This window comes from Gavia stellata, chromosome 27, assembly GCF_030936135.1.
Source record: "Gavia stellata isolate bGavSte3 chromosome 27, bGavSte3.hap2, whole genome shotgun sequence".
In the NCBI taxonomy this organism is placed as follows: domain Eukaryota; kingdom Metazoa; phylum Chordata; class Aves; order Gaviiformes; family Gaviidae; genus Gavia; species Gavia stellata.
Genome location: NC_082620.1, coordinates 2,168,000 through 2,449,376, shown reverse-complemented (window position 1 = coordinate 2,449,376; position 281,377 = coordinate 2,168,000). Strand labels below are relative to the sequence as shown.

General features: G+C 44.8%; 10 protein-coding genes across 12 annotated transcripts in view; 6 read left to right on the top strand and 4 right to left on the bottom strand.

Moving 5' to 3' along the window:
- NBL1 (NBL1, DAN family BMP antagonist) overlaps nt 1-5,536 on the bottom strand; it is a 12,090-nt gene extending 6,554 nt beyond the window's left edge. Inside the window, 2 exon segments of the mRNA XM_059830027.1 lie at nt 5,445-5,507; nt 5,510-5,536. Of these exon segments, the coding sequence (XP_059686010.1) occupies nt 5,445-5,507; nt 5,510-5,536 (90 nt within the window).
- A 12,741-nt stretch (nt 5,537-18,277) lies between these two features.
- MICOS10 (mitochondrial contact site and cristae organizing system subunit 10) lies at nt 18,278-33,864 on the bottom strand. The gene is made up of 4 exons (XM_059829944.1): nt 33,798-33,864; nt 22,285-22,332; nt 21,549-21,658; nt 18,278-18,522 (listed from the first exon to the last, which is right to left on the bottom strand). Exons 1-4 carry the CDS (start codon nt 33,862-33,864, stop codon nt 18,514-18,516), a joined length of 234 nt encoding a protein of 77 aa, XP_059685927.1. The 3' UTR covers nt 18,278-18,513.
- Nucleotides 33,865-42,956: 9,092 nt separating this feature from the next.
- On the top strand, nt 42,957-103,133 carry CAPZB (capping actin protein of muscle Z-line subunit beta). The gene is made up of 10 exons (XM_059829943.1): nt 42,957-43,029; nt 59,526-59,615; nt 71,205-71,326; nt 76,729-76,842; nt 89,879-90,020; nt 90,544-90,660; nt 98,441-98,506; nt 99,752-99,828; nt 101,094-101,206; nt 103,098-103,133. Exons 1-9 carry the CDS (start codon nt 43,027-43,029, stop codon nt 101,194-101,196), a joined length of 834 nt encoding a protein of 277 aa, XP_059685926.1. The 5' UTR covers nt 42,957-43,026; the 3' UTR covers nt 101,197-101,206; nt 103,098-103,133.
- A 4,261-nt stretch (nt 103,134-107,394) lies between these two features.
- On the bottom strand, nt 107,395-111,719 carry SLC66A1 (solute carrier family 66 member 1). The gene is made up of 7 exons (XM_059829950.1): nt 111,457-111,719; nt 110,615-110,744; nt 110,283-110,370; nt 108,980-109,134; nt 108,651-108,743; nt 108,077-108,262; nt 107,395-107,744 (listed from the first exon to the last, which is right to left on the bottom strand). The coding sequence occupies exons 1-7, from the start codon at nt 111,624-111,626 to the stop codon at nt 107,646-107,648; spliced, it is 921 nt and encodes a 306-aa protein (XP_059685933.1). The 5' UTR covers nt 111,627-111,719; the 3' UTR covers nt 107,395-107,645.
- A 701-nt stretch (nt 111,720-112,420) lies between these two features.
- Nucleotides 112,421-116,515, top strand: AKR7A2 (aldo-keto reductase family 7 member A2). 2 transcript variants are annotated; one of them, XM_059829949.1, is made up of 8 exons: nt 112,421-112,619; nt 113,338-113,525; nt 114,052-114,156; nt 114,685-114,781; nt 114,882-114,981; nt 115,306-115,435; nt 116,010-116,179; nt 116,313-116,515. In XM_059829949.1, the coding sequence occupies exons 1-7, from the start codon at nt 112,421-112,423 to the stop codon at nt 116,169-116,171; spliced, it is 981 nt and encodes a 326-aa protein (XP_059685932.1). In that variant the 3' UTR covers nt 116,172-116,179; nt 116,313-116,515. The 2 variants fall into 2 exon arrangements, with proteins under 2 accessions (XP_059685932.1, XP_059685931.1); XM_059829948.1 differs by having other exon boundaries at nt 116,010-116,329.
- Nucleotides 116,516-116,784: 269 nt separating this feature from the next.
- Nucleotides 116,785-119,198, bottom strand: MRTO4 (MRT4 homolog, ribosome maturation factor). The gene is made up of 8 exons (XM_059830063.1): nt 119,165-119,198; nt 119,023-119,081; nt 118,850-118,953; nt 118,676-118,757; nt 118,356-118,423; nt 117,959-118,110; nt 117,411-117,487; nt 116,785-117,108 (listed from the first exon to the last, which is right to left on the bottom strand). Exons 1-8 carry the CDS (start codon nt 119,190-119,192, stop codon nt 116,959-116,961), a joined length of 720 nt encoding a protein of 239 aa, XP_059686046.1. The 5' UTR covers nt 119,193-119,198; the 3' UTR covers nt 116,785-116,958.
- Nucleotides 119,199-119,376: 178 nt separating this feature from the next.
- EMC1 (ER membrane protein complex subunit 1) lies at nt 119,377-131,712 on the top strand. 2 transcript variants are annotated; one of them, XM_059829920.1, is made up of 24 exons: nt 119,377-119,462; nt 119,641-119,765; nt 120,040-120,105; nt 120,273-120,366; nt 120,839-120,967; nt 121,117-121,243; nt 121,613-121,762; nt 122,124-122,291; nt 122,883-122,954; nt 124,113-124,172; nt 124,419-124,541; nt 124,774-124,870; nt 125,588-125,704; nt 126,057-126,065; nt 126,615-126,814; nt 127,058-127,207; nt 127,749-127,910; nt 128,158-128,277; nt 128,518-128,655; nt 129,014-129,187; nt 129,348-129,558; nt 129,784-129,868; nt 130,311-130,440; nt 130,666-131,712. In XM_059829920.1, the coding sequence occupies exons 1-24, from the start codon at nt 119,377-119,379 to the stop codon at nt 130,843-130,845; spliced, it is 2,973 nt and encodes a 990-aa protein (XP_059685903.1). In that variant the 3' UTR covers nt 130,846-131,712. The 2 variants fall into 2 exon arrangements, with proteins under 2 accessions (XP_059685903.1, XP_059685902.1); XM_059829919.1 differs by lacking the exon at nt 126,057-126,065.
- UBR4 (ubiquitin protein ligase E3 component n-recognin 4) lies at nt 131,365-210,286 on the top strand. Its single transcript, XM_059829843.1, has 108 exons — nt 131,365-131,390; nt 131,890-132,180; nt 136,439-136,536; nt 137,286-137,389; nt 138,080-138,209; nt 138,307-138,446; nt 138,796-138,898; nt 139,424-139,565; nt 139,724-139,848; nt 140,549-140,673; nt 140,910-140,969; nt 141,095-141,285; nt 141,524-141,623; nt 141,713-141,850; nt 142,356-142,473; nt 142,898-143,085; nt 143,676-143,835; nt 143,968-144,053; nt 145,054-145,223; nt 145,906-146,188; nt 146,805-146,937; nt 147,353-147,432; nt 148,064-148,192; nt 148,633-148,815; nt 149,043-149,165; nt 149,255-149,484; nt 150,138-150,262; nt 150,709-150,806; nt 150,934-151,091; nt 151,806-152,015; nt 153,032-153,133; nt 154,017-154,117; nt 154,312-154,510; nt 154,739-154,927; nt 155,283-155,346; nt 155,537-155,728; nt 156,362-156,432; nt 156,562-156,709; nt 157,254-157,481; nt 157,705-157,875; nt 157,977-158,159; nt 158,429-158,587; nt 159,202-159,354; nt 159,652-159,879; nt 160,757-160,914; nt 161,987-162,158; nt 162,322-162,523; nt 162,819-162,982; nt 163,194-163,410; nt 163,812-164,028; nt 165,434-165,466; nt 166,605-166,668; nt 167,150-167,284; nt 167,946-168,120; nt 168,355-168,492; nt 168,919-169,040; nt 169,406-169,517; nt 170,026-170,156; nt 170,298-170,475; nt 170,673-170,777; nt 171,262-171,417; nt 172,097-172,265; nt 172,992-173,088; nt 173,524-173,631; nt 174,111-174,227; nt 175,393-175,602; nt 176,370-176,519; nt 177,252-177,479; nt 177,592-177,670; nt 178,140-178,382; nt 179,305-179,473; nt 180,082-180,226; nt 180,902-180,987; nt 181,506-181,593; nt 181,729-181,922; nt 182,971-183,210; nt 184,399-184,537; nt 185,083-185,208; nt 185,375-185,503; nt 185,953-186,296; nt 186,530-186,620; nt 186,988-187,072; nt 187,476-187,603; nt 188,335-188,464; nt 188,965-189,122; nt 189,658-189,767; nt 190,309-190,450; nt 191,266-191,347; nt 192,354-192,527; nt 192,960-193,081; nt 193,500-193,697; nt 193,824-193,904; nt 196,244-196,331; nt 196,738-196,865; nt 197,305-197,412; nt 197,641-197,760; nt 198,498-198,688; nt 199,041-199,214; nt 199,745-199,844; nt 200,403-200,621; nt 200,890-201,003; nt 201,330-201,472; nt 201,783-201,908; nt 202,679-202,873; nt 204,814-205,038; nt 208,540-208,630; nt 209,212-209,374; nt 210,103-210,286. The coding sequence occupies exons 1-108, from the start codon at nt 131,365-131,367 to the stop codon at nt 210,165-210,167; spliced, it is 15,726 nt and encodes a 5,241-aa protein (XP_059685826.1). The 3' UTR covers nt 210,168-210,286.
- Nucleotides 210,287-223,844: 13,558 nt separating this feature from the next.
- Nucleotides 223,845-260,769, top strand: IFFO2 (intermediate filament family orphan 2). The gene is made up of 9 exons (XM_059830038.1): nt 223,845-224,473; nt 249,122-249,182; nt 249,480-249,575; nt 251,822-251,962; nt 253,723-253,865; nt 256,474-256,594; nt 258,909-258,998; nt 259,663-259,793; nt 260,616-260,769. Exons 1-9 carry the CDS (start codon nt 223,845-223,847, stop codon nt 260,719-260,721), a joined length of 1,518 nt encoding a protein of 505 aa, XP_059686021.1. The 3' UTR covers nt 260,722-260,769.
- A 6,985-nt stretch (nt 260,770-267,754) lies between these two features.
- ALDH4A1 (aldehyde dehydrogenase 4 family member A1) lies at nt 267,755-279,301 on the top strand. Its single transcript, XM_059829961.1, has 15 exons — nt 267,755-267,789; nt 269,746-269,839; nt 270,154-270,246; nt 270,345-270,392; nt 270,781-270,936; nt 271,514-271,663; nt 271,780-271,854; nt 274,413-274,600; nt 275,513-275,586; nt 276,122-276,318; nt 276,692-276,739; nt 277,121-277,273; nt 278,070-278,191; nt 278,773-278,891; nt 279,022-279,301. The coding sequence occupies exons 1-15, from the start codon at nt 267,755-267,757 to the stop codon at nt 279,132-279,134; spliced, it is 1,665 nt and encodes a 554-aa protein (XP_059685944.1). The 3' UTR covers nt 279,135-279,301.
- The last annotated feature ends 2,076 nt before the right edge of the window (nt 279,302-281,377 follow it).

The window sequence follows — 281,377 nt, the reverse complement described above, 5'->3', positions numbered from 1 at the left end:
GCTTGCCTGGAGAAAAGAAAGCTCTCCAAGGACTCGGGTGGGATCACTCCTGTGCGTGGAGGTGGCCAGGAGCGATCTCGTTGCTGGTGGCTGTGAACGCTAAAAGGCAACCGATTATTTAGGCACCTAAAAGGAAGCAAAGCCACAGTTAAGCGTCTGATTTGGTGGCAAGTGGAAAGAAACATGACCCCGTCCCAGAAAGATCCAGGGCGTGGGTCTCCTTAGACACAGGACTTTGTCTGCACAGTAGCTTCTGAATACTACAGGGAATTGCCTCTTAGGAATCTCAACTCAAATAGTATTTGCTTATACGGAACAAAAAATATTATAAGCCAGCATTGTTAGCAGGAAAAGTTTAAATCTAAACTGCGAAAACCTGAAAAGTCACCGTGTACTGACAAAAAAAAAATCAAAACAACTGATTTTATTCAATACTTGTCCTTATTCAATACTTCCCCCTTTTTTGAAATTTGCATTTAGCTAAACTTTACATTTTTCAATTTGTTTGCAAAAACCACAAAGTACAACACTCTTCTGGGCACTCCACTGTTGTGCCTGCAATAGCCCAAATTAATCTGATTGATGTCACGACAGTATCGCCAGGGGAGAGGGAAGAGAGCTATGCACTGAACATGTCTAGAGGTAATTCTTCAGGACAGCAAGACAGATGAGTGCTTAACTGAACACAGAAGCCTCTTCTGAGCTGAGAGCTTCAGTCTTGCTTCACTGAGCTGCAAAATCTGGGAAGAAATTACAAAAAAAATACAAAGGGAACTACCATAGGAAGACGTTTGATATTTAACACGCACAAGAACCAATCCTAAAAACTTTTTTGATAATGGAGCAAAAGTTGTGTCATTTCTCACCGTGGATCTGGCTGTCTCTGCTCCTTTCAAAAGCAGGAGATTAACGTTAGAGCTTCCCTTTCCATAACATATTAATTTCCAGTCAAGCATGGTTGGGCGATTCGCAGAAATAAAGCAGAAATAGAGAAAAGCAGTGCAGCATTTTTAAAGCCCTTTCCCCTCCCCACCTTGGCCAGAATTTCAAAAGACATTGGTACATTGGGAGTTTAAATCTGGCTTCTCGACCATGCACTGAGCACTCGAGAAACTCATTTGATGCAGCTGGAAAAAAAATCCAAGCTCCTTTACCTACAAAAGCCATCGGAAAGCTACCTATGGACTTACATAGCCTTAGAATGGGGTCCTAAAGGAGCTCTGCTGGAAAAGGGACACACTAATGGCCTGTGGAGGAGGCACGAGTAATATAAACAGTTTCTGGTAATTCATTTCAATTGCTCAATTTCTTCAGCATTAAGAACAATCACGGCCAGGAAAATGCATCAACCTAAAGCACAGGAACATATCCTGGTCCCACACCACCCTTCACTCCCTCTCTTCTTCAAGCACCTGCTCAAAATGTGGGGCTCTGCCGCCCCTAAGAGCAACGGGGCAAGTGCGATGGGAGCGAGGATCGGCTGTGCTGGGGACCTGGAAAACGAGCCCGGTACCAGCCTCCAGCAGCCGGCGGTTTTGGGGAGCAGCGGGACTGGGGTGCCTTGGCAAATTGGGGAGAGGGAAGGCGTACGGGCTCTGCCTGAGACCCTGCGCAAGGAAGGAGTAGTCTGCAACGTGCTTTGGCGAGAACAGTCCCCAGCGGTAGGTCGTATCCGAGTGCACTGCAGATAATATGAGAAATAGGCACTTTCAAACACAGCTGTTAGCAGCATTTCAGCCAGAGGCCTCGCTCGCATGTCTGGACCTGAACGAGGCTCGACTCCCTCCTGCGTTTCCCCTGGAGCTGGTGTTTCCCACACAGCCGTCCCACACGCTCGCAGCCGCAGAGCAGGCAGGGCCACCCGGCGCGGGCAGCACCGGCAGCCTGGCCGGGGCTGAGGGTATCGGCCGGAGCTTCGGCCACGCAGGAGGACCGTAGGTGTCCGCACGTGGACCGTGGATCCCAAACCCTTTGAGAATCCCACGCAGTAACAGCGACGGCTGCTCTCCAGCTGGGCTGCTCCCTCTGAAGCTGTCCCTGACCCCTGCAAGCAGCAGTTTCCCACCCGGCGTGGAAAGGGGCTCTGTCTTTTCCTCCTCCGCCGCATCGCTAACGGAGAGCGTGACCGCTACCACTCGCCGACGGCATCTCCCCAAAGTGCCCGGCTCGCTCTGGAGCGCGCACTCACGCCGTTTCCCCTTGCAACTGAAGCTACAGCCTCTCCCCTCCTTTTTCGGTGAAAACAGCTTTCACGGGGCCGGTGGTAAAATCCGCACTGCCTCTGGGAAGGGTCCCAAGAGTCGTTCACTTTTACCCGCGTTTGATTTGCACGCAGGCACCAGCGATTTCCCCGGGGAGCGCTTCTCCCAGCAGGCCCAGTTCTGCTTTCACTTAGAGTGAGGTAAACTGGGACCGGCTCCTCCGAATGACTCCACTGGTGCAAATGAGATCAGAATCTGGCACCGCTCGTCTTACTCAAAACAAGCATAACTGGAACCAGATAAAACCAGTTCTAGTACATAGTGGCCACCGGGATTATTATTTTTTTAATTCGGCACACACGCCGCGTAAGGCCATCCTGCAGTCGGAGATGGGAGTTGTCTCAAATGCCAACCGCGCTGGCTTTCGGCTCGCTCGGTCATTCATTACCGAACTTGCATAAAAAAATCAAGCCCTGTCCTACGCGGCGGGGTTGCGCTCGCAGGATCAGGTTCCCAGCTGCTGGAGCAAGAGGTGGAAAGAGGGAAGGGGAAAAGGGTTTGTGGCTGAAGCTGTGGATCTTTCAGTGACGGTTCAGGATCCTTCCTGCCGTTTCCCTCTGCCTTTACACCCGTTTGGGCCGTATCCTGGCCACAACAGCAGAAATCCAGTGGACTTGAGCGCCGTTTTGCCCTCTTTTAATCTCTGCTTTACACTGCAGCAGCCTTCTCGGTTTGGACGACATAAACCCCAACATCTGTGTTATTTACCCAGGGCACTGACTCCAGTATCTCCAATACCGGAGCGTAAAAACACGTGGCACTGCGGGGCCAGAGGCTTTCGGAGGTAACGTAACAACCCACAGCCCAGTTGGTATTTTCAATTGCTACCAGACGTGCTGGGGGCTGACCTCACACTTGACATTTAGACAGTCTCTCCTAAAACTGCAGGATCGGGCCCAGTAACCACAATGAAATCAAACCGTGACCCGAACGCCGGTCTTTTCCTCTCTCTGGACAAGTCGTCCGAGCTCTGTGTCAGGGAAGAAGGAGGCTTAAGCCACATCTGAGAGAGTGACCAAAGCAAGGGCCCAATCCTGACGCCATTTCCAAAGCTCAACTCCGAAGGATTGAAATCTTGGCTGGAATGGGGGTAGTGGCCCAGCCCAGCTCCACAACTGGTAGAAAGGAGTGCTGCATTGCTCCGATCTCACCATCGGAGCTAATTTACGCCCAGGAAAGCCCTGGCCCCCACCGCCCCTTGGCGCTCCCTCCCTAAGCAGCGCTGTGCGAGAAACAAAGGTCTGGGAAACGGCGAGCACAGCTCCTGCCAGTGCTAACGGGAGGCGCGGAGGACAGACTGCCCCTCGTTCCCACTCCAGTCCTCCCCCAGAAGGATGATTTTATCAGCCGCTCAGGTTTTTAAGAGTCTGATTTGAGCGGCTGTGAAGTTTCTTTGCCCTAAGCCATGCTGGACCCACCGGCACTCTGGTCCTTGCTTTATCGCAGGGGATCTCCGAGCCCGGGCGACTACAGAGGAGGGGTTTTTTTTCCAGCAGACTTCAAAAAAAAAGAGCAGGAGCAAGGCCCTAGGACGGAGCAAGTCCCTGGCTCTGCCTGCCCCGCAGTCGCTGTAGCTACAATACGGGAGCCGGCGGAGGTATTGCTAACGCTTAAATGGGAAGAGCACAGAGCTCCGGGAAGAATAACTGCCCAGGAGTTTACTCTGCTTCTCGGGCAGGTTTCCCATGACCGTACCAGCTTAACACGACCTCGGCAATGCCAACACATGCCGCGAGCAAAGTTACTCCAATACGGGCAGGTCTTCAAGGCTACTTTAAAAGCATTTTGGCTCAGGGCCCAATCCTGCACTTCCTCAGCACCCAAAACTCCCTCCAGCTTGACTGTTTTCCTCGCTCCAGAAAGACGACCGGGCGCTCGGGAAGACTTTGCTCGTTCGCTCTTTTTGCAAGACCGCAAACTCCCCAAGCTGGAATTCAGCGCCGAGAGGTCAAGCCAAGAGCCCAGATTCTTCTCAGGGCTGTTTGCAAACACTTGGGATTTTTATACTGAAGGCAAATTCCATTTCCCATCCTGCGGTTTGCAAATTTGAGGCGAGCTGCCTTTTTCGAGATGGGAGACTGCCTTTGAAAAGCAAAAGTGCCCATTGTATACAGCTGATTTTTGGCTGGTTGGACATTGCGAAGAGGACGCTAAGTTCTTAGGCTAAAAATACAAGGGAAAAATCTGGGCCTCGCCATATCACTAGGATCTTTCCCACTTGTTTCAGCAGGGAGCAGATTTTTCCCCAAAAAACCCGCGTGGCAAAGCTATGGTGTCCCGACTCCACAAACGCTTCACCCAGGCTGAATTTTGAATTTGACGGGGTTAATCTTATACGTAAAAGTTAAGATTGCGGAGCAGAGCGTAAGTTTCTCCTAAGAACGCCCTCGTAAGAGAAATGTTAGTAGGCAATAAGGGATTGTCCGGATCAACTTTAATGCAGCCTGAAAATGAGCTAAAGCATGCTCTGTCCTCAGAAGATCTCGCAGAGAAAAAGAGAAATCCCCACTGTGCGTAACATGCAGAGATTATTGTATAAAACAAATAATTGCCGCAAATGCTTAGACAAACTGAAATACTATGTTACGACTGGAGAAACAGGTAGAGGTCTATCAGATATAAGCCTTTGTAATATTCCAGGAAGCACAAAAACTATTTGCAGGATCCAAGGATGTAAATTCATCCCCAGTGCAAACTTCTCAAGTAACAAAAGTTTACTGCCTTGCCATCGGGAAAATCTCCTTCCTTTACGATACCGAAACGACTACACGTCCTCTGGCGTTGCGGTTAATCGATACGCTGAACGTTCCCGTTCTTTCCTCCGCACTTTTGTTGGAAACCCGAAATAGATGGGAAGGGCTCTGTACCACAGATGTGCAACCGATAGAGCGCGGCTCCCCGTATCCCATTCTTTTATTTTATTCGAGCTAAAGCGGCGGTGGAAATAGTTTAACGATTGCACAGCAGATCCCCCCAAGTCCGCCTCATCTGCAAGTGATTTCTGCCCGTGGCAATACTCTCATCCTCCCGGCCACCGATCACCGGGGCGGGGGGGAATGGAAGGGAGCGGAGAAGAGGCGGAAAATCCGCTGCTGATCAGCGGCGGGGAAGAAGCAGCAGGTCCGCTCCGTTTTGGGGCGGAGGGGGGGAAAGGGGGGAGACACAAAGCCAAGGGGTACTCACCACCCAGGCGACGGCGGGCGCATCCCATGGGGTCCGGGGCCGCGGGCGGCGGCGGGCGGCTACAGCCCCGCGGTGCCCGGCGGCTGCCGCATCCTCGGCGCCGCGGCCCCCGGAGGCGCGGGGCGGGCGGGAGTGTGCCGCCTCCCTCCCCCCGGTGCCGGGCTCCGGGCGGTGCCGCCGGCCCCGCCGCTCGCGATTGCACAATCGGGGCGGAGGGCGGAGGGGGGGTGGAAGCGAGAGGAGGGGAGAGGAGGGAGGGAGGGAGGGAGGGAGGAGGGAGCGAGGGGAGCGCCGGCTGCAGCGCCTGCCCGCCCCGCCGGGGCTGCGCCGGTTTGTGGAGCGGGGCGGAGAGCCCCGAGCAGCCCCCGGCAGAGCAGCCCCCTCGGCCGCCCGCCCGCCCCCCCCCCCGCCCCGTGCCCGAGGAGCGCCGGGGCGCGGGAGCCCCGCGGATCCCCGACGGGGCGGCCCCCAAAACCCGCGGGAGCCCCGCGGATCCCCGACGGGGCGGCCCCCAAACACCCGCGGGAGCCCCGCGGATCCCCGACGGGGCGGCCCCCAAACACCCGCGGGAGCCCCGCGGATCCCCCGACGGGGCGGCCCCCAAAACCCGCGGGAGCCCCACAGATCCCCCGACAGGGCGGCCCCCGAACACCCGCGGGAGCCCCGCGGATCCCCGACGGGGCGGCCCCCGAACACCCGCGGGAGCCCCGCGGATCCCCCGACGGGGCGGCCCCCGAACACCCGCGGGAGCCCCGCGGATCCCCCGACGGGGCGGCCCCCGAACACCCGCGGGAGCCCCGCGGAATCCCCCGACGGGGCGGCCCCCAAAACCCGCGGGAGCCCCACGGATCCCCGACGGGCGGCCCCCGAACACCCGCGGGAGCCCCACGGATCCCCTGACGGGGCGGCCCCCGAAACCCGCGGGAGCCCCACGGATCCCCCGACGGGGCGGCCCCCGAACACCCGCGGGAGCCCCGCGGATCCCCGACGGGGCGGCCCCCAAAACCCGCGGGAGCCCCACGGATCCCCCGACGGGGCGGCCCCCGAACACCCGCGGGAGCCCCGCGGATCCCCCGACGGGGCGGCCCCCGAACACCCGCGGGAGCCCCGCGGAATCCCCCGACGGGGCGGCCCCCAAAACCCGCGGGAGCCCCGCGGATCCCCGACGGGCGGCCCCCGAACACCCGCGGGAGCCCCGCGGATCCCCCGACGGGGCGGCCCCCGAACACCCGCGGGAGCCCCGCGGAATCCCCCGACGGGGCGGCCCCCAAAACCCGCGGGAGCCCCGCGGATCCCCGACGGGCGGCCCCCGAACACCCGCGGGAGCCCCGCGGATCCCCCGACGGGGCGGCCCCCGAACACCCGCGGGAGCCCCGCGGATCCCCCGACGGGGCGGCCCCCAAAACCCGCGGGAGCCCCGCGGATCCCCGACGGGGCGGCCCCTGAACACCCGCGGGACTCGCAGCCCCCGGGATGGGCACGGAGCTCACACGCTGAGCGCCTGTCCCGGCGATGAAGCCCCTGGCAAGTGCGGAAAGCTAAGGGGGAGAGCGCGCTGGCCACGCAGGGCCATAAACCCGACGTGTCTGCAAAGGGAGGGCTGTGTCCCAAGGTGATTGCCCAGCATTTGCGCCTGCAGCGACATCAACAAAGCCTGGATTTGGCTCACTGGACGCAAACGGTTCCTATTCAAACAGAAGACTTGATAGAGAGTGCTTGGGGTAGAGTCCTAGCCGCAGGGAAGACTTTGGGAAAGATCTCCGACACCAGAGAGGATGGTTTGCTCTTCTTTTTCTTTTCCCTTCCTCTTTTTTCCCCCTCTTCTTTCTTTTTCCCTTTCCCATTAAAAAACTAACCGCCAAACACAATCCCAGTGAAACCCCATTCATAGCTATCTTTCAAGTTAGGATAATTCTCAGAGACCGGAAGGGCTCTGTTTCGGTAAAGGTGCAATTAATCTAATAGAGGCCTCCACATTAAACACTGGCACAGTGCTACCCAAATCAAAAGATACCTGCAAGGCTTGGATGGGCTTTGCCGGCTCCTGTTTGTGTGAAGATTTGCATAGAGATCAGAGAAGCAGGAAGAGGAGGTGGTAAGAAAGCAACAGCTCTGCTGAGAGAAGTGGTGGTGGTGCCCTGGCAGTGGTCCTGGGGAGAAGCCGGGAAGGCGAGCGTTGGGGCTGGGTCTTAGCTGAAGGAGGCTGGAGGCTGCCAGCGAAGGAACGGTTTCCCGCTGCTTGGTTCCTTCCAGCTCAGGGGACAATAGGATTTTGTAAATAGGATGGCAAAAAAACCGCTTCCAGCATCATTTTCTCATCCTGCTAGATGCAACCTACCCGGCCCCGCACTGTACTGAACCGCTCAGCTCCGAACCGGCCAACAACAGACAAAGGCGCAGCCTTTTGCCACGACCACACGCCCCATCGGGAGCCCGACCTCTAATCTCCCACCATTGTCACCCACTGCTCAACCGGGGCTTTTGACTAACCTCTACCTGCTCCTCACAGCCAGCATGACCAGCGCTGAGCTCCTGCCTGGGAGGCTATTTTATTCTGAATAATACGAGTGAAAGAGGAGACATCAAAGGCTTGGAAGCAAGTTCTCAGGTCTGTGGATAAATGAGGAAAAATAAGATGTAGACCCAACCAGCTAGGAAGCAACAGACCACGGGCATTAAGGTGAAATTCACCCAAGTGTATGGGGTCCGTGGTTCAGTATTTTGATGATTTTTGTGGGATCCTTGGCACTGGGATGTGATTATTCGGAGTGGAGCACCAGGCTGCGTGCAGAGATGTGAGCCAGCATGCAGTTCATTCACTGCTTCTTACTATTCATTCGTGCTCCAGTTCTGTAAACAGCCAAACAGCAGAAAAGGGAAACACAGCAATTTGTAAATCTGGGGGTGGGAAGGCACAAGGAGCAGAGTTCAGGTTTTCTGGTGTCTGAAGAAACAGGCAAAGGTGCTGTATGACAGAGCAGGCTGGCTGGAGGATGAAAGATGCTGCCGAGAGGCTGTCAAAGCCCTGGGCCAACACTTTTCCCCTTCCTCTCTGGCAATGCGGTATCGCAGCCAGAACAAGGAGTGAAGACCTGATGCCTGCAGATGTCATTTGGACAAGACACTGGCTCAGGCACGGGCTAGAGGCAGCCGCTCCGCAGCTGGGAGCGGACGGGAGGGAGAGCAGGGAGGCAACGCTGGCAGGAAAGGAGCTGGCCTCACCGGCCAGGCCCCTCGCCCCTCGCCAGCGTCGCTGGCTTCAGCCGCATTTTTAGACTCTTGCTCCACATCACCCCCTCGTTTACCAGCTCCCGCTCCCCACAGGCTGTGAGGAGCTTGCTGCCTGCCCCTAAAGCACCTGTGCCAAACCATGGTATTATTTTCACGCCGAGGGGTGCGACACGTGGGTTAGCAAGACACAACTCTCCACTCACCCCCCGACGACAGCCCATTTCATCAGCCTCTTGTTTTCCACCACAGATAGACACCGTATGAAAACACAGGTGCACCGAGCCTTGCCTGAAACGTCCACACACCCACCTACGTCTTCCCCCTCAGCCCTTTCCCCTGCTGCTGGATCACCGAGGCTTTTGTGCACTGAGACACGGAGAAACCTGCTCGCCAGTATCCAGGAGCTTCCCTCCCTCGCCCGCTGTTGCTGTTTTGGGCCTGCTGACAAACACCCACAGTGCCAGGGGCTCCCCGCTTGTCAGGACAGGACTAGGAACTGTGGGCGTGAGAATTAAAAGGGTGTATTTGTAAGTTAAAAATAAAACGATTCCTTTTATTTGTGTCTTAACGCAGATTCCAAGGCTCCCTGCCCATAGCTGGATGCTAGAAAACACAGCCGGGGAAAGGCAGCTGGGAAAAGAGAGAGCGAGCGAGAGCGTGTGTATCTGCAAAGGGCTGCAGGGAGCAACGAGGGGGGGATCGCCCTTCACAGATCCCCGCAGCCTGGCCCATGCTCCATCTCTTCCCCAGCGACATGCGTTTTGTTCACCATCGCCGTGACACACTGCAAAGGCTCCAAAGAAGCGGTCTCAAGGGCTAAACCCCCTTGCATGACCCACGAGGGACTTGGGAGACTGATACCTGTGTCTGGCACGGACTACCCTGCCCCATCTCACATCAGTCAATTTGCTTCACCTACCCACATCTCATTTGCAAAAGGGTACAAAATTGCATTGCAGCTCCCCGGAATAAAGACGGCTCTTTATCAGCTCCCTTCTCTCAGCTGACCGTCACCTGCTGGAGTTGAACTCCTACTTCTGAACTCCTAAATAAGCCCTAAGACATCTCCAAGATAACAGCTCAGGACCTCACATTGCTGTGTGTAAGGGCATATGCACCCGAGGTGAAGGGAGCAGTACTCATGCCAGGAGACAGAGGCAAAGATTTTGCTGCTAAAAAAGCTGGGGGGTGATTTCCCATCACCATCTCAGGTAGATGAGGGGAAGGGACAGTGGTGGCAGGTAGGGTGTGAGGATCGCATCCTCCCATCACTGCCAGCATGCGACTCTCACATCTGTGCAGTTCCAGCACCCACGGGCAAGGATGAAGCAGTCCTCACAAATACCGTTCTGGCTTTTTAAGACTCACCCAAAGCACGGGGGTACAACAGCACTTCACTGCTTGTTCAGAGCACCAGGTCGATCCACCCTCAGCTTAATAACGTAGACAGAGGTAAGGAGAGGCTAGAGAGGAAGGTTCAGCCATGGGAGAAATTTGGACCGGCAACCTCCATCAGGCCACAGCTTTAGGATAACAGATTTGAGCTCTGCGCTGAATCCCTTTGCGTAGGCAGAGCGGAAAGGCACGAGTCCTAGTGGTAATTTGGCTAGCTGGCTTGAACTGCAAAGTCCGACTTGCCTGGCTGTGCATAGAAAGAGAGATCTAGGGACGGACCTGGCTGGCAGGGACTGTGCTCAGTAGTAAAGGAAAAGGATTTATCATCGAGCTCATTAGAAAACATCTGGGCTCAGCAAATGACCTGGAATGCGACTCGGCAGCGGGGCGCTCCTCTCTTCCCGAGTCCCGAGAATGCGAGCTCCCGCAGGGTAAGACTCGAGCCAGCTGTTTCCTCTAATCCCATCAGCCTTTCCTTCGACAGGGGTCCAAACGCTCGGCGAGCAGGAGAGAACGAGAAAGTCCCGTTCCCTCCCCTCGGTGACTGGGATTAGTGGTTTCTCTGTAGTGCCGTGCCAATGCATTTTGGGGCCCTGGGGCAGCAGTAAAAAAAATGTACCCCTCCCATCTCTGAGCAAGTCCAAGTGTGTTTAATCGCTTTATTTTCCACCTTGCCCAATCGCTCCCCGCTCCCAGGCACTCTAGGCCCCTTCGTCCCTCCCTCCCTCGCCTCCCCAGCAACTCAGGTCATGCAAAATCCTTCTCCTATTCAGTGCATGTCTGCAGGGGCAGTTTCTATCACGGAGGGCCGGGAAGAGGCTCTTGGGCTTCATTCACAGGTGCCCTCTTCCCTACGAGTTCAAACAGTTTCTTTCTTTCTGCTTCAAAAATACCAGTTTCCTCCGACTCCATTACAACCGGCTAAATCCCCTCTGATAACCATCTTATTTTCTGCTGCACAACTTCCCCCTGCTGCAGTCGCTCAGAACCCCTTATTATATTAATTATTTTTCTTGCAGCGCTGCCTGAAGGCCCCAGCCAAGCTCAGGGCCTCGTCACAATAGGTGCTTGTATGTGTTTAGAGACAGTTCTGGCACCGAAGCGCCTACAAACTGTCAAGCAGCAGAACAAACTTAGAACATACACATGTGTGCAGGGAACATTTTGCACATTACCGAAAGGAAACCAGCACCCGCCTGAACCGGGGTGACTCAGCCCAGAGCAATATTGCACTGCTGTTGCATAGGAAGAGGCTCATACACAAACTCTCCGGCCTTAAAGAAAAGCACCCAAAATCAGAAGTCTCAAAGCGCCAGTTTCTGAAGCCCTGCTACGGCAGGAGAGCGTCAACATTTTTTTAAACGAGGGTACCAGAGAAAAAAGAATGCATGTATGTATTTGCTAACAGATTAAACTCCTCTGCTCCCACTCCCCCTGCCTTACAGAAGACAAATGCAAATATAATCCTGAAGGAGATAACATGATTTTCATATTTCAGAGGGTGTGGTTCATAAAATCATAGAAGTGTGGGACCCTGCGCAATCTGCTTTCGTTGCCTCCCTCTCCTCCTGCCCTGAAGCCGGATCGTGATTTTTGAGTTTGTGAAGCAGATAACACTCCTGCAGCTGATGAGGAACTGAATGAAACTGGCCAGGAGTCTTAGCTTATCACTGCTTTCTTGAGCGTGCCGAGACATCCGTGCTAGCACTGGAGCAATTTGTTGTCATTTTGGTTTTAATTTTGGTAAGAGGGACTGCCTCAATGGCTGCCCCAAGGTATGACAAGAGTTAACATTGAAGCCTCAGTTAAATAATTATAGGCTCATCCCGGGCTGAGCGGAGTCACAATGACCTTCTCTCTATCTGCCAGCCTACCTCTATTTATACCTAATATGGATATAAAATCTACAACTTAGCAAACTAGAGACTCCCACAAGCGTGTCACCTACTAGGATGCTCCCAAAGATTTAAGGGAATTCTTTCTCAAGCCTTAAAAGAACCCAGTAAAGTCACTTCCTCTGTTCTGTCTGACGTGGTGCAAACAGCAGGACTATGCGGACTTCCCGGTACAGTCCTTCCAGCGCACCTCCAGCCCTAGCCCCAAAACATTCCTGCAGTTCCAGCCCCAGGCTTCCATCCATCATTCAAAGATGCATTTATTGACATATGAAAAACCCCAACTCTCAACAGATTATCTACGAAACCGTGTAATCTTCAGAGAGAATTAAACAAAAACCGGGCCCCGTGCCCGGAAAAAGGAGCGGGGGAAGCACACGCCATCAGCCATTCCCTCAAACAAACCCAAGGAAAACAGTCCAAAAGGGAGGAGCTGGAAGAACAAAGCAGCAATGATCGGCGTAGAAATAGGTCGTCTTACATCTGAGAACCACACCAGGGACATCTTCGGGGAGTGTCTAACAAACAGGGTCCTTGAGCTGAACTTTTCTGCATTTAGTTCATACCAGATTAAGCCATGGGACCAGGAGACCAGGAACAATGCAGTCAACCTTTATGGCCTTAGAAGTTTGAGAGAATTTATGGCCGACAAGAACAGTTAGATCATCTGATATGAATCCATCTGTGTTACAGGTCATTTGATTTCACCCAGTCACTCCCAGGTGGAGCAGAGCAACTTGCATTTAAGACATCAAGAGTTGAAAAATCCACCCATTGCTCTACTAGCTTATCCCAGTCTCTCTGCTTATAATTCAGTGCCTCACGGCTTGTCTGCATGGGACAAACTTTGGCCTCCAGCCATTGCTTCTCATCATGCCTCTCCCTGTTAGCAGCAAACCCTTCAGTTCCTGGGTTTTCGTAACCCCTAAGTCCTTGCGATCTCTAGGTACGATCATCATTCATTGCGCCTCGATGTCAAACTTTACATTTGACGATACCAAAATCTACATTGCTCCACTTTTTTTTTCATTTACATAGCATCCCACCAAATAGCAATTATTCGTCTGCCACCATTTTTTATATTTACTTCCAGGTAATTAATGAAAATTACAGATAATACAAAGCATTATACTGTCTCCTGCGGGAGACACGGCATCCACAGACCCCAGAGTGCCACTGTGTTGCAATTCAGACATGGAGCCATTAGGACATGAAATTATTTTCTTCTCCTGTGGCCTCAGTCAACCTTTGAACCTAGAAAGTGGCTGCTAAAGAGGGAGATTACCCAACCGATGGCAGTTACCTTCAGCTAAGCCTCCTTTCCCCTTGCTCCATTGACAACTACAGCCCTTTCTCCCTTATTGCTCTGTGCTATAGCACTTTGTCCTGGAGAGAAGGCGCAGGAGTTTGGTGACAGAGAAACAGGTGACTGGAAGAAATGAAAAGGTGGATAAGAAAGTGCAGAAACACTCCCACAGCACACCTTTACCTCGTCTGAAACACTCACCTTCCATAGCACACCTTCACCTTGTTCTTCCAGCATCTTCAAAGAGCAGAAGCCAAAGCATTTTGTGAACTGTGGAGTGCGATTCAACCCAGCGCAGACGGGTGGTGAACTGTGGGGTCCCAGAATGTACGCTAGCTGACTGTACAGAGCTGAATTTACCCAGGTATGAAGTAGGTCTTAAAGCCATGACCAAGTGGAGAGAGTGTCACCACTTCCGTTTTACAGGGGAGAAAATTGAGGTGCTGTCTATCACAACTGGACTCCTAAATCCTCCGGGAATGCATGGCTCATGGGATTAGTAATGGTTTTGGGTTAAGCTGATAGTCACTACTAACAACTTCAAGTGCAGCACTGAGGGGGAGGAAGAATACCCTCTAAAACTCCTGAAAAGAAACACACTCCTTCATACGACAGGAGATTTATGAACTGAATTTGAACTGATAAGGGCATGACCTTTTCTAGGAAGGGGCATCCACTCCCAACCCAGAGCTGGAGTCTTTACAAGCGCTACTAATAAAGACTAGAGATGAAGAGTGATTTATGAGTCACCAACAACTTTCTCAGCATCTTTATAAGCTGCAGGAGGTGGGTATCCACCACCACGAGGAACATCCAGCTCTAAAAAGCTAGCAATGCCGTACAGCTAAGTGCTGACAGCCAGAAGTCACAAGAGAAACGGCGATCCACAGCTGAATTTCCACAAACTATGTTCCCATTTAGTTCCAATCTCCGTTAAGCATTTCACTGTGGGTGGGCTATAGGCTGGACTCTCAGAGCAGTTAAGAGACAGTACGCGTTGCGTACAGCTGCCTACTGGAGCTGGCGTGCCAAAATTTGCACCAGTCCCATTTACAAAGGCAGGGGTGGGGTGGGAGACGAGGAAAAAGTTTATTTCTTACTGTCAGGATGCGTGAGGTAGGGGGGAAAAGCAACAAAACCCAGCCAGCTCAGAGCAAAAGGAAGGGTCAGCAACGCCTCGCTGATTCAGAACGCAGCGGAAAAAAGCGGTTTTCCCAGCAGGTCACCGATCACGTGTTCCCCAGCTCTGCCACTAGCCTCTCCCTTCTAGGTAAAGCGTGAGAGCTGTACCTCGTGGTAGGTCACTACCACGACAACCACAGCCTCCTTTAGTCCACTCATGCACCCACTGCTTGCCTTTGCAAACAAGCACCTTTGTCATTTCTTTTGCATTGCTCCAAAAACTCGGAGGGAACCCAATAAAAATATCTGGAAAACCAATTCCTTCTCCTTTGGAGAATCATCCGTGTGAACGCTCTGGAAGAGTTGTTACGCCATCGCTGCTGTGTTTCCACTACTGGAATTATACTGTCTCCTTGATATCCTCCCCCTATCTCGACCTGTTACCTAAGTTCATATTTAAGGCAGTGACTATCTTCTGGTATTATGCTTATGTTATACCTAACACAGCGGTGTCCTATTCCATGAGATGCAAAGAACTGGGAATAAGTTTCAGTATTTTCTCTCCGTATCAGATTCAGATTTACACCAAAGTCAATATTGAGGGTCTCAGTGTTGTACACTTATTAGTGATCACCTCCTCGACAATAAAACAGAATTTCTAACTTGTCAGAGATTTGCCAATAAGAATTTGGGACAATTTGAGGAGCAAGTGGTTGCAGAACATACCCTTCCGGAGTCTCCCAGACTATGAAGTGGGCAGCCTTCCCCCGAGACTCCATGACCTGCCAAGTAAAAAAACTGTCAGAAAGGACGGCTGATTGAGTCAATGGCTCAAGGCTCAAATTAGAGTCCCAGCTGCATGCCACATTCCCTCCAAGACTTAGCACTGACCTTGCCTACAGCTTCTCCCATCTTTAAAATGGGAATTAGAAACCTTTCTACCTCCCTTAATCCCATCTGTTTAGTTTGTAAATTCTCCAGGGCAGAGACTGGTTTTTATTTGTGTGTACAGCACCACATACAGCAAGGTCCTGATCTTGGCTAAGGCTCCTAGGCATGACTGAAATACAAAGAAATGACGGTACCTTGATCAAACACGAAGAACTCAGATAAACAATAGAAAAGCAGCTTGATATTTTTTTTTCCTGCAGTCTCTGCTTTTCCGTGACTTGTTTATTCATCTCAAAGCCTCAGCAGACATCTAATCAAGCTGTTAAGAGTCAGAATTGTGGCCAGTCAAGCACTTAGGGAGTTGTTAAACGTTCAAAACCAGTTCTTTTCAGCAGCAGCTTCTTTTTTTTTTTCTCCTTCTCCTAGATAGAGGTATGGTTTCTTTACTCACTGAATACTCACCATTTTCCTATTAAAATTGCGCCGGGGTGATACAGTAACTTCTCCACTAAAAGGTCTCATTAAGTTTTGGGTAGGGACACCTGACTTTTTTAGGCCTATCTCGTTTGCACTTTTTGGTCCTGATCCAAATCACGCTACAGTTAGACGAAGCAATGATTTCAGCAGGCTTAAGAAAGAAGGAAAAATGTGATAGTTTCCAGATGAGTGTATTATACTAAATTTAACATGCCTTTTGGTACTTAGAATTTCCACTTTTCCCCCATCCATTTATGTAATTAGAAATCAAGCGGCAGGAAACCATTCCTATTCCAACCTCAGTTGGGAACAGTACGCTCTCATTCCCATAGAGGGAAACAGGAGACTTGTCCTCACAAGGAGATATTTTGCCCAGCTTACATGGACAGGTTCAAAAATAGGTTTTGAATAATACAACTTTAATTAAACCAAAACAAATACAGGCCCATTATGTGCTAGTTATATATGCATATATATCTATCTCTCACTCCACACAACCAACATGAAGCAAGGCAGCTGTGAAAAACCAAAATATTAAATTCTTACCCAACTTAAAGAGCAGTGACAAAATTTAAATTCCAATTTTTAGAGTAAATTTGTGAAGTTTTTCCACGCTCACCCTAGTGAATTTCACATTAATGAGCAAGAACATTTGTTCTGATTATTCACACTCTAGCAGTAAATGACACATTGTGAATGGATAGCTACAAGGGTACCCTCTGAGTTCCAGGGCCAAAAGAACCACTTGATCACGGGTCACAGTAGATCCCATTAAGTAAGAATTAGCTCTGGGAAGTCATATTTGAACTAAAGCAGAGCATACCAGGGCAGGACAAATCATTACCAGGGACACTAAATAAAAACGGAACCTATCATCATGGCCCAAATGACACAGCGCCAGCTAAAGCTTTTTCTGAATGTTGCCAATCGTTACATTCAGAGTGCTGCTACCACTTTTGGTTCTCCTGTTTCGTAGCCAGGTTGATGCTCTTCTCTCCAGCTGAACCCACTGGCTTACCAGACTGCTAGCATCGCAGCACACACACACACAGAACTCAATAAAAACAATTTCCAAACCACAGAGGAGCTATGGCTCCAAAGTACATAGTTCAAATTAAAAATTGGGGCCAGATAAAATGATTCAAAATTGGGAAGAAAGAAAGAGATCCTGTTTCCAATAAGCTGTTTTGACCTGACTGATGAATGCAGTCCGGCAAGGGAGGAGGTGGAAAAACAAGGACATGCTCAAGCAATGGTCCTGGATGGTATCATGCTTTGACAGTCTTTAATGCTGCTCTGGCATTAAAGCTATTTTATTTCACAAGTCCATTGCTCTAGGCGAGCTCTTCAGCTTCTGTTGACTCTGGGCACAGCTCAACATGTTTCTTCAGTGTGCAAGATCCACACACCAGTGCCCAGGGGGCTGTGGGGGTGCAGGACTGCTGTAGCACCCAGACCAAATCTCAGTCCCGTTGCTCAGTAAGATAAGGAGTTTCTCAAGCTCTCTGAACTCAGCAGACTGCCCCTCAGCCCATCCCCTTCCTTTTTTGGCATGGTTTAAAAAACAAATATTGCGCAACTTGTTTTCCATTGTGTTTTCCTTTCTGGAGAGGAATTTTTTTGTCACTCTTCCATCTGCCAGTGCTCACCATGCAGCAGAACAGGCTTTCAATAAAGGAAAGCTCCGTATCAATCTATACCATTCCTTTTCTGTCTTGGGAGACACGTATTCACACCTTGTGCTACATGGACAACGTGCAGCAAGCATGGGAGAAAGAGGTCCTTGAAAGCCATCTCAATATCTAGAAAATCGTGCTGAGTAAGTAAGCAGTGAAGACAACCTCTTGAGTCAGGAGAGGAGCAGTAGACAACATGCCAACAAGTAACTACGTAGACTGGGGTAAATGTAAAGTAGAAGGGAGTACTTGGACCAGTGACTTGCCAAGGTAATAAAGAGCTTTAAATATTTGCGACCCATTCCCAGACACTGAAACCTAAATGTTATCCCACAGAAGAGGGGTGAAAAAACAATCAACCTAAAAGGTAAGCTCAGAGCCAGATGGCATGTGCATCTGTTTAATTCACCCACTAAACCGAGGAAGTTTCAAACTTGGGTCACTCCATGACTCAAAGCTACGTGAGACAGCACTGGCTTGCTGCATCAGTCACACGGTTAGGATTTGCCCTTTTAGATTCTGCCTCTTTGGTGAGGACAAATTTCCAATTTTAAAGGGCAACTGTACAAACAGGACATAGGAGTATTTATATTCCTCTCCAAACACCGGCACAAGCAGCAGGGGTCTAGTGGGTGATTTATGAGGTGGGAATGCTTCTTTGAACTGTATGTTAGATGGGGGTTGCCTTCCCAGAGTGGAGAGGAACATACGACGGCTGTCTTTTCTGAAGAGCTCTCACAGTGGCTTTTACCCAGGTGGTCACAGCTGCTAGGTACTCAAAATGAAGTCCTCTCCTTCCATTCTCTCTCTCTCACTCACATACAAAGTCAACACACCAGAGAAGGCCATTTTTCTTTTATTTATTTCCCAGAAGAGCTCTTCCTTGCACTTTCCAGACATGATACAAAACAAGCAACAGAACTTTGTTTCATGTACAGAAACAGTTTGTTGGAGTATAAAGAGTTACTGGTGATCGTTACTGAAGAATGTTGGCTTATTCCAGGGGCACTTCAGTATTCCTGAGGAATAATCATTGATTTCTCCTTCCTTCCCACTGGGATAGTCTTAGTCATTAGTCACTGTTCCTGTAAAGCAAGAAGGCTTATATTATTAAAAAGCCATTTGGGTTCCTTACATGGAAGGTGCTGCACGATGTAAAGCAAGCCACTTAGCATTGTAACATTTCCAGAAGGTAGGCTAACATTTTCATCCTTCGCTAGACTGAAAAGCTGAGTATGGAGAAGTTAAGCAGCTATTTTCATACCGGAAGCATGCCACGTTTTCATGCGTATAAGCCTCCATTCTGATAAAATGGGTACTTCAAAAAAACCCCAACATTATTGTTCAAGTTAACTATTCACAGATTGACTAGAAATCAGATAAAAATCAAAGCCACAAAGGGCAGGAGGAAAGGCTCCAGTTACCAAACTTCTTGTATTGTTGCACATCAATATAATCCCCATTGCAACCCAAGTACAGGGTTGTGGCGTTTTGGGGTGATAAATAATACAGCCTAAATAACCTGAAAAATATGATACTTCCCATTTTGCAAGGAAACCTTAGGCCATGTAATTCTCAGCCATACCCTTTTAAGCCTTTAAATAATTGCTAGACATTGATTTTAAATTCTGCTGAAATCACAGTGACATCCACTTGATCAAATTACTTAAAAAGCCCTCAGAATCTTATAACCACAAATTAGAATTCTTCTGCATTTTAAATAATCTCTTGGCCTAGATGAACGGCTCTTGCATTGGTGTTAGTGTTGCATGATCAACTTACTAACCCAAAGGATGGGCAGTGTGATGATCCAAGTTACAGCTAGAACAGCTGCAAAGTTGCTTTGTAATCTCCTGATCATTTGGTATCATGAAGATCCTCTGTCCTCTCTCATTCTCGCTTCGGATTCAGAATTAAGAATTTGATCCTGAAGAATCAAGAATCCAGACTGACTAAAGCCCTGAGTAACCTGGTCTGACCTCACAGCTGACCCCAATTTGAGGTCAGACTAGATGACGTCCTTGAAGACCTTTCCAACTTGAGTTATCCTGTCATCCTATGAACTTGAAGGTTCAGAAAACTAGAAATAACTTCATTCAAGCTAATCCATGTTACATTTCTCTCTCTCTTAATAAAGCTGGTTTTCTTGCAGAATCTCACATTTTCACAAGTTCGCATTTGAACAGAAACTCAGTTTTGTAAAGGAAGTCCTATAGAGTTTAGTTACAACAGTATTTTCTAGGAAAAAAACAGATGAGTGATAGTGCAACAATATTTTCCATGCTCCTAACCAACAGAAATGAAATAATTTTGTTGTAATAACCCTGGAGCCATTATCCATGACACGACATTTTGGAGAGAATTAATGACATTAACCTTTAGATGGCTTCATCCACGTCTTCCCTCTTTCAGCATGTTCAGCCTCTTTGTGCCAGAGAAAGCTAGTGGAGACAGTGCACTGGAAACTATTTGTCTAGTCTTGTGCCACGCAGGCAGCTGCACTTCTTCTGTGAAGTGTCCTTTCAATTACCTCATGCTTCGAAGGACCACCCTTGCTCCAGAGCACAGGTTAGTCCTTAATCCAAACAAAATCCTTTACTAGGCTGACCTGAAAGTCAGTTTTCTGTTGCCCAACATCCCTAGTAACAAGCATCCTGGAACAAATAATGCTTTCTCAGAACACGGGAACAGGGCATTTACCATTCACATGAAGCCACAGACATGTCATTCCAGTTTCTTTTTGGAGACATAAATTGGAGGAATATCTTCAAAACGTGTTAGCTTTCCACACCATCCTGATGTTAACAAATCTGGCCAGAAGAGTCATGCACAGACTTTTGATTCTGGGCTGTAGCTGGTAATGTTGTATCAGCTGCATCTAAGTCACAGCTTCTCTACATTGCTATCCAAAATATTTTATTCTGAAGAAGTTGTTCAAGAATCTTGTTATTGTTTCCCTTTCTTTACAGGCTGCTGAAGACAGTTTTTGTAAACAGGTATGTCTGATACAGCTGCAGAAGGCTGGCAAAAGCTCATCTGCCAGTAAATCTAAGGAGGACTGGACTCAACTTACAGCTCTAGATGCATCAGGAAAAAGCCTAAAAAAAAAAACAACCTACCTTCAGGCCTCCTTCATTAGGCAGATGAGCAATACAGGAGCAATTTTTGCATTCTGTGTACTTGCCATTAAAAGCTCCTGGCAGAACATTTTACCTCAGTACTTTCTGAAGTCCTAAAATAACTATAAATACATCCTGGTGGATGCCTCTCCACCGGTATCAGTGAAATGCTTTTAGCAGTATATGACTTTGTGGATCCAAAATACGCATGCACACACACCCCCTTTTTTTTTTTTTTCAGATGCCACAATGATAAATTACCATAAGAACAGCCCCAGCTTTTACATGTGAAGAAATAAAGAAAATATTAATGGAGTCAGTTTGTGGACTTAGTGCGCTGTAGGCCTTTTGCGAGCACACAAATTGTTCCTGCTAATTAATTTATTTTTAAATATTTTATCTCAGCCTAGTTGGTCAGTGATAATACTGAACTCATTTAAACCATCCTCTTCAAAACTATTTAAAGTGTACAATTTCTTCAGACTAATTATTACATCACTATCCAGCCAAACAAGCCACAAAACTTACAAGTGATTAGTGATTTCATGTTGCAAAAAAAAAAAACCCCACAGAAGATCAAAGATCTGCTTCCACAGGCAGATCTACCTGACATGCCTGACATGACTTTCAGTTTCTTCCTAGTTCTTCTCTTTCAAAGTCTGAAGACAGAACCTTGCCGTTAGTTTAGTTTTTCAGCTTTTCTAACATGTATTTTTACTATACGTGTTTTCAGGTTGTGGGAAAACCTACCTGCAGGATCTGTTAAACTAATTCTAAGTATTCAGTCTAGTAAGTTTACTGCTAAACACACCAGACATTAAAAATTTCTCAAGAGCAGGGGATCCACCCCCACTTCGGCAACACAAGTTTCTTCTTACTAGTCCTCTTTTGGGAAATGCAGAGGAATATCCATTTAAATGGTGTCTAGATGTACCGTTTAATGCTAACTTATATAAGGTTACCAATTAATAGTAACTAGTACTGATACTTACTTTTACAAATTTACCATGGAGAAGATATGGAGACTGGAAGTCATGCTGACAATTGGAATAAGCCATTCCTAACCCCATCCCTGACCCAAAAGCAATAGGCCATGTCTTTCCTGTGGGGAAGGCAAGCAGAGAGGAAAAGTTAAAGTCAAGAAAAGCTGTTCATTTCACATGACAGCAACAGCATTGTTAAATAAGCAGCAAGAAAGACTAAATTACTGGAAGATGCGTATTAGGCATTTTCAAGTTCTACAAGTCCTAAAAATCAGCTAAAGACCAGACCACGTCAGAAGAACAACAAGAGTAACAGTGAGCAAGACATCATATTTCGAATGTAATGGAGGGCAATCTCTAAATTCAAGATATTACTGAAAATTATTCTGTTACCAAAGCATAACTAAAAAATTCAGATCAGTTTTAAAAACCCTAGCAAGACTGGCATAAATTGATGTCTAGACACATGGCTTCAGTAATTTGGCTCAGGGTTTCCCGCAATTCCAGAATTTGAGCTGAGCACAGTAGGAGCTTAGAGAGATGCCGCGTCTAACAACCTTGTTACACAACAGTTAGAAGTTTTGGTAACTCCATTTCAACTGAAAAGACATGACCAATAATGAAAGAATTGGTCTAACACGCTGATTAAGTTTTACATGCCTCAAAGATTTCTTGGTTTTAAACTGCACCTACAATAGACAGAAATTAGGAAACCAGGCAGTCAAGATTACTGCAGTACACTTACTTTTGAAGAAGATGACTGAGAAAACAATTCCTAATCCGAACCCAGCACCTGTAAGAAGAAATGCAGTGAGCAAGGACTAAGGTAATGCAAAGTAATGGAAAATTATTTAGTTCTTTACAGTAACTCTTTGCTCCAACTCAGGAATATCAACAAAAATGTTCTTAAATAGCAATTCTGAAAAAAATAATTATTGTTTTCTTAAGTAACTGTAAGCAGCTAATTCAGATTAGAAACCCAACATATACAAGTAGTTATCAGAAAGATTTGGGAAACAAACCAGACTCTCGTCCCAGGGAAAGTTACTCAATTTCTGTCACCATCTACAATGCGGAATTAAGATTTATTTGGCTCATTGTCAGCAAATGAGAAACACTTAAATGAAAACTTATTGTGTCCTTGAGCTTTAAATTTTGCAGATGAATATCTTATTGTATTTCATTTATCTCACTACTTTAACTACTTCAATGTGTGTCCTGAGGGCAGCAAAACTTTGATGCTTTGTGTTACCCTATACCTTGCAAAAGAAAGCTCCAGGCTGCTTATCTTTCACATCCACAACATTCATTATGGAGCATATTTAAACACATTAGGAATGAATGACTTTTCACATCCTTATACTATATATAGAAATAACTGCAGCAGTCGAAAAAAATTTATCCAGCACCATTAAAAAACTCAGCTGGCATATTTAAAAATAATTTTTGCTTTCCTTGGAAGGTGTGCTTATGATTTTTTGCAAGAAGCCAGGCAAGTCTGCAAAACTCCTCTCATGACTCAAATGTAACAGTGAAAACTTTGAGCTCAGTAGGTAAATTCTACCTTCAATTATATCCACTAAAGACAAGAATTTTAGATAAGGCACAGAAGTACAAAAGTTTAAAAAGAGGGAAAAAAAAAAAATCAGTCATGCATATGCTCATTTAAAAAAATACCTAACAGCTTCAGGTTTATTTTGCAGCAAACACATCCTGTTATGGGTTTCAATTCTCTCCTTTCAATACAAGAAATCTAACTTCAGTATAACCAATCTTATTAATTAAAAGACATACTTTAAAAAAAAAATATTCCTAAAAGCATGTGATCCTTAGTAATGCATTCAAAAGGAGCTTAAATAAGTGGGTTGAGTCCAGAACAATGCCAAAGAATCCTATACCCTCTTGGTGTATAAGAGTACATTTCTTTTTTTAAGTTTCCTTCTGCTCTTTAAACCTTTTTCCTTGCAAAAAGGATACTAACGGTAGCTCTTACTGAGGCACAGATTATTGAAACAATACTTATGGTGCTGCCTAGTAAATTAACTAAGCACCCCACGTTTTTCATTGATTAAAAAACCCTCAAGTATTAGAGCAGAGATGATCGAACAGATGATCTCAGCAAATCCCCTTCTGTTTCCTCTCCTGTTAGGACTTCACTATCCATATTTACTGAGAGCTGGAAATTAGAGTTGCTTTTGAAAACCCTTTTCATTTTACCACAGATTTTCAATTGTGACAGAGGTAACTACTTTACCAGGTCATTACAACATTGGAGTAAGCTTACAAAACATGCAACTGCAGGGAAGAACTTTGACCGCCCGCCAAGTGGTCCTGACATAACTCCCCCAGACATTTTAGAAACCGAGCATTTCACAGAAGGTCAGGTTTTCACTCTAATCATTTGCACAGCTAAGGGAAAGTCTCCGTTCCTCAGATGTCTGGTCAGAGCTTCAGGCTTTTTCTGCATTTCAGACAGCAAGAGATACACTACTTGGAGCATCTCGTATAAACAGCTAACAACTCATACCGTGTCACTGACCGGCATTTATATGCGGACTGGAAGAGACATCACGCATTGCTGAGAGCAGCAGTTCATCCGTGCTAATTCCTCCACTCCCCCTCCCCAAGTAGAGCCTTCCTTCTGTACCTTTGCTATAATACAGCTGCTGTTGGCTCTCGCAGAATGTTTATGCTATTAAGGATAACTACTATCTTCAAGAATTCATCCAACGGACAACTGCTTGGCCCTCTGACCTGACTCCCTCTGCCAGTCTTTTCCTACAATACATAGTTATGCTGCCTTTTTGTTTTGGGCTGTTGTACTGTAGGTCTGAAAAGGACTTTCTGGAGGTAATTACTTTCTGTTCAGACAGCACTAGGCGTTGTTTGAACCGTCTGGTTCAGAAGGCCTGTCATGCAGTAGAGTGATACTGGTCCTATGCTTCCTGTCCAAGAAAAGATCCCCTCTGCCAATCCAAACAGTTTAGCTAATCAATGAGAAATGATTTACAGGATGACAAATTCTGCATCATCTCAATGCAGAGCCCAGGCAGTTTCTAATGTCACCACATTTTCCACGTTACCAAGTCAAACCCACATTCTTCTTACCAGAGTGGTGGTAAACTGCTTACTTTCTTGTCTTTAGAAAAGTCTGCACTAAGGAAGCAGCTACAGTTAATACAGTTTCTTTCCATCTACGTCCAGAAATCTTCATTGCCTTCTATTCTCTTCACTCATTCCTTCAGATGCTCTCCCACATTACACCCCCGTTTGTAAGGGCCCACACAGATGCCACCAGTGTTGCTTCCTGTTGGCCATGGGGGAAGCTACAGGATACACCTAAAGGTGAAAAATTTATTATTTCTGCCAACTGCAATTCAGCCTAAGCCTAAAACAAAACCTAGGTCGTCCCCCACCCTAATACTCAACACCACTGTTAAGCAGATGTGGTCCAGCATGACTGACTTGTTAAGACAGAATGGTCTTTCCTAAGAAAGTTTTTTCTGAAGTAGTGATAAGTTTGGTTCTAGGGAAGGGGTTCTTCTTTTTCATGAAAATGCACCAGGCAAATTTTAGAGGCTATCACTGCACTCTGTTCCAGCAGGAAGGAGAGAAGGCTGATTAGTTTAAAAAGATGATAGTAAGATATCTAGGGCCTTGCTTTAAGTAAGGAAAATGCCACATATAAGTAAAGGAGATCTGACAGCTAATGTGTTTTTTTGTTTTCTGTACAAGAAGGCAACTTGAGAAACGAAGCCAAAAAAAAAGTACCTTAGCTTCCCTCATCCCAAAGGCAGTTCAGTTCATTCCTTTTCTTGCTGAGGAACAGACTACAGTCTATGCTGAAAACTGTGGCTAATTGCAACACCCAACCAACAAGAAGTGCTCCGATCTGCCCCCTCACGTCAGCCACCGCAACATACAGCATTTGCTCTTTTCTACTTGGTTTTAACGTTTAAGCATTGGGTTTAACTTTAAACCAGAAGCTTTAGCTACATTTAATTTCTTAGCCTTTCTGGTTAAGAACCTATTTCTGTGGATAGTTTGTCACTCATCTTCATTCCACTAGAAAGTATTTGTGGTTATGTGGTCATTTCCTGCGTCTCCAGGACCAAGGGGGAGCTAAACCATCTTGTCCTGGAAGCAAAGTGACACGTTTCACTTTAATTCTATATAAAGTTACACCAGAGATAAACAATGGCAGAGCCGTTGATGAGTTTTACAGGTTTAAGTTCTCACATGCTCAATTTCCTTTTAAAGAGGCAACATGTTGCTTCAAAGAGCCTCCCACCTGACCAGGGGACACTCGGTCTGCAGCTGTTTCTACTAAAGATCAGCACCTCCAGGCCAGGCTTTAACTTCATAACAATAAAACATGAAAGGTTTATCTTACAATAAAAACAAACGAACATGGAAAAGCTAAGGGCTTGATCCACATCGGGTACATTTTCCCTCCCTTTCTTGCATGACAGACTCTTTGGAGGAAAAGGCCACAGGAAAGAGTACAACGCATTTTTCACCTCCTCTGACAGTTTAAAATGTTTAACTAGAAAAACAGTCTCTTCCACTCTACATCTATCACTTCAGCTTAAACTCATTTACAGTCAGTGTCAACAGGGGACAGGACAGTTCTGTGGGCATTTTATTCCTGCTCCCCAGTAAGTGTCCTGGCCGTACAGACCAGCACAGCCACACGGAATTGGTATTAGGCAGAAAGCCCAGTCTCAGAAACTTTTTCATTCTACTTTTTTGGCCCGTACACCTTCCAAGAAAAATGTCACAGTACCTCAAATCAATCTAACACACAGAAGAGCACGCGCCGTATACCCAACAGGACATCATAAAAGTGTCTCAGAGAGAAACACAAATCTTCAGGATGGGCTCCTGCCCCATAAGAACATCTGGGAAAAGCTTTTTCTATAAATTTAATCAACAGTCCCTCCAACAGCGATACTACACGGTTCTTTCCTAGGCTACCCAAGTAGCTACGGGCTGAAGCAGCTCTTAAGACTGCCACACCTAGATATACTTTTCCTCAATAGCTTGAAACTTAAAATAGAAGGATTAAAATATGCTCATTGACATCTGGCAAATGTGTTGCTGTTACTATAGCAGCTGGAAGTTTTTCAATTACTTAATCTGATGACAAAAAGAAAACTATTCTTTTCCTCTGCCATTCCTTACACACAAATACAAAATAGAGAGCTTCAGCCTCCTCTCCCTGAGATTCTGTTATTTTACAATTAAAAGAACTAAATGATTGAAGTAAAATGAAGAAGGAGCTCCTGGAAGATGGCTTCTTGTTTTAAGAAAATAGCAACCACTCTGTACTGGCAAAACTCTCTAAAATAGGTCACGGACTTGTCCCAACAGAGAAGATTTCTTCCCAACTAGAAAGAGAGCTTCCATTAGCATCAAAAAAAAAAAAAAAAAAATCTATCGAGCTCGGTTAGCTTCTCTCTGGGGACAGTGACAGCAACAGCTTCAAGGTCCAACAGCAGATCTCATCCACAGGCCTGATGCACTGGAAGTTTCAAATGAGCATCAGCTCAGCCCATCACTAAGACTTGCTTTAGTTAAGGAAATAGCCAAGAAACGACAAGATCTTCAAAACAAACAAAAAAAGGCAAGCAATTCTCAAAACTATATTCTCCCTCCTGCTATAGGGTATCCCATCCTGCCCCCCTGCAATCCTGCTTTGACAAGATACGTAGGGTTTTTTGGGGCTTTTTTTGTTTGCAAAAATGGGGAGGAGAGCCTTCTTCAAACACCAGGGCCTTCATAGGGCAGCACTTAGCATCAGTTAGAAATCCGAGACCATGAAATCACTTATTTACAGAGAGAATTAATTTTAAGCAGACTCTTTGCAAGGCCTTTAGTGGCAGGAATCAGATTTTCTTCAAACGCCAACTTTGAAGCTTTCATTCTGATCTCCCCTGACGTGTGGATTGTTTACATAGCAGACAGAAAAATGAGCAATGACACCAGAAGAAAACATCGTGAAACTACATACCAAGTACTCGAGGAAGACGCAGGAAAAAAACATGTTTTGCTTTCTTCTAGCATTTGACTGTAGTAACACAGAATACTTGGAATGACAGAATATAAATATCCAAATACCATTATAATACAAAAATCCCGACATGCTTTCAGAGGCCGCTTTCACCCTTAAGCACTCCTGCAGTTCAACTGCTGCCCAAAGGCTAACCTTAGATAAACATCCACAGCCCTTTTGCAGATGGACACACAGCAGCAGGAGGTATCCCTGTTAGCCCATGATCTCCCACGAAACCACAGTGATTGTCTCCTAGCTAGACCAGAAACTTTTCATCCTCACACTGGTGAATGAGCTAGTGAGACGAGAGGGCACACGCATTTCCTCCCTCTTTAAAAAGGGGAAGGGGAGAAGAGTAGAAGCTGCTCTTTGAATAGAGAGCGCAGCAAAGGATGTCATCAATATTGCATCAAGCTTTTAGACAAAATCAGGGTTGCACTCGCTTCTGAAGCGTATATATAAGACATCAGCAAGATACTCATAATATGGAAAATACACCTCTGACAGAAAACTCTACCTTGTCTTACTGCAATAAAGTATTTCACTAATGAAACAATAGCATTGCTAAAAAGAAAAGTTTTGCTGGAGGAAACACATCCACATTGAGAGCTTTTGCAAGCCTAACTATGAGGGTTGGCAATCATGCTTCTTCACACCCATCCAACGTTGGTTGACCATTACTGACGTCTACTGGCCCAGCTAAGAAATAGAGGCAATTTAGAACAAGAAGTGTTACGGTGGCATCTCACTAGCAGAAACGCAAAGGAAAGAAGCCTGATCCTTCTCAAATCTCTCGCTATCAATTTATTATCATCACGGATGTGCCAGCAGCCCTGAAAGGATTTTCCTCAGAGAACTAAATCTGATATAACAAAGAACAAAGAGCTGTTCCCACCTACTGCTATAACATCTCAAGGACCAAATGAAGGGTTTAGGATATCCCTTGGCTAGAGTCCCCCTTCCCTGGACAGTGTCACTGTGTGCCACCTCCCAAAGAAGGCACAGCTGGCATCTTACCAATGCACTAATGCAGAGGACAAGGAAGTCAGTGCACTTTGGATTCATTTCCAGCAGAGGAGATCTTACACAGTCTGGGGTTTTAAACGGCTGCGCTATCAGACGGACATCACAGCTCTTCTTTCAGGTTTTCTTGCACACCAGAAGTGTTGCCAAGAGCAGGCTGGAACAAGGGTCAAGCAGGGCTTCCCCCAGTGTCACTCACAGCTTCGGTTAGTGAGCTGATCGGGCGCACCTGGGCAGGGCAGAGTTTCCCGACCCAGTCGGATGGCCAGCCAAGAGGAACAACGGGACACAATGCAGTTAGGAGAAGAGAGACCTGGATTCCTAAAGATTTTCCTGTCTTTTTCTTCCAAAAGAAGATAATAGCCCCTTAATTTGTAGATGGTCATTGCATTCAGAACTCTGCTAACAACATAGCTAAATATTGCTGTTAGATTTTTGACTAAAAGCCTGTTCTCGGAACAGCATTTGTCCACCTCTTCCAAATAAAACATTTTTTCGTTGGCTGTACTGCCTCCCTGCACAGCCTAAGCCATAAGCAGTTAATATTTACACTACTTGGTCTGCTACAAGATACAACTAGTAGAATTGGATCTTCTCCTGTACAACAAAGGAAAATAACTTGGGGTTACAAACAAAGCTCACACAACAATGCAGTTGTGGGCTCACATAATATTTGCATTCTCCAGTATTAAAAACAAAATCCCAAATGAAGAACAAGTCTTTTGACCTGGTAGCTAAGATTGCATGGCCACATTACAATTGCCAGGCAAAAAAACCCCAAACACTTCAAAACAGGAATTTCAGGATTTTTGTATATTTAGAGAAAGTCTAATCCAGTTTTCAGAAAGTATAATCAAGTTTTATCATTATATAGACTGACTTTATCCCATTCATAGCCATGTGAAGGATTATTTAAAAATACTGACATTGCAATCCATACAATGATTCTTTCTGAAATATTCAATCTGTGGAATGACACAAACAATACAATTTCACCCTTGCCATTAACAGAAACAGCTATTCAAGCAGGCCAGATGATGCAAGCCAGAAGAAATCATGTAACAGTTGCAGGAGAAGCAAAAGTGCCCTTTTCTCTTAAAAAATTCCTATTAAATGGAAATTAGAAGCGTTTTATTTTCAGATGTCAAAACAGAGGATTAGAGGAAAATGAACATTAGTACACTGGGTTATCTACAAGCTTCCAGGCTGAATTTTGGTCAAACACAGACATATGTCAAAACATTTGTCTCCTGAAAAAAGAAAGAAAAAAGAAAAAAAAAAAACAACCTTCATCACAGGAACTTAACACACAAGCCAAGAAGCAAACAGCTTTCCTAGGATTACCTTTCAATAACAGGTAAATTACAGTGTTCAGCTCATTTAAAACTACAACAGTTTCACAACAAACCAAGAGACACAGGCACACAAATCTCCCTCCCCTTGCACACATACTCTTTATTGCTTCCCCGTTCCCTGGAAACGGCATATAATAATAATTTGTCCAAAATTATAGCCTCACAGAGAAAAAAAAACCAACTCTGTCAGTCCTTCATGAGTCTTTCCAAATAAACAGGCATGAACTATCAATCAGTTAAACAAACAAGCAAACCCTCTAAACAGGGTTTGAAGCCAGTAGGATGGAAGAAGACCACAGTACTATCTACTTCCACATCTTTTCTCTGCAGATCTCTACTGATAAAAAGGAAGAAACAGTGGTGAAGGCTGTAGAAGACACGGGAGTTTATAAAGCTTTGCAAGCTGGGAAGAAAATAAAAGCCACTGTAGTTTGAGTCTCCTTCCCCACACATGAAACAAGCAACTTTTCTGATGGGTGAGAAAAATCAGTATCAGGAAGAAAGACGGAACAGAAAGTTAAATTATTTAAATGACTGCATGGCTGAACAGTCTTGAGAACGGCATGAAGCCGGAGCCAGCATAATCTGGATCGCCCATCAGAGAAACCGCCTGGTCAGCCAAGAAAGCGCAACCCAGCCCCCTACACACAAAACACTGTGGTGGTTACAGCTAGATTTAGAAAGGGAAGGGGAACAAAAATACCTAGACCCATCCTCATCGTTAGCAAAGCAAATAAATGTCAGTCCTAACAGAAAGGAGGTGAGCACATGAACTGTTATTTAACAATGTTTTGATGTTTTGTGTAGGCATAAGGAGGTTTACAGTACTTAACTCTCTGAAATTAAATACTGTCTTAACAACGCCTGACAACGCATACTGTTTTGAACTAACAGGAAAAAGAAAGTTTTAATACCAAATTACAAGATGCACATAGGTAGTGACCAAGAGGTCAAAAATGTAACACAGCATTTTAAAAGATGTAGCATAAGATAAATATTTATTTTGGACATTTTAGTGGCAGGAGATCAAGTTCCTTCCAGGAGCTTGATCTCCAACTAGAACAGTACAGCACAACTACAAACAACACAGCCAACTACAAATACACTGGCTTACGCAACTATAGCGGAAAGCCTGACACACTAATACAAGACAGGACAGGCTGCATAGCCCCCAGCTATTATTTAAAAACATACTATTGCTAATAAAGTCATCCTGATAGCTGCTACCTCCCCTTCTCACTCTATTCTGCTTCCCATGTTCCTCCAGCCCTCAAATTAATCCACAGGAGTTATCTGTCTCTACAGTTCCCACAGACACTGGAAAACTGTCATGTGTGCAAGGCTTCAGACATTCAGTGCTTTCCTTATTTACAAGGTCTGGAATGGGAAAACACAGAGCTAATCCCAATGCTTGTTTTTCCCCAGCCATTGGCTGGAAACATCTCTCTTGCAATAGCGCTCAGGAAGGATGTAAAGGAACGTATGGGAAGGAAACTGTGGCCACCAAAAGGAAAAGTCCGACAAAGAAGTGAGGATTTGGTAAAATTCTGTATCGCACAAAACAAGCGGTTAAATTCTCAAGTAAAGACTTTATTTCCTTTCTTTCTTTCCAGTATTACAACTGCTTTTGATAGTCTATGGGAAACTCCAGCAAACTTTGCAGTAATATTACAAAAACAATCATCACAACCACGCAGGTTTTTAAAGTCCCAGCAGAGAAAACAATCGTTTCCACTGAGATAGTCTGAGAAAGATTGTGTTATCAGCACTCAGTTAACAGTTTGCATAGCTAGGCCACTGACTCACTTCAAATTTAAAGGCCATCATCATCTTCAGTCACAAAGTACTGGAGTATGAAGCAACTTCTGAGTTGTTCAGACTTCCAAAGCTCATACCGAGTCATTTGTTGTTAATACCATGAAGCAGGTTGCCAGCACAGACGTTTCAGCTACTGGATCAATCGTGAAATCACACAAAACAGAAAAATGCTATCAAACATGGAGAGAAACATGTGTCTGAGGCCATCACACTAGGTTTAGTGCTAAGGATAAAATTAAAGAGCTGCAGACCACGTGCCCTTTTTGGGTAATCTAATGAAAAACACGAATTTTACTGAGACCTCTACTCAGTGCCATCATGAAGCTAACACTGGGAATCCTTGGTCTAGAGCACTAACGCAGAAGCCTAAACACATTTTCTTTCTTCTGTTGCCACTTTAGGATGGAAGAAAACATCAAATTAAAACGAAAGGCCTGCTGAAGAGACATGCTGCATCATGATCAACCCTGTATCCACTTCCTTCAGCCTCCCGGAGAGACTTTCCATGTACAGGATTCCTACATGTACAGCTGCAGAATGGAACAAGTTCTTGTTTATAATTTGGCATACTTAATATTTTATGATAAAGCAACCAAAGCTATGGAAACATAAACATATCTGGATATGTTTGTCAGACAAACCTGAATAGAATTTCATACAGCAAAACACTGCTCTGGAGCACTTGACACTTTTCAAAGGCCTGTTATAAACAGTGGAAGTTTCAGTTTACTTAAAATTATTAAACATCTTTTCTAATGGAAAAGTATTAGGCAACTAAAACCCCGAGTTCTTCATCAGCTTTCGAGCATAAGGCCATGACAGCAACAAGAAATAAACATTCACATTTCTCAGAGAGTATTTATGGTTCTAAAAGAGACTGCTGCACCAACATGGAACGCATACCTTTCATGTCAGATACTTCACTTCTTGCTCTATACATTGCATTTAAAGATTTGCTTTGGTGTACACATTTCGTAAAGCCACAACCTCTGTCTAGTCGATTTGCCAGCCTGTCACATAAAGAGCACCCAACTACACATACACAACTACGATCACTCATAAAACTCACAGTTGAAGTGAAATGTTATGAATGGTTTGTTGCAGATCTGAAGCACTGCAGGCATGTGCATAATCCTAACTTTAAGGACAAATAAACATGGAAGAAAATCAACGGATCTGTTTCCCTACTTAAAGAAAAGGCACAACGGTCTGCAGGGTTGGGACACCATGCGGAAAGCTTCTCAATGTCAAAATGCGTGCACTGTACTAAGTAACACATGCCAAAGCTATCAGTGTGTCACGCTGCGTATCACTTTTAATAAACACAGCCCACCTTGTACACCGAGTGATGTGAACAGCTCTGCAGAAACAGATTTCGAAAACCAAGCTGTCGTCAGAGAGAAACTAAAGGCGGGCAAAGTCGTGGCACCGAAGGACCCGGTGATGCCTACCCGAGGCCCATTCATTCAGGGCAGGAGGCATCCCGCTGGCCGCGGAGCTCAGCGCAGAGGGAGATTTCCCACGGAAACCTTTCATCTTCAACAGAGCGAACAACCACAGGTCAAAAACGACCCTCCACGACCGAATCGCGGGTAAGACGGGGCCGGGCCGGGGAGAAGAGCCCCGGGGAGGCCGTGGGAGCGGGCCCAGCGAGGGTCCGTGCCCAGGGCCAAGGTCACCTTGTCAGGCCCGGGGCCGCCCGGCTCCCTCCCGCCGCGCCAGTCCCCGACCCCCGGGGGCAGCGCTGCCCTGCGCTGAGGGCGGAGCCACAGGACACCCCACCGCCCCGCCCGGGCCCACAGCACGGAGAGGCCGCCGCCGACCTAGGCCGGGCCCGGAGCGGCGGGGGGCACCGGGCCTCACAGGGCCCTTCCTCGCCGGGCCCAGCCGCGCCGCAGGGCCGGCCGGCCGGGCGGCGGCCCTTCCAGCCCCGGGGCACCCGGCCGCCTGCTACCGCTCGTCCCCGGGTCCTCCCCCTCCGCCCTGCCCTGCCCTCCCCGCCCTTACCCAGCTTGACGGCGGAGTCCGCCAGACACCGGTCCCACTTCCTGCCCAGCTCGCCCTCCGACGCCATCTTGGCCGTCCCCTCCCACCTCAGGCCGTGCCCTCGCCTCCTCCCCCGCGCAACTCTCGCGAGATCTGCCGGCGCGGACAAGCGCCGGAGCGCCAGATGTCGCGAGATCCAGCCTGTCCGCCGTTGTCAAGGTTACCGGCGGGAGGACGCGATGGCCGCCGCGCTCGACCTTGGGCTCGGCCCAAAAACCTGTTTTTCCCCCTAGGACGTGGCCCAGCCCTTCCTGGACCCCATTTCTTCAGACAGGACTCCTGCTGTGTCCTTATGAGGCCTCATATTCCTCAGCCTATGGCAGGATCCCCATCCTCTCAGAGGCCCCCGGCTTGGGCCCACCTCCCGTCGACCTGCTCCCCTCAGGGCTCTTACCTCATCCTTGATAAGAGCCGATCTTTGCCGTATGATCCCATCTCTCTCGCTGCAGGGTTGGGCATATCCCGCTGGATACGCATTCCTGTGTAGGTTTTCCCTCACCGAGGCTTGCAGAGGTGCTGCACCCTACACAGCTCCTGTGTCTTTGCTGGCTGTCCTCAACATCTCTTCAGGGCCTGGAATGAGGTACAGGTGTGTGGAAAAAAAACCCAGCTGTTGCCAATCCCTATCGATGTCCCCGGGATGACCTCTTAAGAGCAACCTAGGCCCCACACCTTCTTGCTTAAATGGGAAAAAGAGCTGAACAGTATCAGGAAGAAAAGAATGTCATAGTCAAGAAGTTATCCTATACAATAAGATGCTAATACTAAGAGTAAGGAGTTGTGGGAAGGGTTCTCAGTGATTTATGGGTCTTTGGCACATCCTGAAGTGTGCTACAGCATTGTGGAACCAGGAATGTAAGTGTGAATAGTTTCAAACTTACTGTAATGAATTTTATATTGCAAACGTTGCGTAGGCTTTCTGGAAGTCATTCTCCAGAAGCCTTGTGAAAAAATACAGAGTGTTTTTCAAGTAATGATATCCCCATTCACACTTAGTAAGGTGATTTTTAGCTGCAATTACTTGTTTTGATTTCTTCGAGTTCTGGCAGTTTTCTTTATCAAGTTGGAGATGAGGAGGCTGTACTGCTTTATAAAACTGGAAGTTCTTTAAAAAGTCAGTTAAAGACTAAAGCAGCAAATAGCAGTCAAAGCTCTCTGAAGTTGGCAAAAATTTTCTGAAGTTGTTATTGTTTGTGGTCTTTCATTTGTCTTAAAAGTATAACTGGTTTTGATCTAGAGCAATGATGAAAGATTTTTCCTGTATTTGGTTTAGTTCAACTCCTTCATATATTGCTAAATAATTGCAATTGCCTATTACTTTTACTTAGTTAAAATATCTAAATGGCTTTTGTAAAAACTTTTTTGGAAGGCACATGGCTAAACTAAGCCCTTGCAGGTTCAAGAGGTTTCCCTAGAGAAGGCAGTTCTTTTTCTTCTGTAAAAGAAGCCTCCTTTTCTCCTCCTCCCCCTGCAATTTACTCAAATCAGTTTGCATCGCTGCATAGCCAGCATCAAAAATAGAACTGTGCATCAAGTTACTTATAAAAATACCAACAGGATCAAGCATTTTTTCCCTGACTGGATAAAGAAGTGTTTTCTGAAACCACTGACCCAGTGGTACGTCCCAATGTGCCAGCTCCACCCTCCCATTTCCAAACAGCTCTGGAAAATATCAGGAGGGGAAAGATACTTGAAGCCTCCAGATAATTCTTTAATTTTTTTTCCCAAAAATTAAATTCCAGAAATCAGCGTTTAAAAACAACCCAGAAATGTGGTCTTCTCTTTGGCAAAAACAAATACCCAGCGCAGGCCGATGTGTAGTCTCACTTCACACTTACTCATTTTCAGACTGTTAGGCTCACTGGAAAGTGCCGTTTCTTCGGCGATGAAGAAAGTGGTGGTGAGCTGTTGGACTGTAAGGCGCTTCATAAAGGGTCGCGTTGCTGCATAATGGGTCTCCACGTATTTTGACAGCCTTGTGTCAGGAACCTGGTGCATTAAACCCTTTCTAAGGAGATGGAATAGTTCAGTGTAATTGTTTTGAACGTCCAGCTTCCTTCTGAGAAATCGGCCTGCTTCTTTTAAATACCGGAGTCACTAAGTGATCAGAGGGGGCTCTGGAAAATGTTATCCATTAAGGATCTAGAGCACATTCTCTGTACCCCTTCCCCACCCCAGGGAAAAATTAAGGCAGGAGGGAACGTGTCCAAAGACAGCCTTTTCTCTCAATTGCTATAGTTACTTGGCAATTAGATTCTCTCGGTATAATATTGAGCATTTATTATTGTATGACTCCAAGGTGATGTTTAGAACATGTGGTTTTGAAAAACCTTTTCTACATTTTACAGCCCAGCATGTGCTGTCCCAGGGTTCCTTCCCTCCCTTCACACTTTCTTCTCCTTTCTTTCCAGTAAATAAATACATGAAAAAACAGGAGGCTGAAATGAAGCCAGAAAGCTTCAAAAATCCCTGCCTTTCTCTGACGGCTGTCAACTTTTAGTAGGTTTGGACCTTGTATCACCAGTTTTCTTAACTATATACCTAACTTGAGTTGTGTATTAAATGAATAAGACTACTCACAGACTACAAGTTAGGCATTCACTTAAATAAATTGCTGGTTAGTTTTTCAACAGATGGCCATCAAACAAGCTAGAGACAGAATTGGGAATCTAAGATGAATAAGTAACACTATGATTCTTCAAAATTGCTATTTCCCTGGTGTCTAGTGGAAGAAGCCATGCAGAGGATACGTCCATACACACACATGGAGGTGAGGAGCTTCTCTGGGGCTGCACCAGCCAGAATTTCAAGCCCCTTTTCAACATAACCGACTTTCTTTTCTTTTAACTGTTAGCCTTCGCTTTTACATCATGCAGTATAGGATGGTTCAACCTCACCTCAGTCGTTTTTGTTTTAAAACTTCCAAGCAAGTTTCTTTTAAATCTTGATCATTTGCCAGGGTGCATGTATTGCCTCTTATGCTGTATTTAAAAAGAATCCTGTAGCATCCCTCCTGTCAGTTCCCCACTGGATACTAACAAGTCTTTGATCTCCACTTTTCCAAAGAATACATATGTACGTTCCCCCATAGTTTTAAATAACATGAATCGCCTCCCACACATGCATTTACTTTTTTTTTTTTCTGCCAAGAGTAGCAGTGATCTGCATAGGAAGACAGCAGTGTAGGAGTTATCTGCTTGAAATGGTTGACACAGCCTTGGTAGTGAGCCCCTACTTTGCTGTTTGTACTTCCAGAAAACTTTCATGTCACAGAGGGAATCAGACTTGGGCAGAAAACGTCAACTCTTGGTCTCCACTCCAGTTTGTTGGATTTTTTTTCTTCACAGATACAAGCTGCATTCACCAGCAGATACTGATGCTTGTTTTTCTCTTTGAAAGCCTTCTTGCTATCAAGCAACAACAAAAAAAGTCTAAGTCCAATGTCTGAGGAAAAAGAAACCCCTCCTCAGCAGGACTTTGCCCTAAAATGGGAAAAGTGCCAGAGACTCCATTAAGTCTACTTTGCTATTCTTATTGATTTTGTGTGGAAGGCAGTCGGATACCGTGGGGATGAACAATAGTCTAAAGGCTGAGGTAGACTCACATTAGGAGAGACAGCTTGTGATGCAGAGTGAAATACCATTCAGTCTTTTCATGGTGATCGCATTCACGTTAATAAGCAAGTCCATTTTGTGTCTGTGCTAATGTATTTTCATGCCAGTTTTGCAAAGCTGATGTAATGTTATATTCAGTAGTGTGGTACTGCTGGTTACAGTTGTCAGGTACGGCTGATTGAAGTGGAACTTTGAAAAATGGAACAAGATGTGTCACAGCTCGTTGTGCTAATTCTGCTTTAAGCTGCTTTTGCCGTGGATATGAAGTTTGCCCCAAAAATCTCTGGAGGAAAGCACTTGCATGGAAAGACTGATCTGAGTTTCTGCTAACTCTTATGTTACAGGCATAAGGACCGCTATGACATTTCTCATCTTTATTTGATGTGTACTATTTTGTGATCATTTCTTAGTTTAGTAGTAGAAGTAGGAAAAGAACTCATGCACTGGATTGATGGAGGCTTTCTAATGAATAAGCCTGTGAAAGAGTGCTGTTTTTCAGCTCTTACAGTATGTTTTTCCATTCGTCCATGTCACTGGCTAATTCTATACAGATTCTAACTAGTGAACCGTGACTATTGTATTAAGAAAGAATCCAGGCCCTTACAATTCTTTTGGCTGGTATATTAGCAAGCTTCAAATGAAGTGCAACGTGTCAAGGAAAAAGTAAGGGAGTGGAAAGTTTTGTTTCTTTCTGGTGCATTTAATCAGCTTCTCCTCGATTCTTTTTTAATGACAGGCTGCAGACATTATTACTACAGTTAATGACCAAGTTTGACAAGAATGTTCTCAATCCTCTCTTTGCTCAGGCTAAAGACATTTCTGAAAGCTCCTGTCTATCAGGCTTTTTGTGCTGAAAATATAAAGTTAAAAGAGCAATCGCAAGCACAGAAATAAACAGCATCCTTGGATATGCAACTAAGTGGAATGGGCTGGAAAACTAGCGATCCCAGAAGTCCTGCAGTCTGCTATTCTGGACTGGTATTTTAAAAAATGCCTCACAGTCCTTTTCTGAACAAGCATGGGTGGGTTTCTTGAGGTGGGATTTCCGATATATCTTGGTCACATTTGTCTATCTTGTATTAAACGTTTTGTGGAATACAATTGGATTGAAATATGTGGAACATGTGAGAACAGTGTGGCTGCAAACACCTCCAAGGCATGTCCAGACACAGTGTTCTCAAAATGCAGGCAGGTACTCTTGGACTGAAATAAAGCAATTGTTATTAGTGGATGAGGATGTTACTTTATATCTGGAAAAAAAAGAATTCTTCTGTGTCCAAGATGTGGACCCAGATTGCAGAGATGTGACTCTGCTAAATCCCTTCTCTGTGGATGTTGGCTTCAGCTGAGTGGCTAAGTCTGCTCTTCAGTCTGTGAAAGAGGGATATGGGATATGACTTGGTCTTAGCTATTTAGGCAAAACAATTATAAGAAAATGGTCAAAGCCAGAAAAGCCTCGTGCCTCTAGCGATAGGCATGCTTGAGTGAGATGTGTAACCTTTCTCTGCCGTTACTGTGACAGTGCTGCACTGGTAGTATAATGTCTCGGTTTTGGCCAGTGTATGGACATCTTAGGCTGCTAGGTTTATTGTCTTTTAGATTAATCAAATGAGCAGATCTGCTTGGGTGCTGATGAAGTGGAAAAAAGTCTGGTTTTAGCATTCTTTGGGGGGGGAGGAACGACGCCTCAAACCTCGCACTAAATGGGCAATATGTTGGTTTTTCGTTAAACACGGTATTTTGATTTACTCATCAGTTCCTACAGTGAATGGGGAAACTCTTTAAAACCTTTATATTCCAAGAGTAACCTCAGCAAAGTTGCTTCAGAATTGGAATGGGAGGGAGGCTTTTTTTATTGATTGTGTGCTATTTTGACAGTGTGTACAAAGATCTCCATAGTGAGAACTATCTGTGGCTTGAATACGGAGTTCCAAGACGTTGGGTGGTGTTGTAGGTACCTTTTTCCTATATTAGTTTCCAAGAAACGCTCAGTTTTCAGCCTCAAATCAAGTGATGCTGCTGGTTTACTGAGTCTGACTAATAAAACCCAGCAAGCTAAACTTTACCGTTGCTGGAAGACTCTTGCAGCAGTAAATTCAATTTATGAGAACCCGTAATAAAAGTTTACATATCTTTCGAGTGCCACAAGCTTGACATAAAAGAATATGGGCAATCTGACCTAAAAAAAGCTCAAGGTGTCTTTTTCTTTATTAGAAAAATGAATATTCAGTGAAGCATGAAAGTTTTCTCTTGTTTCTAAGCATGTTCTCACAGTCACCCGTGGTCCTGGCTAAACACTGGAATAAGCAAAATAAATAGCATTTCACCATGCATGCAAGGGGATAAAATAAAAACCACATCGGGTTGGACCACAAATGCTCTACGAAGTTCTGGCTAAATGTGAAAAGTACTTTGTAACACTAGTGAGTATTTATCCTTTTGCTTCCTTGAATATAATCAAATGTACAGGGAAAGCACATGTATTTTATAGTTGCTGATTGCAAGATCAAAAGCCTTGTTATTAATTGCACATGAATCTGATGTTGTAGGGCCGTTAAGCCGTCAACTGACATCATTGTTTGCTTTCTTTGTTTATAGACCCTCATTTTAAAGATGCGTAATGCCCGACATGAAGCCTTTTGAGCACGCTCTTTTCTGTTTAGGTGGGCGATTCCACGCCAGGAGGTGTGGGAAGTGCCTGTAGCACAGGTAACGCCGCCTCACAGCACTCAGACTTATCGAATGTCCCTGAATTAGCAGTATTTGGTGTCAGCCCCTCCACAAATCTCAGCGAAAGGCAGGATGGGTGCGACTGTAGTTATATATGCTAAGCCTTCTGCCTGCTGAGATCCACTCCATACTGCAAATTGCAGCCTAGCAGGGAGAGTCTGGTCCTACATTTTAATAAACAAACAAAAAAAAATATGTCCCTTAAGCATGTCCTGCTATAAACAAGCAAAGCAAGCAGCTGGTCCTCATTTGAAAAGATGTTACATCAATTGCAAAAGGAATCTGCAGATCTTCTTAATGCAAATATTTTTGGGAAAACAAAAAGCAGCTGTTTATTCTTCTTTATACCTATTAGCAGGAAAACAAAATCCAGGATGCTTGTATTTCTTCTGCTAAGAAAAACATCCTCTTGGCCTCACCATTCATCTGGTTCTCAAATTGTTTAAAATATATTAGGCTGCATAATTCTGCTTTTGCTCTGCTTCTTCAGCAAGCAGCTAGAAACAGTTTCTGTTCATAACTGTAAAAGTAGAGCAGTCATTGGATACTTCACATGAATTTTGTGACAAAAATAATGACGTTTAGAACAGGCATTTTCAAATTTATCAATTCTGTCCTCCCAGTCCCTGCCCCAAGGAAAAGATGCGCATTATATGTGTGGATCCCTGGAAGAGGAAGGAATAATTTGCCCTGTGTAATGAACAGGCTTGCTTTTCTTTATCACTGCTGGCGGGCACCTCTGAGGGAGTGTAAGGACTGAGGGATCTGGGGATTGCAAAACAGAAGCCACTTCGGGTTGCTGCATCTTACAAACTGGGGTTTAAGGAGGATGGGCTGAATAATATCGGCAAAGAATTGAATTTGGAGACTCCAGAGGAGGAGATGGCTTTCTGAGGTCATGTGGCCCCTCTATTAGACATGGCAAGATTACTTCCCATCCTGGGGTTTATTTGGTAGTGGGTTGTTGATGGAGTTTTATGCACTTCTGTTCTTCTGTGAAGTAACATAGCTCCTGTTTTTCTTGAGACTGCTCTACTGTTTTCTATCCTTTGCTTCCTGGGTTCATTTTGTTCCTGCGCTGAAAACACCAAAGGTTTAAAAATAGCAACAGAGGAATGGAAAAAAGCAGGTAAAGGCTAACTTAGCAGAATGGGTGACAGCAGATTGTCAGTCATCAACAGGAAGGATAGCTTTGATTTTTCTAATTAGCATCAGCAGTGATAGCTGTGGTCGTTTGTCGTTCAAATTCACGTTTAACAGTTACGCCTCGATGCATGTCCAAGCAGTTCACTTTTTCTTTTCCAGCTGAGAGCTACGGCTGTTTTGGCCTGTTAAGCTAAACGAGCAGTCAGTGTTGTTATCTCTTAAAAGGTCCTGTCTGGTTATCTGATAGCCAGGAAAATTTAGAGTCAAGCCACAAACATCTGCAATAATGTCTCAGTGAAAAGTCAGAGCTTGGCCTTGGTCGTCTCCTGCAGGAAGGACGTACCACAGCGTTAGATCAAGGGAAAAACAAAGCGGTGTGTGACTCCCCTTGTCAGCATTTCCAGTTTCTACGGCAAACCGCAGAAAGCAAATGGAGTAATGAAAGGGCTTTTGGCTCCTGAGGGCGAGCCTGCAGTGCGGGAGCCAGAGAGCACCAGTTGGAGGGTTCTCAGGATCCTGGCACCAAAACTCTGGTGAAGCACGGGCCAAATAGTTGTTCCAAAGAAGCTGTGGAGGAAAGTGTTGTTACATAATGAATCAGGTGCTTTCCTGGGGGAATGGGGTACGTTGCGGCTCTTAAAATGCATAGGTTCATATTAAGTACAAATCTAGAGCCTGGAACCGGGATCAGTTTTATGTGAGATCACTGAAATGTGCATTAGTAAATTCGTGGGAAAAAACCCAACCCCTGTTTTCTTTCTGGGACAGTGTGAGAGAAGCAGAAATGTTTTATTTGTGCGTACACCCAGATTTGCTGATTTCCATCTTGCGTTTGGAGATCCGTATCACAGCTGCTTGAGCCCTGAAGTCATCAAAATATGTAAGCATCTGCTTAGCTTCCAGCAGGTACCTACATGCTTTGCTGTATCAAAGGCTGAGCTTCCAGGGAAGGCTGAACACTTGCTTTTCCAATTAATTAACCCTGGCCTTCAGCAGCCAGAGGCTATTTGTCCTTGTCACTTCAGAGCTGAAGTAGGTGCGTCACAGGCAGCACCACCAATGATGCTCTATTAGATACCTCTGTAAAGTCCCGTTTTCAGCGCTGATGACGTTGCCAAAACGTTACCTGTCCGCACTGACACTTTCCGTGCTAACTGCCTGCCTCGGACTGGCTTTCGTTTAACCCTAAGGACCCCTTCAGTCTTTAAAAGGCGTTCAGAGGAGGGACGCGCTGCTCCACCGAGGAGCTGGGGCCGACTGCCGGCGCGCCCTCCCGCAGGCCCCGCCCCTTTCCCCGCCCCCGTCTCTGATTGGCCGCTCTCCTTCCGGCCGCGGCCGGGCTTACCCCCGCGCTGGCGTTGGTGGCGCCCGCCGCCCTCACGCCCGTGGCGCTGCTCCCGCCTGGGGTCGTCCCGCCCCGCCCTCCCCTCCTGGGGCGGCGGGAATGGTTCTTCCCGCCCCGCCCTCCTGCCCCTCCCCGCCCCGTTCGCGCGCCGCGCTCCATACTTGGCGATAGCCGGCGAGCTGCGCGCTGATTGGCGGGGCGGCGGCGAGGGGGCGGGGCGGCGCGGCGCTGACCCGGATGTTCACTCCTAGGCAACGGCGGAAGTGGAAGGGCCGCGGCCTGCCTCGGAGGGAGACCGGACGGGACCGGGAGGCGCCGCCGTTGCTACCGCCCAGCGCAGCCCCGCCGAGCCGCCATGGTAAGGGCGAGGGGGGCGGCCCCTCGCCGCTGCCCGCTCCCCCTCCCCGCGCCCCCCTTCCTCCCGGCGCTGCTGCCCCCTCCCATCTCCCTCGGTGCCGCGCCCCGGCAGCTCCTTCGCCGCCCCCGCCCCCATGGTCGCTTCAGAGGGGGGCGGCGGAGCGGGTGGGCCTCCCCCGGCCTCCCCAGGGCGGCGGTGAGGGAGGGCCCGAGCCGGTGCTGCCAGGGGAGAGGGAGGGGTGGCCTGGCCTGGTGGGGGCGGCGGCGGCGGAGAGCTTTGCCTGGGGCTCCGTAGGGCCCGGGGGCGGGCAGCGGGGCGCGGGGCGTCCGGACCTCTCCGGCTGCTCTGCTGTCCGGTTACTTCCAGGTTTCTGGGCCTGGTACCTGGGGTGGTGTTTACAGAGGGAATGCTTCCGCTTTGGACGGCAAACGTTACCGCTTGATGCAGTTGTAAACGGAGTGAGCAAATGCAGCAGCAGCGTTTAGGAGCGATGGGGGCCCAACCTGCTATTGCTGGTGTTCGTAAACCCCACATTATCACCCATGGTCTGGCATTTCCTCTGGAAGCTGGATGTGCTCGTTAAGGTGTACTAAGATCTAATGGAATCTGTAAAATACAGGAAAACCAAGCAGAGTCAGAGCAGGTAATGTTGCAGCAGTGGGTGCTGCTTTTCTGCATTGATGAGAACTTTCTGTTTTTCAGAGGAGAACCTCCAGTTTCTCCAGTCATGTAAAATAATCTCCATCTTGCTGTGTGTTTGCTGAATGGATTAGCCCTGGTCACAAAACCTTTCCCTTTGATTTTGGCACCGTGTGTAAAGCGGGCAGATTTCATCAGCTCTAAACAAATCTGACAATAAGAATGGGAACTGGCCCAGGCCCTGGTCTGCTCCCAGCTCTGCCTGGATGGATGCGTGCTTTTGGGGAGCCTGTCTAAGGCAGTGTAACCCCCGTGGAGGTAATCACTTGTATGGAATCACTGAGATACTTTATACTGTATGGAAATTTGTGATCTGGGTTTTCCAACATAACAATTTAAGAATGTTCAAATGTATTTAGATTTAAAAAAGAACAATCCGGTGCCTGGCTATATAGCAATATAAAGGCTGGTTAAGCAAGCAAGTGGAATCCTTTACTTCTTACCTTCAACTGTAAGAATTTCAGAGGCAATACCTTATGTTTTTTCTTCAGAGCTGAAGGTCATGGTGATCCTGCCATCTGTATTATGCAGGATAAAGATCTTTAGTTTGTGGTAAAAGGTGAAGAACGGTTAAGATCAAGGTCCTGCTCCTCTGTTCTTGTTTGAACAAAGCAGATGCTGTACCTGACTTCTGAGTGTGGGGGTGACAGGATGGAGCATCTTATTTTAATTATGTATCTTAGTTTAAGATTCTGAAGTCTGTATGTGTGAGACCTGACTGTAGAATTTGAAATGAGGGTTCCAACAAACTCTCCTAACTTCTGTCATAGCAAAAATCCTCACAGGAAAAGAGCTAAAGGAAAACAAGTAGGTTTCATGTAAAATAACAATGGTGATACCAGCTTCTTTTAAGGGGATGTGAAAGCATGCTCTAAGAAGAACCCAGTCAGGGTTTAAATGTAAATAGATCAGTCTTTTGGAAGAGGTAGAACACAAATCCTTTAGAAATTTCCTGAGTGTTATAAGCTTATGCTGTCTTCTGATTTGTTGTGTTTAGTCATGGAGAACACTGGGCATAGAAGAAATTCGATTAGGACTTCCAGCACTATGTGCTAGTCTCCAGTGTTGAGTGGACTTCAGGGATGAACCTGCGGCAGCCACTCTGTTATTCATATGTTGCGGTGGCTGTGTACACATCTGAAGACTCACTCAAAGAACATGGCAACTTAAGCGTGGTTTATTTAGGTCCAGTAGGACCGTGCAAGACAAATCACTGATCTTGTTTGCAGAAGGCAAACAACCTGTGGTGGTGTTTTAAAACTTCACTGACTCTTAGAATTAACTTAGCATTATGCAGATAGTGCAGTTGCAGCATCTAGTTTCAGCTTAGGTTCCAATCCAGCATTTAGAGTACTTCCAGGATCTTTCATTTTAGTGGGTATGAAAGCATGATATTGAAATGGAGCATTGAAATGCTGAAATGGCCCTTCTGTTGATGGCAACATTAAGTTTCACGATAGCTGGGGGAAGCTGGTATAGTACAGGATATTAGGTCAGGCACCTTCTTGGTACCATGGCATTACCAATGTAGAGCAGAGAGATGGGAACCTTTGCCACCTCCTTCCCCATCTCAAGTCTGAATTGCTCCTGGTGAGCTTAAGTGAGAATTCAGAAGTGTGTCCGCATTTCAGTCAGGTGCTCGGTGAAACAGGGCAGGACAACACATGAAGCTTGAAAACTGCCTGGATGGATGCTGTCTTTTGTGCTAAAAATAAACTGAATGCGCTGTTCAGGGCAAAGCAGGACTTGGGCGTGCAGATCTGGTGAGATTTCTGGAATTGTGGGTTATGAATGGATGGAAGCCAGTTACTCTTTGTAAAAATAAAAATCTTCCTTTCCAGGTTATGTAAACTGTCCTGATCATGTTAGCAAGTATTTCTTCTGCTATGCAACTCTTTGGGAAAAGGTGGACAATTTTAGTAAAATGTATAATTTAATCAACCATAAATTCAAACCGTCTAGCGTAGCGCTGGCTGCACATCATCCATTTAGAATTTGTGAGGCAGCTAAAAAGCGCTGAAGCACAGCCAAGGATGCGTGATGCGACACTGACAGTCAATGCATAAACCTCGCGTGCTGTTCAGAGTAATTAATATTTTCAAGGTAGGGGCTGTTTGTCCTGGGCAAGCACATTCCTGCTTGATAAATAACTTGGTTTTGTGCAGCTGCTACCAAAACCATATTAAATGATTTGTGAAACTGCACAACTAAAGGTAGCGCTTTTCCATCTGCTTGAACACCGAGCTTGTCTCTCTTCTAAACTGATAGTCTCACTTTTGAAACCCTACCGTATAGCCTGAGAGCTCAGGGAAGGTTTTCAACCTCCACAGCAAGTTCTTTGCACCTTGTGCCTTTGGAGAAATACTGACTTAAGCTATTTTGTAGAGTCCATGTTTTATTGGCCAAGTATATGAGCTTAGCTAAATGTTATCTTAAAAGGCAAATTCCCAAAATAATCAAGTTAGAGGATATCGTTGGGATAGGGAATGCTGCCATTGCAGTGATACTTAATCTTGTGGTTTATTAGTGAAGGAAAAACATTCTCAAGCTGAAGTTGTTCAAACAGGATTTCCTCATATGGTAAACATGTATGTTGATATCTTACTAGTTGTCATCTGGGAGTAAAACAAAATGTAAGTGCAGTTCAACTCTTTTGAATTACTATTTTTAGTCCTTATTACTGTAGTTGAGTAGAGAAATTACTCTTTCTGGGAAAGAGACATTGCTGCTCTATTCCATTTCTGCTTCTACAGTTGTCAGCTATGCCTTCCGTCAGTTGACTTCCATGTGCGAAGGATAGCTGATGAACTCGGGGGTTACACGGGATCACGCAGTGCTCCCCGGTGCAGTGTAGTTGTCCAGTTTGGCTTTGGGGAGGTGGATGCTTCTGAAGACTTGGATGGCGAGTACCGGTGTTTATTCTGCCTGCCCTTTGGAGGGATGTTTGGTCAAGTCCGAATGGCTCCTTACTCTGCTGAGTAAACTTGTAGAGAGGTGTTTTGTTGTTTTTTGTGGGGTTGTTTCCCCCCCCCCTTGAGCTGGTACACATTGTAGTGCCACCTCAAGTTGAAATAAAACTGAGTATGTTTCAGTGTCTGAAGAGCTGGCAATTTTACTGGAGAAGCGTGAAATCCTGAAAGGTGCCTATACAGGCAGCGTAAGCTGGAGTTTAGGTCCGTGCTAAGCCCTGTTTTTTACCCCACTTCGGTACAATGTGATGTTTAAGGATTTATTTTTTTTTTTCAGACAAAGGACATCACTGCAGAAGTATAAGATGCTCAAAGTGATGTTGATTTTTCTGGTTTTATTCATATTCAGTCACTGTGCGTTATAATTTCCCACTTTCCCATTGATTTATGCTAGGAGTCCTGAAGAGTTTAAAAAGCCTCAACCAAATCTTTGTCTCTCTCCTTAATGCACGAGGTCCAAAGCATGTGTATGCTTCAATTCTTCCTAATCCTTTGCCATTTCCAGGAAGATGGGTGAAAAAAAAAATTCACTTAAAAGCAGGGGACTTCAAATTTAAATTTAATTTATGGGTGAAACCTGTGTGGTGTGAAGGAGCAGTTAATACATCTGAACAACATCAGCCTTTCCCAAGCTTCCTACTGTCTCTAGCTGGGCTCTAGCCCCAGGTTTGTTCGCTGATAGGTAGTGGTAATTAAAAAGCTTCTCCAACTTGAACATAAAGATGAAGAATTCGGGCCAATGCAGTGGAAGTGTGTGGCCACTTTAAGCTGGAGTATAAACTGATCTTTATCTTTTGTGTAATGCCTTCTTAATGCTTAATAGTCCATGAATGAGGTGTTCATGTTGACATTGATGTGAGGATTGACCAAATAGTATGGGCGGATGCCTAAGAACTGTGACTGAAACTTGCAGCGCATTTGGAGAACATTAAGCTATTGTGGACCTGATCAAGTGGCCAAAATTCACTTATGTGGTCTTGTGTCCTAAAGCAGAATGGGGACAGATGCTTCCAAATGGATTGTCTTGGGAAGTTTGAGCTCTTGCCTGGGTGGTAGGTGAGACGTTTGCTTTTGAAACTTCCTTTATGGTGCATGAGGGTAAATGCTGGTTCAGCAAGTTTTAAAGACGTTTCCCTGTTAGTTGAGCTGAGAGGATTTATTATGGGAAGAAAATGCAGCGTACCTGAGGAAGCTGCTTTGCTTTTTTCCTAACTAAAATACTGTAATTTTCCAGAACAGGTGCTGTCTGGGTAATGCCAAATGCAGTGGCAATCCTGTCCTTTTTCAGGGTTTTTAGATACAATGAAGTTTTGAGTAAAGAATTGAAAACAGGATCTATTTCTTTCTTGTGCCCAAAATAGGCTTCTATTTAGAATTACTTTAGCTGCATTAGATAATGTCTTGTGCTGTGTTTCTTAGAGTGGTGGCCCGAGCCTTGGCATCAACCGGTAAGATGAATTTTCTTGTATTATCTGGTGCTGTTCTTTTGCCCTACCTTCCTCTTCTAGGGTTTAGAAGGATAATGTGCAGCATGCTTTGAGCTTATGCTCTTTGTGCTGCCGCTTCCAAGTTGGGCTGAAGAATTACAGAATATATTTGCACGCACTTGACTTATCTGGCTGCCCTTCTCATAAATTACCTACTTTATTCCTGCTATAAGCAAATTAAACCTTACTAGTTTATATTTCATCAACATCGCCTGTGTTATTTTTCAGTGCAGGGTTGGCTTAGGAGTCCTGACTCTCATTTTAAACCCATGAGACATTACTTAAAGTGTTTGCAGCCGTGCCGCAGAGCGTGTCCTTGCTGGTGCAGTTTCCCTGAGTATGAAGAGGATGTCCTCCATGTCTTTTTGTTGCAGAAAGTGAAGCTGAGTTCTTTCCTAGTGTATTGACTTGGAATTTCAATCACCTCCTTGTTGCATAGTGGGAGGGTTACCAGCCTGGGTGAAAGCAGAACCCAGGATCTAACAATTTTAGCAGCAGCAGCTGAAACAAGACTGAAAACAGCGCTTAAGTAAGAGGATTTTGTGCGGAAGGAAAAAGGGTTGAGACTGCATTGAAGACATAAGCTTAGTGGTTGCCTTAAGCCACCAACCAAAGCCACCATAAATAACACACTCTTCATTCTCTCAGGGAATTTTGTTTGCATTTCTTCAGGTGATACTTTCTCTCTTTTCCATTAGACAAACTGCTGAGTTTGAAAGTGATGTCCTGTTACCTGCCTTCCCAGTTATTTTTGCTTTGGTAAATATCAGGATTTAAAAAAAGCTTGCTGCTAGCGAAGGTGATTGGTGCCTGGCTGATAGCCTGTGCTTGCAATTTGAGACGGGCTCAAGAAACAAGAGATGGGTCTTTTGGTGAGTTAATTCAAAGGAGGAGAGAGTCATGAAATGGAGGAATGAGGTAAAATATCAGCCATATTATGCTGACCGCAGCAGTTAATAGCTGTATTTATCCACTGAGTCCTGTCGCTGTGCAAATTTAGGGGTCATCATGGAGACTTTTGGATGTAACACTAAGAACAGGCATGATCTTGGCTCAGTATTCACAGTGCCTCACTGGATGGTCAAATACAACTTTCATATAGCCATTAGTACAGGCAGAGCTATTTCAGAGCTTGGTAAGGTGAAAAATGGCCAAATGGAATAAATATTAAGTTCATATTAAATTGAAAGAGAAATCTGACATGGATTGAAACTGGCACGTGTGTGTTATGTGAAGCACCGCTCCTGCATAAACTGTCTCTACTGCTTAAATTTATTAAAAGTTTTTCAGAACCTGTATATATTGTTAGATCGCACGCTGTCTTGTCTGCAGTTGTGACTTCAGGGTAGGTCAGGCATGTTCAGAAGCAGCAAGGAAAGCATAAAAAGACTGAAAGAATAGGCAAGTCTGGGAATTATGGCAATGGAAGGAACTCCAGGGAGCGTGAATATCTTGTTAGGTGGAGATGGGGTATTCTTATGGCCTAAATATAGGCAAACCATTAGCTTCCTAGTTTAAAACTTGAAATCCTTAGCACTGAATTCATTGGAAGAAACTGAACTGTCTTGCAAGCTTTGCAGTGTAGTCAGCAAGGTACGTCGTGCTAGACGCAAGCGAAAGGCATATTAACCTACTTTTTTGACCTTTTAGGCAATCGGAGAACGTTCAGGGATGAGGGCTAATTAGATAACCTCTCTGTCTCTCCTCTCTGCCTTGCTAGGCATCCGATTACTTGCCAGAGTTATCTCCTGAATTTACAACCCTGGCTACTAGACTTCAGGACGCTGGAAAGTGCTGAGTTTGTATATTAAACCGAGCAACTGTGAGTGTGGCGGCAACTTACCTGGGGTGACGGGGGCTCTGCAAACAGGCTGGCATAAAGCATTATACTGAGTTGGTGATGTTGAATGTTTGTGTTAGTTATGCTTTCAGTAAGCATGTCTGTGTTTGTTGTCACCTTGGTGATAGAGTATATGCCTCCCTGCTGCTATTATAATGTGCACTTTCTCAAATGTTTTTGATGTAAGTAACTTATATGAAAAAAATTTAGGTTGCAGTCGACTGGAAGGAGAACCTGGATCTGTCAGGCCAGGACCAACTTGCCTAACTTGTCTGTTTCTGCAAGAAAAAATTTCTCCATTTGAATTGAGCAGTTCCTCTTCTGATACTTTCATGACCAGGCTGATTCGAACATGAAACAAGCAGCACGTAGAATAAAAGAGCATTTTGAAAAGATCATCCAGCATTAACAGGATTAAAAGAAAGCATCACAAACAATAGGTCTGCGGATGTTCAGGATGACAAATGGCAGTGTTGAATCTCAAGAGCTGTTGCATTTGTTGTAATTACGGTTTCAGTTTAAGAAAAAAAAAAAACCTGACCCCTGTGAAAATTAAGCGGTCCTTCTCTAGAGACTGATTTGGGCGCTTCTTCCGTAATGTTTGAATGGAAGGCAAGAAGGCAGTGTGACTGTGAAAAACAGGTCATCAGACTTACAAACCAACACAGACCTGCTGTATTAGCTTATTTCAGAGACTGAACTAACCTAGTTAGGCAGTTAGTAGTAGGTTTACAGAGAAAGAATGAAGTAATGAAGTGCGAGGGTGGGGATGAGAGAGTATTAATCAATAATTTGGGATACATCTGCAGGGTTGAAGCAAAGAGCTGTACAAAAGGATCTTGCAGAGGTAGTGGGAGTTTTTACAAAAGGGCTGACAAGGTCAGGAAGAAGATCCTGTGAACGATTTCCTGTTGCATGGGCTGCGAAAACTTTACTAGCCGCTCAGCAGTAATCCTTTGTTTGGTGTGAGTCAGTGTGAGTGAGCCGATGGAGGAAGGAGGGTGGTTAAGGAGGTCGCTTCACAGTTTTTAGAAAGCAAGACTTACTTGCCCGCACACCACCTTAGTATATGCCAACGTATTCGTGAACCTACAGAAAATGATTGCAGTATAGTGCTGAGCTGAGTCACCAGGAAATATCGAGAGGCATCCGAAGTTACTTGATGCATTAAGTAATGGTTACACTGTCAGTAAAGTTGTCTGTGCTTGGATGTCTGTCTTTTCGGGGTGCATGCATACTTGTGCTCAAGCCAACATCTGTTCTGACAGCGAAACTGTTAGGCAGACATTACAACCTTCCTTCCGAAGTGTTTGAAAAATCGGGACAAGTTCTCCTATCTCAGTGCTGTGCTGAGACAGGTTTTTCATTTTGTTCAGCTAAGATTTCCTATCTGTACAAATATCTGACAAAGAAAATGTTATTTTGTGTTAAATCCAGACTGAACATGGGAAAAACCCTGTTGTGCAGTAACATTACCTAATTAAATCTCTTCATGTTAATTGAAATAGGTTGTCAGCCCTACAGTCAACTTCAGTGACTTTAATCCCATTTATTAAAAGTTAGCGATGCTGTTTTGCAATCTGTGCGACTTTTCCATGTAGCTATTTTACTGCTGTCCCCATTTTACTCTTTCATGTGGGGCTAATAGATTGCATATTCACTTGATGCCGTGATTTATTAGGAAATGACTTTTTGCAAACTTTATGCTTCACAGGAATTCTTGGCACCAGATGAAAGCTAGTAAATTACATTGTCGTGTTCAGTGACAAGTTTAATAAATAAAACATTGTTTCTGTTACCCAGAAGACAAACACTGGTGCAGAAATCATTTGTGATCGTGGCAAAAGGTCAAGATGAATAGCCTGTTCCCAGAAAGCCTTGTTGCTGGTCCACCCTGCTCTTCTGCTTGTACGTGGTGGCTCTGTTCACTGGGCAGGTGACAGAGACTTGCGTTGGACTTGATATCAACTAAAGGGCTAGATGTTAAATTGGTTTTGAAAGTAGGTGCCAGTATCTACCAGCTTGAAATAGGTCCTTGCTGGGAAGGAGGTGCTGAGCAAACACTGCTTTTTTTTTGCTGTGTACTGTATACCTCTGTAGATGTGCTAACAGGAACTGAAATGCATCCCATTGAAAAACAGCTACGAGGAGTGCAAACTAGCTGCAGAACATACTCCAGGAGATGCTAAATTCTTACTTCTAAAGCACATAGTGAATTACTCAAATGGCCTCCACTGTACTATCAGGGGTTATTTTTTTCTCAATAGCTATAAAATGGCTTGGCAAATAGTTGTTCCATGAGATTGAGCTGCTTAATAAAGTAATGCAAGTGGCTCTGGTTTATTTAGAAACTAATGAACAGAAATGCTTTCAGTACCTTGTAATCCACTTGGTAATTGTTTCTAGAGTTGAGCTAGGGTGTTGGATAATGTCCTGTGAACAGTGAACGATGCTTACCTGATTTGGAGGTAAGAATGATGAAGCAAAGTCAGACACAAAGTGTGATTGAAAGGATGCTTGAAAGCATCTGCCTAAAGGTAAAAGCAACAAACAAGGGTTTGGCAAAACACTGGTCGCAAGCTTTGAGGTGCTCATGGAGCTTGAATGGAGGAGGAGATCTTTTTGGTAGCTGCTCCTAGAAGGCCATTGCCACTCCTTTAATCTGTCTAGGACTTGCCATAGTTGTGCTGTCAGCCTGAAATGGTGAGAAGGATCCAATGTCATTAGCATGCTGGTGGCAATGAAACTTAAGCTGCCTCTTTTGCTCTCCTTCCCGTAGATTATTTTAGTTCCCCGTGTGAGTCTTTGGAGCAGACGTATAAGTTACTCTTCCCTGTAGAACCTCTTTAAAGAAGAGATCCCTCGTGAGTGCTTGTCTTTCTGAAGGTAGTGTATATTAAATGTCTGGACTGATGCAGAACAAAAGCTGGTCAACGCTTCTGAGGTTTGGAGTGGACCTCTCATTTTTTGACAAGCATGCTGGGTACGTTTGTCAGTGTATACAACACCTAGACTTGCATTTAGAAACAAGCCATGAAAGTGTTTTCAGTCATTAATTGGGGCTAGTACTGCTTTTCTGTAGCATGCTCAATTGTTTTAAAAGTTAGAGCAGAGTAGAATAAAAGAAATAATGTTCTGCAGGAGAACATCTCCAAGAAAGATTCACTGACTCAAAAGCTGTGATGTGACTTGTACAGTTGCTTTGTAAGTAAATACCAGTTACAGGGGAGCTGTGGGAGACAGAGTACAGCAGCTTCTGCTAAAATCTTCAGATCCATCACCTCTTGCTTTTATTTTAATCTTTAATCCTTCTCATTTGTAATTCATGGAATGAGCACTTTTAGCAATTGGTCTGTCTGTTTGGTCTTGACCACAGTGGTAATGTGACCACAGCAAATAGGGCTAAACATGTTACTAAACATACGACATGGTCGTAAGAGATAATAAAAGCCACTGGATCACATCCTAACCAGAGGAGACAAAGCTAGAAGTAGTTCAAGAGAAGGAGAATGTAGTCTGCGTCACCGTCATGTTCTTTTAATAATCTTTGACCTATTATTTTATGACTATCCACAGCATAGTGCATCTTCAGGTTTTATTACGTTTGATTGTTTCTTAAATATGCTATCACGGTTTCTCCCACTAGTACACCTTGCTGTCAGGAAGCCGGGATTTATAAGTACGTTACAAACGGGTTTAGATAGGATCTGCCAGAAGAGGGTTAATAGTCAAGGGAAAAATTATGTAGAAAAACAGATTGCAAGGAATATGTGCAGCTGATGGAAACGTCATGAGTGCAGAACTTGTCTGGGATTCATAGATTGTACAGAGTTATTCCCCTTCCTATCTAATACCCTAAAAAGTGAATGCTGACAGCCGAGAAGGGAATTCTGCGACTTAACATACTACTGTACTTTTTATTACACAGGGGTTACAATAATTCAACCCTTTGCTAAAGCTCCTAGCAGTAATACTATCCTATTGTGTAATTTGAAAAGGGAGTCTTCTGCCTTCTGAGCTCTGGAAGTTGGCAAGGATTAAAATGACAAGCAGGAGGGGAAGCTGTGTATCGGTTTCAATTAAAAAAATTCAGTGTTTAGTACCACAAAGCTGAAATGTTAGTCAGACATTCCTGTTGGCGAAAACTGACAGGAAATAATGATTTACAATCTGGGGTATGTCTGCAACATAAAAGGAAGAAGAAAAAGTCATTTGTTGGTTGTGCGCTTCTGGCCCTGGATTAGTTTAAAAAGATATTTTGCTTGTAAACTGACCAGCAACCAAAGTGGTCTGATGTGCGATTGCTTCGAATTGCATAAGCTGAGCAAATGTTCTATTTTTGGTGTCCCTTCAGGTTTTTATCTTATATTTCTGTTCTCTGAAAATTGAGATGCCAGCTTGTACTTTAAATTTGGATAACTTTTCAGATGCCAGTCTTGAGCAAAACTTGTGTGTGAAGCAGCTCAAAGACATTTGTTTTATGTGTTATAACCCAGCTGCAGGGTCCTAACAACCATGGCATGTCAGGACCAAACATGGGTGGCATGGGCCAAATAAGGAATGCTCTTGCTACACGTGTGTGGCTTTTTTACCTTTATCCTAACTACTGAAGCAATTTTGAGGTCACCCAGTTCTTCTCAGCTGGCATCACAGATGGGAAAATGGGTAGGTAGCACAGTCATGCCTTGAGTAGAAGTATTACATCAGGTTTGCTGATGGGAAAGGTTTGGTGGCCCAAGTGGCTTATTTCCCAGAAAGGGCTAAAATAGGGAGAAGCTACCACTGCAGTAGCACTGAACTACCTCAGCTGGTTTCTCTTGGTTCAGGAGTTAGCTCAGAGTAGTGTTAATATAGAAATACAATACAGAAGTGAAACCAGCCTGGTTTTCTTTTTGAAGAAACTGCCCAACTCTGTTTATGCTCAGCAATAACATAGTCAAATGAGCAGCAGCTATCAGAACAAGGCTGTGAAGACCAGGGAATTAAATCTGCAGGTCTTGGTGATAAATAAAAGCAAATTCCTGCTGACTGCAAGGCTGAGAGCTTTAAATGAAATCTTTTACCTCCTTTCAAGTGGAATGGCTTAGCCTTTGAAATGGGTAGAGCTGCAGGTTTGTGTAAACCCCCTTAAAACCCGGAGTATAGGTTGTCTCAGGTAACTAGCAATGGAGAGTTGTCAAAACTTGTGAATAAAGCCTGTGAATTTCTGTAAGTGTGTATAGTGAAATGCATGTGTAAAGATATTTAAAAAGAGAAGTGCAAAATACTTGTAGGTAGTAACTCATCAGGTTGCTATTGTCTATTGAAAGGGGAAAACAAGCATAGCTTCTGTGAAGTGTTACCAGTTCTGCCAGAGACACTGATCTTTGAAAGGCTTTGGGTACACGTCTTGGCTTATAATAACCTCATTTATCAGGTGACAATTCTGTGCAAAATATAATGCAAATATGGTATGGTTTGTTTATTACCTTGGTCTGGCAGAGCATATTTGGGTGCCATGAACTGTAACAGCCGCATGAGAAGTAGTTCTCTGGCTTGCAGGTTTGCATAATCTTGGGGCAGCTCCTGTTGCCTGATGGTATCAGTGTACGGTGTCCTGGCAGGGCACCATTAACGAATGCCAGCTATTCCTGCGCCCTGTCCCCCCCTTATCCTGAGGAGCTGTGTGGTTTAGGGGACATGACGAGTGGGAGTCAAAAGGAAGTTCAGCATTTTGCCTGTTTTAATTTTTGCAATTTGCATCCTTTTTCATGGTAACTGCATACAAATGTAAGGTCAGAAGAGTCCCTTGCTCTTAAAATGAATAACAATGACCATAGCACACCCTTGTTTCAAGTATTGAAAATGGAAATACGTTGTTTTATTACACAGTCTACAAACACACCTTCTCAAAACGCCTGAAAAAACCCAATAGTAACTTCCTGGGTTTTTTTTTATTCTGCATTGAATGACATCTGCCCATACTCAGCCTTTGAACAACATTGCTTACAGTATGAATGGAATTAAAGTATACAACTGTGTCTCTGTGCAACTGCACGTTTATACAAGTGCCTTTTTTCAGCAATGTTTGTTTTCATTTGAGCCTCAACACAGAGTGCCTAGGTGACCAGAGACCTGTGGCTGTTCTGAGAGGGTTTCTCTTTTGGAAGTACGCTAAGTACAGTGGAGAGACTGAAGAGAAGAGCAGATGCGGGCAAAGGAAGCTAAACAAACATAACTACTCCTATAAACATATTCGTAACATTTTTCCTTGTGGTGGTATCATGGGAACACTATAGCAGATGCTTAAGTGGAGATTCTAGATAGCCAAACATCTTTAGAGGAAACTTATTAAAGAGCTTTCATCTAAGCTAATATTTTCAGTCTTTGAGATTCCTATGATCTCTAAATCCTTCAGTGACTTGAGCTGTAATAAAACTTCATTTAGAATTTCTGTCTGAACTCCCTACTCCTCCGCAGGAGCTCTGTGCTGGATGAAACAGAGGAATGGTGGAAGACGGCCTCATATCAAGTAAACACTAAGCTCATTAAGTTCTGCAACCTCAAAGAGCTTGGCTTCAAGAGCAGCCCAGACTGGGAGACGGCCTGTCTAATCACCTTCTCAGTGAGCAGGGGTTTATAAGCCTCTTCATGTCTAAAGGCAAGAATTCTGTAGAAATGTTTTGTCTGGAGGTCTGTTAAGAAACCGTGTCTTCAGTGTGCAATTTTACAAGAGAATTAAGGAAGCGGAAGTCCAGAACAGGTGACGTTAAGAGTGTAGAGAGGTTAAGAGTGGTTTTGGGACCTTGAATGTGATTCCTATCTCCTTGTAAGTACTTACAGCTACTCTAGGTACTTCAGCTGCGGCAGTGGTCTGGAACCAAAGGGTGTGTTTGACCACAGACCTGGTTTTTAAAACCTCATTTCACATACAGTGAAAGAACCAGAAGCAAAAAACACTGCTAGAATTACCTGTTCCGTTCTGAGATAGAACATACCCGATGTATCCAATACCACAAGGTACCACTATGCTCTGTAATCTGTGTGCTTTGTATTGCCTTTTTGACTGTGCCAGCACAGATTTGTGCTGGATTAAAGTGACTGTATAACCACAGATTTAGGGACTGAAATATGGCAGAACCTGTCTTTATTTCAGTGCTTTAAGAGATCTTCTGGCAAGCCATTTAATTATTTAAATGCTCTGCAAGAAAACTGAAGAGTCCTGCTGCTCAGCCTTGCTTTTACTTCTTTGATACCAGAAAAATATACTGTTAGTATGTGCTTGGGTATTTTTGTTTTTCCATTGCACACAGTCATGTATGTCTGCTATGTCTGAATCCCTTTAAGAATCTCTGCCTTAAACGGTCTTGCTCATGTCTTTTTACAGCTGTTATTGAATATATTGTTCTAAAAATGGTCAGTCCAAGTTCTTTTGGTTAATCCATAAAACACTGCAAATGTAGATACTCCTTCATTCAGTGTAGTTTATTTCAAAATTGTCGCACTGTAAAACACTTATTCTGGGGTTGCAGCTTTAGTGGTGGTTTTTAACATCATCTTTCCCTAGGCTTTTTTGTCTATTAAACAATTCCAGCTGGTAGAAGAGAATGGAGCACTTCCATAAGTGTTCCCACGATCCCAAAGTGAGGAGCATGACCTTGTGACCATGTGCCAGCTTTCCTTCCTTGACGTAAGAGATAGCGGGAGGTAAAGACAATACTTGGTAAGAAAGATCCCCTGCCTGAGCTTGGCTGCTGGAGCTGGGCAGGCGTAGGCCATCTAAATAATATCTTTCTCTGGGGACTGAAAGATTAGTAGCAAAAAATGAGTAGTTTTCCCTTCCCCTGAACATCTAATGAAGATACGTAAAAAGTTTTGACAATCTTGGCCGTCACTTTTGTGCGTGAATATCGTGATGGTTCAGTAATTGATTTGGGGTTGCTTTCTAAGATAAGTAACTTCACTCCAGACTCGTTTCAGGATTTGCTTGTCACGTTACCCAAGTATTTAAAGAGTATGGGGGGGGGTGTATTTATGTATGTTACTTGAATGCGTCCTCCTTCAATGACAACAGGTGACTGCCATAAACTTCTGTTCTTGGTGTCAGTGCATCCTGCTTTTCAGGCTGAAGGCTCAGATCTTCAGGATATTATTGCAGATATATGGGAGTTGATGCCTAACTGTGTGATGTCTGTAGAGCTGGAATATTTTTGCAAAGATGATGTCCTATAACCTGAACTGGATGAGAAATAAATACATGATCTCCCCAGACCAGGCTGTCTGTAAAATATTTATCTTTTGATAGTGAATGGGTGGCGCCTTTTAAGAACAGCTTTCGTAATGGATGTCTACTAAACTGAGAGCTCCCTCCTTTCCTCATTGCTAGGGTATGGCTTAATTGCAGGAAACTTTGCTTCCTGTTTCTCCCTAACCTGGGGGCTGCTACTTGAATAATGTGATAATGTAACTGCTTTAGTTTTGAAGCCTTTCTTAAATAAAACTTTCAGAGTTTGGCAGAACACAGAAGGGAGAAATTAAAGCTAAGCTTGTTGTATATGGGTGGCTAGAAATCACAAAGGAAAAAGGGAGGGGAAGAAGCACTGAAAATAAACTGGCTGTGCTTCAGCTGCCCGGTGACCTGCTGATCAAAGTAACTCATGCAGACTTTGGGTACTGTTAGGCTTGCAGGAAAGTGTCTGTTTAGCTCTCATTCTCACCAATGGATATGAAGGTCATGTCAAGAACATGGTTCAGCTCATCAAGTGTCTGTGGTAATGTCTGTTGCACATTTGCTGACTCTGAAGTGAAGTTTAAGGGTTGTTTTTTGTGTCAGAATTGGATGTGAGACCAGCTGCAATAAGCCCTTTGGAGTACGTTGGTGTGATTTCTCAAAATAACTGAAGTCCCTGATTTCTCAGATATAGGCAGCTTTTGGTGTGTGTTTTGTAGCAAGAAGAAAATAATGGATCATACTTTGTGTGCATGTTTCAATTCTGTTTTTTTGATAAAGCTGAAGGAGGGAAAAAGAGCTCTGTGTTGGAACAGAATTTGCCTTGGATGCTAGTTATCTCAAGCTGAATGGCACAATACAAATGAGGAACTGTTAAAACTGCTTTGGGAGAAGGAACTTTCAGTTCCCTAACCCAGATTACTATTGAGATAGCATGGAAAAACAATGCATTAAACATTTGCACAAACATTGGAAACGTTTTTTGGTGAGGTAAGGACTGGACTCCTTTTCGTCAACAGCACGGTGTTAAATTGGCGGCATGACACCGGTTAAAGCTGCGTTCTTAAATCCATAGTCTAGAATGCTTTTTGCAATACCGAGTCAATAATCTGTGGTCAAATGGTACTGAATTTTATTGAAATCTATTTGTATTAATACAAAACATGCTGCTGTTTAGAACTAGAAACTGTATCTCCTGTATCAGAGGAGTCAGCAAGCCACAGTTCTTGTGTGTGTGAATGTGATGTCTCACCTGTACGTATTGTGACGGAGGGATGTTCTTGTTTCTGCAGAGTGACCAGCAGCTGGATTGTGCCTTGGATTTGATGAGGCGTCTGCCTCCACAGCAGATAGAGAAGAATCTCAGTGATCTCATTGACTTGGTGAGTATTGGATGCTCTAACCAAGTAATGGCTGAGTCCTGGCTGTGACAAAGATCTGGTAAGAATATTTTCTGAGGCATCTCAGAGGTGTGGTGATTTGTTTCTCTCCTTGTGTTTTGGCAAGGTTGAAGAATACAGCAATTGCCTAAACAATGCCAGGAATCTACGTGTTTATTTTGGGCAAGCCAACAGGTACTACTGTGTATGCACAGACGGATTTCAGATGAAGGGTCATTAGCAGCTTTCTTGATGAAGTCACCAGTTTGGAGGCTGCTGTTCAGTAAAAGTAATTTGGAACAGCTTATACAAGGCTGATGCATGTCCTTGTACGTGTGTATTGTCTGCTGATAAACTCCCTGACTGTTTGTAGTTTGACACAGGACTTGTGTGGTAGGTGCAGTGGATGTGCTATTGCACATGCCTCAAAGACGTTACTGTGACAGAATATGTCAGAACACTGGGGTTCTGGAGAACACACAAATCTATTTCTAATTTATGCCGTATCAGGTATTCTGCAGTCCAGTGAGTATCCAAAAAAACCATGGCCAGCCATCTTGTGCCCAATACCTGTTTTCCACGTGCCCCCGAAACATTTGTTTTCCTTCTATAAACTGCTAGTGAAGAAAACTAACTTGAGAAGGATGCATATGCTTATTGCTAGTTGCACAGGATTTAGTTGGACATCCTGTGATGCACAGTTGGGCTATAATAGGCTAGCTAGTGTCAACTGTCCCTTAAAACAGTGTGGCAGAGTTGCCTCTGGAGTAACTCAGCATTACTGAAATGTGGATTTAATCTATATAGAACCTACTATATGGGCGGTTGGGAAAACTTGTTTCTATTGTCCAGTCTAAATATATGGCTTATTTCTGACCTAAGCTTCTAAATTTTTGCAAACAGAGAATGTTGAGGCTGGAATAAGGCTGTTAGACCTTTGAATTAAGCCTTTCTTCTTATCTGTAGTGAGAACCACTTCCCTTTTCTGTGGCAGCTCTGAATTTTATGCTTGATGCTGACAAAACTTGTCCAAGAGACCCTAAAAATCTGATGGTTCTGCACATAGCAGCTTTTTGAACTAGTGCCCCTTAATTGTTTAAATTGTGTCTGAGCTGTTTGTCATCTTTGTGTGCAAAAGAGCAGCTGCTTACCAGGTAAAAGTTTAGTTGAGGAGGTCTCTTTCTAAGTGGTATTGAAGCTGGTTTTAGCGAGTTTGGGAGGAGTCCCATAGTCAGAAGGCTGTGGCTGACTTTAAATTTATCAAACTCTATTTAAATACTGCTTTTAGTTACATAAGCCAAGTTACAGGTAAGAAAGCTCTGTGGGTCAGGAAAGAAATTATTCCCTGCAGGAAGGGATTATTTCTCTTTCTTGAAACCATTTAGTAATTGGCTACATCTGTGCCACCAAAACTCTTGGCAACCTAAAGCATCGTTTTTGTGGCTGTTGCTGGAGGTAGGACACAGAATAACTAAATCATTGATATGATCTGGTGTGACACAGTTGGTTTTCTGATGAAATTTGGAGGACTGAACGGGTATCAGGGTTTGAGCAGCTCCAAGGACCATTCACAAGAATGAGTTGTTTGGGCAGCTATGGTAAGCTTGACTGTATAATTGGTATGAGGTTTTTTAATGACTCAGAAAATTGCTGGTTACCTCTAAATGTTGGAATTACTTTTGGATGGTGCTCATTAGTGCTCTACATGCTTTCTATCAGCAACACGCTCACTGGGCTTCTTTTCATATTGCAAGTGTAACATGAAACAGACCAGTTTGAATGAGGCTTGTTAGAAGGAGGGTCTGTGTGATTCCCATACTACTCGTTGCAGTCCCTTCTCTGGGGTAGAGATGAAATAATTTGTTAAATCCAGTATGATTTCTTTATCGTTGAGGCATCTGTAGACCTCTTCTGCAGCCACTCTCAGCCTGACCTCCACAAGACTGAAGTCTACACTCTAGTTAGACAAGAGCAGTGTATGCACTGCCACCTGTAATAGTTCCAAAAACATCATAAGCCAGACTCAAGCAAATAGTTTTTTGACCTTTTTTGGCAAGTTTCATCCAAACCTTTACAGCTGACGTTTTTATTCTGTTTCCTGTACCATTACCAGACAATAACCTCCTTGAAGTAAAAGGTCAGACTCCAAATGCATGACAAGCATGAGCAGGTTCATTAAATTTATGATAGAATTATAAAAGATAGCACCCTGACTTCTGCTTCCTTTGTGCTTGGTTTCCTTGCTTCATTACACTGCCATGCTGGAGTAGATGTGAAGCAGAGGCCCATGTCTTTTTTTTTTTTTGGTGTGAAGCGTCGGTTATTACCTGACGTCTGCTTGCAGCTTAGCTTGCCGTAGTCTTTTTATAGGAATTGATCTCCAGACTGATGAGTGTAGCTACTGTTTTGATGCTTGCTTAAGATCCATTGAAAGGAGATGAAGATGACTTAGAAATGTCTTTGTATGTAAAAAGTTTTCCAAAACTAATACAGTGAGAAACTGACATCTACTTCCTAGGCTTGTATGCCTGCTGGGAAGGATAACTGCACTAAGTTCCCTCCCTGAGGTCTGTCTTACTCTGGCAAAGCCATGCTCTTCTGCTGCTTTTTAATAAAAGAGCGTCTTGGTGCCAATATGAGTATATGGAATGTGTTCAAGGCTGTACATTACTGCCCCCAAGTGTTGGGCTGACAAGGGAAGGGGTCCAAACTTGAACATGAAGCAAAAGGGTGGGTGGAAGAAGAGAATTTTTGGGTCACTGGCCCTCATCAGACCAGACACTTTTCATTCATTAGCAAAACAGTTTGTGGTTTGCCCTTTTACCACATCTGTTGTTGCATTTTTCAGACTGCCGAGTCTTCAATTAGAGTTCATTAGAGACCTTGTCAATCAGAGGACTCCAGAAGTCCTGCCTGAAAGAAGCTGTGCGTGGTGCTGGTAATGTGCCTTGGCATGGAATGCTTTGGTTGGAATTCAGTTAGTCATTATTTGTAAATAGACTACTCTGAGGCTGTCAAAATGTACATGAGGACTTCTAAATCTCTACAAAAAGAGTTTAGTGTAGGCACATACCTTTTTAAGGACAACTAATTTAAATTAGAATAATTGTCCATGTAGCTCCTCTGGAAACTGGGGTAACTGAAGCCTTAGAGCGTCTATCTGTCAGCCAAGTCCAAACTGTAAAGCAGTTCCCATAAGAGGAGCGCTAAAGGTGACTGCACTGCTCTTACATGGAGTTGTCATGAGGATACGCCAAGTGATAGCACTTACAACATTAATACAGACTTTAATTGTGTAGCGTAAATACTGTCCCACCTCCTTATCACCTCACATTGTCCAGAAGTTGCTGCTGTTGATACACTGTGCTTCTCGTAGAAGTCAGTTGTGAATCACATCTGTTCTCATCACTTGCTCAAAGGAGAATATTCAGGGTATTTTCTGGATGGAAATGTTTCTTGTCTCAGTTAAGAGTAAGATCTTGTTTTGGCTCATGGAAATCAGAGTGGCATGAAGTGAGGAAGCTGGCAGAGCTCACTTCCGAGTGGCTGAACGGTTTATACTGAACGATCAGAACAATCTGAGAGAATTGTCCTCCTGCTTCCCTTCTCTTAAGTTGTGCGGTAAGTCAGTCCCCACGTACTTTTAGCTGTGTTCTATCCAAGAGAAACCCCGAAGAAGGCATCAGCTTTCAGGTAGTGCTGCTGTGGAGGATCTCTTCTAGGACACCTCGGCAGCACACATAACAGGGTAGGTGAGCAATAGCTGGGGTCACAGCCTCCAGAATCCTTCTGGGTTTTTTTGCAAGACAGCTTCACTGACATGTCTTAGAGGTGTGCATCTCTGGGAAAGGTGGAAGATGGAAGTTGGATTTATTGTGCTTGTGGACCGTGTGCAGCAAATAAGGGGTCTGTGACAGGATCGTCTTGATGGCTTTGATTTGAGTATGGAAGTTGATGTGCTCTCAATCTTGGCAAAAGTTAAGCAGGTTCCTTCTTCAAGCATGAATTTCCTGCTGAGTGTTTAATTTGGATGTTTGCCTGTGTGTATATAATATAAATTAGATGAAAAATCCAGCTGACTCAGAAAAATCAGATGGCTGGCATAAAGTGGGGACGGAGAATCATCCTTACCAAACTGGCTCACAAAATGGACAAGCAGACTCGCCAGGAGAGTGGGGTTTGCTCACAGCCACAACTTTCTTCCTCTCTTTTCCTAGTGAGACTGATATTCAAATAATACTCGACTTATTCCCAAAAGTGAAAGCTTTCTTGAAGTACAGAATCCAGTTATGCTGCCATGGAAGAATTAAAGCTAGAGTTCTTTATAGATATAGCAGTCAGTAACTTTACTGGTTATTTTTCAGGGCTCTGTTTGCAATTAAAGATCTGGGAGGTGATCATCTTTGCTTTCTCGTCACAGGAGAATGCTTAAGTATTTTTAGTAGAATGTGTTACTTTTTAGAAAGTCCCAGAGTGATGAATTAAAAAAATGTATAAACTTATGATTTTGAAATATTTGAACAATATTCAGGACCTTGCTTCATGTAGTTAGTGTGCCCCCAGGCAAGTCTCAAATGTGCTTGCATGTGTTTAGTAACTGAAGATATATGAAGCTAGAGAATTTATCCCCAGGAAAACTGCATTGCTTGGTCTGCACGGATCATAAAGAACATGAGAATGTGACTGGAGCTTTTTGTATTTTGAGTCCAAGAGCCTAAGCAGTATGCAGTATCGAAGAGAAAGATAAAATAATTGAATGCAGATGGCCAGCTGAACATCTAGTGAGGGTGGAAGATGTTTAAAAAAAAAAATCAGACCCAGTGAAAACTTAAAAAGAAAATAGTGGAAGCAGAAGTGCATTGACAGCCTCGTGGTCTCAAAGCTGAGTTTTTGACCTGCTCTTCTTCCTGGGCTTGTTGACTTGTGTCATAGGCTCTAAGCCACCACCAGCCAGGCAGGTTTCTAATGCAAGGATTATTGGCTAAAGAAAGGGGCTCTGGCTCTCTGAATTAATTTATGGTTGTTGAGAGCCAGTTTTCCATTTGGTGAGTGGCTGTAAGCAGGAGCTTTTCCAGCTAGAAAAGATTACCTCAGGATATCTCGATGGTAATTGGAGATAGCAATTAATATATGTAAATTGTTAATGTGATGCTTGGCTTAGAGCTAGCAACTCCACTTACGTGCATGAGATTGTAAAAGTGAATTTCACTTCTGGCTTCATATTCACTTGCTCTTTTTCTTTTTAAGCTGAAACTGTGCTTTTTTTTTTCTTCCAGGCTCCTACCACTGCACTGCTGGTGTTAGAGAGCCTTAAAATGTCTGTTAAATATCTTTTTAAAGGAGTGTGTGGAGGGGATCACTTTATGAGCTTGAATCCTAATTAGAATCCTATCTAACCTCTTTGAAAGATGGGGGGAAAAGCTAGGATATAGAAGCATCGCTGGAGAGAGTATGCCTCTGCGTATCCCTTAATTGTTGCTGGATATCTCCAACACCAGCTGGACTCTTGACACAAATAGTCAAGACTTCCCAAGATATTGATATGCTGTGATGGCTCATGGGACTTGTGACTGGTAATGAGATACAGAAGCCTTCACCTGCAGGTCAGTAGTCAAAGTCCAGGGCAGTCTCGTTGTGCCTGCCAGATGGCTAGCTTTTGTTTCTCAGTAAGCTACAGAATGGTGAATCTAGCAAAAGCCCTATTTTATCCAGCAAATCACAGGAAGAATGCCAAGGATCCTGTTTTATGAACGGTAGTCACCTTTCAGAGTCTCTTAAATGTAGTTCCTCAAGCTGAATTGAAAAATCTGTAATTAATGTAACGTTTTGCTATGACATCGCTAACTAGACAAACTTGGATCTGCAATCTTGTTAATGTTTGTCTTTTTCCAGAAAAGCTGATTAGTTTTAATTTTGTTTTTGCTAATTCTTGCAGTGCTGGAATTCAGTGCAAATACTTGAATAAAGCTGAGCTGTTTCCAATATCAATTACATCTGGTCTTGAACACAAAAGTCCATTTAAGTGTCATTTAATAAACAAAGCTTGAAGAATGTGTGGCCCTTGGACATCTGATGGATCAAATTAAGGTTTAGCAATGTGTGGATTTGTGGGAGTGATTTTCCTAGTGGTTTTAGGCCCAAGATGAGTGGAGCCAGGCTTCCTTCTTGAGTTTCCACAACATCCGTTAGGCCGCGTCTGTGTTCTGCAGGGACCGGAAATTCTGAGGCTGTGGAATGACTCAGAAAAATTATAATAATATTTTATTAGATGCTGGCCCAGAGGGGAGGAGTCTGGGCTGAATGGGGGTCGTGTGCCAAAACGGTTATTTTGCAAGAGTGCCGGGTAACTTGCATGGGCTCTTCTTTGCATTTGAGCAATTTCACCAAGTGACGCGGGTGGTGGTTTTGTCCACTTTTGTAATGATGTAAATTGTCTGAAAGAAAAGTCAAGTCTTAAGAGTTCACATGCAATTAAAATACTTGCTTTCCTGTTTGGATGTGGCTTTTAATTAAAAACTGCTCTAGTCACATGTGTATTCAGATACCTGCATGGGATAGACACAAATTCAAAACACAAATGGATCTGAATGCCGCCTTTGCTAATCTTTTAAAGCTTGCTTCGTCTTCCTTCTGGTTCTTTAAGGGAAATTGTGTTTCATCTTTAATTTTTCTGCATTTAGCATAGTTTTCTAGTGCATAAGGTTCCTGTGGATGTCAGTACATGCTGACCTCTGAATAAACATGGAAAAAGACTATTTCCAAGCACAGAACCTTACACTGACAATATTGCTGTTTCAATTGTAAACATGATTCATTTCAGTCGAGGCTGTAGAAGAAAATAACAACCTTAGTGCACTCAAGTTGTATGGCTAGTAAGCCAAAATACTAACTGTCCTGAATATGTAAGGTGTGGAATTTGATGCAATTCAGTCAGCATGGTCAAAGCAAGGATGGAGAAAGCATGTAAGACATGAAGAGCTGAAGTACTTTTCTAATTTCCTCTAACCTTTTCTAGATGCTTGTTTAATCGTATTTTAAAAAATAGTTCAGAAATAATTGTTTAGTTGATAATAAGTTCCTTTACCAAAAAGTGAGTCAAGAAGGAATGATTATTAGGTTAGCTACTCCAAAAAGTGTACGGTTTCGACTTCAGCACAAGTTATTATTTGTCTTCATAGCAGAGCAGTTGACTTAATTAAAACACTGTCCACATACCTGGCTTGCTCTGATGAAGAATACTGTTACACAAGACAACAGAATCCTTGTTCAACATGCAGGAGAGTATGCTTAACTCACTTTTCATTCAGTTTTTCTTTCCTCTATACTACACATTCATTGTATATCTCCTTGGAAAAAAAAAGGTCCCATAAACACAGTGCCCTGGTGCATGGTATGTGATTCTGAATGATGCTGCTGTTCAGTTCCAGGCTGAACAGCCGAGTTTGGACCCCCTGAGATTCCTCTCTTTTTTTCTTTTCTAATTTACATTGAGGGTGGTCTTGCTCCATGACTATACATACAACCGCCATAATAATGATTGAGTGCTTATTTGTGGAAACATGGGTGTGTTAGGGTCCAGCATGTGCTGTGCACCAAATTCAATTAATGATGGCCTTTAGCTAAAGATACAAGGTTAAGATTGTGTTCTACATTTGACCTTCCACTGCTTAGAGTGGGAAAAACATGTCAAAATAAAGCTGGGAGCCCAGTCCGTGCTTATAAATTAATCCTCATAGCTTCAATGTTTTCATCGCAGTGACACTTATTTATAATGCAGTGATGAATGGAACAAAATCACTGCTTTGGCATTTCAGTATTTGGCCTGGAGAGCGGGTTAATTCTTGCATTCCTAAATTTAAGTCGAAGTTCCTTGTATAATGACTGTTGGAGGCATGCACTCAGGCACCTAAGGGTGTTTTGGCTTTTCAGTTAACATAGAACAAACTAATAAGAAAAGTTAACAATGCAAAGCCACTGTTTCAGGCTGAAAACTCAGAGGATCGGTTGGTCTCCTAAGCAAAGCTGTCTGTGCTGGGATCAGAAGATTTGGATGTTTTCTTGCTAAATATAAACTGAATTTTGCAAGAGTCTGAATGTGCACAAAAGTAATTTAAATGCTTTAGGAAGGTTCCCTATGTGACATGGGGAAGAATTTAAGGAAAGGTACGTGCATAGTGTAAAATAATTGCTCAGTGCTTACGTTGCAGCAGATGGCTTACCCTGGCTGTACCAAATATCTTACCATTGCATGTTCTAAACTGCAAAGGACCTAAATTCAGAAGGAATCAAATAGTCTCATGAACATGTAGCTGAAGTGTTTAAAGCTGCAAATTACCTTGTTCAAATTACTGCATTTGCCTTGTAAGCAGCTTTGTAACATAGAAGAGGAAGACCAGTATGCATAAATCTTGTAAATTCGTTCTTAGAAAGGAAGTACAGCAGCTGTTGAAAGTCACTGTAATAAATGATACGAAAATTACTCTTTTGGGGTAACTGTGCCACACTTGGATGTTTTTCCGATAATTAGAATTACATGAGTAGTTCCATCAGCTGGAATCTCTCTGTTCTTTTTATAAACATTGTTGAAATTTTCTAGTAAGTTCCCAAGTAGATGAGTGGGTTTTCTTCCCTGTTTTATGCTGAAAGAAGGAGAAGAGAATATATTGCCTGAAGTCCTGTAGAGTGCTGTACCAAAAAGACAATGGGTATATAGCATGCTATTACAATAGAGTATTATAATATAGTATAGTGTTATATTCTAGCAAGTATCTGATGTAATGTGTTCACTGTTCTGGCTGTTAAGACTAGCCACAGCTCTGAGAAATCAGAGAAGTGACTGTGCTCGTGAATATTTGTGTTACCAAATCATCCAGAGATTAAGTTTAGTTCACCATTACTATGTGGAAATTAAATAGATTGCATCTTAAAAAGAGTGTGTTAAGGATTCCTTCTAGTCAGTAAGAGATTGTGCTCTCCCTCTGAGCAGTACAGAAACACCATAGTAGGCATGTGCTATTTTTAAAAGAAAGTTAAATTTAAAAGTTATTTCTGTGGCTTTTTGTGAGGGTCTTAAATTCAGATGATTATTAGGAGCTTTTCTGCAGGGTAATTCACTCTGTCTTGAGTTTGGGATTTCTTTTGAAAATGCTTTGTGTGTATATTTGAGTTTGAAGAATTGTACAGCGAGACCTCTCGTGCTCTTTTACCGCACGTGTAGCATAGGGCTGTTCCCAAAGAAATTCAATAGAAACAGAGTCTGGGAATAATGCCGCTTTTCTCTGAATTGTGTTTTCATCACTATAACTCATTCTAAACGCACGTCAGAGTGAGGAGTCCATTCCTAGACGCTTATCTCTGTGCTGATGGGCAGCTGGCCAAGGAGCAGCCAAGAAGAAGGAATATATTCGGCTGGTCACTCTTAGGAACAACACAGAGCATAGCTCTTAATGATGAGGTGCTTTGGGTCTTGTTGTGTGTGCATCTGAAATTGAAGCAGTCCTCTCACGTTGCTCTCTGCCTGAAGAGTCAGCCTAAAATTAATAGCTAATGGAGAAGCGAAGGAAGAGACAAAGTGGAACCAGATGCGCTCATGAACACAGATACATCATTTCACTTAACTTGTGCCACAACACTGCTGATTTGTATCAGCTCTGTGGAGTATTAGGCTTGTCTGTTTTCAGAAAAAGTAAGGGTTTTCCTAAAAGCTGCTTGCTTCATGTCCACTTTTATTTACTCAGTGAATGCCTAATGGTTTTGAGGTTGCTTCAGCCAGGTCTCCAAGTATCAAATGATGAACGCCAACAAGAAGCATCTAGCTTTATATAAATACTTAACTGCCCTGCTTTTTAGTTTGGGCTTTTCAGTTATCACTTGTTACCACATTACAGTGTACACAGACCAAAGTATAAAACCTCAAACTAATGTTTCGGCTTTTTCAGCACTGTTGGTGACTTTACCAACCATTTCTTGGTTTTTCTCTTGTTTTTTATGTGTTTATGGGGTGATTGTGTGGGTTGGTTGTGTTGCGTCTCTTGCTAGCCACATCTTGTTTTGTCTTTGGCCTTTCTGTTGGTTTTTTTTGGGGGGGGATGGTGGGGTTTTTTTGGTCTTTTGCGGTCACATTGTTTTATATTTGTCCCTGTTTACTTTGACATAATATCCTCTGTATGTTATTGCCTTGTACTTGGGATTAGGAATGTTTTTGTTTCAGGCAGTTTGATCTCTTATGTCGCATCTAGCACATTGAAATAGTTTGTGCTTATGCTTTCGGGAGCTGTTGCACCCCTAATTTGTTTTTTCTCCTCTAGGTTTTCTTCCTTTGAAATCATATCAACCAGTTCACTGAATCAAGGGCTTGAAGAGAAGAAAGCACATTTCCATATTTCCTTTATTTCTTCCTTCCTTTTTAATTTCTTATGAGCTGTGAATTCATCACTTCATGATTAATTTTACCCTGGATTGCCTTTTGTCTTCGTGTTCTCAATCAGGTTTTCATCTCTATAATGTAGAAGAGACTCCACATTGGTTATTTATTTTATCTTCTGTATTAGCGTGTTGTCACCAATATATTCAAGAAGTTACCAGTAGTCCTATATCCTTTTGCGTTCCCAACTTTCTGTTGGGAAAGGGCATTTTACTTTTGTCCCTTTCCCTTAGGGGGCAAATCTGGAATGCTTTTCCCAAGGGAAACAGGTAATACACTAATTGTTTAATAATAGCTCCAGGAATGATTTGTTGATTGTCCCTCAGATGGATTGGGGCACACTGCCGCACGTGCCCTAGTAAAGTATCTACGGGGGAGATGGAGTTCCTGGAGGAAGCTGCTAGCGTGGCCGAAGCCTGCAGTATGGGAATATTGATAATGGGGCTGCTGTCAGCCCCAGAACAAGAGGCCATGGGATGGAATTTGCTTGATTTGCTTGTGCTTGCATCCACGCTAGCTTCAGGCTGCAAAATGTCATCTCATCTCTTTGCAGTACATCAAAGCCTCTCTGCCATGTTAAAAGCAGATCTCGTAGTCTTTCTACACATGAAGTGCAGGGGGACAGCTAGGATTATGAATCCATTAAAAGCTACCTGCGTAGGAGATGTATTTGATTTTATATGTGCATGCATACAGACACATGCGTATTTTTATTAGCCAACATGGTAATGTTTGGCCAGCTGCCTGGAAACTATTCTAAACTCTACCCAGAGTGGGAGCTTGTGAAAAATACGCTCTAGCGTATGGATGGCGTATTCTTTTAGCAGCTCCCTAGTTTCCACTCCATTATAAATATTTACCTTTATTCATCAGTCCTCAACAATCACTTTACTGGCTGTCTTTGGCAAGAAACTAACATTGAGAATGTATATATTTAAGCGTACTGGACCACACTAGTGGTTAGGTAATTAAATCTGAAATTATTGGAGGTGGGAGCATAGGATTGTGTTGTAACTTAAGTGCAGCTTTTTTTTTTAAAGGGTTTCTGGCTTTGGGACAGATGTGGGCTATTAATAACAAAATCTGTTCTTAGGGATGCCGGTCTCTTTTAACCTTAATGTGTTACCCTCTCTTCCCTCCCTTTTTTTTTTTTTTCTCCAAACCATCAGGTCCCAAGCCTCTGTGAAGATCTCCTCTCCTCTGTTGATCAGCCATTGAAGATTGCGCGAGATAAGGTGGTAGGAAAAGACTATCTATTGTGTGACTACAACAGAGATGGAGATTCATATAGGTGAGTTCATATCCAAAGCAAGGAACTAACTGGTTTGCTTTGTAAAGGAGAACTGCATACAAGTATTGCAGTCCCTTCTCCCTCTTATTCTTAGCCAAAAAAAGAAATTTAATGATAGTAAACTCTTCCGGGCGATGAAGCTGGGACTGTTTCAAATCCTCTTCTCTTGAGTAAGACATTGACTATGGAAGTTGTTCTTAGTATTTCCCTAATGTGAAAGGGCACAAACGTCTTCATCTCCAGACCACTGTGGAGTGCTTCAGTTTCAGATAACGCGGTTGTATGGCTGCTGATCTGATGACCTTTGCAAGGCAGGTCCCCACTGTCTGTCTCCAGAACAAGATGTGTTTTATCTTGGAAACCTCAGTGTTTCTGCACATTTTCTTTACTGTGATTTGCAGTCATTCATTGAAGCCTAAAATGTGATGTTGTTACCTTGTTAAAAGGGTGACTAAACGCATTTCTCTTAGGTTTTCTGTAGTATAGTTAATATCTTAGAGAATTAAAACCAGTCGGATCTCTAGAAGTGACTGTGATGGCCTTGGCATGAAATTAAACCATCTATTGTTGCAAGGCTGTAAAATCTTTGGAATGGATAACAACAGAAAAAGAGATGATGCAAGCAGTCGGTTCACACAAAATCATCTTCCGCTTGTACAAAACAGGGTGGGCTTGCCAGCTGGGAAAGGCTCTTTCACTCGTGTTTTGCAAGGGATTGAGTCTGGCTTTTGGACATGGAATGTCATTAGTTCTCTATGAACATCTTGGCCCAAATCTTTTTAGCAAAGAAAAGGAATCCCTCTCTACCAAAATAGCTAATTTATTCTGAGGACTGTAGACAAAACCAGTGAAAATACTTGAACAATATAAGCTGTATGTAATTATAAAAGAATGAATTTTGAAGGTGAAGGGGCTGTAATACTGGAATGGTACCATGAGTTTTCAGTGTTTTGGCTGCCGCTTTGAACGCAGTCTCTCTTTTAATGTTTTTATTCTATACCTTGCCATTAGGATGATTACAGTTGAGTGACTATAATCGCTCAACTATTTGTTGAGTGATTTTTTTAATTTTTTTTCCTCCCCCTTTTTTGCATTGCCTACCTTTTATTAATGGCTGTAGTGACAGTGGCATAGTTCCAAATATTTAATTAAGAATCACAAAGCTTATAGTCCAGAAACCTTTGTGAATATTGCATCACCTAGCTTTTATTCTTTTCTCTTAACGAAGGCTGTGAAGTAATGACCACCATTCATCTTCTGTCCTGAGTTAACAGCTCAGCCATTCGGCGGCTTCTGGTTATGATTACAAGGGTTACATCTCTGGCTCTCCTTGCAGCTTCAGTGTAATACCTTACATTTTTAGCGCTAACAATTGGAGCTGATCTACAGTAAGAATCTAGCTTTGCTTTGTGCAAACATGCAGTAGTGTTTTACATTCATCTGGCCAGAATGTTTCAAGAATTGTATTTCAAAGTGGCATTCCAGAAAATATTTTAACTTTTTTCTTTCTCTTTGGCTCAGGCCACCATTGCAGAAGCAGGCAAGCTTATAAAGGATTCTAGATCAATTGGTTTCAGTTGCTTTGAGTTGCAGGAAAGGTACTTGGCTAAACTGAAAGCATGTCCGTCTGTAGATGATTTACACAGAAAACATGCTGAGATTCATTTTGTCCTAGAAATAGGAGGAGGAGACTGATAATGGATGCAAAGTTTGACAGTGCATCTGGATTGTGGCTGAGTGTAAATCTTAATGAGTTTTTTCTTAAATGTGAGCTATTGCAGTGGGCCAGGAAGAAAGAAGGTCACTAAAGGTGAAGTGTTCACTCATGTTCTTTAGGGTACTAGTCTAACTTTGAAAGTTCGTTCAGCCTTCTACAAAAGAGCCTGGTGCTTTTTAAAAGCATTTGTGCATTAAGCTTGTATGTCTCAGTTGGTCAGATCTACGTTAGCAGCTATGTGCATTTAATCAGTTCTAAATTAGTAGCTAGAATACAGTTTTATAGCTTCTGCCCTCCACAAGACGTACGCATATGCAGCTGCATCCTCACTGGCAGATGCAAGAGAAGGGATTAGATCCTGTATTTCTTGTGGGTCTTTCAAGAGATGCTTTCTCACTGAAGTTGTGAAACGTTTCTTGCAGTCCCCTTGCACCCTATTTAGGCTGTTGACATGAGCATCTATCACCAGAGGCACATGAAACTTGAAAAGGCACTTGTTAAACAGTATTGTGACATGCTGCAATAACTAATAACACTTGCTCCCGTCCCCCCACCCCTCCGTGTTTAATCAGTGCGTGTGGCAGCCCTTTCTTTAAGGTTAGTTTCATGCTTGCCTCTGAAATTTGCTCAATCTCTCTCTTTCTGAGAAGATATTTAAATAGTTGCAAACGTTTTTTAAATCACTTTGAAATTTTCAGGACTTATTAAGTAATGGGGTTTCAGAAATGCTATTTCATTTGTTCGTATGGAATAGGCATACTGTATTAATTGCTGGCATTAAAGAATGCTGTTCTTTAAGGCTTTTAATTCAGGCGTTCTGGATTGAAGTGATTCTTCCTTCTGGAATTGATTGGTCTCAGCTCTCTTTCGTGAAGTAAATTCTTTCCTTCAGCACAAAGCAAAAGCCTTTGAAAACCAAGCGACACTAACATGTGCATGTGTTAATCCCATTCTGTGCCTGTGTTCAGACACTGTTATTCATACCTCATAAAATCTGAAGTTGTTACTGGGAAGTGGCTCTTACACTAATTTAATCAATTAGGCCAAAATCTAGGAGGAGTTTACTGTGCTTTTAAAAGCTTTTGATATTTCCACAATGATTTTTCAGAACCACACGCTCGATTAGAAGTCTCAAGAAATACTGTTCCCTGCCTGCAACATGCTACATCCCCAATCACTGCACACTTCAAACTAAACACGGTTTGCTAATTGCATTTCTTTTAATACTAATCCAAGCATTTCAAAACATTCTGCGGACAGCTGAGCCTCATGCTACTTTGGCAGGAAAGGTGGAGCTAGGTAGTCAGACTCTCTCACTGGGAATCAAGTTTTATAGGTTTTTTTTTTTTTGTGGCTTTACAATTTGACTGGGAATTGGTTTGAAAAAAGGCTGCTGTGGGATGTTTGGCTATTCAGGTGGTAACTCCACCAGTTTCATGGGGCAGCACGCAGAGAAATAAATACCCTACTTGCTTAGCCCATCACAGTTTACTCCTTCCTCATGTTTAGACAGGCTTGATTTTTCTTCGTGTTGAACGTGGATCAGACCAGAAGGTAGATCTTGGAGTGTCTCTTGGATCTTCATAAATGACTATTTTTTGGTTTTGTCATATTATCACACTGCTGCTTGTGGGAGCAGCCTTCTGTGCGCATAGTCTCGCAGGCACTTCTGCAAGTGTTCCTGTGATAACAAAGGTTTCTGGGGGATATCAAACAGCAGTGGAATCCACATTGTGAAGGCAGAGCTTTTATTAATTTTTTTTTAATATATGAGAGTTCAAGGTCCCTGCCTTTGTCCATACATTTCCACTCTAAGTATGTTTGATCACTCTATTAAATGGAATCCTTATGGGGAATTTGGTGCCAACAACACTGAAACCTGTTAGCTGAAACAGAAAACATTCTCTTTTAGGGAAATTAGAGGTCTGACTTTTGAAATTTAAGTGCTTGTCCATCTGTCTTTCTTCAAATAGCCTCCATTTAAGTTTTTAAATATGTTGTGAGTACTCTTCCACAAGAAGAAAAAAAAATACGGGGTTGGGTTATGAGGGTTTTTTTTTAAGTTGAAGTTGCTGCTGGCTCCAACCATAATGGGTTGAAAATGCCACAATCTGCTAGCTAGAGAAATCTGCGTTACTAGGCTTCCCTTAAATCTCCTTCCTGCAGCCTGCAAAAGACATCTAATGTTTACAATTAGAGTATCATGACCATGGCTTCTGCATGGGTTCTCTGCTCACTGATTTCCTTGTACATGATGGAGAAGCACAATGTTCTGAATTTACAGAAAACAGTAGAATTTTTTTGGAATCTGCCTTTTAAAATTTAGTAGAGAAAGAAAAAGTGAGCGCATCCTAATGAACGCTGCTGATTAGGTAGCAGTACACTTCTGCATTGCCTGGCATACAAACCCTGGCTTTGCTTTTGCAGACTTCATGATAGCAAGGTCAATCCTCTGTCTGCCTGAACTTTTTTGGTGTCGTTTGGTTTTGTGTGTACTGCCTGATGGGGGTAGGTGTGCCATTTAGGAATCCCGCAGATAGCACCGGTGGTCATTTTTGTGTGAATCTCTTCCAGATTTCAGAGTTGTTAGGTAAAGGAGCTCTACTGTAGCTGTCGACTTTTCTCCAAAGCAACCGAGTTTTAAGCAACTGTTTTAAAATGAGAACCACCACCTGAAAAACAGTGCTCCAGGTGTACATGACATGATTTAGCTTTTCCCGGTGTATCACCTTTTGAGTCAGATGTGGTAGGGAGGAGTGAAGTGTTGGGAAAGCGCAAAGCCAGAGCAAAGCAGAGCCTGTTCTTTGTGCTTTGCATTTAAACAGATGTCAAAACTAGACGCCTTTCTGAGAAATGAATAACAAATGGCTACCGAGGAAAAACCCCTTACGTATGGACTACATTAAGACCTAGTGCTAGCAGGCTGGAGTATTTTGAAAAGTGAGTAGCTAAAGGGTAGAGGTACCTTTCTTTAAACTAGCAGTGATACATGTAGGTTGGTTATTCACAGGGGAAATGAAAAGGAGAATGCAGGTTTACAGAATGGGAATTATAAAAGTCTCAAGCGGATGGGCAAAGGGTTCCATTAATCTTTTAATACCAAATCTTTCATTAAGAGCACAAAACCTATTCCACACCTGCAGAAATGAATAAAACCTGCAGCTTTACAAACCCTGTTAAATCCTTCAAACTGTTCAAATGTTTTCCTAATGTTACGCTAAAAGTAGAGTTTATTTCAAAGCAAAATAATGGAGGATAATTTGGACCTTAATTGTAGACAGCAGTGTTTGGCTCAAATACTGTCAGATCCCAAATAAACTACATAGTCTATTTGTATTTGCATGAAAATAATTTTAAATATCTAATGTGCAACAGCTGAGGCCTCATTTTTGAGTATTTAAGAAGGAACAGATTCCGACCCAAGCATAATTATTTATATAGTAGAAACCTGAAGACGGGGAGTATTCCCCAGGTACACTGTAAACTTTGAGGAGTCAGAGTCCCCTTTTTGTCAGTGTTTGAAATGGCTGTTGGGGGTGAAGTTCTTACAGACAGACTGCTCTCGGTACCTTTTGGTTTTTTGGAAGTTCAGCATCTGTGGATCAGGTCAGACCCACCGATCTCAAACCTTTTGGAGTTTGTCTCGGTTGTCTAACTGTCTCTATTTCCCTCGTCTCTTTGGCAGATCACCATGGAGTAACAAATATGATCCTCCCCTGGAAGACGGTGCCATGCCATCTGCTCGCCTGCGCAAGCTGGAGGTGGAAGCCAACAATGCCTTTGACCAGTACAGAGACTTGTATGTCAGTTCTACCGTACAGAGCCCTCTGCTTTCTTTGTTTCCTTCAGCAGGCGTACAATACACACAATGAGTCTAAAATGTGGTCGCTAGCTGCCTCTGAGAGTGGCATACGAATGTATAGCAGAGGAAGAAGGGGTAGGCAGCCGCTGATCTGCTGTTGGGAAGCGTATCCGCTGTGATTTCACGACACGAAAACATGATCCCATTTGTCAGTTGATGCTAAAGGCAGATGCTGAGGTGCTTTCCTTCCTCCCCCCCCTTTAACAGATTAATGGCGTCTTTGTCCTGAAATGACCTGCATTCTCTTTGATCTTGACTAAGTTCAGTCTTAAACCATCTGCTTTTTCCATTCCCTCAAGACTGTGCTCTCTAAAATATCTACATATATAGCAGCAACTTTCACATCTTCCAGTAAAATGACAGGCACTAGTATACTGAAACGCAGCAGTTGTATGGAGATTAATGTACTTCTGCTGCAAGGGCCATTCTCTGATGCTTGTTTTAGGCCCTGTCTTGTTAAAGAGGTGTAAAGCAAAGGAATTAATAGAGCGTGTGTAAGATAAATGTAGATTAGGCAGTGTGTTTTTTTTAAAGCAGCTATAGGAAACTGTCCAGGTGACTTGTCAGTTGAACAATTTTTCTAAAAGGTGGGACTGCACTGGTCTTGCATTGCAGTCAGATCTGAGGTCTTGAGATGTGGTCAGGTTTAGCTGTCGTCTTTGTAGATCGTGGTATCCTACGCAGCGATGGGATGGAAATAGTAATGCTAAATCTGAAAAGCGAGTGTGTGTTGCAGAGCAAAATGAACTTACTGCTTTATCCAGTAACGGGATGCTTTTTTATTGGAGATGTCTAATGACCCTGAAAAAGGTGAACAAACCTCTTTGCTTCTTCGTGTGGCACAAAAATGGAGATAAAACACATCCTTAGGTGTAGTTCATGACGTATCGCTGTACTATTACAATGCTAACAAAAGCAGGTAAAAAGGTACTTTTCTTGCTAGATTTTCTACGCATTTTAAGATGTGGCTGGATGTAAATGTAGCCTGTCCAAATGTGAAATCTTCACACTTTTGTTACAGGTATCAAATTTTTACTTGTTTTCATGAATTATTTTCATAGATATCCAACTTCTCTTGTAACGAGCAGTTGTTACTGGTGTCTGAACTTACTGGAAGAAAGGAATTTTGCATATGCAGCTACGAGGGGTTTGCAGTTACTCCCCAGGTGCAGAACAGACCAGGACCAATAGGATTTTTTTATATGTTAAGATGAAAATGAGCAGGTCTGTGGAACCAAGGTTGTCTTTTGAAATCCCTCTCTGATCAGATGACCATGAGGTCACGGCTGGATACAATAACTCCTTTAAAAAGGTTTCATTTGCAGGAAGGAAGGCACGGTACAGGTTACTCTCAGACTTAGGTGAATCTGCTGTGGTACAACAGCATGTGGCACAACAGTAATCTTAATATATTGTATGGAAGTAAAAGGCGAGATTGTATCAAATTTAATCTTTCAGTTTGTCAGTCCAAGTTTTATAGGCAATACATTGTTAGAGGGGATACAGGAGGGATTTCTCACAAAGACTTCATTCTTGTGTCATCAGCCAGAAGCGACGGAGGCATTATGGCTTGCAGGGTAGTCAGACTAGATAAGCACGTCTGTCAGCACAGTACGCTTTGATGCATGTTATGATCTCAAAAATGTGTCAGAAAAAGAGGAGAAGGGTGGCTTACATTTTGCTGAGTGGTGTAAAAATTGTGGCATTTTTGGAAAGAATTTGCAAAGTTAGGGAAACTTAACCTGACCGTTTGAAGGGTTCCTCATGCTTGAAATTGGAAATGATTTCTACTTTACCTACAACAGAGATTTGGATAGAAATATGCTTTTGTTCTGGTAGTTGGACTCTGCAATTTCCTTAAGACAATTGGATTTTTTATTTTGTCAGCAGAAGGTTAATTTTTGCTTGGAGATTGGAGAGGGGAGAAAATGAGGTGGGGGTAACAAGTGCCAGCTTTTCTCACTGCTGCTTGTTGGTCTTGCCAATGTATCAGGTCAGGAATGACTGTAACAATTACCGGCATAACAGCTGCTGAAGCCATGTGGGAGTCTGAAGTGTGGGGAGGGTCCTAGTGGGAACAAGATGGCAATTGCAGTGATGTAATTTCCATGGTCTGCTAGAGCTGGAAACTAATACTGCGTACCCACTGTAAAGCCAGAAGTAGGTCTGAACCATGTGATGTCGATTAAAGGTGTCACTGGCCTTCTGGTTTGGCAGCTTGCAGCTCTGGGAAAGGAGTGCACGGTGCATCAGTTCCAGGACAAAGTTATCAGTGTTGTTTCAAATTCCAGAGCCAGTGACAACAGAGATTTTCCAGCATTGTGAAATATTTCAGGCTCGTTTGAGAGCGTTGATGTATTAATCAAAAAAATAAGTAGCGTGCTGGCAGTATTCCATACTGTATCTTTTGTGGAAATTACGGTTTCTGTTATATGGGAAGATTTATAGCAGGTCCACCTTCTAGTAACGGTGTTCATGTTGTAGGCAGTGTGCAAAAAAACTTTCTTGAATTGACCTGCAGAGATTTACATTGTCTCTGTTCACTCTCATGGGGTTGTTTGTCCAAACAGACCGTTCATAGGTGACACAAATCTAATCGATACTTCACATTACAAATTCTTTCTTTAAAAATGTGAGTTTAAGTGCAGTGGCTGTTGCACTGTTAGACTTTCAGCTTGCATTGCAGATTCAGAGGATGAAAATGATGCTGAGAAGCCTCTGATCTGACACATCAGGTTCTCATACAGCAGTCCCTTAAGAGGCTGTTCTGTCCCTCTCTCTACGGGGTAGAGAATGTTTTTGAACTACACCTCTAACCACAGCTATGCTGTGTTTTATGGTAGAGAGGTAACAGTTAATACAAAAATAATCTTATGTAAGCAGTCATTCACAGAGAACACCGGGCTCCAGTGTGCTTGAATTTCCTGGGCTGTTAGACATTTTATTCTTATAATGCGGGTTTCTGCTAGATTTTTCAAAGCAGTTTCTGGCTTTGTTTCCAGCCTTGCTGGGCTAAACTGCTGGATCTTGTGCTTGCAGTCATCTAGCCAGTATGGACTGTCCGTCTTAAAAGATGTTGTGTATCTTAATACCTTGTAAGCACTTAGTCTCTGAGAGGTTGCTCTGTATGGTGCTCGCTTCACTCCCCAGCTTTAAAATACATCTTATGCTGGTAGTTCCAGCGGGGAGCGGAAGAGGAAGATGTTTCCTTTCTATAGAAGAATAAGTGCATTTGAGAATATGTGCTATTCCCGCTCTGCTCTCAGCATACAGTTCAAGCTTCCTCTGGATTATCTCCCATTTTACCTTTACCCACAGTAAGTGATAATATCTCGGAGAGTTCATCTCGGGCGTCTCCCAAGACTTCAGATAGTTTCAGTTTTGACTTGTGTCAGTCCCATTTGGCCCACATACCATTCCTTTTTAGATTTCTGTTCTAATCAGGTGTGGTAAGTATCCACCTACATTTAGTGAGTCATCAGCATGTATTTGCCATTTCCCAAGGGGTTGGCACCTGCTAGCGTGGGTGTTTTGAGGGAAACAGCCTGTTACGCATTTGTTAACAATTTGTGTGAAATAATCCATTCAGATTTGCTTGCTGGTGACTAGTCTTAAATTTGAGTTTTGTCCCCAAAAGCTTATTGGCCAGCACACTGAGTGACTGTAGTGTGAAAATAAGTTTGGAGAAGTCTTGTAGTATCACATGGAGTTGTTTCAAATCATGAAAGTTTGAGAGGAAAAACTTGGCTGAATTTTCAGTGCCTCCTAACCAGTGCTGAGTTGTTCTCTGTTAGTGCCTATGTTAATGCAAACTACCTTTAAGTATCTGTAGAGTTGCCCACCTTTTATTTCTGGAGGTGCGTTCATGCCTCTTTGGGTTAAAGAGGAATTATCCTAGGTTTTCATTCCCTCTCAATTATATATGTTAAACAACAAGCATATTTCTTGGTTATCTGTTTTACCAAAATGCATGTCACTTTCCCAAAAAACAACTGTTTAATTTTGATCTCCTGCTGCCAGGTTTAACTCAGACACTGCCTGGAGCTAATGCCCTGGTATGTTTTTGTTCAGTAGGTTATTATTCCCAGATGGAAGTCTAATATCTTACACCATTCGGTTAGAGCCTTGGCTCTCCACTTCCAATATCGTGAAGATAATTTCTTCAAACACATGGTTGTAATTTATTGCCTTTTGCTTGACGTGTGTGTGCGATTGATTGAAATCAAAGCATAATGAGGACCAGGGCATCTGGATAAATCTATCTATTTGAGATTCTGTGTTCTGTTGTTTTGGGTTGGAGATAATCAGTGCTTTAATTAAAGTAATCTAATTGCTCTTTGTTGTCTGGAAGAAAACGTTTCTGAAGTGATTAAATAGACCTCCCTGGGGGAGGATGCTGCTGATTTGAATATTTCTACAAACAAGATGGGTTCTGGCAACTTTGGACTGGTTTAGTAAGCTGGCATACATTTAGAAAGCTATTCCTTACCTCTTTGTTTCTTGGGTTAAGTTGGATTTATTGGTACTTTTGATTTTTAACAGCTTTAAAAAAAAAAAAAGATAAACTGCTCCTCTTAATCATTCTGCTCCTGAAAATGTTTTTATTGATTAAGGTTTTGAGTTCCCTCACAGAGTAAGCCATGAAGCCTTTTGAACTTCTGCTTCTATCTGTGTTTTGATGTTGATCCATTTTCAATTTGTTATATTAGAGTTCTGGACAAGGAATTTGGTAGGAGCGGAAGGAGGTCTGGGAGAGGATTGACCTTTAAAATGTCTTCATTGTGTGTAATCCTCTTGTTATTGAATTTTGGATTGGAATCCCATCCGAAGTGGGAGTTAGTCACTCAAATTTTTGATGGTGTTAGCAGTGCTGAGGATGGTACCCTTGCCAACCAAGCATTTGCAGCATAGATACTGCCTAAACTGAACATCCATCACCTTTCTCTTTTCCACTTGAGGAGGAACGGCTACAGCAAATTCCTGTATGTGTGTGCCTTCAGGAACATGTAGATTCAGGAGTCTTTTGCTAGAGAGCTTGAAGGGACTGAACTGCTGGTCAGGTACAGTAGTGAAGTCCCAGTGACAGACAAGCTTACCCTTTAATTTTTACCATGCTCAGGGCTGACTCTTCAGTGTGTTTAATCTCACTGAAGAGCCTCAATTTACTTCAGGGATGTCTCATTTTGGCTTGACTCTGTGGCTGTTCACCACTGAACTCTGTGCCATCGTCTCAACTACCGAGTATGTTCAAATGTCCTGTAAGCTACTGAATAGCTTTCCCCTTTTTAGCTGTTTTTACCTTTTTTCTTAGTTTGTTTTGGATTGTGTGCTTGAACCACTTCTGATAATAGCCTTTGTCTACTTGTCTTGGTATGAAAAAATGGCAAACCTCTGTTCATGCTGCCCTTAGACTTTAACTCTTTCAGAGTGCTGCTGTAGTTTGTCACCTAACTTCTGCTTTTGTGCCTTTGTATATCCCTCTACTTGGTCCTATATGTCTCTTTACCTGGTCTGATAGACTGTGAGATACTCTGAGTGGAGTTAATTCCTCTCCAATTTTGAAAATACCTTGCATTCTCTCAAGGTTTGTAACAATTGCTATATTTATACGTTTGACCAAATTTGATTTATTTTGTGCATGGAACAGCACCTATTCCACCAAGTAAATAAAAGGAGAGCACCAGATGTAAGAGATGTAATTAGTGTTTTTGGTTTTAGCACAGCCTGCCAGTGCTCATGCCCGTCGTGCACGGGGGAGCAGTTGCTGAGCTTCGATTCCTGCAGCCTGCAGTGCAACTTTCAACTTGCAAAGTGATTAGGCAGCTGTGAGCTCTTTATATAAGCGTTCCGTCTGTGTTTAGATGTAAACCTAGTTTGCCTAAACTAAGAACCCATGGAAAGCTTTGAAGTGACTTTATTGCCATTAGCTCACTGTTCCTCATTAATGGTTACTAGCCCTTTGTGATGGCTTTCTCTTGGGCATGATAGTTACTGTGGTTTTCACAGCAAGGGCCCTGCAGATTGAATCCAGATGCATTTGTTATGCATCCTAGCACTAAGGAAACCTGACTTTCCATCTCACTGCTGGCTAGGGTTTTGCACAATAGGGTGTGACATCAGGATTATGTCATCTGTGAGATTCTTGCCTCCGGGTTAGACTGATAAGTACAAGATGAAGTCTCTTAAGACAGACCTAAACTTCCAAGATGCTCGCTGCTTTAATGTTCGTGTGCTCTTAAAATTAAAACCATGATGTTTTCCCAAGGAAATCGTTTAGACCTAAGAGTAAACAGAGCAGTGTTGGGGTCCCTTCCTTAACTTGCCCATGGGCAGCTCAAAACTCAGAAAAGAATCAATATTGAAGTTGTTGATATATATTACCTAGATTAGAGCAAATTTGAGAGAGGGAAAAATTAAGCATACTGTCATGCTGTGAAAACTACATTAGTTGCTTTTCATCTTACTTATTTTTTTTTCTTTGGGTGCTTCATTTTGGAGCAGCTCTGTACAGACTACATTCTTATCTTCTGAATCTGAGATATTCAGTGGAGGAGGAGTCTTTCCCTTGGGTTCCCACGCTTCTCTGTGATTACATAAAATCTGAACACTGGAGAGGGAAAGCTTATATTAGGAGGTCAGCACTGATGATGCAGCGCTATCCTCAAACACTGCTCTCTGAAGGTTTTAAACCCTAGTAAGAAATTACTTACATGCTTTCAAAAATGGAGTGAGGCTAAATTTTAAAATGTCAGTTTACTATGATCTGGAATTTTTGAACTGATTAACACTACATGGCTGTGCTTGCACTTAGGGAAGTTTATGTCGTGCTCTCACAAATGTACGGTGTTTTAATAATGGAAAATTGAAGACAGAGTAACTTGACAAATAATAGCCATCTTGTAGCATATCTGATACATGGCTATTTGAAGAAAGAAGTATGTCACATGGAATCTGTAGCCTGCACAGACTTTGGCAAACTTAATACATGACACAGAAGACTGCTGCTGCTGTCTTTTCCCCTCCTACCCATATTTGAATTATAGCTGGCAGAGTCTAAAATGTGTCAGACTGTCGGTGGATGAAGCAGTGGGCTGTCTCCGCAAAGCAGGCTGGCCGAACGGATGGGTACGGGTGAAAGATTTGTAAGCAGTCGGCACTTCCTGGTAGTTAATGAACCGGTTATACGTTTGGACGTGTTACAAAGTGACCCATTGTCTTGCTTATTAGGTGGCTAATGGAACTGTTTCCAGGTGACTTCTCAAAAGGGATTTGGTCATTAGTTTCCATCTGCCAAGAGCAATTGGATGGTAAGGAAAATGTGAGCAATACATGTTTGTTTTTGTTTTTTTTTTTTTAAAAATGAAAGGTACTAGAAATCACAAAATGGGAGGTTCTGGGAGATTTTTAGCCTTCAGGATCCCATTGTTTGGATACTGCTTTCCTTCCTTGCAGAGTTCTTGCAGTTCACAACTCTGCTTCGCAGTTTGAGTCATCCCACCATGGTCCAGATGTGTGCTTTTAAGTACAACTGGCATTGAAGTTACACATACCTAACTAGATTGGTATGTTTGCTCGAGGGATTTTTGCACCTGTGTATGCTGGGAAGAATTTCTGTAAAATACCTGTACAGAGTCCACAAGCATACTTCGGGCCGTGTTCATAAACTGTGGTGAAAAACAGCTGGTCTGTATACACAAACATTTTACCTTCTTCATTTTAAGTATTTAGGTAACATTCTGAAAGTGTTATACAGTTGCGCTCCTGGGACCGGAGAAGGAGGGAGAGAGGAATTGTAAATCCTCTGTACTCAGGCCAGTGGGAGAAGTGTTACATCCTGGTTAGTTCCTGGTATGAACCTGTCCTTTTTATTAAAGAGCAGGCTCATGAGCCTCATTACTAGAAAGCTGGGTGGAGGACCTAGGCAACAAAATTATTTAGTGACAACTCTGATCTCTTGATGTTGTCCTGAAGACTTTTTTTCCCCTCGCTCGAGCTACAAGATGGCAGGTGATTTGAATGAACACCTCAGCAATGTTTTGGGTTTGGTGGAGGGTGGGTTGCCAAAACTTGCCACTTCCTTCATATTTCTGTTGCTATTTATGTGCTGGTTTGAAATGACAGGCTGCAGGCATAGAGGAAGGACTCTGTGAAAATTGTGCCAAGTCACTTGCCATTACAGTCATCTGTTTTAATAATAGTTGAAATGTCTGCTTCCTCACCTAGTCTTTTAGGTAATGTTTTTGGGTTGCTGTTAGACACTAGCTTCTCAGATTGTGACTTTAGTCATTGTCACTCATGTGAAAACATTTTGTAGCTGAATGCTCAATATTTTCCTTTGGAGTAGGTTTTTTAAATGACAGGTTTCTTGGAAGTCTGTTGATCTAAATAGATGGAGACATTTCCCTTTCTATGCTGAACTTCTGTAGCTGGAAGAAATAGCTATGCAACCTTTAGGGGAAAAAAAAGAAAGTATATTTTGCTGCTTTAAACGAGGCAGTTTGCAACTCTTTGGAAGGTTTGCATAGCCAGCCTGAGGTTCCAGGTATTGGTACTTTGGCATCAGGGTTTTGTGGCTTAGTGCTGCAAAAGCCGTAAGTCAGATGCAAAAACCCACCCAGTGTCTCTGGCTCTCGGTTACTTACTGGAAAATACACAAGTGTTTTTATGGATGAGTGATTTGGTTCTGAAGTGTGATTGAAAGTCATAGCTTGTTTTTACTGCTGTGTGGTGGAAACTCATTTTCTCAGTATAGGGTCCAGCATTCATTTGCAAGGCTTGTGAGAAGTAGAATGGTATCTGGGAAAGTTACGGTGCCTTTTCTGGTCTGCCCTTTAGTGGTAAAACAAAGTGATTAATCTGTCCTCCTTTCTTGAGGTCTATGTTGGAAGCTGGGGGATTTCCTCCCCTATCACATCCCTCTTGAAGTTACAGCTTTGTTCTGGCCACAGTCTCTCTATTTCATGGATACAGCTCGAGTTCCTTAAACAAGTTTCCATCCTGTGTCTCCACCCGCTTAAACTTCAAACACTTCATAAAGCTTTGGATCACTCTTAGCTTAAATATTTTCTTTTATTCTTGCATTAGTAAAGTAGGTCAGTCTTAAGTGTGACATTTTTTGTATAAAACAGCTTTTTCCAGGAGTTCTGTGGTTGATGAGTAATGGATATAAAACTTAAATGTTTGATCATGACGTTAAAACTAGAATTGATTTTGAGTGAAATGCTATTCTGAATTTTGCAAAGAGAATGAATGATTACATTGGGCCTTATGCCTTTTAATCGCCTTCCTGGACAAATTTATAAAAAGCGATTTTTACCAGAGGTGAAAGAACACTGGCTATCCTCGGAGAGGACAGGGATATCATTTTGGCAGTGTTTTGGTTGTTAATAAAGGGACATGACAACCGTAAGACTATGTTTTTTTTCATCATTTTATAACAAACTTTCGCCTGTAGGTAGACCCAGAGTACATGCTGGAGAGATCCATGTCCTTAAGCAGAAGAGGGGTGATTGCTTGGCATCGAATTGCTGTCCTTTGAAAATGGCTTATCCTTTAGGGATGTTTCTGAGGTTCCCCAATCCGAATTGGAGTTCTCCTCTTACTTCAGACCTCTTGTACATCTCAAAAGCATCTGTTGATTGCTTTATGCTGGGCCTTGGATGCTTTGGGAGAGGACTCGAGCTTCTAAAGACAGATTGCCTTTTACGACCGCTCTTGTGCAGGAGGATAACGTACTACGAGCAGGGGTATCCAGAACAGGCGATCAAAGAAAATTCTGTTCGATCCGGGAGCTACGTAGTGCTTTCAAAGTGTGTTGCTGCAACTACTGCATGTAACTCTGGTGGGCCTGTGCTCTGGTTTGCCCATCCATTTCTTTAACAGAGAAGATATCAGCTTGTGCCTTTTCCAAGCTGATTGCCTCTCCTGCTTCGATTTTAATAAGTGCTGCTTTTTAATCTGCGGTGAAGGGGTTTCTTGGAGGTAGTCCAGCCTTCTTGCAGCAAATCCAAGTTCATGAATGTAGATTTGAATTCCTACCAATCAGTCTGTCATCCAGTTTTCTATTATGTAGCAGCCAATTAACCTGTAGCACTTTATTTTTCTTGAATAAAACAGGTTTCAAGGAATGTTCCCCTCTCCAAACATGACTTTCCAGATTTAGATAGTTTTCAGAAATCCCACTTCAGTGCATTTTAGTTGCTGTGTGAGGAAAGGTGAAATCTAATTTAATGATCAATGATAAATATTTTCTCCCCATGAAGGAGTGAATTTTTGAAGTGATTATATGTTGCTGAGGCACAGAGGAGGCTTCGGCTAATATATATCCTGGCGTGCCTTGGATTCATAACAGTTCAATCGCTGGCATTGTTATTTGAGTCTCAAGATACTGGATCTGGCTATGGCAAAGCAACTTTATTGAAATAGCATGTTGGTATTTAAAACAATATTAATACTATATTTGATTCATTAAATATACAAAGGCAAGTTAAAGCGTTTCCATGTGTGGACTGTTAGTTCTGGCGGGAGGTTCTTCAGATGGTTTTATGTGGTTTCAGACAACATTTTAGCACGTTCTTAAAATACCCACAAAAGCCTTTATGTAAAATCTCATAAAGGTGAACCACATAAAAATTATTTTTTTCCTGTTTCATGTCATTAGGATCAAAGTACGGTAGGTAAGAATAAATTTCCAAAACCCTTGTTTCGGTCCCTCTCTTAATTAATGTTTCATGCTCATAGCAAGCTCATAAAGTGGGTAATGGGGAAACTGTCTGTACACACTGTAATGGTCTCAGTGGCTGCCAGTTCATTTTGAGTGAATTCACTTATGCTATATATGAATGAGTTGTTTGGGTTTTTTTTAAGGAAAGATGTTCTGGAAATAGACAATAGCTTCTGCTCTCTGGCCTTTGATTCATGCTGCCCTTCTGTCAAAGGAAGGGTCGCTTAGATTGGAAAAGAGGTTTGCTGCGGGTCTGAAATTCCCATTAACTGCATTAACCAAAATCCATTTGTTAATTCCCCAGGGGATATAAAAAGTGTGTTTGTTGGTTTGTTAGGTTTAAATTGCTTGCTGGAAATCTGGCTTTAGCATGCCTGTGGAGCAAAGGGCTTTCCTTCTTTAACGGTGTGTTATCAGTGGCTTGACAAGTGTCATAGGACAGTGCTCTGTGTATTTGTTACATAAATGCCCAGGCAAAGCTTGGTGATGAGTAGCAGTAGTCACCCATTAAAAATAAACTGATGTGGTGAGTTAATATGAAGTCATCTACCCCTCCTGGGGTCAGCGTTGGTTTTGATACAGGCTCGGATGCATGCGATTAAAAAGAATTGAGGCTCTTTTGGTGACTCTGCCTTCTTTAAGCAACATACTGGACTGATCTGTAAGTGCAGAGAAAATGTTCAAAGTTGTCTATGTCATTTGCATTAACTTCCCAGTATCTTTTCTCCTGACTTGTAGAAAAGGGTGGGTTAGTGTTCTTGAATCTGCAATACTTCAAGCTAATACACGAAGTCCAAAATGCACAGTAAATCAAATCTTAAATGCCATTAACAACTATCAGGCTCATGTTTAGAAAGGAGGGGAGCATGAAAGTGGGAAGGTTCAACAAGTTTTTCATGTTGGTGATGAGCAATACTTTCCTTTCTTGCAGAAGACGAGAAACACGCAGACACTTGCAGATCTATGTGATCATCTCACTCATGACAGTAAGAGGCAGGAACGTAGAATGGTTTAATCTGTGTGGCGCTCTCCCAGTTTAGCTGCTGGGAACTGTCAGTCATAGCAGCTCCTCATGTCTTTGGATGATGAGCTTTTGCTCTCTTCCAAACAATGAATTCTTGGGTGTTTTGTCTGCTTTATGCGTGTACTTGCAGAATGGCAGTAGGTGCTCAGAAGAGGGTAGAAACGTCTGACTGCTAAAATGTCTTGCCACTGATCTTCTGGCTCAGCTGAAGTTGCCTCTCCTCCTTTCCTTAGTTCTTCGTGGGAGATGGTGATTCTGTGCAGCATGAGTTCATCGCTAAGACCTGAGAGTTGCGCGCTGTGAAAGAGTATTCCCTTTTGTGTGATAGTCCTTATGGCTGTTTGGTAACTGGAGAATGGAAACAGTTGGTAAAATGCTGTGGGTTATAGTTTCTGTTTTCTAGAAGCCAAAATTGGTGGTTCTACATATTTCTTCCTACAGTGTTGGGTTGTTTACCATTACTTTAAAGTGTGTCCATCTGGCACGTAAGGAGCCTAGCAGTACTGTTTAAAGGAGGAGTTGGGTGCTGCAGATGTCATTGCTTTGCTAGTTTTCTAAAAATGTACCTTTTGCTACCAGAAACTGAGATTTAGTTACTTACTTTCTATTGTATTCCGTATCTGAAGCTGGAATAATACGTAAACCTCAACAGCATCCCTTCATTTCTAAGAACCTGGGTTTTAGTTCAACTCTCTTTGCAATAAATCGGTAAGTCAGCTTCACACAAACTTTTGAGACAGCAGCGTAAAGCTACTTACTTGCTCCCTTTTGTCTTAATTAGTGGACTTTGTTGTAAAGAACTTCCAGACTTTTCCAACAGCGAGAGAAAAGGAAAAAAAAAAAAAACCCCAAACGCCAAACTGTAAAATAAAGCCTTACTCTCAGCCTACTTTGTAGCTTGTACTTTTACCAGCTGTTATAGTTAATTGGAATCAGAGGAATTGTTTGCTCAAGTACTGTAGAAATCTGTAACTAGCTCTGTTTCTCACTAGACTTTTATTCTCCTTTAGAGAAATGTACAGTTTTTTGTAATTAAAGTCTCTGTATTATAAAATGATTTAAACTGCTGTGTTTCTAGGTATATAACTGGTGAGAGTGTGCCGTCTTAAAAAAAAAAAATCTTTACTAGGATATAGAGATTCTGCTTATTTAAGATTATTATTGATATCTGACTCTGGCTTGGATCCTGCTTACTTTTAACATGCCTATTGGATTGCGTCCTGCAGGTATTTTGAAGGTGGAGTCTCCTCTGTCTACCTCTGGGATCTGGATCATGGTTTTGCTGGGGTGATCCTCATTAAGAAAGCTGGAGATGGATCAAAGAAGATTAAGGGATGCTGGGATTCCATCCACGTGGTGGAGGTTCAGGTACAGCCTCTGGGGCAGCTGATATTCCTAAGTGAAAACAAAACCCAGTTAATTCCAGACAATTAACGAGCACAGGTGTTCCACTGAACAATGCAATATTGTGTTAGGGGCTGTAAACTTCTTTCCCCTGTTAATTTTTGAAAATTCCCTGAAGCAATTTGGATAGAGATAAGTCAGGGCTGTAATCAAAAAGAATCCCAGAAGAATTGAAAGTATGCTACTTTCTGTGCATGTGATCCTGAGATTATTTTTTTTTTAACATAAAGGTCTACAGATAAATATCACTAATTAGGTAGTAAAAACAAGGTAGTAGGAGATTAAATTGCTCTAACTAGATTTGCTTTGGAAAATTAGGGGAATGTGCACACTTAAAATTGTTTTTAAGAAACAGACTGTGCTACGTGAGTGGAGTTATACATATCTGTCCTGTAGCTCGTGGGGTCTTCGGGGCCAGCGACCGTTCAGTTTTTGGAGGGATTTTAACCTTTTGTCTCTATCCTTTTTGTTATCCTTCCACTTCTAGGAGAAATCCAGTGGTCGTACTGCTCATTACAAGCTGACCTCCACAGTGATGCTGTGGCTGCAGACTAATAAAACTGGTTCTGGTACCATGAACCTTGGAGGGAGCCTTACCAGACAGGTATGTCTGTATATTGGCATGAGTGTACGCTGCAGACCCAAGGCATACGTTTCCTTATTTGTATACCCAGTAGCCCCAGTCAGGAACAAAAAGTTGATTTTGTGAGGTGTTGTGTAAACATCTATTCTCCTGCTGCGTATGCAGCCCAGTGAAACAGTTAATGCCATAAGTGTGTAATTACCAGGAAGCTCCTTGAACTTTGCTTGATGGCAGTATAGCTTTCAATTAAAAATATAAAACATTCAGCAGGAGTTTAGACTTGCTTTTAACTCTTAGTTTTTCTTTTGGTATTCCTGAATTTTTGTACTTCCATATGTGTTACCCAGACAGATATTTTTATCTGTAAGATTTGCCCACTTTCTTACTGCAAGATTCCAATAGGATTATAAAAATACAAGATGACCTCTTTTGTTATGTGTCTCTTTTAAGAGCTGACTAGGCCACCACGAAAGAACCTGTATTTTTGCATTAACTATAGGATTCTTCTGTTCTTAAAGATGTCAGTTATCTTTTAGTGTTTTTAGTATCTTTAGTATTTTCCTCCTGCAGTACCAGGACACTGATTTTTAAAAATCTCTTAAAAAACAAACAACCTCAAAACAAACCTCTTCTAAACATTTGGGGGTTTTGTGCCAGAGTTAATTACTTTGACTTCCTCTTGAGAGTGCCGTTTTTCGCAAGGAAGGTGCCAGCCTGATGACTGTTCAGACGGTGCTGCTGTCTTGGTCTCTGACAGGCAGGATCTGCCGGTCTTGACTTCACTGGGTGAAGGTGCTTCTGCCCCAGCCACCTGCCAAAGGTTGCCGTCTCCCTACTTCGTGCTGCTGATGAATTGCAGTTGCTTAAGATCCGGACTGTGGAAATCAGTGACTCGAGCAGAGTAATAAACTCTGGAGGACAGGAGGCATATTGTATGGTCATGAGTGACTTGAGAGATTGGCAGTAGCTAAAACTCCTTTATGAGACTTCCCAGGGCAGAATCTTGCTTTTGATACAAAGGACAATGCAGACTCTGTTAAACAGTTCGTGTTTTTGTACAGGTTTGAGCCAGGCGAAGGAAAGAAGGATCTGTGCTTGCAGAGAGGAACTCAGATTGTGTTAGTATTGCAGTCGCGGAAGCTTGCCCTAGACCTAGGTGATTTTTCTTTCCACATTGTTGATTTACAGAAGAAGCTGGTGGAAAAGCAGGGAGGGGAAAAGGCATCTGGAGACAGTTTTGAGCATTGCGTACTCTTTTAAAATGTTTGCAGTAATTACACCCAAGTTATGGTGACCCGGACAAATATTTAATCACAGGCCTTCCTAATACTTTAAATCATAGCTGTGAAGTGGAGGCCAAGGGCTTGACTCTGGCCGTGGCCTTATGGTGCGTGAGAGCTGTGCCAAGGAAAACAAGAGTCTGTTGAGAATGGGTGTCCTCAGTACACCTTGGCCTGAACTGCTGGGCCTTGTTTAGTTTGACTTTCACTCTCTAAGCTTTAATGGGGAGATTCATGCTTCTGTCATCATTTTAACAGCAGATCATTTAATTCATATGTGATGCATTAAAGCAGGGGCCTGCTTCCAATGTAAGTAACCATAAAAAAGCCACTTGGGTAATGATGCACTGCTTCTGCACAAACAATGGAAACTTGAGTTTCAGAATTTAGCTTTGGGCCGGAGATTTTCTGTTTGCAGATGCCATAGCAGGCTTAATGGGACAGGCTTCATCAGAATCCACGGCAGAAAATTAAAATCTTCATGCTGCCTTGAGGTATGTTCTGTGAGGAGGAGCTGTTTGTCCCAAGCCATTTATTTAGCTGTAGCTGGACCAAAGTCCTGACTGCAAGGCTCTTACTTTGCTGTAAATCCAGTTTGCCACATTACCTAAGGACAGCAGGTTTTATTTTTACTTTTTGGTAGGCTTTTTATACAGTCTGCAGCAAACTCAGGCACCAAAAGTAGGTTTTAGTTATCTTTCGAATGGTATGTTACAGTTTTATCTTGTTGATACCAGTAATATGATGTCCTAACCATAATTTTGAAATAATTTTGTCCATGGTAAATTGTACATGGTTTTGGCCAACGTAGCATTTAAGCTACTTGACCACCTTTGATCCTAAAATGTGAATAGCAGATGTCCTTGTGTTTCAGTGGAAGCTTTTGAAGTGTTCACAAGCTTTGTAATATCCTGGCTTATAAACTGATGGCAGAGAGATCCTTTCAATGCTTTGAAAGGGAAGTCTGTTGAGAGCCATTACTTTGAAACCAGTTTTGCCTCGTAGCTGCAAATCGGGTATTTTTCGAGTGATGACTGGAATGATTAACTTGGTGGCCAGGAGCAGGCGCAAAGGAACAGCTAATGTAATGCCTCCTAATTCACCACCTCTGGCAGCGACGAAGAGCTGGGCATGTCTCGCGCTGAAATGCTATGGGGAGCATTCGCAGCTTCATATGGAAACACTTGCTCAGTAATTCCCCTTCCTAATGTCTGCAGATTACACTTGGTGCGAGGAATCAAGCAATCCGATTTGTTCTTCTGTGAATGGACAGTGTGGTAGCGTGGTAGAGCTGAACCTGGATCTAGAAGTAAGAGTCTAGAAATAGCTGTTCTCTGCTGTCATTTCCTGTTGGTGAAATATTGTTACCCTGCATCAGACACAAACATGGGGTTTCTTGTTACCTTTGTCAAGACTATTTGGAAAAACTTGTCTTTGCATTTCTTGAATATCCCCAGGCTCTTGTTACTACAAGGCTCCCGCTTAGGCTATTCCTAAATGTTGCGCTGAATTTCTAAGAATAATTTTTTTTCTCTCTCTCTCCAAGACACCGTGTATTTGAGTATTCCTACACCTGGCTCGGGGCCATGTGATGTTACATTCTGGGTGGATACTAGTTAGAGGTCGTGTCCCTATCCTATGTCTACTTTAATGTCATACACTGAAAATTGACGTATCTCTTCCAATTCATTGAACTACTACTTTTCAGTGGTTTTTCCAATGCAGTTTTTCATGTGCTACAACAGGAGTTGTCTCTGTCTTTGTTTATAAGGGGAAAACAACTGTACAACCATTTTACAGTTGTAAGTGGACAGAGTAAGGAGAGAGAGGGAGAGACATGGTAGACGGAGGATGCGGCCTGTTTTGGGAAGTTGAAAACCTCCTTTATATAGCTTTAATTTGCTTTACCTGGTGGTTTTCAAAATGAGAACTTCAGGCTTTTTCTTTATCAGTTCAATTATGGAAGTTTCTTTTTAAGAGCTGGAGTTACAGACTAACTGAAATAAAATGGCAGGTGATGTATTCTGAATGGAGTGTTGGATTTTGGTTTTGTTGCATTTCACGTAGGATTTCAATAGAGGATTTCAGATTCTGTCCTGATCCAATAGAGAAATGTGTGTGTATACATGTATGGAAGAACACTTGTCTTTTTGCCTAGTGAGGGTTTTTTTCAATCTTTAACAATATATATTGTTACACATAAATACTGACACGGTGTACATAGCCATCTCTGTTTTGATTCCAAAGGACATTATAGACCATCTTTTGGAGGGAACTGGAAGGAGAAAGCTGTTTTTTTTTTTTTCTTTTTTTCCCTTGCTATCATCCTCCCCCCAAGAGGCATGCAATGTCAGATAGAGAACTTCTATTTTTACAGTTGACTAAACAAGGGTGCTCTTCGATTCAGCCTGTTCTGGAGACGAGGCTGGATGCAACTCAAGAGAGCTCAGAGTTGAAGCACCACAGGCCAGGATGGAGGAAGTAGCTCCCAGCTCACATCCGACACTGGCAGGCTTTGGTCAATACAAGGACTGAGCCTGGAATTTGGATAGGGAAGGAGTGATCGGCGTGTTATATGCCGTCTGCCTTGATGAGGGGCCGCAGATTGAAGTGCTGTATGTCTGAGAGGAAAGGACAGGACATGCTACCTTCAATTTACAAAAAATGCTTGTAGGGAAATGAAAAATGCCGGCAGCTTTTCAATTACCTTGCACGTTCTCCAATGGCTGCAGGTAACTCCCACCCGCCTCCTGATTCAAGCCAGATGCTTGGCAGATGATTTTCTCTCTGACAGACGTTAAGGTCCCGTCCTCTTTGTGTACATTGGAATTACTTATGTCATTTGCCATGGCACTGTATTGCTTTGGCTGAATTTTGAGGTTTCATTAGGCTGCACTTTTATTTAAGGTAAGAGCAGCTGTATGGTCCTGTTTCATTTTATGCAAAGTGGATGTAGCCTTCCCGTTTTCTGGCAAATAGTCAAAACTGCACTTTGTTGGCCAGACTTCTGGAGCCCCCTCCTTAACAGCAAGACTAGCAGGTGCCTTTCTGAGATAGCGTTGCACACAAAGAACCTGTGTGTGTTTCCTAAGCCAGGATGAACATTGTGAGGAAGTGCAAGTTTGCTGAGAAAGAAGTTGGCTCAAAACCTATAGTTTGTTTACATACGGAGGTGTGGGAAGGGGAGGATATAGTGTTGTAGGGGAAGTGAAGCCTGGGATTTCAGATTAAAGCAGCACAGATGTGCTTTGATTTTCATACTTGAAATACTCTCTAAGCAAAGGTGGAACATTTTGCAGAGCTGGATGAAGGCTGACCTGTTGCAAACTGAGCTCTCCCTGCGTTCAGGAAGATGTGCCCTGTGATATATTACTGCTCAATAAAACACCAGCAGAGACATTCCGCCATTTATCATAATAGGTAAATCCTCTGAGGCTTGTGCTCTGCAATTAGGAGAGTCATATATTTTCATCAAGTTGAGCTTTCATGTAAAGGCCTATCCCACCGACTTCCAGATGTTGTAGCGTTAAGCGGGGCGTTGGGGGGTGTTTTTCCACCGGAGGGATCTTCAAGTTGTAGCTGTTGCGATCCTTAAGCTCCTCCTCAGCAGATGTCCTGGAGGCACTGTCTCTTTAACTGCTAACCGAGTAGTATTTTGGGGTGCAGAGAACAGCAGAGATGATGTACTGAACAGTAATTGTCTGGGAAATTATTTTTGCTTATGGATTTTACAGTGGTTCAGTTATATAAGAGCTGGCTTAGAAAAGGAGAGAGTAGAAGAGTTGAGCACGTATGGACTAGCGGCATAGAGAGCTGATGTAGCATCTCCAGATTTGCTCGTGGTTTTGAATGTACAATTTGGTAAAGGATATGGGGTATCTTTGGTTACACTGGTTAGAGTAAATATACATGAAGACCATGAAAGGATGAGGTAAGTTCTCAGCTGATTTCTGCAAAGCTGCAAGCTCTGTAGAGCTCACAACCTTCATTTGTCTAGTTACAGTTTGAAATAAGCATTGGAGAGGCAGGCCAAATTTTGCCTCACTGATAATCCAAATAATTCCACATATTTTCCACCTGGAGATTTCAGTCTGCCCACTGCCTGTGGCTTGGGAGCCTTTGGCTCGTGTGGGTCTGTGTTTCATTAAAGAGATTTTCACGTCGCTCCGTGGCCAGAGCAGCTGTGGATGTTGTCGTCAGTTCTTCAGAGCAAAATGGTGGATGAGTTTCCTTCTTATCTTTCTAGTATTTTTAGACACTTTCATAATGAACCCAAGTGTTTATCCAGCTTAAATTTCTCTCTTCGTATTAACTCTTCCTCCAAATAACGTTTACAGAAAGCCCAAACAGCTGCTATATTCCATGCAGGAAACAGCCAAAGTGACCAACCAGCCGTCGAGAGCTTAATATACCCAGAAGAGTGAGTTTCCCTCTGAGTCAGACTTGCAGCAGATGGCTGGGGAAATGAGGCAAGGAAGCCAAGCAGCGTATCTCTCGAACAGGAGAGGAGCGACTGAGCCATGTAGATTGGACTTGGCTCATTCTGGAGCGTCAGGTTTTTGGCTGAGCTGAACGGCAGATGGGGAGTGACAGTGGGAAGATGAGCTGCTTGTTAACATCAACTTACAGAATGGAATTTCCACTCAAAGCAAATTAACCCCTTTATTTAAGCAGCTATAGGCTTTCTGCTTAGGTCCGTGCAGTAACAGCCACCGGAAGGAACCTTTAAAAATCCCAACAACTCTGCTGTTTGTATAACATGGCTGCTTACTGACTCTGAACTCCATTAAAACAGCCTCTCGTAACATCTGGGCTTCTATAGCATATAAAAATGTTTTCCTTCTGGCAGCAGTTTTTATGGAGATGTAATAATATACGTTTTGCAAAAAAAATAATTCTATTTTCAGATTCTGCTTCTTACCGATGAGTTTGGCCTGTCCAGGTGTGGAGGAGACACAGTGGGGAGCCTGTGGAAGTAAATGACCCACTGCCAGCTCCCTGGCTGCCCCAGATTTTGTCAATTTGCTGATAGTTCCCAAACTCACCGTAACATGTGTATGTGTGTTTGCGTAGTTCAGATTTATAGTCTCCCTCTACTGCAACTGGATCCGTTCTCCAGGCAGCATGTCTCCATTACATGTAAACAATCTGACTGCAATCTAAAGGAAAAATTAAATGTCCTTGTTCTTTCTCCCCCTCTTCTAGGTTATCTTTTGCCTTCAGGGTTCCAACTAAATTACATGCTTCCCCAAGCCTGTTAGAGACTTGGCTTATTAGAAGAAACCTGTAGCTGGCCCAGATTTTTAAACTCTACCCTGAGGGAGGGATATGAACAGATGGATAAGAGAATTCAGTGGGATTAGTAAAACCCTTTGAAGACTGTTCTTCCCACTACATTTTTCTCCCGGTTTTGTTTTCATGCCATCTCAGCATATCTTGTATCAGTTGAGGTTCCTGGGACTGATGTTCATTGTTCAACAGCTTGTCCATGCCTAGCCAGAATTTTCATCTCAAGAACTGGGGAAGATGGTCTTTTCCCTAGCACAGCTCATGGATGGTCAGCCATGGCCTCTGGATGGACATTATATGGGGCAAAGTCAGATGAAATAAAGCAAGTATTGCATTCTGCAGTACCAGCTCCCAATTTTTTATCTTAGTGATGAAAAATCTCACCTAGTTCAGGTATGTGTCTCCTGTTCAGATACCACACTAAGAGCGTGGTATCATTATACACTTAAGTTGATCCAACTCTGAATTTCTACTGCAAAAGGCAGTCTGCTTCCTTCTGCCCATACTTACTGCTTTGTACTTCCTTCCGCCTAATAATTAGGTAAATGTTGGTCTAAAAAGAAAAAAGAACTACAAACTGTCAAATTTCTCTTTCCGTATTATTGCAGTAGTTCAGATCATCACCAGTCTTGCAGGTAATTGTGGTTTTTGTATTCTCTGCACCTTCCCTCTCTACTGGAAGGTAAATAATGCCTAAGGTATCTTTTGCCAGGAGATCCTGAGAATGGAGAATGTGCCCCACGTGTGGTCGGAAGTAGCATTTGAGATGAAGATTAAAAGAAACAGCTGTTTTTGCAGGGATAGTTCACAGCTGTTAAACTGACAGCACCATCCTTGTGTGCATCTCATCAACAACAACCTTGTTTTCATATCCACATGCTGTGCTACTGTGCTTCTTGTCGTGCTACACGTGCACTACCGTAGATCTCCTGCAGCTCCTTAGTAGGTAGGGAATGACAATTTTGTAGTGCCTGTCTACACCAGGGATCTACAGCAGGGTTTTATTTTGATTTGTGGTTTTTATTACGCTATGTTCCTGTTATCAACATGTGAGCCTTTGTCAAGTTCTGGGAACTTCTCAGTACGTTGCCAGTCTGTTTGCACATTGAAAGAGTAGTTACTCTAGGATTTTGAGACGCAGTTTTTCCATCCTTTCTTATGGTAAGGAAAGCTGTCATGCATCTACCATCAGATTTCTGTGTTTTCAATGGATCTGTGTCTTTCCTTTCTAGATGGAGAAAGATGAGACTGTGAGTGACTCCTCTCCACACATAGCCAATATCGGACGCTTGGTAGAGGTAAGTGCTGTGAAGCTACCGCAGCTTGAGCCTGCTGCAGGTTCTCTTGCCCTTATTTGGACCCGTGCCTAAGAATTTTGTCGCTTTTGTCTTTACAAACAAGTTATTTATTTATATTATATCAAGTCCAATCGTGTGAATGTTGCTCAGTGTTCGATGGCTCGGTACTCCTCCTAGCATGACTTCCAACCATTTGTAGATACAAAAACACCACTCTTCACTTTGTCTCCTGCTCACTACAGCAATAACATTCCTGTAAAATAAGTGGTCCTTTCCTGAGAACTAGGTAACAATTTCCTACCCCCGTATTTGCTTCTACAGTCACTTTTGGGCGAAATTATTTAAAGTCAGGTTGTGTTATACGGAACTGTCCCTTTAAGTGAAAGTTCAGTGTGTAGCAAGTGCTTGTTAAATCCACTGGAATTGTTTTTATGGCAGCTGTCAGTCATGCGTACTCGGCATGATGAGTGAAGGATGTGATAGCGTTAGCCGCTCAGGAGGGCTTTGGTGCAACACTAGTTTGCTGTTTCTATGCGTTGTCCTGTATGAAGGTGTTCTTGATTTCCTTGCTCTTCATAGCCACTTTGGCAAGAGAGGAGGAAATTCTCAACTAAACTAGGCTATAATGCTTCTTTTAAAGGAACTGGGAAATGAAAGGAAGGCAGGTATTTCTTTTTTGATCCCTTTTTTAAGTTTTTGGCTTGAGTGAAAGTGATCTCATGAAAAAATGCTGCTTATTTACAAGATCTGTCTCAAAACTGTTTGCCATGCAGTTTTAATGAACGAGTCACCAGCTCAAAAATTCAAAGGAACCCATAAGCACAAAACTGTTGACCTGTTGGTTATGCTAAATGACCAACTTGCCACTTGTAGTCCGTTCAGTGCCAGGAAATTACAGAGTAAGGTTGGGGTGAAATGTGTTTTCCTTTTCTGCAGCTGAATGCAGAAGAATTGATAGCTGGATGGAAACTGCCCTCTTGTGGTCCAGAAAGACATCTCATAGCCTAGAGTAATTAATTGGGAGGGAGGATGGAGCTAAGCCTTCCTTTACTTGATAAGAGCAGAGAAATAGGGTCATACTGCCTTCTGTGAGAATTTAAGTAGTAGGAATACGCTGGGTTGAACCATGTTGTGGCAAGCGTTGTACGTCAAGATGAACACATACGATGCACAGAAGAGTGTAACTGCACCGTTCCTGAAAACAACTGACAGGACTAAAGATCTGGTTTCTTACTTTTTTTCTAGGACATGGAAAACAAAATCAGAAGTACACTGAATGAGATTTATTTTGGAAAAACAAAGGACATCGTTAATGGGCTGAGGTAAGGGGCTCTCCAGCCGACTAGTGGACCCCCTGCGTTCCCCTGCAGTGCCTGCGGTACTGTCCCCAGCTGAGCATCGATCTGCTTTTGTTTGCTGGAACTCCCCTTTCCTACACAAAGTCTTTTCATGTCCTTAATTATTCACCTCACTGTGCTTTGGAAGCATTATTTGTTGTGTGGAGTTTAGGGAACACTTCTACCTTGTAACTATAGAAATTTGAAGCAATGTTTTAACCCCTTGTTCCCTCTCCAGGAAGAAAACAGCCCAATTAGCAACACTTGTATTTCAGAATTATTTTTAATTAGGAGTTTTATTCTTCACGGTCCTGAAAGTTGTACTTAAATTCTGACTTCTCTTTCTGCTGTTCTTAAAAACAGTCAGTTGGTCCCAGAAATAAGTCATTACATTAATGGTTTGCGGTTTTTAGACTTTGTTTTAAATTCTGTCTTTCTCTCAACACCGCTGGTCAAAATATAGTGTACTAGAACAAATTAAGTGAATAAACCCCCTGTGCCTTTCTGTAGGGAAAAACCGTACTGTACTTTTCAACCCCTGCTCATTTATGGTCAGGAATTTTACATAGAAATCCCAAGCTGATAGTTCTCATGCTCGTAGAGGGAAGTACAGAACTGTGATGCCAAATCATTTCATCTTTAACTGCAGATAGACCTCCTAGCACAGTGTGATAATGTAGAATAAACAAATGGCGCAAAGAAGTATACCGCTGTTCTCTCACATACTGAAATGTGAAAGAAGATAGAATAATGGTGCTAATTAAATATTCGTGCTGCTTTCGTAACAGCATGGGGAGAGGGAGTCGACAGTATCTGAGAAAGCAGCTGTTCTGGGCTTTTTTTTCCAAACCCCAGCTTTCATAACAGGTCTCTATTTTCATTTGTGGTGTGCAGGGGTTTAGCCAGGAAGCATTTATTAACGTTAAAAGGAAATATGTAATACAGTCTTTTTCCTTGTGAACATTGCCTTAAGCTTTTGTAATTGAATCTATTTCCTATGTCTCCCCACTGCTCAGTTTGAGTACTTTGTGCATCGGTGAGATGACCTGCTCAGAACTGGTAACATGCAGAGCATCTTGGCCTTGACTTTTCCTCTAGCCTTTTTCCTGTTTCTTCTAACCTATGTATTTACCCTTATTCTTCCTGAGTGTGCTCCTGGTGGTTTCCAGAATACCAGCTCTGTGTTACTGAGTTCTTCTGACTGTTCTTTTCCCTGTTTACTTCCCTCGTTTCTAAACTGCTCTCTGTAGATCTATTGATGCTATCCCCGACAACCAAAAGTATAAGCAGTTGCAGAGGGAGCTTTCTCAAGTGTTGACCCAGCGCCAGATCTACATCCAGCCTGATAACTAAACCAATCCAGGTACCCCCTGCCTGTGCGGTGTGACAGCCAGCACTAAACCAGGACTCACCCAGCCAAGACTTCTGCATGATAACTGAGACCAGAACTAACCCCTAACTCCCGCAGACTGATAAACGACATTTGATCCGTGTTTCACCCAAGGGTTATTTCTTAATACAGCCAACTAAATGCTGTGATTTTTATTTTAAATGTTACTCCTCCCCTTCCCCCCATTTGAAGTATCACGCTCTGAAATGTGGCAGGATTTACCGCTTTGCACTCTAGCTTGGGAGCAAGAAAGGAGCACGTGGTCACGTACCCAAAGTGGTATTAGCTTGGACGGATTCGATCCAGAAGCCCTGGCACTCTGTCCCTTGAGCACCCTTGTTTATTTGCAGCTGTGGTACACCACTTCAGTGAAGAAACTCCCTGTAATCTTAGCGTCCTCCCTGCAGAAAGGAATGAAACCTTGGAAGTCTTGCAATTTTGGGGAAAAAAAAAAAAAAAAAAAAAAGACCGGTACTTCCCGTGACTTCTGAGTAAATGTGAGCTCACCCCACATGCACATGCCCTGTTTGCCTGGTGTGTCTTGAATTTCCTTGGAGCTTGAAATCCAGTCCTGCTCAAGCTCTACTGAAACATTTCTAGCCTCCACTTGCTTGTGCTCTGCACAGCCTCTGAAGGAATTTGTTCATATGCTCTCATTTGCTCTGGGGCTCAATGTCTAGGACGCACGGCAGTGACTAACCCTGAGCCAGCTTAACCTTCCACTCCAATTCCTAATGAGTTACAGATGTTGTCTTAAACATGTTAAGCTGACGAAGGGGAAAATGCACTGTTTGTTGATAATGGCCGAGAACCACTTCTTTAGCCTGTGACAAATGCAAATATAAAATGTATATATTTTTATTAAAGCAGCAGAAGTCTCCAGAGACAAGAGAATGGACATACTGTTATAAAAATGTTAGGAAAATAACTGACACAAAGAGCAGCCTTGTTTACAGGAGACAGCATCCAGGCAAAATAAGTTAGCTGTGAGTACTGAAAAGGGTGTGAAATTCCTACCAAACTGGATCCTAACCACTTCTCTGTGTTAGCAGCTCCTGAAAAGCCTAGTATTATTATTCTATTAATGATCATATTTAAGAGGGCTTTTTTAGAAGTGGAAATTTCTTACCGTACCATTGAGAATGGAGGTTCCTCTGCAGCTGTCTTACCAGGACAGTGAGAGAAGATGAGAAAAGATGTCGCTTTTTTTTCTACAACCAAACTTTTTAGCAAAAGGAAACCCTTGCAATAATCTCGCTGACAGTATCTCTGTTCTTCTGCGGCTGCTTTGGTTCGCTAATTACTCTAGGTAAGGTACAAACTGGAAAAGCAAATTCGAGAACAGAAACTCTGGCCGCTTTTCCCACTGGTGAATACGCTGGAGGGAGGTTTTGACGTGGCTGCTCGACCCTGGGTGAACAGTCTGCAGAAAGGTTCAGGAGCTCCCCCAGCCCGGCCCTTTACACCTTCGTGGGTAGAGGCTGGATGTTCTCTGCCTTCCCCTCACGGTCATTTGGAGAGCGAGCGCGCTAACACCCTTCACTGGTGGTACACTGGGGTTTTTCCAGTCTGTAACGTAAAAAATTGGGAATCTCCCTCCAGCAACTGGAGGCTGAGCGGAACCTCTCGGGAAGCGTGTCTTTTGGTGCCGTCCTTGCTAGAGTGAATTTTGCTTTGATGTACTCACTGAAGTGTTCACTTTGCCTTCTGCTTTCCGTATTAAAACAGGCAAGCTGAGTTTTGTTTCCTCTAAGCCTGGGTTGAGGTGCTTCTCCTTCCTCTTGACTCACATGCCAGAAGAACTGTTAAAAACGCCTGCTCTCCAATGCATCGCCTCTGACTTGCGTTTCCTTCTTCCCCGCAGGTCTGTGCAGACTTTTGCAGACAAATCAAAACAAGAAGCTCTTAAAAACGACCTGGTGGAGGCTTTGAAGAGAAAGCAGCAAAGTTAAAATACTCTTCATGCTAACAAGACATGCCATGCACTCGTTAGATTCCTTTCTTAGAAAACTCATCCCCCCCTTGCCCTTTTCTGTTACGTCACGTCACAATTTGCATTCAGTACTATCCATGCAACCCCATCTTCTCCCCATGAATAAAGCTGTAAACTTTTTCAGTCTCTGAGGCCTACTTTGCACCACATTTTACTATTGAGACCTTTAGGCTACGTTTCTGTAGAAGTCCATGTATTTTTTTCCCCCCCCCCCTCTTCCACCCTCCCCCATTTATATGCATAAACACGGATCATTGTTTGTCTTTTCCTTCCCACCCCCTCCTGCCTTTTGTTACATTGGTGTAAAAAATGTAAAACAAAAATTTATTAAATACTGTGGTGTGTGAAAGAGGAAGAACTGGAAAAAAAAAAATAATAAATCTATTCCACGTATGTTTGGGGGCTGGGCACAGGGGATGGCTGGTGGGAGGGAGGGAAGAGAGGGTGTTCCTCGGTGTTGTACTATACTGACTAAACCAGATTTGCAAGGAGACGTTGATTAGGAGACCTGCTGAAAGTTCTGCTCTTCTATAGCCTGGTTCCAAGGCGCTTTTCTGTCAATTTTTATGGAATGCAAAAGGGGTTTTTGTTTTGATTTTGTTTTTTGTAAAGCTTAAATTGAATCTACATCTGATACTTGAGCCTCCATACTAAAAAAAAAAAAAAAGAAAAAAAAAGAAAAAAAAGACTAAAACAAAAAAATAAAAATAAAAAAAAAATCCCAGGAAGCAGTGTGTGTGGTTGGTGTCCTCCTTATTTCTCTTTCCTTCCTTGCAGCGTTACTTGGGGTTTGTGCCGTAAACGCTTTCCTTCATAGCAACTGGCAGCAGTCCCTCGGGCTCTAGGTGGGTAGACGTGTACTCCAGAACAAAGGCAAACACTGAACGTGTCCGTAATCCAAACAGCCGCTGGATTATATGGCCACAGAAAGCAAGAAAGCTTTTTTTTTTTTCTTTTTCTTACATCCAGATCAGCTGAAACTTCTCTGTTTAAAGCGGGTGTGATGTACGGCAGCTCTTCACACATGGAGCGTTACATAGCCTGCCTTACTCCCAAAATTCTGGCAGCGGGATGTTGGCGTCCCGCTGCTGGGATGGATGCTTCAGGCACCCAGCAAACACGGAGCAGATGTGTTTAGAGGAGAAGGATTAGTCCAGCTTTACTGAGTGTGTGAAAAACAGGCTGGGAGGGAACCTGTGTGTTGAAACACTCCCGTGGGCCGAGGAGAGGTGTGTTGTGTCGCTCAGCCGTTTGAGACGCACACCCAAGAGCTCCTTCTCTGCTCGGTCCCTGGGTGATCTGTGACCCTCCTTGAGGCTTTCCCCCTCTTTAAACCCTCGGTGGTCAGAGGGACCATGCCCAGCCTCAGGCCCGCTGCCTCCTTCCACGTGCTTTGATTACAAGAAACTCTTAATCCTGGTGAAATTGGGAAAGCGGATACCTGCTGGGCTCTGCCTGCGCATGGCCCTTGGAATTAGCTTTCGGGTGAACCTATGCGAATTGAGGCCGTTGGTATTAATATTGATTAATGTGCTCTAATTTTGCTTTTCTAACGTGACCTATTTCACATCCAGACATCTGCAGGTGATTACGGTCCCGTGCTGGAGTATTTACCCGCGGGCCTCCGGTCCGTGATGCAGCTCATATGGGACGCAGGCTGGGGAAAGGCACACGCGTGCTTGCCTCAGAGCCGGGATCCCCAAGGGGAGGGTGTTCGGATTTTGTCGTTGTCTCTTGGTTCTGTCTGAGGAAGAACCTTTTTTGAAGTCGGAGATAAGTTTGCGTGAACTCTTGAAGCTTGGAAATAGCGTGTTAGCCCAGGAGGGGGGAGAGTCGCGGTTCCTCTCGCCTGTTTCCAATTGTTGGGTGCTAAGGTTATTGGGGGGGTTGTTTCCCTTCTCCAAAGCCATCTCTGCGTACGCGAGCCAGAAATGGAAGCGTATCATCTCAGATAAATTTAACGTATAGGCTTGGGGTATACAGAGACACCCCAATTGCTTCTGTACGGGGATCACCCTTTCCACAGAGCGGTTGTACTGAGCCGCAGAATAGGTGCAACTACAGCAGCAGTTTATTCCTCTTCTCAAAGCAGCGTAAGCTCATGGTTTGGGTACTAACCTCCACCTTTGGCTCGGCTGCTACAGCCCCCAGCCCTCCACCGAGTTACGTTCTCACTCTGGGACAAGCTGTTTCTGGTCCCTGCTTTTTCTGATTTAACGCTCGCTTCTGCAAAATCTTCCATCGCAGGCTGTCTGGGGCCAGGGCTGCCTCGCAGCCTCGGGGGGATGATAACCTCAGCGAGAGCCCCTTTGCGACAACGGATTTCCATCCACCACCACCTAGATGGCTGCTGGCACATAAACATCTATATATATTTATTTTTTTTTAACCTCCTTATATTAGAGGTTGTTTTTCTGGCTTTAAGAAAAGCTCTTGGCTAGCTGTACGTGGCAATTATCTAGTGTCACGAACTTTCCTTTCCGCAAAGTAGGGGTGCCAAATCCCATCCTATCCCCCTGCGTAGGTCAGCTTAGTAAATCCAGCTCTCCGTAAATCAGCTGTGCCTTCCCCAGCACTTCAGGGCTGAGCTAGCAAATGTGAGCCAAGGTTAAAACACATTCCTTTAATAAAACCAAGCCCTGGGGTCTTTATCTGTAATAAATAGGTATCAAGGTCTAGCGAAGCTGTGCTTTCTATCTTTCTTGCTAGGAATCTGCTCATGGTTTGTATTAGCATTGGATATGAATTGTTTTTCTGCAATTCATAGGGAGAGGGCAGAGGAAATCCTGTGGGCTCGAGGACGGGGAAGAGGCGAGCAGCCCCATCGCCCGTGAGCCCGGAGGGGAAGAATAGTGAATTAAGGGAGTGACAAACCCACCCGCTTTGTTCAAGGGGCTCAAACAGTCTGAAAAATATTTTTTTCTTTCCAAAAACAAATGGGTCAGCTCCAACTACTGGTTTAATTAACCTGCTGTTGCAGTTTGAGGGGCATGGGGCAGCTGGACTCCCACTTCACTTACGCTCTAGGCTGAGCTGGGTAATCACGGAGCTGTGGCTTCACTTCCTCGGTGCGAGGACGAAGCAGGGAGGAGGGTGACTTCCTCGGGAAGGACAAACGCCATGGGACTGGCTGAGGAATCGTAAATGAATGATAATACAGCTACAGCCAAAAGGGACAGGGAGCGGGATGCTGTGTGGCTGGGCAGCGGGGAGGCGCTGGGACTGGGGAAAGTAGCTGGAGAGGGAGAAAAGGGGAGCAAAAAGAAGAGCTAGCGGTGACTGCAGGAAAAGGAAAGTTGTTTTTAAAAGGACAAGATGTGTTAGCTTTTCTTGAAGGGCCTGCAAGCGTTGGCTGGTTTTCCTCTTGCTTGCCCAGATTGAGCTGCTCCTCCCCAGCAGAAAGGGCTCAGCACACAGGAGGGAGCCCGCGGCGTCAGGCTGAGCAGCCATCTCCTGGCTACCCCACCACTCTCCCCTGCCCGCCCCAAAGCTTCTCTCCTGCCAGGGATGTGGCTTTTTCCCAAACCGCCGCTGCTTCTTGTCCTTCCGTGGCCAAGGAGCCACTGTGCTGGTGTGCAGGGCCCCGAGAGGGGGATAAATTCATCAATGAGAGAAGGCAGGACCAAAAACCAGACGGAGCAGAAAGGCAGCATCTTCTGCCTGGGTAACTGCCTCCACAGCTAAGCGGAAAGCGATGGAGGAACGTCTCTAAGAAATCCATGCGATTAAAACATGGGTGAGACAAAAAATGTGAAGTCAGAGAAACGGGGACTATGAGACGCATTGAGAAAGAGGCATGAGCTGCCAGATGAACTGGCAAAATAAAACCAAAGGAGGCACGTGAGGCAAGGACTTGTTTTATAGATGTGTGAGCGAGCTGTGCTAACTAAAATAGGTATGTGTGGACTGAAACACTTAGGTTACGCTGCTCCTTCCTTCTGAACCGGTTCCAGTCACTGCCGTATCTTCCAGAAAGAGCTCAGTTGTGGAGACCCACAGAGGTAAGTGGTGCTCGTGTTCGTGGCAGGTCGGTCATCTCTGTCCCCTCCCCGCAGCCCCTTAGGCTATTCTCCCATTTGCCAGTACCGGGGAAGCTCCAGCTCACCCTTGAGAGGCAGCAGGTAAAGCAGAAGTGAACGGGGTCAGCCGTGGGGCGTAAGAGCAAAGAGCGACCTTTTGAGGTATCAAATAATTCCGTTTATCCCGATAGCATCCCTGGTGTCAAAGAGGCACGAGGTCTCTCAGCAGCATCCTCTGCCACCTGGCTGGGCTTAGAGTCTCAGCAGCACAACATGTCACCCGCTGGCTCAGGTCCTCTTCCCCCAAGAGCCACCAGGATGGAGGGGCTGGTTCGCCCGGCGTTAAGGCCAGCTTTCTCGTCCGCATCATCCTCTTCTCACCCCGGGGCAGGTCCCTTCGTCAGCTCTCCAGGCTGTCACCCTGCTCGCCGAGAAGAGCATCCCTCTCTTCATGGGTACCGGGTCTTCCTCTCCGATAAGCGAGGAACTGGAAGGAGATCTGAGAAGAGGTTAAGGCTCTTCATGCAAGCAAGGGTGGATCTACGCGATGCGTTGGGTCTCACCGCCCGAAAAAAGGCTGTTTGTGCCAGGAGAGGTGGAAAGCGGACAACGAGCTTCACGCAAGCAAGGGTCTGAAGCATTCAGCTGTTGCAACACCACAAATTACTCATCAGCACGCGGGTGAGCAAGCACGGCTCAAAAGCAACTGCTGAGTAGCATCAACCCACCCGCTCCTGCCCAACCCGGCCTGCCCTGAGACGGGATCGCTCCCTGCAAAGCCTTGCCGGCAGGATGTGATCCCGGAGGGAAGCATTGGAGGGGAAAGGATACAACCACATCGAGGGAAAGGACGCCCAGGCTGCCCACCAGCCAGGGGAGGTGGTGCAGGACGTAGTCGCCTTCGCCTTGCCCCGGCTCGGGGTTCTTCAGGAGGACGCTGAGGCCGTAGAGCGAGTTCCCCAGCATCACCAGGGCAAAAAGGGAGTAGGAGACCCCGATGGTGGATTTCCTCTTGTACTGGAAGAAGAGGGGCAAGAGAGAGGAGCTTGGGTGCAGCTCTCCGAAATCTCACTAGAAAGTAGTATTAATCACCCTCCCCTCAAAAAAAAGAAGAAAAAAAATAAATGACAAGAGCCTTTTAGTTCCCCCTTTGCTTGTAAATAAAGACAAAATGAAAGCCCCACCCTCAAAATACAGGTATGTTAAAGGGAGGGAAGAAAAACGAATCAGGTTTCGGAGCAGAAATACAGAAAAACAGTCCCCTACGAAACAATCAGAGACGGGGACCTGGGACCTCTGCGCGAAGAGGAGAAAGATGGTCCCACCGCCCCTCTTCACTCTGAAATCTCAGGACCCCAGGGGGTCCCCAGGACCAGGCTGCCATCCCCCCTGCTCACATACTTACATTAGTGTAGATCTGGGGGACTCGGGAGCACAGGTACAGCACGGAGGAGATGGAGCCGATGGTGAAGCCAATGATCTCGCTCCTGGTGAAAGGCTGCAAGGCAAGGGGGGCCCGCGAGCAGCCCCCATGTTTTCAGAGACACGCTTATCACCCGCACCGTGGCTCCGCGCGAGGCAGCAGCGGGGCCAAACCCCAGCCTTCGATTTCCCCATCTATCCCTCACCCTGCTGAGCACTAAGCGGGATTGCACTGGTCCAGCGGGTCATGCCCCCGCCACCGGATAGTGTATCTTCTCTCCCCCCATCACCCCGATTTAGGAACCGGCTCACCTTCGACCCAAGCTCATCCACGTGAGCAGACAGCAGAGACCTCCCTTTAAACGTCGCCGGGTCCTGCGCCACGGCAGCATCTCTGCCCAGGAAGGAGACGGTCGACACCGTCCCCAGGGAAAGGAAGACGAAGGCTGCGTTGATCGGGACGGCAACTGCAGGGAATCAGGCGGAGGCTCATTAGCGAGGGCTCCTCCATCAGCCTCCAGCGCAGCCCAGCAGCCTTGGTGGGTGCCAGGACCCCCACGGGTAAAGAGACCTTCAAGCTCTCTCTTATCTCTGCGGTGGCCCAAGTGACTTGGGCAATAGCTGCCATGGGCGTTTTATCTCGCAGCGATACGGGCAATTTGTAAGTTATCAGGGAGGAAATGGCTCCTATCTCAGCAGGCTGAGAGCATTCCAGTTTCTTTGGGTTTAGGGCTCTTAAAAATCATCCCCCGCCCCGTCTAAAAGCTTTTCACCAACTTAACTCACAACAGTGCACGTTCAAATCCCAGCCAGACCAAGCTCTGCTTTGACAGCAAGACTGGTATGATATTCTGTAAAAAAGCTCTCCAGCATTAACGTAACTATATAGTTGATGGGCCATCTATCAGTTGGGTTAATAAATTCAAATGGCTTTAATAAGTTAAATAGTTTTCAGGGTCCCAAGAGATGCCTGTTTGTAGTTTGCAGAAAGCTGCTACTAAAAAGCGGATTTTTCCTTGCTGTTCAAGCCTTGCAAGAACTGCAGAGCCCCATTCAGGTTCCCTTTTTACTCCAGTTGAACAGGGAGGAACTTCTAAATCATGTCAAGGCTGCCATCGCTTGCAAGAGGAGTATTGACCCCAAAACAACTGGCGACCACTGGCATCGCCGCAGCCGGAAAACTTCACCCCTTCCCCTAAAGCGCTGGCCTGAGAGTCAAGAGATCTGGCTGTGGTTTCCAGCTCCAAGATGGAGTCACTGCGTAACTGCAGGTAAATAATTTCTTTCTGTACTTAATGCAACACACAGGGGGTTTATTTTCAACCTAGACACTGTGCACGGTGGTTTGCAGGGGTTTGCAGAAGCCCCGGGCATGGCCGGTAGCTGTTTGCTGGCTGTGGCTTTCGTGAGTGCTCAGATTATCTAAGAAAAAAAACCCCAGCAAGCAATAAGAGGCGTCTAATAGCTGCATCAACGCATCTGCAAAGCATCTCTGCCCCGGTGCATCTCCCCCGGGGATTGCTTCTCCTCCTGGCTCCGCAGCCGAGAACAAGCCAGCCCGAAAGACGTGCCCAGGGGAGCGCACGGCCCCGCCGCGCCCATAACCCCAACTCACATCCTCCGCCCCGGTTCTTCACTTTGTAGTAGCAGTAGAGAGACAGCATCACCAGATCTGCGAGCACGTAGTAAACAGCCGTGTAAACCTGTGGGGAGAAGGATGGGTTGGTCCTACCTGCATCCCAGCTGATATCTGGGATGAGCCAGCATCCCAGGGCATAGCATCCCATCCCTGGGGGAGAAAGGAGCATCCTTGGAGAGAAGGGAGCATCCCTGGGCTGTTTGGGTCTCTGATTCCCGGTGCTGGATTGAGCAGCACCCATCCCATCCCTCCTCCCTGGAGTTTGGGGTGTTTGAGAGCCGACCCAGCCCCAGCGAGCCGGTCGGTACCTGCAGCGGCAACTGATCGGCCAGGAAGGAACCGATGAGGTTTAGGAGGTCTCCGCCCAGCCATCCCAGCAGGAAGTATATGGAGAGAGCCCGGTCCATGATGCCTGTCTTGCAGGCTTGGTAAAACTGCCTGTGGAGAGAGAGTCGGGCAGAGACCCAAACCATTCCCCCGGGCCGGTTCAGCCCTACCTGGGAACCATCCCCAGGTTTTCCTGTTGTTCCCACCTGGATCATTTCCCAATTGCCAACCGCCCAAAGCACTCGGCGGGGAGGAAGAGCAGAGATTTCCTCTAGCAAAGCCCCGCGCTCCCCTGCAAACCGGCCCCCGTGAGAAGTCCTGCGAACCACGGCGGGGGGTTCGCAGCGACCCGCTGGGCTCAAGCCCTCGTGATCCGTCCCTTGCGCGGGGGGCAGAAAGCAGCGAGGAGAAGCACCCGTTGCAGAAACCGCCTCTCCGGTTACGAAATAATCTGATGACACACCCAGACCGAGTGCGACCCTCCCATGTCCCCCTCTGCCACCGTTGTCCCTAGCACTTCCAAGAAGCCCAGGGCTCCTGGAAACATTTCTTCGGCACGTATGACCTCCAACGACTGCATTGCAGTTGGCTTACGTGGGTTGTTACAGCTGCCAAGCATAATAATAACAATATAATAACCAACAAGGCTTTGGGGCTGGACCGCCTGCTCCCTCTCCTCTTGTTAAACCCAGATTTTCCAAGCCCAGATTGTTTTTCCCGGGTGGATTTAAAAATTCAGGCAGCTTGTGCTTGAAACTTGACTTTTAGAGAGGGGTGTTGCACCAAGGGAAGGGCTCAGCTGGGTTTTGGGAGCGATACTTACGGAAAAGAGGCAGCCGCAAAGCAGAGGATGGAAACCAGACCCAGGACGACGCTGGCGATGTCCCGGCCGTCCTGGGCGCATTCGTTGAACACGTCCATCACCCAGCGGGAGCCGTTGGGACAATCGGAAAGATTCCCGGGTGGGAGAGCCCTCCAGCGCCGCGCATCCATGGCCTCCGGTGCTCAACTCGGATGAGGGATGTTTATGAGCGTCGGGCAGCGAAACTGTTGGGATAACGCTGGGGAAAACGCGATGACATGGGATAAAACTAAATAACACTGGGGAAAAATAGAGATATGTTAGGAAGGGGCTCACGGCTCCTCCGGCTGCGGCATGAGGCTGGATTGTGTTGCAAAAATACGCATTATATGGATAATACACCTTTACCGGCCTTCGTTTCGCAGCCGGCGGGATGAGGCGAGCGGGAAGGCCGTCAGCCCGGTGGGATTTGGCCTAAAAAAGAAATAAAACCCAACCGGCGCGTCCTGCGGAACAGGGACGTACCTTCCTTCGCCGGCAGCCGCTTGGAAATTGGCTTTATTTTTCTTCGGGAACTTGTTTTTTTCTTTACAACCCCACTGCTTCTTCAGAAAGTTGCTGGGTTTCCTTTGCAAATCTGCCGCTTTTTCGGGAACTCGCTGTTTTCCTTCCGAATCAGCTGCTTTTTCGGGAAGTTGCCGGTTTTTTTGCAAATCTGCTGCTTTGGGGGGAAATCACTGGGTGTTTTGGCAAACCTGCTGCTTTTTCAGAAGCACCCTGCTTTTCTGCAAACCTGTTTTTTAGGAAACTTGCTGCGTTTTGCCCAAACCCGCCGGTTGTGGGGGACCGCGCACGGACCCCGGACCGCGCACAGACCCGGCGCCTCTCCGCGGCGCATGCGCACCGGGACCTTGCCCCGCCGGGCGGGGCGGGTGCTTTCCCCGCGGTCCGCCCCCGGCGCGCATGCGCAGTGGCGGCGGCAGCGATGGCGGCGGGGGGCGCGCGTCCCGGGGTGGTGCTGGGCGCCATGGAGGTGGGGCGGCGCGCCGGGCCCGAGGCGAGCGCCGCGCTCCTCCGCGCCTTCCTGCGGCGCGGATACCGCCTCCTCGACACGGCTTACATGTACGCGGGCGGCGAGTCCGAGCGCATCCTGGGCACGCTGCTGGCTGGCGGCACGGAGCCCGGTACGGCCGGGGCCGGTCGCAGTGAGGTTGGGGGGGGGGGGCGGAGCGGTCTCTGAAGAGAAAGGTCTTCCCCGCCAGGCTGACACTATCCCTGAGGAGGAGGACATTCCCCCGGGCCCGTTCCCTGCAGAGAAGGGTCTCTTCTGCCCGGCTGACCCTGTCCCTGAGGAGAAGGGCTTTCTCCCGAGCCCATTCCCTGAGAAGGGTCTTCCCTGCCACGCTGACACTGTCCCTGAGGAGAAGGGACTTCCCCCAGGCCAGTTCCCTGAGGAGAAGGGTCTTCCCTGCCATGCTGACACTGTCCCTGAGGAGAAGGGACTTCCCCCAGGCCCAGTCCCTGAGGAGAAGGGTCTTCCCCGCCAGGCTGACACCATCCCTGAGGAGAAGGACATTCCCCTAGGCCCGTTCCCTGCAGAGAAGGGTCTCCTCTGCTTGGCTGACTCTGTCCCTGAGGAGAAGGGCCTTCTCCAGAGCCTGTTCCGTGAGGAGAAGGGTCTTCCTTGTCAGGCTGACACTGTCCTTGAGGGAAGGGACTCCTGCTAGTGCTGACCCCGGGGCCTTGAGGCGATGGGCCTTCCTCTCTAGTGCACACCTGCAGCCCTTAAGGAGAAGGGCCTCCCCTGAAGCACCTCAAGCAATGCTTGCATTATGCCCCTTATCCCCATTCCCTTCCTGAAGGTGGAAACGTCCCTACTCGTTCTTTCTTTCTTTCTGCCAGTGGAAATCGCCACCAAGGCCAATCCCTGGGATGGGAAGACACTGAAGCCCGAGAGTGTGCGATCACAGCTGGACACGTCCCTGGAGAGGCTGAAGAGGACAAGTGTGGAGCTCTTCTACCTCCATGCTCCTGACCATGGGACACCGGTGGAGGAGACGCTGCGTGCCTGCAATGAGCTGCACAAAGAAGTAAAGTGGGAAGTCCAAGCCTGGACCGCCTCTTGATTCCCTCCCATCACCTTTTTAAACCAGGGCTGCTTGTTGTGCCCTTCTGCAGCGCTGGGTTTGTGCAACACTAGGAAGCAGGGACGTAGATGACCAGGGCAAAGCCAATCAACTGATGCTCTGTTGCATGTTCACGTGGTGCACTTTGTTCTCGGAAGCTCTTGGACATGTTAGAACATCTGAACTTTGCTTTCAGCTGTTAACTGACTAGGTTAAGATAAGTGCTGGTAGTGGGTGAAGAATTCCTGAATTGCGTTAATCTAATAGTGCCATTTAAATTAGAAGGTGTGAATTCAAAATGAACAGAAAGTGGGAAATATTTTTAGCAGGTCTTATGATTCATAGTCATCTAGAAGAGGTGAACAGGGATGAGGAAGGAACTCTGGAATAAAATTGAACAACTATCCTTTTCACCATATGCATCTTGCACTGTCTAGGTACAAATGCACTTTTAAAAACTGGAAGTGAATACCCTTTTATTCATCTGCAGGGAAAGTTTAAAGAACTCGGTCTATCCAACTACGCAGCGTGGGAGGTGGCAGAAATCTGCACCATCTGCAAATACAACAACTGGGTGATGCCAACTGTGTACCAGGTGAGGGATGGGGGCTTGCTGTGGTCCAGCAAACCTTTTGTGGAGGCTGAGATGAATCAAACCAAAAGAATACGAGGGTTGGGATCAGAACAGCATACAGATGGTTGTCTGTGCCCTTACAGCAATGGTCAGTCACCGTGGGGTAGGGTCTGGGAGCCCAAGATCTTGGACCAGCCCCCCATGTGCCAGATATAAACACAGAAAAGGAAGCTGCTGCAGTTATCTGGGAAGTCCTTTCGGGACACACATGATTAGAAAGCTGAGTGAGATCACTTCTTGGAAAAAGCTGAGTACGCGTTTGTTGTTTGAGTCAGTGACTCCCTTGATGTGGAACTTAAGAGTTTTTGCATTACTTGCAATCCTTTAGAAAGTCTGTTCCTAAGCAGATAATAACCTTGTGTGACCTGCAGCTGCTCTTCTGGGTCAGAGTATTGTCAGGGAAAGGTGGGGAAAAGGCTGTTCCAGGTGCTTATGCTCACTGTCATGAGCTAGCATTTGAAGTTCTTTGTCTCCCTCACCTTTGTGCAGGGCATGTACAACGCGACCACTCGCCAGGTGGAAGCCGAGCTGTTCCCTTGCCTGCGATACTACGGCCTGCGGTTCTACGCCTACAACCCACTGGCAGGTACAGGGAGGGACAGGGCGAGACTTTGAGACAAAAACGTGCAAAATGGGGGCTGTAGAAGAGCCAGCCCATCCCTAAACGTGCTGCTGACCCTTTGCAGGAGGGCTGCTGACCGGCAAGTACAAGTATGAGGACAAAGACACACGCCAGCCCACTGGAAGATTTTTTGGGAATGACTGGGCTCAAGCCTACAGGGACAGGTACGTTTTGAGCTGATAGATGAGCAAGGAGATGCGTCAGGAGTGGCTACGTAAAAAACCCACACTAATAATCAGTTGAGAGGAAGCAGAACCAACCAAAGCTTGTGCAGTGATTACGTCTGCACACGTGGTTGGGGCCATGCCTTGTGACTGAGCTTTGCAGAGTGGTTTTTAGGCTCAGCTTCCTCCTGGCTTGCAGAAGTCCTCAGAGGCTATTAAGAGTTGTATGAGGCTTCCTGAAAGTCTTTCGTACTTGATTGGAATGCAAAATGTACCATTCACTAGAGGTCACAAGGGCGGTAAGAGTGATTTCTTTTCTTGCAGGTACTGGAAAAAGCACAATTTTGAAGGAATTGCCCTAGTAGAAAGAGCTCTGAAAGATGCTTACGGTACCAATGCACCGAGCCTGACCTCCGCTGCTTTGCGTTGGTTGTACAATCATTCCAAACTGCAGGTAAGAGCTGGACGCGGCTGTGACCAGCAGCCTGCGCAGCACCGCCAGATTTGGGCAGCTGTTGCAGCACACAAACGGGGAAATGTCTCCGTACAAAGTTATCTTTTCATCATGCGTATCCCTTAGGCTTGCGGCGTTCCAAAGTGAATGTTGCTGTGCAGACTCTGCCTGCCAGCCTGTAGGAGCGAGTCGGCTCTGCATTTCCCCACGGTATCCTGTGTTTGTAGGGTTGGAAGAGGAAGATTTTAAGTGCCAATTACTGGGGTCTTGGCTTCCCACCCAAACAGCTTCCCTGCAAGGAGATGACTTTGCTTTTCATCGGACTAGGAAATTAATGGTTATGTTATGTTCCCCCAGCCCCTCATAAAGTACGATTTGGCAGCTTTTGAGGACTTGGCATGACTTGGAGACATTCTGGCCTTGTGAACAGAACTTCGTGGTGTCAGTTGCCTAAACATCCAGGAGTTACTGGATGTTCTTTACTGGAAAGAAACATTTAAAGTTTGGCCTGCGGTGGCTTGGGAGGTGAACTAGGTTTCTTTTGGGATGAGCAACTCCCCCTACCACTTTCCAGGGTTCTCTTGGAGACGCAGTGATCATTGGGATGTCCAACTTGGAGCAGCTAGAGCAGAACCTTGACTACAGTGAAGAGGGTCCCCTGCTACCGCCTGTGGTGGAGGCCTTTGATAAAGCTTGGAACCTGACTGCGCACGACTGCCCCAACTATTTCCGCTAGAGACGAGGGTAGGGACAAGAAGGCGGGTGTTGTGGGGGTGGATAACAGAGCACAAGTCTCTCGAATCACGAGAGAGGTACTTACCCACCCTGCCCCTTTGGTCGACATGTAAATGGGTTGATTTTTTTCCCTGTATTAAAGAAGCTTTGTAGGATCCACTACTGCTGTCAGCGCCTGTCGTGTTGGGCCATGCCTTATTCTTTCTCCCCTCATGGACCTTCAGCTCCGCTCAGCACACGCTGTGATTTAAAGATGCAGTTGATTGGGGCAAATGGACACATAACTGGATGAAGGCCCCAGTTTTGCTTGAATACGATCTTAAATAATTATGTACAAGAATAAAACCTTTTTCTAACGCAGACCCTATCTCTTAACTGTACCTATAACCTGGCTGGTGTCTCCTTATCAGCGCTCAGTGACTTTGAGCTAAATCGCTTCTTCTGAAGCTTCTACCAGAGATAAGAACAAACCCTCAGTGTCTTCCCCAGTGTCAGGCATGCCACGTCTGAGTAGCATTCCACTTAGACGCTTTCTGCCTAACTTTCACGTTTGAGGTGGCATTTCCTCAGATCCTGGGGTATTCAAAAAGTAAGACACAGCAGCAACAACCATCTGAAGTTTTATATATAGATTTATATTAAAAAAAGCATAATTAGGTCATCTTCTATGAAGAGCATGTTTGAGCTGATCGTCCTTGTCCTCCTGGCGCAAACAGGGAAGTGAAACATCCTCTTCTTTTTGTCTCTAAAATAGAGACCTGTCTAGTGTCCAAGCACCAGGACTGCTGCTAGTCCTCATTGCTGTCATCATCATCCTCCTCCTCTTCCTCCTCCTCCTCTGCTGAGTCTCCCACAAGCTTCTGGAAGTCTCCCGTCTCAGAATTCCATAGGAATTTGATGGTGACTTTAAACTCCGCCATCTCGTAGCCAAAGAGTTTCTAGGAAAGGACACAAATCTGTCATTCCTGCTTTACTGTCTCTGCGGCCAGCCTAGCAAGCCCACTTACAGTAAATATCGCTTCCGGATGGGAACTGCAGCAAAGCAGGAGCCAGAATAATTGTGGCAGAGTTCTAGCACTCACATTAGGAACGCGTATGTTTGCTGCACCCCGCTGATGGATACCCAGAAGTACCGCTCACCTTAGTCCAGGAACTCGCACCCTCCAGCGGAATTAAACTGACCAATTAATTATTTGGTATCGGGGGAAGCAGGGGCTGGCGCAGTTACAACGTTACTCACCAGGACGCGGGCTTGTTCGGGGGTGAGAACGTCCCCTTCTTTGCAGACTTCGTAATCTGAAAGCAGCGTCACCACTCCTGCAGGAACAAAAGCTCTTGAATTAGGCTCGCAAATACTGGCTAAGCCCACCCAGATGTGGGGTGCAGAGCTAAGACTCTCTCCAGCACCTCCCTTGGTAGCTTATGCCTTTCTATGCACATATTATCACACCCCAAGAAGCTGAGTGAGATAGATTCTCAAAAAACAACCCCACATCTGGTTTCTGAATGGGGTGCCAAGATGCTGGGTTAGGCTGGGCCTAGTTGTTTCCACTGAAAAAGGACGGTATCCTGCAGAAAGTTGGTTGTTTCACTCGTCCTTTGACATCCGTTTGGGAAGAATGGCGCAAGAGGAACATAACGAGTTCTAGCACCAGCCAAACAAGGAGGAAAGTTGTCCATCGGATTTTCTCCAAAACGAACTGCTACTCTATTACTTAACATTCTCCTTAAAAGATATCATCTGTGCAGATGAAAAATGAAGTTTATCTTCTGGGCCGCTCCACGTACCTTTCTTTAAGGCCGTTGGCAATCCCAGCTGCCGTAACTGAGGCTCCATGGAGTGGGGGAACTGCTCCAAGGGCCCCGTGTCCAGGCTCACCGCGTATGTCGCCTTGTTCCCTGCGCGGGCGAAGTCCACCTCTTTGAATTTAGAAAACCACCTGAGACAGAGACAGGCCACGAGAACTTTAGCTGCGGAAAGAACATCCCGTGGGCCGAGACGGGGATTACGGCATAGCCTGCTGTAACTCCTTCCCCGACGTTGCAGGGATGGCAGAGAAAGATGAGCGGAAAAGCCTCATGAGATCATCACTACTTTAAGGGAAATATCGGCAAGTGAAGTAGTCGAGGGGAAAAAAGGCTGCCCAGCGTTTCAACACCATGGCTGTGACAGACGCGTACTCACTCGTCCACCTCATCTCTGGTGCGGTTAGTGAAGAGGAGACCAACTTCACCTCTCAGGTGTTTGCTGACCTGAAAGAAAGAAGCCGCCCGTGGGACGCGGGCAGCACCCAGGGACTTATCTTCTAGGGTGCGGTCCTGCGCAGCCACGAAAGCTCTGCTAACAGCAGCGCTTCTGTATCGCGATACAGATGGATTCAGTTAAAACGCCCGCAGAACGGTGACCCCGGGGAGCTCTGTTGTCCCTTGACGTTACTCCGCCACGCAGCCACCGCGCGCAAGGCAAAGCTTTGGGACGCACAGAAAAAAATCCCCAGCCCCTACCTTGTGCAGGTTCTCCTTGTACTCGCTGCTCGGCTCGCGTCCCAGCGCCACCATCATCACTTTGTTCTTCCCGAAGAAGATCCTGGGGGCGGCGGGAGAAGGAGGAGGCGGCGGCTGTCAGCTCCCAGGCCGCGCCCGCCGCGCGGGCGGCACCCCCCCGCCGCCCCGGCTCACCTGCTGTGCTTCCAGGCGTTGCGGACGTCTTTCAGCTTGTTGTTCCTCATGTTGGCAACGGAGAAGACGAAGATGTACTTGTAGGTGTCCACGCATCGCCGCAGCTGCAAGGCAGCGGTTAGCCGGGAGAGGGGGACCGGGAGAGGGGGACCGAGGGGCCGGGCCACACTCACCTCGGCGATGAGCGCCTGCTTGGCCTCCAAACCCTTCCTGGGCGTCCGCGTCAGGGAGACTGCGGGGAGCGGAGCAGAGAGGGAGCGTTAGGGCGGGGATGGAGAAGCGGAGGGGGGACGGGGGTCGCGTCGGGGCGCTCACCCTTGCGGTCCCGCTTGGACTTCGGCATGGCGCTGCCGTGCTTCGAGGCCCCTTCGGCGCCGCGCGGGCTGCCGGGAACGCTCGCGGGCTGCCCCACGCGGTGCCTGTGTCCGCCTGACGGTGCTCACGCGGGTTTTCCGCGCAGGCGGCGCTGCGGGCGGCCCCGCGGCGTTAAGGTCCCCTTGACGCTGGGATCGCGGCCGGCCGCTGCCATGGCGGCGGGGCTGGGGGTGCTGCTGCTGCTGTTGCCGGCGCTGGCGGCCGCTGTCTACGAGGACCAAGTGGGCAAATTCGACTGGTGAGTGCTGGGGGAAGGCCGGGGTGTCCCCACGGCGCCGGGGCCCTCCTCCTGCATCCCCACCCTGGGCCCGCCGCGCTGCCTCTTGCTGCAGCCGCCCGTCGGCCTTCCCCTTCCCGCCCCTTCAGCGGGACGCCCCGTTGTCCCGTTTCACCTCCGGTCGCGTTTCCTCTCCTAGGAGGCAGCAGTACGTGGGGAAGCTCAAGTTTGCCTCCTTGGAGGCCTCGCAGGGTTCGAAGAAGCTCATCGTGGCCACTGAGAAGAATGTCGTGGCCGCCCTGAACTCCAGGAGTGGTGAAATCCGTGAGTGAAGCGGGGTTTTGTTGTGGGGAATATGCCTGTTGCGCGCTGGCTGACGTGTCAATCGAGTTATGCTATGTTTTCATACTGATAAATTAATGCTGGTGATGCTGCTTTGTCAGACTGAGACGATTCAGCCAACAGCTCAAAAGTTGTTGCTTAGGGCAGGCAGACTGTTCTCTGTATAAGCATATTGCCATAAAGAGCCTAGGTTTAATAACAAACAACTGCCTTTAGGGGTACAAATCTTGTTCTCACTTAACTCTGTTTCTCTCAGTGTGGCGCCACGTAGACAAGGGAACCCCTGAAGGAGCAATAGATGCGATGCTGATCCATGGACAGGGTAAGGAGAACGTGCAGATGGTGTTCTGGGGTTAGCAGTTGTCCTTGTACGTGGGATTGCCATCACATGTTAGACCACAAGTTAAACTTGCCAGAACTTATTGCCTTGTTGATCTGTGGTGGAATACAAGTTCTGTGTTCATCTCCTTTTCTCAATTTCCTGGGCAGATGCCATCACTGTGTCCAATGCCGGGCGCATTCTGCGTTCCTGGGAGACCAACATTGGAGGGTTGAACTGGGAGACGTCCCTGGACACTGGCAGGTAAGCTTTCGTGTTTGCACTGTCTCTTTCCCTTTCTAAGCCTGGTCTGGGAAGGGAGAAAGAGGTTGTTGACCTTGTTTGGACTTGCGTTGTAGGGAAAAACTAGTTAGATGCAAGGTTTCTGAAACAGTATTTGGCTGAATTCTTTAGGAATGCCTGAACCTCAAGGTTAAATCTAATGCTATTTCTGTTTCTTAGCAAACCGGTAGGAAGAAGAGAGATAGTTTTTTTTCATAGATGGGTTTTCTCTTCAAATATACAACATATTAGACATGCATCTGGTTTGGGGTGTTTGGATTCCAGCCTAATGCTCTCTGTTGAGATCAGCAAAGATAGGTAAAGTGGGCTATAAATTGTACTTCAAGATTGACATTAAATGTTTGAAAAAGGTTTTCAGAGTAGGTTTTTGGGTTTTGGTTTTTTTCCTAAAAGAAAATAACTTTCTAACTTATTGTCTCTGACCTGTGCTTAGTTTCCAGGTGGCTAGCTTGGTGGGGCTACAGGACATAGTGAAATACGTGGCAGTCCTGAAGAAGGCAGCCATCTCTCTTCACTACCTTTCCAACGGGCACCAGAAATGGGTGGAATACTTACCAGAAAGGTAAGAACATATTTTAAGTAGAAGTGTAAATTTCTGACAGGGAGCCTGTTGCTTTGGGCAGTACAGCAGTACTTACCTTACGATTTTGAAAACATCTGAAAACAGAAATGTGAGAAGATGATGCTTCATGGTTGCTGCTTCTCTTGCAGTGAGAGTACTCAGTACCAGTTGTTGTATTCCCATGGGACTGGAGTGATCCATGTGCTTGGAATCGTTCCCCAGAGCCACTTAAATGTTTTAACATTCAGTGTAGAAGATGGAGAAATTACAAAACAGGTAGTGCTCGATTATGGATCCAAAATATTGAATTTGATGTTAGTAAATGTACTTCCAACTAGATGGGCTGTGTTGTGGTGTGCAGAGTAACTAATTGTTGTTGTAGTACAGATCAACTTCCATTTCACTGTGGCATTGCCTACAGGCCAATAAATGGACTTCACTGCTGATTGCCCTGAAAGCAAAACTGAATTAGACTTGCAGCTGTTAGTCAAGACAATCCTGGAAATCTCAGGCTGATAGATAGTTTCTCCCAGGGTCATGGGTAAAAATAATTCTGACTTAAATTCTTGGTTGTTTCCAAGTTGGTTCTTTGACGATTTGGTGCTATTGACAACTTCATCTCTTTGTTCATGTCTCACTTGGCAGACCAGAGTAGCAGCCCCGTGGCTGCAGAGCTTAAACGGTGTGTGCAGTGTGGTGGGGGAGGCAGTGCTGGTGTGCATGGACATGGACACCCATTCGCTCTATGTTTGCTCCTTGGAGACGGAGCAGGAGATGAAGCAGATCCCGCTGCAGGTGAGAAGTGCTGAAAGAGCGTTGTACGTAATTCATTGTCCAGCTGGGTTGGTGCCTGACTGAGCCTGGCAGCGTAGGGATTCTCCTGTTGGTAAACTACAGAATGATTGAAGAGGTTGTGGGGGATCATGATCCATAAATTGAGGGAAGGGAGAGAAAACTTTTTGTCTAATCATTCCTTCTGGATTGATGTCTTCAGAGCTTTGCTCCAATGGGAGCCTGGGCCTCCTTGCTTCTGCTTTGTTTATCCTGACATGGGGAACCTCTTCGTAAAGCTCATGTTACTGCTGATAAAAGTAAGGTATTAGTTTCAGTGAAGAAAAAGTTCTCATGAACGCATATGCTCGTCTCCCTTTCACAGTCACTTGACCTGGAGTTTGCTGATGGCTTCCAGCCCAGGATATTGGCCACTCAACCCAATGTAATCAGTGCTTCGCGAACTCAATTCTTCCTGCAGCTGTCTCCGAGCCACTTCTCTCTGCTGCAGTACAAACACGGGCTGCTCAGCCACCTTCGGGACTTCCAGCAGGTAACCAAGATAAATGTACTCAAGCGAGAGGGCCAACTATGGTTTAAAATTCTTTAAAACAAACAAACAGCCTTGTACTAAATGTCCTGAACAAGCTGCTGAGCTTCTCATGTCAATTGTGCTCTTGGCTGCAACACTTGAAAACCATTTGATTTCATTTATACTAGCTGCTGAAATATTTCCAGACATCAGTGTAGGTATGCTTTATTGCCAACAACTGTCAGCATTGGGGTAGTTTCCTGTTTTGAGGTCGATAGAGAGACACGTGTGTCTGAGTGGCCAGTGGTGTAGCAGTACTTTTGTTAGGCCAGCTGAGAGGTTTTGAAAAGCAGGCAAGCTTTAAAAAGCTCAGTAAGACTGGACATAATGGTTCAAAAGCCTGTGGCAGGTTAACTGTTTCCATCTTTGAGAATTATTTTCAGTGTTACAAGAGGTAATTATTTTTTATTTGGTGAAACACTGAAATTTAAAATTTGGCTGTGAAAGATCAGTATGACTTAATTTGCTGCACAGGTAGTTTTTGGTGGGGTTTGGGGATTTTCTTGTTTGTTTATGATCTCCTGCTATTTTTTTTTTTTTTTTTCTTTTCAGGCAGCTCTGGTGAGTTTTGCAACCACTGGGGAGAAAACTGTGGCTGCTGTCCTGACCTGCAGGAGTGAACTGGTGAGGACAATTTGCCTGTACTATGTAACCAGCACAGCTCTAGTACGGATACGGACCGGGGGTGGGTTCCACAAGTGTTTTCTTTCACAGGCCCAGGGATTGGTAGTAACTTGAGGAAGAGGTCTGGCAGAAAAGGACTGGGGGTGTTGGTCGACAGCCAGCTGAATATGAGCCAGCAGTGTGCCTAGGTGGCCAAGAAGGCCAACAGCATCCTGGCCTGTATCAGAAATGGTGTGGCCAGCAGGAGTAGGGAAGTCATTGTGCCCCTGTACTTGGCGCTGGTGAGACCGCACCTCGAATGCTGTGTTCAGTTTTGGGCCCCTCACTCCAAGAAGGACATTGAGATGCTGGAGTGTGTCCAGAGAAGGACGATGAAGCTGGTGAGGGGTCTGGAGCACAAGTCTGATGAGGAGCGGCTGAGGGAGCTGGGGGTGTTCAGTCTGGAGAAGAGGAGGCTGAGGGGAGACCTCATCGCTCTCTACAACTGCCTGAAAGGGGGTTGTGGAGAGGGGTGTGTTGGTCTCTTCTCCCAAGTGACAAGCGACAGGACAAGAGGAAATGGCCTCAAGTTGCGCCAGGGGAGGTTTAGACTGGATATTAGGAAAAATATCTTTACTGGGAGAGTGGTGAAGCACTGGAATAAGCTGCCCAGGGAGGTGGTGGAGTCACCGTCCCTGGAGGTGTTCAAGGAACGTGTGGACGAGGCACTGTGGGACATGGTTTAGTGGGCATGGTGGTGCTGGGTTGATGACCTTACAGGTCTTTTCCAACCTTAATGATTCTGTAATTCTGTGATTTAATTAGCTTCTTAGACATAACGAAGACAATGGTAATGCAAGCAGGTCTTGATTACATCCAGAGCTAAGGCTACCTCTGGCTTGGTGAAGCATGCTGTCCTGTGTGCAGCCTGTTTCAGCCTTGTGTAAGGTGGGCGTGTAACCTAGGCATCGGCTTTACTGATCTGTAGAGGATTTCAGTACTTAGGGATACCAAACTTTGCAAGGTTTCATTTTTATCAGGAGTAGAATAGAACAGAACTGTTTCCTGCCTGTTTTCAGAATCAAACTGAGGCTTGTCAGGCACTCAAAAATGCATTTTTATTATTTTATACTGTTACTGGGGACTGAAGCCATGTTATCTCTTCTCATCCTCTTTCAGAAACCTGGAAGTTCTGATGGCCTTCACGCTGAAAGTACTGTGGAGGATTCCCGAAAACAGGTATAAAAGTACATTTGTTCCCAAGAATAGTAGAAGTTCTTGGCAATCCATTGTATTCCTTTGTGTGCAAGAACAGAATGAAAAAGGTGTTACACCATCTTTTTGGAGACTGATGTTTTGTAGCAGCTCCATATATATAATCTAAAGATACCTTGAAGCCACAGTTCTTGCTGAATATGAAATCTTTCTGCAGAATTTGGTGTGGCATGTATGTTTAACTCAGCTATTTTCTGCTTGTTGTTATAGGAAACCTTAATCTGTTCCAATCAAACCTACAATATTAATCTCTACCTGGTTGAAACTGGACAAAGGTTGTTGGATACCACAATTACCTTTACTCTGGAGCAGAGCGGTGCCAAGCCACAGCAGGTGAGGAGGGAGAGGTTATTTCAGTCCTGTGGTTTATTAGACTTGCGATGCCCTCCCTACTCTGTTGCGGCAGGATTGGTAGAGCCATTCAGACAAGGTGAAATGCGTTCTGCAGACACAGTGGATTACTGCGTGCAATCGCACTGTTTGCTCGTTTCACCTGAGAGTTCTGCTTTCTCCAAGGAGATGATGCGATCATTAACCTCATAGTTTTGCTTGCTCTTCGTTCCAGCTATACATCCAAGTTTTCCTGAAGAAGGATGACTCTGTGGGCTATCGAGCCTTGGTGCAAACAGAAGACCACATGCTAATGTTCCTCCAGCAGCCAGGTAACTGGCACAAACAGCTAGCTTACTCCACTTTTAACAGTGCACGCCTTGTCACTCTAGGACAAGAATTGAAAATTCCGAGTCCCAGATTTTATCAATGCTTTCGTTGGAAACTGGCAAAATTAATTTAACTGTTCTAAGTCCCGTGAAAGACACTGGAGACTCTTTCACCCTCAGAAGACATCTCATCTGAGAAAACAGTTCTGCAGTGTTCTTTGTGTAGACAGAGCCTTTGAATTTCATGGGTTTTCTGCAGATTTCAGAACTCCTTTTTGTAGCATGAGAGTCTAAGTCCTGTTGTAGATCTTCCTCAAAGTTTCTTCAGAAAAGGTCCTTGTGGCAAAAATGTTAATTTGCAGAAAGGGTTCAAAGTCTTATCTCAGTGACATGAATTTTCTAGGGCTGAAAAGGAATCTGGTGTTCACACTGTGTACCTCTTATTTTAAATAGACTTAATGACTGTAACCCTTTTAAAACACCAGATTGCTTTTACTGATCTTGTGGTTTTTTTCCAAAAGTTGCTCCAGTTGCATAAAGTATTCGTCTTTCATGAAATAGCTAATTGCATGATATTAGATAGCTATACACTATTTTGCATTTCATTAAGAACAGTGATTTGCATTTGAAAGGTCCACTGAAAGATACCCCTATATTGAGGGAGTCTCTTCCCAGATATTAAGTTGATTTTTCCAATATTCTACTCTTACTTCTTTCCAGGAAAAGTTGTATGGAGTAGAGAGGAGTCACTAGCAGAAGTGGTAAGCTTGGAGATGGTGGATCTACCTCTGACAGGTGCACAGGCCGAGTTGGAGGGAGAATTTGGAAAGAAAGCAGGTAAGCCATAGGTTTAACAGAATTACCTTTGTGAGTTTGTTTTTCTTCCTCAACAAATGTATTTATTGCTTTCTTTTTCCTCTGAGCTGAGAGTTAGGATTTAACTTTCTACTGATGGCAATTAAAATGAGCAGAAATAAACCCATTTCTGTCTAAACTTTTGTAGTCCAATGCCAAACATGGATGACATGAGTGTATTACATTGTTATATTCAAAAAAACAGTCAGCAGCGGTAGGAGGGATTTTGGCCATTTCTCCTAAAGTTTCCCTTTGACCCTTTCTGTAAGACTTGTTTGCAATAGCTTTTTTTTTTTCTGCTTTGTTTTGTGTTTTCTTGCTGTCCTGGATGCAGCCATTCAAGGTAACCTCAGACTGCATGCAGTGTTTTCTAATACTTCTGACTAATGCTTCTGCGTGGAACTTGCTCTCCTCTCTGCTTACTTTCCTCAGTGGTGAAATACAGTTGAAGTTTGGTGTTTCATTTATTTCAAGAAATATAAACCCTGGTTGGGCAGAATTAAGTATTTTTTTACTCCAAGAGCTTCTCTTGCTCTGGACAATGAGTGCAGAGGGAGATATAGGTGGGTAAGCTTTAGGTGGGCACTAGGGAGAAAGAAGGAATATAAAGGAAGAGATTATGTACTCTGCAAGAAGGTTTGCTTTCAGTTGATGAGAGTGTCTTTTGGAATGAGCTATACCAGTGGGAAGTGGGAAGAGGTTGGTAAATGCCAGGGTCTGTCATAGAAACGATAACTATAACTCTGCTATTCTAGAGTGGGAGGCAGAGGCAAAAAATCATCATAGGTTCATGCATGGCAGCATTTCTTCTGCTGGCTGAGACCATAATTTCAATTACGGAGTGGGACATAATGTTTTTCCCCTCTTGTTATCACTGTTGGTCTATTTGCAGATGGTTTGCTGGGGATGTTTCTGAAGCGGCTGTCCTCCCAACTTATCCTGCTGCAAGCCTGGACTGCCCATCTTTGGAAGATGTTCTATGATGCCAGGAAACCCCGGAGCCAGATTAAAAATGAGATTAACATTGACAATTTGGCCAGAGATGAATTCAACCTCCAGAAAATGATGGTGATGGTCACTGCTTCGGGAAAGGTGAGGAAGCCAGGGTAGGAATCTTCTAGACTGTAGCAAAGAGTCTCAGCTCTGAATTCCCACCCCTGTGTTTAGCCAGGCTTTGGGCACAACGTCGTGAGAAGATGCGTAGCATGTTTTGTGGTAGCTTTGGAGAGGGACTAAGACTCTTCTTTCTTTGTCATATCCCAAAGAAAGATGCAGTGCTTGAATGCGAGAAGTGTGTTGTTCTAAACTTTGGCTTTATTGTGTTTCTCTGCTCAGCTTTTTGGTATTGAAAGCAGTTCTGGCACCATCCTGTGGAAGCAGTATCTCAGGAATGTGAGACCGGGCTCCTCCTTTAAGCTGATGGTCCAAAGAACAACGGCCCATTTCCCACACCCTCCACAATGTACCTTGCTTGTTAAGGACAAGGTGAGTCCCTTTCCTCCATCCTTCCATTGAATGTGCTTAGCATGGAAATCTGCCCTTTGAAAGGGCAGAAGAAAGAATCTTTTTTGGGTAAGGTCTGGTTATCACTGATGTGGGGACAGGAGGAGAGTGAGAGCTGGAGGGAAGCAGACGCACAATCCTAAAAAAATTAAGGATGCTCATTTTGAACCCTTTTATTGAAACAAAAGAAATAATTTCATGCAGTTTCTTTGGTCGTGTGAAATAAGTCATGTGTGATCTCCATTAGCTCCCATATATGAGGGAGGAGGAGACATTATTATGTGTTGAGACTGCTTCAGCAGGTGACAGATAGGATTTAGTTAAAGCCATGAACACCATGTTATGCCACGGTATGGTTTTAATAAAGAAATGTGGGATAAGGTATATGCATGTCCAAACAGAGTATTTTGAGGATGGAATAGCTGAATCCAGGGTATGAATAGTTGACACCAGCAAGTAACAGGTAGAAAACCAGTTCTTTTTTCTGCCTTAAAAAGAGTTTTTTGTCTTGTTTGTTTTTTAGGAAACCAAAATGAGCTTTCTTTATGTCTTTAACCCCATCTTTGGGAAGAGAAGTCAAGTAGCTCCCCCTGTTTTGAGGCGTCCAATTCTTCAGACTTTGCTTCTGCCTATTATGGATCAAGACTATGCCAAAGTACTACTCTTGATCGATGATGAGTACAAGGTAAACTGCTTTGCCTGGAGGCAGTTTTCTTCATGTTCTGGTTCATTGTTCCCCTCCCTTTTGGAGCAAGATTAAAAAAAAAAAAAAAAGTTGTTGAGTCACATTTCACACAAAACTATGAGGTTATTCTGGTAAGACAGACCTTATCCTGATAAACATGTTTGAAATAATCTTTCTGTGTTGTTTTTGGGGGTTTTTTTTGTGTGTCAGTTGGTTTCTAACCTGTGTTTCAATTCTTCTTTTCCAGGTTACAGCTTTCCCAGCAACTAAAAATGTCCTTCGCCAGTTAGAAGAAATAGCCCATTCTATCTTTTTTTACCTAGTTGATGCTGAGCAAGGAAAACTCTCTGGATTCAGGCTGAAAAAGGTATGGGAGACTCATTACAGTCTAAGTGATATCACTTTCCTAAATGTCCTCTGGATAATGGTAGATCTCTTCATTTGCTTTACGGAGTTTTGCTCAGAATAGAAACAGTTCAGCCTCAAAAAGTGCCTAAGAAACTTTTAAAATCCAAAAGCAGAGAAAGCTTCCTGCCTGCCATCTTGTTGGTGGAGATGGTGTCTTTTGAGGACGAGATAAAACCTACGTCGTGCTTTTTTCTTGCAGGACCTGACAACAGAGGAGAGCTGGGAGGTGATCATACCCACCGAAGTACAGAGGATAGTGACTGTGAAAGGGAAGAGGTCCAATGAGCACGTGCACTCCCAGGGCCGTGTGATGGGAGACCGCAGTGTTCTCTATAAGGTGCCGCTGGGACTTTTTGTTGATGTGTTATCTCACAGGAAGATCTCAGCACTGTTTCTAGGCACTACGTTGAGATTAACTGCCCTGTGGTGCCATTTTTTCTATATATGCATCGGTTTCCATAACCCTCTGCAGAAGATGCTAATTTTGGTGGAGATTTCTTTTATACAATGTTTTCATGCAGCAATTAAGTCAGTCAGACATCTGATGATGGGGCAATAGCTGCTGATTTCTTCAGGGGATTTGTGCTAATAAGATACTTTGTTTATTATAGGCCTAGTTCCAGATGAAATGCAGATAAATGAGGTGCCTGTGGCACTAAAGTTGGGGGTCTCAGTTGTTTTTTCTTTTTCTCTAGTCCTTGAATCCAAACCTGCTTGCTGTGGTGACAGAGAGCACAGATACGCATCATGAGCGCACTTTCATTGGCATATATCTGATTGACGGAGTCACAGGCAGGATCATCCACTCATCGGTACAGAAGAAAGCGAAGGGACCTGTCCACATTGTCCATTCAGAGAACTGGGTGGTGGTAAGAAGTTATTCTTATCTCGTTCTTTACGTTTGGGAGGTAGGGGCAGTTGCTGAACCTGTATGGAGAAGACTTTTTGACCGTTCTCTGTGATTTCCTGCTACCTCTGTATTATTGACTCTGCTTGCCCCGTATTCCTAAAAATCTTCTCTCGTTTCAGTACCAGTACTGGAACACGAAGGCACGTCGGAACGAGTTCACTGTGCTGGAGCTGTATGAGGGGACGGAGCAATACAATGCCACAGCCTTCAGCTCTCTTGACCGCCCGATTTTACCTCAGGTCCTCCAGCAATCTTATATCTTCCCATCTGCTATCAGTGCCATGGAGGCCACCATCACCGAGCGAGGCATCACCAGCCGTCACTTGCTCAGTAAGTGCATGCTGCTCTGTTCTGAAGGCATTTACGCTACCTGCACGAGCCAGGTTTCGCACTGAAAGCCAAGCAAAATGCAGTTTACTGCCAAAAATCCTGCCTGTGGGCTGCGCTGGACTCCCGCCAAGTTCAAGGATAAGCACCAAGAGAGGATTTATGTTAGGTGTTAGAAAGTGCTGTCAGAAATAGCCATTTTTAAGATGAATTTCTTTTAATGCACAGTTGGGCTTCCCTCTGGGGCCATCCTCTCCCTTCCAAAGGCTCTGCTGGATCCTCGCCGCCCAGAGATCCCTACGGAACAAAGCAGGTAAGGAAAGCGCGATAACCAATTTGTGTATAATATGGTAGTATGAAGTAGAACAACTTGTCCTGGACAGATTGAGGGCAATTCTTGCATGAAATTAAGTGAGGTTGCTTTGTTCCTAGTCTGTGACAATGGAATAAATTTGTATCGTTAGCAAAACCAGCTTGTTGTCTGCACTCTAAGAAGTAGCAGAGTAACTGTCTGAAGTTTTTAGAATGACACTTATTTTTAAAACTTTAGAAGCCTAAAAGGAGGCTGCTGCAGTGTAGTCTGACCCAGCTGGTGTGTTTGATTTTCATCCTGCAGCAAAAATGAATCTGCACTGGGAAAAGCTGCTAAATTTGCTGGTTTAGGTCAGCTTGTGATGAATCAGACTAGGAAACACGGATGATATCCTTTGTGTGCTAGTTGATTGCATTTTGATTTCTCTTTAAATGCCTTTCAGAGAAGAGAACCTGATTCCATACTCCCCCGATGTGCAGATCCACGCTGAGAGGTTTATCAACTACAATCAAACCATATCCCGAATGAGAGGGATTTATACAGCCCCCTCCGGCCTGGAGTCTACTTGTTTGGTGAGTACAGGGCGGAGGATTCAAGGTAGGGCCGTGGAGTTTGTGGGTAGAGCAGCATGAATCCGTAGCCTGTGGCAGGGAGGTCTGCAACTTCCGATCATCTGGCTGCTCAGCGCTTAAACATTTCTTCTTTTGATCAGAACTATAGACCTGAGTCAGTCATTTTTGATGTATCTGGTTTTCTGCTGGAAGCTGTGTTACCGGCTCATGATCTCATCTCTTTAGGTTGTTGCATATGGCCTGGACATCTACCAGACCCGAGTGTACCCATCGAAGCAGTTTGATGTCCTGAAAGACGACTATGACTACGTGCTGATAAGCAGCGTCCTCTTCGGGCTGGTTTTTGCTACGATGATCACGAAGAGACTTGCTCAGGTGAAGCTGCTGAACCGTGCCTGGCGGTAAGGCCACGGCTGAAGGGAAGGCTGAGGCTGGAGAGAAGGTATCTGAGATTCGGACTGGCCGAAGATCTGCCACCCACAGCATTGCCGCTGGGTTCGGTTAGAAATTCCAGCTTGCGTGACTGATGGACGCAAACATCTGTATTACATTTTTGCTGGAAAAAAAGCTGCTAGCGCAACGAAACAAAGTGAGAAGAAATGGAAGAGAGATGGAAAAAGAGACATCAGTCTGTTATGACTAAAAAAGAAATCTCCCAAACCTCCGTTAAAGCCCTAAAATCTGCCATCTCATCACCTTCCCCATGTTAGTGAAGATAATACTAAGGACGCGTGTCCTCTCGATCCTCGCCTCTTCCTCGGCACAGCCATGACTAACGTCTTGGCAAGAGGAGGATGGAGGGGTTGTCGGCTGCTGCGATGTGAACACTAGACTTGGTTAACACGCGAGCTACTGTATGCGAGGCCCGAGAAGAGGAGGAGACGTTGGGTCATTTCGTTAGGAAGAAGGTTAGAAATTGTGTGGATGTCGGTGGGAAACAGCCTCATCGGGTCTCTTAATTACGTTGCAGGGCTGTGGGAGGAATTAGAATGCAAAGTCTCTCCATGTTCTTTATTTATGATGATGACAACATTAGTTTCTTCCCATTTTTAAAAAAATTTTCCTCTATTTGATGTACAACACTGGGGTTAAGGTGTGGCGGTTCAGGAGTGAAGAACCTTGCAGCGTTTCCTCTCCGGATAATGGCTGTTAATGTCTTTGTACCTGGATTTAAATTGTCATAATCAAGTTTCGCAGCGAGTTGTGCCCCCGTGAGAGGCCGTGTCCCATCAGCCACCTCCCCAAGGCGCAGATCGCCTCAATAAAAGCCGTGTGCTGAGGAGCAGTAAGTGTTTTTGCATCTTTTGGGCGATTTGAAGCCCTGACCCTGCGGCTGCTCCCTGACCGCCTGAGCAGGGCGCGGGCAGGCCACCGCGCATGCGCCACCGCCCCCGCCCCGCTCAAGGCGCATGCGCCGCCAGCAAAGTTGCTGACTCATGTACTGCGCAGGCGCTTGGGTCGGGCCCTCCTCTTCCAATCGGGTGGCGCGAGGCGCGCGTGGGCTTTGAGTCACTTCCTGTCTCGCGGCGCGGTGGGGGGGGAGGCTCTTCCGGCCCGCCGTCCCCCTCCGCCGCCGCGGCCCCCCCTCGCCCAGCAAAGCGGCAAGATGGCGGCGGGCGGCGGCGCGGGGGCCGCGGCGGAGCCGGGCTGGGAGGTGGCCGTGCGACCGCTGCTCTCCGCCTCCTACTCGGCCTTCGAGATGAAGGAGCTCCCGCAGCTGCTTGCCTCGGTTATCGAGAGGTGAGGGCTCACCTGCCCGCGCCGGGGTCCGGGGGGGGCGGCCCGCGCCCTGCCTCCCCTCAGCGTTGTTCCCTCAGGGCGGGTGTCCGGCGGCGGGGGGCCCCTCGGAGTTAGCGCTGGGGGGGTACCGCTGGCGGTAGCCGGTGGGGGCTGCGCGGGGCGGCTGAGGAACGTCCCTGCTTGGTGCTGGGCAGGGGACAGCGGCGGGGCTGGGCCGGTGGCCAGGACCGGTGGCCAGCGCCTGCTGCGGCTACCGGGGAAAAAGGGAGCCCCGAGCAGCGTCCAGGGAGTTACTCACGCCCAGCCTCCTCCCGGTTTCCTGGGGACTGGGAGGCTCTCGGGATGGTGCCCTTGGGACCTAATCAGCGGGGATGAGGATGCACACCTGGCTGTTCGCGCTGGCTGCTGCTCGGCCGCGGTAAAAGCACCTTTGACAGTTGTCCCGCGGAGAGGCTTCGGGACTGTTCTTGTGGTTTTGCTTTTGTTCAAGCGCATTACGCTTTTGCAGGCTGTGCGATGAAAACTGTTGTCTCACCTGTGGCCAGTCTTCTCTGGTGACAGACTCCCGGGGTGGTCATTGTATGGCATTGACTTCCTCTTAGGTTTCTACCAGTAAAATACTGCTCATGTTTTAAGGAGAAGTGAAGCTGAAGCAAATCAAGTCTGCCTTTTCTTAACCAGAAAGGTTAGAGTCGGAGCACGAGAGTACTCATTGGAGCTACTTAATTTAACTTAAAGCTTATTTTATGATCTAAAATGCTAGGTATGAATGCCACAACATTATGCTCCGTTACAAAGATATAACCCTGACCACAATAAGTTGTTAGAAAACAAAAAATAAACACTGTGCTAAGGAAAATAATAAAATAAAGCCTTGCGGTATTTTGCTTAATATAGAATGGCTAAGTGTACAAACAACGGATGCTTCAAATTCACATTCTGTGCCTATATACGTATAGTAGTGTTTCACCTGGAAACCTGTGTATACTCAGTATTTACATGATTTGGGCAGTTCTTAGGCTAATCTTTCTTTTAGGGACCATTTCAGCTTCGCTTTTCCATGTGGCACTCCGCTGTCACTGTGCCTAAAGTTCATTATTGGAGTGTTTCAGCAGAAGAATATCACAGAAACGCTTAAATGGATGCACTTGACTTTTGGGAGAGGTTTGTTGCCTCCATTAGTGAGAACGATGGTTCCATTTTCCACTGGAGACAGCAGTTTATTGCCATTAAGTAGCGCTGCCCTGAGGTTTGAGTTGTGTGCCTGATGCTGACTGCGTTTTAGACCCGGCAGGATTTAATGTGAGCGCAAGGCCTGTGGAGTCTTGCGGGACGGTAGCTTTTATTTCATGCCTTGATATAACATGTGGCAAATCACAGAGGAAAAAATACAGCTTGTTTGTGTTTGGAGTCATGCTTTTCTATTCTGAACAAACAATCTATCTTTAGATTTCTAATCTAAAATATTTTATCTGTTCAACTTATTTTTAGAAGACGTTTGTTAGCTCTGGTAGCGTTACTGTTGGTTGACACCATCCACAAAGTGGCTGGATTTCCCCTTAAATAAATGTGGTGCAATGACAACGAAATCGCAAATGTTTTTCTTGTCAAAATAAATTAATAAACTCCTCTTCCTGACAACTCTTGTATTTCATTTTTAAGTTTAAGCATCATCAAGTCACTGGAATTCCCCTCTTAGCAGGTGTAGTCAAGCATTGATAGGCTTTGGCTTCTTATTTGACATAAATTATGGAAATGCTGACTTGGAAAGATGCAACTGAAGTGGAACACAGTTTACAAACTCTGTGACAGTCAAATGAGGCTGGTTTTCAGGGGAGGGTTTTCCACAGGGGGAGAACTCCTGCACCTGCTGCTGTGCCTTTTCAAGCAGGAGGCTGCTTTTGTGTCTGCTGCCTTGCATAAAGGGTCTATTTTGGGCCTGTTTAAGATTTGGAAGCAGAACTGAGAAAGGAGGTGGTATTTGTTGCTGACGTGTTATATTTGATATTGACACGGAGGCTTCTCAGTCAGCGTGAGTAATGGTTTTACCTGGGAAGCAAATGTTATTTCAGCAATAAATCATAATACAATAGCTGAAAGTTATTATTAAATCTCACTGTATATGCAAAATAACACTTTAGCACATCACAGATTAAACTGATATCTCTTATTTATGTTTACTTGTAAGGACTTGATCATTAGTTGACAGAAGCCTTCCACTTTTCATTACTGTAACAAGTTCACGACTTGTTTTAATAAAACTCGAGCCTCTTATTGCCCAACCCAGATGAAATTCCTTATCTTGTTCTGCTTTCTGCACCTTTGTGTTCTTATACCTTGTGGCTATTATGTCTTGCACAGCTTGACCTATACAGCAGAATGATAATTGAGGAGCTGCCTCCTGTACTCTGTTATTCCAAAATTGTTCTCGTTTGTTCTCTTAAAATACGTTGCACACAACTACTGCTGCTAATTTGTAGTTGGGCGTAAAGAGGTACGTAAGCAAAATTAGTGCCTGAATATAAGAGAGCATGAACTTTTTTGCACGTTCATTCTCTGGGCTCGTTACCCATCAGTGCCCTTCTGGCAGGAGATGGCGAGGTGAAGTCTGGTGAGCGAGACGTTGAAACTCAGTCCTGTTAGCTGCTGAATATCTTCAAGTGAAGCCTTTCACTTCATAATGGCTACTTTGCTATTTCAGCTTTTTGGGTAGACTAACTAAAAAATCCCTAAGAACTAAGAAATTACAGCTACAGAGCCGCTGAGTATTTCTTTCTGTTCATTTTTCCAGAATAAATGATATATTCTACAGTTTCTTCTGTTTCAGCCACATCTCCCCTTATGATGACTTAGGATAGAAAAAGGAAAGGTGACTGGGCATAAATTGGGTGCTGTTCAGGTCAGCAGGGAACGGTGTGTCCCTTTCCTCCTCCCACCCTGGCAAAGCTGGCATCGTTGTGTGCGGGTGGGTGAAGGGGATACGTGGGTTCGTTTTGCCATACTCTGCAGCAGCGCTAGTCATTGCCAAACTTGAGAAACCACCGTTTTAGTTGGGTATAGCGTGCCGCAGTAGGCCAATGCCCTCTGCTCCCCACCGCCCCTTCAGAAATAAACTCTGTTGCCAGAGGTGGAGAAGGCTGTGTCCTGAGAGGTAAAGTGGCTAGTGAAGTTGAGTCATATAATCCGTTCTTCCAACTTGCTCATTCACTTCATGGAGTAAAAATTTCTGTCATCTGAAAATGTGAAAGAAATTAATTTAAGCGTTTAACAGATATGTGTCCACATCCCTTAGTTTTGTTGCAGGAAAAATTAAGGGCAGAACTAGCTATGGAGGCAGAGCTGTGTTTCTGTTCTTGGGGTGGTTGCCTTCAGGTTTCTGTGCAAATGGGATGTGGTGTGACACTTTACTGCAGCAGCCTTTAACATATAGTTTCTGTGCATAAATAGATGTTCTCCGTGGCCAGCAAGTCTCCCTGAGAAACCTCAGAGACTTGACTTTCAGGGTGTTGATGTGTATTTTGCTTTACAATTTTTACTTTTGGTTTGAGTCGGCATGAAGTTTTCACTCGCTCCGAGCTTTGTGTTGATTTCTGTGTGGGGCAAAACGATGCAGGCCTCTGAAGTTGCGAGCCTCTACCCATAAGGCTGATTTCTGTGGATGCGTTTTTCTCTGCTGTGCATTACCTGCCAAACCTCTTTACTCTCCAGCTTGTTGCAGACACTGCTGTTGTGTATTTGTTGTTATTGTGCAATCGCCTGGTTTGATCCTTCTGTTTTGCAGAATTGCATAAACTCTGGTTGACTCCGTGCCTTGACGGAAAGGGAATGCCTGTGCTCCAGTCCTGGCAAATCCTGCCGAGCGTTAACAGAACAAACAGTCCAAACTTTATGGGCAGCTGAGTTTAGAATAACTTAAAGATTAATGAACCTCTGATTGGGAGAGTGATTGTTAAAGAGGCTGACCTGTCGATGGTATAAAGAAGAAACATTTGCAGTATTGGAATTATTTCCTTAAATTTCCTATGTGTGTAACGATTTTGATGCCCTGATCTGCCTGCTGCTGGAGGACTCAGTCCTGAGGACACGGGAGATGGGACACAAGGGAGAGGATTCTGTTCTGGAAACTTTGATTTGGAAAGAGCATGTGATTTTAATGATCTTGTCTTACATCTGTTAATAGATATAACATTCTGAGTGTCATATGGAGCTTCTATTGTGCTGTATACAATTGACGTTATCTCCTGTTCTCCTGTTGCAGTGAATCTGAAATCCTGCACCATGACAAACAATATGAGCCTTTTTACTCTTCCTTCGTTGCACTTTCTACACATTACATCACTACTGTGTGTGGTCTAAGTAAGTGTTCCCCCTCCTTTGCTTCTCTTGCTCTTGTGTTATGACTAGGATATAGTAAAAGTAAACTAGAACTGTTGTCCTTTTGATATTTGTCTTGAGCCCTCTTTGTTAATCAGGTGTTAAGGCAGAGCGCGTGAGGCCAGTGTTGCTAGCTTTTATACTAGCAGAATGTCAATTCATATGAGAAGGGAAACTTGTCGATAGGAGTGTTTGGCCACCAGGTGCTGGGTGGCGTTGACACTTTGGTTGTGTATCCATTGGCCTGACTTCATTTAGAGAAAATAATTTTTGGTCCAATGAAGTGTTTAAATCCGTTTTCAGGATTTTTAGATTATTCTTTAGCAGTTATGTTACTATGTTGGAATTAATGATCAAAACATTGTGACTCAAAATATTTTATGTTATTTTATATTATTTTGGCTGACAGAATTTGGCAATTTCAGCAAAAAAGTGGTTTTGGTCAACTTGTTTCATGTTCTTCAGTGCTTCTGTCAGTGTTAAATAATGTTGCTGGCGAAGCCATTGTAGCTATCTAAATTACCTTGTCTGGGTAGAAGGTGTTATCCTTGCTTTACTGACATTTCTTGGGTTACATTTTAACGAGACTGAATTTGCATTGTGTCTGTGTTAGGCATGATAGATTGTGTATGCGTTCGTGTTGCATAGCATTCTGTTTTATTGAAAGTGTTAAGATCATCTTACGCTGAATGGTTTAAAAACTGTGTGATGCAAGCATCTGCTTTTTTCAGTACCAAGAAACCAATTGCAATCAGTGGCAGCTGCTTGTAAAGTCCTGATTGAATTCTCACTGCTGCGTCTTGAGAATCCAGACGAAGCCTGTGCTGTTTCCCAGGTGAGCACAGATTTTGACCGTGTGGGCAAGCCTGAGTGCGAAAATGGACTTTGGCCTCTAATTCAGAAATATTTGCTCTGATGTTGCATAAAGCAAAATTAATGAAGTTCTTAAAATATTGAAGGTGTACCACTTTGGTAAAGACTGCTACCTGCTGAATCTTCCCTCTGCATTCTTTACTCAGAATTTCAGCCTGTGAGCAAGCTGAAATAAAGGTGTCCTGAAGTCTTGGTTAATTCTCTTGCCATTTCCTACAGTCTGATTTGGTTTTGTGTAATAATCTAGATCAAAACTGTTTGTTGAGTTTTTGAAGCTGGATTCTTCCCCAGTTGTATTTTAGTCTTCTGGGAAAGCTTAAATCTATTTCAAAGAGGAAAGGCATGTGAGAAGTGTTCACATAATGTAGCTTCTGATAGGGCCGGCTTTAAGCCTTAGTGTGTCATAGGAGAGAGAGCTTTTCCAGATGCTTTTCCGTAACAAGCACATGGGACGATGTTAGCGACCTGAATTACCTGCAATTAATAAGCCACCACGATCTTTGGTATGAGATCAGAGTGGATTCGAGATGTTGTGGTCGCCTTACTAGCTGCAGTTGCAGTACTCTTAATGCAGCTGCTTAGAATAAACAATATCAAGGAATAATTGGAATCAAGAGAGTTTAAATTGTGCTTGATGTCTTCTTCTTTGTAGAAACACCTCATTCTGCTGATAAAGGGGCTGTGCACGGGCTGCAGCCGCCTGGATCGAACTGAAATTATTACCTTCACAGCAATGATGAAATCGGCCAAGCTGCCTCAGACTGTCAAAACCCTCTCTGATGGTAAGTGTTTTAATTTGTGGTTATATCACTGCGGCACTTGAGTTAAGCGTAGAAAAGACTATGGTTATGAAATGATGTTTTGCTGTGTCCCCTGCAGTAGAGGACCAGAAGGAGCTGGCCTCCCCGGTGAGCCCGGAACTAAGACAGAAAGAAGTGCAGATGAACTTCCTCAATCAGTTGACATCAGTCTTTAACCCTAGAGTCTCGTCATCGCCATCTGTCATGCCAGAGACACAGGTAAACAAACAGCCCTAGAATAGAAGCAGTCTGAATTTTAGCATTAACAATATCGGTGCAGGGGAGCATAGAGGGCAGTAAGTGGTAGTTTTTTAATAAACATGTGTAAAGAAAACCTTTCTTAAGTATTTAAATCCTACTTGCATGTTGATGAATGGCAAATGAGAAAATACTGTTTGCATTTTATTGGCAATAGTAGTTTTGTTGCCTCGTGGAAGCTAATGTTCAGTGATATTCATAGCTCTTTTGAGTTCTGCTGCTGATGCGCCTTGTTCCTGTGTAGAGACTTACTGCAATACCGTTTATTTTTAATGCTTCCGTGATACATTTAGTATGTGCTTGCTTTTAGGTGGAAGGAGAGAGCGAGGATCAAGCTTCCACAGATCAAACCTCTGCGGCAAAGACAAAAAGCATATTCATTGCTCAGAATGTAGCCAGCTTGCAAGAACTTGGTGAGAATCAGCTTTCTAGCATCGGGGGGGAAAAAAGTGCTAGAGCAAATGTCTCTCCAGTGTTACAACCTACAGCTCTAAATGGGAAGAAACTTTCTGACCTAAAGGATTCACTTGGTTACATGCTGATGCTACCAAGGGAGGTTGTGGCTGTAATGTAGTTTTCTTCATTGCAGAGGAGATGAGCTCAGCGTATTTGTATGCAGTAGGTTTGTTTTGGGGGGAAAAAAGGGTGGGCGATATAAAGTAGCCTATGGGATGGATTACTGAGCGGGTGTGAATTAGACCTGATATGCCACATAACATGCACACAGAGCCTTGTGACACCCCTTACAAGTACTGGATGAAAACTTCACCATCCAGTTCATGTGTTGTAAACTGGTCTTCATCCTATTGCCTCATCTATGATGATATTTTCTCACCACAAAGAATAATTAAGTCAGTTATTGATGACCGTTGGATCTGTTCTGCTTAGAAGCTCTCCCATGGAACAGTAAAAATAACACTGCTATTTTTGTTTGGTAGGTGGCTCTGAAAAACTGCTGAGAGTGTGCTTGAACCTCCCATACTTTTTGCGATACATAAATCGATTTCAGGATGCGGTGTCAGCCAACTCCTTTTTTATTATGCCAGCCACGGTGGCAGATGCCACTGCTGTTCGCAATGGGTAAGAGTCTGTCGTTGCTCTTCTTTGGTAGATGCTGGGTACACTGTATGGGAGAAAATAACTGTGCTAGCTGTGCAGTGTGAGTTATCATGCTGCTCCTGTGAGCTGTCTGATGTGTGCATTGCATTGCTGAACCTTAATGTGTGTCGTTACTATAGATTTCATTCGCTGGTGATAGATGTGACCATGGCACTGGATACTCTGTCTCTGCCTGTATTGGAGCCCCTGACACCCACGCGTCTCCAAGATGTGACTGTTCTTGCTCTCAGCTGTCTCTATGCAGGTGAATGGATTTGCTATATTTTCTTTGGAGCTTTAAGTTGCTTTTGCTTTTGCTCTGCTTTGTTACTTGCACATTTGAGGCTCAGCCCACAGATAACCTTTATTTCTCGTGAATTTTTGAAAGCTGTGCCGCATACCGCATAGTATGGAGACTGGGTTAAATGAAGATTGTTTTAGTGATGCTGAAATTTTGATATATTCTGCGAATGTTCTTGTCAGTATCTGAGAGAAACACTGAGTGACTCAACATCTTCTTAATAGCCTGTAATTTCTGCTCTTTTTTAAATGTTCAAAGCATAATACATTTTTGCAGTGCTTATGGCTTCAGATTCATTGGTTATACCCCCAAATCAACCTTGTTTCCCAGGTGTGGTTTAAGTACACCAGAATCCCGAGTGTTTAATTGGTATGAGTAAGATTTTAAAGAGATATGGCAGTTGAGTATGAAGATTGCCTTAAAAATGGTATTGAATTACATGGTAAAACATTTCCTCCTTTAATTGTTCTCACGTGTTTCTGTAGGACGAAACTTGACTCTTTTGGGGGATTTTTTTAATCTGCCAGCTGTAATATTGAGTATTCCCAGCTCCATCAAGTTTATGGGCCTGTTTGATACCGCTTGTTTTAATGTGCTAAGCAGGAACATTGAGTCCCGAGATTGGCTCTTAAGAAGAATGTTACCTCCGCTTGTTTTCAATCAGGTGTGAGTGTGGCAACTTGCATGGCCATCCTACATGTGGGTAGCACTCAGCAGGTACGAACTGGGTCAACAAGTTCCAAAGAAGAAGATTATGAAAATGATGCTGCTACTATTGTACAGAAATGTGTAAGTAGATGAGAGAACATTGGTTGTTTTCATTCTCGGCAAGTGAAGTGCATAGAATTTGTATTTGTTTGGATTGCAATACCTATCTATTATTTCTAGGCATTAGACTTGCTGATAAAGGAAGTAATGAGATGGCTAGTTGTAGAGGGCAAAATACAATTGTATTTGGCGGTTTTATTTTTATTATTGCCCACTGGAGCGCTTAAACTTTACCATGGTTTTGGATTTATTTGCAGCTTGAAATTTATGAAATGATTGGACAAGCAATCAGCAATTCACGCCGTGCAGGGGGTGAGGTAAGATTTGTGTCTCAGTAAGCTTTTTTCACTGTTTTTGTGCTGGTATATTTTGGCATTTGGATTGACACTATTTTGTCTTTTTGGTGCTTTTGCCCCCCTCCCCTTCACTTTTGGGATGATAGCATTATCAGAACTTCCAGCTGCTCGGGGCTTGGTGTTTGCTAAACAGCCTCTTCCTCATCTTGAACCTCAGCCCCACGGCCTTGGCTGATAAGGGAAAGGAGAAAGATCCGTTGGCTGCTCTTCGTGTCAGAGACATTATTGCTCGTACTAAGGAAGGCGTTGGGTCTCCCAAACTAGGACCTGGGAAAGGGTATGTAAATACCCCACGAAAGTAATCGCCCATGTATCTAACCATGCCCAGCAAGCAACTACTACAGAGTCTTGTTGGGCTCTTGAAATTTTATCTCCATTTCTAATTTAAGTCTTGATTCTTGGAAAGAAGAGAAGTCCTCTTCTTCAGTTTAGCAAAGTAGTCACTTCACTCAATTTAATATATATATATTTTATTTTCTCCCTGAAATTACACTGTATCCTTTATATTTCTCTAGGCATCAAGGGTTTGGTGTTCTGTCAGTGGTGCTAGCAAATCATGCTATCAAATTGCTGTCATCGCTCTTTCAAGATCTGCAAGTGGAGGCATTGCACAAGGTATGTAGGTAGCACCTATGTTCTTGTGAAACGTTTTGCCTTCTCCACTGAAACACACTTTAAATTCTCTTTTCAATGCTGTCTTCCAGGGCTGGGAGAGTGATGGTCCGCCAGCAGTGCTGGATATCATGGCTCAAAGCACATCCATCCAGAGAATTCAGCGGCTAATAGATTCTGTACCACTCACTAATTTGCTGCTGACTTTGCTATCTACTTCCTACAGAAAGGTAGGAACTGGTATACAGCTAGAGAACTTCTGTAGCTGAACCACTCCTACTAAGTGTCATCTGCATGGAAAATTCTCACTTAACAAGCTGTGACTACGCCAAGAAGAATTTGGAATTCTTCTTTCAGAAGCTGTCAACTGAGGCCTCTCTCCTCTTTTCAGAGATTGTTAATTTGACAAACTTGTTCTAATAAAATTTTTCTGTAAGCTCAGTGGTATTTGTGAGTTTAGTGAGAAGATGAAAAGGCTGTATTCAAAACGGATGCTTTTGTGTTAGAGCTGTTACTTGAAGTGTTGCTTACAAGCTTGGCATGGATTATTTGTTTTCAACCATCCTGTGTAATTTTTAATACAGCTTAAGGGGGAGAAGCCTTGAAAAACTGTTAATAAATTAGTTGAGACAAATTTGCTAGAAGAAAACTAAAATGCATTAGGAAGTTACTCTTGTTTTCAAATTCTTATCTTTCATAATCCTAAAATTTAACTTGTTCTGCTGTTCTTCTAAGGCTTGTGTCTTGCAGCGTCAGAGGAAGGGCTCCATGAGCAGTGACGCAAGTGCCTCCACTGATTCTAATACTTACTATGAGGATGATTTTAGCAGCACTGAGGAGGACAGCAGCCAAGGTAATAGAGTTTGCAGCAAGCAACTTAAGTTGGGATTTTATGCTGTCTTTCAGATTTAGTGGAAATCTGGCTACAGGTCTGTTGCCTTCTTGGACTGGAATGTCATGTAATGCTGAAAATATGAAACTGTAAGATCTGTTTGGCAGAAGTAATGCTGACTGTACTCTTTTATGTAGACTAAAGCCAGAGTGGCTGGGAATTGGTGGTATTTGGTGATGAGGAGAGTGGAAATAATTTCTTCTTGTAAATTCCTGCTGGACTTCTGTAAAAGTGCTTAGCCTTGTGATTTGGAAAGGAAAAATGAAGATAGCAGACACCTTAACTCTGCTCACCAAAACTCTTTTTCAGGCCTTTTCTAAGCTGAGTAGTTTGCATAAGGTAGTTGCTTATAATATGCTGTTGTTTTTCCTGCCTCCTCTGTTAGATGACGACAGTGAACCAATCCTTGGGCAATGGTTTGAAGAGACAATCTCTCCAAGCAAAGAGAAAGTGGCCCCACCGCCACCCCCTCCACCACCACCTTTGGAGAGCTCGCCTAGAGTGAAAAGCCCTAACAAACAGACTGCTGGGGAGAACGGGAACATCCTGGCTAGCCGCAAAGATCCAGAATTGGTATGGGAAGGTCTTCAGGCTTAATGAAATAACTGATGTGCTGTAGCGTTGTTTTACTTGTCAGTGGCTAGCTACATTGACAGACAACATGATAAATGTCAGGTATTTTAAGTACTTTGCTGATGGAGTGACTGTCTTGGCTTTGAAGAAAGAAGTCTTTGAGGAAAGACATTTTCTCTACTCTTCTGTCAGGTGGAATATCACAGTATTTGTTAATGCCAGGGAAGCAAAGACTGAGGATAATATCTATTTGGGTTACAGAGGGAGAGGGAAAATGAGGGCAGAACTATAAGTGAAATGACTTGCTGATAGAATGCTTTTAGCTCCAACTCCGTTGGGTAAAGACAAAAATCAATACTGCAGTCGAGAGATTAGAGACTTGCGACCTTTTCAGAGAATTGTAAAATTGGTCCTGATACAGAACACAGAGTGCAGTGAGCTGGATTGCGAGGGATCAACCTGTACCCCACTGCTAGGCGTGGAGTTAGGGGACTTGACTTACTTTGCTGGTGGTTTAGTTTTTGTTTAATGTTGTCTTACAGTTCCTCTGCTTTTGTTGCTTCTATAGTGCGTTTCTCTTTTCTTTTCAGTTTTTGAGCCTAGCTTCAAACATTTTGAACTTTATCACTTCTTCTATGCTGAACTCCAGGAATAACTTCATTCGCAACTACCTGAGTGTGTCTCTTTCGGAGCAGCACATGGCTACACTGGCTAGCATCATCAAAGAAGTGGATAAGGACGGGCTTAAGGGTGAGTGAGCAGGACCTCTCTGTTAGAGAACACAGACTGTAGGGTTTATAAGTGTATGTTTTCTTAGCTCCATGTAGAAATCTTAAATATAGGAGGGCAGCAGTAGAAAATGGCTTGATCCCTGTCTTACAGGCACGTCAGATGAGGAGTTTGCTGCTGCACTGTATCACTTCAACCATTCCCTGGTCACCTCAGATCTTCAGTCCCCTACCTTGCAGGTAAGTCTGTGGTTGACTGTATAAATAAAATGAAGAAGTGTTGGTGTCTGTTAATGTCTCTACACAGACTGTCTACACCTAGAGTAGTGTGTTGATGATTCCATTTCACCCTAGAGTATATTCTTTTGCAAACAGAGCTTGGAATATTTTGGATCCAAGGAGTTGGATTAGCTTTGCAGTCATCCAGTACAAAACATCCCGCAGAGTGTAAACTTAACATCTAGAGTTCAAATTAATCCACTGAACTTTGAAGGTGATGAAAGCTGAAAAGGAAGAGAGTTTGTATATTTTGTTTTGGAGAGTTGCCTCTATCCATGCTTTTATCAAGAGGCATTCCTGCAGATTTCCTTTGCTGTCAGCACTGATGCCAAAAGGCCTTGAAATTCTCTCAGGAGAGAATAAAATTAATCCTTTTGCTTTCATGTAGTAACTTTGTAGCCTCTAGGTTTCTTTGCTAGGTCATGGGCTGACCTGACTAACACTGTAAGTAGAGGTTATAAATCTGCTTACCAGTCAGTGAATTCAATCCCTATACTTTTCACTGACTGTTTGCTACTGTATTTAAGATACTCTGGGTTTTTTGTGTTTTTTTAAAGCTATTGGATTTTTCAGAAAACTGCCTTTTTACTATATTTGAAAAGAAGCAAGCATTACTGTGATCAGTCAAAGGGGTCGTCTTCCAAATTCTTAGATACTGAACATAGGAGCATAATCTCTCCTGCTGTGATATTGCAGTAAATGAGTAGAGCTCATTAATGCCATTTTTTTCTGCATTGGTGTTGAAGTTGAAAGTTTGTTGTGTTTTAGGTGGCAAAGTGACAGCGTAAGCGTCCCTCAGTAGCTATGCTGTGTATTTGAGAAAGGAGAGATACTGCTGTAAGAACCCTTACAAGCTCTGAGTGCCCTATTGTTTATTGTCATCTATATGTTCAAATCATGCTTTTAATTAAAGCATCAGACAGGACTTGCCTCTTTTCAACCAGTCTCTGTTTTGTTCCAGAACACGCTTCTTCAGCAGCTGGGAGTTGCCCCTTTTTCTGAAGGTCCGTGGCCTCTCTACATCCATCCTCAAAGTTTGTCAGTGCTCTCGCGACTTCTCCTGATTTGGCAGCATAAAGCCACTGCCCAGGGAGATCCTGACGTTCCAGAATGCCTTAAAGTTTGGGAGAGGTGAGATAATTTTGTGTTAAGCTGGAAGTCAGTCATCTCTTACCTCTCTGATTTTCTATCAAGTGAAAATTCTGTGGGACCAGTGTAAAAAGTGTGTGTGTGTGAGCGGTGATGGTATGTGGTCCTTGGAGGAGCAGAGTGGCAGTCTTCTGTGTTACTGGAGTCCTTCACCTAGAGCATAGGAAATGAAACCTAGAATCGGGATTCAAGTGGATGGAGGCTGAATTACTTACAGCAATGCTGGTTTTAAAAAGGGAAGGCAAATGTCTTATTTCAGCAGGTTTCTGGTAGGTTCTGTTGTGATGGTGCCAAGATTTTTCTGCTCTGTGCCATTACCTGAATGTGAAAGTCTCTGATAGGGTTTAGCTGACTTAAAGCTGTAGTGGACAGCCTTTCCTGTGGGAACAAGTTTGCATCTCTCTTTCTGCCTTTGAATGATTGTTCATGTTTTCCATCAAATGTGTATTTGCTGCCAATTGAATTTACGTAGGTTTTACTGTTTGCATAGTCTCATTCCAATACATAATGTAGTGAATAAATTTGTGAAATTGCCAGTATTAGAAGAATAAGCAGAAAAATATAATTATGAAAATGTTTCTCTAACCTCTAGTGAAAGAGATTTTAAAGGGGGATCTAAGCAGAGAGAAAAGTAAACTTTATAAACTTCCTCTCGTATCATCAGGTTTGTGGGCACACTGAAGCAAAATGCCTTGCAGGGGACTCTTCCCAGTGACACAGAAGATCTGAATGTTGAACATCTCCAGTTGTTGCTGCTTATTTTTCACAATTTCTCTGAGAGGGGCCGCAGATCTATCATGATGCTCTGTATCCAGACAATTGTGGAGCTGACAGTGAACATGGATACCCAGCAATGTTCTGTGCCGCTTATCGTGGCACGTCTACTCTTGGTGTTTGACTACCTGCTCCATCAGTATTCCAAGGCTCCCGTGTACCTATTTGAACAGGTAAGACTTTGAGATTGTGTTCTGGATATTTAATTGGTCACCCAGCAATCATTTGGTGTGTTCTGGTGTCTGTGACTTTTGCGAGTAAATCGGTTTTGATGTTGTTACCAGCCTTTGGAGTTATAATGCATGATTAACTACAGTTGCTGATGCCTAGCAGCAGGTTCAGTTTGAGTGTAAATTCCTGGTGTAACTACTGTCCTATTAAATCCTGTTAAGGACAGGATGAATGCCTTATCTTTCAAAATCTTGAGTATTTGGGTAGTTAGGCAAATACCTTGTACGCCGTGTCCTTGCTTTAGCTTTTCACTGTTGAGGTTTTTGGCACTATTCTCATTAATGGGGTGCTAGTGTTTTGTGCCTGTCTTTTTCAGTTGTTGGAAGCTTGACCATTGATGTAAACTGTACACTCCATCAGATAGGGTCCAGGAAAAACCATCAGATAGGGTCCAGGGCTTCCCTCAGAAGCTGGGAATGACTGTGTTTTAGTAACAGGGTTGTTTGTATTTTATGGTTCTCTTTCTGTTGGTGGTGGTATTTTCCCCGCCCCTACCCCTTATTGACAAGGATGACGTGGGTGGGTTGTTTTGTTTTTTTTTTTTTTTTTTTAACTTAGGTGCAATATAATTTGCTGACTCCACCCATTGGCTTGGTGAGTGGATCCCAGGACAGTAGCAGACGAACGTCTGTCCCACTTTATCATGGGTTTAAAGAAGTGGAAGAAAACTGGACTAAACACTGTTCATCAGGTAAGACAGAAAATATAAGGGTTTTTTTATTCCAAGATTTGCAAATGAGAGGCCTGCTTGTGCCCTGGTGTGGGTAGCTTTTCCGACTTTTAATGGGCATAGTTGCAATAGACAGATAAAAGTGCGTGTAATGCAAGAAAAGTTTTATTAAACAAAACTATTGTCATCTAGGAATATGCTACAAGTAATTCAAAATAAGTGTGTATTTATTATGCCAGGATTGTACGAGTAGGAAAACCTTGGCTGCTTATACCATAGGTTAAAAGCACATATAATGTGTCGTGGAGCTAGCTTAGTAGAATCTGATATTAGTCTTAAAATGTGAAAGGTTGTGGGAGTGGAGGAGAGAGGATAACACAATACTGCCTAATTAAAACTGTCACTTTGAACATTATTTTTTGTCGTCATGTTCCAGACACAATTCCCCAGCCGAGGTTCTACTGCATCCTATCTCTAGAAGCTTCTGAAGATGATCTGAACCGTCTAGATAGCACGGTATCGGAATTTCTGTTTTAAAGACCTTTCTGTAAGCCTTGAGGGCCATGTTGATTTGACAAGTGCCAGGGAAAATAGACAAGAAGGAAAGACTTGATGAAGCAGGTAGAGCAGGAATACTTCACCAAGTGGAGATAAGAATAGTGGCTGAAAAAGATAATATGGGATTCCTTTTTGTACCTAATTGTGTGTCAGGGAAGTCAGTACGCAAAGTCTATGAAGATGTGTTGGACTGCTTGTAGTAAGGCTTGTGATTCAAATATGTATGCTGTGACAGAGAGCCCTATCATATCCATACATATTTTTCAGTGCTGTGGAAACATCTGGGACAAAGACACATGGCGTTAGAGTTGCTTTCTCATCGTTTTGCTCCATGTTCTTCCTGGGTTTTGTTTCCTGACTAAATTTGTTGTCATCAAGGTTATGGGCTTGCTTTGTGCATGCTCCCTTACAACTTGTTCATTGGTACTCTTGACTGGGGAGAGAAATACCCAACAGAACTAACTTCCTGAAGTTTTATTTTGCATAGTTTTGGTCTGTTGGTATTCTGAATACTTAAGAGCTTGACTGGATAAAAATGCAGAGCTGTGCAATTTGCAAAGCAACGATCCTGACTTGTCCTCCCTTGCAGGTTTGTGAGGTCCTTTTCTCTAGGACCATGAAGTATGATGAGCTTTACACAGCCCTGACTTCGTTACTTGCAGCTGGGTCACAGTTTGATACACTCAGGAGGAAAGAGAACAAAAATGTCACTGCACTGGTAAGACTATGTAGCTGTAATGTCTGTGTTGAGGAATAACAAGTTCTCAAACTTAGTATTTTCAAGCAAAGTGTTTAACCAAAGTATTCTGGACAGTGGTTGGAGTAATGGGGAGCTTAAAAATCCCATAGCTAATGGTAGTGTTTATGGTGGCAGTACATCTCATATGAGGTTTTTAATTCATAACATGTTCTAGACTTGCTGTATGTCCCTGGTAATTCCAGGAGGTCTGGCTAGAATATGATGAAGCAGAAAAAAATTGTATAATCTTTCCTTTTTCCTTACTCACTCCTTTTTGTTGCATAATTTGTTGTATAATATGACATCTTACTTGGCACATCTACAGGAGTCTAGAGTCTCTGATGAGAGAATTTCAGTAGCTGTAATGATTGAAACTACAAGCTCTCTTTACTCATTTGTCCAACTGTACTTTTGTTTAGGAAGCCTGTGCACTTCAGTACTACTTCTTGATACTGTGGCGGATACTAGGGATTTTGCCTCCATCCAAAAACTACATGAATCAATTGGCTACGAACACACCAGAGATGAGTGAATGTGATATTTTGCACACATTGCGCTGGTCTTCCCGTCTGAGAATTGCGTCTTATGTCACGTGGATCAAGGTACAGCCTCACCTTTATAGGGGTGTTTTGTAACATTGTTGATAGTAAGAATGTCAAGTCACTTGTTCTTCCATGCTGACTGGAGGTGGAATTTGTTGTTTGGGCATGGTGGTGAGAAATGAGAACCTGTATCCATGTTTTCTAAAGTGTTCTAGCCTGGTAATTGGCAGAGCAGTTAATTATAGAGCACTTCTAAAGTGTGACAGGTCTTTTTTTGGCATCTGTAGGATCACCTAACCAAGCAGGGCATGAAAGCTGACCATGCTGCTTCTCTCATTGAATTGGCCTCCAGCAAGTGCAGCTCAGTGAAGTATGATGTGGAAATAGCAGAGGAATACTTCGCTCGACAGGTAAGGTGGTGTGAATGTAATTGTGCATACGGAGCTTCTATTTGTGTGGAATGATTTGCACTTACTGTTCCATCCCTTTGTATTTTAAGATATCTTCTTTCTGTGGTGTTGATTGCACAACTATTCTCCAACTGCATGAAGTTCCCAGTTTACAATCCATTTACACCCTTGATGCTGCAATTTCCAAGATTCAAGTTTCTCTAGATGAGCACTTTTCCAAGCTAGCTGCAGAAACTGATCCACACAAGTCTTCTGAGATAACCAAGAACCTCCTGCCTGCTACGCTGCAGCTTATTGACACTTACGCTACGTTTACCAGGTACAGTCCTTAGGGTTACTAGTAGGAATACAATTTTCCTCTGTGCACAGGGCTTTCTTTGCGTGTTGTTTGTTGTTTTCTTAGAGGTAGGTGCTTTGCTTTTTTTTTATAGTCCAGTGTAATTACTCTAACTTACATCCTCTAGAGTGTTGATTGTTTTAAAAGAAGAATTTAAAGTATCTTCTCAAGCCATGAATGTGAAATTGTTGTTTCTAAGTAGCGTCCTTGTCTGATCTATCAAGGCTTTCTTGCAAGCTTGCAAAACCAGCTTTTCCTCCAAAGATGAAACCTCCTCTTACCAGTCCATAGGATAGTACTACTTAAGGTTATTTGACTGAGGTAATATTGAGACTGTCAGACCATCAAGAAGGAGAAGGGGTTTAATTCTTACATTAAGTGTCTGAAGTCTTCTAAACTCTCGTTAGAACCTATGTAGAAAAAAGTGAAAGTAAATCAGCTTTTTCTTCTGAGTGGGTGCTTTTCCTGGTAAGTAGCTTAGAGGAGATAAAAGCCCAGAACTCCCTTAGTGGTATAACAGGAAGTATAGGGCAGAACTTCAGAAGTTTGCTTTCTTATCTGTCACTATATTGACACATTTAGTTCTGAAACGCAGAGCTATTTCCTGAAATAAATCCTTTCCATCCTGAATGCAGATCTTACTTGCTGCGGAGCCTCTCTGAAGAGGGCTCCACTGAGAATAAACCCTCTGAAGAGAAGCTACGAGGTTATGCTGCTGTCCTGGCCATTGGATCCAGTCGTTGCAAGTCTAATACCCTAGGTGAGGGCACTGGATAGTTCAGATTTCTTTCTCTCTGTAGGTGAAGCTTTCTACAATGCTGCCAATGTTCAGTTTCAAAGCTGTACGCTGGCTAATGTGTTCTCGACCACTTTGTTCAAATGAGCGCATTATCCTGTCAACAGCAAACTGGGAAGTCTTTTCCTTTTAGTATCCTAACAAATGTAGAAGTTGGGCAGACCTTGAAAGAGTAATTATCTTGTGGGCTTATCTGGCTTATTGAAATGCTTTATAACCATGTTGGGGCTCTGGTGGCATGGCATAGTAAGGGGAATTATGAAATGTTGTTATGTTGAAGGCTGCTGCAAATTAGTATTTTTGCCGTGTTTGGCAAAAAAAAAAGTTTTAAAAAGTGTTGTAGGAGCATGTTGGTTTTCAATAGGACCCATGAAATTACTTGGTGACTTAGGATTCTGTATTAATTGCAGGTCCAACACTTGTTCAGAACTTGCCATCAGCTGTGCAGACTTTATGTGAATCATGGAACAACATTCATACAAACGAGTTTCCAAACATTGGCTCATGGGTGAGTCCAGCCTCGTAGATTGATCTGATCCAATCTTAACTCCATAAATTGCTGGGAATGGCAGGCAGTGTGTCTTTCTGTTAAAGATAAATGGTTCTGATTTTTGTGCATGTGTCTGAATCCTTAGCGCAATGCCTTTGCAAATGACACGATCCCTGCAGAAAGCTACATCAGTGCAGTTCAGGCCGCCCACCTCGGTACTCTCTGCAGCCAAAGTCTACCTCTCGCAGCCTCCCTAAAACACACCCTTCTCTCCCTGGTCAGACTCACTGGGGATCTCATTGTGTAAGTGATATTTTGTATATTACATTCTTGCTGTATAGATCTGTCTGCTCTTCTGAATGTCTGTCTTTATCAGACTGTTTGGGTTCAACACTTAGTTCAAAATACAGCGCCAGTTCACTAAGCCTTTAATGGAGTTACTTTCAGTTTACAGTTCTAAATTCCAAATGAATGATAAATAGCCTTTCTGTCTTGATCTGGTATCTCTAAAAGTCAGACTCCCTGAGAGAAACCTTTAGTCCTTTTTGTTAAATAGGGACTTGAAGAAACGGAGATATAAACTGAGGCAATATGGATCTGGTTAATTAATTCCTGTTTTGTTATCATTCTCGTGTGATGTTTTCAAAGCATAAGGAAAAAGTGAAATGAAAGAGTTATTTTTTTCCCCAGGGACTTACTCTTAAGATATTCTGAAACAAAAAAATAGTTGTTGACACTGCAGACAAATCTAAAAGCCATACTACGTGGTAGCATGACTGTCTAGAAAAATGTTGTAGCTGTATATATGCAAAAGTAAGAGGTGTAGAGTTTTCCAAATGAGGACCATTTTTCTGAGGGGAAAAATGGCTGGGTCAGTGTATTTATCCTGGCTTTCTAAAAAGGGTTTTTATCACGGACTTCCATCCAGACTTGTGCCTTAGTTGTGTGACTTTATCCAGTACGGGTGGTCTCCGATACGTCATACAGAGAATTAACTTGTTTTCTTTTCTTTTCAAGCTGGTCAGATGATTTGAACCCACCACAGGTGATTCATTCCCTATTGCCCCTCCTTTTGGAGACCAGCACAGAGAGTGTGTCAGAGATAAGCAGCAACTCCCTAGAAAGGATCTTGGGCCCTGCAGAATCAGATGAATTCCTGGCACGTGTTTATGAGAAATTGATCACAGGATGCTATAACATACTGGCCCATCACTCTGATCCAAACAGGTAACAGCCTGTGTGGCTCGTAGTTCTCTTCCAACAAAGCTGTATGCAAAGAATTACTACAGTATGTTTAAACATCAGTGTCATTTCTTGAACAGCACAGCAGAAGGGTGAAAAATCAGCTTATTTTTATCTGTTGAAGACTTCTATACTTGCAGACTAAAAATACAATATATTTTATTCACGTTACCAGAATTCTCAGCACTGCCGTTCAGGCAGTGTGAATTTTAATCACCTCTTGTAACTCTGGATGGAGCATGTATATATTTAGATAGTTTTTTATTTAAGCAAATAGAAAATTATGTAAATACAAGCACAAAATCAAAGCTGAAGATGCCGACCTAACTTGCTTTATATGCCTTTGTCTCTGTTCTTGACGTTTATAAGGATAGCTAATCCCTGCTTTATCATAGCAAACTAGCCAGATTTGAGCTTCCCACCCCTTACTCTCTGTGTGTATGGAGAGAATAAGCTTGATTCGCAGATGTTGATTTTACCCATCTGAAACATAAAACCATTAGGCATGATGATGTTGCATCTTTTTAACACTGATCCTCTCTGGATGGAAGGTATTCAGAGGGAGATCTACTACGCCTTCTGGTAGAGAATGTAAACGTAATTGGATTTTACTTGCAGGGTGCGTTGTGGAGTGGGGATGAGCACAGGAGAAAATGGGGAGGAGTAACACTAAAAGAGACTTAAAGTGTAAAAAGAGCAGCCGTTTACAGGAATTTGTAATGTAAGGAGTCTGAAAGGTCTAGTTTATTCTAGGTTTCTGGCTGTGTAACTTGCCTACAGCATCATGTGCCGCTTTTTTTTTCTGAACATTTGGTGGATTTGTTGCTGTTTATGTATGTTTATTCATCAATTATTTTTCTCCTGTCTCTTGGAAAGGGAGCTGATTTCAGCTAGTGGAAAATGTATTAGAATTGTATTAGCAAAATGGATCACTTCTTAGCTCTCAGAATTGGTGAAATTGCTCTTATTTTCTTGTTTAATATGCGTCTTTTGATCCTCAGTGGCCTGGATGAGTCCATCTTGGAGGAATGTTTGCAGCATCTGGAGAAACAGCTGGAGAGCAGCCAGGCCCGAAAAGCCATGGAGGAATTCTTTTCAGAAAGGTGAAGTCATCCTGAAAGTTGTAGCCTAAGGACTTTCTTTTTCTTCCTTTTTCTCTTAGCTTGTCACTGTCAACACCTAAGTGATGTTAATGCCATTGTGCAAGAAAATACAGAACCATGTAAGGATAGGATACCCTTCAAGCAGCGCAGGAGAGCGTGAAAAGACTTTCTGTGTGGGAGAGGACCTAGGCCTTTGTCACTCCAAATAAAATATTCAGCGAGTTCTCATCGTGATCATCAGCGGGGAATCTTGCAAGAGGATTGTTTGGTCAAAGGCATTATAAGGAGGCTTTTGAGAGATGCTGTTGCAAACTCCCAAGTTCTCTCAGTGCTTCCTTGGGGCAATAGGTTGATAATTTTAAGGGTGGAGGTGGGGTGTTGGCCTGACTTAGAATTACGAAGACAAATTGTGATGGAAATAGCATGGAATGACAGTGTTCTGAAGAGTTATGAGGGTGAACTGGGTGAAAGTTTTTCTCTTATTACAAAGCCGACCATTGTCTGGGTTTGCTCTCTATTGTTCAGCAGTTCAAAATTGAAGCAGTCTGGTGGCTGGCTGTTGTGCTTTGTTAAGACGGAAGGGAAAAATAGGCAAGAAAATCTTGATTTTTTTGTTTGGAAACTGATACAAGCCCTTTTGTGACTTGGTATGTGGAGAATACTGATATGCTACTCAGGAGCTCCTGAGATTTACAGGTTTTAGTCTGAGTTAAGAGTTTGCTTTTTGTCTGAAAGCAATTTCTGTGGCTTGGTTGCTGTGCTGAGCAATGTTACACGAACTATTACCTATCTTAAATGTGAGGGCAGGTACAACTAAGTGTGAATGAAAACAAGGAATGGGTTGTCTTTTACAAAGCTGACTTAATTTCCCCCCTTCATGTAGTGGAGAACTGGTCCAGATCATGATGGCGACAGCCAATGAAAACCTCTCAGCGAAGTTCTGTAACAAGGTGCTGAAATTCTTCACCAAGCTCTTCCAGCTAAGTAAGTGGTTGTTGCATCTCTTCTGTCCTGCCTTTTCCACTTTAATACTGTTCTTGTATTAGACTGCGATAGGAAGATGCTTGAAAGAAAAGCTGTGAAAGGAAGCGGAGTGACAGCTTCACAGTTTTAATGAAAAGCATCTTCAAACATGTTCAGCATAGCATCTGTCACTCACTAGTAATTTTCGCCACTAGCTGAGAAGAGTCCCAACCCCAGCCTGTTGCGACTTTGTGGCTCTTTGGCTCAGCTGGCTTGTGTGGAGCCTGTCCGTCTCCAGGCCTGGTTAACCAGGATGACCATGTCCCCACCCAAAGATTCGGATCAACTGGATGTTGTTCAAGAGAACAGGCAACTGCTGCAACTCTTGACAACTTACATTGTTCGGGAAAACAGGTAAAGTACAACCTTTGTCATTTCTTTTGTGTGCTGTTCATTTCTTTTGTTCTCTGGATGTGCAAATTACTTGCAAGTTGCTGATGGCTTCATGTTGTCAGCTTTCTGTTTGCCGGGCATGGCTGTTTGCCCTGAAAGCATTGCTGTGTCAGTGCTCTTCCAGTGTGGGGCTTAGCTGTATTTCGGTGGGTGACATACCCTGTCTGAAACTTTCTTCTTTTTGATTAGCCAAGTTGGAGAAGGCGTGTGCACTGTTCTGCTGAGTACTCTGATACCAATGGCAACAGAAATGTTGGCCAATGGTGATGGCACAGGCTTTCCTGAACTGATGGTCGTGATGGCAACTTTGGCTAGCGCAGGACAAGGTGCGGGACACCTCCAGCTTCATGGTGCTGCTGTTGACTGGCTAGGCAGATGGTAAGAGTGAGCTGTATGCTGCTGTTTGTTCATTTGCACCACTTAGACTGACTTTTTTTTTTTCCTGGTAATTTGGGGACAGAAGTTCATGTTTACTGTCACACGCTTATTTTTTAGTTTGTTGTTTGTTTGGAATATGAGGTCTCTCAGAGAGGCTGATCGGTGTCCCCTTTCTTAAGAACCACCATGTGGTTTCTTTGTCTTTTCCACTCTTGATGATTTAATTACTGCATTTATAAGTTTCCTCTTGCTAATCTAAAGCAAACTGAATGCTTGAAGCTATTGGTGAGAACTGAGTTTACAACTGACAGTCTTTGGGAAGTATGATGATGTTCTCCCCTGTTTTGTGTTACAGCAAGAAATACCTGTCTCAGAAGAATGTGGTAGAAAAAATGAATGCAAATGTCATGCAAGGGAAGGTAAGGCATGTGACTATTACTTAGCTTGCAGGAATAAATCTCAAGCATGAGCTGTACCAGGTGTCCTGTTTTGGTTGCATGGTGGGAGTTTTAAAGCATTTGGTCAGGGGGACTGTTCTGTTTTCTTGCCTTATAGCAGCTATTATGGGATCTAAGTTGCCTCTCATTTTCATTCATCCCTGCTTTATAGCATGTGACTATCCTGGAGTGTACATGCCATATTGTCTCTTACCTGGCCGACGTCACTAATGCACTGAGCCAGACCAGTGGCCAAGGACCAAGTCATCTTTCTGTTGATGGAGAGGAACGGGCAATTGAGGTGGATTCGGACTGGGTGGAAGAGTTGGCAGTGGAGGAGGAGGACTCTCAAGCTGAAGATTCGGTAGGCAATAGCCACAGTTAAGGCTGCAAATGAGATGAAGATTTATTTTGCGCTTCCAAATCAGAATTACTCAGGTTATAAATTAAGATTTTGTTGTTGTTTATTCCTAATGTGAGACTGAGTGAAGAACCCTAGTTGTCAGATCTGGAAGAGAATCTCTGTCATTCATGCCTAGATCTGTTGACCTTGTGTTGTCAACAAAAGTTAAAAGGTTTTTTTTTTAAAAAAAAAAAACCAAAAAGAAGGCAATGGAGTAAAATGGGTTTGTTCCTACTGGCTTGTTTGTGAAATTACTAGCTTTTATATCAACAAGCAACTTACGTAAGGCTTTTAAGTGCTGTTGGGTGGGGGGAAAAAAGCTGTTATTAAGGCATTCTTTAAAATTTGTCAATCCAATATATTATTTTTGTTACTGTTTTCTTTTTCTTGATTCACTCCTTTGAGTTGCTATAAAATGTTGCCATTTCCCCCTTCCATGTGGTTTGATACCAGCTGCCTTCTTTTAGCTAGGTGGTGCTAAAACTTGCTATTCTTAAAATGTGCATTTAGTGTCAGAGGAATGCGTTCTGTACCATGTACCTTTACTGTAGCTGCAGTTATAACACCTTTCTAAAACAACTGTCTTCTTGACAGGATGAAGATTCTCTTTGTAATAAACTCTGTACCTTCACCATCACACAGAAAGAATTCATGAATCAGCATTGGTAAGAGTCTCAAACTTGTGTTCAGAATTTCAGCCTGATATTTCTGGCCATTGAGAAGGAGATAAATGCAGTCTGTGGAGCCTTCCTGAGGCACTGTATTTTATAACTCATCTGGCTTATTTTGTGCAGGTATCACTGTCACACTTGCAAGATGGTTGATGGGGTTGGTGTTTGCACAGTTTGTGCTAAAGTTTGTCACAAGGATCATGAGATTTCTTATGCCAAATACGGATCATTCTTCTGTGACTGTGGAGCCAAGGAAGATGGCAGTTGCCTGGTAAAGTGTCTTCATGTCAACATACAAGCTGTGATTTCTTGAGGTTTTTAAAGTCTTTTGCAGAGGTTTCTGTTCTGCAGTAAGTTACATCATGATACAAGTGCATCAGAGTACTAAGTCTTGAAGGCCTTGGCTTTATAATGAACCCTCTTAATTTATAGCTTGCCTGGCAATTTACTGTTTTTTGCACCAAATAAATGCATTGGCAAATCTCTGTCCTAGTGACTACTGGGATTCCACTGACCTTTACAGAATTTGCAAGTTAGCTTAAGCAACACAGCAGTGAGATACCACCTTTTCCCATGTTTTCTACTGGCAGCAAACAAAGTAACTTTATCTTAAATACGAAACTTGTTCTAATACTTGGGTGGAGAGTAGCATGCAGGATACTGTTGTGTTATTTCTTTAAAATTGCGGTCTAAGAGAATTGCACTCTCTTTCTTTAAAATTATGTTAATCTCGCTGCTATTACAATCCGCATTTGTTTCGTCAGTGGTAAAATTGAGTCTGGTTTGGGCTTTCAGCATTGCTGTGTCATTCCCAGGCTTTGGTGAAGAGAACTCCCAGCAGTGGTATGAGCTCTACCATGAAAGAATCCGCCTTCCAGAGTGAGCCCCGAGTGCCCGAGAGTGTCATTCGACATGCAAGCACCTCTCCTGCAGAGAAATCCAAGGTCACCATCAGTGAGGGAAAGGGCCCTGACGAAGAAAAACCCAAGAAGAGCAGCCTGTGTAGAAATGTTGAGGGCTGTCGAGAGGAATTGCAGTCCCAGGTATAATTTTCAACTAGCTGTTAAAAGGAAGATGGTTTATGGTGAGGATCTTAGTCAGACTGTGTTGGTTATCAGTCAAGTTGCTTGATTTTTATGCTGCTCTTTATGATAAGAGGGACCATAAAAGTGGTGTCAGGCTTTAAAAACCAGTTGACATGCAGCTCTTGTGAAGATTCCCAGCAGGAGCATCTTGTGCCTCACTTGCTTTATCTATTTCTTGTAGGCCAACTTCTCCTTTGCACCTTTGGTGCTGGAGATGCTGAATTTCCTGATGGATGCCATTCAGATAAACTTCCAGCAAGCTTCAGCCATGGGGAGCAGCAGTCGTGCACAGCAAGCTCTCAATGAGCTGCATACTTTGGACAAGTCAGTAGAAATGACAGATCAGTTGATGGTATGATACTGAAAGAGTGATTAGATTATGGATAGGTGGGATCACTTTTAAACAGAAAAAATTCAGTGATATACTTTTGTATGCTTTTACTAATGACTCAGGTCCCAACTCTTGGCTCTCAAGAAGGTGCTTTTGAGAACGTCCGCATGAACTACAGTGGTGACCAGGGCCAGACGATCCGGCAACTGATCAGCGCTCATGTGCTGAGGCGGGTGGCGATGTGTGTGCTGTCGTCCCCGCATGGACGTCGGCAGCACCTGGCTGTCAGTCACGAAAAGGGCAAGGTGAGTTCTCCAACTCTGTAGAAAATGTTGAATTGTAAGGGAAAATGAAACAGCCTTAGAGCACTGAACAACAAGCAGAATATGATTTGGGCTGCCTGTCCCCAGGTCTGGGTATTGCATAGCTTAGAAAAACCTCTCATTCTTCAGAGAAAAGAGTTCTTGCAGCAGAAACAGTGAAAGCTGTGGGGACACAGTCATAGAGCTGAAGTTGAAATGCCTTTTTCCCCTCAGTTGTAAAGTTGGGTAACCAAGTTCATTTTGTTCTGCAGATTACAGTCCTTCAGCTCTCAGCATTGCTGAAGCAAGCAGACTCTAGCAAAAGAAAATTGACCCTTACTCGCCTTGCATCTGCACCCGTTCCATTTACTGTACTGAGCCTAACTGGAAATCCCTGCAAGGAGGACTACCTAGCCGTGTGTGGACTGAAAGTAAGTGCCTGACAAACTCTTTTCTCAGCAGCTGGAAACATCGGCTCAAACCCAGCTGTATTTCTTTCCTCTGAGGAGCTAGCACAGAGCTGGCTCCAAAGGTCTGTCACTAATTTTAGCTCATGAATCACTTTCCTACTAGATATATGAAGTAAAAGAAGCAGGACCTATATGAATAATACAATAAATGGGACAGTGCCTCAAAATAATACTTCTTATTGTATTTAGGCCAATTTTACTTTAAGACAGGAGTCAAGGTTTAATTATGTGAAACTTAGTGTGTTAGAACTAGTCTGTAACAACTAGTGTTTTGCAGCAATGACGACTCTTTTTTGTATTCTCCCAAATGTAGATTCAGCTTTCACAGTGCAGAATCCACAAATCTGTGATTTAGCTAAGAAGCAGCTGGACTCTGTGTGGTTTTGGTTTGGATTTTGGGGTTTTTTTCTTTATAAACTTTCATGTAATTCATCTTAAATGCAGGAATTCTAGATTCTTACTCTGTGAATCATTATTGGCACTAAGAGGAGTGCTGGTTTTTAACTCTGTTCTTGGCTTGAAATGTTTATAAACATTTTGTTCTAATACGTGACCAATTTTTTTCATTATTCCAGGACTGCCACGTGTTAACATTCAGCAGCTCTGGATCAGTCTCTGATCATTTGGTACTTCATCCCCAACTAGCCACTGGAAATTTCATCATTAAAGCTGTCTGGCTGCCAGGATCTCAAACAGAGCTTGCTATTGTGACTGCAGACTTTGTGAAGGTATGCTTGACCATAGGCTATCCATGATAAGTGATCGTCTTCTTTCGGACATTAGACTCTGGATCTTTGCGGAGTTGTATGCAGAAGAATGTGATAATATTCTTAGTTAGAAATAAATTGGAAATACAAATTTGTGGTGCTTGGCTACTGTTGCCATAAGAAAAAAACAAAACCAAAGAACCCAAAGAGCAAAAAAATGAACTATAACATGTAATAGGCATTCCCTTGTCTCCACTCTTGTCCATTTGCACTGTTTTGTATCATAGTAGTTAATTATTTCCTTGATTCTTCCCACAGATTTACGATCTCTCTGTAGATGCCTTGAGTCCAACTTTCTATTTCCTTCTACCGAGTTCCAAAATCAGGGATGTCACTTTCCTTTTCAATGAGGAGGGGAAGAACATAATAGTGATCATGTCCTCCGCTGGGTACATCTATACGCAGCTCATGGAAGAGGCAAGCAGTGCCCAGCATGGACCATTCTATGTCACCAATGTGCTTGAAGTCAATCATGAGGACTTAAAGGTACTGGTGACTTCCGTTTCTTGTAGCACGGGTTGCAGTGGCTTTCTCTCTTTTGTTTGTGTCTTACATTCGAAGGCAGAAGTTTCCTTTTTTTTCCTTTTTTTCCTTTTTTTTTTTTTTGCTCTTCTTTTAAGCCCCCTGATCTAGATCAATGAGCTTGCCTTTCCTCTAAAGAGAGAAATATCCTTGCAGTGAAAGGGGGTGGGGGTGAAAATTAAACTCCTTGATCCTTTCATCTAGAAAATGGAGCATGTTTTCCATGGCTGGCTCTGAAGTCATGCCCAGCAGGATTTCTCAGCAGGGAGATGGCTTCAGAGCAGTGCTGTTCTCAGAGTGAGGCACTCCAAAGGTGCAGTAACCAGAATGGATAAAGTTACTGACCATTGCTGGGGCTGCAGAGGTGGAGTGAGCCTTTGTTCCTGGTCAGTAGCAGCTCTGTAGTCTTGGGGGTGACTTTTAAAATCTGACCACATTTCACTTAGTGTTTTTACCCCAGCCTGCTCCAAAAGAGGGGAATAGATGAGAAGAAGGCCCGCAGGAAAGCTTTTATGAGCTTGGAACATGGGGAGTGCTCCATGTGAGATTGTCATACAACGTTCAAGCACACAGATGCGGTAGCTGAGGGCGCTACCTACAGCCTACGGGTGTTACAATCTCAGTATCCCCTTCAAAAGCCTTTGAAGTGTCTGATGGATGAGTTCACCAAGGAGTTGAGCTTAGAAAATTGTCATTTAGGGCTGCGTTCTCTCACTGGTGGGGAGGGGGCGGGGGAGAGGCTTTTGGAATAATTCCGTCATGAGAAATTTAAAAGCCTGGCAGAGTGTTTTGAAGGATGTGTGTTTATCTTAAATGTTGTTGTTTCTCTCTGGTCCTACAGGACAGCAATGGCCAGGTAGCAGGAGGTGGTGTGTCAGTGTATTACTCCCATGTGCTACAGATGTTGTTCTTCAGTTACTGTCAAGGCAAATCCTTTGCAGCCACCATCAGCCGCGCCAATCTGGAAGTGCAGCGGCTATTCCCAATTAACATAAAGAGGTGAGGCTTGTGTGGAAGGCTCCCCTGAAGTTTTAATTTTTTTCATTATTTATGAAGATTACTGATTATTCTTAACGTCCCAGCTCTGAATGGCCAAAGGTGAAGATCCCCTTTTTGACTGATGATTTCTTGCTACTTTTTGTGTTGCTTCTGCCCTAATTGCAGAATGATTTGAAACCAAAGCTGGCTGTTTCGGCAGTGGGGGGCGCGTATGCGTTTTCTTCTTCCCACTAGCATTTCACAGCAGAAAGGTGGCTTCGGAGCGGCCTTGCTGCACAGCGCGAAGCTGCTACTGGTGCAGCAGCTGGAACGGATGGGATTACCCACCCTCGCGGAGGCTGCAGAGCAGGAAGCCTTTGTTTCCTTTCGGCACCAGTACTGCAGTGGACCTTGTGTATTGTGCATATTAAGGCTTATTTTCAGGCTCCCTTGAGGGAAACCGATCTCTTATGCTATGAATGTGGCAAGAAAAAAGCTGTTCTGTCATCTGTTCTGACAACCAGAGCTGGGCATTTAGGCCACAGACTCTTCACTAGCCTGACACAAAGCCACTGTCCTGAGTAGGCTCTGTAGAAGGGTCAGGTTCCAAGAGCTCCCTAGCCCTAGTCGAGTTTGGCTTAGTCTTTTTGCAGCTTTGCTTTTTTTCCGGTGAGCAGAGTCACACAGATTTTCCTGCGTTGGCCTTTGTTCAGTGCCACTGGGTGTGTTGAAACATGGAACTGTGCATCTGTTCAGATAAAAAGATAGTTGAAAGCAATTTTAAAACTACTCGCTTGCTTTTGTGCTTAAAATGTTACTAAGTAAGTGTCTTTCCTCGAGTTTTCAGGATAGAGATCAGGGCTGTGTATTGGGATGCTCGTGCCTTCTGACCACTCAAGTGACTGTCTCGGGTTTCTCACCTATAAACTGGGCACTGACGTTCCTGGCTGTTCATTAATGCAGTTCTTTGAATTTCTGCTGAGGATGAAGCTTTAACTGATTTGGACGGTGATGGATTTTGTGTGTTTTCACTTGTTAAATTAAGTGTTTTCACTTCTTAAATTAATGTCATTCTGCTCTTCGTTTCTTGCAGTTCAAATGGTGGGAGTAAGACTTCGCCGGCACTGTGTCAGTGGTCTGAGGTGATGAACCACCCTGGCTTGGTGTGCTGTGTTCAACAAACCACAGGTGTCCCGCTGGTGGTGATGGTGAAGCCAGACACCTTTCTCATCCAGGAGATTAAAACCTTGCCAGCCAAAGCAAAAGTTAGTCATAGTTCACTGTATTTTTGGCCCTTCGCATGTGGTTTCTTGTTGTTCCATCATCAAGATCTCTATAGTTTTTACAGCTTTTCTAATGCAGAGAGTTTGATTCTTCAAGCAGCAGTTGCCAGGTCCTTTCCTTGACCTGCATTGCTTGCCTTTGCAGATTCAGGACATGGTGGCCATCCGTCACACAGCCTGCAACGAGCAGCAGAGGACCACTATGATCCTCCTGTGCGAAGACGGCAGCCTGAGGATCTACATGGCCAATGTAGAGAATACCTCCTACTGGCTCCAGCCCTCTCTCCAGCCTAGCAGCGTCATCAGCATTATGAAGCCGGTTCGCAAGCGCAAGGCAGCTGCTATTAGTAAGGGATTTCTCAAACTTATCTTGTGCAAGGTAGTGGTGGCAAATATATATGCAAAGGTTGATCAGCATTGTATAGATACTTAAGATGTTCACTTCTGACAATTACTGGTTAACTTCAGGGCTAAGTACTGGCTAAGTCTGGGTAAAATGTTTCCATAGATGTATCTAAAAATACATAGCGATCTGGCTCACATGGGTATTTCCAAAGGAGACAAGCTGATCCTGCAACTTCTTTACAATAGCTTTGCCTGTTTAGAATGTATTTTGTCAAAAACATCTCTCTTCCCTTTTAGCAACTCGCACATCTAGCCAAGTGAACTTCCCTATTGACTTCTTTGAACACAACCAGCAACTCACAGATGTAGAGTTTGGAGGCAATGACCTGCTGCAGGTTTACAATGCTCAGCAGATAAAGCACCGGCTCAATTCCACTGGCATGTATGTGGCCAACACAAAGGTAAATGCGGCAATTTGGGGCTTCTGTTGGGCTTCTAGGTGATGTTATTGTCCAAATTGATAGCATGCCTTTTCTTAGAAGTCTGCATTGTTCAAATGATCCCATGACACTGTTAGATAAAGAGTGGAGGCACCTGTGCGCAGACTTCAGACTCTTAGCTTAGGAGTGAATTTTGACTTCACCTTTCTGAGCTGTGATTTGTCTTCTACAGCCTGGGGGTTTCACCATTGAAGTGACGAACAATAACAGCACGATGGTGATGACAGGCATGCGGATCCAGATTGGCACACAAGCGATAGAGAGAGCACCCTCGTACTTGGAGATCTTTGGCCGCACCATGCAGCTGAACATGACCAGGGCTCGTTGGTTTGACTTCCCTTTCACTCGCGAGGAAGCCTTGCAGGCTGACAAAAAACTAACCATCTTCAGTAAGTATTTGTTAATTGTTTGCTTTGACTACCTGTAGGTTTTGCTTGGGTGGGTTGAAGCTACTGTGTTTCACCTCATAGTAGGGAGGGTTTCCACAACCTGTTCATTTGACCTGACTACAGAAACAGTTCGAGGGGTGGATCCTGAACAATTAGTAACTTTATTTATGGTCCAGTTTCTTGCTGTAGTGAATGAATGTCCAATAGCTCAGTTCAGCTCAGTAATTTTGTGTTGAGGTAATAGAGAAGGAAAGTGGCCTTGAAAAGGAGATGAAACTGTCAGGGTAGGTGTGTATTAATGATGCAGTGTAATCACTATCCTGACCTTATGAGGCTATGCTTGTTTGTATTCAAAATAAACTATTTTGTTAGTTTTTAAGAAATTTTTCTCATCACTGCAGTTGGGGCTTCTGTGGATCCTGCTGGAGTCACAATGATGGATTCCATAAAAATTTATGGCAAAACCAAAGAGCAGTTTGGATGGCCTGATGAGCCCCCCGAGGATTTCCCATCTGCTTCAGTGAGCAATGTTTGTCCCCCAAACCTGAACCAAGGGAATGGCACTGGAGACACGGAGTCGGCTACCCCTGCTGCTGCTAGCGGGACTGTCCTGGAGAGGTATCTCTGCAGTCTTTCTTTTATTTCTCCTTGAAAATGGGTAGTTGCACTAGAAGGGGACCTGGATACACTTGTGTGCCTTTCTTAACTGGGAGAACTTAAGGGAGTTAGTGAGTTGTTCTCACTGCCTACAAAACATCAACTGAAGGATCAGTCATTATCTTCTAAGCAGGGCTTTATGCTCACTCTTGATTTATCTGGTGGAGTAGATGGATAGATCTGTGTGCATGCTTCATGTTGCTAAGCTCATTTGTTACAGCAGTCTTGAAGAGCTGAAAGAGATTTCTGCCTTCTTGGTACATTTTCTCATTTCAAGCTGGCCCTTTTTCATTCTCTAGAGCTCACAAAGGTTAGGCCTCTCTGAAGTTAAGTTCAGTTTTGAGGAGGACTTTTGCCTGACTTTGCTTTAGGCGAGTGGTTCCCACCAACTTATCTTGTAGCCCGTATGTCTCAGGTTTAACTACTGTGGTGGAGAAAGTGTTAGGTCTCCCCCTGCCCCCCCCAATATTCCTATTGAGAGTCAAACCACAAGGGTGAGCTGGGCATTTAGCAGAAGAAATAGAACTCTTTTTTTTTTTTTTTTATATATCCACGCCGTGTTCTTTCCCTGAGCTCATACAGTCTGTGGCGTAAGGGTTGTAGAAAGCCTGGCAAGCTAGCGAGGACAGGAGGGAAACAGATCAGAGAGGAACTAGCACTGCTGAAAAATGAGCGTTTTAAGGGATATGCTGCTTGACTGTGAGTAAATGGTGGTTTATTTTGCCTTACTGAAATTCTCAGGTAAAGGTTCAGAGCTTGAAGTGGCAGTTATGTCCAGCTGCAGAACCTGTTTGGCCATCCTTTAATATTTTTTCTAATAGTTCATGGGATTTTTTCCTGTGCTTAATTTCTCTTTTGTTCCCTCCTCTGCTGTGACATCTCCACAAGATGTCCCTCTCTGCACAGATGTGCTTTCTGGTTTTCCAAAGCAGCGGGATTATACTCGAAAAACTCCGATTCAAAAAAAAATTATTCTTTTTATTTTTACTTACGTGTTCCAGAATGCAGCATGGTTACATTGTAAAGGGCCTCTTGAGTAGGAACAACTAATGGCAGGCAAGAGGCAGCTTTCCTATCAGAAGTTTGGTGTCTGTTCTTCAAATTTAACCTTCAGTGGTGCTTTCAGCAATGTGCTTGGCTTCTCTGTGCTAGGTGGCCTGGATCTCCTTTATTTGTTTTGCTATTAGGCAAGTGTCTGCTGCCCAGATAGAAAGAACTGTGCTTAGATTTACTGTATATAGTGCTCTCCCGGCTTCCTGATTTCCCCATTTAATTTGCCTTTTGCTTAGAATGTGTTCTAGGGAGATTTTCTGTGAGCTTTACACATTTTTTTTTTTTTTTTTCCTTTTTCTTTGCTCCCCCAAAGTTCTGAAACTGAGTCCCTAACCACCCTGGACCGGTTAGTATGCCATCCTTTTCTCTGCACGAATGAGTGTGTGTCAGAGAGACAGAACACATGATGTGGCTTTTGTTGACTGGTTTTTTTTTTTGTTTTCCAAGTGACATTTGCTTCTTTACATTCTGGTCATTGCATGGCAGATGGTTTAGCGAAATGTAAAGATGAGGTGATCTGCAGATTTTTGCTGTGTACAACATAACTGTTGCTTGTTTGACAGACTCCTCTTTTCGCTTTGTTCCCTCCTTGCGTCTTTTTATCCCACTTTTATTCCCCTACTAGCTTTATGGAGGGTGGCTGTGGGCAGGGGAGTGTAATGTTATTTATCACCACCAGACCAGACAATTGTTGTTTCTTCTACCTCGTATCCAATCCTACACTGTTATTTCTCCCCTTAATGCTATCTCTTCCCTCCTTTTTCCCGTATTCTTGCACTGCTCCTTCTGGTGTGTCAGATGGCATTTCAGGTAGTTCTACCGCGAGGCATGAAGTGGTGCTGCAAGGGAGATTTAGCACTTTGCCGCAAGTTGTAAATAAGGTTTTCCCTGGGGCAAGTATTTTACTAGCCTGCCTTACCGCTGTCAAAAGTTTGGACTTCAGCATCTCTCACTTGGGTCATACCCAGTGCTCCAAGTTAATTTTCCTCCAGAATATTTTGCGCTGAAACTCCAAATTGGAAAGAGCAACCTGTGTGAAAATAGCAAGCGAGTAGAATCTTGCTCCCTTAGAAAAGTCGGTTACGCTTTTTCCCATGTGTCATACCAACCCTTGATCTGCAGTCATATGTACGTCTGTGGGCCATGGTGAATTGGTACTGTCAAGACAATCCAAGTTATCCCTGCTGCAGGCTGCGTAAGGAAATGTTTTATCCTCTTTGGTAGAGAAAAGCCCCTGTCTTTCAGCTGTGGATTATTAAAGCAGTCCTAAGTTTGTCTGTGAGCGTGAGCCAGGTTTAACTCTGGTCTGTAACACAATGAAATGATATGCATGGTGCCTGTGGCAGGTTTTATCATGCTTTGATTTTGTACTTGGCATTCGTTAGCTGTCTCTGAGCTACTCATGACTGTAGCCCGCATAAAGCAAAGTGCTAAGGAGAGAGAAGGGTTGCTGTACTCAAGCCTGCTTTCCTTTCTCCCTTCAGGCTAGTAGTGAGTTCTTTAGAAGCGCTGGAAAGCTGCTTTGCTGTAGGACCAGTCAACGAGAAGGCAAGTAACTTTCTGAATACATTCTTGAGCTTTCAGAGATGGGGAGGAGGGGCAAGATCAGCAGCACCTCCTGCAGCCCTGGGGGCCTGATACAGAAGAGAGCCGCATCCGTTTTGCTCAGAGCACTGATCTGAAAGTTGACTTAGGGAAAAGCATTTGAAACTAGTTTAGAATGACAATTGGCATTTGCATTTATCGCTGGTGGGATTTTTGTGCTGTGGAGTGACCTCGTTTACAAAAACAGCAGGGTAGAAGCCCATAAATCTCAAAAGGACTTTTCTTGTGTAGACATGTAAAATGTTCCTTAAATGTCAAATAATAAATTGAGGAAGCTGTCAAAACTTTACTGAAGGAAGGCAGAAACTTGCATGCACAGTGCAAGGAGGGGAGGGAGCTGCAGGTACACTGAGAAATCAGACTTAACACATCACCTTAATTGTAAATGTACTGAAGAATGTTTTTTGTCTGTTCTTGGGAGCAGGAGAAGAATAAAGTGGCAGCCCAGGAACTGGCTACTATGCTGCTGTCCATGCCAGCTCCTTCCAGCGTCCAGCAGCAAACCAAGAGCCTCTTGGCTAGCTTGCACACCAGCCGCTCAGCGTACCATAACCACAAGGTAACATGGTGCAAGGATTTCAATGTCTCCTGTAACTTGCCAGTTTATGGTTGAGGTGCAACATGCCCCTAGAAAGCCCTTCCTCCATGCAGCGTAAACCTGTTGGCTAATTTTCCTTTAGCTCGTGCTGCCAGCCTTGCTGGCTATTGTGTTTCACCAGAACTTCACTGTTTAAAATGTTTTTTGAAGATTTTGGGGAGAAATAATGTCAGTTAATCTAGAGAAATCAGGATCTCAAAATGTACGGAGTTTGTATGCAAACTGTGTAGCTCTGGTTTCCATTTCCACAGGCATCTGGCTTAGGGTGATAGGAAAATACTAGGGTAAGTAGTAGTTAGCCTATGTGCTAACATAATTGCAGTAAATGCACAGATGCCTAGAGATAGCCTTTGCTAGCAGAGTGAACGGTTATATTTATACACTGGTCTTTCCATCCACATTTAAACCTGAGGGGAAGAAAATGTGAAAATCAATTCTCAAGCCAGATTTCTTGTGTTACAGGGTGACTTTTTACTGTTAGTTGTCCTTCCTAGATGATATTGGCCAAGATTTAAAGCAGCAAGTGCCATATTTCCCCAGGATTTGCCCTGCAGTTGTATTTCAGTTGCCTTGTGCTGCTGTCTGTTGTTTTTCTTTGCCTATGTTATCTTTCACTTTACAGGATCAAGCATTGTTAAGTAAAGCCATTCAGTATTTGAGTTCTTCAACCAAAGAAGGAAAGGACCTTGATCCTGAAGTGTTTCAGAGGCTGGTCATCACTGCTCGATCCATTGCTATTATGAGACCCAACAATCTAGTCCATTACACGGAATCAAAGCTGCCACAGTTGGAAACAGGTAGAGAAGTCTGGATTTTTCTTCAACTTTCTCTTGTGATAACTGAAGATGTCTTGGGCTATCTGGTTTGGTGTGACAGGGTTTGTATTTGACACATTTGTTAGGCACACGATAGTCCTTGTAATGAGGACATGGGAGCCTCTAACAAAAGCCATTTCAAATAAACTTGGTGTTAACCTGCTTGTTAATGCTTTCCCCTGCACATATCTGACAACTGTTTTTTAACCTGTACAGAGAATGAAGAAGGGCAAGAGGCCCAGAAACATGCTGAAGGAGATGGCTGCACATTTATTACCCAGCTGGTTAACCACTTCTGGAAGCTACATGCATCAAAACCCAAAAACGCCTTCCTTGCCCCTGCCTGCTTGCCAGGTGTGCTAGCTCTTCTTTTGCTATTGTCAAGCTTGTGGTTTTTGAAGGAGCCTATTTTAAGCTTGTAAACAGAGAAAATTACTTGTTCCAAACTAGGCGTAAGGTGTTAAAGATGCAATGAATGCTTTCTAAGGTATATCTGCTCTATTGTGCTAGTAAAAAGGGACTGATGATTGATTTATTCACATTTGACTTCATGGCTGATGTTAGAGGATATTCAGTGGTGCTGGTATATGGTGTGCACAGTATTCCATTAGGCAGACAAGACTGGTGTGTAAGCTCATTTTGGATTGAAACGTCAATATATTCGTGGTGCTAACGTTATGCTTTGAAGTCTACAAACAAAAGATGCTTTCTGCAGTGTCTCACTCTATGTGCTGAAATGGAAAGACGGTTGATTACAGTCCTACTTTTATTCCTCCTTAGGTCTCACTCATGTTGAAGCCACAGTCAATGCTTTGGTGGATATTATCCATGGATACTGCACGTGTGAACTGGATTGTATCCATACAGCATCCAAGATCTACATGCAGATGTTACTTTGCCCGGTGTGTAATCTTGCTCTGCTCTGCATCAGCCTATAACACTGGTCATATGAAGAGAATTAAATACAGGTAGAATGGTAATACGTAGTACAGATACAAAATAGAGGCATACAGCCAGACGTGAATGAAGGAGAAAATTTTCTCTCCTTTTGTTTCAGTAACGTTTGTCATGCGCTGCATGTGGAATGATGAGTATTGCTTTATGGCTGCTGGGGGAAACAGGGAGTTCAGAAGTTAGGCAGTGACATATGTCATACATGAATCATGACCAACAGAAAGTCATAAGTGTATTTTTAGCTATCTTTCCAAATACTGTGAATAAGCACTTAAAGTGTAAGAAGTTTAATGATTAACTATTAACCCTCTAGGATCCTGCAGTGAGCTTTTCCTGCAAACAAGCTTTGATCAGAGTGCTGAGACCAAGGAACAAGCGGAGACATGTCACCTTGCCATCCTCCCCTCGGAGCAATACTCCTATGGGTATGCAAGATCCATTCATCTTTGCCTTTAAATGAGCATGACTTACTTTATTTGTCAGAAAAGAGATGAAAATAAAGTAGTCTTTTAAATGGGACAAAACTCAGTCCTTTTCCTTTCTTTTCTCTCTCTTGCCCCCTAAAAACTTTTTTCTTTTTTTTTAAACATTCACCTCTTCTTTGATATTTTTGGATTCAAAGAGGAGATCTCTCTGAGATATTCCCTGACTATTTTATCTAGGGGTGGTAATCCAGACTGTCCTGACATGTTTGTGCATATTTTCAAGTCCTTTTAAATCAGTCATAAAGATGCATGCAGACCAAAATTAGGGTATCGGATCTCCATCCAAGAGGATACCTCTTCAGTGTTGACATGAATTTTAGTTGTCATGGAGTCTATTAGTGACGGGGGGTAAGCTGAGGGTAGCTTAGGTTTTTCTCCAGCACTAATTACCTTGTTTGTGATGATGTGAGGAAAGAGCGCATTTGTGAATTAATCCTTTGTAACTCAGGGGATAAGGATGATGATGATGATGACGATGCGGAAGACAAGCTGCAGAGTTCTGGGATAGCAAATGGCGAGCATATCCGACAAGAAAGCCAGGAGCAAAGCGAAGTTGATCATGGGGACTTCGAGATGGTGGTAAGTCCAGAGTGCTTCTCTTCGGAGCCCTTTAAGTATGTTAGGCACTTGAGTTTAATTTAGTTATGATGAATCAGTTTGTAGTGCTCCATTAGCTGGTGGTGGTTCGGTGAAAGCTCTCACTGTTTTTCCTCTCCGTAGTCTGAATCTATGGTTCTGGAGACTTCTGAAAATGTGAATAATGGGAACCCTTCTCCCCTGGAGGCTCTTCTGGCTGGAGCAGAAGGATTCCCTCCTATGCTGGATATTCCTCCAGATGCAGATGATGAAACAATGGTGGAATTGGCTATTGCCCTAAGCCTGCAACAAGATCAGCAAGGTAAGATGTAGGCATTAGTGGCAGTCAAAAAAACTAAATAGAATATAAGGAAACTGGGAAGGAAACAGAGCAGAAAGAAGCTGTTGATGTCACCACCAACAAAGCAAAGATAGCAGAACTACAAAATGTATAGAGGAGGCCAGAGTTAATGTAATTCTCTCATAGAAAGATACTCATAATTTGTTTTCTTCTTGCAGGGAGCAGCAGTAGTGCACTTGGACTTCAGAGCTTAGGACTGTCTGGCCAAGCACCCAGCTCTTCTTCTCTTGATGCCGGAACGCTCTCAGATACAACAGCATCAGGTAACTGTTCACTGCGAGGAATCGAGCTTTTTTTATTTTTGACCTAAATAATGACTTAAAATTTGTTCGTAAATACAGTTTTGAAGAACCAATTATTACTGTTGGCTTCATGTATTGTTGATAGCGTATTTATGGCCTTTTTCTGCTTCGATGGATTTCCGTTATAGGCTTCTGAGGAAGTTATTTCCTCTTTTTAAAATAAAGCAGACAAAATAAACCCTATACTGTATTTCATTTGCATTTATAAACAACCAGACATTGTTCTTCAAGTAACTTGCATGATAGTCTATTTGATGAGAAGGTTTCCCTCTCAGGGTATCTCCCCTCCACTGCTTTTAGCAGGTGTAAATGTATTGATGGACACTTCTGAGTTCCCTTTTGATTTGTAGTTGAAAACTGACACAAAAACCAAAGACAAATATTCATTGTCATAGCATGTGCTTCTTTTGAAGTTCTATCAAGACAGTGTTTTTACTTGTAACAGCTCTCTTCATTCTCTTAGCTCCAGCGTCTGATGATGAAGGCAGCACAGCTGCCACAGATGGCTCAACTCTTCGGACTTCACCTGCAGACCATGGTGGGAGCGTGGGCTCTGAGAGCGGTGGCAGCGCGGTGGACTCCGTAGCTGGTGAGCACAGTGGTAAGTACCTCTTGCTGCACCGGTGTCTGTACATCTGTCTTCTACTGTAATAGGACTCTACCAGAGTGAGAGAGGGGGTGGGTAATCCCTGGCAAAGAAGAAATCTCAGTTCCGAATAGATGATGCCATGCATCATTTTATGGTTACTGCCAAAGTGCTGTACAGACTGAATATTTGCTCACTTTTTGTAGTTCTCTAGAAGTGTGGAATCTGCAGTAGTTTTTTGCGGGCCTGTAATAACAGAATTCAGTAACCTAGAGCAAGACTGAAAGAATTCACTATACTGCTGGATAAGTTTGGATGGGATAGAATTAATTTCTTTTTTGCTTGGGACTGATACCCAGGTAAAACTAATCACAGACTGTGATAAAAAAAAATTATGTCCGTGCTGCCCACCCTGTATATAACACGCCTCTTCTGACTCAGTTTAAATTACTGCTGTGGAACCAATTCAATTTGGGCCACAAAGATGAGGCTGGGAAACAAAAGAATGCTGGGGATGTTAAGTTGCATCTGTAGAAATGACTCTCTTCTAGCTTTATGAAGATAACCAAAGACACTGTCTCCTTAGAGCCATAGTTCCAAAGTATAGTTCAGCTGTGTTGGTTGCTATGAATCAGGCAAGATGCCTGTTCAGTTGTGCTGACATTCTTTCCCTTTTTTTCTTTTTCTGTTTCAGTGTCTGGCCGTAGCAGTGCCTACGGGGACACGGCAGCTGAGGGCCACCCTGCTGGACCTGGCAGCGTCAGCTCAAGCACAGGCGCTATCAGCACTACTACAGGCCAGCAAGAGGGAGATGGTTCAGAAGGGGAAGGGGAGGCAGAGGGAGATGTCCACACCAGCAACAGGCAAGGAGCTTTGTTTTCCTCTTCATGAAGAGCACATCTGGTTTGCAGTGTCATTGTTCACAGAGGAGTGGACTCTAGGTGCTGAAATTCATGGAGTACAATTTATGACTCTGTTGGACTGTAAAAAATCAAGAATCAGAAACATAGAACAGAGCAAACTATGCCATTGGAAAATGCCTCCCTCTATGCATTCACCATGTGACATGTTACACATACCTGATGTGCATCGCACAAAACTGCTGCCTGAAAAAAACCTGTATGAGTCTGGTAAACAGAGGAATCACTAGAATCTACAGCTTGGGAGCTTGTAAAATTCAGTGTTAGGAAAAAAGTATGTGCAGGAGCACTAAGCACTTTGGGAAAGATCTGCACTTTTTCATTCTGTGGGCACAGACGCTCAGTCATTTTTATAGTGCAGTTTGGAACTGATTTGTAGTATCTGTTTCTAGACAGTTGAATTCTGCAAGTAGTCATGGTAGGCAGTGTAGTTCTGAAGTGAAGAACTACGTCCATTGTCCCAGTTGCTCTGCATCTTTGTCATTGCTTGACTGCAAAGTCTGAGGGAGTCCATTCCTGTCTGTGCTGATTTGATGACCTTAGGATTTCTTCATGCTCTGAATTTATGTGGTAAATGGCAGTGCTCTGTTGATAATCCTGCTGGGTCTAATATTTCTTGTGATGCGTCTGAAGTCCTTCGTTTCTGATTCCTGGCTTCTGACTTCCCAGGCTGCACATGGTCCGACTGATGTTGTTGGAGAGGCTGCTGCAAAACTTACCTCAGCTGAGGAATGTTGGAGGAGTCCGGGCCATTCCTTATATGCAGGTAACTGAGGAGGGCTCAAGACTTAAGCCTTAATAAAACACTTAATCACTACTTCTCTGCTGGGTTTCTGTTTGCACATGATTTTCCCTTTCTCTTTCCTGCCCAGTCACAGTGTGTGAGTCCAGCTCTAAAGTGTTTGGTCGGTTGCATAGCCTTCCTTACCCATAGATTTTTGCTAGACTTGTAGTCTTCCTCAATGTGGCATTAGTTGGCTGATGAGCCTAAGGGCTAAATTCCTTGAACTCCGATGTATTTGGGAGGGTCTTTTGGGTTTATACTGAATGTTCATATTAGGGTGTGATGGTGCAGGCAGAATTTGGGAAAGAACATAAATTAATCAAGATAAAATCTGCAGGGGTTTTGTGAAAGGTAATCTGTATTGATCTTAAAAACATGGAACCTGCCTTCTTTTAATTCTCCGACTTCTATTCCCAGGTTATTCTGATGCTCACAACAGACCTAGATGGAGATGATGAGAAAGACAAGGGAGCTTTAGATAACCTTCTGTCCCAACTGATTGCAGAACTGTGCATGGACAAAAAGGTAAGCTGTGGTATGAGCACACACTTTGATTTGCTCCTTCTAGGCAGGGCTTCTTCCCATGGAAGAATTAAATGTATAGGAGTCATAGAAACATATTGCTGTATGGATGTGTTCAGACAGTTTATTTCTCTTGGCTCACTTCACATAAGGCAGAAAATGACACGAGTGTAACTCTTAACTGTTTCGTGGTTCTGGCATCCATAAGTGAGCACGAAAATTTGTTTTCCATGAATTAAACTCTTAAAATAGGCGTGATCAGTGATGCATAATTAACATATATACCTTTTCATTTGTGTAATACTGTTCTCTGGCATCCAGGACACTGTCTACCCTTATATTGAGGAATCCGTGGTTCTTTTTTAGTATTACTGCTTGAGCTTAAATTAGAAATGCTTCATGAGGATCAGAGCACTGAAATTTACTTGCTTAGGACAATATGCTCAGCTCTGTAAGTAAGAAGGCAAGCTTTCTCCTTACAGGATGTGTCTAAGAAAAATGAACGCTCTCCTGTGAACGAAGTGCACTTGGTGGTAATGAGGCTGCTTAGTGTGTTCATGTCCAGAACTAAGTCAGGATCCAAGTCTTCCATTTGTGAGGTACATTCTTCAAACTGCTTTGTCAGGGGGGTGATGTGGTTGGGGGGCCGAAGATGGTCTAAAAGCTGCTAACTGAAATGGCTGGTCTAAAACTGAAAAACGGTTAAAAGTGCTTTGGAAAAATTTCTAAGGAATCTGTAATGTTACTTGACTCTTGTGGAAAAAGATCTTTGCTGAAACTCAGAATGGAGGAAATGGACATGTTAAGGCAACTGGATTCACTTGTTTTGTGCGCAGTTTCTGACTGAGCTAAGGGCAGCACATTAATGATGTTATTTAAAAGGGTCTAGCACATTTTTTCCTTGCGTCTTACTGGTGCTGAAGGGGTTAAAGAGGATTTGTAATGTGATTATTGGAAAGCAATATGCTGCTGTGTCAACGTAAAAGTCGCTAAGAGGATTCCTTAGATATTTGTTGCTAAAAGGTACAGTAATAAGGCATAAAAAGCAGTATGTGTGGTGGGAAGGAGATTAATAAAAAAGCATAGAGGTTAAAAAATTTAGTCTGAACTGCATCAAATTTTAATGAGCTTATGAGCTGTGGGGTTTGTTTGGATTTACAGGGCTGCTTTAATAGTTTTATTTACAGTAGCTTTTTCTCCAGCCTTTGTTATTCACTTGAGCTTCCCACAGAAATCAAAGCTCATCGTCTTGCAGAATGCAGGTGGAGCAATACCTGGGTGGAGCAGAGCCTCTGAGCGGCATCTGCAACAGGGACTCTTTCTCTACCAGAATTCACCCCCAGCTGGCCAAATCCCAGATAAACAAATAGAAATCCCAACTTTTAGAAAAAAAAAAAAAGAGGGGAGGAAAAAAAAAAAGAGAAGGAAAAAAAGCCCTAGTCGTCTAATCCATAGCAGAGTGGCCTCTGGCACATGTGTCGAGGGAAGATTAGACTTAAGAGGAGATTTTATTTGTTTTCCTTTACTAAGCGCTTGTTCAAAAGAGTCTCTGTAAATATTTGAGTTGCTTTTCATAAACACAAAAAACCCAAAAACCCCAACCTCAGACAAACCCTAAACTTAAAAGCTGCCTGTAAAGTTTCATAAAAACCTGCTCTCTTATCCATACTGTCAGCAACTGCTGTCTCATTCTCACAGCTTCCCCTGCTCTTCCGACACAGTGGTTCTCAGGTGCTTTAGTAATCCATCTCCTCTTTGTTTCAGTCTTCCTCCCTCATCTCTAGTGCCACCGCTGCTGCGTTGTTGAGCTCTGGTGCTGTTGACTACTGTCTGCATGTGCTGAAGTCTTTGCTAGAGTACTGGAAAAGCCAGCAGAATGACGAGGAGCCTGTAGCCACCAGCCAGCTCCTGAAACCTCACACTACTTCTTCTCCACCTGACATGAGCCCTTTTTTCCTCCGCCAGTATGTGAAGGTGAGTCCTACCCTCTGCTGTTAGCTTTCCATGACCTTCATTAAAAGGATGCTGCACAGAAGCAAGTAAAAGCATCTTTGCAGAACTGGTTTTCCCTTAGTGGTGCAATTAAAATATGTTCCTTTAGCACATAGTTACAGCTAGCATTGCTCTGAGATCTCTCAGAGCAGCCCAGCTTGCTATATCCATCGATGCACTCCTAAAAGCAGGCAGTTCTGTGGAGCTGCTGTCACTGTTTCTGGTTGAAGTGTTAATCTTCCTGAAGGGAAGCTACTCCATTGCGTGACTCCTTTTGCTTGGCAGGCAGAATTTCTGAACCACCGCTACTTATTGTGGCAAGGAAGCCTAGCAGTTGATGGGGATTTCCACACTAAATCCTAGACTTGTTCAACCACCATGGTGTTTTTATGCTAAGATTCTGCTGGAGTCAGGGAAGCTTTGATACGTGTGCAGGTGCAGTGAAAAAAGCCTAGTTAAATGTAAGAATGTCTCCTAAGTTGAAAGCTCGTATATTAAAATGCCTTATTAGCAGACTAGTGTACTACATGCTAATAATTGCCATCTAGTTTAAAGCCCTTATGCAGATTTGTTGGCTTGTTTTTATTTATCAGCTGGGAGCATTTCTTCTGGCTGCAAAGGTGCAGAAAAGCTTTGTTTTTAGAAAAGTCAATAAATGCACCCTGTAGCTTGTCATGACTGGGACAAGACTCCCAGACAACACTGGGAGTGTTCCGTGCCAGAGCCTGATCGACTGCTCTTGCTTTCAGGGTCATGCTGCAGATGTTTTTGAGGCCTACACTCAGCTCCTGACAGAGATGGTACTGCGGCTGCCCTATCAGATCAAGAAGATAGCAGACACAAACTCCCGCATCCCACCTCCTGTCTTTGATCACTCCTGGTTCTACTTTTTGTCTGAGGTAAGTGAGAACGTGATACACCTATGGATTTTAACAAAAAAATTCCAGTAATGTTACCTTTCATGGGAGAGAGAAGCTTTTGCAGAACTGATGTCAGATCCATCTCTGATTTTTAATCCCCCTTGAAAGAAGGTGAGCTGTTGGCTTTGTTTTATTCCTGTTGAACAGGAATCTATAGGAAAGCATACATGAAAAATAAGATTGCCATTGTTTCCTGTAACTCAATGTTTGCTGCCAGAAAACTCAAACAGAAAACCTTCTGTGAGATGGTACAATGTAACATCATGCTCACCTGTTGGTACTTAGTCCTTTAAAAAAGAAATTGGTAAGATATTTGAAGTGTATCTTTTCAGTTCCTTTGGTTGTATAGCTTCCTACTTGAGATAACAAGTTAACTTACATTTGCACGAGTTTGGGGAAGGATTTCTTAATTAGGCTTGACTAGCTTTTTATTTGACTAGCTTTTTATTTGAGGTCATAGATGACAAAGAATGGTTTTCAGAAGCAATTTCATAATTGCACAACTCAGGATGCTGCAGTGGTAGTGTGCAGTGTTTCTTCTGCCTGTGACTTGCTTTTACAGGTGACTTTACAGTACCTTAAGGCTGACAGATTCATTAACGCATCTCCCATATCTTTTCGTTTTGCAAGAAAACACATCGTATTTTTGTTGGCGCAGGTTTCCTACTGGTGAGTTCACAGTGCTGATGTTGTAGGCTTTTCTTTGTCTAGTACCTGATGATCCAGCAGACTCCATTCGTGCGCCGCCAAGTCCGCAAGCTTTTGCTCTTTATCTGTGGATCAAAGGATAAATACCGGCAGCTCAGAGACCTTCACACGTTGGATTCTCATGTTCGTGGAATCAAAAAGCTCCTAGAAGAGCAAGGCATTTTCCTTCGTGCCAGTGTGGTCACAGCAAGTTCAGGCTCTGCCCTGCAGTATGATACATTGATCAGCTTGGTAAGAAAAAGTGTGCCGCTGTACTAGGAAAAAGTGTATGTCGCATTTATGTAAGATGTCAGTAATAGAAATACTGACATGGTGTTTAATCCTGTCCCATTGTGCCTTTCAGATGGAACATTTAAAGGCTTGTGCAGAGATCGCCACACAGCGAACAGTAAACTGGCAGAAATTCTGCATTAAAGATGACTGTGAGTTCTTTCTCTGAGAGTATTTGAGGCAGCAGAGGGGATGCATTATATGTTGTGGTTTGAATCAAGACTTTTCAGATGGGGAAGCTCAGCAGAGAAGAAGGGTTGACACAGCTGAGAGTTTTGAGTAGGACTGAACTGTTTCCAGTGCTCATTATCACCAGTGCTCTAATTGCATCTGTTCCTTAGCTAAAGAATGCAATATGGTGTAATGCACAACTTACAAGAACAGGAGATCTGCGTTCTCTTCGTTGCACTGCCATTATTCCGGTGTGTAATTTAGAATGAAACACTTTACCTTGGTGTACCCAGATATTATGCTTCTGTAGTATAGGGACAGGAAGATTCTGTGAGTTTGTGGGATGGTCCTTGTTATGTTCAAAGGGTTTTTTCTTTTAGGCTGGGTGGGGTTTTTTTTGCTTGCTTTTTTTTAATTCAGGCTTCAGAGATTTTCTTCTTCTCTCTGCAGCGGTTCTCTATTTCCTCCTTCAAGTCAGCTTCCTAGTAGATGAAGGAGTGTCACCAGTTCTTCTGCAGCTGCTGTCTTGTGCTCTGTGTGGCAGTAAAGTGCTGTCTGTGGCTTCATCCTCCGGATCATCAAGTACCTCTTCCACCTCTGCTCCTGCAGCATCGGGCTCTGGGCAGTCAGCAACACAGAGCAAATCCTCCACTAAAAAGAGCAAGAAAGAAGAAAAGGAAAAGGAGCGAGAGGGTGAGCTGCAGCTGTGCCCTGTTCTGTGGTGTTTTTAGGGATGAAGTCTGTTCCTCTCAGCCTTTTCTCTATTTAGAGGGAACTGCTTGCTTCTCATTGCGGTAAATACCACTGTTGTGAAAGGGTCATGGATCTTGGCAAGGGCACTTGCAGACTTCAGCAATAATTAGGAGAGAAGAGCAGTTTTACCATATGTAGATTGGAGAGGGGCAAAGATGAAGCAGTATGGCCTAAGAGTGGGGGCTGAAATTAAGTGCTGAGTATATCCCAAACAAACTGTGAGTATTCATTAACTTGAGTGGGCTTTAAGTTACCTAATGTAAATTGCCCATTCCAGTGACCAAGTAGCTTCCACCTAACTTGGCTATCCTGGGTTGTAGGAGGTTGAAATGCTCATGGGGATTAAAACAAGTACTGGAGATGCACACCCAGTTAGCTCTGCTCTTCAATGATTATGTTCAGACTTGTTCCCTTTGTCTGGCTTGTAAGCTATGTTGGAGCCAGGGCTGCTGCTTAATGGATATCCAAAGTCCTGGGAAAGTAATTAAGCTTTCCTATAAAAGTCATGGGCATAAATTCTCTCCTGGCTTTTCTTCAAGGAACCATTTTGGCTTTCTCCATCAGATGATTCTCTGTGAGTCTTTTCACTGCCCCTTTTCTTTTTACCAGGATGTGTAGCACATTTCTCAAGTCCTTACTGGCAGGTTTTCCAGCAGTTTTTTTCTGTGTTAGGTAGGAGTACTAGGTTATATTTTTGGAAGAAGAAAAGATCACTAAACTTGCTTGTTGACTGAAACACAGTAATTTGTCCCAATTATCCTTGCTCTATGATCTATAAAATAGGAAACTGGCCTGCCTGTGAGGTACTCCATTCATCTGCTTTCTTAAGTCTGTCTGTCTTCTGCCACTGGGTTTCCCCTAGGTGAGAGTTCGGGCAGTCAGGAAGATCAGCTGTGTACAGCTCTGGTGAACCAGCTGAACAAGTTTGCTGATAAGGAGACCCTCATTCAGTTCCTGCGTTGCTTCTTGCTGGAGTCCAACTCGTCCTCTGTGAGATGGCAGGCCCACTGCCTCGCACTCCACATCTACAGGTGAGTTGCAAGGGAGCCTCTGACCTGGCTCTTCTGAGCCCGTTTCAGCTCGGTTACGAAGAGCTCTGCCCTTGTGGAAGAGTTAATGCTTGAGCCTCTGTCCTGAAGGATGCTGAAGCTTGCAGATGATTGCATCCCCTTGAATTGCTCACACTATTTTGCAGTTATTGGGGCTGGAGGTAGAAATTGTGGCTTATTTGTTACTGATCAGCTTGAGTTATCATCTGCAAGAAGCATTTTATTTCTGTCTGCATAATCTGGCTCCTGACGTCTACGGGAGTAGATATTTGTGGGAGAGTTAATTTCTGAGGCAGATGCAGACTCGTGCAGTTTAAAAGGTGGGAGTTATGCAGGGAAAGGCACACTTCAGGGTGCTGAACTCCTTCAGGACTCTGTTCAGTTGTTGCCAGACGGCTGCTTTCATTTCAGAGAGTGCAGGAAAACTGGTGGTGGCAAGAAGAGATGAGGCTGAACTCTGATGTATAGCAAGATAATAGTTTCCAAGTTCAGTGAACTGTAGCATGTATTTTCCTTTTATAAAGATTGTGTGCTATGCGGTCTATATAGCTATCTTTACAAGCCTAATTAATTTGTAATCCATTCAACAGGAACTCTAACAAGTCTCAGCAGGAGTTACTGTTGGATCTCATGTGGTCAATCTGGCCAGAACTTCCAGCCTATGGAAGAAAGGCTGCCCAGTTTGTAGATCTCCTGGGATACTTCTCTCTGAAAACACAGCAGACTGAGAAAAAGGTACAGTGTCATTCTGAAAAGAAGGTGCAGCATCCCAGGTCCTGCTGCTTCCTATGAGTTATGTTAGTGCTTGTTTATGATACAGCTGGGAGAGGTTTTCTGTCAAAAGAGCTTCTGGCAGAAATTTTTTTTGTTCCCAAAATTTGAATGTTAAAAAGGGCAGGGTCCTTAAAAAATTGGGGAGTGTGGATTTTTTGTTTTATTCTTTTGGGGTTTTGGGGGTTCTTTCCCACAGGATGCCTTTGTGGGAAAATACATTTATCTGCTAGGTCTAATTTTTAGATTTTTGATATTTCAGCTCCTAGAAATCTTTTGTAACCATGACTCTTGAACAAAGGAAGTGGTAGGATTTCTTAGGGGACCAGTGGGCTTGAGAACAGATAGTTTAGACGCTCTGATACTTGTGTGTGTATGTTTAAAGAGCTGGGAATGCCTTACGAATCTTGGCAGGCTTTTGCAGTGATTGGCTGACAAATAGCAGTGTTATTGTGGTAAAGGTCTAATTTTAGGATCTATTACATTCCTGGGTAATGATTTAACCACATAAATTCCTGGGGGTATAGTGTGTGCATCTTCTGGGGGACGTGGAACGCCACAAAATGAGATGCTGTTATGTCTTTCTAGCAATTAAAAAAAAAAAGTTGAGAAGATAATATTTTCTTAATTGTATTTCAGTTGAAGGAATACTCCCAAAAGGCCGTGGAGATCCTCCGGACTCAAAACCACATTCTTACCAACCACCCTAACTCCAACATTTACAAGTGAGTTACTTCTGACTTTGATCCATTTCACTAAAGGAGCTTTTCAGCAGAGGAGCTGCGATCCACAGGGGAATACACAATTCTTCTAATAAAAGCATGGTGGAGGAAGGACCCCTACTGAGATTGCATGCTTGCTGCAGCTGGCCTTGGGAGAATAGCAGATTCCTTTCTGCCATCTGAAAAACGTGACATTCCATGCGCTATCAGCAGTAGTTTGGCTTTAGCTTTTTTGCTTTCATTTTTGGTAAATGTTACAAAACATTAGGAACAATTGGAGAATATAGACTTGCAGAATTAAGTGTTGTGTTCTTAATCATACCTTGGCAGTTAATAAGTATACTAAAATGCTGCCTAGTGAAAAACAATAATTTTCAATGTGCTTTACATTGTAACGCTTCTGTTACTAAATCTGGGACTGGGGACTATAGGTAAAGTAAAACTATTCTGATTGAATGGCTTGTGTTTAAAACACAGTACATGCCAAATTACATACGTCAATGTTCCTCCCCTCATTCCAGCACGCTGTCTGGGCTGGTGGAATTTGATGGCTATTACCTGGAGAGCGATCCCTGCCTTGTCTGCAACAATCCGGAGGTGCCCTTCTGTGTAAGTAACTGCTGTTCTTAAACCCTTCCCTATTATAGGGATCCCAGCTGTTTACAGCAGCGTGATTTGCTGTGTTTCTGAGTTTTTGGGGATGTAATCATACAGACACTGTGTCCTTCGTTTATGTCTTCTCAGTACATCAAGCTTTCCTCCATAAAAGTGGACACGCGGTATACTACCACCCAGCAAGTGGTGAAACTAATCGGCAGCCACACCATCAGCAAAGTGACAGTGAAGATAGGAGACCTGAAACGAACCAAAATGGTCCGAACCATCAACCTCTATTACAACAACAGGACAGTGCAAGCCATAGTGGAGCTGAAAAACAAGTACGTTCGTCCATGTTTTTTGTGTGCAAGTCTCTGAATTTGACATTATGATTTCTACTGAGCTGCCTGGCTTCTTGTTTTAGCTAGCATTCCTTCTTAGACTATTACTCATCACTGTCAGCCCACATTGGGTGGGATTGTTCTGAATCTCCTACAATAAATTGTTGGAAAAAAGATCCAAATTTCACCTAGAGCTTGAAATATGCCTATAGAATTTATGTATGCAAACTTTGTACGGGCTAAATTTTAAGCACCTAACTTAATTGTGTGGAAACCAGTATTAATACCGAGAGCATCTCCTGGAGAGTTTGACTCGGAAAGGGATTTGGACCATGCAGCATGTCCAGAGATGCAGAAAGCAGTAACATTACTTGTTTGAAGCCATATAGTAGAATTAAAATTGGGAGTTGGATGGTCTAACTCTCGGCTGCTGCTTTACCCACGAAAAATGGCTCCTTTTCAATACATTGCTCAGTCTGGAGCCATTTCTGCTTATATGCTTTCCCTTCTTACTTCCTGAGATGTTCTCACCAGAATCAGATCTCTTTGGCTTAGGGATTAATTTGTGCCTGCCGTTTATTGCTTATTTGAAGTCTTAATCCTCTGTGACATCACAAGTGGCCGCTGTGGAGAGGATTATGATGTCACAAAGAGAGGATTCTGACTTCAGGTTGAGAATAAGCAGTGGGAGCAGATGAGATCTTTAGAAATAAATATCCTGTTTTCATGCAAATATCCTTAGTAATAAAAAATGGAGGTGAAAATCCCTAGAAAATGTCTGTAGAATTAAAGTTTTTTCCATGAGGCATCAACAGCTCTTTAATCCTAAACAGTCTCTCTCTATGAAGAGGATAAAGGCTTAAAATGTATTTCTGGCTACATATCATGTCAATACAGAAGCTAAGGAAACGAATCCTAGAACTGCTCTCCATTCATCCCATTTAAAGTAGATTTGGAGCTGAGACGGTTGCGTTTGGCTTCTCTTCGTACGTGGGCAAGGAGGGTACTTCCCCACTGAAAAACCATGCCGCTTGCTTTCTTTTTCCAGGCCGGCTCGTTGGCACAAAGCTAAAAAAGTCCAGCTGACCCCAGGCCAGACGGAGGTGAAGATTGATTTGCCGCTGCCCATTGTGGCTTCGAACCTGATGATTGAATTTGCAGATTTCTATGAGAATTACCAGGCTTCCACAGAGACCCTGCAGTGCCCCCGGTGTAGCGCGTCCGTCCCAGCCAACCCGGGGGTGTGTGGGAACTGCGGCGAAAATGTGTACCAGTGCCACAAGTGCAGGTACGTCATCCTCGTTTCTCCCCACGGAGCCAGTGCCAGGGCTTTACAGAGCCCTTGTGCTGTTGCCCGTGTGGGATGTTCAACAAAATACCCTGCTATTTAAATACATGATTCTGTTTAATACAACTGCACAATCAAATTAGTCGAGAAGTATAAAACAGGCTTACAGGGTTTTAGTGTTAATACAGGCTAACAAAGGAAACCTGGTACGACAATACTGAAAGAACGCAGAAGTTTCAGATCAAGCCCTCAGAAGTTTAAAAAAGAAAATTCCCAGGAGGAGGTTATTTTTGGCCTGCCTGTTCAAGGGCGTGAGGCCGGGGTTCAATTACATGATGGCAGGGGGGTTTCCCCACAGGGTCCATGACTTAGCGTGCAGGATGGACAGTGTTCGCTTGTCTATTCAGAGCTTTTGTTGTGTTCTCCTCATTCAGAGCAGGGCTCAGGGCATAATTTACTGTGTGCTATTCAAACTTCCACTACAGTATTATAAATCCTTCTATTTTGTGAGTTTTGTCTCCTTATCTGGTGTCTCTTCTCCCCTTATTGTTGTCCCATGTTCCTCTCAAATCCTCATGGGTTTCAAGGTGTTTAGCAGGTTTTTTCCATAGATCAGCTGATTACTGGTATGTTGAAAGGTTTCCATATCCCTTCTTGAATTATGGGAGCTGTAAATCAGTTTGTGTCATGCTACTCTAGTCTGCAACGGGATAATAAGTATGCTGTAGCTAGTCCCACTGCAACTGGGTGAAGAGTGAAAGCTATTGAAAGCCTAGACCTTACAAACCAAAATGGTTTTGTTTTATCTGTGTTCTTGTAAAGGGCACAGTGCCCTAGTCTGATGTTCTACTGGGAATTAGTGTAGTTAAAGTAGAATTGTTGGGAACAAATTCACATCTGTTTCTGCTTTTTCCGGCCAGAATGTGGCACCGCTTCTGTAAGGATTTTTTTTGTTGTTTTGTTTTGTTGGGGTTTTTTTGTTGTTGTTGTTGCCTGATTTGTAGGTTTTGATTCTCATGTACCTCATGTATTTCACTTGTGACTTGCCCGGGGCAGTTTGGTAGGTTAGACATTTTAAGGGCCATCCTTCTCTTTTACCTACCGAGTCCATTCACAGCTTACTTCATTGGCTCTGTTACCTTGATAAAGCTCAACTGCATTCTTTGACCTTTCTGGCTTGCCTTTCAGATCCATTAATTATGATGAGAAAGATCCATTCCTTTGCAATGCCTGTGGGTTCTGTAAATACGCTCGCTTTGACTTCATGTTGTATGCCAAGCCTTGCTGTGCAGTGGATCCCATAGAGAATGAAGAGGATCGAAAGAAGGTGAGACCAATAGCAGATTCATTAATGAAACGCTCTCTCACTTGGCCAGGTCAACAGTGTAGGGACATCAGAGGTCCATCCATCTTGGGAGTAACATGGAAAGCAGTGCTCCTTCAAGGCCTCTCACTATCTAATGCATTCCTTATTTACTGTCTTGCTCCACCAAATAAGTAGTTTTTCAAAAGATGTAATTCAGTTCTTTACTTATAAACTAGCTATCTAGCACTGCATCTCTTTGCCTTGCTGTACAAGGGGGTGAATTTGGGTTGTACAGTACCTGTTACCATCCCATCGGAGGAACCCTGCTAATGAATGAAGAACCCATTGCAGTATGTGGCCTGTCCCAAAGAATAAGTGTGCTGAGTGTAGTGTCAGCAGAGTGGTACTTCTGGCAGAAGCAGGGTGCAGGATCACCATTTATTTATTTTTTTGCCAGAGAAAGGCAAAAGAGACAGAAGACTTAGAGATTGGTGGTTGTAGTTCCATAGAATTAAAAACTGCGTCTGAACCTAAAATAAGAGTTTCCTTTCCTTTTTTATTCTCAGGCAGTAACAAATATCAACACTCTCCTGGACAAGGCTGACAGAGTATACCACCAGCTAATGGGGCACCGACCGCAGCTGGAAAACCTTCTGTGTAAAGTGAATGAGGCGGCTCCTGAAAAGCCACAGGTAACAAGGGACAGATGATCTTGCACAGAACCCTAGGCTGGGAAGACACTGGCCTTTACACTGTCAAGAGCAACTAAAGGTCCTTGCCTCAGATGTTGTTCTGTAGTTGTTATTTTTGTGTGTAGCCTCCATATGTGATTTCTTTTTGTTTTCCCCTCTGTTCCAGGATGAATCTAGTAGTAGTGGAGGGATAAGTTCTACCTCAGCTAGTGTGAATAGATACATACTCCAGTTAGCCCAGGAGTATTGTGGCGACTGCAAGAACTCTTTCGATGAGCTTTCCAAAATCATCCAGGTATGATACACTTTGATTTGAATGAGTCATGTGTTTTCTTCTGTAACCAGATACAGTACATATCAGAAATAGAAAGTAAGATGTTGCCATTCTGCATTTAATGATACCGTTAACAACAGGTGATCAGCTGCGTATTTCCAGGGAAATAACAAAAATTTCTAAAAGCTATGGTTACCATAAATACTATGGATTTGTCACGTTTCCAGTGTTACATTGCATGTAATGTAGAAAACAAGCCTTTAAATAGAGCGGATAACTGGGAGTTAGGCTGATACTTCTAATGGATTTCCCAAGTCTGCCATTAACACGAAGGATTTCAAGTTTTGAGAGACTTGGTTAAAAATGTTTCTCCACAAAATATACAGTGAAAATAACCTGTGAATGGGATTAGCAATTATGCGCTGCCTCACAATTCCACAGCTTTCATTTCTCCTTTTCTGTGTTTCCAGAAAGTGTTTGCCTCTCGAAAGGAACTCCTGGAATATGATCTCCAACAGAGAGAGGCAGCGACGAAGTCCTCACGAACCACTGTCCAGCCCACATTTACTGCCAGCCAGTATCGTGCCTTGTCTGTTTTAGGCTGTGGCCACACATCATCAACTAAATGCTATGGCTGTGCCTCAGCCGTCACTGAACACTGCATAACGTTGCTGCGAGCTTTGGCAACCAACTCTGCCATCAGGCATATCCTTGTGTCCCAGGGCCTTATCCGAGAGCTCTTTGACTACAACTTGCGCCGGGGCGCAGCCACTATGCGGGAGGAGGTCCGTCAGCTCATGTGCCTTCTGACCAGGTTAGGCCTGATTCAGTGTTTGCAGCCCTCTGACCTCCAGTGAACTGTGGAAAACCACGTGCTCGTAAATGCAATATCAGAAGGGAGTAGCTTTATAGGGGAGGAATCTTCCATCAGAAACTGTAGACTGTAACTTTGTACATTTGTTATCAACTAAGCTGAAATCCCAGGAGCTTTTGGTATTTAGTACGAGCACAGCATAACAGTGTTCTGTTTTTTCCTTCTGGAATTAGGGACAATCCAGAGGCCACACAACAAATGAATGACTTAATCATTGGGAAGGTTTCTGCAGCTTTGAAGGGACACTGGGCAAATCCAGACTTGGTGAGAGACTCCGGTGTTTTCCTATTTCTTTTTTCTGCCCCTCCGCAACTGCTGGTGTATTCTAATCATTGCATCTTCTCTATTATCATGGTCTATTTGTAATAGGGAAGGTGTTTGTGTCTTGATGGGAATTAAGATAAACGTTAGAGTAAAGCACAAAATTATGTGATTAGGTATATGCCCAAGTTTCCTCAGGCAGTTCTGCCTGTCTTGGCAGATAGGTTGCCAGTCGTCCCAAATGGACATGGGATTAAATTTACTTAGATCGATGTGTTTTGAACCTGTGTTTTTTTAAATATCAGAAGGCAAAAAGGACTGCTGTGTCATCAAGACTTCTTAAGCCTTTGAACATGTGTCTGTGTTACAGGCTAGCAGCCTACAGTATGAAATGTTGCTGCTAACAGATTCCATCTCGAAGGAAGACAGCTGCTGGGAGCTCCGACTACGTTGTGGTGAGTTCAAACGACTAGTGTGAAAGCTTTATTTGAAACTGCTATGCCCAGGTCTGTGCACTATAGCAAGATTTTAAGGAAGGGAACTGATGCCAACTCAGCTTGTTATTAGGGTTAAAAATGGAGTTAGGACCAGATAGCTTTGTCTTGGGGTAGTGTGTTTCTTGAAACATGAGTGCTGAGAAGTAGAAAGATGGAGGTGTAAAGGGAAGGATGGCAAGACTCTCTTGCTGTAATAGAAAATAATTGTTTTCCATCCATGGCTGCATGAGAATGTGATAGTTTTGCTTGAGGATATGAGGTCTTACCTAACTCTAAACACTTTTAATGTGCTGTATAGAGCTGTGGAAGTGTCCTATCTGCAGATGTTACAGTGAAATGAAAATTTATGTCTGTCTTTCAGCTCTCAGCCTCTTTCTGATGGCAGTAAACATTAAGACTCCAGTGGTTGTTGAAAACATCACCCTCATGTGCCTGCGCATTCTTCAAAAGCTGATCAAGCCACCTGCTCCAACCAGCAAGAAAAACAAGGTACTGCCTTAGATGCTGAGCAAAGCATTTGAAAACTTGCTGATTAAAGTCTGGCACACTGATCTCAGTGATTAATAACTTTGTGAGGAAGCCAGGACTTGCTTTTCCTGGTCACGGTTACTAGGGAAGCACAAGTCCTGTGACTCTTGTCTTTGCAGACTACAAACTACAGGTAACTGCTTTCCATTTTTCACTGTTCTTTGGTGGCTTTGACCGCTACTATTCGAAACAGGGCTTTGCTTTTTTCCGCACAGATTTGAGGCATGGGGAAAGAGTGACTTCAAAGTTATGGCTTGGTTATTTTGGGCAAGGTTTTGGTGCTTTCAACAGCTTTGTAGAATCAAGTACCTAAACATGGTAGAATCAAGTACTTTTGACTCAGATTTTTAAATTCAGAGCTACAATTCTAATAAAAATTATGTTGATTGGCTGCTCCTTGATTGTAATTTAGGATAACATCTGCAGGGGAGAAGGTATGTTTCTGCTTTGATATAGTTATCTGATAATCCCAGATGGATGCCAAAGATGGGTTTACTGATATTTCAGTAGTAACTGGAACGAGGCACCTCTGTTAGTTCATCATTAACAGAAACTGTATATCCTGCTGTTGTCCAAGTGCTGCATTTACCTATTCATGGAGCAGACACAACCAGTGATCCAACTACAGGAGTTGCTCTTAAGGGAACAGGCTGTGGCTTTCTGAAGAATCATAGAGCTTTTTTGTTTATTAGGATGTGCCTGTGGATGCTCTCACCACTGTGAAGCCTTACAGCAATGAAATCCATGCACAAGCTCAGCTGTGGCTCAAGAGGGACCCCAAAGCATCGTATGAAGCTTGGAAGAAGTGCCTCCCTGCCAGAGGTAGTCCTATGCTTTTAACTTTGTGCAATTTTGTGAAGGAACGTGTATGTCCCTCCAGGTTTAATAAGGAATGTACTTCTGTGGAGTTGTGTTGGCTTCTCTCCCGTGACATCGAATACTATCTTTGCACTTAGCTGTGTAGTCCTTAGAGACTGTAGCACTGACTTTTCTAGGCTGTGTTGCTCAAACCTTGAGCAGAAAATACACTATGCCTGAAGGTAATCAGGGGAATGTAGAAAATTAATCTTGTTGCTTATTTAAAATGATACCAGCCAACTGAAAAGGTGATTGAATTCCCTGAGAGGCTATGTGATTTGCATCTGGCTTGGAAGCGAACATAGCTCCACGCAGAAGTGAAAATGATAGCAGAAAGAAATAAGCAGCTACTCAGCTTCTCAGCTGGGGTTTGGAGAGTTCCAGTATGAAGGAAAAAAAAATACAATGGCAGTTTGCAGTTAATAGCTGCTGACACTTCTCTTGAGCTGTGTTCAATATTGCAGGTATAGATGCCAATGGGAAATCTCCCAGCAAAGCTGAGCTTCACCAGCTCTACTTGTCAGAAAAATATGTCTGGAAATGGAAACAGTTCATGAGTCGCCGTGGGAAGAGAACTTGCCCTCTGGATCTCAAGCTGGGACACAACAATTGGCTGCGACAGGTAAACGTGGGTGAAAATTCCGGTGGGATGCACTGGGCAGAGTTAACAGTCAGAGATTATTGGTAGCGTGCCGCATTTTATGTGCTTTGCGGACAATAGGAGCCGTGATACTTGGGGAGGCTGTAACTGGCTGCATCTAATTCCAAGTCAGGTTTGCAGCTTTGTTCCCTTAAAAATACTACATCTAAACATTTATCCAGTAGTCTGCATGTTCTTAAACTCTGAACCTTTAATTGCCACGGTGCTCCTACTTGTCTACGTAGCTGCATTTTGACTCCTGAATTTTCATAGGTCCTGGGCAAAAAGTTTTCTTCTTGTGTATGTGGATTAGTGTGTTGCCTACACAGTGCATTGTTTAAACGTTTTGATGACAAGCAAAGACGTGATTCTCACAGAATCAAGTCTTTGGAAGAATAAGAGAGCACTGCCACCAGGTCACCAAACTGTCCTAATGTATGCTGTGCCTTTTTATAAAATATCACTAGTTTATCTGTGCATATCAAATGATAACGGTCTTTTAATGCTGTTGCCTTAGGTGCTGTTTACTCCTGCCACTCAAGCTGCAAGGCAAGCTGCATGTACTATTGTGGAAGCTCTGGCTACCATCCCCAGCCGCAAACAGCAGGTCCTTGATCTCCTGACGAGGTATTTCTGTGTTGCCACACTTGGCAACTCCAGGATTATTTTTCTTTAATTCCCATGAGAATCTCTCCCTTCTTCCAACTTTTCTCACACCTCTCCCTTGTATATCTCTGTTTCACAGCTCTTTTTGGGCTAAAACTTAATTAGTTGGGATGGTATAGTTTTAGGAAGACATTTTTTTTTTGCTGTCTGGCAATAAGCTATTGCAGTTCCGTACTTTTTCCAGAGGTAAGCAGATGGTGTTCAGCTGTGTGGACAACGTTTCCCCTGCCTCTTAGACAGCAAAATAATAAGGTGAACTCTCTTCTAACTCCTGTGACATAACTTACCCCAACTGATGCTAGTAGCACAGCTGGGGAACTCCTTTTTGGGACAAAATACCACTTTAGCCATCGAGTAATGAATATCAGTTATGCTGTTAGCTAGGAGGACAACAGGGAGGATAGATTTCTGGAGGCTTTTTCTTTCTTTCCATGGTGTCCTTAAGCTGTGAATACCTCTTGTTACTGTGAAGTGGTTGTCAGGTTGTGTTTCTCTTTACTAGCTACCTGGATGAGCTGAGCATTGCTGGCGAGTGTGCCGCCGAGTACCTGGCACTGTATCAGAAGCTCATCAAACCGGCGCACTGGAAGGTCTACCTGGCAGCCAGGGGGGTTCTGCCCTATATCGGCAGCCTCATCACTAAGGTATGGACTTATATGGAGGAACTAAGGAGCAACAGAAAGCTTGTCCCTGACCTGTCAGTTTGGCTTTTTTTGCTTTGAAATCTTCATCTGTTCGTTCAGTGCTCTGTTGCTGACCCTTAGCGGGTTTACGAAGTTCACACTTCTGTGCTGTCATCCCTGAGCAGAAAGAGCTACAGTGGTTTTAGCCCCAGCTGTAGCATTCCTCAGCGCAAACTGCCTAGTACACGTTAATTAACTGCTCTGGGGGCAGCTATGCTAAGGGGTATAAACATTGCTACACTGTCTTGGCACCAGGTCCAAGTTGGAAGCTGCCTTAGCTGCCAGACTGGACTCTGAAAGCCCTTAATGACAAGGGAGGATTAGGTGTGCTACCATTCCTTGAGTGTGAATTACTGCCTGTTGGAGAAGCACCACGTTTAAGTTGCAGTTTTCAGAGTGTTAGGTCTTAGGAGTTTGCTGTGGTGATCCCTGGTGCACTCCAAAGAGGCAGATGACACCCTCCGTATTAATGGTGGCCTTGAGTCCATCATGGAGGGCCACAAGAGCAAAGCAGTGGTGATAGCCGTGAGGTAGATATAGGGAGGAAATGAGGAGGATGTTTGGGGTAGTTTTTTCTCTCCTCTCCCCTTTCCCTCCCCGCTGCTGCATTGTATTTCTGGTTTCTCTGTGGCTGGCTCCGTTTCTTTGCTCTGTTCCTTTGTACCCCATGTTCACACACAGGTCAGCGTGTTAGTTTTCTGTGTGTTAGATGCTCACCAGCTAGTCATCATTGACATTGCAGTTTTTGTCCTAATAGACTTGTTAATTATTTTCAGGAAATAGCTCGTTTACTTGCCTTGGAGGAAGCAACACTCAGCACTGATTTGCAGCAGGGATATGCCTTGAAGAGTCTTACAGGTATTTGGTGGCATCAACACAAGTCCTGCAGTAGGATTACAGATGGGGTGGTTGTTGTTCTGTAACAGCATGTAGCAGAATTTCAGAGAGATGTGTGTCAGTGTTAGATTTTTGCCATCAATTTAACACTTAATCCCTAAATTGATTTTTCCATATTTTTTGTGGTCAGTTTGAGTTTTTAGTTACTTGAACTGTGGTAATGTATCATGAGCATATCACTTTTCTTCTCAATTTTTTAATTACATTTATTTTACATTTTAATTACATTTATTATACAGTATAATTTCCAGGACCATTGTAAACACTGCTGTTTCATTCCCACTGCCTTCATTCCTATTGTTTCCTACCTACTTATTCTGTGGTAGCTTTTCTTTTTTAAATCTTCTAGGGTATACTTTTTCCAAAAACTTGTTGGAAATGGAAATACGTCATTAGCTAGGTCATTCTCTTCCATATCCTCTTCCATGTTCTTCGAAAATTAATGGACTAATTCATACAGCCTGCCTTCTTGCAAGAAAAAGTATGTTGATAAATAAGTCATGGGAAAGAATCCAAGTGTTCACTGATTCTTTAGTTTATTTATAGGAGTGACCAATTTGGTGATGTAACTGATAAGTCATGTACCACACTTGCTGTCAGATCATCAGAGCTAGCTTAAATATTAGAAGGGGAGCAGTCATCTGCTTTTGAAATATTTTGCGACAGCAAAATGTCAAAAAGTGCAGAATTTTGTATCAAGCACTTAAAAAGCTCCTTATACCCTTTCCTCATTCCCTCACCATGGTCCCATATGGTATAATTTACAAGGCAGCTCTTGCAGGCTTTGCCTCCAACCGTTCAGTTCACAGAAGTGAGCTTTAAATCACAGACCGACAATGGGAATTGTAACAAGCCATTTCATTGTGCTGCTTTTATGATATTGTGCCCTATTGGCTGGCCACATGAAATTTAGAGCTAACAAATCAAACTTGCTCTCCCACTTTCTGAATATCCTGTTGTTTTATAGGTCTTCTCTCTTCCTTCGTGGAGGTGGAGTCCATCAAACGGCACTTCAAAAGCCGTCTGGTGGGTACAGTCCTGAATGGTTACCTGTGTTTGAGGAAGTTAGTGGTACAGAGAACAAAGCTGATCGATGAAACGCAGGACATGCTGCTGGAGATGCTGGAGGATATGACAACAGGTAAAACCACCTCAGTTCTGTAAATCCAGAGCTTGGGTCAACCAAGATGAAAAAGCAGATTGTTACAGCCCCACAAAGAACTTACTTCTAAAAGACTACTATAGCAAGGGGGTTCTTTTTGGCTTGGACGTTCCAATATTTCCTTTTGGCGCAGAAAAGGTAAATAACATTTCTGGAGTCATCTCTTATTTTCCAGGAATTTAAACCTCCTCTTTTTTATGGGATTGTTTTACTGCAGCCCAACCATGCAAAGGGTTTTCCTAGTAAACATACCAATAAATAACCTTTCATCTTTTAAGTAGTGGATATGCAAAAGGAAGAGGGCACCAAAGTATGGAGCTTATTGTGGAAGGATTTATGGTGTATGCTGAGTTAAAACGTAACCTGTAACATTGACTCCTGTGTCTTTTTAATACTTCTGTTTCTTGGCAGGCACAGAATCTGAAACCAAAGCATTTATGGCAGTGTGTATAGAGACTGCAAAACGTTACAGCCTTGATGACTACAGGACTCCAGTTTTCATCTTTGAGAGACTATGCAGTATTATCTATCCTGTAAGTATAGAGATGGCTGTAGCATCCCTTATAAAGTTAGACTTCTTAAATAGATATAGTTGCTTGCATTTGGGCAGAAACCCAATAGTGTTTACAATAATAATTTAATACTAGCCAGCGTAGAACTGTAGTAATATGGTATCCCATTTGGGGGTTTTAGTATTCAGGTTCCCTGCTGTGGCACGCTCTGTGCAAAAAGGCAGAACCAGTAGTATTGTTTCATGCTGAGGAATTTGCTTACTGAGTGATACTAGACATCCTCTAAATGCCACATGTGTGGCAATGTACATCAGGATGCACCAGTGACGAAAGGACTGAAGGTTTGGGGACGTCCTGTCACTTGCTACCACAAAAATGCAGGAATGCGAGCGTGGGTAGAGGAAAACTTACTCACTCTGTGTCTGCTGCTGTTCTTTAGGAAGAGAATGAAGTGACAGAGTTCTTTGTAACTCTGGAGAAAGATCCCCAGCAGGAAGACTTCTTACAGGGCAGAATGCCAGGAAATCCCTACAGCAGTAATGAGCCTGGCATTGGGCCACTCATGAGGGACATCAAGAACAAAATCTGTCAGGACTGTGACCTGGTAGCTCTGCTGGAGGATGACAGTGGAATGGAGGTGAGAATGCACAAGTGTGGATTTCTTGCACAGATGCACGGGGATGCCATTTCTAGGCAGCTGATGATAGCTAGAATGGTGATGCAATGTGAGCGTGTTCTTGACTTTTTATTTTCTCCCTTTCAGCTTTTGGTGAACAATAAGATCATCAGTTTGGATCTGCCTGTGGCTGAGGTCTACAAGAAGGTGTGGTGTCCCACTAATGAGGTATGTGTTATCTTCATGTATGTTAACAGCACAAAGCACCTGTCCTTGATATTAACAAAAAAATGAAAAGAAAAAAATATATCACACGAGTCAGGATTTATTTTCTGGCATATAATTTCTTGGGTGTAATTGCTCAGCACCTTTTTGTGCTCTCTTAGGATAGACCGTTACTCAAATCTGCAATGTAAGTGATTTAAAAGCACATAATGCTGACCTAGGTGAATGTATTGACCTTATCTTTGTAGCATATCAGAGATGTGAACCGTCTTCCTGAGTAACAAACTTTCTTACATTCCTTTGGGGAAATAGCTGAACTTTGTGTCACCGCCTTTCAAAGCGCATTTCACACTCCATCTGCACGTGAGAGTATCATGCATGTGTACAGACAGGGACACCAGATTGCTCCATCAATCTGCGCTTCAGAGATGAACCCAAGTTATTTATGCAGAGAGAGCTTCCAACATTTCTCTGTATTACGTTGCACTTCTGCTCTTGGGCTTTTCATGTAGGGATCTCAAGAACTTGACAGATTTTGTCCTCCCAGTTTGCTCTTAGTAGTGTGTATTGTCTGGTTTTCAGATGAAGAAATGGACCCAACAGTCTTAAGGGAGGACTAGGCCACCATGTCACAGTAAGCTTGTTCCAGAGGTGGATGTGGTCCAGAACAAGCTCTTCCCTTCCTTTTCTTGTAGCCACTAAAATAAACTCCCGCTGGGAAGGAATCCATCATACTAAATCTTGCCCGTTATGAATATGTTCTTTAGAAGCGCTGCTAGTAGCACTTGAGATCATAAAAGATGACTGATTTGCCCAACATTTCTTCTTCATTCCTCATTTACTCTTGGGTTGCAGTCACCTTTTACTGAAGCCTCTGTTTCTTGAAACCATTTGTTTGCTATTCTTGTGGAGAAGAATTCAAACAAAATGCCTGTTTTCAGTGAATTATGATATGGGGAATTGTTCTCATCAAGCTTTATTTAAGTAAAAAAGCCTTCTGTACTGCAAAATCAAGCCCAAAGCTAGGTGACAGTAATAATTTTTTAGTAAGGTACCATCTTGGATAGGGAAGCGAGGTGCTGGTCTTAATCTGTGAATTCTAATTTGAATTCTAATCAAGTTACTGAGGGAAATCATCACACACGCTGCTCCAGCCTGCCTGCCCGCTCAGAGCGGGGAGGTGCCGTTCCCGTGAGATGCTGAGCTGTAGCCGGTGTGCGGCTCTCCCAGGATGCAGTGCTGATGGTGAAAGGCAGAGTTTGCTCAGCGTCACCGCGCTGAACAGCTTTCATCTGTCTTCCTTTGTGTGCACCTCCGCAAAGCGCTTCTGGAGCTGCAGCTCACGTTCCCTAGGAAATAGACAGGCGCACAAGAACGCAACCTCAGGCCCCTTTTTGTTTCCCTTGTCTCTCACTGGCTTTTTTTGTTCATCTGCCATTTTACCAGGGCCCCTGTGGTGTTAATTGCTGGTCTCTAGCGTGGCCTTTGAGCATATCTTCCCCCCGGGGCTTTCCCTGTGCTTATGTATTTGCTGTGACATTAAGCGCTGCTTATTCCACATTAGGCTTAGTGTGCTCTCTGACAGGTTTTCTTTCGCAAGGTCTCCTGCTCCCAAATCTGGGATTTTTCTTTTCTGCTTTTTATTCAGACCTGTGGATTAAAATGGAAAGTTTAGTGATATGCTGTCAGTATTTCCAGCTGGAAATGCATCTGGAAACTAGCCCTTTCCCAGGGTAAAAGCACAGCTTGTGCTTCAGCGGGTTTGGCTGTATCATTTTAGTAATATACTGTCTTACTGAAAGCTCATTAAATTGCCTTTTATTCCTCCTCTTCCATTTTCCATCGCTGCAGATTTTATCTGTTTGAAAGCACTCATCCAATTAGCCTCTCCTGCTTCATTTACTGGGCTCTGCCTGATCCCTGTATTTCCCAGGTATGCTGCGCAGTACCCTCGGAGGGAAAGGTTGCTGTGGAAGCAGGCGTTTCTCTGTAGATGAGCCCGTTTTGCGTGGCTAGATCTTTCACTGGTGCTAAAGGAAACTGTTGGAGGAGATGTAAGGAGGAAGGGGCTGTCCATCTAACTGGCAATGCTAGGAGAAGGTAGACAGACCAATAGATGAGTTACTGATGTTTTTGCAGGTGGTGGCTTTACTGTTGTTTTTAATTCATCTCAGTAAGGGGAGAAGAAGGGAGTGAAAGATTTCCCTGTGTTACCATCTGCAGTCAAAACAGCGCAAAGGAGAACTGAGGCTGGAGTGTCTATTACTCACTGTAACAAGAACCGGACTTGTATGTAAGTGTCCACAGAGGTGGAGTTAATATAATGCTGTCCTGTCTTGCAGGGGGAGCCGATGAGGATCATTTACCGCATGCGGGGGTTACTAGGAGATGCAACTGAGGAATTCATCGAGTCTCTCGACTCCACTACTGGTAATGCACTTGTCTTCTGAAAGCTGGGATTAGATTTGAAATCTGAGGTTCGCTGCAGAGCAATGACACTATTTATTATCCTTACAGCAGAGAGCTTAAAGTTGACTGATGTTGCTTTTGCTACATTTACCTGCTTCACCTAGAGTGGAGGAGGATTTTAACAATACTTTTAAGTCTATACTTTAAACATGAACACTTGCATGGCACAGGACCGTTCTGCCTGGGGCTTCTTCAGACTCCTGCTCCTAATTCTTTTCAAATTTGATACAGCTGAAGTGTGTTGAACTGCTGGTAAATGTGTCCTACTGTACTCTCTATTTTTGCTCCGCTGTTTTGTCCCATGGGCTGCACGAGCTTGCCATGTTGTGACTGCTTCCTTTCTTCACCATCTGTGTCTGTCCTGTAGATGAAGAGGAGGATGAGGAAGAAGTTTATAAGATGGCAGGTGTCATGGCCCAGTGTGGAGGCTTGGAGTGCATGCTCAACAGACTGACTGGAATCAAAGACTTCAAACAAGGCCGGCACCTCTTAACCGTGAGTCTCAGCTTCTGTTCTTTGGGGTCAGGAGTTACGTGATGGAAAATGCCACAAACGTTAGTGAAGCTTAGTTGTCTGCCCTATGTTGCAGTTTAAGTGTTGCAGCAGAGGTTTCGTTTCACTAATTAATGAAAACCTGAGAAATTCCTTCTTTCCCTCTCCCGTTCCGCTTGGTTAACAATTCTTTACAAAGACTTGAAGTGTGTAGAAGCTGAGGAGTTGGTAAGACTAAATCCTGTCTTGCTAGAGTGATTGTTTTCTGCCTTGGCCTTACTTGAAAACCAGAGCCTAAGGTTAATATTGGTGTAAAAATCTGGCTTGTACTTTACCCCAGAAGTCTGGAAACTAGCTATATTATCAGGTGCTTTTAGTTTCAGCAAAATCCTCCTAGTCATTTTGAAGGTACTGTAGAGAATGCATTCTCTGTATTTTGTAGGTGCTGTTAAAACTGTTTAGTTACTGTGTGAAGGTGAAAATAAATCGTCAGCAGTTGGTCAAGCCGGAGATGAACACTTTGAATGTCATGCTGGGAACTCTTAACTTGGTAAGGACAACCTGGACTTTCATAAAGTGTTTTCCATGGACTCCAATGAATTTAAACTACCTCTGACTCTCATGCTGCCTTATGACAACTACAAGAGATCTTAAATGTTGCTGGACTGGCACTGCAAATTATCTGTTAGCCATTCCTTATCTGTTAGTGAGTGGAAGTGTGTGGGTCAGTTAAACCAGTTACTGCTGGTGCTACAATAACTGCTGCCATCTTCTCCAGGCTCTGGTGGCTGAGCAGGAAAGTAAGGACAGCGGAGGAGCGGCTGTGGCCGAACAAGTGCTTAGTATAATGGAGATCATACTGGATGAATCCAACGCAGAACCTCTGAGCGAGGACAAGGTGAGTGCCTGGGGCTCAGTGCCCAAATGGAAATGTTGACTGGGGTTCAAGGCTTGCAAATATCTTATTACAGTGATGCTGAGCTTTGGGAGCTGTGGAGGTGTGCTAAATGGGAGTCTAACCCTTGTTACGCTTGCTAGCATGTCTTAGCAGGCCTTGGAGGTAGGGCAAGAGGAGTGCCCTGAATCAAAAGCACTACGAGGCTTCTTTAGGGTGATTCTTTCACAGTCGGAGTGGGGGTTATTAGGCACTGCTTGGATCCCTTCCTTGCTGCTTTGGGCCACAGGCCAGCGAGAGACAAGAAAAGACACAGCTCTGCCTTGTTTTTTTGAGAGTTTTCGTACGTGTTGAAAACATGATTGATTTTCCAGTTAATTGAGGACAAAAACTGTATCTCAACTAGACTGAGAATGAGAAGAGTTTCTCGCTCATCTTTTGAAGCTATTGGTGTATAGGAATCTGACTTCCTTTGGGTTGGAATTACTAGACCTTTTTGACTGAAAAATGCTTTAATAGTAGGTGAAAGAAGTCAGGTGTCAGCTAGAGGAGTTGATACAGCCATTCCACAAGACATTTGGGAATGAGGCTGGGTTTTGTTCTTCATCAGGCTATCTTTATCAGGGTCTAGACCTCTAACCCTTCAGGACTGGAGTAGTCTATTAGCTACTAGAGTGAGGCTTTTCTTGAAGGTTGTAGATTTATTCCTGAACATAAGTCATGCTCCTCTTCCTTTGCAGGGTAACCTCCTCCTAACTGGTGACAAAGATCAGCTGGTAATGTTGCTCGATCAGATTAACAGCACTTTTGTCCGTTCCAATCTCAGCGTCTTGCAAGGCCTATTACGCATCATTCCTTACTTGTCCTTCGGGGAAATGGAGAAAATGCAGATTCTGGTTGATCGATTCAAGCCGTACTGTAACTTTGATAAGTATGTTGTCTTATTTCAACTGAAAGCACATGAAATTGGTTGTACTGACAAGTCTATACCTTTTTTTTTTTCCTCTCACTGATGCTTACTTCAGTGTAATGCAAAGCTTCAGAGATTCCTGGTGCATAAGCTTAATTTCCTATTTCACTTCTAAGCCATTTTTCAAAGAAATATGTGAGCGTGTAGCTCAAGAAATAGGGCTTTAGAGTATATTCTGAGGTGACAAGGGTCTGAGTAGTTTTTCTGAGTCTCTGAGCTGGAGTAGGTATGTGCATTCAGTGATAATGTAATGAGAATTACAGGCAGAAATTTTTGGAGAGCCTCCAAGTTACCATTTCTTCTCTTCATTCAGGTATGATGAGGAGCACAGTGGAGATGATAAAGTTTTCCTAGACTGCTTCTGTAAAATAGCAGCGGGAATAAAGAACAACAGCAACGGCCATCAGCTGAAAGATCTTATCCTTCAGAAGGGAATTACACAGAATGCCCTTGACTACATGAAAAAGCACATTCCCAGTGCAAAAAAGTAAGAGTCACTACTTAATGTATGTGATAATCCTGAAGATCCTTCTCTCATGTCATCACAACAATCTTCCAAGAAAGCCGTTAACAAGGCCACATTCAGAAGCATTTAGATTCGGTACAGCTGTGATGCAGAGGGTCTGGTGGGACAGTGCTACTATAGAGATGGGCTAAAAAGCTTGTAATCTTCCCATTTGATACCCATCTGAGCTGATTTCTTGGATATCACGATGCTTGTGTTTCCTGCCTGTTTCTTACATATTGCACTGTAACAGAGCTTTTGCTATTGATGGCCAGCTCGTGAACGTAAAATAAATCCCAAGGCTAAGAGTTGACACTGTGTCTATTAGCGTGCACAACATGGAAGTGGGAGTGTGAATGTCACTTCATTAATTAATGGAGGAGGGACACGGGGGAAGGGTGCTTGTCTTGCCTGCAGCCTGCGCTGTGCAAGCTGTGCTGCTGGCTGACCGCCAAGTGCCTTTTCGGAACGGGTGACTGCCCTTCAGCTGCTGCCTCTTGTTTTCTGTGCAGTTTGGATGCAGACATATGGAAGAAATTCTTATCTCGACCTGCACTTCCTTTTATCCTGCGCCTGCTCCGTGGACTTGCCACACAGCACCCTGCTACACAGGTAAGGAGACTGTCCTGAAAGCCAAGTAGGACGTGGCTGGCTTATTACGCTGCTTTTTGTGGCTGAACCTAAGCAGTTATTTCTATAGTAGTTGATTCTGTGCTGGTTTTTGTTGGGCTTGGAGAGGCACACCAGCTTCAGGTATCATCTGCTAGTATGGAAAAGTCTGGAGGGCAGAGATTTTGACTTAAATATCTTCTCATTCTGTATAGTGTGAGATTTACACACCAATGTGAAGAGAAGGTAATTTAGGACTGTGAACTATATGGTATTGATAGGCTTCTCATGGCCTGATTGTTGTTTTAAGAATGCTCTTTATCCAACATCCACCTCTGACCTCTTAGTAGTGGCCAGTGTAGAGGCAAATTGCCCCAGTCTCATACGCAGTTTTAGGGTCCAAGGTCCTCAGTGTAAGAGCATCAAAGAAGAAAAGACATTTGGCAAAAATTGTTCCAGATCAGTGCTTCAGCTCAGCTGTCGTGAGTGAGATTAGAGGGAACAGTTACTGTCATGTGCACCCTTTTTCTGAAGAAAGTACTGTGTTTCAATCCCTGTTAGGTGCTAATAGGTACAGACTCGATTACCAACCTGCATAAACTGGAGCAGGTGTCTAGTGATGAAGGGATTGGGACATTAGCGGAGAATCTTCTGGAGGCACTAAGGGAACATCCAGAGGTGAATAAGAAGATTGATGCTGCCCGGAAGGAGACGCGTGCAGAGAAGAAGCGTATGGCCATGGCAATGAGACAGAAGGCCTTGGGCACTCTGGGGATGACGGTAATGTGTGTTTGCACTGACAGCAGACTAGTGATCTAGTGATCTTTTATTCCTGTCTTGTTAAAACTGCCACACAAGGAATTGTGTAAAATGATTTACTGACAAATATTGCAGAGCTCAAGCCCACGGTTTGCCTGATGCTGCTGGGAGAGTAAATACGGTTGCTAATAGCAGGCTGGGAAATGGGTTGGGCATTCCTGCCACAATGGTGGGGATGGTGGTGTTCATCATTGTCTTTTTAACCTGCTTGAGTTGTTCTCTCTTTCAGACGAATGAGAAGGGTCAGGTAGTGACCAAGACTGCGCTGCTTAAACAGATGGAGGAACTTATAGAAGAACCAGGTCTGACTTGCTGCATCTGCCGGGAAGGATACAAGTTTCAGGTAAAGTGAGATACATTTGCAAAGCCCTCTCACCAGCTGAGAGGACTTGCCAGTATCCGGCTGCGCAAGGGTTGGTGTGTCCCTGGGAGATCAGGAAATCTCAGGTTTGGTTCTTGGGATCAGTAGTTCCAGAGGTGGGTGGGAAGTGGAAGTGTGCTTCCAGTGAAAGCTGGATGTTTTCACTGAAAGCTGGAAAAAAAATTTGATCAGTGCAAATTTGAGGTAGGGACTGGGAGAGATGAAGTTCAGTGCAGTGTCAAAATGGTACAAAGTGTGAGCTGTTACGGATGTAAATGATCTCTAACATAGCTGTTGTGTCATTGCAGCCTACAAAAGTCCTAGGTATTTATACTTTCACCAAACGCGTTGCACTAGAGGAGTTTGAGAACAAGCCCCGAAAACAACAGGGATACAGCACAGTCTCTCACTTCAACATTGTCCACTACGATTGTCACCTCGCAGCTGTAAGGTGCGTTCAGATCACAGGCTGGATAGTGGTGGTTGATGTTATTTTCCAAGGTGGTTTCTGAGCATGGCACTTAGCCTTGTAACTCAGGACGGGTTTGCGTATGAGTTGATCACTTGGCAGCCTGGAGACAGCCATGGACTTCTCTGTTACGGTCTGCTTTAATGTGCCAAATTAGAGGTCAGGCCTGGACACTGAAAAGTGAAGTCCGTAATTTAAAGAAGCTGTGGAATTGTCAATTTTTTGATGGTTTCTTAGACAAAAACTTGCATACTTCTAACTTGCCTGGGTGTGACTTGCTTTCTCAATGCAGACTTGCCCGTGGCCGTGAAGAATGGGAGAGTGCAGCCCTACAAAATGCCAACACCAAATGTAATGGGCTCCTGCCAGTCTGGGGACCTCATGTGCCAGAGTCTGCTTTTGCTACTTGTTTAGCACGGTGAGTAGATAAAATTACTTCTCGAGCTGTTTTGCATTTGGGTAGGTGAGTCAGTGTGTTTCCACAGAGGTATGCTAGTTTCAAACCATGGAATCACAACAATGGCAGCTAAATCTTAGTCACCCTGAGTCATTTCAGATTCTGCTATCAAGTGTACATCTCCTAAAAAGGTGCAGGTGTCTGTTTGCTTCTTGGCTTCATATAAATAGGTACCTTCATTACCTCCTTAGCCCCCAGTCACTGCTGAAGATGGGGTGTGCAGTAACAGTGTTGATTCATTCACTCCTGCTTTACAAAGGAAACCTGTCTGACACCAGTGGATTCCCTTGTGTAGATTTCCAAACCTCAGCTGGATGGTGATGAGCTACAGTAGCCTGACCACTTACCTAGAGCAGATGGAGATGGTTCATCCTGTTGTCAATATTCTGGTCCACCTTCTGCTGGGTTTGTACAGTCGCATCAGAAATCAGTGGTAACATCTTTAATACATCTCAGCCAGGGAGCTGTATCCTGAGCCCTGGACATGGGAAAATAGTATCGATGAGTGTATATATGTATGCAGATGGAATTGGATTTGCCAGAGTAAGCTGAGAGCCTCCCTTTGGGGAGGTTATCGAAGGTGGCAGTGCTTGCATTTTTGTATCCTGTTCATTCTTGAAAGCTTTTCTATGAGATAGTTGCTCAGATTCTGAGCTATGGTGTGGAAGAAGAAACTGTATTAAAGTTGTGAAAGGGTTTTTAATAAAGTAACACTTACTGCTGTTTTTCAGACACAACACGTACCTCCAGGAATGCACAGGGCAGCGGGAACCCACCTACCAGCTCAATGTCCATGACATTAAACTGCTGTTTCTCCGGTTTGCGATGGAGCAATCGTTCAGCGTAGATACTGGAGGAGGAGGAAGGGAGAGCAATATACACCTCATTCCATACATAATCCACACGGTGCTCTACGTCCTCAACACGTCAGTACCTTTCTCTTAGCAACAACCTCTGCCTTCCACTCTTAGTCTCAGAAAGGTCTACAAGGGCTGCGTTCTGGGCTTTGTACGTGTATGTGGAAAGAATGGTGGAAAATCACACAAAAGTTTTAGGAACCAAAAGTTAGGAACCAAATTGCACATTTTAAGCAAACTGTTACAGGTTTACATTGTTTGGAGTAAAGCGTTGCCGCCTGAACATGCAGGATAACAGGGAACCTATTGAGTGAAAGCAATTGGGAATTAGCTTCTCTTTCCATTCTAGATGTAATTATTACCTCTGGGGTGAGCAACAGGGTTATTAGATTAAAGAAACACTGCCAGATTAATTTTTGCTGGAACAGATAGAAGAGAGACACTATGATGAAGTAATTGTTAGTTGAAAACTTAACCCTGGTATCATTTTATCCGACATGAAAATAACAGAATCAGTTTTGGTTCCAGTTTTGACATACTGGAATTCTCCTGTAGCGTTCAGGTCCATCAGATATTCCTGACATTTTGAAGATTTTTGTTTGTAATTATTTTTTTTACCAGTAAACAGCAGCATAGGAACACTTCTGCTGAAGTGTTTCAGTAATATCTTATACAACCATAAGTATTGGGCATGCTTTGGCTGGACACTATGTCTAAGTGTACAAATCTGTAGGCACCTAAATGCTTTTGAGTGCATGAGGTGGTTCTGATAATACAGCACCCCATATGAAAATGTAATGCCCGTACGCTTTTTATTTGTGTAGTTAGATACCAGAAAGTAATATTAATTAGATGAGGGTATAAATGTTAAAATACACGCCTCTTCAACTAAGGTCACTCCAAATGGAGTGCAATAAAATCTGTCTCACTTTCCCGCCTGGAACTAATCAACGTTTTGGCTCTAATACAATTTGTCTATTGTTTTTAATATCTATCTCCAGATCCCTGTGCTATTGTTTTCTGAGTCCCTTGGGAGACAAATAAATGAAACTATTCTTTTTATCTCGTTAGTCTGCTTACTGGCACCAGAGAGCCCAGAACCCGCTGTGCGGCTGTTGTATGAAAATGCATTATGTAGTTTCCAGACATTTTTTTTTTTTTTTTCAAAGACACATTTGATATTAAATGGAGAAAATGAAGAGCTACTAGTTGGCTACCAGCTGCATCATGTAGCAAATGAAAAGGTCACACAACACTGACACCCAGATACAGCTTTATCTGTTAGGATGCTGCTGTATACCTTCCTGATAGGGAGTATGTATCTAACTTAAAAATTTAGGGACCTACCTGGCTGGCAGCCTCTTCCTGATGAAGTAGAGCAATAGGCTGTGGTAAAGTGTGATACATCTTCGCAAGTTCTACTGTAACACAGAGTTTGCACGGTCAGCTCTGGGATGTCAGGACCCCTGAAGAGCCTGGACCTAGGGGAAAGGAAAAAAATTATATATATATGCTTACGGTAAATACACTATCTTTTTGTTTTTGAAATTGGCCTGTATCTTCTCAGTGATTGCTTTTGCGGTAGATGAATAACATAAATTGATTCTAAGGTCTGGCTGTAGGAGCTGCAGTCACGTGCTTAGTGTCAGATGGGAGATGGTACAACGTGAACACATGGACTGGCTGGCCTGACTCTTTTTTTTCTCTAAAAAAAAGGAAAAATAGCTCTACAGTAGTATTGCCTTGTATTGGAGCAATGCCAGCTGCCTTGCAAACCCCTCTAGTACCATACACAGCTCCGAGGAAAAGTGAGTTTGCTAGGCATGTATGCTTCACTGGGAGCAAGTACTCAACCAGTGGATGAATTTGGGAAAAACCCGACAGTGCGAAGCTAGCACTGTTTTTTCTTGCGTAGGACTGCACGAACACAGTACCTCAAAGCTCCTGAGATGTAGCAAATTAACATCTTAAGAGCCAGAACAGCTGCTGAAGCTTTTCTTGTGTTTCAGAACTCGAGCAACTTCGAGGGAGGAGAAAAACCTGCAGAGCTTCATGGAGCACCCCAAAGAGAAGTGGGTGGAGAGTGCCTACGAGGTGGACGGGCCCCATTATTACATCGTGCTGGCGCTGCACATCTCGCCCCCCGAGAAGTGGAAAGCCATGCGAGTGGAGATCCTCAAGAGGCTCCTCGTCACCTCCCACGCGCGAGTGGTGTCCCCAGGGGGAGCCAGCAGGTTAGCCACCACCCCGCCGCTGTCCGCCGCTGCGCTCGCTCCTGCTACTGTCACAGCACCCAGAGCCACAGGGCAGCTCACGGGGAGCTAAGGAAAGGAGCGCGCGTATTTCAGAGCAGAGTAGCTTTGTACTCCGCGCTGGAGAGGTATGAGCAGGAGCATTCAGTTCTGGGTGGTTTTTGGAGTGGATCAATCAGTTGATCAGTGGAACGATGCTTTTCCTAGGAGTATAGCTAAAAGTAGGAAAACGGTAGGATGCTTATTCCCCCCCCACCTCAAGTGAAACACTGTAGGAAGTGCTGTTGTGTTCTGTTTCAGAGCTGCTAGTATGCTCTCTGCTTGTCTTACTAAAGAAGCTGTTTCTGTGCTCTTTTGATCGGTGCACCAGCTTCCTTAAATAGAAAAATAGAAATAGAAATCAAATGCCATTGCTTTTAAAAAAGAAAAAAAATCAATAGCAGCTGTCAAGCACTTGAAGTACAAGAATAAGTGGCTGTCCCTGCCTGACAAAAGCACGTATTTCCAGAGAAGGAAGGGGAATTCCAGTTTCTGAAAAGATGATTTTAAATAGCTGTCATAATTAGGAATAAATTCATTTTTATTCTAAGTCGCCTTAAAGGGCATTCTTATTCCGATGACATTAATTATGTGTTTGATAAAGTCATTACATTGTAGTAACACACAACACAGCATGCATCAATGCTATTAGAGGCATCAGAAGTGAAAGAGCCCTTAAAGGGGCTCCTGTATTGATTTCTGTGCTAGTTTCTGCTCTTCAAGCTCAGCCTGCTCTGTGTTCGTGGCTCCTGTTTCCACCACCCTGCCTGAGTTCTGGGAAAGGGAGTTTAACAGTTACAGGAGATATTATCGTGGAGGTCTGTTTTCTCAGACACAAGGGCGTGCAGTTTTCATGTGGCCTCCAGAAGGGACTGGTAAAGCAAAGCCCCTGTGTGGGTTTGCTGTGGATGTTTGGTGTTTTTTAAAACCCTCAGTAAATGATTCTGTTTCTTTCCCAACTTATCTCTAAGCATGTATGTAATAAAAGCCTATTGAAACGGACATAGCAAGAAACTTCCAGCTAAACCATCCAATCTCTGGAATTTCAGGGGAAAACACTCAAAAATAGTTCTCGGGAATTATGTCAAGGTTTATTCAAGGGCTTTCTTTAATCCCTGCAGACTAAGAAAGCACAAAGCCTTCCTCCGATAATACCTCTTAGAAATAGAAATATGGCAATTCTTATTTCCAAGGTCTGTGCTTATTTATTCTTGTGGAAAATCAGGAAGAGGGCGATGGAGGGTGAAATGCTCTGCAGATAAGTGCCAGTACCTTGAATTTGTAGGCTAAGGCAAAGAGGAAGCCAGCATCTGTAACATCAGAGTAACGTGTCTGCATACAAAAGATTGAAATTAGCATTCCACGTTAGATGCAGAACGAGGGTATTATCTGGGTGCATCACCATTCAAGAGTACATCGGGGTGGTGCAGACTGAAGGTTAGAGACACACAAGGACTCATTACTGCTACCTTTACTGGGGGAGGTGGAGAGAAGTCGCTGCAGGAACCAACAGTGCATCTAAAAGCAGCTGAGGATCAACTCATGATCCTAAAAAGGGCCTGTAAATCTTATTAATGAAGATGCAGGCAATACTCTACATTCCCTTGTACTTAAATGAAGGCCACAAATACTGCCTGTGCCTTGTCCTGTGGTTAAGTGTTTTATCCAGCTGCTCAGCTGGATTAGTCAGTGTAAGACAGATTCGAGGAGAATCTAGCCAAACATATCTTCTCTCTCTGCCAGCAGCCACAGCTATCGCAGTTTGCAAGACTAAAGTGAGGGATACTGGGCACCTTCTGGGTTTTAGAAACACTTTGTGTTTAAACCCAGTGATGAAATTACCAGGATGGATAGGAGTTCTGGGTTTGTTCTTTTTTTGTAAATATAGTTTACAAATTCCAAAGGACTGAATCAAGTGACCAATTACCTGCTCGTTATTACTGAACCAAGAATTCTGGCTAGAAGAATCCTGTAGACGCTTTGCAGTATAGCTTTCATCTGGGGTTTGGGAGGAAAATATCCTTTTGATTTTTTTTTTTTCCCCCCCTTTGCTCCTGACTGTGACCTTTCTAAAATATTCATGAGAGAAGCGAGGCTCCCAAAGTGTTAATGTCTAACTTTCTGCTGGCAATCCATGCATAGCTGATGAGCCTGAACCAGCTTACATTAATGAAAACGCAGCAGCTATTATATGAAGTAGCTGTTCCAGAAGGTAGCTACCAGACTTAACCCACAAGGGCCTTTTAGTTTTCAATTAAAGGAGCAGACTCCAATTAGATCAAAACCATTCACATAAAAAGAAACTCTGTCTTGCAGTATTTGGGAGTCTAGAATTAGCCTCGCTCTAAGTTGCTGTTCTTCCCGTGCAAATTTAGTCACCTTTACTAATTGGTTTTCCTTTAAATAATTAAGTCTAGCTGCCCAGGCAGACTGCCACCTACCAAGCCATCTGTTTTAAGGGCAGACACATGAATGTAGCCTTTTAGAATAAGAGCAGCAAAATGTTCATTTCCCCCCAAAAACCCCAACTTCCGACAGATTGCAGTTGGACCCGTGGTCAGATGAGATCCTTTTGTCTTGCTGACTTGTGTCAGTGGCAGCTGAACTAATTCTAGATGCCTAAAAAAGGGCTTTTTTTTTTTTCCAAAGCCTTTAAGTGGCAAGCAGGAAGCGGCATGCGATGGAGGCAGATGTACCTGAGAAATGCGTGCAAGAAAATTCCAAACCCATTAGAGTTGCTGGCAGGAGGTTCCGCCTTGCCAGAACCTGTTCGTGATTAATCCTGTAAACTTTGGGAGCTGTTATCCCAGGACAGCTCTGCACCTTTTGTAGCATTTCTCCAGCCAGATGCTGAATTTCCAAAAGCAGAAGTCCTCCTTTCATGGCGATAGAATAACCAAGAAGGTATTAAATGGAAATTCCTCCATTTCTTCAAGGGCAAGATATTTCCCTCAGAGTCTTTCAGAAATGCTTTTATGAGTTAGAAGCAAAAATATATTCTCTGTCATTGATACAGACTGCATCCGAAACCTCGATTTAGTTATTTCTTCAGAAATCTGCCGTGCTCCAAGCAGTGAGCATACAGATGGGGGCTGTGCATTGTTTTTTCTGACTTTGCAGTTGACTTCCTACATAAACTTAGCAGTGCGCTTCCCTCTGTGCTTGTTTTCTTCCTGTGAAATAAGGTTTTGTTGGCTAGCTGCTTTGGTTACACTAGGCACAGCTGGTAAAGCGACTTCCTACCCATAGAAATCGTTGCACAGAGGTTACAGGTGCCCACTGTTTTGAATCCAAGAGCACACAGCAAAGCTTACTTGGAGCCATTCCCCGTGTGCATTATTGATAGGCTTTTTTGGCCGTTTCAGCTTTCATGCTATTCATCAAATCGGTTACCAAAGCATAGTAAAGTGATTAACTCCAAGATTGATTTCATTATCTTCTTAGACTGGCAGATAAGACAGTGAAGGAATACGCAACGTACCGCTCTGGCCTTCTCTTCTGGGCCCTAGTAGATCTCATTTACAACATGTTCAAGGTAAGAAAAAAATATTGAAGATCACCTGCGTCAGCTTTCTAACCTGAGCAACTACATGCATTTGAAACAGAAGGCAGAGTTTGAAGCCCTTTTCTCCAAGATCCTTATAAATATAAAATTCACCTTGTATGAGCGGAAAGGCTGCAAGAGGCTGCCTGTGCTTATTGTACTCCTTGCAATTTGGTGTCTGAAGGATTGAGAGACTTTTCCAGTTTGCAGCACTCATCCTGTATTATGTGGTTGCTTATTTTTTTTTGTTCATTGTTCACTAAAGCAAGGACATTCGAGCTACACCAGGGAAACAGTTGGGTAAGGAAGGAGGTAGTGGCATCCACCAGAAAGAAACTTGCAGCTTCCGAAGAGGGTTAAGTAATTAGGGTGAGAAAATGCCTGCAACCTTGTTTGTATTCTGTACAAAAAGATTATAAAGTCACATATGGGGTAACTTCTTTTATGTGGCTTATTTACAAGAGGCAGGGGCTGCAAGTCCAAGAGCAACGGGAGAAGGCATCAGGGTTGGCAGTTATTCTTCTAAATAGTTATTTTTTGGACTGATGTGGTCCCATTTTCCCCTCTTGTAGAAGGTGCCTACCAGTAACACAGAGGGAGGCTGGTCCTACTCTCTTGCTGAATTCATACGACACAATGACATGCCAATACACGAAGCTGCAGACAAGGCCCTGAAAACCTTCCAGGAGGAGTTCATGCCAGTTGAAACGTTTTCTGAGTTTTTGGATGTGGCTGGTAAGTGTGTGCTTTCCCTTTTATAGGCTGTCTTATGCAACTCGTGACTGCCGCTTGCTTGAGACAGCAGCATTCCTGACACTGCCGCAGCAGCTTGTTTGTATGAGGCAGCGAGAGGAGGAGACCTCGGCACTCCAGCTATTGCCTAAGCTATTTCAAAAACAGTTGGGAGACACGCTTGAGCATCCCCAGACAGGAAAATTTCTCTCACCTGATCCTGCGGGTCCTCCCCCTGCTCCGTTAAACATACATACTGACATCACAGCTTAAGGGTGTTTTCGGTTATATGTGGTTTGAAGGCTGATAAACAGATGTGACCGTGTACAGCAGTTCGGTGCGGCCAGAGTTCCTGCCATAGGGATTTTGATATCGCCAGGAGCTGTTGAAAATTAACGTGCAGAGAGACTACTCTTACTTCTGTCACAAGTTAGTTGTGCCCCAGGCCAGTCTCTCACTGTCCAACATACGGAGCTGCCAGGCAGCCAGCTAGCAGGGTCCCAGTAGTAGCTCTGTTGCAGAAGAGTGAGTGCCATATGGATTTAATGTACACCCTTTGGTCCCTTCTGCACCTGCATCCAACAAGGGTTTATCTTCGTCTTGTCTATACTTAAAATAACATTGCAGCTGTCATTATTAACTTACACATGCCCTAGCCCAAATCCCTAATGTGGGCAGGAGAAACCGCTTTGTGGATCTAATTATTCTGTATTATCTTCTTTTCTTTAAAGGACTCTTATCAGAAATCAATGATCCCGACAGCTTCCTCAAGGATCTTTTGAACTCCATCCCCTGAGCCGCCAGCACAGAGAAGCGTTGGGCAGAGACTACACTAGCTTGCCTTCCATCCCTTTGTGTTCCTCCTTGTGCAGTCTGTCCCTTCCCTGAGGAGTGCTGCAGTTTTTTGGTTTTGTTTTTTTTATTTTCTACAGTTTTTCTTCTTGGAGTGATTTGGAATTTAGATTTGTTTTATCTTGTATTTCAGTGCTTCTATCTGTAAAGCCTTGTGTATTCAAGCTGGTTGAAAGAACTTGTACAGAGAGGAATCCAAACCAGTAAATCTTAATGCTTTAGTGTGCACCTCTTTGAAGTTAAATAAATCGAACAAATGGGTAAGATGGGTTTGACTAGTACTTTAACCAGCCAGTAGCCCAAATGCCAAGTTCTTTCTCATCTTTTCTTTCAGAGCTCCTTCTCTCAGGGCTCAGAGCTGCTGCTCTTTCTGGCCCATAGTCTGGACAAGGAGACAAAGGAAACAAAAGGCTCGCAGTGAGCAAGGAAGCAGCCTGACACTGTCTTTACTGATTGTACGCGCAGAGCAGGTTTCCCCTTGTGGGACATGAGCCTTAGAGACTCGTGGACTGCAAGGACAGCGTTTCCTTCCACCCCTTCTTCACCTGGGTGAGGGCAGCTGTCCCAGCCGCAGTCATCTCCCCCGGCGCTTCGTGTCACCCCTCTCCAAGGCATGTTTCATATCATGGTGTCTTTCCTGACTTTACTCTCACCAAAGCTGTATTCAAAGCAAGCGTGCATGTTGTTGCCTCCAGTTGTGTAGCGCTGATGGCGACATTACCTCTCAGAGGGATGCTACTTGCATCAAATTTATTTTCTCTCTCTGGTAAAATTTTCAGCTTCAGCAAAATGCATGAAAAAATAGACACTGCGCACTTTTTGAGCCGGCCACTTGCCCTTTCGGTAGCTTGCATTTTGGTGTCCGTGCCCTGACCTGAAGCCAAGTACCTGCTTTGAATACAGCCTTGCCTTTTCTCACCCAGTTGTGCATGCTGGTAACTTACCTTTACCACCAGTTCTGCTGTCCTGTAACCCAGCTGACACGTGGTTAAGCTGGAATCTAATAAAGCTTTCCCTGTCTTCCTCGTCTCTGTTTGAACTTGAATTTCCACAATCCTAACACAGTCCCATCCCATAAATAATAACTATTTTAGAGGCTGAATAACTCGGCAACCTATTTGATGCTTTTTTTTGTTAGTTTTGAGCACGCCTCATGACTTGGCAATTAGCAAACGGGTGAAGGCGCAGTGTTTTTCTTCTCGCCTCTGTGGGTGCTTATGTCACTCCTGGCAGTCGGATTTGGTTCTGGGGAGGAGTACTGAACAGCAACCCACCTCGAGAAGTTTGGGTTAGTGTCTTGCAAGGGACTGGAGGACATGTCAGTGGGCTGCTTTGTTGGTTGGGTACATCCGTCTTGCCTTATGGAGGTACAGGAGAGGGGCTAATGTGCAGAGTTTGTTCTTTAGTACAGCGATACTACGCTTCACCTTGCCTTTTAACCACATAAAGGAGAAAAACACACCTTGTTTTAAAAGCACTGTAAACTCAAACCTAACAGTCTTCTCTCCAAATAAGCAGCTGTAATACACCTCTGGGTGGATGCACAAGCATTGCTTACCGATACCGGCGTACAGTAGCTTGGGCAAAACTAAAAACCGTTTTTGAGTAGACCCTTCAAATCAGTATGATTCCTGGAAGCAGCAGTGAACAGGTAACAAGAAACCAGGCTTTTATGACTGTGGTTCTAAAGCTTCTCGCAATACGGAGACTTCAGGTGCAAGACTGAAACCCCACCATGTTTTGACTCTGTCGTTTGTGTAAGATTAACTGGTTAAACTACAGACCAGAGCTATTAATGTGATTCAGAAAGCAGGGGAGGAATACTAGGCTGCCTTGCTGCCTACTTACTGTCTTTTCACAGAAAAATACATCTTTTCCCCTTCAGCCACAGCCTCGGCGTGCCAGGCAGTCCCTCAGCTTTTACTTCACAGCTGTTGCCTCGCTGGCAGGTAGAAGGATGTTACAAATACCTCGTGCGGTACATTTCTTCAGCTTACCTAACAAGGTAACTTTAGTGTAGCTCCAGTTTTCGCTGATGCAAATCCTGGTACAGCTCCGTTTAAGCTGGCACAGGTCTTTTGCGAAAACAGTCTCTGCTGTTCCAGGAACTGGTAAAGTTTATACCAGCAAAATAATTCTTTTTCTACCCATGCAGTTGGATCAGCAGATCCTTAAATTTACCAGGAGCAGAACGCGATCGCCATTTGTTCACCCATGTTACTACAACTGCGAGGAAGCAGGATCTTAAAAGGAGCTCATAAACTGTCCTTACCAGTATAAGCACAGTGGTAATAAACTAGTCGGAGCTATTCTAGAGGGTTTTGCAAAGGCCCAGAGATGTATTTTGGAAAATAAAGGCAGCATTTCGAGTGCCTCCCTGCCCAAAGCACAAGAGGGCTGTGATTTATGGGGAAGCCAGATTTGAAAAGAAGGTGGAAACAGCATGGTAGTGCTTCCACGGAGCAGAATAGCTTGGGAGGGACTAAAAACTAACAATAACAACCCCAGAAGACCTAGAGAGGGTCAAGAACAAAAGAAAAGTGTTTTGGAAAGTTTCAGCTGACGCAGACCACACACAGAGGCTCAAACATTCGCGGCACTGCACAAAGGCGATGCACTCCAGGCTGCAAAATCCCCCACGGGCTGGGGCTGGGGAAGTCGGCAAAGAGTTTTGGGGCAAGCGTGCTCCTTAAATTAGAAGTAGGAGAGAAGCAGGACTGGGGGGAAAATGCCTCAAAACAGGTAAAACGACTCGAACTGATGAACCAAGCCACTAGCTGAGCAATAGAGAGTCAACCCCCTCTCCAAAAAAACCAGTTTATTTGCAAAAGACATTTTTTGGGGCAGAAAAAAAATTCTTTGCAATGCGTGAGAGCCAGTGTGACCTCTGTGGTTGCTTTGAACCTGACTTCATGGGCAAGAACTTCCCCAAGATGATGTGACATCCTTGCGATGGCTGTTCACGCTGGGTCAAACTCTGGCGATGGTTTATTAATTAATCTTGTGAGCAACACCTCCCAGGGAGAACAAAGCACCCGGCCCTGCCCCGGGCACCGGCTTTGGCAGGGCCGCGCCGGGCTCTCGCGCCTGCTGCAGGTAAAAAGGCCCCGTGAGCCCCAATGCCTTTGCTGCTGCTGCCACGGCTCGCTTCTGCCATCGCCCAACCCCATCGGTACCCGAACAGAACCGCCTGGCACCTGGGGCGAGCTCTGTAGAGATGGGAAGCCCTTGACCCTTCCCCCTTGTATTTTGTCATGGTTTCCTTTGTCCTGCTGCCTCCTCCCTTCCTAATTCCCTCTTTCAAGTCAGGCAAATGCCCTTCCGGAAGCTTTGCACGGCTGGGTGCTCTTTCCGACAGCTGTCCTGCCGGGATGGGAAGCCTTCCTTCTGCTCCTCTCTGCCCCGCTACTGATGCTTCCGACTAGCTTCCGTCCAACTTTCTCTCCCGTGTTTTGTCTCTTACTGCAATTGCCTAGAAGTATTTTCAAACAAGCGGTGGATTAGAGCTGCTGAGCATAAACACACAGTGAGCTGCACAGTTTCAATGCCATAAAAGATTTCCTGGGCTTCTTCCAATGCGGGAAAAGGGATTTATCTCCCCGGACACACGTCTGTGCGGCTTGTTTTTCAGGCAGGGGAAGGACAGGCGGATCGCATGCGTTCAGCGAGGCTGTGGTAGAGCCTCGACGATTACATGGGTACATCTCAGGGTTGCAGTCTCACACGCAGAAATTTGGAGCGAGAAGCCTCTTTGCCTTTTGTCCAAAGCTTTTGGGGACCCTTACTACGTGTGAGCACACACGGTACCGAAGGCGACTTCGGTATTAAACAGCAAAAAACCCTTTCATACAAACCCATTGCCAGTTTCTGCCAAGACGATGCCGAGACGTTGCTCAAGGAAGCGCGACACCAGACGTGCGCCGCTGACCGCTGAACCACATGAAAACAGCTCCTACGGCCGGGCTTGCGCTTACCCTGGCAGCAAAGTCTGCATCATGGCTTTGCTGAAATGGGGTTCGATGTTTTTATTTTATCAAAATGCCTCCCGAGGTGCCCAAACCGCTGGCTCTGGGAAGCGCAGAGGCTTTTTTTTCTGTGCCAGGCGGCTAATTCCCAGGGAAAGACCCCCAGTTTACTCCATTTGAAGGGCACCACGCAGGGCTGGACTGTCCCTGCTGCTGCAGCTTCGTTAGCTGAATTATCAGTCGCCCCTCATCAGCTCCTGGCTCTGCAAACCTCATCTTCTCCCGTCTCGTTCTCAGCATCACCAGCTGCCGTATGGACACTGCACTGGCATCATCCCTCGCCTATACGGACCCGTATTGAGTCCCACGTGCTGATTTTGGCCTTTGAGCACCTTTTCCTCCAGGAAGATCCACCAGCCTGGCCCTTTCTGTCTCCGTTGCAGGAATAACCGCTTTTGCCACGCCGTGAGCACAACCCTGGCAGCACCCGCTATGCAAACAGTGGGCACCGTCACGCCGGCTTTGCCATCTGCCTGTGACAATAAGGCAAATCTTCTGCAAAATTCCCTCCCTGCCTCAGCCTCGCCTTTCGGGCCAGCCCTGTTTTCAGTTCGGGGCTTATTCCTTACCAATGTATGCCCCGTCCAGCTCAAGGACTAGATCGGATGTCCTCCAAGCAGGTGAGTGACATAAACGAGTACAAAAAGAACCTGGTTTCCAAATTGTCTTTAAATTCACAAGTGAAACCAGGCAAGTTTTTAGCTGCTCCGGCGAGCAGCCACCCCGCCAGCCCCGAGGAGCAGCTATCCCAGCGCATCTCAGGAGACCTCCCATGGTCCCTGCGAGCCTATTTGGAAGCCACCCCTTGGGTCGTGGTTCTGCTCCCTGCCCGACTCCGGGTAAGAAAATCAAGATGGGCTTTACGTGTTTGCTGCACATCGCTGGGGCGCAGCCCGGCCACGTTAACACCCCAAGCAGGGATGATTCACAACTCACGCGTACAGAATCGAGGGCACGGGGGAAAACAAGCCGCGCAGCTTGCAAGGACCGCTGGAAAAGATGCTTGGGTGATTTAAGTACAAAATCACTTTAGGGATGTCCCCGCCAGGAACATGAAGTTGCTGGGAGAAGCCAGCTGCAACCGCCTGAACCTCCAGGAAGAGTTATTCCCTTGGTGGTTTCCAAGAGGAGGAAAATAAATAATGGTTAAACCCCCATTTGCAGATTTTTTTGGCAGGATTGATCTCGCTCATTCACATCGACTGCTCAGCTCGGGGAGAAACCGCCAGCTCCATCCCTTTTATCAAAACCCTGGAGATCGGCAGAGATCCCCCTCCCAAAGGGGAACAATGCCGGTAGGAAGCGATGCTTTTTAGTTAAAATTAAAAATAAAATGGTACAAATGCCACGTCGAGGGGAAGCCCTTGCACTGCCTTTTAACACTGAGACCCAGGGTGGGTTGGGGCCCCCCCAAAAGGCAATATCCCCAGAGACTGGGACTGGGAATGCGGCTTTCAGCCCGCTGAAGTGTGTAATGGGGTCTGGCCGCTGCCTCTTGAAAGATTTTATTTATTTTCATAGTGCTTATTAAGCTTTTATTAGAGCAGGATAATCCCATGCTCAGTGCTATTCCTGCATCCAGGCTCTGTCGCTGCAGGTCCCAGATTTGAAGTGGGAGTTACAACCTCTCTCCAAACCTCCTCTCCTGCCCCGCAATGATTTTTCCCTTCGTCCCACCCTTGCCACGGACCCGGGAGGGATCAGACACGTTCCCCGTTGCCGAATTTGCGCAGCCGGGTGCCGCAGAGCTCTCCTGCCCCTTCCCACACCACCCTGGGAGCATCAGGCACCGCGCGATGGATTCCCCACTCCCAAAAAGCCGGGGCTTCCTTCTGGAAACGTGCCACTGTCCCGACGCTCCTCTGCCTGACTCAGCCTGCTCCCTTCCCTTGTAAAATACAAACCACTTTCCCGTGAATCATAACCGAGCCTGAGCTGCGGGCGAACTCCAGCCAAACCCGGTGCAACCCTCCGGCGAGTCCTTGGTGACCTGCAAATGTCCAGGGGGGCCCAGAGCCGCAGGAGAAACGGTTTTGATGTAGAGAGCCCAGGTCTGCTTTTGGGGCCGCTGCGATTAACCCCAACATGCTCCGCAGGGGGAATACATTGGTATTTCTTTGCATTGGTCTCATGCCACTGGAGAAGCGGGATAACCCCCTCCCTCCAGCCGTTCTCTGCTGGGGAAGGTATACGGTATAGAAAAGGGCATATATTAAGCAGAAATTGCAAGAATTAAGCTCTTTGTGGTTTAAGTTCAGCTTTGCTATATGAAGAGAGGCTGGGCTTTTGGGAAAAAAAAAAAAAAGAAATATCAGGAACATCATGTTTAGTCTTGGTCAGTCTTGCCAGCGACGTCGGATCCATCACCTTTTGCATCTTTCCCCGCCGTGGGGAAGCGGTGAGGGCTGGAGGAGGTAGGAGAGGAGTAAAGGAGATGCCTTAATTTGGGGAAGGAGGCGGAGGGCAGGGCAGCCAGGGATACCCACTTATTAATGGGCTGTGGGGCTCAAATCCTTTCGATGTAGAGATCTGTATACCATAATGATGATAATCCCAATAATTACTGTTATTAATATTAATCCCGCTTAGCTCTTGTTCTTTCCCAAGCATTGTGGCAACAGGACCTCAGTAACCCTCGGCGCGTGCCCCTGGGGTAAGCGAGCGCTGTCCTCACCCCGCAATGGGGAAACTGGGATGGGAAAGGGCTGGGGATGCTCCTGCGAAGGCTGAAATCCTTGGGGGCTTGAACACAAATCACCGCCTTAGCCAGCCATGAAAAGCCAAAACCCGCGCCCCGGGACAGCACGTGTGCCCAGCGGATAAAAATCTCGTTTTCAGCCCCTAATGGGTGTTTGTGATGATGCGCTGGGTTGGTGGCTCTGGTTATCTGCTGTGTTGGCGTTGGTGCTTGCCACATCGTCCGGGTGGCTGAGCATCTGCGTGTCGGGACACCCCACGAGCCGTTCTTCGGGCGTTTAATCCCTGCAGCTTCTCCCAGGCCGTTTTTTTTTTTTTTAAATCTTACTTAATGAACAAATATGAGTGCGTTCTAAACCCAGCGCCATCCTTTAATTATTCCTAATATTTGATGACAACAAACTAATGCCCAAATGATGACATCAGACATTAAAGGCTCATCTCCCGAGTGCCAGGTCATTAATATTTCTCTTCCCTCGGTCGGTATTTTGCCTGCTGTCAGCAGATTTGACATAACGAGCTCGGTGACTGCATCAGCTGGTGTGGTGGAAAGGTATTTACCAGCCATAGGCCACCGGGCTGCATTATGGGCTGGGAATCATCGAAAACTGGGCGTCTAGCTGTCAAGGCGCTCCACCCAAGGACCCCTCCCTCAGAAACACCCCTGGATATTGGGAAATCCAAGAGGGGAGCCGCTCCGAAAGCTTCGGCTCATTGACTCACTCCGCTGACACCAAGTTTTCTCGCGGCTGCCACGAGCATCCCTCCGGGTTTGGGATGGGAGGGCTGGAGCGGTCCAGGGCTCCCATCGCCAGCTCCCAGCAGGAAGGTTTTCTCCATCCTGTGCGTGCAAAATGTATCAGGCTAAAAAACCCACAGTACAAGGATTGAAAATACTCAGCTAATGGCTTCTGGAAGAGAGATTTAGATAGGGAGCTAAAAATACATCCCAATTCAACTTAACCCTCTTCTGTTCTCTGAGCTTTGAATGCTGCACCCCTGAGGCCAGCGCGGGTTACAGCGAAAAAGAAATCGTCTCCTACCTTTTTCCCAAAAGACAAAAATTCTTTGGAAGTTGTTCCGCATTTAAATTAATCAGGCCAGGGTCTACCTGCTACCCGCAGAATGAAAAGCTTAGCGCCGACGGGATTGAAACTGTGCACTTGGGCATGCACAAATTAACGACGCAGCATCCTGCAATTATCCTCAACGAGCTGCCAAAGCAATCACTGTGTCCTAAAACACACCTGCGGCGGCCTGTACGGGCTTATCGATGCATATTTGCTGCTATACTCAATACAGATGCAAATATTTGGTTACTAAGGAAGCAATGAATATTGCCACAGTCTCCAGGGAAATGCTACGGCATGTCTCAACCACCCCAAGTTAGTGGATGCTTCGCATTCACTCTCAGCATCTTTAGCTCTTGCTGCATCCCTGTCTCCTGAGTTCATCCACCTTTTTGGGTTGAACTGGGTGCAGAAGCTTTAGTTTCCAAAATATTTACGTGATCTCCGTAGAGAAGATCATCCCCCGCCCAGGTGAGAGGAGATCGGGGTGCGCTGAAGTCGACCAGGCTGGGTCCCTCCTTCGCATCCCCAATTCTCGGCCGAAGGGCTGAGGACAAACGCAGCTCTCGGGCTGCGCGTGAGCAGCATCCCTCTGCGCCTGAACGCTGTTCTGCTGTGCTGATGCACGTAAAACCCCCAAATGTGGCAAAATGAGATTTTTTACCTCCAAAAAAGCGACTGGAGCAAAGGAATAGACCTGGAATGGGAGAAAGTGCTGGATTTAAGCAGCAGCTCCTATTTCACGTGAGCTGATAGAACCGGTAGAAAATATATGGGGGAAAAAAACACTGTTTGAGGAGGAGAAACCTCCTTTAAAGGCAATAAGGAACCTGCAGGGAGGAAAAATTGCTGGTTTTGTAGCCGCTGATGTAACTCATTCCTCCCCCATTATCGATAGCAGCCGACCTGCCAAATATTTTCTGTTTCCGCAGCGTGACGTGGTGACCGATGCAATTCCCGACACGATCCAAGGGCTTCCCTTATACGGCTTGAAATGACAACCCCGGTGACTAACCCGGCCCCTTCTCCACCGAGCGACACCTCGGCGATGTGCGAAGAGGCGCAGCCTTCGTGTCTTCATGCCACGACCGGGTGCGTTCGGTGGGGTCTGAGTCACCGGAGGAGTCACCGGGGCAGCCGGCGCGTTCTTGCCCATCTTCCCACGTGCCTATTGCCGGCACGGGCAGGCAGGGATGGTTTCTGCTCCGATTTCTCAAGAAACAGCCCCGATGCTGGTGCAACCACGGGATCGTGCGGGGGAAAGGGTCCAGCTGGAGTCGGAAACGCTTTGCCGGCCAAAAATGCAGCTGAGATGCGGCGGGGCTCATCGCAGCAACTCATCAGCTGCTAATCCCATGGTCCCACTGATGCTCACGCACCATCCCACAGGTCTGGGTTCAAAACCAACCGTTTTGGGGAAGGCACCATTAAAAATTCCACTTATTTCAGTAGCGTGGATTGCAGAAACAGCCTTATTCAGGCAGCAGTGCAAGGGTAAGAGCCCCAGGTGAGCGATACTAATCCCAGTTTAACCACTGAAGCTTGCTGGTTGTTAAATGGCAGCCTCGGAAAGAAGCTACCTCTTGTTACTGCGGAGTCCGGGGTGAATAAATCACCTTTTTCCGTCTCTGAGGTCGGTGAAGAGCAGGCTCGGGCGGTTACCGCAGCCCAAAGGAATAGGAAGGGGGATGAGGGAGGGATGCTGAGGTCACCGGGGGCTTTGGAGGAGATGTTGCTTCACCGCGACACCGGGAAGTCGGAGCCGAGGAGGGCTCCGCTGAGATTATTGAGTGAGGCATTTTCGAGGGCTGGGGTGTCTTACAGATGTTAAGCCAAAGGATTTTTACTTGTTTGTTTTAGAGGGGGATTCATTCAAACACGCAAACCATAACCCAGCCCCGATGCACGTCAGCATCACGTATCGGCTGTAACTCAGCGCAGTGCGTGTGTGCCGGCGAGGCTGCTGGGTTGGGTTGGGTTTGGCTAAAAAACGGTTACTTGGAAGGAAGACGGACCCAAGAGCTCAATAACTTTCCGCGAGTGTCAGACTAACAAAGCTCCAACGTATATAACCAAACCCAGGAAAAGTGATATTAAAAAAACCGAAGCAGACGTAGAGAGCAGTCCTCAAACAGTCGCTGAGGTTTGGGAGTGAAGGATGCTAACAAAGGGAAAGTAAAAATGGGTGTAAAAATCAAATCCAAGAGTCCAGACTCCTCAGCCCCCGCTCCAGCCCGCGTTTGGGTGAAACAACTGAGACCCAAAGTAAAGCCAGTGCGTTATTATTAGCATCGCTCGGGGTGGTCACCGTTATTTAATTGCCGGATAGTTTCTGCATTCAGAAATAGCATCGTTTCCCATCCCTTTTCCTCCCCGTCCAAATAGGAAAGGGCTAATCAGTGCTTCATTATTTATATCTGCAATTGGCAGGCAGCAGAGAGCTTTCCATGGCAGGAATCGGAGGAATCCCTACAGGAATGTCCCCAGCCGTCGCAGGGTACCCCACGTGCTGGATGGCGACTGCTCAGCACGCCGGCGGTGGCAGCGGGTCAGCTCTGTGGTTGGACGAGCCCTCGTGGAAGAGGGATTCCCATTTCTCCAAGCCTAAGCCTAATTAATTGTCGCGATTAATTGAGGATGATTCACTTTCAGGGGCTGGGATGAAACCGTAGCCCGGCGGCGGAGCGGGATGCTGGCGGTGACCGTACGCATCCCGGGGATGAGCCACAGGCCATTAGGAAAAAGACTCACTGATTTAACGACCTTTGGATGGGGCTGTGGCGATGGGTGCTGCCTAACGAGCGATCATGATCTGCATCGTCTCACCGGGCAGGTACAAAAGCGTTAATTAACTGGCCGGTTTATCATTCCCTCTGATATTTTCCTGCTTCCTTAAGGGAAGAAAAAAAAAATCTCTTGTTGTTCAACAGGATTTTCCCAGCTGTTGACCATGTGGTTTCGCCGGTTTCTGAAAGCACCCGGCTCTTTCCAGCATCACCGCCTGCCAGCGAGGATGCCGTGTGCCTGAAAAATGGAACATTACCCAGATCTGGGAGAAACCTGCTCTTGGTTGGCTTCTGCCCTGAATAATAACCTTATTACTGGCACTTATCACAGAATCACTACTGTTGGAAAAGACCTGTAAGATCATCAAGTCCAACCACCAACCCAACCCCACCATGCCCACTAAACCATGTCCCGCAGTGCCACATCCACACGTTCCTTGAACCCCTCCAGGGATGGTGACTCCACCACTTCCCTGGGCAGCCTCTTCCAGTGCTTCAACACTCTCCCAGTAAAGACATTTTTCCTAATATCCAGCCTGAACCTCCCCTGGCGCAACTTGAGGCCATTTCCTCTCGTTCTATTGCGAGTTACATGGGAGAAGAGACCAACACCCCCCTCCCCACAACCCCCTTTCAGGCAGTTGTAGAGAGCGATGAGGTCTCCCCTCAGCCTCCTCTTCTCCAGACTGAACACCCCCAGCTCCCTCAGCCGCTCCTCATCAGACTTGTGCTCCAGACCCCTCACCAGCTCCGTCGCCCTTCTCTGGACACACTCCAGCACCTCAGTGTCCTTCTTGGAGTGAGGGGCCCAAAACTGAACACAGGATTCGAGGTGCGGCCTCACCAGCACCGAGTACAGGGGCACGATCACCTCCCTGCTCCTGCTGGCCACACCATTTCTGGTACAGGCCAGGATGGCGTTGGCCTTCTTGGCCACCTGGGCACACTGCTGGCTCATCTTCAGCCGGCTGTCAATCAACACCCCCAGGTCCTTTTCTGTGGGGGAGCTTTCCAGCCACTCATCCCCAAGCCTGTAGCGTTGCATGGGGTTGTTGTGACCCAAGTGCAGGACCCGGCACTTGGCCTTGTTGAACCTCATACAGTTGACCTCAGCCCATCGATACAGCCTGTCCAGATCCCTCTGCAGAGCCTTCCGACTCTCGAGCAGATCAACACTCCCACCCAACTCAGTGTCGTCTGCAAACTTACTGAGGGAGCACTCTATCCCCTCATCCAGATCATCGATAAAGATATTAAACAAGACCGGCCCCAAAACTGAGCCCTGGGGGACTCCGCTTGTGACCGGCCGTCAACTGGATTTCGCCCCATTCACCACCACTCTCTGGGCTCAGCCATCCAGCCAGTTTTTAACCCAGCGAAGAGTGCGCCTGTCTCAGCCACGAGTCGCCAGCTTCTCCAGGAGAACGCTGTGGGAGACAGTGCCGAAGGCTTTACTGAAGTCCAGGCAGACAACGTCAACAGCCTTTCCCTCGTGCACTGGGCGGGTCGCCCGGTCATAAAGGAGATCAGGTTGGTCAAGCAGTCTATTCTTGCGCTTTGCAAGTACTGCTGTGAATCTGCCGGGGGGGTATACGCCATGGAAATGTTTCCCAGCGAGCTGCAATTTTTTTTTCTTTAAATACGGCTCTGTTTGATGCATCGACAGTGCCCAACATCAGCGGTTACAGCCGTGCCCTAATGACCAAGGCATTAAAGGTGTTTTCCTGTAACCTCAGCAATGAACACAGGTTACAGTCTAAAACTGAGGCTGAAGTGTTTTTGTGCTCGGCGAGAGATAATCTTTTCAGCTGTTTCTTTGAGTCATCCTTTATCAAAAGCGCCTCCACCCAGTACATTTATTTTTTTCTTCCAGGAGGTGCTGGGAAAACACGGGTTTGTAACACATTAACAGAGCGCTTTGAAGAGCTTTCGTTTAGGGTGCTGCGCTTTGAAGAGCTTTCATTTAGGGTGCTGAGCGCGGCTCGTGGGTGCCGATGGAGTTTCAGCAAGTGGCTGCTGCTGCCCGTGTAGTTTAATATAAATATTGCCTGTGTATTTTAATATAAATACTACCTGGCAAAGCACTGTCTTGTTCTTTGAAAAATTAGGTGAGCGAATAGCATTGCTACAGCTTTACACCAGCCTCACGGAGAGTTCGCCGTGTGCTTCGCCTGCTCACAAAGCATCGCTCCGATCCGTGGCGGTGCAATGCAGTAATCACATAATTCAATTAAACAATATCCTTTGATTACCGAGCGGCTCAGAGGTCCAGCAGCAGCAGTTGGGAGATGCTTATTTAATAACTTAATTATTGTAATAGCAACGTTATTTAGCACTTAGGCAGGACTCCGCATTTGGATAACAAAATTCACCCTTTATAATTTGATCTTATCAATTAGGTGATTTCCCCGCGAGCCAGCGGCAGCGATACAAGGGCAGGGGCGGGAGCGTTTCACAGAGCAGAGTGACACTCCCTCATTTATTTTACGCTAGGCAGTCAATCTGGGGGCACGCTGAGGGATCGGGACCGCTGTTGGGCCCTCTCCCCCCCCCCAAATCACACTCCCCCCCCCGGCGAGGCCTCGCTGGGGACACGTGGAGGGACCCGCCGCGCACATGCGGCACTGCGGGGCGGGGCTTGGGCGAAGGGGCGTGGCTTGGGGCGTGGTTACGGGGAAGGGGCATGGCTACGGGAAGGACGGTGCTCTGGGGAAGGGGCGTGGCCTCGCGGTGGGGCGTGGCCTGGCGGCCCCGCTGCCCGCAGCCGGGGGCGCGGCGAGGCGGAGCCGGGTCCGCCCCGCGCCGGCGGCCGCTCAGTGCCCGGGCAGCGGCGGCGGCGGCAGCCGCAGGAGCGCGAGCGGCGGTACCGGTGCCGGTTCCCCCCCCCCCCGCCTACTCCCTCTCTCCCCGGCGGCCGCCAGCGGCCCGCGCGCTCCCCAACGGTCCCTCCGCCTCAGCCGCGGCGGCCGTTAACCCGCCGCTTCCGGCCGCGGCGCCCCCCAACCCCTCACCTCCCCTCAGGGGCTGAGGCGGCCGCCGGGCGATGAACTCGCTGCTCTTCGGGGAGATGGCCCGCGCCTTCTCCCCCGGCGCGGCGGCCGCCTCCTGCCCGCTGGGGCCCGGCGGCGGCCCCGGCAGCCCAGGGGCGGCGGCGGCGGCGGCGGCGGGGGGCCCTCCGGTAACGGCGGCGCTTCGTAACGACCTGGGCTCCAACATCCACCTGCTGAAGGGGCTGAACGTGCGGTTCCGCTGCTTCCTGGCCAAGGTCCACGAGCTGGAGCGGCGCAACCGGCTGCTGGAGAAGCAGCTGGCGGCCCAGCAGAGCGAGCGCGACCGCCGCCTGCGCTACAAGACCTTCTCCCGCGACCAGGCCGTGCAGACCGACTCCGGGCCCCCCCCGCTGCTGCTGCCGCCGCCGGGCCCCGGCCACGGGCCGGCCGCCGCTCCCCTCGCCTCGCCGCCCCACTACAGCCGTTTGCCCGGCACCATCTGGAGCTACACCCAGGTGCGGCGGACCGGGGGCGGCGGCTTGGAGACGGTGCAGGGGCCCGGTGTCTCCTGGATCCATCCGGACGGCGTCGGGGTGCAGATCGACACCATCACCCCCGAGATCCGCGCCCTCTACAACGTGTTGGCCAAAGTCAAGCGGGAGCGGGATGAGTACAAGAGAAAGTGAGCGGATGCGGGGGGGGGGGCTGTGAGCCTGCGGGAGGCGGGGGGGGGATGCGGGCCGCCCGCTCCTGCAGTGCGGGGAACCGGGCGAGGCCTTCCTCGGGGTGGAGGGAGTGTTTGGGGGACCCTTGGGGACATGGGGACAGGCCTCCCCCCGCCCCAGGGCTCCCTCCCCGGGGAGGATGCGCCCGTGGGTTTGGTGAGGCTCTTCTTTGGGGCAGGGGGGTGGTTTGCGCCTCAGCTTGGCATCCAAAAAAATTGTAGGGTCCTTCCCCGGGAGGCCGGGGAGCCTCGCTCTTAAAAGGAGCGTTGTCAGCTTGACTTAAAAAAAAAAATGATTAAAAAAGAATCCTTTTTGGAGAAGGGAAATAATCTCTTCTTAATATTGCATTGCATGGTTACTCCTAAATTTAGCTTGCCTTCATTTTCTGGACTAATCACTCCAGTAGTCGATTCCGTGTGCCAGCTCGCCGAAATTAGCTCAGTGCTGCAATATTTGGGTTGCAACTACTGCAGGGGAAGGTTTGCACTCCAAGATGTTCCTCTGAATTAGTCAAAACAAAAGCCCTAGGACAGCCTTTGTCAACCCTGCTCATCTGGAGGTTTCTCTGAGCCTCTCGGGAAGCCCTGGGTTTTTAACCGGTGTTCTTCTCCCCAGTGATGGAGAGCGTTCATTCCCTTCGGTTTGCTCTATTTGCCTGCCTAACGTCGCTGTGGCAGAGATGGAGGCCAGAGAAGAAAAAAAAAAAAAAAAAGGTAGTTGGGATTCTGCAGGGAGATTCCTGCATTGTCTGACGAGCTGCCTGTCCTTCGGGGCTGGCGTGGGCACTCCCGTTCTGGAGTTTTGTCATCTTTAGGCTTAAAATGCGTTTCCTCCTTTCCCAGCTTTGGTTTTCTTTTTTTTTTTCTGCAGAACAAATTTAATCCTTTCTTTTTTTTTTTTTTTTTGGAGGCAGCCGGCATTTCTCGGCTCTGTGGCCTGTGAAGCGTAGCTGAATTTCTTCTGTCCAGGGTAACAGGACTGCAGTGTGCTCTTTGCATACCTCTAGTCGCCAGCTTTTATAACACACCTCTTCTTTTGAACTAACTCGGTTTAGAGAGGTTTTACAGGCAGGCGTATGCTGTTCAAGTAATAATTTCTGGCCTATTCGTTAACTAAAGTACTGTCTGCTTTCAGTGCACCTTCTTAAAGCTTGCGTGCCTTGATTGGTCTGTGCTTTATGCCTGGAGCACCTACTGAATCTGGATGGAAAAAGAAATTGGCCTCTTTTTGTCAGGCTAGAATCGTAGGTGCCATCATGGCACGGGGTTGTTTTTGTTTTTATGGTTGGTACCAACGAGATGGGAGTAGTGGTGTTTCAGAGGAAGTTGCGCTTGATGGTGGCTTGGTTAAGGGAGATACGTGTTGGGTGTGGGTTATGTCACCAAAAGCTGGGGATACTTCTTCTTTTTAATGGTTACGTGATTTATTTTCTTTTTTTTCTTAGGGAAAAGGAGACTTGTGGGCCATTTCACTCAGTCTTTCTACTGACACATAGTCGATTCTGTTTAGTCTGCTTTTGCTCACTTGTGTACAGCAAATTTTCACCCCCGAGTCTGTATTCGGGTGCGAGTGCTCGCACGCTCACGGGGATTGCATAGACTGAATAAAGTCAATGGGGCGAAGGGGGCCTCTTTGCAGGCAATCGCCAGTCTTATTCTCGCCACCCTTCCTGCTCTTGAAACAGGTTTTGCTCCTGATGCTTGAAAATAGAATTTGATTAATACGTATCAACACGTATCACACTATATTACATCCGCAGTGTGTCTCTTATCATACGTTCATTACTGTGTAATTGGAATGATTATTCCACTCTTCTGTGACCTTCACTGATCAGGTGGACACCGCACGTTAAGCCCTTTTGGGGTAGATAGGCTTTTTCCATCTGTGGCCTTGAGCACACTTTTGCATGCTTAGGGAGTACTACTGTGCTGTTTTAAATTTAATTCTCGTGGTCAGAGTAGATTAGTCAATTCGATTTCATTATCATGAGCTAATGGGGTGTTGCAGCGTTTGTCAGCGATCCTGTAAAGATTGGTACCGATGTTTTCTTGTTTGTTTTTGCAGGGAAGGGATTTTCTGTGGCGGCGTGTTTGTGTATAGGTACGTGTATATAAATACGCACTTTGGGTTTACCTTATCTTGCTGTGAACCCTTTGATGATCAAGTTTTAATTAGGGAAACGAGCTCCAAGTGGAAAATAAGCCTTGTGCCCGGCTCCCGGCAGTGCTTTTAAGGCCTGCAGAAAGTTAGGTGCGGGCAGAAGTTTCTAACGCCGACTCGGGATCTTGCAAAGATGCGCGCGTGTTTGTAAACAGAGCGATGGGCAGCCCCTTCGCCTAGAAGGCAGGTGGACCTTTGAAACGGCGCTGCTCCGGGTCGCAGATATCTTTGTGTTGGAAACACTGTGTTTGCTAGCTGTATTTGAGTGGGTTTGTGCACTGTTGTTGTTGTTTCACACCAAGAAAATAACCGTTTTGCTTAACTCGAGAACCAGCAGAACACGGCAGCCTTTTGGAAGCAATCGGGTCTTGTAACCTGACCAATAAGCCACCAACGCGGTATGCGAGGATGCTCAAGCAGGTAGCGATACGTGACATTCATTTCCTAAAACAATGGGGGCTTTTTTTCCTTTCCAGGATGACCACTTGATTGAGGCGGGCACAACTAGCCAGTGTTTCTTGTTTGAAATATTTGGCTACCAGGAAAATACCAGGCAGCTGATAACATTGCTAAGTCAGTGAATACTGCTCAAGTGAATACTGCATTTCAAAAACATGGCTCGTACGTGACGTGTCTATTGTTGAAGACACAAACTCGTTGATGTCATACTTGGGAATTGAAAAATGCAATGGTGGAATTCAGAGGTGAAATAATTCCTTTTGTTCCCTTTCTTTCAAAGGTAGCTTTACTGCTACTCTTAAAAATAACAGCAAAAGATCATCGAAGATGTTCCTTCTGATGAAATTCTGTCTATGCAGTGTTGGGGATTACCAGTGGCTTCATTTTAGGAAAATATGTTCAACTCCTTTGTTTCATCTCCTAAAATATTTTTTTCTTGGACATCCCAACACAAGAAACTGCTTTGGAGTTCTGAGGTCCAAAAATACTAGAGTGTGTAGTCAGTAGAGCACCTAGATCATGTTTTACCCACATTTTTGTTTGTATCTGAAGTACAAATGGGAAAATGTCCCCCCGAGGAGCCCAGCAGATATTTCAGACCAAAATTATGCGCTTTTTTCCCCCAGATGATGTTATCTTACATAAATGCTATACAAATGTGAATCTCTTCCTACTTAACATGTTTTCTTAATCTTACAGTAATGAGCATGATTTTACACTGTGGATTATGACTTCAGCTGTGGGAGTTAGCAGTTGGAAGAGATTTGTAGAAAAAACGAACTTAAAATTAATTTTCTTTTGTTTTTTCCAAACTATGCTAGCATTTAGAAGAGCTTTTGGCCATAGATCTGATTCTAAATCCTTTGTGACTTTTTATCCGTTGTTACCCTTTTAACAAGGAGAAGTAAAATTGTCCACTTTCTTTGCAGTCAAAGTAGCTCAATAAAAAAATGCTTTCAGGGACAGTTATATGAAAATGGAGGCAAGTGTCAGGTTTTGTAAGTTAGAACACTAGGTGACGTGTTTTTTTTTTTTTCCTAGATGGAAGAAAAAAAATCAACCGTACTGCTTCACCTCCTTTGAGGTGAGATAGACAGTCGTGGGTTTTTAAATGACCGGCGTTTGAATCTTGGCTCTATCCACCCCTCCGTCCGCGGGTAACCAGCTTCACGGAGGGGGATAAGCGGGTTTAACTGCAGGCATGTGACTGTGCCGCTGCCCTGCGAGGGACTTTGGGTTACTGTCATCTCTTTAGGTTATTTATAAGCAAAATGCGCTTTCTGAAGAGCGGTTGGGGATGTGAAACCGGCACGCTCCACCGGCACGCTCTGTCGTTATATAACTGCCTGTCCCTGGTACGTGCGTGCTTTGGGGTCCTTCGTTTCGGCTTCAGGCAGCCTCCGATGAAAGAAGATGCCCCGCGTTAGCAAGCGTGCGCCCAGGTATCTAAATCTACTTCTTATGGGAAGGGGGGAACCAAACGTGCTTTCCCCCCCCGCCAGTTAGCCGAGTTACATCGCCAACGGAGGCCGAAGCGCTGACGGTCTGTCTTCTGGCTAAGGCAGGAGGGCAAAATGCGTGCGTAGGGACTATGTCGGGCAGCGCCGCCGAGGACAGCGCGCAGACCTGGCATCACCTTCCAGCCTTGCAGGGAGATCTCCCCTGAAGACGGGAGCGCATCGCCGTGCCAGTCGAACGCTGCTGTGTGTGGCCGGCCGGTCTGCTGACTCGGTGAAAACCTTCTGCAGTCATTCCCTCTTCTCCCTTTTTTTTTTAGCTGCAAGAAGGCTGCTGATCTGTCTGTGCAGAGCTTTAGTCTGAACACTTGAATAGATTTGTATATTATGGTTTCAAAATCGTTCTTAATTGGTGCAGATACTGAGTCTGCCAGATGTTAGTCGTCCTTTCCAGCAGAGACTTAACTCTTACTAAGGGTTGAACTGGAAATAATTGTTTTACCTCAGGATGGTATTTCATTTGGAAGATTAATAAAGTCCACTCGAAAAAGACGTTATCTTAAATTTGCTGCAGCTGGAGAGGACAAAGATTATCATTGTCAAAGGCAACGCGCGTCAAAACTAACTGGATCTTGTTTTTTTTAAAGAAGGGAACTTAATAAAAATGTGCTTAAGATAAGCCCTGGAGGAATGTCTGAAAACTTTTAAAGCTAAAATATCAGTGGTAACAAGATGCAAATGTTACACATAGACCCAATAAAAAAAAAATAATTTTTTTATCCCTATAGAAGAATGTAACCGGCACGCTAGACTTCTGTCCATGTTTCAATTGGTTACAGAGCTGGTAATAATGCAGTCTCTGTGTAAAGCCATATATATATTTTTAATTCTGGTATTCCTGCTTTTATTTTTATGTTTTAAAGGGGTAGTTATGTTTCAGTGTGGCTTTTCACTGAAATTTAATGTTCTTTACAGCTTCCAAAGCAGTCACGCAGCCTGGCATCAGAGATTTTTTGGATACCCCCTGTAAGATGTGAAGTTTGATGTTAAATGCTCGCTCTGGTGAAGCCTGATACTGAGTCTAGAAAAGACTTTTTTTCACTTGCACTGGGAGGACATGAGTTTGTGAAGAATGGATAAAATTGTCTAATGTGAGAAAACTTGGCTGTATAACAAAAATATACATCCCTTATAATTTACAAATTATAAGCTGTGCAGATTAAGCCCTGTAAGAATAAAGTTTGTTTGGGTGTCAGACATTTTTCTTTAAGTGATGCCACCTTTGCTTCTAAAATGCTGCTGCAAAGACATGCATTTACGATATACATGAATATCTGGAGCACTCTAACAAATCTCAGATTTTTATTTTTTTTTTTCTGTGGTGTAGCTAGAAACTGGGACTTCTGGGTTGTAGTAATGTAGGAGAAGTTTTAGAAGGAGAGGAGAACTTTTCCCTTTGATCCTGCTTTCTAACAGCACTCCCCAGCCGGCTTGGGGCTGTACTTGGTTGAATATTTAAGTAGATAACTCTCTGTGTGTGCCTTAAGCTGGCATGTAATGGGAGCAACCAGGGAGGGCTAAGATGTGTTATGACTGATTTGAAATAGCTGTCTTAGCTGTGCAAGTTAGCTATTTATTCTGAACTTTATCTTTGGCTAACTATTAACTCTGAATTCTAATTAAAATAATGAATTCGCAGATGAACTAGATTGGATGTGGCGGCGAGAAAAATCACCACCTCGTGTTGTGGGTAGAGTTTCAGAGAAACTTGGGCCGGGATCTGTGCTGTATTCTTCAAATAACAGCTTCCTCTGTTGCGAGGGAACCGCAGGACTTTCTGTGTATATTTTGAATTTACCTTTTGATTCCTCCTGTGACTCATGGTGGGAAGCTTCGGACTTTCTGAAGGCGGAAAACCAGACTTTCAGAGCACAGCTGAAGCGTTGAATAGCTCTGAGAGCAAACCCCCCCAAATACTTCTGATCTTAAACCCAAATCATCTCTGAAGACCCTTGCAATTTAGGGCTGAGGTGAAAACAAACACAGAAACAAGTTATTTCTAGCTCTTCATCATCTGTAATCATAGGCTTTCATTGCAGTTTGAGTGCTGGGCTTGTAGCTAAAGCAAGCTGAGCCCACGTACAGCTCAACAGCTGCTTTTTTGTGGTTAAGGTTTTGTGGTGATGCTCTGCCAGGTCGTACATTGGCTTCCTGCATATTCTTTTCCGTGACTAAATTTATTATTTTTTTTTTTTAGCTTGCTAGAAATATTCACAGGATGTTGTTCTTTACTGTTTAAGTCTCCCTCTTAATGTTTAAGACCAGCCTTTTTGTCTGTGCAAGAAGGGAAGATTTCTTCCAGCTTGGTCTTTAAGAATAGTTAAAAACTTAACGGTATGTATCTGTATGCCGTTTAGTCTAACCGAAGCTCTTCTGCAGCCTTGTGACCACTCCGAACTAAAAGATTATCTTGTTCCCAGAACCCTGAACTGATAACTAGTAAACGGTACTAAGGGTAATAAATGGGACAAGACTGATTTTGCGTGGTAAACAAAGGACAGGGAAATCCTATAGCGCACGGCTGTGCTTTTAAACCAGTTTTCAAACTCCATTCTGCTCCACCCCACCATACGTCTGACTTCTAGAGGGTATTTTCTATGTTTTACTGTCTCCAGTTTGGTTTTGTATGAGTGCCCTCCGGCTGCTTTCACATGCTGGTATTATCCTGGTCGAGTTTTTCTCAAGGTTCTATGCGTGTACCTCCCACCCTTGCATCTGAAGTGAAGGAACACGTCTCCGCTTTATTGTATGTTTGGAATAGGGAGGAAAAATAAGGTCATCGCAGTATGGCGATAGCTTAGACACACTGACAGATTACTGAATTTAAAATATATTGTTAAAATGCCTTAATTTGGGGTTAGAGGTGAATGACTGTAGCTAGTGACCTAGAGATGCCCGTGCCTGCTGATTAAGGAGTCATCATTTAGGAGGGTGGGATTTGTTTTTGATGCCAAAGCAATAAGTAATGTGTAGGGTGTTTCATAATCCCTGGCTGTCGCCTAGTCTAGAAACAGTTCTTATCAGATCTTCCTGCTTCAAAGTAGGCTTGAAAAAAGCTAAGGTGATATAAGAGTGCCTGCTAGTGCGTTACCTGGATTGCATAAGTCGTGCTCGATGTTTGTGGCAACGTCAGATCGATTCAGTGACTTTTTCTAGTACTGTTCCAGCTAGTGGCAACTGGGAGGCGTGTGCTTTTGCCGCGATTGGATTAACAAGGTGCTTAGTTTCAAAAGCCTTTTAAAAATGAAATTATTAGTATTTGTTTAAAAAACTTAAAATGTGTGGGAATCTTTCTCTTCTATTTGCTGTGAGTGGTGTTGATCCATGAACAAAAAAATGACATCAACTCTGGATCTCCTTCAATAACAAGAGCATCAAGACAGCTCAGAGAATGGTGCTCTGTGCCCATTAATGATGCGTCCTGCTTCTTAATGACACGGAACATGGACTAGTTGCATTGTTACTGTGTGAAAGTGAATCACAGATGATGCATTTCTTCAGCCTTTTGTTCAAGCGTTTCCACACTAACTCATCTACACGTGACTTGATGATTACTGGACTCAGTTTGGAAGCATTCTGCTGGATGCGATGTATCCCGCTTCCCCCAAAAGACTGTTCATTTGAATCCCCTTCCAAGTAGATTTTGGGACTGAACCTTTCTGTGTCACGGCTTCAAAAAATAAGCCCACTGCTGCATTTTGGAGCTTGTTCTCCCTGGAGAAATGTTCAGTTGTCCCTTTTTTGGCTCTTTCTGTCTGGAAACCATCAGTGTGCATTGCTTTAGAGAAGGATTTTAGCTGTGTGTGATGGAACGGCTGGCTTGCGTTGGTACTGTTAGTAATGGGGCTCCAAGATTAATCTTCAATCTGATGCTAATTTCAGTGGATTTATTCTGAATTTGCACTGAAATACAATCGAAAGCAAAACTTGGCGTTACAGCCTGAGCCTCAATTCCATGTAACTTCACAAATCCCTTGGTGCTGCAGACAAGCCAAACGTTTTGATTTCCCAATTTTAAATGATTTCACGAATCTGAATAGAAATTACAAAGCAGTTGTGAACAGGTAAACTTCAGATCAAGTTCTGTATCGTACGGTTATCAGTACAGAGGTGTGCCACTGCATTACAAACCCAGTTTTCTTTGCTTTGAAATGCATGGGGGTTTCATATACGTAAGCGGAGATCAACGTTGGTTGAAAGAGATGACAGCTCTTCCACTAAAAAGTGGAATGCCAGGGAAGAATTAACGTAGTCCTCTTCATGTGGGCAAGAAAACGTATTAATTTACAATGGCTCATGAACATAGAGATGTTGAAGGAAGCGATGATGTATAATAGGACTGGATCCCCCTTTACCCTTAAATACAGTAGATGTGTTTAGTCCATGCAGTGGCTCAGGCTGGAATTAGACGTCAAAGGGATCCTGGCTCGGTATGTATTCCAAATCAGCGGTTTCGATGCAAAATGTATTTCTGTCGGTGGACTCTTACAGGTAAAATTTGTCTGCATGTCTCTGAGGGGAGAAAATAGGACTATGTCATTTTTTTTAAAATGAAGCTTTCTCTGATACGGAGAACAGAATTTAAATTTAGCAAGCCCATGTCTGTTCAATCATAGCAGTCAAGTCCTGACAAGTCAAATCTAGTTAACAAAAATCCTAGGTGTTGGTGTAATTTTACATAGTTCTGTAGAATGGCATGGGTGCATTTGTATTGAATTGTAATGGGAATATTTTAAGGGTTCAAAAAGCTACTCTCACTAGAACAGCTACAAGGAAATTCCCCCCTTGTAGATACAAAAAAAAAAAAAAAAAAAAAAAATCTTAATTTCCCCCTCTAACCTTTTCAGTAAAGCACTGACTGTATGATGAAGCGTCGGGCAGTCCGGCTTCTGTTCCTGACTCTTCTGCTGCATTTTTTTCCCCAAATGACTCTCCCAGAATCACCTCACCTTTGACTGTTTCTGTCATCAGTGCAATTTTGAAAACCCCCTCTCTTTTTTACTTTAAAGAAAGGGAGGAAAAGGGAGTGCAAAGCACTTAAGAACTCCTTAATTCCCTGGAAAATGTTTTTCTGCTTATCTGTATTCTTAACCAGAGCGAGAGCTGCTGGTTGTCAGTGGGAGACCAGCTTTTCTTGTTAAAAGGGACAAAGTGACCCTGGGAATGAAGTCCCACTTGCAGAGACGCCGTACAGAATTTTATCCTTTCAAGAATGGCTCTGGGATGTAAGTAAGCTCATTTTGTGATAACTATCCCTGAAGGACAGCAAGCTCCTGGTGGCGGCTTGTGATGAATCTGCAAATAAACCCATTTTCCTTCATAGCTTCTCTTCCCTTTTTGGCCGTTGGATCCTTCGGGACATTTATATGCGATGCAGACTCTTCCCTGTTAAGTTTCAGTGGCTGGAAGGAATTCCCTGCCTTCTCCACTCATTATTTTATGTGGGAGACCGTAGGAGCCTTGCAGTTGTCGTCGAGGTAGGCCTTAGTGCTGTGAAGTAGGTGTCGAGGCGCGGAACTACCGCCATTTTGTTGCAGGCCCGAAAGAGGCGTCATCCTCTTTTCAAATGTTTCTCTCTCCCCCGTGTTCAGTGAAGCCTTAATTACCGTGTGATCCTTCTATCAAATCCACAATGAGATACGGCTCTAGACCCACGGGCGGGGATTTATTCCCTGTGGTGAGCTAGCATGGCGCTCTCGTTGAGTGGGCTTTGATTTAGGTGGGGTTTGGGCCCGTGACTCGGCCTAGTTCTCCTGTCATCGTAGGACAGGGGAATGAGGTCACCGTCTCAGTCACCCTGTTCCTTCTCACCGCCCGTTTGCATTAAAACCAAGTTTGTACTCGCTTTCTCTTCTGCTGGCCTACTCTTCCCCTCCGTCAATAGCACAGGGTTGCCACTGCCGGGAGTTTACACCGCCCCACTAATAACAATTTGCAGTGTTTCAGACTGCCTTAAAATTGGATTTCATTTGTGAAACCTTAACTACACCTTTTTTGCAGCAGTTGGCAAACTGAGCTTACTCCCTTTCAGAGACCGGATGAGGGTTCGGTAAGTCTGGGACTGGTATCTTCGAGGATATTCCAGCGCGGGCCAGTGTTCATCACGTTCTTTTTTCCATTGTTTGCCTGTGAATTCAAGTACTAAACAATTATGTTCTTGGGAATTTATGCCACTGAGACAGCAAAAACAACTATTATGTTTGTGTGAATTTAAGAATGATCTGCCTTTTGTACAAATATTTAAAAATGCCTAATCTTGAATTTTATATCCTCCAAGCTGTCATCTTTATTAATTCGCTGCCATCTAAATGGCGTAGAACCGTGGTTTAATGGTAATTCTGTAAGGGCTAGTCACCATAATTAACTAGAAATACTAAACTATATTAATCTGCCCATTGTACTAGAAGTGATTAAAGCAGCTTAAACAGAATGAGCATTCTTACATTTCTTGAAGGACTCTGTGAGGAGTGTGTGTATTTCCTCAAGCACCGTAGGAGCCTTTGAAGAGCAGTTTATTTCCTACCCTTTGTTAATTCTTGTGTTCTTAGAATCCTGATACTGCACATAAAAGCCACCCTTAAACATATTTACCTTTACAAAGGTAATAAAACTCTTACAATGTGGATAAGATAATGGAGGTACAGGAGCACTATTTGGAGACCTTGGTACATACTAGGAACGTATCCCGCCTGCCTTCCTGACTCCTGAAAGCACATAAGCATTATCTCATTTTAATAAACAGTTTCCTTGATCTTGAATAGGTTCAGTAAAAGTATTTAGTATTGGGGCAGAGATTAAAATGACTTCTAGCTCTCAGTTTTGAGACTGCTTCTTAAAGGATGTGGAGGAAGAGGGAGGGCAGATGGAGATAAACCCGAAGACAAGGTAAGGAGAGCAGCGAGCACGTCAGCTGTAACTTGCAATTATTCTTGGCTTTTCAGGCTGAAGAACTGCAGAAATGAATGAAAGCGTTGTGGTAATACATTCCGGCAGGATCGCTGGTTCCTTTCCACAGAAGAGTAATCCTGATCTATTAGCACTCGGTCTTACCAGAGCCTTTCAGAATTAGTTTGAGGTGGTAACAGCAGGGTGGTTACAACATGGCTAGCGAAGGGAATGGCTATATATAGAACGCACTTACTCACAAAATCATTAAGTCAAATGAAGACCTTTTATGAGAGAGGATGTTAGAATATCAGTGTTTAGAGCTTAGTACAGGTTACATTCTAACAGCTAGGTTTAGCTAGTTGTACATATAATGACACAGTACAGTATTTCTTTACAGAAATGTTTTTCCCCGAAATGGATGATTTGCCTGAATACTGAAATGAAAGAAGGTGGGAGTATCTGTTGAAAAGGGGGTGGGCTTTATGCGTTAGTAGATTGCGTTGGGTGTTGAAAACGGTGCTGTCTCTGATCATTTTGTGCAGTGCCAGTGACTTATTTCTTCTTAAGGTCACCAGCTAACCCAAATGCAACGCACGCTACTTAGTCTGATGTATTCCTGAAAGCAATCCTTTAGAAAGGCTATCAGTTCACCTGCGATTTTTTTCAACTGTGGAAATCGGGCAGACATCCTTGGTTTGCTCTCCTGAGTAACACTGGGCTTCGTGCTGGCTTACTGTGCAAACGCCTCTTCCTGAGAGATCTAGCTGGGGGTCCGTTTGGCGGAACTCAACTTGAAGCCCACAGACTCAACATTGAGTGTGAATGTTCCAGTGCCAGAAAACCTCTACTCCGTCCGGAGAGCAGGAGGCTCACAGTGCAACGGCAATGCTCAAACCATCCAGGTTTTCCTCTTCGTAAAGTCATAAGGCAGTTCTGAAAAGAAATAATCCTCACCCTACATGGGAAAAATTTCTTGTCGTTAAAAGCCTGCTAGATTACTTCTCTTAGAGCTGTGATGTAAGAATCTTCCATGTGGTCATGTGCATCAGCTGAGGTAATGCACTATTTTAACTTGGCAGCCTCCAAGAGGACATTCATGAAAGCTTTCATTAGGTGTTTATAGAAAATAGAAAGGAAATTCATGCCACAGAAGTTTGCCTGTACTTTCCGACAGCTTAGCGTTAGATCTTATTATGGCTTTAAATCTCTTCTGTAACGACGTGTCTCCTCAGCTGCCAGACTTTTGGCAAGGTGTCTGCATTTTGCTAAGAGTCCTCAGCAGCAGTAGGAGGCGAGAAATTACAAGTGAGATGTCCTGAGCACCATAAAAATACAAATGTATTTTTAAAATGGTGATGGTGTATATTAGAGCACGCTTCTATGACATCTTTTTAAATTTGCCGCAAGGCTAGAACTATATAGAATTATACTCCTTTGCTACAGTAAGCGTTCTTGACTATAAGTAGATTTGAAATCTGGTTTATTGTATGCTTTCTTTTTCTTATTCTTCTTCCACCCAAAAGCCCTCCTCCATACTAATATTTTTATCAGCTCTTGAAGTGTCTCCTGTGTTCTGGGGATAAAAAATGGGAAAGAGAACTGAGAATTAGGGGTAATAAAAAAAAGGAAAGGTGAGGGAAGGGGGAATACAGTTACCTGTGGAAAAATACGGATTCTTCTTGTGCTGCTAAAGACTAGAGTGAGAACCTTGAAAATCAGCTCAAGTCTCGTGTACTGGATTTTATGTCAAAGCGATGAAGTTCTTGGGGTGCTTGCCTTCAGAAACAAGCCATGTCAAAGTCTGACGTGGTCCCGTGTGCTGGTAAAACTTTCACCGACCTGTTAGATTTATTAATGACTATTTTATATTACTCCTCTAAAATTAACGTGCTGAAGTGGAGGTAAAGGGCTAAGTTTGAAGTGAGTGCGCTAGGGCAAAGAGAAACAGGATGGGACCCCCCTGCTTTAGAAACCACGCTGTATCAAGGGCAGATCGCTAGTTAAATTTTTAGCCTGGAGGATAGGAGTTGAAAGTCATATTTGGTGGCAGGCTGCAGAAAGCTTTTATTTATTGCAAATATTTGCTTAACGCTACCTAGTGTGCAGTTTACAATGGCGTGGAGTTCTTTCTGAAGTACTCATGTTAGTAGTCTTTAGCAAACTATTAAAACTGTGTGGAAAGCCCGGAATAAGATTGATTATTTTTTTTTTTTTTTATTTTTCTTCTTTTAAGCCGGTGAAGCTTCAGATTCTGGGACAGGCATGCTGTTGCTGATCTTCTGCTGTTTAAATACATTTGATTAAATTAAGAGCATTAAGCAATTTTTGAGTTTCCCTAAACAATGGATGGATTTTTCTGTGATTATTACATGAGTCAGTTATAATAATCCCTTTTCATTGTGCAGTTTCATTGCTGAAACCGAGCACTGAAGTATTGTTAGTAACTCCCTTATAAACAACCCAACTTCCAATTTGCAGGAGAAATTTTTCTCGCTCCGTTCTGTTCTACTGTAGCCTGTATTTATTTCAGTAATGATGTGGATGTTGGAGATGAGCTGTCCAAAGGAATCACGTGGCTTTACTGGGACACCGGGATAATAGCATGCTGTGTTCCACAGTTCAGACTCTCGCGCAGGCTCCCCTTTGTCTGCGCAGGGTCTCTGAAAGCTTGTTTTGACCTTTTCAGTGCAGGACACCGCAATTCTACAAGTTTCTCACATTAGCACATGTACCAGGCTATTTCTGTATGTTGACCGAAAAAATTTGAGATGATGAATAGTCTATGCAATAATTGCAATATGATTTAAAAGCACTGGATGGGCTACTGTTTCCTGCCCTGCTATTGCAGGGTTAGCAAAAAAACTACTTCAAGATGTCCAACTTCTGCTTCTCATTTGTTCAGAGATGCTTGTACGTGTCTGTCAGAGCCACACAATGAAATTTAACCCCCCCGCCATACCATAGGTGGGTGGATAAACATAAGCAGTTGCTCAGAAGACGCAGAGAATAATGGGTGGCTTTTTGACTTTTGCAGGAAGTAAAAACCCCCAAAAGGCGGTGCTTTTCTTCAGGCTCATAGTCTCTGTTCTGTTCTTTTGTCCCTCACTTAAGTTTTATAGCATCTGTCACTGGATTTCAGTAATACTTTCTTTGATGGTCGTTAGTCAGGAGTTTACTTGGGTGAATTTTGCAGCGATGTTATATGTACGCCTGGGCCGAAGTGTTAGGAGAAAACACCTGAATGTTTGATGTACTAAATACCATAAAATTGCAGCTTGTTGATAGGCAGAGTTGTAAAATAAATGTATATACGTGATCGGCTGTCTTTAATGCATGAGGTTTGTAGTACTTATGTTTGCTAGAGATTTCCTTACATGGGAATTCAGTATTCGATAATTAACTTGTAGCTAGCAGCGCTATACCGTAACGTAATCCTGTGCTTTTCAGATTACCTGTTTCAAAATGAGTCAGAGTAATTACTTTATCTGCACTTTTACAACAGTTTTACAGGAATGTAATGTTCTTTGCTTTGGCTGTTTCGTAAGCTGCGCTTGCAGTTGTCTTCTGCACGCCCAGAGTACGCAGAGCTTTTCTCTATACTTCAGTGGCAAAGGAGATAAGGGTTTGCCATATTAACGTGTAGAGATGAGGAGTGCTGCAGTTTTCTTAGAAAACGGTTTGATCAGACAGAACTGACATGAGCATGGACTCAGCTATGAGCTAAAAATGAGAGTACAGTACAACAGCTTTTGAGACCGCTGGTCTGATATCTATAGAAATGAGATTTCTTCCCACGTGTATTAATTGCTCGAGTTCTCCTTTTCCTCTTTGTTTTGTAATTGTGCTAGTCGGTGGGTTGCTGGCAAGATGAATGCTCTTCAGCACCGTGAGACCTGTCAGAGGTAAATAAGAATAGCAGCCTGGGAAATAGTCTTGGAAATATGATGTTGTCCTCCAATATGGTGAAATCAGGATGTGTCCATCTTATTAAATTTCCTTTTTATTGTTAATAGAAATAAACATAGAGAGAAAGGAAAAAAAATAAGCGGATATACCTACAAAATGGGGGAAATGCCTTGGATTTAACTGATAGAAGAGGAAGAGAACTGAGAATTTGAGCATTGTCCCAGGAAGGCTGATGTAGTAGCTACCTAGGCTACAATAAAATATTTACAAAGATGACTTAATTCTGGACAGTTGAGCTAAAAAGGAGCCCAAAATGCAGTACTCTGATTCTCATCTTGCCAAAAGCGTCATGCTATATTGATCTATGTCAAATGGGTGTTTGGGTATAAATCTTATCAGATGTTTCGTAGTTAGACCTAATCATATTTACTATGCCATGCGTGGGCTGTATCATATTCCTGGAATCGGAGCTGACTTGTCAAGCAAACTGTCTGTCTGACATTTCCTTTCAGAATAAAACGTTGCTGCAGGTATCTTGGAGGCACAGAGACGTGGCGCTGGAAGGTCCCGCTCCCCGGCAGTCTGCTGAATTCAGACTGATCGTAGAAATTGAGTATCCTGTTGGCGTAGGGAATAATAGTTGCGTGTCTTAATGACAAAGAACAGCTTGCTAGAAGTTGATATCTTCGCTAATTTAATTGTTTTGCAGCTCATATATCTATGATGTGTTTCTGATAGCTGTAAGGCTGTCTCAATAAAACTAAGGCTGATCTCAGTAATTGGAAGTCTGAAGTTCATCATAACGTTTCCCTTCTGGAGTGGGGAACTTCCTAGAGGTAGGCTTTTGAACAGTTCCTCTACTCTGTGTTGCACGTTTCCCCCCTCCTCACCTCTTAAGTCTTGACCTCTTAAGTTTTTGCCTAGTCTTGAGCTGTTGGTATTTTTCTTCTTGTAGACTGTTTTGGCCTTACCTTGCTCTCTCGGCTGCTCTTCCTTTATTGCACAGAGTAAATCCGTAACACCCCACCACCAAGCAAGCCCACAAGCCAAACTTGTAAGCCTTGCGTTTGCCCGAGTTGCTTTTTTCACAAGGCTCTTTTGTTAGAAACAGTTCTGGGCTGGCTTCAGTCACTGCTAAGCTTAGTGGAAAATGGAAGGCAGGCAGTCCCTGCTTTCTCATGTTACTGAACAAATCCCTCGCCCCTTCCCTGGGGTCTGCTCTACCTAACGAAAAAACTGCATTTCAGCTGTCAAAAACTGCAATAGAGCCACACTGCAGAATTATTTGTTCATGCTTAAGAGACGTATATTTGTTCAGGGCTTGTAAACACTGTCATGAAGATTTTGACAGGAGTGAAAAATGAATTTAAGTTGCTGGTGCTAAGGGGAATACAACTAGCGTTAATTCTGCCTGCAACACTTTGCTGCAGCCTGTCAGTGCCCACCGCTCTGTGCTGAGAAGTAAAGGCAGCTTGATCTATGATTTCGTGGGTTTGTGGTTGCTGGGACAGGTTGGGCACAAATTTGTAAATCTGTCTTGACACGCTGGCAAACATCAGAGGATACAGAAAGCAGTGTTTCGTTTACCTTATGTATTAGTTATCGTATCATGAATTACATCATAAGCCTTGCTCCGAGAGCTTGCAATTTGCTGGTATCTTATCGGCCGGAACGGTTTATGACTAACCAGAAATCATTTCTCTGCAGGCTGCAGGAAATGGTTGTGTTCCTGTGATCAGCACAATGGTTTAACGTGTGGAGGACACTAGTGATAAAATGTGATTTTTAATTACACTCTGATTCTAGAGTATGGATACTTTATAAATAAAGATTGAATAGACAGAGGCCTTTTGTGGTTTTGCTACTTAAACTCTAAAAGCTCCATTCCTCCAAAGCAGTTACAGTTTCCATATGCCTGAGGTGAATGGGAGTAGCAGAAGAGCCATGCAGAAATGTGAAGATGCTATGAGCTTCCATAAAACACTAAAAAGAATTACCTTACCTAATCAGGTTCATTTCAAGCGGATGGACTCCTGGCCATTGCTCGGAGGAGTTGTGGTTTTGAACACTTCTCACAGGTTTAACTGTATTTAAAATCATTTGCAGCTGCAGAATAGGCAGGTCAGTGATACGCAGGTTTGGGTTATGTTGTCATGGGTCTGATCTTTCTATTCAGGAGAGTATGAAACAGGTTCAGAGAAGCAAAGAGCGAGCAGTACGTGGGAAAGAGAAAGCTGTGCAAAACTTTTCTTTCCAATGAAAGTAACTTAATCTACTTGCAGGAGTTCCGCACTCTCCTGCGGAACGGCTTAGAAACCAGGATGCTGCTTAGGTTATAAACACAAGGGAAAATAAAAGACTTCATGGCACTTGTTCAGTTCAGAGCTCCAGCACCTCCATGTTCTGAGAGCAAGCCGAAATGACGTTCTTCAGTCAAGAGCAGTCAGACAATCGGGGAAGATGGGTCTCTGAACGTGGCCTTACTTAAAGTGAAAGCTGGGCGGTAGTGAGCTTGATGGCTTTATCTGTTTTACCCTATTTCTCAATCTACCTACAGTGAGAAAAAAAAAAATTCATTATTTCTTTTAAGGCAGCAGTATTTCAAGTGAATTTGCTACTCTGTGATGTGGAAGTAGACTACCAACATTAATAGCCTTGGATGCTGGTAAATGGGAGACTTTCAGGGATTTGGTTTTTTTTCTTCACTTGCTTAGCTATGAGGTTGAAAATACCTGAAGTTCATAACAGATACCTTTGCATCATGCGAAGTCCTTTGTAAGGACAGGAGATCTCTTAGGTGCTTTCTCTCTTGGGAAGTTGTATAAAATATTGTGAAAACACCCAACAGCAGCCTCACTCACTGTTTTGAGTAAGTATCTTGTGTCTTCATTAGTGGACTTCTGTGTTTGGGGCTGGGTGCAAGTGCAAAAGGAGAGGTCCAAAGCTTATCCAAGTATCCAAAGACGTCTCAAATTTAAAACTGGCCTTTATTTAGTGCAGTCTTGTTTGCAAGAGTAAGTCACGCAGGAGCGTGTGACTTGTAGCTGTGTAGCTTAAAATGTGTTTAATGTTGCTGTGAATATTGCACAATTGTATGTGGATTCTCCTAATGTGTTAAAAGCGCCGTAATTTTCTTTATAAAGGAATGCAGGCATGGCTGTTGCTTCTGCTTGAAGCTGTTGAACTCTTGTGACGTTATGCATGGCTTTTGTTTAAACACCTCGTGCGGTCAGGAACAAAACACAAATGAACTTGCAGATGATTTTTATTGTGGTTCTAGTAACAGGCTGGAGCATCTTCCCAGGTGAATGTAATCGGGAGGCATAATTATGCAATGTTTTCTGTATAGTAAGTCCTTTTAGTAATTCTCTTCACAAGCAATTGCTGTTGTTCAAAGGCCTGTATGCTGTTTTAAGTAGAGCACAAGTCTGGAATAGGACTTTAATATTAACCTCTCCTTTATAATGAAACACCCAAGTATTAACAGTGCAAAGGGTGCAGGTTTTGCTATGCAGTGATTTGTACCTGTATCATCTAGACCATTGCTAGAGGTTCAAGGATACAAGCTCCTCCATTGCTCTGATGTTTGGGAAATTTGATGCTGCAATGACTGTCTTCTAGCAAAGAGATTCTGTGGAGAGGATGTTGCTTGCAACAGGCAAGAAACATGACTTCATTCAAGTGTGCCACTGCCGTTGTGTTACAGCCAGGCTTTAATGGAATCGGACGTTGACACTAAATTAATACATTTTACATGGAGCCCATCAACCAACATTTAATTTGCTTCAATAAGAAGTCAGGGAATGTGGGATCAAAATGGTCTGTGCTTGGGATAATCTGGAAGAATCCCTATATTACAGCATCTTAAAAATGCTCACTTAAACACGAGGTAGCATTTGTGAATAAGCTAATTGCTTAATGCAACTTTATATTTAAATTAGTGCTAAACTAAGACTGGAGAGGAAAATGATCTCTTAAGCAAGGATTGTAAAAGCAGAGAGAATGGTGCATTGTTTTTTGTTTGTTTGTTTTTTTTTTTTTTTGCTTAACAAAATAAAGAAGGCTTCATAGAGATTTTTCTTAAAATTAAATCCATCTTGCATGGTCCAGTTCTTCTGAGCTGCATGAAAACGTGCAGATGGCTATTTGTAGTTACAATCCCAAACTGCCTTCTAGTATCAGGAATGGTTTAGAGAGATTGTAGATGCAGGTTCTTCTCGCAGTTAAGAAACACCGTTTGATATCTGGCAAATGATTAAATAGAGACTGACGCTGCAGCAGAATTTTAGTATCATAAAGGTTTCTTTACATCTGACTGGCAAGTCTTGAATATGATGCTTTTTTATCCCAAACGACCACAGCATGTTTCTCTCCAACAGCACCCTGCCCAAATTTCTGACTTGGCTGATTACAGGATTAGGCTGTGGATCCTTTTGTGTGGGAATATAAGTTTGTACATCTGATGGGCCATTAAGTCAATTCGAATGAAATCAGTGTATAATAACCAGAGTTATAAACTGTAATGTTGATAGTTATTATCTAGGTGTTGGAGTGGGGATTAGTGGGCATGTTACTACAGACCCAAGTGAGAGGCGGCATGTAATGACCGTGAGTAATGCGAAATGATTAAATCTGTTAGGCTTGTGCACGTTAAGTGTTAAATCTCATGCCAGCGCTGGTGAGCAGTGCAGTACGCCTTGCTATTTGCAGTTCCTGTAAACAACGTATGGGCGTCAAAAAGATCCCAACAAGCAAAAGAACAAGCAGTGCTGCCGCAAAGGAACGGGAGCACAAAGATGTCTCTCTAACCTGTGACGGCAGAGCACAAACCCTCCCGGGCAGCGCCGGAGGTGTAATTACTTGGTCCTGCCATAGCATGGGTGTGTTCTTCCATCTTCTTGCAGGTGTGGTACATCAGAGAATGCATCTTAGATGCTTCGTATCTAACAGATGAGCAAGGCTGGGTGCATCTCATGCCAAAAATGGAATAGTGGTGTCTTAGCACGCAAGAAAAAACAATCGTGCTGTTCCCTGAAGTAGGACTGGCAGTTCATCCGTTCAGTATGTTTATGTTTTCAGCTGCTAATATTTTCATGAGGATTTTATAGTCGTCGTTCAAACTAACACTTTTGTTTCCTGTTGTGGACTTAGGCACTCAAGAGCTATTAGGTTTTCCTTTCTGCTCCTGCTCTTCTCCCCATAAACTGATGGGAAGACGCTCCAACAAACGGAGTGGAAAGCTTCGGAGTCAGTACCTGAGAGAATGGTAGGGGGGAAGCTTAGACCCCTGTAAATGTTTTCTGTTGTTTGGTTTCTCTGTGGTGGTTTTCTTTCCTGCATGACTTGGTACAAAACTACCAGAAAGAAGGGTCTTGTCTTCCTAAAGAGTTTTTCTTATGGAAGAAATATTTTGTCATTAAATGTTACTTGAGGAATATTTGCTTCCTTGAGGGAGGGAGGGGTATTTTTTATGAAAGAAATAATGCAGTTGATACCATCAGGCATCATTAACTATCAGCTGGTCTGCTTGTGCCTTTCTGCCTTGAGCAAAAACATAACTTAAAACAGTATGTTTATATCTGGCATAGTTGGTAAGCACGTTGTTTGTTGTCTAACTAACACCATACTCGCCTCTAAAAATCCTGGGGTTTTTTGGAAAGGCAAACTTCTCTAAAAGTAACTTTCGTTCTAAAGAGGTTTTGTGAATCTGCTCCAATGGGCAATTCTCTTCACTGGTCTGTATTCCTAAACTTGACTTGATGATACTGGGAGAGAAGAAAGGAAGATGCTAGTGTTCATTGACACAGGTATTTGGGGAGTGGGAAAGTGATTTGAAGCTTGTTGCGTCAACATAGACTGCCGTTTAATTTCATGAACGTTAAGGCTTGAAAACTTAGAGAAGCTTTTAAGGGACATTATCCAGTTCTTGAGACGTCTCCATTGGCTTTTTTTCGGTGTAGGAGAAGATGTTAGTATCGGTGAACTGGTAGCTACTCTTCCAAATTCAAAGGAAACACACAAGTTTGCGGTGTGACTCAGCTTTACAAGAACACCACTTCAAGCAATGTTAATCCTAGCTGACTATTCATGTGTTTTGTTTGTCTAATATCCTTGTAATGTAGCTATTCCCGTTAAAGAAAGCCAGCATCCTTTGTTCTCCTCTAAGCTATGTAAGACATGACTGCAGAAGTAGTTTGGGGCCTGAAGCCGCAATGACGGAATGCTGCTGGAATGTGATGTGTCACATCTGGTAAAAGGGGAATAGAGCCATAGCTTCTAAAATGCAGACTAGCCCTTTATTTGGGGGGTGGGTAGGTGGTGGTTGGAACTAAAACATCCTTGGTAGGTGGGAAAGAAGGAAAAAAGCTTGGTTAGAGTTGAAATTCATATTGCTGATCATTTATTTTTTTTTTTTTTAGAGAAAGGACTGAAAATATACTAAGAAGCCCTGAAGTCTGGTAGATTTAGATGGCAATGATTGCCTTTCTGGGTCAGAAAAAAGATTTTTGGATACAGCTGGAAATCATAGCAATTGATGTATCTGAGCCAAGAATTAAATGTATTTGAGAGGAGCCGGAGCAGCTGGCCAGTTAATATCCTGCAGCAAATATGTGAAACCTGACGGTTTTTTAGCCTATAGTGTGTACAGCCATTTCCCTTTTGGGTATTATAGTCCTCGTCATTCCTGCCATTGCTTCTCCCGTGGGTATCCAGCAAAGGAGTTACCTGTCCGCTCCGCTTATGCTGCGGAGGTGATTAACCAGGTGGTGTTTCCTTCTTCTTGAGATGAAGGGAGCACCAGGCTTTGGTCCCTTTCATCGACATCTTAGGCTGCGCCCGTAAGTGGCGTCACTGTTTGCTAAGAAGCAGAGGGCATCCGCAGCCTGCTGGGATTAAGACTTGTGGAGTACTGTCCTCTGCTTTTAGATGGTAACTGGAGAGAAAGATATTGATTACTGGGAGAATAAGTTAGTGTGTTGAATATTTAAGAGGTCAGAGCCATAGTTAGCATCTTCTCAGTGGCACGCTGACTCCTTCCCGCTGCATTTGTTGGCGTGTGTAGCAGCACAGCTGCCAAGGTCCCTTCTGAAGTCTTGCGTCTTACAGCAAATACAGGATGATCATATGAGTGAGCAAGCTTTCTATTGTCTCACTTCCGTGGAAGTTTAAATGGAGAATTAATCCTCTGCTCCATTGACATCCTTTACCTTCCCATCCATCTCCTTCCTCTCTTCGCTACAAATAGTCTCCCGAGGTTTAAGTGTGAGGAGAAAGTAAGATTGGCGTTTTTAGCTGTTAAATGAGGTTAATCAGCTTGGTGGTGGGTGGGAGAAATGTGCTCTGAGGCTAAGAATGTGATATTAATGGTTAGCAGGACCCATATTATCAGTCCAGTGTAAATTTCCTTCTGTTAGGCATGAACTTCTTGGTTAAAAATTACCTGATTGTTTCATTGTTCCTGTAATTAAGAGAAACACAGAAATTGTGGGGCGGGTGTGTACGTGTGTAAAAGAAGGCATCCTTTTCCTCTTGAAGGCACTGTCTTGAGTTTGACAGAAGGGAATTAGGGCTGTAAATCACTGTTCTGCAAAATACACTTTAACTGGCACAAAGAAAAGAAATGGAACTACTGGAATTTCTGCAGGATGAGGAAGGTTAGCCTGAGCAGACTTTGAGATCTGTAATTTTGGCAGCTGCCCAGAATGGCTGAACTGCTGGGGAGGAATGCTAATCCTTTTTTGCTAGCTTTTGGCATAGACAGTAAAAATATGCAGATATGTTTTCCAAAAATACATCCCTTTTTTTGCAGAATGCCCAGTGCACTACAGGGATGCAAATAATACAGCAGGATAACCTGAATGCAGCCAGTATTCCTCATTTCAACAGTTAAAACCTTGAGAAGCAGCATATAAATTTTTGCAATGTCTGCTTGACTTCCATCCGTAAATGACAGCCTGCTGGCAGAAAGACCAGGAGGAATGATTAAAGCCACACAACACTCCTTCTGTAACAGAAGGAGACCATCTTACAGATTGCGAATATAATCGACTGCTTTAATTAATTTCACCTTCCTGACTTTATTAAAATCTGAAAAACGAAGTTACTATTTTTATAAAAATGTACATGTAATTAGTAGTCAAAAAAACAAATAGGGCATGGAAATACGAGCTAAAACATTTGATGACAAATGCAAATTTCAGCCCAAATATTTTACTCTGCTTGGCAGTAAATGGTTGCTGGTAAAAAGATGCACAACAAGTCTTCCTGCATAAATCAAACTTGAGCTGTACAATGGAGAACTCGCACGCTGTTATGTTGGATATTCCTGCACCACAATAGCAGGAAAGAGCGGACGTAGCCAGCATGTCATCTTGGCACTGCGCTCATCGGAGCTGCTGCGACTGCATTAAGATGTAACCCGTTCAGGTGCCTCTGATCGCACCTGAAGACAGCAAACTGCAATCCTGCCGTGCCTGCCTGCCTCCGCTCCTGCTGAAATGGTCCGCACTGGCTTCCATTTCAGATGGGATTAAATCTGCGCTTGCAATGCAGAGGTGTATCGAGTAGCATGGTGATTATGTATGCAAACTGAAAATCAGCTGCCTCGGTGGGAATATCCCGTCATCTAGCCATCACCAGATTTCTTTGTGGATTTGAAAATAGGATGAAACGATGCGTTTTGGCAGATTTTACTGTGCCTTTTCAAGAATGCTTTGATTTAATAGATTTCTGGGCCCATGGTTTGCCATATTCAGTTAAACTACAAAAAGTGTTGAAGTGGCAACAGAAACTATCATGATGGTACTCAGAGATTACATTCGCAGGATTGGTTTTAATCATGTGGTATCCAAAGTTTCTTTTCCAGCCTGTAATTCCTGTTGTTGTAATAGACTGGGCAAGTCTTGTCTGGCACTACTGCCCATTCAAAAAGAGTGGCACACGTTTTACTTTCTCCCTCCCCCCCAAACTCAAACCATACCCATGCCTACAAAAGTGTATCGTCACGTTTTCAACAGCCTTAGCTTTCGAGTTAGTATTGTCAAATACGGGTTTTTGCTCTTTAAAGGGTTTCGGTGCTTAAAAAGAGGAACTGCCGGATATTTTTACACTTAATCCAATAATGAACTCAAACATAATGGTGTTTGTAGTATGAGGTGTAATGATACAGTTTGTAACTCTAATTCCTTTTCTTCTACCCTTTCAGTAGTGCAGCAGCAGCGAGTGTATATACTCTGCCTTCAGGGATGCTTGTCTGAGTGCTCTGCTTGCAACTGTAGTGTTGGGAAATGACTGAGGCATGTAGATTATTGAGGATTTTGATGCAGAAGGCACATAAATGTATTAATTGATTGGACCAAACAGATAAATAGTAAGACTGCTGATTCAGATAACTTACCTTCAACTGATTATTTTTGCATTGAAGATTTCCTGCCTTATTTGCAACCAAATATTGCATAGGAGAGCAGGAAGAGTACTGAGCCCAATGAAAGTGGATTTAGCTTTTATTCTCTTACAGACTTAATGTGACTGGTTTGAGTGTCTACAAGTGAGGGGAGCCATCTGCTCTACATCTCAAATAACTGTCATCATCCTCCAGCCGTCAGAAGACTTGTGATTTTGGGGGGGAAAAATTACTTCATAGTTAACACCTCGCCTGCAAATCTTGTCTTTCAGATGGGAAGAGGAACTGACGAGAAGAATGAGTCTGGAATCGATGGTAGAAACCCTGCGAGAGGTAAGTTTTGAATAGTATGTATTGAAAGGTATAGTTTTTCTCTGCCCCTTTTATTCTGCCAGTAATTATTTGGATTTGTTTCATTAAAAAAACTCTCTTCTAGCTAGAGCAGCTGGCTGCGTTGCTGTATGCTAGAGAACGGTGTTAATGTTTGGAAGCTGAAGCAGGAAGGTGCTGAAGTTGCTGACAAAGTGAAATGTGGAGGTGGTGATGTGCCTTATCAGCCCTGCTCAGGTTAAGTGAGGAAGCGTATGTTGGCCTATTACCTCTTAGCTCTTTGTGCGCTTTCTCTTGCAGGAGGCGCAGGAAGCGGAAGCTCTCCAGGAGGAGTTAAATGAAAAGATTGAGAGACTGAAAGCAGAACTTGTGGTCTTTAAGGGTCTGATGAGTGATGTAAGTACACTGGAGAGCAGAGCGGCCAGCTCCCACTGCCTTTGTGAAATGTGTGTGTCATGCAAATGGCTTCATTCATAAAAAGGTTATGGTCTTAGTGAGTGCTGCTTTGTAGTTAGCATTATGGCTGCCTTTACGATCTAATGCATCAGACAGATCACCCTTCCCCCTGCTTCCTGTCTGGTCTGTGTAGAGATGCATTAACTTGCTGCTTAGCCCATAACCCGGACTCTTCCCTCCCTTCCCCGTTCTCCACAGCTGGCAGTGCCGGCATTCAGATCTGCAGCCGTGGAAAAAAAATGCTGGAGAACTCACAGGTTAGGGTAAAGGGTCCATCACCGTGCAGCACCGTGTACTGCTAACAAGGAGGATTTTGCTCTGAATCATGCAAGAAAGTCATGTTCAAAAAGGAACACGCTTTGACCTAGTTGAGTTATTTCCCAACTCCCTTTACGAAAGCTCTGAAGAGATAAACCCAGTGTCACTGGTTCAGGTATCTGGCTTTGTCTCCAGTGCTGCTTTGACCTAAATTAAAAAAAACCTACTTGTTTTCTCAGGAATTTCCTCATGTCTCATCAGATACTGCCTTTCCTTCAAAGCTGGGGATCTTTTAGACTGTGACTGGATAATTTTCTTACGTTTAGACCTACTGAGAGCATGTGCTCGTGCAGCTATCTAGAAAGATAAGCCAGGTGAACATGAAGTAAGGTGCCTTTCTCTGTAAGACTGAAGTAGTGCTGATGCCAGTTGTCTAATGAATACATCCTATTATGCTTATTTATTCTGTAATTTTGTGTAGAACTGCTTCCTTCTGTCTTTATATAAGCTTGCAGAACCTGCTCCCTGATGTCAAATACATTCTCCCAGGGCCACTAGATCTGTTCATGTGGAATTCGGCAGTTAGCTGTCTCTTCTTTTGGTGTTTAATTAAGAATAGGCATGCTTGGTTAGAGGCAGTGTGAAAGGGAGGAACTTGTTAGGGCTCCATCGTTGTGATGACTTTTTCGCTGAGGAAGAAATGTTGCTCAGTGTGTACAAAAAGGGTGGCGGTGAATGCAAACATCCTCCTTAACTTGAGAGAAAGTGTGCTTTGGGCTTTGCAAACTCTGTAAGGGAGAAGAGAGCCTAAGGAAAGCAGTGAGAATGCTTGTTTTGAATCCCACTGTGTAAATATTTAGAGCCGAGAAATGCAAAATGTTGGCATGTGACTCTTGCTTTCCTGCGGAGAAGAGTCACTGGTACCTGTTCAGTTTGTAAGACTGTGTTTAGAGTGTGTCAGTGTTTAGAGATTTCTTTTTCTCAGTGTTTGGAAAAGTAAAATCTCCAACTTGTCCAAAGGTGGTTGACAGGGGCTGGAGAAGAACTCTGTCTAATAATTTAAAAAAAAAAAGGAAACAAAAAAAAAAAAAACCCAAACCAAACCTTTCTTCTTGGAAAGGGGATTTGGTGTTTAAGAAAGGTCTGCAAAGAGTTTTTCTGCTTTTCTGGTCAAAGTGGAAGCATTGCCTAGCCATTGAAGTGGTGCTTTCCAACAGAGTAAGTCTCGTCTATGCTGGAAAATATGCTTTTTGTGGAGCAATGTTTCTTCATAAGGAGCCAGCTGTACTGTCTGAGTGGGAGTATCTCTTATAAATTATGTTTGTAATTACTGCTCAGAGTGAAGCAAGACAAAATATTTTTCATGTAGAATTTTTGCTAGGAAGCCAGGTTAATGCCAATGAGGAGTATTTTCTGTGTCACAAGCTTCATGGATCTCTTCAGATCCAGTCTTGATTTTGTTTCCATGGTATGTGTGAAGTTGCTGTGTAGCCTGGATTCTGTTTTAAAAGCAACTTCTCCTTGCAGGCACAGTTTTTCTGTCTGAAATGGGGGGAGTGTTTGCATACTCTCAGGTTTTAGATTTTGTTCTGTTCTGCACATGCTTAACAGGGTTTTTCTCCTCCATTTTTAAAGCTTTATTGACCCAATAAAAATTTACTGTTGCCACATCTAGCAGTTGTTTTGGGGTGGGTATAGGTTTTTTGGTGGCAAATAACTCTGAGTTGAAATTTTATTAGAATCGGATATGAATGTTAATTGTTAGCTCTCTAGTCTATATAGATTGTGCGTGTACTGCCTTTCCCGGAGAACAAGATGTAATATTGTTTAAGAATGGTATGCCCTGGGGTTAGAGAGATACTGTGGGGTATCTCTTCTTTCCTGAACTGTATAATAATAGAAGATAATCACTACTGTCCTTCCTGCAGCCCATGACAGACCTGGACACAAAGATTCAAGAAAAGGCCATGAAGGTGGACATGGACATCTGTCGGCGAATCGATATCACAGCCAAGCTGTGTGATGTAGCGCAGCAGCGCAACTCTGAAGACGTTTCCAAGATATTCCAGGTGATTAGGCCATGAATTTTCCATAGGGTAGGACAAGAAGTGAGGGGACAAGAGGGAGCAGTGTTGAGGAGTGTGGTCCAGGTCATTTGCCTTCTCTTGAAATTTCTCTATGTAGACACATTTTCTTCTTTCTCAGTCTTGAAGCGTAGCTGTCTTCTACAGAAGCTGCTGTAGTACTAAGAGCACAAAATTTAGAGAGTTTAAAAAAAGAAGTCTCAGGATGACCCTTAAGACATGCTGTTAGTCTGATGCTAGTCTACAATGAATGCAGGGGGAAAAAAAAGCACTACAGGGTCTAGGTTTGTATAAATGGCTTCCTCACATTTGTTCCCTTCACAAGTGAGAGGTTTTAAGCTTGTAGAACTGTCATCTGAATGTTCTTATTTCTGGCTCAAGCTCCGTGGCCAGAAATAACGCTTCTGTGGTGGTGAGCTGTGACTGCTTTCTGAGACTAGAAACTCCAGTTGCTTTTCTTGAGCTATTCTGGCTCCTTGGTGCTAAGTAGGCGGGTCATTTAATTTGCTCCAAAAGCTAGCAGTTACAGCTCTGTGTGGAGAAAACCTGTAACTCCTAATGCAGTTGGTCTTCTGTCATAACTGCAGTTTCAATTGTGATTAACCCAGCTTCCTTTGACTTTGGTCTAAATGTGTCTTGTTCAGTCTTTCAATAAGTCTGATGCTTTTCTCTGTATAGTGATGCCACATAGTGTGCTAAATGCTGTACAAAAACACTGCAAAGACCCTTGTGGTCTCTACCGGTTGTGCTTTCCGGCTATAGTGAAGTTGCCTGAATGTTTGATGGGGTTTTTTTCTTACGTATCCCAAAAGACTCAAATCTCCTTATTGGAGACAACTGTTTTTCTAGCACGTTGAGCCATTGCATTGTGCTAGTGGTTCCTTCTTGTCTTTGAGTAGAATTGCAGTGTCTTTCTGCTCAAAGGTAACTGCGAAGCGCACTTTTGGTCAAGCATGCAGTGGTTAAAATGATCATCATGGAGAACAATACCAATAAGGGACAGCTTATATGCCAAGTAGAGGGGAAAACTACAGTAGGCTGGGAGCGGACTGTGTGTTTGTGACTCTGTGGCACCATCTGTGAATATCTTTTATGTTCACAGTCCTCAGATGAAGAAGTGATCCTCTGCGCCCTTTGCAGGGGTATCCCTTGAGTTCTCTGCACGTCTATGAACTTCATTTCTTTGAGGTTGTCCAGGCATTTTCATGGTTCAGTTAACCGTTCTGTCAGTGTGAAGGCTAGCAGTCTGCCTCTGCTGATGGGGTGGGATGACCCTGAAATAAGGGCTATCTAGAAAGGCTTCCTGTCTACTCTTCCGTGGTGGTTCAACGCTGGGAGCAACAGCCTGTGGTGGTGGCAGGAGAGGGAGAGTTCTGTCATTGCTCTCAAGCCTGCTGCCTGGGCACTCCTGCCAGCTTACGCTTTTACCCTGTATCATTCTAACCTCTGCATGTTCTCTGGTAGATCATAGACTGGTGTCAGTGGACAGATGAACATCTGTAGAGCGCTGGCAGCCTGCAGCTTGCTTTGCTCTTCGCTGTTCTGAACTGCTTCCTTGTGCTCTGTGTTCACCACTCATTAACAGATGCAATTCCTGTCTTGAATACGAGCAATCCCTGAATTGCCTGGGAACTGATGAACAGTTATATTCGCTCAAACCTAATGCCTCTCCTTTTTTATTTCCGCCCCTCATGGCGCAGCACCTCAGTTGAACCTTCTAGTTACTGCTCTTCTCTCCAATTAAGGTGGCTTCCAAGAAGAAAGAACGCAAGCTCGCATCTGATGATGACCTCTCTGAACAGGATGGAGACAATGGCAGGTTCTCTGACGATGAGGTCAGCTGTTCTTTGAACATCACGGATGAAATGAAGCGTATGTTTAATCAGCTGTGAGTATCATGGACAACGTGGGGAAAACTTATTCTGAAATGCAGACTTAGTCCCAGAACACCTGAGCTGCCAGCATGGTACATACTTGAAGGTTTTCTGGAAGTTCAAGTAAAATTAACTGATTTTTGTTCCTCCCTTAAGTAGGGGGAACTATAAAGAATATAAAAAATACAAACATGAGGTTTACTACTATATGCTGTTATAACAGTAGCAAAGAAGAAACATGCAGCAACAAAAAAAAGGACAAAACTTGCATCTATTCTGCGTGTTCGGCTGAATATTACATTTCTAGAGTTTTGGAAAGAATCTTGCTGCTGCTTGGGCTGGATAGAATTTGGCAACACCGCTGAAAGCTCAGTTCAAAATGGATACAAACTTCTCTAGTATTTTGCATGATTTTTCAGTTGAGCTATAGGCAAATGTTAGTGGCGGATCTGTCCGGAAGATCAGTTCTAGTGGTGGACAACAGTTCGTAAGTGTCGTAAGCCTTGCTGCAAGCTCTGATCTCCCAAACTGGAAGAATTGCAATTTATTTTGCCTAAAGCTTTACCCCAAATTGGAGTGTTAGGAAGCTGAGAAGAGACTCTCTGCACCTTGGTGCTACACAAAGCAGTTCAGGAAGCCGGTTGGTGATGTGCCCTGCTGTTCTCTTCCTCCTGTTCTAGAAATGATGGAGGTGGCCGCAGCCTGGTGAGACTTCTGAGGGTCTCTGCTGTTTTCTTTTGCCAATGAAAAGCCCCAGCAAGCGCCGTAGGTCTGACTTTCCTAGCATTTGAATATGGGTGTCTTCTGCCAACTTCTGCAGTGACTGCAGAGGGAAGAATTCCCAGTGCTTTCCCACACAATGTAAGACAGTATTTAATATGTAGGAGTATGCAAGAAATTCTCTAAGGAGCACTAGCTCCTCTTCTGTTGTCAGCTGTTGCCAAAAGTTCTGTTTTCAGGGTGTGTGTGTCTGTCTTTCCGCCTGAATTTCACGTATAGAAGGGCATGGTTTTTTTGCGAAAGTTGTAGGGAACTGCTCTTGTTAGGACTCTTGTTTTAGATGTCTTTAGGCCCTTATTAATATTCAGTGTAATAAATACAGATTTTTGACTTCTCCGCTGCTAGAATTCAGTGTGACAGCAGATAGTATGGACTTTTTAGAAAAGCAAGAGGCTAAAGTTTAGCTACTAGGTTGGTAATGCTTTTAGTTTTGTTTTTAAACCTGTCCTGTGACGTGCAGTTTTTATTGGTGCTGCTAATGAAATTCTTATCTCCTGGTCTTATCTTATTTGGCACATAGTGCTGCAGGAATCTTGTTACGTGCAAATTGGGTTGATTAGAGTAGTGTTCATGGCTTATTGAAGATGGTACATCTCTAAGCATGTCTGGGTTTGGAGGCTTTGTGAGATAGAAAATAATACTTCACAAATAGCTGAATAGCTTATCTCATAAACAGAAACTGAAAGCAGCTTGCATTTTATCTGTAAGGAACTTAGTCTTTAGGTGTCTAGTAGGAAAAAGTCAAAACGCAGTGGGCTTTGAACAGTGTGTGTGTCTGAAGTAAGCAGCTAGTCAGGACTGGGAGCCTTTGTGCTCTCTGACAAGGATAGCTCTTGCGAAAAGAAACCGATGTGAAGAAGTCTAATTGCAAAAGGCACAATCATGTATGTCCAAGTCTGTTGGGTTTTTTAAAATTATTTTTTAAAGTCATGCTGAGTATAGACAAATAGCCTGTTTCCGTGCCAAGCTCTTCAGCCTCCTAAAGACAGTATTGGACTCAGCTTCCGGACTGAGATGTTATCTGCTTAAAAGGAAGTGAACTAAAGTAACAAAAATGCATCAGTCTGAAATTAGCAGACTGCTTCTGGGAGCAATTTCAGATTTTTGTCAGGCCTCCTTAACAAAGACAAGAAGCAGCTACTAGTGTTTCGCTCTGCTGCTGTTCAAACCGAAAGGGACTCAAGTGCCTTCTGAAACTTTCCTTTATTGCACAACTGACCGTACTAAAGGGGCTTGACCAAATAACAGTGTTAAAGGCCACTCTTGCCACTGCTTGTGCTCAGTCTTCAGTGGCTGCAGTAGTATCTTTCTTCAAGTCAACAGTAAGTATTTATGCTCACCTGCACATCATTTTGGGGTTCAGTTTTTTCGTAGTTGTTACTTTTGAAAATAATGTTTTTAAGTGCTGCAGGGAAAATGTTGGCTGAACTTCAACAGGGAAATCAGCAGGGAGTCTTCTAGTGGCTGTTTTCTTGTAAAATTCCTCAAACTGCGTTTGGGCTCATTTTCCCATGTATAAAGAATAGTTTAAAACATTTTTGTGGTTTTGCAAACAGGGGAAACTAATGTGCAGCACCATCTGGAGGACAGAGCTAGGACTGTGGACTTGAACCAGGAATGCTAACGAGGACCTTTTATTCTGCTTTGGGGTGGCAAAGAGCCCAGGAGCGAGGGACTTGGACAGTGGTAAAGCCTGATTGTAAAAACTGTGAGGATTTTCAGCTGCTGCATTGTCTCCTTCATTCAGTTCTCATAGCCCCTTGTTTCTAGAACATTAATTGAAGAACTGCAGGACTGGGGCTGGAGTAGTTTTCACTAATGCTTTTTCTGTTATCTCAACAGTCGTGAGACATTTGATTTTGATGATGACTGTGATAGTTTAACGTGGGAGGAGAATGAGGAAACATTGCTTCTTTGGGAAGACTTCACAAACTGCAATCCTTCAATTGACCTCCAAGGAGAGGTGAGTTTATTTTATTATTTTCTCAAACTATTCTCTGCCGAAACCATATCCCTCAGCTGCTCTTTTAGCCACTTGAGCCTTTGGATATTTGACTGGTGATCTAGTTTACCACGCAAACTTGCTTTGATTTTTGAAATCCTCTTAGTGTTTTCTCTCTATGGTTGCTTTTCAGTTTGTGCAATGAGTTTATTTGCCAAACTTCGTTTCTTCTGCTCCTTCAAACTGAGTATTTAAAAGTATCAAGCGAGTGTCAAAAGCTCCAATGCATCTAGCTGTCATAGGAGCATCACACAATCTGTCGCCCTAAGCAGTTATCTAAAGCCCTATATCTTCCACACAGCATCTCACTTTCTCTGTAGATTATCATTCGCACTTTAATTGTCAAAATAGTACACATAGTGTGGGGGATGATATTGCAGAGTTATTCTAGTGGGGAGAAAAATAAACTCAGTATGGTCCGTGGAAGATGCTCAAGTACATCCAGCCCATCACAAACAAAGAAGCTGTGGTTGCAGGACCGTGTAAGGCCCCGGAGATCTTCCGAACCAGTGAATCTTGTGCTTCCATCTTCCCAGTCAATAGGAATCTCCTGGCGTTAGTGGATAATAAGCAGCTTGCTTTTAATCCTTAAGATCCCACACAAAGTAAGCTAATGGCTGCATGCTGCCCCACTCAGCGACTCCTGAGCATTTTTGAACAGGCCTAAAGAGAGGTTGAAATGGCAAGGTCTGGCTTTGTGCGGGTAGTCTTAAATGCGACGCTGTTATTTCATTACCGAGTAGCACGCCTGCAGTAGGTAAGGAATAATCCTACCTTCTTCCATCATCGTGGTAGTGTAAAGATGCTGAAGCAGCAGTCTCCTGAATATTGTCTTGTGTTGACTGCCAGGGGTGTGTTAATTTACATCTCCCCGTTTGTGTATCATCTGGCATACTCTGAAACTGCGGAGATTACTCAGAAGTGCTAGGACTGCAGAAAGCAGCGTACTTAGCTACATGTCGTCTTTTGAGCAGGGAGAGTGGCAGAGTGATAATGTGTAGCCATGTGCTGGAATTAGTGACAGATTTATTTGCATATACCCATGTGTGCATGTATAAGCACAGCTATCAGAGGAATATTGCCGAACTCAGACCTTCTGTGCGAAAACTCTAAAGATTTTAAGAAGCTTAAATCCTTCTAAATGAAAATTATACAAGGAAAGGGTAGATTTGTCTTGTAGATGGAGATTCAGAATAAAGACTGCTCCGTCTGTGCCTGGTCTTTAACATAGTGCTTTACATCCCTGAATCTTCCTTCCACTGGCTTTATTCCTTTTAAGTTCTTACGTGGTGCCCTAGGCACCTTCTTTTATGACCTTCCTCCTTAAAGCGCTTCTGCGTATAAAAGGATAAGTGGAATGATTCTTGTAACTGTAGGCCGGTTAGCCTGACGTTGAGACCAGGTATGATCCTGATAAAGCTGACACAGATGTGGCCAAAGGATGGAACCGTAATTAATTCTCATCAGTGCAGTTGCATTAAATAGATGATAATTTTTTTTCTGGAAAGGGGAGGTAGGTAATAACCTGAAAGTGAGAACGATGACATTGTTTTAGTCTCTCTGTGACAGCATGAAATAGTGCTCTATGTTTTGCAGCCCAGACTGTACTGTCAATCCAAAGCAATGATGACACGGGAGCTGTTGTCTGGCAGGATGTTTCCTTTGGGACAGCATGTGTTCTTACGTGCGCTGTTTTCATCGGTAGTGTGCTGGAGTGAGCTTGCTTTGTCTAGCATTTAAGTGAAGAATTTCAATGGGAAACAATGTGTGCAGAGGGTACATGTGAGGTAGTGGAGACTGGAGGGACTTGAGAGTAATAATACGTAATCGGGAAAAGAGAATGCCGGTGCAAAGCTGTAGGTAGTCATGTGGTCAATGCAAGAAAAAATTCTTTTATGCTGGAGAGCAATTACGATCTGTCCACGTGTGATCAGACTGTGAAAGGTTCAGGAAAATCCATGGCTTTGGTTCTTTGGCACGCATCAGGTATCTGTGTTCAATTGCTGGAGCCTTGGTCTGTAGGTTCCTTGATCAGAGACGTTTTCTTTGTGTGTACAAAGCCATGGTCATGGTACAAAAATGTGTTTCCTGGTACGCCAGCTTTAAGAAGCAGACTATTCCTTGCCTGCGTAAAAATATATCAAAAAAAAATCTTTGCATGGAAGAGCATAACAACCTGCATTTCTGAGTGAGGTTAAATAAGAAAATCTTCAGTCTGCTGCTGAATTCCTTGTTAGTTTCTTGCTAATTCTTTGTGTTCTCCTTTCCCCTGCAGGAAGAAAACCTGGGAAACTTGATCCACGAAACCGAGTCTTTCTTTAAAACGAGAGACAAGGAATACCAAGAAACAATAGGGCAGATAGAGGTAAGGAAGTGGTTTGTGACAATATGAATTGTTTCTAATGGACGAAAACATGCGCAGTGTTCTGGTCCGGTACATGCACAGAGGAAAGGTGGAATGTCTCTATATCTAAGAACACAAAGGTGTTTTCCTTTGGCATAACCTTGTGATTTTTTTTTTTCTAAATACCATTCTCTATACAGCCCTATTACTGAGTAAGCATAAATCTGTAGCTGGTGGAGAGAGAACCTTCAGAACAAAGAAGATAAAAATGCATTATTATTCTTTTTCCCCCGTTTGTCTTGCGTATCCCCCGTCACACTGGGGAATGCTTTACAAGATGTGGCCTCAGAGGTTGCCAGACACAACAGCTGTAGCTTCTCAAAGTCTTTGCCCTGCCTAGAATATGCTTTCATTAATTATTGCATGTTGACAAACAAGATGCCAAGCAGCAGAAAAAAACTTGAGGGCTGTTTAAAAACAGTGTTGAGCTCTGATTAAAATACACTTCATAAGCTGATGAATACATTGGTGGTATACAACACTGAGGTTAAGCAAATATTGTGTGGGTGTTTTGGATTGGCTCTGGGCAGCTTTAGCATCCCCACCAGTACATAAAACTGAGTGAAGCTGGGAGAAGCTGCTAGCAACTCACCTTAGGCTGATTATTTTCTCTTCTTTCTTCCAGCTGGAATTAGCCACGGCCAAGAGTGACATGAATCGCCACCTTCATGAATATATGGAAATGTGTAGTATGAAAAGGGGCCTGGATGTACAAATGGAAACCTGTCGTAGGCTTATCAAAGGCTCAGCTGACAGGTAATAAGATACTACCATTCTGCCTGGGGTGCTTCAGGACTTTATTTTGCTCTTGTTTCCTGCCAAGTTGTCTAAAGGCAATAGTATCATTTTGCCCTAAAGCTTTGTCCTCTGGATAATCTTGTTTTGTTCAGGGTCAAATACCAGTCTCAAAAGGAACCCTGTAACACTGTATAGGTTCCTACCCACGGTAACACTTCTAAGGATTCAACACCTATTACTACAAAGAGGGGTGTCACCAATAGGTGACCAATGTGTCACCAATAGGACTGTATAAATGGACTTCCTTCTTTTCTAACTTGGACGGATGCTTAGTCTTAGTGTCATACACCTAGAACTCTTGAAACAAAGCCCTGAATTAAATCTTGACTATGGACTTGTATGAAGTACTTGTGTTTTAATCTTCTCATGTGTTAAGAACCCTGTACCATGAGGGAGTTTTCTTACCTCTTGCTTGCCCCCAGTACACATCCTGGCTTAAAAGGAGAAGATGATAACCTTTTTTGAGTTTTCAAGACTGTACATATTATGGATGCTGAGAGTCTCTGTAGGATATTCATTGGACTTGGTTTCCATTTCCCCATCTGTAAACCTAGGGCAGCCTTTATGTTGTATAGGAGATGGCAGGGGTGGGGTGGCACCACACGAGATGCTTAAGTTTACTGCTGATATTACTGTAAATCCGAAGTTTAACGTTAATAAAGGATACTTTAAATTGTTTTGGGAAGTGAAAGTGACCATTTTCTTTAAAGGTTTCTTTTTTTTTTTCCTGTCAATGATATTTAACTTTTTGTCTAAACCTTTCTCTGAATTTTTCTACAGAAATTCCCCATCTCCCAGCTCTGTAGCCAGCAGCGACTCAGGAAACACAGATGAAATTCAGGATGAGTTGGACAGAGAGACGGATGTGGAGCCCATGGTCAGCTGATACGTAGTTGGAGCATTCCAGTGAAAGGGAGGATACAAGGAAAGATTAAAAAACAGTACACTGATGGGGGGGAAAAAAAAAAAAAGACTTGTAAGCCCTTGCACAGGGTTTCTAAGGACTCATTCCTACACGCATCCCCACCCCACCCAAGGATTGGTGCTGTAAATTTCTATTGTTATACAAATCATAAATGCAGAGTCCTGTAAGAAAACATGGTGTTTTAATTGTGCCTTTGCCCCAAGCTGAGCCACTTTGAGCTCCAGTGGAATATTAATAGCAGGTGTTTTTATAAAAAAAATTATTTAAAAAAAAACTGGTAGCAGCAGAGAATGGTGCTGCAAAGGCTCTGGGTACTTCAATAAGCTTATGGTTTTATTGAACTGCTGCACTGATTGGCAAAAGGAACGCTGGCAAAATGAGAAGCGAACCCAAGACAATTATGGTACAATTACCAGTGTCTGGCACAAAAAAGAATGCCTCCAAATTGAACTGTAAACATTTAAAAATAATAGCGGGTTTAGAAGACAGCTTTTAGGATTAAGCAGTTATACAATATTAAAAGGAATTTCTTCATTCCATCTTTCTGGGTGAAGGAGCCTTTGAGATTTGTACAAGCTTTCTGCTAGACTCCAGAATTCCAGAAGCAGGTCTCAGCTCGGTGGCAAAGCAGGTGGATAAAGGAGGGTTCAGTGGGGTGGGACTATCACTGATAAACTACTATGCAAAAAAAAAAAAAAAAAGCTCGCCTTATTTATATGGAATGTTTGGTCCCTGCTGGGCTACAGTTATCTCTTGGGGAAAGGAAAGCTAAAAACACATTTGCACATGTTAGTTATCTGTAGAGCTTCTTTTGAGGAGGAATGTCATATTACAATGCCTTTGTTTCCAGTGATTGGATTAAGAGGGGAATCAGCCCTTCAGTTCAAGTGGTTGTTTTCATGTTTTCTTTTTTCAGGATTTATTTTTCAACCATAGTGTTGCAGATTTTACTTTGCTGACAGGGAGATAACTCCACTTTTACGCTGCTTTCGTGATGTTCAGAGTGGGATAGCTGAAGCATCAGGATAAACTGACATGCGGTGGTATAGATGTAGGCTTGAGACATGACATTGGGAGAGTTCCAGACCACTGTTCTTCAGAAAAGCTGAACATTGGAAAATCCTGTAATCCTTTTTAGGGTGTAGTGAAATGAATCCCAAACTACTGCTGCCCTAGAATTAGGGAAGAACAGCCATGTGCTTTCTCTGTGAGAAAGTGAGAAGACCTAGGCTTTGTCAGTCTTTCTCTATTTTTACACAGGAGAAAGCAGCATCAAAAGTCAGATCGCTTGGTGGTATTTGAGGAAACTCTGGCACCATCAAGCTGTTCATAGTTGTAATGGGAATTGTAGCACCTCAGCCAGGTAAAAACAGGGTATAAACCTCAGCCAATAATTTTTTGTTTGTTTTTTAGACCAAGGTTGAAAGTGTAGTTAATACTGCCTAAGGGTAACAGTGTAGTTAACTGCAGTTCCAAGACTTGGAGTAAATACCAAATGTATTTTTTTTTCCTGCCAGGAAGCTTAGAAACTGCTATGTAGGAGCAGTGCTAGGACTGGACAGGGAAATACCCGGTGTAAGCACCCTCTCAGTGTTATATAAAGGTAAGCTGGCCAATCTTTTTAGCTTCCCGAGTATGTTTCCAAGCCTCTCTTAGGTATTGATCTGAAATCAGCAGGGTTACATTGTAAGCATAAGGCCAGTATAGATCAGTGTGGCTTTCTTCCAGCACAATGTCTCAGCAAAAGGCGCGTTCCGGGCAGAAATGCCTCTCCGTCTTGCGCAGCTATGCAGAGGGGCAGGACCTCAGAGGGTTTCTGCTCGCGCTGTAACTGTGGGTGCAGTAATGGCTTCTCAAATTGAGTTCCGTGTGTTGCTGCCTGGACTTCCATCGCTGTTCAGATCCGTCTCCTGCTTGGACACGATGATGCTTTTAGGCCATGTCAATCAAACGGGCTCCCTGTGCTTTTCAGAGTGGGGAGGAGTACTGGGACGATCCATCTGGATCCACAGTGTGGAGGCCACGATCCACAATCGATGGCTTCCGTCCAAGAAAATAGATCCAAGGATATTTTTGCGGTTTCCTTGTGGATTGAAATACTCAGTGCAGTTATTCATAGAGTAGCCAGCAACTTCTTGGTTCTTGTGGTGTGGGTTAGGGGCTTTTTCAAAGCCTGTTTCATCATGTAGACGTAGATAACTTTTCTCTGGAAAAGAAACCTTATTCCAAAGTGCTCATTCCTATTATTTCTTAGGTGGCCAAAGTGGTAAATGTCATGTTCACTAGGGCTGCAAGTTGGGAGGGGTGGGTTGGGGGGCAAGAGATGCGATATTTTTTTGAGGGGGCTGGGACTGCATGTTTTCAATAAAGTACTCTTAAGGTTTTCAAGTCTGTATGAACTTCAGCTGCTAATATGTAGTTTCTCACGAGGCTGAGAAACCATCTGCCAAAGCGGAATGTCTGTAATGCTTTAGTGACTTTGGTGGAGGCATTGTTGAGCAATCTACTTGCACAGTGAATCAGTCTCGTCGGAGGCTGTCGTTCAGCTCTCCTCAATTACGAAATGCTCTTTGGTACTGGAGAAACTGAGCAATTGTAACGGCCGTCCGGCTTAGCTGCTGTTTTGTTGTGTTTTTTCTTTAAAACTCAGTGTCCTAGTAGGAAAAAGGCTGAGTGTTCTTGAAACTAGTAGCTGGTGTGTTGAGGGTAGGAAAGAATATCCTCAGTTTGACAGTGAGAGCCAAGTGAGGAAGCAGAAATTCACTGTCAAACCAAGCCAGCTGTAATAGCCATAATTACGAGGAGCATCTGTAACAGGGTTGCATTTGTTGGTAAGTGTAAGGGATGTGGGTCTATAGTAGAGGGTATAGAAATAACGTGTACGATGGTGGTGTGTATGATGGTAAATTACCATGGTTGTTGGTGTCTGTTTCTTATAACCACATGTAATCCATTTTTAAAGAAGAAAAAGGTGTTTTCATACTTGGGATTGGGGTTTTATTTTCATTTAGGCTGTATAGGACTCGGTGGATCAACCTCTCGGGAGTTACGAGGGTTGGTCCTTGATAGTTTCCCTAGGAGGTCTTGGGTTTAGTGTCAAGCGATGCTGCTGATTTAGCTGACAGTGGTCCTGTTCTGTTTGCGTTTAACCACTCTGTAGAAACCAGATCAAAAGCTTGCCAGAAAAAAATGGTGAAAATGCTGGAAATGATTTTGATGACCTCTTTCGTTTTCCTTTGTAAAGCTGTAAATACTTTATTTTTGTTTTCTATTCTTAATGCAGTGTCATATTGACACTTTTTTAGACTTACAATCAGAAAATCCTCCTCATTGTTTCTCATTTTTTAAAAGGGGATTTCAAGGAAGCAAATTTTTTTGCTTGTTAGCAGTGTAATAATAGATCAAATTCCTAAAATGGGTTTGTACAAAAAATGTTTTCAGTAAACAAATGGCAGTTGCTTTTGTGCATGTTGAAAAATGTCCAAAGATTAATGTGGTACAAACATTTTTTCAAAGACTTAGTAATTATCGTATTAGTTCACACAACGAGAAAACAAAATTCTTCAAAAAAAAAAAAAAAAGTCGGGGGGGGAATGTAATGAAACTCATCTAAGCTAAATGTGTAATCTATTTATAAAAAACACAGTATATATTCTATTTTTATTAGAGGTTTTTAAAGTGCAAACAGAATTCTGTTAGCAAATGCAATTATTCCCTTGTAAAGTATCTTCTGCTCTGATGGGACTCCAAATTCTCAAACGGTTTCAAGCGACAACACGGAAACAATCTAACAGGTATGGCTGTGAAGCACTCACCCATCGCTGCCCGGGAGCGAGAGAGGGGGAAAGCAGAACAGGTTAACAGCTTTTCTGCGACTGCAGAATTATTGCTGTTTCCCGTGGGTGTTTTTTTTCCTTCCCCTGACTGCGAGGCATTCTGCTGGAGAGGGTAAGGACCTCGTGTGCTCCCCTAAATACCGGGGGTGATGCAGCACAGTAGTCTTAAAATCCGCCCCAGAGCGGGTTGTGTGTTCTACCCGGTTGGAAGATAAATTGTGTTTGTCTACACCAGTATAAATTGGAATTAACGTGATGAAACAAAATAATAGAATCATGCCTGAATATAGATCTAAAGCTGCTAATACGAGAGTTTTGGGGGGTTTTGCATAACCATTCCTCCCAGCAAAAATACAAGCTGGGTCATCGGTCCAAGGTTGGCTTGAGGAAAAGCCACGGCGATCGGTGCGTTCTCACAGCCCTGCCAGAGCGCTGCGGTTTCTGTAAAGCAGCTATTTCCTTATGTTTCCCTTGGCTCTGGAAAAACGTGGAAGAATGTTTGTGTTGGAGCGCGTGAGGAAGAGAACTGCAATACTGGGAAGTCTCTGATTGTGCTTCACGTTTGAGAGTGCTTCATTTTAGAGCTGAATGTTTAAAGCGCGATTTATCACCGCAAAATTAAGAAATGATAGTGCTTCCATGGTGTAATAATACCCTGATGAGGATTTTCCACGTTGCTTCAGGACTTCTGGTTTTTTAATTCTTTTGCACTGGTCCAGGACTTGGTTGCAGGGGAACACACAGGTTTTTTTAAAAATGTTTTGCCTTCAGTGTTAAGTCACCCAAATGCTTGGTTTTAAGCTTTTAGTAGAATGTAACTTCTAGCAGTTTGAGTTTTAAATGAGAAAAGAAATTGCCAATCACGGCAACACAGAGTATCCTGGTGTTAATAACGCTGGTTTTAGAGGTGAACTAGAAACACTACCTGCCAGAGTCTTAATTCAGTCCCCTGCCAACCTGCTTCTGGAGGGGGGAACACTGAAGGCTTGAACCCAAGGCTTTGGCAGAGTAGTGAAGAAACACTTGATTATTTTGTTTTGTCTGGTTTTGTGTGTAGTTCAGTGTCTTAAGAGCCTTCTGCGCTTGCGGGAGCCTTCCAAAGCTTCTCTTTTGAAGAAGCAACAAACTGTGTTTAAGAAGTGGGTATTCGACGCTTCTAGAAATCACGATTCCCTCCTAATTTGAGGCACTCAACGGTGAAGCACTTCTGTAAGCAAAGGCGGTGCTCGTAGGTCTGGCTGGCTCTGTCTTTCGAGGAAATAATGATATTAATGCTTAAAACAAACCCTGGGGTGGCTTCAAACCTGTGTCATTTCCATGGCAGAACACCCCAGTACCACTGTGCCACAAACCCAATGCCTGTGGTTTGTCGGCTGCCCAAACTGACGATCCCTTGCGCAGATTTCATCTGAAATCCTAAAATTTCTGGGTTTATTAGAAAGGGTTGAGGATGACTAAAAGCTTGGTCACTAGACACACTTCTCTTGTAACGTGGTTTCACCAAAAGAGACACGCAATTCAGTCCTTAAAACACCTCACCTGTGGCTAAAGTGTACGTAGCTAAGTTCTGCCAAAAATGATTATTTATTATTTAACGTGTTGAAGTGGAGGGTATTGATGACTCTTTCCCCATGCTGTGTCACTTCTTGTCAGTTCCTCTTAGGTCATGTAAGAATTTCTTTTATACACATTAAAACAGACTACTGATCAGTGTGGAAATGAACCTGTTTACCGTACTGTTGTAAATATTGTGCTTTATATTCTGTATATTAGCTTCTTTTAAAGAAAAAGACTGAACTGATGATGCTATTTGATCTCTGGTGAGGAAAGGACGAAGGATGAACCAGCTCCCAGGCTTGCTCCGGAGTCGAGGTGTAAATCGATTTCCTCTGCGGCTGGAAGTCTGTCCTGGGTAGTTGCAAGCAGACCGAACGGTACGTGCACGTACCGGCGGTGGATTTCGGACCATCAAAGGCTTTGGAAATCTAATCCACTTTAGCAGGGGCACCGAGGAGCACCCGCAGCGAGAGCCACAAGCGTTCGCACTCCTCTGAGTTCCAGCGGATTATCTCCGTTTTTCCTTTTTTAGTGCCAAAACCAACCCCACCAGCCCCTTCCAGGTCTGCTCTCCGGCTCTCCCCGTACACCGCGCTGGGCTCCCAGCCCACGTCCGTCCGTCCGTCCATCCGCCTTCGGCCCTGCCGCCTTTCCGGAGCGGTTCATCCTTCGGCGCTCGCCCCATCGGTCGCGTACCCCACGGGCTTCTCTGCGAAAAGGGACGTGCGGGAGCTTGTCGATGAAAACGGGTTACAGTCATTCTCTGGTTACAAGGAAAAAAAAAAAAACCTATAAAATAAAGACCAAACTCCTGGTTAATGTCCGTGCGTGGTAATTCTGGGCTTGGAAAACACCTTTGAAGCAAGAGCTGTTTGTGCGTTTGGATCCAATGACGGGGGGGGGGACCTTCCTCTCTCCCCGGCCCCCCACCCCAGGGTGGGCAGGGGATTGGGGTCCCAAAACCCCCCCCAGCCCCCCTAAAAACTGGGCTCTTTCACCCACCACTCCTCAAGTGCTGATACCCTTCCCGGGCATAAAAATACCCCGGGCCAAAAGCAGGCGGCTGCTGGCCCCCTGCCCCCAGCCAGGCCCCCATTTTGGGTTAAAATCCCCCTTTATTTTTAATTTTTAATTCTTGGGAGGGGGGCCGCCCCCTCCGCTCGCTTTTCTCTCTCTCCCCCCGCAGGTCCGCGCCCGCCGCCAGCCCCCACCTCCTTCGCCTTTATGTGTTTGGGGTTGTTGGTGTTTTCTTTTTTTTTTTAATTTCTCTTTTTTTAATTATTTTTAGCTCAGCCCAGCGCCCCGCCCCCTCCCACGTGCCGCGCCGCGCGGCCGCCCCCTTGGCCGGGCGCAACCACCGCCGCGGGGGGGGGGGGGCCCTGAGGGACACCCCACTCCCCCCCCACAGTGCGGGGGGGGGGGGGAGACGCGTCCCGCAACCCCAGAGAAGCGCGCGGGTGCGGAGCCGCGCTGGGAGCACCCCGCTTCCCTCCCCTTTTTTCAGTTATTATTTAACGTTATGGTTTTGTCTCAGCCGCTCCCCCCGCCTCCCCGCGGTGGTTCGGGCGCGGCCGTGGGCCGGGGAGCGCGGCGGGGCCGGGATGTGGCGGGCGCTGCGTGGGCTGCGGGGCGGCGGGTGAGTGCCGGGGGGTCCCCTTCCCCTCCCCGCTCCCCTGTCCCTCGGGGGGGGGGGGGGGGACAGCCAAACCCCAGCAAACCCCCCCTCCCAATCCCCCCCCCCTCCCCAAACCCCCTTCTTGCAGCGTTTCCACGCGTGGCGGGGCGTTGCGCGGGGAGGACCCCCGCGGCGCTGCTGCGGGGGCCCCATCGCTGTGCGCTGCCTTTAGTGGCTCTCGCTGGCGCGGCCCTCCCTGGCTTCTTGCCGGGCCCCTTCCCCGCTCCCGAGTCCTGGCTCTTCCTCCAGTTCTTTGCGTCTTTTTCCCCTTTTTCCCCCCTTTTTTTGGGGGGGGGAAATTCAGTGCTGAAGTGGGGTTGGGAAAGGCGCGAAGCTGCCAAGGTCCGGCCGCTCGCTGGAGCGGGCCAAGCGTGCCAGGCCGGCTTTCGCCCCCGCGCCCCGGACTTTGCCAGGAGCTGGTGGCGTGTTGGGTTGTCGGAGCAAACGGGATCGATTCGGAGCAAAAGGGGTCGATTCAGAGCAAACAGGATCGATTCGGAGCAAAAGGGGTCGATTCGGAGCAAATGGGGTCGATTCGGAGCAAATGGGATCGATTTGGAGCAAATGGGATCGATTCGGAGCAAAAGGGGTCGATTCGGAGCAAACGGGATCGATTCGGAGCAAAAGGGGTCGATTCAGAGCAAACAGGATCGATTCGAAGCAAATGGGATCGTATTCGGAGCAAAAGGGGTTGATTCGGAGCAAATGGGATCGATTTGGAGCAAAAGGGATCGTATTCGGAGCAAAAGGGGTCGATTCGGAGCAAAAGGGGTCGATTCAGAGCAAACAGGATCGATTCGGAGCAAAAGGGGTCGATTCGGAGCAAACAGGATCGATTCGGAGCAAAAGGGGTCGATTTGGAGCAAAAGGGGTCGATTCGGAGCAAATGGGATCGATTTGGAGCAAATGGGATCGATTCGGAGCAAAAGGGGTCGATTCGGAGCAAACGGGATCGATTCGGAGCAAAAGGGGTCGATTCAGAGCAAACAGGATCGATTCGAAGCAAATGGGATCGTATTCGGAGCAAAAGGGGTTGATTCGGAGCAAATGGGATCGATTTGGAGCAAAAGGGATCGTATTCGGAGCAAAAGGGGTCGATTCGGAGCAAAAGGGGTCGATTCGGAGCAAAAGGGATCATATTCGGAGCAAAAGGGGTCGATTCGGAGCAAATGGGATCGATTTGGAGCAAATGGGATTGATTTGGAGCAAAAGGGGTCGATTTGGAGCAAAAGGGGTCGATTCGGAGCAAATGGGATCGATTTGGAGCAAATGGGATTGATTTGGAGCAAAAGGGGTCGATTTGGAGCAAAAGGGGTCGATTCGGAGCAAACGGGATCGATTCAGATCAAAAGGGGTCGATTCGGAGCAAATGGGATCAATTCGGAGCAAAAGGGATCGTATTCGGAGCAAAAGGGGTCGATTCGGAGCAAATGGGATCGATTCGGAGCAAATGGGATCGATTCGGAGCAAAAGGGGTCGATTTGGAGCAAAAGGGGTCGATTCGGAGCAAATGGGGTCGATTTGGAGCAAAAGGGATCATATTCGGAGCAAAAGGGGTCGATTCGGAGCAAAAGGGGTCGATTCAGAGCAAATGGGATCGATTCGGAGCAAAAGGGGTCGATTCGGAGCTTGCCCTGCGCCTCGTGCCTTAGAAATTCCTTTTCCAGCACTGTTTTCATAGCGAGGAGAAGAGATGGTTGGCCAGGGGCTACGTCCGGGCGCAGTTCCCGGCTCCAACGTCGTCATCCAACAGGATGGAGCACAGGCGTGACCGCGGGGCCGTGCCCGGGCGTGCATAGGTGGTTTGGCCGGGGAGCGCGGCGTTAAGCGATGGAACACGCATTACTGGGAGGTTGGGGCGTGGAGGGAAGGGGGAAGCCAGGGGAGACCTCAGCGTCCATCCCTCTCCTCTCCCAGGCGGCGATGGCAGCACCGCTCGGCCATCGAGGTGACCAACGAGCCCATCCTCGAGTTCAAGCCGGGGAGCCCCGAGCGAGCAGCGCTCCAGAAGGTACCGCCGCAGGGGATCGGCCTTTTTGGGGGGTCTTTAAGGTCCCGGGTTGTGCTTCTGCTGCTGCACACCAGCCCCAGGCCCTTTCCTGGGCGGGGGGGACGCCCCGTCCTGCCCAGCCCCACTCCTTCCCTTTGGGGACAGTGGGAGTCGTAACTCCCATCCCTCCGACCCGCCAGCGCCCCGTACCCAGGGGAGCGGGGGAATCCTGTCCCCGCGTTTCCCTTTGCTCCCGGGACGGGCGGGGGGCTGGCGGAGGTTGACACATGCAGCTCCCGCCGCGACACTCTCCTCCTCCTCCTCCTCTCGCTTAGGCGCTCGCCGACCTGAAGGGCAAGACAGAAGCCATCCCGTGCGTGATCGGGGGAGAAGAGGTGTGGACGCCGACGGTGCGGTACCAGCTGTCGGTGAGTTTTGGGGGAAAACTTCTTTATCGGGTGAGAACAGAGCAGGGGGATGTACCTGGCCGAAGAGAGGTCTACAGAGGCTTTTCTTCTCTTTTCAGCCATTTAACCATGCGCACAAGGTGGCCAAGTACTGCTACGCCGACAAGGTGAGCACGTCTCGCTGCCCTCCCTCTCCCTTGCGTTTTTTTTTCGGGGAAGCGGCGGCATTTCGCCGGGGTTTAGCGAGCCTTCCCTGGCAGCGGGGTTGCGAGGCTTGCGGTGTGAGGCCGTTCGAGATCGCTGGGGAGAAGCCTGGATGAAACGCAAATCGCTGCTCGGATTGTGAGCGGAGAGGCTCTGGGGCGGGTGTTGGCTTTCCAAGTCCCAGGGATCCTGGAACAAATCTGTACCAGGAACCGCAAATTTGGGGTTGTGATGGGAAAAGGGCTGTTTTGGTTTGTGTCCGGGGATGGGTGGCCACTTGCCTTCCCCTCTGACCTGCTGATGGAGAGGTGGTGGGTTCCTCCTTGCTGCCTTCCTCCTTTTCTTCCGCAGGAGCTCATTAACAAAGCCATTAACGCTGCCTTGGCAGCGAGGAAGGAATGGGACCTGAAACCTGTCCAGGACCGAGCCCAGATCTTCCTGAAGGCGGCTGACATGCTGAGTGGCCCGAGGCGAGCAGAAGTGCTGGCCAAAACCATGGTCGGGCAGGTAAGGGAGACGTGGGATTGACCCAGCAGATAGCTGGGGTGAAAGGGAGGGAATTCGGGGAGCGGGGAGCCGGGGAAACAGGGCAGGAAGAGCTGCCGAGGTATTTTTTGGCATTGGGAATGGCTGTAATGTTAGAAGTGCCTGCAGCTGGGCTCCGAGGGGAAACAGGCTGATCCTAAAGCCGATCCTTGCCTCTTTGCTGAGAGAGAAGGGAGGTGAAGCCGGGAGTCCTCAGGCTTCGTGGGAACGGGATCAACTGACGTGGGCTGCGGTTATCAGGGTCTACCCTTGCGAAACGCCCCGGCAGCCCTGGCTTTCCCAGGGGAGGCACCCAAGGGCCGTGGGGGAAGACGGGTGGATGTGGTGTCCCCGGGCACAGGCACGGGCTGCCTTTGCCTCTGCTCGGTGCAAAGGAGACGTGGCGGGATGGGGGCTTGCAGGAGGCCCCTTCTTTCGGAAACGACCCGCAGACAGCATCCGGATGCGCCGTGCCGCACCGCTGCGGCTCACGGCTGCTGCATTCCCCCCCCACCACCCTCCCCTGAGTGCTTTTATTTGATGCAGCCTCTCCCGGCAGGGTAAAACAGTCATCCAGGCGGAAATCGATGCCGCCGCGGAGCTGATAGACTTCTTCCGATTCAATGCCAAGTACGCCCTGGAGCTGGAGAACAGTCAGCCCATCAGCGTGGACGTCAGCACCAACAGCATGGTCTACCGGGGGCTGGAGGTGAGGGGCTCTCCCCCTGCTTCTGGAGCTCCTTTTTTTGCCCCAAGCCGTGGTGTCACGCCACGGTGAGAGGAGGCACCGCGCTCCCACCCGTCCCTTTCCTCTCCCACCCGCAGGGTTTCGTGGCAGCCGTTTCTCCCTTCAACTTCACGGCCATCGGCGGCAACCTGGCAGGAGCTCCGGCGTTGATGGTGAGTGTCGTGGTGGGGTTTAAGGAGAGGGAGGGATGGAGAGGACGGTCCGGAGGAAGGCTGGGAGGGGAACCTGCTCTCTCCGAGGCTGCGGTTTGCCTGGTCTGGGATCTGCAAGGAGTGAATTCTGCCTCCCTGGTGCTGTTCAATAGGACACACCTGGGGTCCTGCTTCTGCTGGTCCTCTTGAATTCAATCAGCTGCCTTGCAATTAGACTCAGATGTCTTTAATTGCAAGAAGGCATTCTGGTGGCTGGATTTTAGACCTGTCCGCTGATGGACAGCTGTGATGGGGGAAGTGTTGGACAAGTCAGAGCTGCCCAAACCTGCTCTTCTGGGGTTTTCCTTCTGAAGGAAGGTGTCTTTTCACTCCTGGGCTGGCTTTTAGATCAAGAGAAGGTCAGGGTGCTGCTGGATGGCAGGGAGACGAGAAATAACAGCGGGGTTTTGTTTTCCTGCTTGGTGCTTGCTCTGTGACCGGGGCTTCAGGGTGCTGTTGCAACACAAAAGTGTGATCAGTTTGTAATTGCTCAGGTTCCTCTTGGATGACCCTTTCTGGGTACAGCGGGTGCGTTAGGGCGAAGGTAGGAGAGAGTGGGTTGTGGCCCTGGCATTTAGCACTGAACTGGGAGACAAGAGGTCCTGGGCACATAAAAGATGGTCCAAAAAGTCCAAGTATCGGTAAAGAGCGTTTCTGTATGTGTCCCACCCCAACGTGCCTGTTGAGCACGGGGAGCGCCTGCCTTTGCAGGGTGGATTTTGGGGAGAGACTGAATCACAGAATCACAGAATCACTAAGGTTGGAAAAGACCTGTAAGATCATCGAGTCCAACCATCAACCAGCAAACACCACCGTGCCCATTAAACTATGTCCCACGTGAATTTACGCCAGGGTTAGTTTATTTATTGTTGCACTGGGAAAAAAAACCCACAAAATTGTCCTGAGCTCTTTACTAATTAGGCTCCGATTTCATCCTGGCACCAAAGACGGACCCTCCAGCAGTAGTGTCCTGTGTCGGAGGTGCGGTAAGGGAGAACACCAAGTTTTTCATGTCACAATTTAAAGCAATATTCAAGGCGAAGCGTTTGAACCTGTCACTTTTGTAGGGGAGGAGTGGGGAGAAGGAAGGAAGAGGGTGAAGCTAATGCGGAGCTGGGAAGTTTTTTGGGGGAGGGAGCTCTTCCCACCCCAGCACCTGAGGGATGCCCTTGGCTTTGGGATGTTTGGTGATAAACTCATCCCAGAGCGGACGAACCTCACTGGGATGGGGCGAGCCCGTGCTGGCAGGTCTGGGTGAGCTGCTTTGGACATCCTGCGGTGCATCCACCTCTTCCCTCCTCGACTGTGACGATAAATTCCCACTGGGCTGCTGCAGCGCGACGAAATCCCCCCGCTCGCCCCGAGCCTGGGGCGGAAAGGAGCAGGGCGTCAGCGGGTGACTTGAAAAGCTCAGCGGCAGGTGGTACCTGGGGTTAAAGTTAGGAGAAAATGGTACTTAATAGGTGGGTATTAATGAGAGTCCCAGTGTTTTAATCACCACAGTGCGCTTCCCAGGGGATTAACCATTGCTCTTGCCTAAATAGCTGGAGAGATCAACACGGTTAATGCCATTGCAGCGTCGGGAGCAGGGATTTCCTCGGGACCGGAGCAGTTGCAGCACCGCACCGGTGTCCGGACTGCCAGGCATCCTGTCTCCAATCGTGGCCCGAGTTAGATTTCCCAGTTGCTTGGAGATTTTTTTGGTGGAGTGTGGTTTAGTTTTCTCACCATTTGGAGTGGAAGGATTATGGGGGAGGCGAGAAAGAGCTTTGCCCGCACCGCAAGTCCCTGGAAAACAGGCACCTGGTTGAGACAGAGTCCAAAAATCCCCCTCCTGCTCCCCCGGGGCTGTGACCCTGTTGCACGGTCACGTGCGGTGGGGGCCAAGCAGTGTGACGGTGACACAGGGGAGGTCACTGGGCCTCCCGTGGCCCCGCGGCTGCGCACGGAGCCGGAGGGAGGACGGTGGCGCGGAGCCAAAGGGGTGGGGTGGCCCCGCCAGCGTTTTAGCACTGTGTTTCCCAGCCAATTGTGCTGTTTGCTTGTGCACGATTAATCCGGGCCGGAGGTTTTATTTCACTGCTTTGGCTGGCACCAACACCTGCTGGGTGGTGCGCCAACCCGGTGGCAGCGAGTGACGGCGCTCGCGGTGTCGTAAGCGCATTTCTTAGCGGCACCATCCCATTTCCCGAGACATAAAGCAGGTCCGCGTTTCGCAGCTCCTCTTAAGGAAGGAAAAACTTTGCGTCCCCGGCAAGGGAGGGTGTGAAAGGCTGGCACAGCGAGCCGGTGGTGGGGAAGGGGAGGATTTTTGTGCCTTCAGCTGACTGGGGCAAGCGCAGTCCTTTTCAAAACCGATGCTGGGGTAAAAGGTAGGTGTGAATCACCCACAGACGCCGTTGCTCCGGTCCCATGCGCTGTGGGCTGCGGGACAGACTTTTGCCAGAGCGTTTAAGCGTCACGTACCCGTGTTTGGGCTGAAGGCTTTCCTTGCGTGCTGACTTTCTCCTCTCCCCCAGGGAAACGTGGTCCTGTGGAAGCCCAGCGACACTGCCCTGCTCTCCAGCTACGCCGTCTACAAGATCCTCCTGGAAGCCGGGCTCCCTCCGAATGTCGTGCAGTTCGTCCCGGCGGATGGGCCCGTGTTTGGAGACACCGTCACAAGCTCCGAGCACTTCTGCGGGCTCAATTTCACCGGCAGCGTGCCGTACGTTGGGGAGGGGAGCGGCAGCGGGGAGAGGGACGAGGAGCCGCTGGCGGAGGCGACGCTGGGTGCTCGTCTGCCGGTCCTTTGAACACGTAGGGCAGCGTTGGGTAGGGTAGCAGGCAGGCAACCGGCCATCCTTACACGATGTAATTAAAGTAGGGTTTTAAAACTGATTAAAAAAAGTGTCCAACCAGGTTTTCTTGCTACAGGGAGTGCATTTAATAGCAGGGTGTTTCTAAACTCAAGGCACAGAGAATAGATAAAGTTGCATGTGACACTGCCCTGACTCCCAGGGGTGCTGTGATTTGGTTTAACGAACCGCACTGCGCTGGCGGAGCGATGCCAGCTCCACGTAGATTTGCACACTCGTGCTCTGCCCACGCGTCGGGGTGTGTTAGTGACGCTGAGGGCCCCGGCAGCCTGCAATGGGCTATTGAACGCAGGGACCCCGCTCTGCCAGTGAAGGACACGGTCTGATGAGCGTCATGCTTTAAAGGTGGGAAGCTCATAAATTAGTATTAGCGGCCGTGCCTCCTGGTAGGAGGTTATTAGCATTTTTATTGTTTTGCAGCCAAGGGGTTTGTCACAGTAAGGACTGAAAGGAAGGGGGGAAAGGGAAAGAAGAGAAACTTCTGCCGGGCGCTCGCTCCTGTGTCTTCCCTGTGACACTGCCACAGCTTCTTATTCTTAAAACCAGGGGGTTGTTGTGTCGTGCCATTGCTTTGAGACGTAGGGTCTCTTCTCAGCTAGCATCTCCTCTTCCGCTTGCAGGGCATCCCTGCTTTTGGGGATGGACGCAGGGGTTTGCTGGGGTCCCCTTCAGCAGGGCACGTCACCCACATGTGCCTTTTCCAAGTGCCACCCCTGTGCAAAGGCAAGAGTGCACTAACCAGCTCCTCCTTTCTCTTCCAGGACTTTTAAGCGGCTCTGGAAGCAGGTATCCGAAAACCTGGATCGCTACCGCAATTTCCCACGCCTGGCTGGAGGTAACTGCCACTTCTTACACCTTTTTTTTTTGGGAGGGAAGGCCATGCAGGGATGGGGGGTTTATTTTCTCCCCTGCTTAGGGAGAAACCAAAGTGATGGCCAGGATTCCTCTCCCTGTGAGCAAATGACGCAGTAAATTGTGTCCTGCCCACCCTCTGTGGCAGAAGCGTAAAGCTTGTTTGGGTGCGCTGGGTATTTGGAGGAGCTTACGGCACCGGCTCCCACCGGCATGAGATGGGCTTTTGTGGTGGGGAGCTGGCACTTGGGCGGGAGGAGGTGACACTCGGGGCTTGCAGATGCAAAGTTTGGGAACTCAGGTCCCTTTTCCATCAGTTTTGTAAGCCTGCTCCAGCTCTGGGGTTGTGCTCCCCGGGATCGTGGCGTCCTCCCTGTTCCCCGAAGAACCGTGGAGCAGGCAGGGCGAGCGCTGGCCAAGCCCCGTGCAAGGGACCTGGCTGTAGCTTGTGCTTTTTGGAGGCGGCGCAGCCCTGACGAACCCTCACTTACCTCTTTTCCTCCCTTCTCTGGCACCAGAGTGCGGCGGGAAGAACTTCCACCTGGTGCACAGCTCGGCCGACGTGGCCAGCGTGGTGAACGGGACCCTGCGCTCGGCCTTCGAGTACGGCGGCCAAAAATGCTCGGCTTGCTCCCGCCTCTACGCCCCGGACTCGCTGTGGCCCCAGATCAAAGAGAAACTGCTGGAGGAGCACAGGAAGATCAAAGTGGGAGACGTGAGCGGAGCTGCCGGGCTGCTGAAGGGCTTTGCGGCTCAGCGGGTGGTTGATGGGATTAGAGACTGCGGTAACTGGCTACTAATTCCTATTGAACCGAGCTTTTTATCCGCTGGTTCTCCCCACCACCGCCCCTCCGTGTCCCCCCCTTCATCTTTTTTTAGTGATTAGAAATTAACTTGTAGCCAGCGTCTGCAGGAAGGATTGTGTAAGTCGCTGAGTACTGCAGACTAATTGAAAAGGGGTAGCTTGCACCCTTGAACAGAGGTGTGTTTGGGAAGTATTACTTGGGGAATTTCAGCTCCTCCTCATTTCAGAGTTAGCTTTTTGGCACAGTGTGTACTTACATTGCCTCCTTTCTGGCTTCCCACAGCCCGCCCAGGACTTTGGGACGTTTTTCTCTGCAGTGATTGATGCCAAGGTGAGCTCACCTCTCCTGTTTCTACTGGTGCAAGAAGGTAACACCACCAGGCTTTCACTAAGTGTTAGGTTAAATGTTTTTTATTGCTTACAGCAAAGTACAAACATCAGTGATTAGTTAGAGCAGATTATCAACCCTCTTCTGCTCCCTCCTGGAGTATTGCATGCCTTAGTCATTGCCCCTGTTGAAAAATGGATTATTTTGCTGAGAAATTATCTCAGACAGACGGTTCAGCGTGCCCAGGACTCTATTTCCAGCTCCCACTCCTCCTCCTGAGCTAGAAGAGCACGAAGAGCAGCGTAGCCCTTAACGGGATTGCCCAAACCTCCTTTTAGACCTCCGAACCCACACCTTTTTTTTTTTGTTATTTACTTTTCTCAGTCTTTTGCGCGGATAAAGAAATGGATAGAGCACGCCAAGAAGTCGTCCAACCTCACCGTCCTGGCAGGAGGCGGCTGCGACGACAGCGTCGGGTACTTCATCGAGCCCTGCATCGTGGAGAGCAAAGACCCACAGGATCCCATCATGAAAGAGGTGAGAGCAGCTTGCAGGGAAGTGGCAGGAAAGGTGCAAAAGGGGCTGTGCGTCCCCATCCTGAGGTGTCCCCTGGGCACGTGGAGGTGAGTTGACCAGTGCTGTACGGTAAGTTGGTGCAGGGATCACGGAATCACAGAATCACTAAGGGATCACGGAATCACAGAATCATTAAGGTTGGAAAAGACCTGTAAGATCACCAAGTCCAACACCAACCCAACCCCACCATGCCCACTAAACCATGTCCCGCAGTGCCACATCCACACGTTCCTTGAACCCCTCCAGGGATGGTGACTCCACCACCTCCCTGGGCAGCCTCTTCCAGTGTCTCACCACTCTCTCAGGAAAGACATTTTTCCTAATATCCAGCCTGAACCTCCGCCGGCGCAACTTGAGGCCATTTCCTCTCGTCCTATCACTTGTCACTTGGGAGAAGAGACCAACACCCCCCTCCCCACAACCCCCTTTCAGGCAGTTGTAGAGAGCGATGAGGTCTCCCCTCAGCCCCCTCTTCTCCAGACGGAACACCCCCAGCTCCCTCAGCCACTCCTCATCAGACTTGTGCTCCAGACCCCTCACCAGCTCCGTCGCCCTTCTCTGGACACGCTCCAGCACCTCAATGTCCTTCTTGGAGTGAGGGGCCCAAAACTGAACACAGTATTTGAGCTGTGGCCTCGAAGAGGATGTTCCTCTCCATCATGGTTCTAGCTCATCGGGTGCTGACGCACCCAGTGCTTGTTTTTGGAGGCTATCCCCGCCGAGTGAGTGCTTTATTTTTTTTTTTTTGGCTGTACAGGAAATTTTTGGCCCGGTCCTCACGGTGTACGTCTACCCGGAGCAGCGGTACAAGGAGGTCCTGGAGCTCATCGACACCACAACGCCCTATGGCCTCACGGGGGCGGTCTTTGCCCAAGAGAAGTGAGTGCCCAAATCCGCGCGGCCGCGCTCGGCAAAGGCTTTTTTCCCCTCCTGGGACGAGGAGCCCTCAGCTCGCTCCTCTCCAGAGCCCTGCGCTGCACGGTGAGGAGGAAAAGCAAGCATTGCCCGCAAAGCTTACGCTGCTTTTAGCCTTTCTCCCGCCGCGGAGGGACGGGGATGCACCTGAGGTGGTTTCTCTGCCTAAAAATGCTTTTTTAGTGAGAAACTATCCCGAAAGAGCGTATGGGAGGATGCACCCCCAACCCTCGCGAGCAGGAGGAGCGCTAAGAGCAGTGTAACCTCAAAGGGGGACCGTCCTTAAGTTACAACCACCTTCATTTTATAACAGTAAAACTTAAAGAGAAACAAACTAAAAGAAAATAAAATTGGGATAATATAATTGAGTTCTAAGTATGCACGACCCGTTTTAGCGTGTGTTAAACAACGTGCAGTCCTGGCAACGCGTGCAGAGGAATGCAAACACACTTTCTGCACCATTTTAATCGCTATAGAAGGGTAGAGGCCTCCGCACAAGTTTTTGCCGTTGCGTCGTGGTCCCAGCCCTTTCTCTCCATCCTTAGGAGAATCATCGACGAAGCCAGGAACCTTCTGCGCAACGCGGCCGGCAATTTCTACATCAACGATAAGTCGACAGGCGCCGTTGTGGCTCAGCAGCCCTTCGGAGGCTCCCGCATCTCAGGTGGGACAAAAAACTCCTGTCTGGAGACGGCACTTACCTGCACAGCCGTGCGCTGAGCTGCGTCCCCCTCCGGGCCGGTCCCCCGTCCTCCATCCCGTGGTCACCGGCGCTTTCTTTCCTTCTGAAACAGGCACCAACGACAAACCTGGTGGTCCCCACTACATCCTGCGCTGGACATCTCCCCAGGCCGTCAAAGAAACGCACGTGCCCCTGACGGACTGGCGCTACGCCTACATGCAGTGATGGCTTCTCCCCGGCCCCGCACCGGTACTACTGATCCTCAACGCACAGAGTGGCTTCGCAGCTACAACCTTAAAAAGCACTTAAATCTACTGATCTTTAACCTGGACAAGCTCAGGTTTTATTTTTAAAGAAAAAAAATCTATTACTAAATTGTCAGCTCAAAAAAGAAAAAGGCTTTGTGGTTTTCTTTGTCACGTAAGCACGCTTAGTTAATTCAGAGGGGTGGCTGGAGGTGTGGACCGCGGGTTCCCTTTGCCTCCCGTTTTGTCCATCCCGAGCGATCCAGCGCAGTTCCCTCTCAATGGAATTAAAGCGGGAGACGGGCGTTAAGAGGCTGGCGCCTGGTCACCTGTAAAAAGCAACGTCCTTCCCTTCTCTGTCCCCTTCACCCCGGCAGAGCGTGAGCTGCGCTGGCAGAAATCCCTGGAAGTTAAGGGCAGCCCTCCCGGGAGCTATGGGAAGCCGGGCTTGTTTTAAACCGGAGAGCGACGTGGTGGGAGCCCTGAGGATATTTTCTCCCCGTTCCTGAGCAAGAGCAAAGCCTCGCGCACCCCAAAATGTTCTCGATGTCGGAAGAGACCTTGGCAGAAGGCACGGCGTGCCAGGAGAGGGCGGCTGGGAGCGCGGTGCTGCTTAGAAATCAGTTTAATGCCTTCTGTCACCCCTCTGGAGCCAAGGGCCGGGGTTGCCTGCCCATTACCATGCAGATGGTCTCGGGGTGCACTCAGGCATCGGGCGGGTGAAGCAGCAACACCCCGCTTGGTCCCCTTCTTTCATTACCGGTGGCGAGGCCAGGCTACCTCCGGTGCTTCCCGTCGCTGGTTATCGGCTGCTTCCGCTGCTCCGATCCTTGGGTGCCTGCTGGAAGGAAGCGGAAAGATTTTAAGAGGTGTTTCAACAATAGGAGCATTGCTGCACAAGCTGCTTAGGTGGTTGCAGCATCCCTCACCCCCCCTAGAAGGGATTTAAGTATTAGCAGGAGGTGCTGGGAGAGCGGCTGGAGGGCTGCGATAATTAGCGGAAGATGCGTTTCCCAGCCTGTTGTGCTCCGAGCAGCACTCCCATCCCGGGGAGCTGCTCTCCGACACGGGCCCGGCTCCGAGGCTCTGCGAGATGCCGAGTGAGGCCGTTAAATCAGTTCTGACCTTTGCGGTCCCCGGTTGCCGTGACCTGCGCAGGCTCTGCCTCACCCTCAGCGAGGTCTCACCGGAGGGGTCCTGCAATGCAAACGGGAAAAGGGATCTTAGACACGAACTCTTGCATCCTTCCAGGATCATTTCTAGTTTAGAAACGCATACATTTGTAACACCTACAATTAACAGCTGTTCAATTATCAGGATTTGCGGATAGAGTGGATAACCCTGTTAAGGCTGTTGTAATAAGCATTCAGTATTGATCTTGCCCACGTCTGGGCTGGTATTTAGCATGCAGGTCACGAACAAGTTGCATTAATACCTGTGAATCCTGGTTTAACTCAGAAAATTTGCAATAAAATAAATCACAAAAATACCCCTTTGTGCTCTTTTATGAATTATTTCTTCAACTTGTTGCCAAATAAAGAGCTAGAGCAAGTGTGCATGCCCTACCTTTAGTGCATGCAACGTGGTAAGAAAAGAGGGGAAGGATAAGGCACTCCCCAAAACTGCCGCTTCTGCCTCCGAACAGGCTGTTGCTGTTTGTCCCAGCAGCTCCCTTCAGTTTTGGGACCCCACTGCAGGTACTCTCCTTCCTGCTGCTGCACCCACCACCAACCAACCCTTATGTATATTGATTATTTCTTAAAAAAACCCACCCTCTCTGCTCTCACCTTTAGCAGATAAGCCAGGACACCTGGGCTGCCGCAGCGCTGCCTCTGCACACATACTCACACTGCAGAGCCCCCCCCCCAAAATTCAGCCTTTGGGCCACCCTTTGCACTGCACGCTCAGCCGAGAGAGAGAAAAAAAAACAAAATAAAACCACCCCAGCCTTGTATTTTCTGCTAGAACTAAGATGCTCCTCTTGCATGAGGCTAAGAGAGGCAGGGACGATCGAGCAGGCACCTAATTCACTATCATCTGGGTTACTACAAAGCATCCTCTTGCTGCGTACTGGGAGGGCACGTGGGAGCCCAGTTCAGCTCCAAAAAAACCCCCAATCCCACCGCAGGAATGGAAGGACCGGACCCAGGTCTTCAGGGATGGTCTCCAAACCCCCAGAGATCATCCAGGTGGGACCACAGCGACGTCCCATTCAGCCAAGTC

Excerpts from the sequence above, each read along its gene's own strand:
- SLC66A1 (XM_059829950.1), bottom strand. The coding sequence starts at position 111,626 with ATGGATGCGCGGCGCTGGAGGGCTCTCCCACCCGGGAATCTTTCCGAT. Across the intron at positions 109,135-110,282 it reads GAAGAACCGGGGCGGAGGAT|TTGCCGTCCCGATCAACGCA; the intron begins GTGAGTTGGGGT and ends GATTCCCTGCAG. Across the intron at positions 108,744-108,979 it reads TGGATGAGCTTGGGTCGAAG|CCTTTCACCAGGAGCGAGAT; the intron begins GTGAGCCGGTTC and ends CTTGCCTTGCAG.
- CAPZB (XM_059829943.1), top strand. Across the intron at positions 98,507-99,751 it reads ATATCGGACGCTTGGTAGAG|GACATGGAAAACAAAATCAG; the intron begins GTAAGTGCTGTG and ends CTTTTTTTCTAG. Across the intron at positions 99,829-101,093 it reads GACATCGTTAATGGGCTGAG|ATCTATTGATGCTATCCCCG; the intron begins GTAAGGGGCTCT and ends TGCTCTCTGTAG.
- MRTO4 (XM_059830063.1), bottom strand. The coding sequence starts at position 119,192 with ATGCCGAAGTCCAAGCGGGACCGCAAGG. Across the intron at positions 118,954-119,022 it reads AGCAGGCGCTCATCGCCGAG|CTGCGGCGATGCGTGGACAC; the intron begins GTGAGTGTGGCC and ends GCTGCCTTGCAG. Across the intron at positions 118,424-118,675 it reads ACAAGGAGAACCTGCACAAG|GTCAGCAAACACCTGAGAGG; the intron begins GTAGGGGCTGGG and ends TCTTTCTTTCAG.
- ALDH4A1 (XM_059829961.1), top strand. The coding sequence starts at position 267,755 with ATGTGGCGGGCGCTGCGTGGGCTGCGGGGCGGCGG. Across the intron at positions 274,601-275,512 it reads AATTTCACCGGCAGCGTGCC|GACTTTTAAGCGGCTCTGGA; the intron begins GTACGTTGGGGA and ends TTTCTCTTCCAG. Across the intron at positions 278,892-279,021 it reads CGGAGGCTCCCGCATCTCAG|GCACCAACGACAAACCTGGT; the intron begins GTGGGACAAAAA and ends CTTCTGAAACAG.
- IFFO2 (XM_059830038.1), top strand. The coding sequence starts at position 223,845 with ATGAACTCGCTGCTCTTCGGGGAGATGGCCCGCGCCTTCTCCCCCGGC. Across the intron at positions 249,576-251,821 it reads TTAAGGGTCTGATGAGTGAT|CCCATGACAGACCTGGACAC; the intron begins GTAAGTACACTG and ends TCCTTCCTGCAG. Across the intron at positions 256,595-258,908 it reads CAATTGACCTCCAAGGAGAG|GAAGAAAACCTGGGAAACTT; the intron begins GTGAGTTTATTT and ends TTTCCCCTGCAG.
- MICOS10 (XM_059829944.1), bottom strand. The coding sequence starts at position 33,864 with ATGGCGTCGGAGGGCGAGCTGGGCAGGAAGTGGGACCGGTGTCTGGCG. Across the intron at positions 22,333-33,797 it reads GGACTCCGCCGTCAAGCTGG|GTGCTGGGTTCGGATTAGGA; the intron begins GTAAGGGCGGGG and ends TTCTTCTTACAG. Across the intron at positions 21,659-22,284 it reads CTCAGTCATCTTCTTCAAAA|GAAAGACATGGCCTATTGCT; the intron begins GTAAGTGTACTG and ends CCTTCCCCACAG.
- AKR7A2 (XM_059829949.1), top strand. The coding sequence starts at position 112,421 with ATGGCGGCGGGGGGCGCGCGTCCCGGGGTGGTGCTGGGCGCCATGGAG. Across the intron at positions 114,157-114,684 it reads TGATGCCAACTGTGTACCAG|GGCATGTACAACGCGACCAC; the intron begins GTGAGGGATGGG and ends ACCTTTGTGCAG. Across the intron at positions 114,782-114,881 it reads CGCCTACAACCCACTGGCAG|GAGGGCTGCTGACCGGCAAG; the intron begins GTACAGGGAGGG and ends GACCCTTTGCAG.
- UBR4 (XM_059829843.1), top strand. The coding sequence starts at position 131,365 with ATGTCGGTGGGAAACAGCCTCATCGG. Across the intron at positions 132,181-136,438 it reads CTTGCCTCGGTTATCGAGAG|TGAATCTGAAATCCTGCACC; the intron begins GTGAGGGCTCAC and ends CTCCTGTTGCAG. Across the intron at positions 193,698-193,823 it reads AGGATGACAGTGGAATGGAG|CTTTTGGTGAACAATAAGAT; the intron begins GTGAGAATGCAC and ends TCTCCCTTTCAG.
- EMC1 (XM_059829920.1), top strand. The coding sequence starts at position 119,377 with ATGGCGGCGGGGCTGGGGGTGCTGCTGCTGCTGTTGCCGGCGCTGGCG. Across the intron at positions 122,955-124,112 it reads TGACCTGCAGGAGTGAACTG|AAACCTGGAAGTTCTGATGG; the intron begins GTGAGGACAATT and ends ATCCTCTTTCAG. Across the intron at positions 127,208-127,748 it reads CCTTGCTTGTTAAGGACAAG|GAAACCAAAATGAGCTTTCT; the intron begins GTGAGTCCCTTT and ends TTTGTTTTTTAG.